Source organism: Typopeltis vanoorti, chromosome 15, assembly GCF_054136105.1.
Source record: "Typopeltis vanoorti isolate ZY-2024b chromosome 15, IOZ_Tvanoo_1.0, whole genome shotgun sequence".
Lineage (NCBI taxonomy): Eukaryota > Metazoa > Arthropoda > Arachnida > Uropygi > Thelyphonidae > Typopeltis > Typopeltis vanoorti.
This window is the reverse complement of record NC_143563.1, coordinates 102006167-102294524: the sequence shown is the minus strand read 5'-3', so window position 1 is coordinate 102294524 and position 288358 is coordinate 102006167. Positions and strand designations below refer to the sequence as shown.

The 288358-nt window shown below is 35.3% G+C and overlaps 1 protein-coding gene across 1 annotated transcript; it reads right to left on the bottom strand.

The window, feature by feature from the left end:
- Positions 1–130414: 130414 nt before the first annotated feature.
- Positions 130415–270489, bottom strand: LOC150099034 (acidic leucine-rich nuclear phosphoprotein 32 family member A-like). Its single transcript, XM_090404744.1, has 8 exons — positions 270057–270489; positions 208865–209008; positions 200987–201106; positions 197523–197688; positions 175880–175975; positions 153803–153921; positions 136920–137001; positions 130415–131257 (listed from the first exon to the last, which is right to left on the bottom strand). Exons 1-8 carry the CDS (start codon positions 270102–270104, stop codon positions 131205–131207), a joined length of 828 nt encoding a protein of 275 aa, XP_090260870.1. The 5' UTR covers positions 270105–270489; the 3' UTR covers positions 130415–131204.
- Positions 270490–288358: the final 17869 nt, after the last annotated feature.

Genomic DNA, 288358 nt, shown 5'->3' with positions numbered 1-288358 from the left:
GGCACTGTGAGTAAAGTAATTCAGTCTCGTTAGAAGCTTTTTACGCATAATAACATATTGAAACATGAAATGGATTTCCAATGAAACTGGATGCAGGAAATGAACTAAACGGATTCTGTTCTCATTTAACCACACTCATTTACCTAAAAGAATAAAAAAGTAGACTGTAATGATTTGACATACCTATTTTATTCCCTTACATTCTTAGTAATAGTATGTTTCTTAATTATTCACTGTAGCAGCGTTTGGAACTTTGCTAAGATGAAATAACTTGATTACGAAATCACGTTTCTTTTCTTAATTTCCGCTTAACCACCATATCAGTGTAAATCTCTTCAATTTCGCTATTTATATCGAAATGCTTGTAGAAGAAACAGTTAGCAAGGTGAGAAGACTTCATTAACCTGTTCCTTTGCATTATGCAAACAACCTACGTTGATATCACTAGTTATTGATTTACAGTGGGTGGGAAGAGCTCTTTGCATTTTTCTTTATGACATGCTAATCACAGGAGCATTTGTTTGTTATTTGGCAGTTAGGAGGGCACTTTTTGATATCGCTTTTTAATTTGCTTAAGATGTATTCTACTTATCGTTATTTATGAGATAAAAGCCCAATATATTAACTATGTACGTTGATTAATTTTCTTTTCTTTCGTACAGGAAATGAAAGGAATACATTTATGTCTTTACCACACTTTTCTATTAATGAAAAATAAAAGAACATAGAAAATAAAATAAAACAAAAACAGACCGTTTTCTTGTGTTTAATGGTCTATAATATGTATAATTGCGTAATCAAAGAATAAATCCAATTTTATTTTTTATTGTCACTTTATAAAAATGAATAATGTATTATCTTTCTTCTTCTTCTTCTCCCTTCTACGTGTTAAGCCTATTGGCTTGTTACAAAGCTATCTTATAAGCCCTTCTAAGTCATACGCGTCAGATAAGGTGACTATCCCTATGCTTCCAGGTATATTATGTCTGTAGCCGCTGTAGCCGCGTGTGTTCACGGGTTCGGTTTGCCTGCTTGCAGGAGGAAAAACCCCAGTTAAACTGGGGAAAATGCCCTGCTTCCGACGCCCAAGACAAGTTAACTTGGCTATGTCTGAGAAAGTTCCTTAGGATCCTCACGTAGGCAATGGGAATCTAACCCAGGACACTGGGTTCGATTATATATATATATACGAGGATGTTCTGAGAGGTTCTCGGCCTAACAATGAAAAAAATGAATTTATAATTTCATAATTATTTTTATTTTTCAACATAATCTCCCTTCTTAAGACTAGTACATTTATTGTAGCCATGCTCCAGCGCCATTATCCCGTCCCTTTAGTAGTTCTAATTAAAGTCCCTTTAGTAATTCTAATTCTGCAAAATATCCCTCTAAAGCTTCGAATCTCTTGATTCGAAGAAAAAAGCTGACCAGCGAGGAAGAGTTTTAGTTTTGGGAAGAGAGAGAAGTCAGAGAGAGCCAAATCTGGGAAATAGGGTGGATGTCCCAACAATTCATAGTGCAAATCCCTTAATTTTCCCATTGCCAAAATACCTTTGTGGGCAGGTGCATTGTCCTGATGAAAGATAATTTTTCTTCTGCAAACCGTATCTTTTATCACGAATTTTTTTGTCTAGTCTTGTAAAAGATTGGAATAATATTCAGTAGTTATTGTTTTACCCTTTTCAAGATAATTAATAAACAAAATCTCTTTAGCATCCCAAAACACCGATGCCATGACCTTTCCTGCTTATGGAACAGACTTTGTCTTCTTTGGCGCTGAACAACAGGATTCTGTCCACTGTTTTGACACACCAGAATCCAAACTACTGTTTGGATTCTGGTGTGTAATGGCGAATCCAACTCTCATCCGAACTGATAAATCGAAGCACAAAATCAGTTTTATTCTTGTTAAAGCGCTCCAAGCACTGCTCAGAGATCTTCATGCGAGTGCGTTTTTGATCCCCTGTGAGCAAGCGCGGATCCCCTCTTGCGCAAAGCTTTTTCATTTGCAATTCTACATGCAAAATATATTCTACGCCAGTGGTCGCCAAAGTGGTCGACATCGTTAGGGGTTGATTCGGGCTCAGGGTCGATAGAAAAATATAAGACATCATTGTACGGGTAATATTTAATTCGGTAAACTTGGATTACCTCCATCCTGAATGACAACGCAATTAAGAGTGAATCGTGGGAACAGTGACATGAATAGGACTTGTAAGATGGAGCAAGATCATGAAAATAGTTACGGAGGCCAAAATGACGTATTTACCAATAAACGGATGTCTGTGGTTTCGGCCAGGCGGGAGAGGGATTGCAACACGTGCGTGGTTGCTTATTTACTTATACTTTCACGTATTCGATCCCAGTTCTCATTTTTGCGCATCGACATACAAGTGAGCGTTAATGTTATAATATTCAGTAACATACATATTATAATTCAATCGTTATTCATTCACGAACTAAACTTCTCTATGTTGAAGAATTGAGCAGGGCTGGTAGTTTTGTACATCCAATATATACCTATAGAAAGATTGTATTATTGTTATTTTGTTATCTAAATTAAATTTTATATTTTATATATATTATTTATCTCTCCTATCAAATATGTCATGTTAAGAATGACGTCAAAAACAAAAACGTATCCGTTTGACGTTAAGCCAATATAATAATATATACTATATTACACATACAAGAAATACTGTAACTATAAAATAAAACAATCTAAAAACTCATATAAGCGTCTTTTCTGCTTGTCCTATTATAATTATGTAATAGTAAAATAGAGGGGGGGTCGATAAAAAGTAAGAACTCTTGAAGGGGTCGACGTTCAAAGAAGTTTGGCGACCCCTGTCCTATACGTTCTTTTAAAATGCCTATAGTCTCAGCAATTTCACTCACTTAGACTTGCCGTCAACCAATACTATATCGTCCACTTGATCAATGATTTCTGGTGTTATTACCCTTTTTGAACGAAGATGATCCTTCACGTGGATCATCTTCAAGGCTGGTACGGCCACTGCGAAGCACATTCCTTAATTGTCCAAAAGAAGGAGAAGAGTGCTCATAAACTTTTATGAACCTCGAATGAATTTCTTTCGGCGTTAAATCTTATTTTACAAAGAATTTAATAACCGCACGATATTCAATTTTATCCTTTTGAAGGGATATAGACAATATAGATTTATTTCAGACCGCTGTATAAAACAAACTACTTGATAGAATGACTTAAAATTTCACATGGATGCTTACAACAGATGTACCAACTTTAAAAAAAAATCGTGCCGATAGTATTGCCATCTATATTGGAGGCCGAGAACTTTTTAGACTACCTTCGGATTTTTCATTTTTCAGTATTTTCAATTTCAGTATTCATCGTTATAATGATTACAGTGATATGAGTGCATTGCTAATCTCAACACTTAAACAAATGGGTAGGACGGTTTTTTTCGTATTTTTTATGTATTGCACGGTTTTTTGCATTTCCTTTGTACTGACTGTTACGCGAACAAAATGTTAACTGCTACATCACTTTGCAGTCTTTTCAGCCATTAATAACAATACACAGTACAGCTGAGATTACTACTCATTTTGAATCATTCCAATAATTGCAAGATTAGAAGATCTGAGTGTGGAATACGCAGCAGCAGCAGCGGTATAGCTAGACTTTTACTGCTCTAGGTAGTAAAAGTCTAGGTCCAGTACTTTTCAGCCCACCTACATACAGATTCACCACCTTTCGTGGGTGAATCTGTATTCCTACTTCTACAGGTAGGAATTCAACTACCTGTGACGATGACGAGTTTTATTGAGCTGTCTAACGAATTCAGAAAGTTAATGCTAGAAGAGAAACGTTCCGTCTGTTTTTTTCTTTATTTAAATAGAATTGTTAAAAATATACACTAATCCGTTTTTTAAATGTTTATTTAAATTAATATGTAATTTATTGATTGATGAAAAAATAAGTAGTCAAAATACATTAAAGCGGTGGTTCTCAGCCTTTGTAAGACCACGGCCAGGTAAATTCATTTTTTAAAAAACGAGGGAGGGTCGATTGCCAACAAATTTACTCGAAAATACCGTTACGTTTTTTTTAGAGTTCATACATTAAACTAACATAACGTCATAATTAATAATTAATAATTAATTATGGGACAGAGGATACCCCGCCCGTTGTTGTAATCGGATTGCAGGCAATTTTTATGACCGGAAACAGCAGCAAGACCGTCGTCAGATTAGATCGCTCCCTGTGGCAAAAGGCAAAAATATAAGAAACTTTCCAACTGCTAATTTGTTTTTATTAAAAGAGAAACATTAATGGAAAACAATTACATAATAATATTCATTAAATGTTTGCTCGGGATATCGCAGAATAAAACTATTTAAATTAATTCTTCTTTCTTAATGATAATACTATGCGTTAATGATGCATTGCCAAAAATTGTCACATACCCCCTGAAGACCTTTCACGTACCCTCCCTGTGGTACGCATAGCACACTTTGAGAAACACTGATCTAATAAGTTGGTTCTAAAATGTTTTGTTTTAGTATGTATGACTATAAATTTTGAATATTTAAAATATAATAAGAAATTAAAATACACGCCGTATATTTGTGAAACATCTTGTTGCCGTAATACGGCGCCTACCGCAACATGGCTGAACGAGTGCCCTTATTAACGGCGCCGTGAGGCAGCTTCTATGCTACTCCCTGTCAACTGTACAGAACAGCAGTATTCCTTTTCCCGAATGTTGAAAGATTTGGATGTCTGAAATTTACCAATAGTTCATGAAAAACTTCAATGTTTAAAAATACGACATTTGCTACACAGATGTTATTTAGCCGTTCTGGGTCTGAGCTTTTCTACACATTCACGAATGTTATTCTCCTCAGAATATTTCACTATAAAATATTTATTCCTGAAAAATGCTTAGAAAACTAAAATGAAAAATTCCAGGAGAACTTCTGGCGGCCCCAATGCCAGTGCTCGGCAGTTCAGAAGCAGTGGTCTAGCTGACATACGCCACAAGAGATCGGTTTTGTGGGGTATCATTCTTTTTATCATTACGTCATTTAAATTTCAAAAGCTAGTTCTTTGATGTTTTTTCGTATAAAATTCGTAGGAAGATTTCATAAATTTTTGCAGACAGAATAAGAATTTTATTCATACAACAGGAACATAGTTCCCTAACGATTATAATCTGATATTATAGATTTTTATGTAAGTTGTTCTCTAGTTTTGGATTCCCCTACTTTTTAATCGAAGAAATCTTAAATTATATTTCATTATATTTCATTGAATTTTAAGTCATTTTAAAACTCAGAACTCATTTAAAGCTGTATTTCAAATGTTTTCTGTATTCTTAACATTTCAAAATAGAACTTTTGGATTTGAAACATGCTCTTCTACTTGTGTATAAGAGAATTTCAGCTTACGCCCGCACGAGATAAACTGAATTTTTTCTTGAAACTGTAAAATTTTATTTCTCTTTCACTGTAGTTTTACTATCTTCTCCTTAAAGGAGAGATTAATTATATTCTATTTTTTATGTTTATTTCATTTTATTTTCCTTTACAGAAAGGTCATTTTTCTCCAAAAGAATGAAAAGCACTTACTGCAATTTTAGTTGTTGTGATTAAAATCGTCAAAATAATGAAAATTTGCTCTTTCTATTTAATTTGGATTTATGGCTAAACGGAACTCCTAGAAACATATTCCAATATTTCGTAAATCTGAATTTATTTTCAGTTTTGCTTACATTTTTAACCGTTTATTTTGCTTGTCATTTTCCTCTCTCTACTGGTAAGGAAAGAGCGGTTTTTTTCTCTCAAAAAGGAATATATTTCATTTGATATATCTCATTTGATGTTCGCTCGGTTAGACTAGTGGCTTTGCGCTTTGCAACCATATGCCTGGGGAAGGAGTGTCCTAGGTTCGAATCCCTTCTAAGATGTGAGGAACTTAAGGATCTTCCTCAGCCATAGCCAAGTTAGCCGGTCTTGGGCATGGAGAGCAGGGTTTTTTCGCAGTTTATCTGGGGTTTTTCATCCCGAAAGCAGGCAAACCGGCCCCGTGAACACACACGGAATACAATCAGGAATACTGATTCAGCCATAGGCCTGATTCATCAGCTATGCAGGTCCCGAAACCGGATCAAATTTGGGGGGATGGAGATGGTGCCGTACCTTCCCGTAAAAGGGAATCACAGCCGTCGTATCATCATACGAATGTTATGATGATGTTATACATTTTAATATGAAACTAACTAACCATCTCATTTGATAAGGAACGTCTGCGATTATCCTATTGATACTTTAGTTTTTCATCCTACAAAACAAGAAAACCAAACACAATTAACAATATACCCTCAGCTACTCTGGCTGTATTTCTAAGCATTCTAAAACAATCACTAATAAAAAGATTTGTGAAGCTTATTAACGCCGAAAACTGTCTATTTTAACTACTTCGGTAAGAAAACCGCTAATCTGTAGGTTTGTTGTTGTTGTTATTGATATATCTATACATATAACATTTTACAGTTCTATTATTATAATTCTGTAGTTATCAAAGGAGATATATTTCGATTTCCGAGAAGATGTCTTTGCAAAACATATTGCAAATTCTGTTCAGTCGCTTCTTCTAAGCTTTGCTACTATGATTTCAGTAAATAACGGATGACTTCTTTCGATCCAGCTTCATTCGGTATATATTTAAAACATGAACATCTTCTGGATTCCGTTATAGTGATATTATTCCTCGAATGTTATGATAACACTCTCGTCATTTTTTCTTTTTTTTCCCCCTCATCAGCGATGAGAACTCGACACTTATATGTTAAATCAGTTGATAGGGCGGAGTTTGGAACTGCAGTCGCATTTAAGTTCTCTAGGAAATATGTAGTTTAATAAAAGTAGTGTAGTTTAAGTTAAGAGGTGTAGTTTAATAAAAAATAGGAGTCCAGTCTTGAATTAGATATGACCGCTGTCTTTGTTTTAAGAAAAGTTGTAATATATTAAATAAATTTGATAAGCAATGGAAACACGACCTTCTTAGAACTTGGTGCAAACAGAGTAAAATTGTCACAGCTATATTTTACAGGGTTTAGTGTCATTACACAGCTAAATGCAGCATGCAGGAGATTTTCTTCGCCAGTTCGTATTGCAGTGTGTAAGTGCTTGTTTCATAACCGGAGTGTGCGTGATTTTTTAAACGTAATGGGTCTACAGATTTAAATTTTAATATGAATAAGAGACAAGGGACTTTGTTTATTTTTGGTGTTAAAAGGAATCTTGTGTTGAAGGTGTTTGTGACGCAACAAATAATGATTCATCCACGCCAAACCTACAAAGTGATCTCCAGGATGCACAAAAGAAGGCGAAAACTACCAGGCACACATGAGAAAAGTCTGCATTCATTCGCAAGTACTTATAATAATGTTATAAATTTTTAGTGATCAGAATGGGATATGTCAATGAAAATCAGCATAAATTAATTTAATGATGTTGGCCTGAGGAAACTACAACATGCTACAAGACTGATTTTCCCTTTCATTCGTTTACGACTATACGTGAATATGTAGGTATTGCCAACAAAATATTCTTGGTGAGAATTTTACAGGGTAGTTCATTCTATTTTTTCATCTATATTCATCTATATTCTACATTCATCCCCAATCATCGGCATTTGACTGCAACGTATTAATGACTGTAATCCAGGTGTGTTCATGGAGCCAGTTTGCCTTTTCTGGGGGACCAAAACCCCGAGTTTCCGGTTGGAAAAACTCCTATCTCCGTATGAGACCGGCTAACTCACCTTTAATCGAAAGAGACCAGATAAAGATTCCTCACGTCACGGATGGGAATCGAGTCTAGGTCTTTCCCACCAAACGGTTTCATCTATGCTGACTGAGCTAGGGAGGGAGGCTCTGCAGTGTTTGATAAATAACTTAAATGTAATTTTATATTTGTCAACACGCCACACCATATACGTAAGTGTAATAATGATCATCATGATTATGCCACAATTAATTATTAATACTTATGTTAGTTTAATGTATGAACTTCAAAAAAAAACTGGAAAGATATTTACGAGTACATTTATTGGGACCGGACCCTCGTCTTATATATAAAAAAGAAGAATTTACCGGGCCGCGGTCTCACAAAAGTTGAGAACCACTGAGCTTCTTGTTTGAGCTAGATACTCAAACAAGAAGCGTGATTTTCAAATGTCATAACTTGTGATAAGTTAAGATTCCTATAGAGAAATTGGATCCATCTTTTTTACACTTTTTACGACCATAATTTTTATAAAGGATTATAAGCAAAATAATAACGATGGACCGTAGAAATACCGACTTCATAACATGATAGATATCTCAAGATTTAACACTCAATCAAACAAACCACAATCACAATTCTTTTAATTGCAATGTTCCAAAAATCATTTGTAGACAGTACTAGAATTATTTCTACTACGTCATCATGACTTTAACGGTATCAGTAGTCTAAGTTATCCGAATAATGAATATTAAACACAGTCCTTCATACCCTTCATATATGTATATAATGGAGGGTATGAAGGACTATCTAATAAAATTTATTTTTTTCTTTTCGTGTTTTTTTTTTTAATTTCTTACGCTTTACATTCCAATTCTTTCCTTCTATATCTATTTTGTTTCGCTGATTCTCTGTAATCCGTTCCAAACTCTTCCGAAGTACTCGGAATTATTTTCACATTTGCCAATATGTTGCTTTCTTTAACGTTACGATGTCATGGTCACTGTTAAGGAGATAGCACAACAGTGTTAAAATCAGTCCAATTAAATTGCTGAATAGCAATTTAATTGGACTGATTAAATCACGTCTTCTAAAACAGCTGCTAGACGTAACGGCATGTTAACCGTCAAAATTCCCATTCAAAATATCACTATTATTATGAACTTTTTAGTGGCTTTACATCATGCACAAGTTCTAGTACAATAAAATGTCATGGAATATAAAGTTAAGAAATAATATAATAATTAATGATTATTATTAATTACTTACGTTAAAAACTGATATACGAAACGTTAATATCACTACCTGTAGATGAGAAGTGAAAATGAATAACTGGACACTTTCCAGTGAGAAAGAGAGTTCAGTGACAAAAGCGAGAAGTTGCCATAAGAACGATTAGCTTCGTTTATATAGAGGTCGTAGGAGGAACTGCTAGTGTACTTCGCCCATCTCCGATCAAAGAGTGTACGCATGTGTAGTAATGTCAGCTTCCGAAACTAGAAATTTGCTTACTACGTCATTCTTTATCTTCACTCAGTAATTAAACTAGCTAGGATCTTTTTCTCTATTCTCAAAATTATGTTTTGTCAGATATTTATGTCAGATTAATTAAATTAAGGGGATATTAGATCCCACATTGTTTTAAAACCGAATAAGAAACTCAAAGATTGGAATCAGAGAGTTTCATGCCGAATATAGTATAAAAAACTATAAAAGTATCGGCGAATACTAGCGTGAGCTGAATGCAAGTAGTCCTAGAACGTAGTACAAACACGGGCAACTCGTTGCAAAGGTGGGGAAAGTTCTGATCGCTATTCTTGGTATTTACCATAATGCAAGGAAATGTATGCTGTTATTACATTATGGTAGGGTGGTCACTACCCAGACCGGTTTCAGCCTTTATTGAGGCTTCATCAGTGAGTAGCTAGACCAATTATTAATACCAAAGGGTATAGCGAAAAGAACTTTTATACTCTATACGAGTTGTTCAAAAAGGTGCACCCATTAAGTTCCTTAAATATAAAGAGCCAACAGGCTTCATTTCGGAGATATAAACATTAATTAAATTAACGGGATATTAGATCCCTCATTGTTTTAAAACCGAATAAGAAACTCAAAGATTGGAATCAGAGAGTTTCATGCCGAATATAGTATAAAAAACTATAAAAAAAACTATAAAAGTATCGGCGAATACTAGCGTGAGCTGAATGAAGCCTGTTGGCTCTTTATATTTAAGTAATTTATGTCAGATATTTTGGAAGTGATGAAAGAACGCTCTTTTCTTTAAGGATTATTAAATTAATGTACACCGAGGAATAGTAACTTAACATAAGCTTAGTGCTTTATATTTCTCTCTCTCTCTTTTTGATTGACTGTTTTAAAAAGACTCATGATTCGAATGTTGAATGTCACTGCATTTAAAGAATTCTGTTTCTTCATCAACATGGTGTCATTTCTCAGCGATTGATATCACGTGATACGTATTTGAACAAGAAATAAGATAATGGGTAGAGGTTTACAATCTATCACTGGTTAATTCTAATCAGTTTCTTTATTCAGTTAAAAAAGTGTTAAAAAGATAAGCCGAAAGAGAAGTGTATTTAACTCTATGGATTTAGTGTTTGCTTGTATAGTTTTCATTCAGACCGACTTCGACAAGCGAAGTCATTAGAAAATGTAGCTATGCACAAATCCATGATTCTTGAGATCGTGTGCATGATCTTCTGATCATGTGCATATTTCTATGTTTCTCCGTCATGATTTAAGAGTTTACCCTGTCGTGCTAAGATTAAATAAATGTACACTTTCTGAAATAAATAAATAAATAAATAATAATAATAATAACCCCACGAAAGAACACGGTCGTGTCGTGGCAGTGGGGCTTGCGTGCTTTAGAGATGTTGAGAGCTATTCTGACGGTAGCATAGCTGCCAGAAGGGCCACCCTTGTCAGACAGGTCTCATCTGAGGAGTTAGACTAACAGTGTTCCATCCCCCATCTTAATGGTGAAAAGTAAGAAAAGATCCATACCGAATTAGTCGACGCCCGGGTCTTCAAGGACTGCGTCATATGTTGGGGATCCTGGGCATCTGGCGACAAATGGGCTATAGGACCCAGTTCTCCTTGCTGGAAAATCAGGGCAAGCTGAAGAGACTGGAAGAAAGTAAACAAAACAAAATGGAATGTAAAAGAAAACAGAGAAGTTATGAAATGTTTTTACAGATCAACACCAGAAAAACGAGGTTTCAGAAAGGGTATGCATTTGATTTGTAAACAAAATTTCCCATAATCTGCAATAACAGAACAAGGACTTATAGACCAAAAGAATTTCATTTTCCATAACAAACTGCTTACTGAATTTGAGCTACAAGAGATACTTAATAAACCAACAACTCCAGTAAAAACAGCAAATCATCAGGAGGTAGCTATATCAAACTTTGGAATTCAACTCAGTAAAAATACTTCAGAATGTTTTGACAGAAGTACAGTGTAAAATGAAGTCAGGGATATTGGAACATATGAACTCCATAAATGACAGCCGTATAAGATACCACGATTAAAAGCTTTACATAAATTTAAGCTAAAACAGCTCCTCTTACATGCAAATGCTGTGATTAAACCATCACAACCAACAGCATAAAGGAAACAAATCAGCTTATATACAGCACAGCCTATATCATCACAGTGAATCTTGGTTGCAAACCGCAAGAGGAAAAGCCGTGGATGAAACAATCTGAAACATGGAAAATCTGGTTGCAACGAAAAGTCAACTTCGAGCTGATATGAGCAACTTAAAGAGTTTTAAAGAAGGACGGCTGAAAAATAATAACATCAAAAACAAACTGATGAAACAAGCTGAAGTTATTGAAGAGCTAAAACAAAGAATTATAGCGACTGCACAAAAAATTAAAAGATGTGAAGCAAGAATAACCCAATATGTGCAAAATATGCAATTTCGACATAACCAGCGTCAGTTCTTTCAGTCTCTCCAGAGAAATACAAATGCAAACAATCATTCACCAGAAAAAAAAAGAAACACTCAAATTTTGGAAGACAATCTGGAATAATCCCATTGAACACAATAAAGATGCTTCATAGATTAAGGAAATAGAATCCAAAATGGAACAAAACAATTGCAAAATGTCATTATCACTAAAGAAATGGCAGCAGACAAGCTAGAAAATTAAAAAACTAGTGTGCACCTGACAAAGACGAACTACGTGGATGTTGGTTAAAGCATCTAACCAGTCTACATGATCGAATGGCAGAACAATTTAATTATTTCCAAAATAAAGACATTGTTACATAGACCATATATTTATAACGTACTTATGTTGGTTTCGTTAGTAACTAGCGAAATTTGCAATTTGTAACTAGGCAATTTGTAAGAACATAAGTACGTTATAAATATATGGTCTATGTAACAATAAGTCTTTATTTTGTAACACTTTATGACCAAACACATGTATAATTTAATTATTTGTCAGGCTCTGGAAGACTGCATGATATCTGGGCACGCTTTTCCTTTCATGAAAGATAAGGATAAGGATGCAAACCCAAGTAACTATCGCCCAATAACATGACTACTAATTATGCCTAAGCTGTTCTCTGCAGTCATTGCAAATTCCATATACCACTACTCATCAGATAATCAGATTTATCCGATTGAACAAAAAGGCAATTTTAAAAAATCCAGAGGAACAAAGGACCAGATACTTATTAATAAAATGATTCTCAGAAATTCAAAAAGACGAAAAACTAACTTAAACATGGCATTGATAGACTATCAGTAAGTATTCGATTCCCTTCCACACTCCTGGATCCTAAAATCACTACAACATTCTGAATTAACAAAAACATATGCTCCTTTCTCGCTGCTGCTATGAAGTCATGAAAAACAACTTTAACTACCTTACCTGCCATTATGGATCAAATACGCATCCTCATAGACTTCGTATCCACCATATATTTCAATGTAATATCAATGGTATTACAATTTTAATATGCACTTCGCATCCATGATAACTTTGACGTCTATAGACGTCTTGGCCGGTAGCGTGGTTTTAATAGTGACTAATGAACGATTCAGAGATATCAGCATTAAACGTGGAATTTTCCAAGGCGATTTCTTGTCAACATTGCTCTTCAACATTTCTTCATCATTTTCAAATTCCTGCCATGTACCCTCGAGGAGTGTATAGCATATGATAGTACTACATGAAAAATTTACATAATTACTAATTCCTATCTACAATTTTCCTCCAAATCAGTCTGTTACTTGTCAAGACGCCAACATTATCAGATATTATATTTCTATCGTACAAGGCACTTTGTACCATATCAATCCACCTATATCTTGGTCTTCCTCTGGGTCGTTTTCCTGCCAACCTTGCAGAGAACACTTGTTTTGCTAATCTTTCGTCGCCCATTCTGTTTAAGTGACCATACCACCTGAGATTAGCTCTGCTAACGCATTCCTGGATTCTGACAATGTCAGGTGCTTTCCTATTATCCTCGTTTAAAATATGTGATTGCCATTGATGCCATCTGTTCACACCTCTACAGCATTAAATAAATCTTTCTCAGGACTCTCATATTCTGCGGTCTCTAGTCTTTGGTCAAGTGTTTTACTTCTGACCCAGCTCTCAGATCCATAAGTTAACACTGGTTTGAACACTGTCTTGTATACAGCTAATTTAGTGTTCCGACTTTCTAATTTCTCTCTTATTCCATATGAATTTATTCAATTGACTTCCTACCCTGCCATCTTTGTTTATTCTGTTGACTATTTCCACATTTAATTTACCATCTTCACTAAAAATCGTGCCTAATTAGCTGAAATGTTTTACTTGTTCCACAAGTAAAACATTTCCGTTCTCTATTCACAACGCAGTTAATATTTTCAACTATTCTGCCTATTTTCATTGTCTTTGTCTTTTTATTGCTGACCTTCATACCATATCCATTAAAACAGTTATTTAATTTAGTCAGGAAATCATGCAGACTTGTAGTGGATTTATTTAGAAGTACAGTATGACATCGTCCGCATAAAGCAAAGAACTGACATTAACATCTCCAATTTTGATATCATGATTATTAACACTTTCTTTCATAATGTGATGAATGTAGATAATGAATAACAGAGGGGATAAAGCACATCCTTTTCTTAGACCAGATTTAACATTAAACCGTCTTCCTGTACTTCCTTCAATTCTAACTGCTGACTTACAACTCAAATAAAGACTAAGTATTGCTTGATATAATGCCCCATTGACACCATATAACTGTAGCGCATTGAATAGCTTCACTCTTAGCACCTTGTCATATGCCTTTTCCAGATCGAAAAAACTTAAATACAGATCTTTGTTATATTCCCATGAATTCTCAACTATTTGTGGTAAAGTGAAGATCTCATCCTGACAGCCTCTATTTGGCCTGAATCCAGATTGTTCTTCACAAAGCTTTTCTTCCACAATTCTTCTCAACCGTTTCTCAAGTATACTTGCATAAATAAGCAGGAACACACAGTAGGGAAATACCTCTGTAATTCTCACATTCAGTTTTATTTCCCTTTTTATATATGGGTACTATGAGAGCTCTATTCCAATCATTGGGAATTCGTTCCTCTGGCCAAGCCTTCTGAACTATGCAGTGCAGCCACTGTAAGACTTTTATACCACCATACTTGTTATTAGGATGATTAGTCTGTTTAACGCGGTATGACAGTGAAGTGTTTAAAAGGAGGGCCATAATTGCAAATGACTTTATGCGTGGGTTATGTATGACGAGTGGTGTGGAATTTGTGGACGTGTGGAGTGAGTTCGATGGGCGAAAGGATCTATATAAAATGGATGGCTTGCATTTGAATGGTGGATACGGTGTAAGAAGACTTGAAAAAGTGTTGCTAAATGTAGTGGATGTGCAAAATCAGGGAAACTAGATTTAATAAGGGGGGGGGGAGTAGATATACAGACCTTAGGGAGGCAGTTGAATGTATGAATGAGTATAATATGCCCGCGCGAATAAGGACACAAATCAGAATGGGATAGTTAACATAAGGCATCAAGGTACGGATGGGGATAATCGGGTCATAAATTCATGTACACTAATGCTAGGAGTATTAGGAACAAGAAGGAAGAGTTTTTGGCCATAGTTGGCACTTCCAGACCACAGGTTATTGGCATTAGTGAATCATGGCTAACTGTAGATGATATAGCTAGTGGGATTGAATGTGATGGGTATAGTTGTTCAGGAATGACAGGGAGAATAAAATGGGGGAGGAGTATTGTTGATGATAGCTGATGAATTGCGGCCAAGGAGAATAGAAGTTGAATTGCAGGATAGAGAAAAGAGCACATTTAAGGTCATTTGGTGTGAGATTGTGGCTAGTAGAACAAAATGTACAATTGGGTGCTGCTATAGACCAGGTGATGGAAAAGATGGTGGAGACAGTATTCACAAGCAAATAGAAGAAATGAGTGGAAGGAGGATAATTATTATGGGAAATTTCAAATATAGCCACTCAACTATGGTCTCATTGATTGGAGTGAGGAGAGGACACACGGGAAGAAGGAATTGGATTTTATGTGGTTATTAAGGGATAACTATCTGCGACAGCATGTAATGGAAAATACTAGGGGTCAGAGAGTGCTTGACCTAGTAATTGCATCTGAGGATTTGGCTGTAACAATTATGACCAAATTGCCACCAATTGGTGAGAGTGATCATAGGGTCTTTACTTAGGAGGTGGCTAAAGGTGTGGATTTTAGAATTAAGACAGGGTACATGTGGAATTATCGGGCTCGTAAGTATGACAAGCTTAGGAGTTTGATTGGTTCAGTGCCATAGCATGTACAACTGCAAGGGCTAGAAGTTGATATTGCATGGGAGGCAGTTAAGAAGTGTTTGCATGAAGCAATGGTAGGGGTAAATCAAGTAGGAGTTAATTGGATGAATAGCACCATTAATCTTCAGCTGCAAAAAAAGAAACAACTATGGAGGAAATTTAAGGAGAAAGGTGACCGGCAGTCACATGAACGGTATAAAGCGCAGGCCAGAAGGGTAACGAGTGTGGTAAGAAAATCAAAAAAGGATTACGAAAGAACATTGGCCATGCAGGCTAAAGAGAATCCTAAACAGTTTTTTCGATATGTTGCAAGTAAAAGAAAAAATGTATATGGCAGAATGATTTTAAAGAATGCCGATGGTAGGGAGGTAACTGAATCAGTTGATAAAGTTGAGTTACTGAGTGTGCACTTTGCAAGAATATATCATCCAGGTGGTGACATTGCAGAAATGAATAAACCAATAGATTATACGGGAATTGTGGTGAATGAAGTGGAGGTGAGAAGTCTATTGCATAACCTCAATGTCAATACCTGTGGGATTGGATGGTATACCAGCTCGTGTCGCACGTGAAGCAGCTAAAGAATTGTCAGTACCCTTGACCATTTTGTTTAATTTGGGTCTCGGGTCTGGGTTACTCCCGAGGGGATGAAAAGAGGGGAAAATAGTTCCATTGCATAAAAGAGGTTCCAAGACTGCTGTTGTAAATTTCCGACCGATTAGCATATCAGGAATCATTGTCAAGGTCTTGGAGAAATTAGTCAAGAAAAGAATACAGGATTGGATAGATGAAAATGGGATATTGTATGGGGGACAACATGGTTTGGTGAGGGTAGATTATGCCTCAGTAACTTGCTCACGTTTTATAACACAGTGACGGCTGAACTGGATAAGGGTAATGGGTTTATAGTGATTCTATTGGACCTTGCCAAAGCTTTGACAGCTTCCCACATGGAACTCTAATCAGTAAACTGGAGCAGATGGGGATGGATATAGGGTTGGCGAGAGGGATAGGAGGGTGGTTGATGGAAAAATACCAGAGAGTGGTTTATTCAGGAGTTGAGTCCAAAAAAAACGGCTTGTAACTAGTGATCTGCCACAGGGCTCTGTTCTTGGACCACTACTTTTCAATTTGTTCATCAATGATATAGAAAAGGATCTGAGAGGAAGTGTTCACTTGTTTGCTGATGATGGAAAGTTGATTAGAGCAATTGTGGGTGCACAGGATGAAAAATTTTACAGGATGATTTAGATAGTTTAGAGGACTGGGATAGGGAAAATAGATGTCAATTTAATGTGGCAAAGTATAAGGTTCTGCATTTTGGGGTGAAAAGAATAACAGCAGTATATCACATTGGTGGAACTGTACTCAAGGAGATTGATAAGGCCAGGGATTTGGGAGTGTTTGTGGATAGGGAATTGAAGTTTAGGGGGCACATTGCAAAAGTGGCTAAATCAGCTCATCAAATAACTTAGCTTCTGAAAAATACTTTAACAAACAAGTTATTGTTCCTCTGTATCGAGCCTTGATAAGACTCCATCTAGACTACCGTGCCTAGATATGGGTGTCAGGGTTTCTTCTTGATGGGGGAGGGAGAGGATCCAGAGACGAGTGACCAAGATGACAGCAGGTCTGTGGAATGAACCTTATGAGAACAAGTTGAAGATTTGTGGGTTGCAAAAATTGGTCGATAGGAGGAAAAGGGGTGATATGATTGAGAAATTCAAATTACTGAAGGGTTTCTATAAGATGAATCCAGAAGATATTTTTGAGAATAGGACTGGTGGAGGGAGGACTAGGGGCCATACATGGAAGCTGGAAAAGAATGTGGTTAGCAGGGGTGTTAGAGCTATGTTTTTTACTTGGAGAGTCGTGAATGAGTGGAATAATCTGCCAGAGTCTGTTGTGGGTGCTACGACTGTGAATGAGTTCAACGCGAGTTATGATAGATACTGTGTGAATGTCGAATAGTTGTTCTTGACATGATGTTAAGGCCTCACTCGATGAGTCTGTCAACTCCTTGGAGTTGCCCGGAATAATAATAATAATAATAATAATAATAATAATTTTTTTTTTTAACATTTTATTATGTCTCAGTATAAATTACATACAATAATAATATTTACAATATTTACAATAAGGTTTATACAGAATTTTTGAATTTAGAATATAATAATAATAATAATAATAATAATAATAATAATAATAATAATAATAATAATAATAATATAATTTTATTTTTTTTTATTTTTATAAACGACTTATTTATTTTTACAGTGAAAATGATAAGGTTTACTATCACACAGAGTATTTGCACACACACAATGAAAAACATATTATCTTTTCTGTACAGTACGAAAATTCGATATACAAAATGCAGAGTACATTTTATAAATATGAATATACATTTTTTTTAAACTAGCTAAATATGGATTGGCACCAATGTGCACACAATTCACGATACAATGCAGTAATGCAACATACACACACAATTCAATAATAATAATAATAATTTTTTTTTATTATGTCTCAGTATAAGTTACATACAATAATAATATTTACATTATTTACAATAAGGATTATACATAATTTTTTTTTTTTTTGTCTCAGATGAATTGCATACATAGTTGCTGTAGTAATTATATGTATATAATATTTATAATGCATTACAAGTGAGTATAACAGATACTTGCAAGTTAGTAATTTTCTTCCTCGAAGCTTACAGAGCTTATCTGAGGAAGATAATAGATGACAGAGGGTGGTGGTGGTGGTTGTGTTCCTATAGTGGTCACAAGCCAGGTGTTGATTTTACTATTTGTTGGTACGTGCTTGAAAGACTTCGACTGCTATTACAGTTTAACTTTTTTTTTTTTTTGTGCAAATAGGGTTGGATTTAGACATGGTGTGTTTGTTTCTTTCTGTACTTGTAGTGATAGTTTTTTGGGAGGGGGGTTGTCGTAGGTTTGTGTGTGTGTGTATGTGTGGTGGGGGAGAGAGAAACAGGAATTGCTCTAATTTTCTTTCTCGCTATAATATTTATATAGTGCCTGTTTCAGCTTTCTGTATGTTCCCAGGTTTCTGTTGTCGAACGGCAGTTTGTTTATCATGTCAGGTACGTAGAAGTTTCGGGTGGCTTTGCCGTTGTGATTGTTGTACTTATATGTTATGTAGTTTGTTGACTGTGGTCTTATTATTTGATATGTTGTTCTGATTACTCTATATGTTGGGCTGTAGTAGTGTTTTAACATGACTGTGTAGTGGCGGAAGTGTTTCACCTTAAATATTTTGTGTTCTGCATAAGAGTGGGTTGTTCCCAGAATATCAGTTTTATCATTTTATCTTGCAACCATTGTAGCGTGTTAAGTCTGTAGTCTGCGAAGAATGCGTATGATGTGATTGCATATCTTAAAATGTTTTCACATAATGCTTTATAGATTAGTATTTTTATGTGGGTTGGGGCAATATCTTTTAATCTGTATAGTTTGCTTGCTATTATCCTAAGCTTGGTATGTAGGTAGTTTGTATGGCTATTCCCACTTTGATCTGCATCGAAGTGAACTCCAAGGTAGCGTGTTGTTTTCACCTGTGTGATGGTTGTGATTTTAGGTTCTGCACTTTGTGTATAGGAGGATGAATGTTTGATAGTGAGATATTTAGTTTCTATGGGCAGGGTTTGGGGGTTTTTGAATATCATTAGCTTTGTTTTTCCAAGGTTTATATATATGCTGTTTTCGGTTAACCAGTTAGTGATTTGATTGATGTCGTGTTGCATATTTTTGTAAGCGATTTTTGCAGTGTTGTGAATGGATACTATGCCAGTGTCGTCTGCATACTGGAAGATTTTACTTTTTAGGGGGAGTTGGCTTATGTCGTGTTTGTATATGTTAAATAGAATGGGAGATGGCTCACCTGGGTTTCTGTTGTTGTTTTCTTTGTTTTTAATCCCCTCTGTTGTTGATAGCTGTTTACTGCCTGCGGTTGTTTTCTGCGTTGGCTGTTTTCCGCCTGCGGTCGAAGGCGACGTTCCTTTGTTATCTCTGCAATCGGGACACTTCCACTCGTCACGATTCTTGTTTGATTTTCGCTGCCAAGTAGTCTCGGACAATCCTGAACATAAAAAATGCATGTTTCTTTGGCAGTTCCTACATGTTACGTGGTTTTCTCCCCCCGTTAGGTCTTCTTGGCATTTGTAGCACTTCATATTTCTTGTTTGACGATCTTGCTGTATTTTCTAATATGGCGTCCTCCTTTGTTGTCTTCTCGCGTAGTTGACCAACGTATACTTCGAAGTTTGAATACTTATATTTTGCTTATTACTTAACAGATACTTACAGTTTTTACATCTATATGTTCGTCTTGAAGAACGGAGTTCACTGATGTACTTTAAATTTTAATTCACAAGAAAAGATCTACTTTGCAACTTAAAATATGGGAGCATCGAAATAGCGTGCTTGCGACTGCTTGCTGCTAAAGCGCCCTCTTTATAATAATAATAATAATAATAATAATACTTCAGCATTTCTGGTCGAATATCATCTACTCCTACTGCCTTTCCACATTTCAAGCCTTTGATGGTTTTTTCTACTTCAAGTATGGATATGTATTCCTGACTATGCCTGTTGAATGTTTTTTACCACTTTTGTATTACTGCTTGTTTCATTTAGCAATTTTTCGAAGTAATTGCTCCATACTTCAAATATCTTTTTCTCCTGTTTTCTTGTCACCTTTATCATATCTAACTCCTTTAACTGCAGTCTTTCCACCATTTCTAAGCTTCTTCAACAACCTCCAGAATAACAGTTTGAACATTTTGAAAACATTTCTCTTTGAACATTTCTTTGATACCTTTACCTATGATTCTGAACAAATCAAAACTTGGATTTGATATTCCTAAATGGAATATTAAAATTTTCTGTCTGTTGTATATGGATGACTTGAAGTTATATGGAAAATCGGCACAGCAAATAGACTCTTTACTTATCATAATTCGTATTTTCAGTGAGGACATCAAAATGGAATTTGGTTTAGATAAATTCGCAATTGTTATGTTGCTGTTTACATGTATATTTTACCTTTGTTCTTCCTCTAAATAGCCATCTTTCTAATCTACTGTCGTGCCCTTAAAATATTAATTCAGATATATCTCCTCTTCGGATATTGGCAAAAGTTTTATTATGCTGCGCCAGCCAACATCCTATAACAGAGGAGACTCTTGTTAAGGGAAATAATTCTAAATTCAAAAGGGATACACACAATAATTAATCTCACGCACACGCTGTGCAGATTCAGTTAGCAGTTGTGACTCGAATTTCTCTTAAGCAATTATATTTAAATTCCTTCCTGCCAAAAGGTTGTATTTCATAAGTGGTGGTTTGAATTCGTAATCAGGCATAAACTCAGGTATAAGGTACAAAACATCCAAGACCGCCTGCAGGACAAATGTCTCCGAGGTTGCTCCCTCAGTTTTACTGCATTATAACATTCCTCTAAGTTTGATATATCTTTTCCGTATGCTGCCTCTTTAAGTTCTTGTTTCAATCCTGCCCTAAAGTGCTCTGAGATGGCCCAGTTTAGACGGTGCCTGTCTTTGTCCGAAACACCTAGTGTGTTGGGAAGATCCATCAGCCTGTTATGGTAATCGGACACACCTTCTTTGTCCTTCTGTACCATTCATTGGAGCTTCCACAGATTCGATCCCACGTTCTTTACCCTTGAGAACTGTGAAATAAGGACTTCTTTAAATTTACCATAACTCCGGGTTTCCTTCAGAACCAGTGAGGAGTAAAAATAGGTTTTAACATTTCCTACTAGTTTGCTGCATAGCAGAATGAGCAGTTGGAATTCATTCCACCGAATAATCCTTCTCAATTCCTCAATGTACTCGAAAAACGCAATGATGTCATTCAGATTCATCACCCGAAAACTGAAGGAATACCTGTTGGGGATTAATCGTTCTAAAAAACTCGGAGTCATCTAACTCTGAGCTTGTAGGTAGGGACATATTTGAATTCATCTCACAATTTAACACAATATAATTTTCTTAAATTAGAATTATTCCAATAAATGCCTGATTGCCTGATACGATATCAAAAACCAACTTATAGCAATTAAGGATGTGTCAACTTAATTCTAGGGGCCTAATCACATCCTGTCGACTGCGCCATTGTTACGTTGCTGTTTACGTTTATATTTTACCTTTGTTCATCCTATAAATAGCCCTCCTAATCTACTGTCATGCCTTTAAAATATTAATTCAGATTTATCTCCTCTTCGGATATTGGCAAATTTTTATTATACTGCACCAGCCAACATCCTATAACAGAGGAGACTCTTGTTCAGGGAAATAATTCTAAATTCAAAAGGGATACACACAATAATTAATCTCACGCTCGCGCTGTGCAGATTCAGTTATCAGTCGCGACTCTAATCTCACTTAAGCAATTATATCTAAATTTCTTCCCACCTAAAGGTTCTATTTCATAAGTGGTGGTTTGAATTTGTAATCAGGCATAAACTCAGGTATAAGGTACAAAACATGTTTATTGGAAAAGCATAAAACATTTACAGTTAAGAAAATTCAAATACTCAATGGATCAAAATTCACTCTAAGTTAAGGTTCATACTAAATCACAATGAATCTGAGTATGCTAAATCCTTCAATTACGGAAGGATAAGATTAAGTGTAAGCATAATACTACTAGGATATAATTCCTTTCACAAGTTATTCACAGAACATGCATTGAACACTTTCATTAATATTATATCAATAACTATCTTAATTCTAAATTTCATTAAGCAAGCCTAGCCATTCTCAATCAAAATACTGCCTAACAACAATTCTTGTTTGTTCTACATGGTCGTAATTAATTCAATCAAATTCTCACTTAAAAGTTCTCTACTAGTGTCCTTTAGTTTACAGTATACATAAATTTCTTATTCTTCTAAGCGATTTCTATAGAACGAAAATCTTTACATTACCGGATCCTTTCAGATTTCATACCGCAATCTCATGTAGATCTGGATTACCTTACTGTATATTCATTGGCCGTCTTTTCGCCTGGCGATGCAATACACTTTTCGTTTAATCGTTTCTGAATGTGGCGTGCTGTCTACCGCTGCAAAGGAAACTTTCTCCAATGGGACATTCTGCTAAGGCTCGATTCCGCATAGGCCATCATATCGCGATCAGCTCAGCTTGGAAATCTTCAAGCATTCTCAAGAAAAGAACCCATCCTCCGTTATCACCATAGTCGACCCACCGCTCTCTCGAATCCCCCGACAATCCTCCTGAAACTCGAATCCAGGAACCGAAGAAGAAAAAGCCTTGTAAAATGGCGTGCTTCGTCTTTTATTCACCCTTTTGGGGCGCCCTCTATTCGATGTGGTTTTCACCCACGAACCCCATCGTTCATGCCTCTTGGTTGATCCTACACTCTCCCTAATCTGTTAGGTTACATTATTCCAGGTAGCTGTTCTGACGTCATTTTCCGCGTAGGTATAGCCTCCATCGTACAGATTATACGCGATTATTCCGGATTACTACTTATAATTTTTCTAAGAATTTCGTAATGAACTAGACAGCTTAATGGGAATTACAAATAACTTAACAATTCCCTTACACGATTCTTACTATTTTAACACAAAATTCTCTACTTCTCATTTCAGTTATGAAGGAATAACTCTCACTATATGGCACATATGGACTACGTATTATTACATAACATAAAATAATACTTCATAATTATTAGCTGATGTGCAGATATCACCTTAATTAGTAGCATTTATCATGTTAAATCCTAAATAAAGAATTTGCTTGTAAAGCTCTCTATTCAGGATCTAACACAATTCTATCTATTAAACGAGGCACAATTAATAAAAATATCAATTTTAATTTTGATCAAGAGAAATATATAAAAGCAATTTCAGCTGACGAACACTATAATTACCTAGGACTATTAGAAGCGAGTGAAATTTTCTACTCGAAAGTTAAACAACAAGAATCAGCCGAATACACCAAAAGAGTTATAAATATTCTGAAAACAAAACTAATTGGAATTAAATACAATTACAGCAATGAATTCTTGCGCTATACCAGTGATCTGTTATATAGCTGGCATAACAGATTGGACAAAAGAAGATCTGGACATTTCGGACTGCAAAACTAGAAAACTAATGACTATGCATTAGTTATGCATAGTCATTAGTTATGCATAGTCATATATACATTACAACCATGAAGCGATGTTGACCGGTTGTATCTACCAAGGAAAATAGGTGGATGGGGTCTGCTGCAAGTGAGGCAGATTGTGGATGAAGACGAAATTAGCTTAAAACGTTAAATCGACAATAGCTATGAGCAAGTGCTTCAAGCATTTACACAAGAGGGTCTTCTGAAAGCAACAAGAAACGAATACGATTACAAAACAGGAACATCAAAACTACCAATATGTACGCTGGAAAAATAAACCGTTGCATGGCCAATTTCTTAGAGATACTGAGGACAAAATTGACATGAACAAGAAATGGCAATAGCTACAATATGCACATATTAAAAAAAGAAAGATTTATTCTCGCTGCTTATGAACAGGCATTACAAACGAATGCAATGAAAGCAAAAATTTTGAACATGAATCATAACAGCAAATGCAGATTATGCGATCAGAATGATGATACTGTATAACATCTAATCAGTGCCTGCAGCAAGATAGCTCAAACTCAGTCATATATACATATATGTATGACAAACTGAAAAATATAAATATCGCCATGATGAAATGGCCAAAATAATTCATTGACATGTATGTAAAAAATATGGCTTTCCTACATCTGATAGCTGGTGGCAGCATAAAATAGAGACAGTACTGGAAAACAAAACAGCAAAAATTCTTTGGGAGTTTCGAATAGAAACTGATCGGAATATGGAACACAATAGACCTGACATCACAGTTATCGAACATCGACAGGTGTGGTGTGGATTATCGATATCACATACCCCATGATAGCAACATAACAACAAAGCACTGGAAAAAATTACTGAATATCGAGATCTGGCAATCGAAGTTGGCAGGACTTGGCTTGTACACACTAAAGTTGTCCCAATAGTTATCGGTGCATTGTTCGCTATTTCAAAGAAGATATCCAACTATTTACAGCAATGAACATTAAAGAACTGACTCCATATGACCTACAAAAGAACATCATTACTTAGAACAGTCCATATTTTACGCCACTACCTAACAGACTATTCTCATATTCTGGGGTAGAATCTGAATTGTTCTGTATCAACAGTCAAATTGTTGTTTAAATAATGTTATTTAAATCTGTTTTGACTGTGTATCAATTATGTGAATATATTCAGTATATTATTAACATTCAATATATTATTTTACAAGATAATATATATATTGTATATTATCTTGTAAAATATACAAGATATACTGTATATTATCTTGTATATTTTACAAGACACAAAGTTCTACATATAATGAGATTTCTATACCATTGATGATAACATATTTTTTGCTGTTTTTTTTTAAAATAATCACAGTAATAATTTACAATTCTATAGTTCAGAGTTACACAAGTTAAATAATATTACACGTTCTGGTTTACTTCTTTTATTTATTTATTTATTATTTATTTTTCAAACTTTAAGAGAGTGTGATTATGCACAGCATTTACATTTATGCAATTAAATATTATATTTCATAATTCTCACTGACATATTTAATGTAAACTCATTATTTACATAATTTTTTAATACTAATAATGTTTATTTAAGTTAAGGGATATTGCATCCCAAATTGTTTCTTAGCCGAATAAGAAACTCAAAGACTTTCAAGCAGAATATAGAAACTACACAAAGTTCGGAGATTCCAAGTGTAAGCAAATACCTGGGTAGTGCAGCACCTGACCCATTAAATTATTAACTTAAATAAGTTTATGTCGCCAAATTCAAGCCTTTGGCTCTTCATATAATTACTAATCATATTTTATTACAATATTTTTCTTGTTACATAGTAATATTATATCTTTGTTTCTTTTCTTTGGGAGACATTTCTGATTTCTTCCTCAAAGCTTTGCAGAGCTTATCTGAGGCAGATAACAGATGGCGGTGGTTTCGTGGTTATGATTCTATACCGGTCACAATCCAGGTGTTGATTTTACTGTTTCTTTATACATGTTTGGAGGACTTCAACTGCTATTTTGCAGTTTAACGTTTTTTGGAGATCTAGGGTTGGATTTAGACGTGGTGAGTTTGTTTGTGTCCTTGTAGTGATGTTTTTTGAGTGGGGTTTGTCATAGGTTTTGTATGTGTGAGAGAGAGAGCGAGCGAGAGAGAGAGAGAGAGAGAGAGAGAGAGAGTAACAGGCATTTCTCTAATATTCATTCTCGCTATAATATTTATATAGCGTCTGTTTCAGCTCTCTGTATGTTCCTAGGTTCCTGTCGTCGAATGTATGTCGGGCTGTAGTAATGTTTTAACATGACTATAGTGGAATAAGCGTTTCACCTTAAATATTTTGTGTTGTGTCTGTGTTGCCTGCATAGGTGTGGGTTGTTCCAGAATATCAGTTCTACCATTTTATCTTGCAACCATTGTAACCTGTTAAGTCTGCGCAGAATGCATATGATGTGATTGCGCATCTTAAAATGTTTTCACATAATGCTTTATAGATTAGTATTTTTATGTGTGTTGGGGCAATGTCTTTTAATCGGTATAGTTTGCTTGCTATTATCCTAAACTTGGTGTAGGTAGTTTATATGGCTATTCTATGTAAACATCGAAATTTTTATTTAACAATTTTTGTATAACTGGATCTAGGTTGGTTGAACTTTGATCAGCATCGAAATGAAGTCCGAAATAGCGTGTTGCTTTCACCTGTGTGATGGTTGAGGTTTTAGGTTCAGCGCTTTGTGTACAAGAGGATGAATGTCTGATATTGGGGTATTTTGTTTCTATGGGCAGGGTTTGGAGTTTTTTGAATATCATTAGCTTTTTGTCATTAGGGTTTATATATGGCGTTTTCGGTTAACCAGTTAGTGATTTGATTTATGTCATGTTGCATATTTGTGTAAGCAATATTTGCATTGTTGTGAATGGATACTGTGGCCATGTTGTCTGCGTACTGGAAGATTTTACTTATTAGGGGAAGATGGCTTATGACGTGTGCATGTGTGTATATGTTAAATAGAAGGGGAGATCGGACAGCTCCTTGAGATACTCCACAGGTTACCGGTACCTGTTTGCTGTATGCTAATCCTATACGTGCAATGCACTTTATGATACTTTTAAATTAAAAACAGGAGTTAGAACCACATTAAAACTATAAAAACGGGACCAGCGATACAACCATGCAACCGTTCGTATGCCTACACAGCGCCCTCTATTCATAATAAGATAATAATATAATTCTCTAATTCATAATAATCCTCAGATAAGCTTACATATAAGCTTCGAGGATGAAAGCAAAGAAATTAGTTCTCATACAAGATGTATCATATGTAACCAAATGCATGTAATGTACGTATCACATGAAAACCAATGTATGTAATGTATGTATTATATGTAAACAAATGTACGTAATGTAAGTATCACGTGTAAATTATATAATAATATAATAATATAATAATATAATTAATAATAATATAATAATATAATTAATAATATAATTAATAATAATATAATAATATAATTAATAATATAATTAATAATAATATAATAATATAATTAATAATAATAATAATAATAATAATAATTATTTTTTTTTTTTATTGTTCTTTCAAATATTTACAAATGTACAATGATAAACTATTCAGTATATTATTTTACAAGGTTCAGCACTTCGTGCTACATATAATGAGATTTAAATAGTAATGATGATAACATTTTATATATATATATATATATTTTTTTTTAAACATTTTATTGTCTCAGATAAATTACATACATAGATACAACAATAGTTTTATATTCACGTATATATATATATACATAATATTTATAATACATTACAATTGTGAATAACAAATACTGGCGAGTTATTAATATTCTTAAGTTATAATAATTTTTTTTTATATAAATAATATTTTTGTTCACTGCTAAAATATTTACACATACATATATACAATAGTTATATTGAGTATAATAGTAATATTTTTTATTTTTATTTTTTTATTAAAAAAATAAATAAATAAAAAATAAAAAAACAATTTATTATGTCTCAGTATAAGTTACATACAATGTTAATTTTTACAGTAATTACTATAAGGATTATACAGAATTTTTTTTTTTTTATGTCTCAGATTAATTGCATACATAGTTGCTGTAGTTATTATATATATATAATATTTATAACGCATTACAAGTGTGTATAACAGATTCTTGCAAGTTAGTAATTTTCTTCCTCGAAGCTTAGCAGAGCTTATCTGAGGAAGATAATAGATGACAGAGAGTGGTGGTTTCATGGTTGTGTTCCTATACTGGTCACAAGCCAGGTGTTGATTTTACTGTTTGTTGGTACATGCTTGAAAGACTTCCACTGCTATTACAGTTTAAATTTTTTTTTTGTGCAAATAGGGTTGGATTTAGACATGGTGTGTTTGTTCCTTTGTGTTCTTGTAGTGATAGTTTTTGAGAGGGGGGGGGGGTTGTCAAGGGTTCGTGTGTGTGTGTGATGTGTGGTGGGGGAAGAGAGAGACAGGAATTGCTTTAATTTTCATTCTCGCTATAATATTTATATAGTGCCTGTTTCAGCTCTCTGTATGTTCCTAGGTTTCTGTTGTCGAACAGCAGTTTGTTTATCATGTCAGGTACGTAGAAGTTTCGGGTGGCTTTGCCGTAGTGATTGTTGTACTTATATGTTATGTAGTTTGTTGACTGTGGTCTTGTTATTTGATATGTTCTGGTTACTCTATATGTTGGGCTGTAGTAGTGTTTTAACATGACTGTGTAGTGGCGTAAGTTTTTCACCTTAAATATTTTGTGTTTTGTCCGTGCTTCCTGCATAAGAGTGGGTTGTTCCCAGAATATCAATTTTATCATTTTATCTTGCAACCACTGTAGCCTGTTAAGTCTGTAGTCTGCGCAGAATGCGTATGATGTGATTGCATATCTTAAAATGTTTTCACATAATGCCTTATAGATTAGTATTTTTATGTGGGTTGGGGCAATGTCTTTTAATCTGAATAGTTTGCTTGCTATTATTCTAAGCTTTTGTATGGCTATTCCAACTTTGATCTGCATCGAAGTGAAGTCCAAGATAGCGTGTTGTTTTCACCTGTGTGATGGTTGTGATTTTAGGTTCTGCACTTTGTGTATAGGAGGATGAATGTTTGATAGTGAGATATTTAGTTTCTATGGCCAGGGTTTGGGGGTTTTTGAATATCATTAGCTTTGTTTTTCCAGGGTTTATATATATGCCGTTTTCAGTTAACCAGTTAGTGATTTGATTGATATCGTGTTGCATATTTTTGTAAGCGATATTTGCATTGTTGTGAATGGATACTATGGCACTGTCGTCTGCATACTGGAAGATAACAGTCATAGTAATAATTTACATTTAAATTGTTCAGAGTTACATAAGTTGTATAATATTACATGTTGTGGTTTATTATTATTTTTTTCATGTTTGAAAAGGTGTGATTATACTACAGTATTTACACATATGCAATCTAAATATTATGTTTCCTTATTCTCACAAACATATGGTGTAAACTCATGATTTACTTTTAAAAGAATTTTTTTTACCTTGCATACATTTGTTACAGTTATTATATACATTACATACATTTGTTACAATTGTTATGTACATTAATACATTTGTTTACATATGATATTTACATTACGTACATTTTACATAAAATACATACATTACATACATTGATTTTCATGTGATACGTACATTACATGCATTTGGTTACATACGATACATCTTGGATGAGAACTAATTTCTTTGCTTTCATCCTCGAAGCTTATATGCAAGCTTATCTGAGGATGGCACCAGTTGGTTATTATGTATTGTTTTTTTTTTTGCTGTGTTGGGAAGCTACGAAATCGATGATTCAGAGAAATTCGCGCACGCACGCACGCACGCACCTCCCCCCCACACGCACGCACGCACGCACGCACGCACGCACGCACGTTCGCGCACGCACGCACACACACACACACACACACACACACACACACACACACACACACACACACACACACACACACACACACACACACACACACACACACACACACACACACACACACACACACACACACACACACACACACACACACACACACACACACACACACACACACACACACACACACACACACACACACACACACACACACACACACACACACACACACACACACACACACACACACACACACACACACACACACACACACACACACACACACACACACACACACACACACACACACACACACACACACACACACACACACACACACACACACACACACACACACACACACACACACACACACACACACACACACACACACACACACACACACACACACACACACAATAACTTGGAATGTATTGATGGGTCGCTGAACTGGAAGCCTGAGCGAATATATTGTGTTTCATTAAGTTTGTATGGTATATTGGGTGCGTTCGTAGTATGTCCTTAGAGCTCTTTTCCGGCTACTTTAGTTTGTAAGGTTTCTGTATTCAAAAGGTAATTTGTTTATCTTGTCTGGGATGTAGAAGTTTCGCGTGGCATTTCCGTGGTGATTATTGTATTTATATGTGACATACTTAGCAGTCTGAGGTCTTGTTATACGGTATGTATTTCTAACTGTCCTGTAGTTGGCATCGAAATAATGTTTTAGCAAGGCTGCATAGTGACATAAATGTTTTGCTGTCAGTGTTTTTGTTCTGCCATTGCAATGTTTATTAGGTCGTGATTTTCTCTTTGTTCCCAAAAGATCAGTTTTGTCATTTTGTACTGTAGCGACATTAATCTATTTAATTTGTAGGGTGAACAGAAAGCATATTTTGTTATAGCGTATCTTAGTATATGTTGGCATAGTGCTTTGTACATTAGTGTTTTTAGGCGTATGGGAACTATGTCTTTTAATCTGTAGAGTTTCCCACTTATTGTTCGGAGTTTGTTGTGTAGGTGGTTTATGTGGCTATTCCAGTTCATATCTGCATCGAAGTAAATTCCAAGGTATCGTATTGTTTCAACCTGAGTGAATGTAGTGGTTTTGCTGTTCTGTGTGTTTTTTTATGTTGGAAAGTGGATGTTGGATGATTTTATATTTGTTATCAACTGGTCTAGTCAGTGGATTTCTGAATATCATTAATTTTGTCTTTTCTGAGTTTAGGTGTATATGGAGTTTTTCGTGAGCCAGTCTATTTTCAGATTTTTATCATGTTTCATATTTGTTTGTGCTATGCTTGCGTTATTATGGATGGATATTATTGCTGTATATCTCACTGGAATATCTTACCTTTGTGTGGTAACTGATTAATATCGTGTGTGTAAATGTTGAATAGAGTTGGGGAGAGTACAGCTCCCTCTGGGTGTGATATGCTTTCTATTTTGGAGGTAGTTCGTAAACAACTTGTGAAGAGGCCCGCCTCTTCCAACATGCCTCAGCTTTTCTAACAAGATTTGACGTGTAAGTGTATCGAATGCTTTAGTTAGTTCTATAATGACTACCATGACAAGTTTGTTTTTGTATATGGCGGTATTAATTGGTTTTGTAAAGTCTTCCAAGAGAGATGTTGTTCCCTTATTTTTCTGAAAACCATATTGTGTTTTGGGGATAATATGATAGATCTCAGTGTATGCTGTGAGTTCCTTCAGTATGATCCGCTTCCAACATGCCTCAGCTTTTCTAACAAGATTTGACGTGTAAGTGTATCGAATGCTTTAGTTAGTTCTATAATGACTACCATGACAAGTTTGTTTTTGTATATGGCGGTATTAATTGGTTTTGTAAAGTCTTCCAAGAGAGATGTTGTTCCCTTATTTTTCTGAAAACCATATTGTGTTTTGGGGATAATATGATAGATCTCAGTGTATGCTGTGAGTTTCTTCAGTATGATCCGCTCCATAATTTGAGTGATAATTGGTAATGTTGCTATGGGTTTGTAATTGCTGATTAAATTTCTTTTCCCTTGTTTTTATATATGGGTGTGATTATGGCGGTCTTTAGCATACTTGGTATCTGTCCTGTTTTAAATATTTTATTTATTAGTTTTAGTAGGATAGGACTTAAACTAGTTGCATGTTGCTTTATATGTTTAGGTCTGATACCATCTATTCCTGGGCCTTTGTTTGGTTTGATTTGATGTATTGCTGAGAGAAGTTCTGCTTGTTTTATGGTTGGGAACCATAATGTCTATTTTGATTGCGGTCCAAGTGGAAGGTCTCGCTTTGTGATTTGGGAAATATTTCGGTGCAGTTCTTGGATGGAGTCTGCAAAGTATTGGTTAAAGTCATTTGCCAGTTGTTGGATAGGTTTCGCGTCTTTCATGAAGCTGTCTTTTATGGTTTCAAAGGCGGTGGTGTTGGGAACAGAATGTAGCATCTCATTAATCATATGCCAGGTTTATTTCATGTTGTTTTGTGCGGAGGTTAGTTTGTCTCTGTAGTAGCTTCTTTTTGCATTTCTGATTTGTGTTGAAAGGTGATTCCTTGTTATCTTATATTCAGTTTTTAAAACTGTGTTATTTGGATATTGTTTTAATTCTTTCCATAAAGCGTCCTTTCTGTGTATTTCTAGGATTAAGTTTTGTGTTATTCAAGGATTTTGTGTTGTTTTTGGTCGAATTCGGACTTTCTTTGTAGCTTTCTTATATATTTCCTCCGGTGTGAGTTTAATGTTGTTGTATAATATATCTGCTGAATCTGATGCCAGGTGTTCCCAGTCTGTTTTTCTTATTTCATGGTTGACTATTTCTTCGTCTATTATTGTTTTCTGTCGCTTTTCTTCTGTGGGACATTACATAGGTATTGTCTTGGTGTGCAGGTTTAGAGCGGTGAAGTAATGGTCTGCTACTTTGTGACTGATGCAATGTAATTATTTGGTGGTGCTCGGACGTTTATATGATCTAGACAGGAGGCAGTGATAGTATTTCCGAATATTTCTTCTCTAGTACATGATGTTATTGTTGGTATTAGGTTATAAATGGCTAGTGTGTCTAGGTATTGTACAGTGTTGTTCTGGTTTTCATTTGCAATATTTATGTTTATGTCGCCAATTATCATTAGTTGTTCGGTTGAGCATATTTCTTGGCTTGAAAGCCAGCAATTTAGTTCGTGTAAGAATTTTATCATGTTTAGGTTTGGTGGCCTGTAAATAGCATTTAGTATTATGGGGTGTTGTGTATTCGTGGTATTAATTATTTTGAGGCAAAGGGTTTCAGCATGCTCAAACTGATAGGCCATTTCTTTTGCTATTAATTTTTGTTTGATAAATATTAATATTCCACCCCTCTTTTTGTTTGGCGGCATGATCTATGTTGTGGGAAGCCTGGAATTTGGAAAGCAGTCGCTTCATCATTAGTTATGGATACTTCTGTAAGAATCAATATATCAATATCATTGTAATTCCTCAGATAAGCCTGTAATAATAACCAATGTTTTCGGATGCTTCTGATGTTAATATGCAAGATTGAGAGACCTCTCGCTTGTACTGTGTTTTGTTTCCATGCATCAAGAGATTCGAAAGTGCAATTACTGATGTATTCTGGTGTAATTACATGTATCTGATGGTTCACATTCATTTTTGTTTGTTGAGATCTTCTTATTGAACTAAGTTGGAGTCTTTTGTTTCACTCTGGCAACCTGTCTATATCTTCCGAGCTTTTTATTTGTATAGACTTTGAAGTCTGTGACTTTCTCAAGAATATTTTGCCGTCTTTGTTCCATAAAAATTGATACATTTTTCTGTTTTTTCTTTTCTTGCTTGGTACAAAAGATTCTGATTGAAAGGTGCTAAATACTCAGATAGAAAGATTGACGTATTGTCTTGCGATGCATTTAAATCCTTGAGTATTGTTTTTTTCAGTCTCCTGGCTTTTATGAGATTGTCTCTTGTAGCCTTGCTTGTCAGACGAACTATGGCTGGTGCTGGTCGTGGCGAGCCTCGTTTTATGTTCTTCCTGGGAAGCCGAATTATGATCTGAATATCATTATGCTGTAGGGGGATGTCAATTGCATGGCCTAACTTTAAAACTACATCTCTGATATTTTCTGTGGATTCGGTTTCTGGAAGACCATTTAGGACAAGGTCTTCTTTATGTTGTTGTTGGTTTAAAACTTCGTATTGTAGTTTCAGGGCATTAAATTCTTGACGGAGTTCCGATGTATCTTTTATCAATTTGTGCTGCCTGTCAGTTAATGCGTTAATGCTGGTTTTAATGTCTTTTACCGTTTGTAAGATTTCTTCGACTTTTGAATTATTAAATTGAACAAACTCTTCGTATTCGCTAATTTTTTTTGTTATTTCTTTACTCTGTTTATCAAATAGTTCTTGGACAAGATCTACCAAGCTGGCTTTTATATTTTCTAAACCTTTTTCTAGTAATAAATTTACGGAACTCAAATTATAAGATTCACCGGTGTTTTGTTGTTTGTTCAGTTCATCGTCCGATTCTGCCTCCTGCGTAATCAGTTGCGTCGTGGGTGGTGGCGTTTCGTTGTTCTCTCTACAGTTCAGGCACTTCCATTCTTTTCGTTTTGCATTGGATTTGCGTTGCCATGTTGTTTCTGAAAGTCCAGAACATGTAAAGTGAAGATTACTATGGCATTTCCTGCAGGTTATATAACATACGTCGGACGGAAATTCCTGACAATTGTTGCACTTCATGCCTCACCTTTCTTCCTTTGGACAGCTGCAAAGATGGCGACAATAATAATAATAATAATAATAATAATAATAATAATAATAATAATAATAATAATAATAATAATAATAATAATAATAATAATAATAATAATAATAATAGTAATAATTTAAAAAAATAAGTAAAATAATAATAATTTTTTATTGATCTCTCAAATATTTACATGTATACAATTATTGTGTAACATTCAGTATATTATTTTACAAGGTTCATCACTCAGTGCTATATGTAATAAAATTTCAATAATAATGATGATAACATCGTTTTTTGCTATCTTTTCAAATAACAATCACAATAAAAATTTACAACTATATAGTTCAGAATTACACAAGTTACATAATATTACATGTAGTTTACTATTTTTTTTTTCAAAGTTTGAGAAAGAGTGATTATACAACAGTACTTATGCATGTGCCATTAAAATATTATATTTCATATTTCTCAGAAGCATGCAATTTAAAGTCATTATTTACATATTTTTAATAAGAAGAATAATTTATTACATTATTTATTCATGTTAGATAGTAATATTATATTAATGATATTATCACATAATAATCAGTATCTTCAGTATCTTCTTTATTGCTATGTAATTTACTGACTGTTTTGTTACATTTCTGCATTTGATTATAAGGATTACGTTTAGATGGGTGAGGCAAGTCAATCGCACCTACTTTGAAGCTTGGATTAGATTTTATGATTTCAGGATTCAGCCTTCACTATTTACGTTGTTGTTACTGTTCATGGATGGGCTGTGGGCACTGGATGCTAGTGATTTGTTAATGGTGTATTAACTTTGTTTGTATATATTCTAGAGTTCGTTTTTTAATGTTCTGTAGTTATCTATGTGTTTTAAATTTCTTGGTAGGTTGTTGACTTGCGTTGGTATCTGATGTGATCTCACAGAAGCACCGTGTGAGTGTTGACGGGTGTAGGGATGTAAAGAGTTGTTGTTGTAGGTCGTGTTATACGATATGTGACCCTGTTGTTTCGATAGGTGATGTTGAAGTAATTCCTTGTTAATGTTATGTAGTGTTTCAGGTTTTTAATGCTTAGGATTCTGTGTGTCCCCATGTGCTCGTCAGATATTGGTTGTTGCGTGTAAGGTGTCCAAATCACTGTTGACACAATTTTCCAGTGTAATGTTTCTAATTTTTTTAGGTAGCTGATTGATGCGTATGCATAAACTGTTATGCCATATCTGAGTAGGGATTCGCAGATACCGAGATATAGGTTTTTTTTTTTTCTATGTTGGTTGGAGTAATGTCTTTTACTTGGAAGAGTTTTGCTGCGATGATCCGGAGTGTGGTGTGTAGGTATTCTATATGTTTTATCCATTTAAGGTGGCAATCTTTATAGAGACCAAGGTATTTTGCATGTGTTGCAGGTTTGATTTCGGGACATTTGCAGCTATTTTTGTTTCTTAATGCACCAGTATGTGTGACAGTGTATCGATAGTGGTGCGAGGCGCATGATTCTTGGGACATGTGTTATCAACATCTGTGTTTTGGTGTGGTTGATTAGAGTTGCGTTTTGGTGGAAGTATGTCATGATTTCATTTAGGTCTTGTGCTTTGCAGAGAGCCGTGTTGATGTCTGTGTGGATTGATAATAGTGCGGTGTAATCCGCGTACTAAAACATTTGACTACTTATTGGTCACGTTATAAATAAATATAAATAGGTACATGTTACGGCTGTGATATGTACCTATTTTTGTTACTTGTGTTCTGTTTGAGAGGTAGTTCCTGAACCATGTATGCAGTGTTCCTCTTATACCTATTGAGTATAGTTTGGTGAGCAGTATGTCATGTGGTTAAGTCAAGCAGTACGAGGACGAGAACGGCGTACTTGTTTTTGTCGAGAGCTTTGTTTATTGCGTCGGCGAAGTCTTCTAATAAAGTGATGGTGCTTTTTGTTTTCTGAAAGCCATATTGGTTTTGTGGGATGATGTTGTACTTCTGTAAATAGTTCTGTAGTCTGGTGTGCGTTACTTTTTCTAGAATGACTGGTAGGGTAGCTATTGGTCTGTAGTTCTGAGTATCGTTTCTTTCATCGTGTTTGTATATTGGCGTAATTATTGCAGTTTTAACTTGTTGTGGAATAATGCCTGTGTCTTGTTAATATTATGTTCACAAGTCTCAAAAGTATTGGATTTATTTGTTCAAAGTGTGTTATAAGGTCTGTGAGTCTTATTTTGTCTATTCCTAGAGTGGCCTTTGGTTTTAGTTGCAGGAATGCTTCTTTCAGTTCCTGTTTTGTTAAGGGTGGAAAATACATAGTTTGTTGTTGACTTTGTGTTGGTAGTTTTTTGTTGATCGTTGGTAGTTTGTCTTTTTTGAGTTGTGTGATATTGTTTGTGAATGCATAGTTGAATGCGTTTGGTAGTTCCTCTAGGTTTGTGTCCTAACCGAAGTTTTTTGCAATAAAATATTGTGCTGAAGTTTTCTTTTTTCGAGTTACTAATTCGTTGAGTGTGGCCCATGTTTGCTTCATGTTGTCTTTGTATTCCATGAATTTTTGGAAGTAGTAGTGTCTTTTTGCCAAACGAATTTTTGTTCGTAGTTGATGTTTTGTGTTTTTGTATAAGGTTTGTAAATGTGTGTTACTGGGAGACTTTTTGAGTTTTTTTCCATACATTTTCTTTTATAGTAATACTATTTAGTATATCGTCATTTATCCATGGATTGTTGTCTGTTTGCCGCCTCGTTTGTGTACGTTTTGTTGCTTTTTTGTATATTTTCAAACTTTAGTAGAAAATTATCATATAATGTTACAGGATCATTTATTTTATGGCAATTCCAGTCTGTATTTTTTACTCGGTTATCGACAATTCTCTTTAATGATCGATTTTTGTCGACCTTTTGGTGGTTGGAGGGGCGTGTGTGTGTGTGTGGGGGGGGGGGTTGGTAACGTAATAAAACGAAGTGGAGACGATGTAGTGATCGGCAATTTTGAGATTAACTACTGATGATGTTTGGATGGGAGCCCGTATGTTGATATGATCAACGGATGATTGTGTTAGTGAGTTATTGAGCATTTCTTCTCTTGTTGGGGAGATAATGGTAAGTTTTATGTTCTACTGACTTAGTATATCAAGGTATGTATTAGTGGTTGAAGAAGCTTGATCAAGAGTATTTATGTTAATCTCTCCTATTAGGATGAGCCTATGTGTTGTACGGTGTTCGATGCCGCTTAGCCATGCTTCTAACTCACGAAGAAAGCTGAGTGGATGAGTGGATCTGGGAATCTGTACATTGTATTTATTGTGTATTTGGTACTGTTGTGGCTATTTGTGATATCCAAAATTAGTGTTTCCGGATGTTCGAAATGAGATTGTTTTTTAGTCATATTGTATTTTTCTTTAATAAATGCCACGATGCCACACCCTCTTCTGTTTGGTCTACATAAGTTGTAGGTTTAGTAATTATTTATGTGACATGTGTAAATTTCTGTCTTTTATTGCAACTTCGGTCAGTATTAGCGCATCTATGTTTATCATTGTGTAGCTGAGCTGTGTTATCACTGTAAGCCAGTGTTTTTTTTATACTTCTTATGTTTGTGTGTATTGGTTGGTATTGGTGGAAATGTTTTAACAATCGCTTTGTTAAATTATGCCAGACACGAGTATAACTAAAATTCACCCAAATTCACTCAAATTACTTCAAGTGATAGCGTTTGCGTGCAAAAAACACGAAAATAACTCTTTCGTATATTTTCGCACAAATTGTATTTTGTGTGTCTTCTTTTCAAAAAAAACGTTGATTTCCCCATACTCGTTGTAGCACAGCATACATGGATTATTATTTAATGTGAAATGCTCATCTCTCTGCGTTAATTTTTCTGTAGCTATGTGGCAGTGCTAACTATGAAACTCTGTAAATAAGATGGTAATAGCGTGATATGCAAATTAATAAAAAATTCTACATTAGATCGATCTCCGCGCCCTCTAACGACATAATATCGAAACACCATTTAATTCACGTATACTTTTTGGTGCACTGTTCTTTATCAATTGCTGCGATAAATTATACCATATGTAACGAAAATTACTTAAATACACTCAAATTGCTTCAGTTGATAGCGTTGTGCGTAAAAACACGAAAATAACACTTTTGTGCTCTTTAGCAAAACTTGCATTTTTTTTTGTTTTCTTTTCAAAAAAAGCTTGATTTTCCCACAACTTGTTGTATTACAGCACACATGGACTATGATGCACTGGTAAAAGCTCACATCGCTACGTTGATTTTTCTGCAGCTACCAACTCTCAAATTGTGCGAATAAGAAGTTAATCGGGAGATATGCAAATTAATAAAAAATTCACATTAATTGTAGATCAGCGCCATTTAACGACATCATGTCGAAACACCGTATAATTCAAGTATACTATGTGTTGCTCTGTTCTTTATCAATTGCTGTGTTACATTATGCCACATATCACGAAAATTACTTAAATGCATTCAAATTGCTTCAATTGATACTTCTTTTGTTTGTAAAAAACACGAAAATAACGCTTTTGTGCACTTCAGAAAAAATTGCATTTTTTCGTGTTTTCTCATCGAAAAAAGTTTGATTTTTCCCACACCTTGTTTTATTACAGAACACAATAGCGATTATTCACTGGAAAATGCTTATATCGCTACGTTAATTTTTCTGTAGCTAAACGGCAGTGTTAACTATCAAACTGTGCAAATAAGAAGTTAATCAGGTGATATGCAAATCAATAAAAAATTCAAAATTAGTTCGATCTCAGCGTACTCTAACGACATAATGTCGAAACACCGTATAATTCATGTATACTACGTCAATCAATCGCTTTATCATCGCTGCATTAAAGTATGGGACATATAAAGAAATTTACTTAAATAAAATCAAATTGATTCAAATGAGAGCCTTTTTCTGTCAAAAACACGAAAATAACGATTTTGTGCACTTTTACAAAATTGCATTTTTTTCGTGTTTTCTATTCAAAAAAAGCTTGATTTTCTTATACATTGTAGTACAGTACACAATAGCGATTATTCACTGGGAAATACGTATATACCGCTATGACAGTGCTAACTATAAAATTGTGAAAATAAAAAGTTAATCGGATGATATGGAAATTAATAAAAAATGCAACATTAGGTCAAATATAGCGCCCTCTAACGACATAATGTTGAAACACAGTATAATTCACGTACAATACGTCAACCAATCGCTTTATCAATCGCCCTGTTAAATTAAGCCACATATAACGAAATTTACTTATATAAAATCAAATTCTTGAATTGATAACGTATTAGTGTCAAAAACACAAAAATAACGCTTTTGTGCACTTTTGCTAAAATTGAATTTTTTCATGTTTTCTCAAAAAAAAAAAAATAGATTTTACATTATTCACTAGGATATGCAAAAAAATCAACTTTAGATCAATCTCAGCGACATAATGTCGAAACACCTTATAATTCACGTATACTACGTCAGTCAACCCTTGTGTCAATCGCTGCGTTCAATTATTCCACATATAACGAAATTTACTTAAATAAACTCAAATTACTTCAATTGACAGCTTTGTGTGACAAAAACAAAAACTGGATTTGTTGTAGTTAAGAACACGTGTTTATTCACTGGAAATGCTTACATAGCTACGATAATTTTTCTGTAGCTATATGGCAGTGCTAACTATCAATCTGTGCAAATAGGAAGTTAATCGGATGACATGAAAATTAATAAAAAAATTCAGGATTTGTTCGATAACAGTGCCCTCTAACGTCGTAATGTCGAAATACCGTATAATTCAGGGATGCTATGTACTGCACTGTTCTTTAACAATCGATGCATTAAATTATGCCCCATATAACGAAAATTACTTAAGTACACACAAATTGCTCAGTTAATAGCAGTTTTGTGTCATAAACACGAAAATAACGCTTTTGTGCACATTCGCAAAAAATCAAGCTTTTTTCACTTCGAAAAAAGCTTGATTTTATCATTACAGCACACACTCGTGGGAAAGGCTTATAACGATACGAAACCTTTTCTGTAGCTATATGGCAGGGATACCTATCAAACTGCTAATACGAACTTAATCGGGTGATAGGCAAATTTTAAAAAATTAAACAATAATTCGATTACAGCGCCTTCTATCGACATAATGTCGAAACACCGTATAAGCACTATACTATATATTGCTATGTTCTTTAACAATCTCTGGGTGTAATTCTAAATTATGTGCCATATAATGAAATATACTGAAATAAACGCAAATAGCTTCAATTGATAGCGTTTGTCTGATAAAAAACACGAAAATAACGCTTCTGTGCACTTTTCCAAAAATTGTATTTTTTCGTGTTTTCTCTTCAAAAACAGCTTGATTTCACCATTACAGAACACATCCGTTACTGGCTGGGAAATGCTTATAACGATACAAAACGTTTTCTGTAGCTATATGGCAGTGCTATTTATCAAATTGCACTAATAAGAACTTAATCGGGTAATATTCAAATAATTAAAAAATTCTACATTAGTTCGATTTCAGCGCCCGCTAAAGACATAATATCGAAATATCTTATTATGCACTATACTAAGTATTGCTGTGTTCTTTAATAATCTCTGCGTTATATTATGTGCCATATAACGAAATGTACTTAAATACACGTAAATAGCTTTAATTGATAGCGTTTGTGTGTCAAAAACACGAAAATAACTCTCGCGAGCACTTCTGCAAAAAATGCATTTTTTTTCATCTTTTCTCTTCAAAAGCAGCTTAATTTTACCACTTGGGCACACAATTGCTGGGAAATGCTTATAACGAAAGGTAACGTTTTGTACCTAATGGCAGTGCTACCTATCAAATTGTGTTATTAAGAACTTAATTGGGTGATATTCCAATAATTAAAAAATTCAAAATTAGTTCGATTTCAGCGCCCTCTAAAGAAATAATGTCGAAACACCATATAATGTACTATACTATGTATTGCTGTGTTCGTTTTAACAATCTCTCCATTAAATTATGTGTCATATCACGAAATATACTTAAATACGCGCAAATCGCTTCAATTGATAGCGTTTGTGGTCAAAAACACAAAAATAACGCTCCAGTGCACTTTTGCAAAAATTGCACTTTTCCTGATTTTCTCTTCCAAATCCGATTGATTTTACTATTACATCACCAATCGGCTGTTTCTCGTGGGAAATGCATATAACGATAAGAAACGTTTTCTGTAGCTATACGGCAGTGCTACCTATCAAACAGCGCTAATAAAAACTTGATGAGGTGATATGCAAATTATTAAAAAATTCAACATTAGTTCGATTTCAGCGCCCTCTAACAACAAAATGTCGAAACATCGTATAATGCACTATACTATGTATTGCTCTGTTCTTTTTAACGTTAGAGGGCGCTGAAATCAAACTAATGTTGAATTTTTTAATAATTTGCATATTTCGTTATATGTGTCATATAAGGAAATATACTTAAATACACGGAAATAGCTTCAATTGATAGCGTTTGTGTATGAAAAACACGAAAATAATGCAAAAAAATAATAGCACCAGCTGATAGATTTTTGTGTGTAAAACACGAAAATAACGCTCCCGAGCACTTTCGCAAAAAATGCATTTTTTCGTTGTTTTTTTTTCAAAAACTGCTTGATTTTATCATTACGGCACGCGTCGGCTCTTATGCGCTTGGAAATGCTTAAAGCGATATGAAACTTTTTGTATAGGTATACGGCAGTGATACCTAAAAAACTGTGCTAATAAGAATTTAACGGTGATATGCAATTTTTTTAAAAGTTCAATATTAGTTCGATTACAACGCCCTCTAAGGAAATAATTTCGAAACAAGTTATAATGCACAATATTATGTGTTGCTGGATTCTTTAACAACCTCTGCATTAAACTAGGTGCCACATAACGAAATATACTTAAATACAAGCAAATAGCATCAGTTGATAGTGTTTGTGTGTGTAAAGCAGGAATATACCGCTCCGGTGCAATTTTAAAAAAATGCATTTTTTCGTGTTTTTTCTTCAAAAACTGCTTGATTTTTCCATTATGGCACGCGTACGGCTATTATGTGCTGGGAAATGCTTACAGCGATATGAAACTTTTTCTATAGTTATACGACATTGCTGCCGATAAAACTGTGCTAATAAGAACTTAATCGTTTGATATGCAATTTTATAAAAATTCAACATCGGTTCGATTACAGCGCTATCTAACGTCAAAATGTCGAAACAAGGTATAATGCACTATGTATTGCTGTGTTCATTAACAACCTCTGCGTTAAATTATATGCTATATAACGAAATATACTTAAATACACCGAAATAGCTTCAATTGATAATGTTTGTTTGTGTAAATCACGAAAATAACGCTCCTGTGCAGTTTTGGAAAAAATGAATTTTTTTGTGTTTCTTCTTCAAAAACTGCTTGATTTTACCATTACAGCATGCCTCGACACTTATGCACTTGGAATTGCTTATAGCGATATGAAATTTTTTCTATTGATATATGGCAGTGATTCGTATTAAACTGTGCTAATAAGAACTTAATTTTGTAATAAGGAAATTTTTAGATAATTCAACATTAGTTCGATTATAGCGTCCTCTAACGACATAATGTCGAAACAAGGTATACTACATTATACTATTTATTGCTGTGTTCTTAAACAACCCGTGCGTTAAAGTATGTGACATATAACGAAATATAGTTAAAAACACGCAAATAGCTTCAGTTGATAGTGTTTGTGTTTGTAAAACACGAAAATAACGCTCCCGTGCACTTTTGCAAAAAATGAATTTTTCGTATTTTTTTTAAAAAACTGCTTGATTTTAATATCACAGCACGAGTCGGCTCTTCATCGATTGGAAATGCTTATATCGATATGAAACTTTTACTGTAGGTATATTGCAATCATACCTATTAAACTGTGCTAATAAAAACCTAATCGGGTGATATGCAATTTTTTAAAAAATTCAACATTAGTTCCATTACAGTGCCCTCTAACGACAAAATGTCGAAACAAGATATAACCACAATACTATGTATTACTCAGTTCTTTAATAACCTCTGCGCTAAATTATGTGTCACATAACGAAATATACTTAAATACACGCAAATAGCATCAGTTGATAGTGTTTGTGTTTGTAAAACACGAAAACGTTCAAGTGCACTTTTGCGAAAAATGGATTTTTTCGTGTTTTTTCTTCAAAATCTGGATAATTTTACCATTACAGCACGCGTTAGCTCTTACGCGCTGGGAAATGCTTAGAGCGATATGAAAGTTTTTCTAAAGTTATATGACAGTGCTGCCTATAAAACTGTGCTAATGAGAACTTAATCGGGTAATATGCAAATTTTTAAAAAATTCAAAATTAGATCGATTACAGCGCACTCTAACGATATTATGTCGAAACAAGGTATTCTGAATTATTCTATGTATTGCTGTGTTCTTTAACAATCTCTGTGTTAAATTTTACATTATTAATTATTTTCGTGTGTTTTACACACACGAAAATAATGTTCCCGTTCACTTTTGAAAAAGTGAAATTTTTCGCGTTTTTCTTCAAAAACTGCTTCGGCGGCTGTAACTTGCATGGAAATGTTTATTTCGATTCGAACCTTTTTCTATAGGTAGAGGGCAGTGCTACATATCAAACTGTGCTAATAAGAACTGAATCGGGTTACATCGAAATGTTTATAAAATTGATCATTAATTCGATTTCAGCGCCCTCTAAGGAAATAAAGCAAAAACAAGCTATAATGCGATATCCTATGGTACTAACTGCGTTAAATTATGTGCTATATAACGTAATATACTTAAATACACCCCAATAACTTCAATTGATAGTTTTTAGTGTGTAAAACACGAAAATAACGTTCCCGTTCACTTTCGCAAAAAGAGAAATTTTCGTGTTTTTCAATAAAAACTGCTTTATTTTACAATAGCAGACCACGGCGGCTGTAACCTGCTTGGAAATGATTATTTCGATTCGAAACTTTTTCTATAGGTAAAGGGCAGTACTACTTATCAAACTGTGCTAATAGAGAAATTAATCGGGTTGTAGGCAAATTTTTAAAAAATTGATCATTAATTCGATTTCAGCGACGTCTAACGAAATAAAGACGAAACAAGCTATAATGCGCTATACTATGTACTGCAAGTCCTTTCACAACCACTGCGTTAGTTTATGTGCTATATAACGAAATATAATTAAATACACAGAAAAAAGTGAACGTTCCCGTTCACTTTTGAAAAGTGAATATTTTCGTGTTTTTCTTCAAAAACTGCTTTATTTTACAATAGCAGTTCACGGCGGCTGTAACTTGCTTGCAAATGCTTATTTCGATTCGAATCTTTTTTCTATAATTATAGGACAGTGCTACATATCAAACTATGCTAATAAGAACTTAATGGGTTATATGCAAATTTTTAAAAAATTGATCATTAATTCGATTTCAGCGCCCTGTAACGACGAAACTTTTTATTTAGGCATAGGGCTGTGCTATCTATCAAAGTGCGCAAATAAGAACTTAATCGGGTGATAAGCAAATTTTTAAAAAATTCAACATTAGTTCGATAACAGCACCCTCTAACGACATAATGTCCAAACAAGTTATAAAGCACTATACTATGTATTGCTGGTTTCTTTAACAAACTCTGCGTCAAATTATGTGCCATATAACGAAATATACTTAAATACACTCAAATAGCTTCATTAGATAGCGTTTGTGTATGTAAAACACGAAAATAACGTTTCCGTGAAATTTTGCAAAAAGTCAATTTTTTCGTGTTTTTTAGTCAAAAGCTGCTTGTTTTCACTCTTACAGCACGAATACGATGATACTCGCTGGAAAATGATCTGAGCGATATGAAACTTCTTATATAGGCATAGGGCAGTGTTATCTATCAAACTGCGCTAATAAGAACTTAATCGGGTGATATGCAAATTTTTAAAAAATTCAACATTAGTTCGATAACAGCGCCCTCTAACGACATAATGTCCAAACAAGGTAGAAAGCACTATACTATGTATTGCTGGTTTCTTTAACAACCTCTGCGTTAAATTATGTGCCATATAACGAAATATACTTAAATACACTCAAATAGCTTCATTAGATAGCGTTTGTGTGTGTAAAACACGAAAATAACGTTTCCGTGAAATTTTGCAAAAAGTCAATTTTTTCGTGTTTTTTAGTCAAAAGTTGCTTGTTTTCACTCTAACAGCACGAATACGATGACACTCGCTGGAAAATGATCCGAGCGATATGAAACTTTTTATATAGGCATAGGGCAGTGTTATCTATCAAACTGCGCTAATAAGAATTTAATCGGGTGATATGCAAATTTTTAAAAAATTCAACATTAGTTCGATTACAGCGCCCTCTAACGACATAATGTCCAAACAAGGTATAAAGCACTATACTATGTATTGCTGGTTTCTTTAACAACCTCTGCGTTAAATTATGTGCCATATAACGAAATATACTTAAATACACTCAAATAGCTTCATTAGATAGCGTTTGTGTGTGTAAAACACGAAAATAACGTTTCCGTGAAATTTTGCAAAAAGTCAATTTTTTCGTGTTTTTTAGTCAAAAGCTGCTTGTTTTCACTCTTACAGGAAGAATACGCTGATAGTCGCTGGAAATTCATCCGAGCGATATGAAACTTTTTATATAGGCATAGAACAGTGTTATCTATCAAACTGCGCTAATAAGAACTTAATCGGGTGATATGCAAATTTTTAAAAATTCAATATTTGTTCGATAACAGCGCCCTCTAATTACATAATGTTCTAACAAGTTATAAAGCATTATACTATGTATTGCTGGTATCTTTCACAACCTCTGCGTTAAATTATAACGCAGAGGTTGTGATATATAACGAAATATACTTAAATACACTCAAATAGCTTCATTAGATAGCGTTTATGTATGTAAAAGACGAAAATAACGTTTCCGTGAAATTTTGCAAAAAGTCAATTTTTTTCGTGTTTTTTAGTCAAAAGCTGCTTATTTTCACCCTTACAGCACGAATACGCTGATACTCGCTGGAAAATGATCCGAGCGATATGAAAGTTTTTATATAGGCATAGGGCAGTGTTATCTATCAAACTGCGCTAATAAGAACTTAATCGGGTGATATGCAAATTTTTAAAAAAATTCAACATTAGTTCGAAAACAGCGCCCACTAACGACATAATGTCCAAACAAGGTATAAAGCACTATACTATGTATTGCTGGTTTCTTTAACAACCTCTGCGTTAAATTATGTGCCATATAACGAAATATACTTAAATACACTCAAATAGCTTCATTAGATAGCGTTTGTGTGTGTAAAACACGAAAATAACGTTTCCGTGAAATTTTGCAAAAAGTCAATTTTTTCGTGTTTTTTAGTCAAAAGCTGCTTGTTTTCACTCTTACAGCACGAATACGATGATACTCGCTGGAAAATGATCCGAGCGATATGAAACTTTTTATATAGGCATAGGGCTGTGTTATCTATCAAACTGCGCTAATAAGAACTTAATCGGGTGATATGCAAATTTTTAAAAAATTCAACATTAGTTCGATAACAGCGCCCTCTAACGACATAATGTCCAAACAAGTTATAAAGCACTATACTATGTATTGCTGGTTTCTTTAACAACCTCTGCGTTAAATTATGTGCCATATAACGAAATATACTTTAATACACTCAAATAGTTTCATTAGATAGCGATTGTGTGTGTAAAACACGAAAATAACGTTTACATGAAATTTTGCAAAAAGTCAATTTTTTCGTGTTTTTTAGTCAAAAGCTGCTTGTTTTCACTCTTACAGAACGAATACGATGATACACGCTGGAAAATGATCCGAGCGATATGAAACTTTTTATATAGGCATAGGGCAGAGTTATCTATCAAACTGCGCTAATAAGAACTTAATCGGGTGATATGCAAATTTTTAAAAAATTCAACATTAGTTCGATAACAGCGCCCTCTATCGACATAATGTCCAAACAAGGTAGAAAGCACTATACTATGTATTGCTGGTTTTTTAACAACCTCTGCGTTAAATTATGTGCCATATAACGAAATATACTTAATTACACTCAAGTAGCTTCATTACATAGCGTTTGTGTGTGTAAAACACGAAAATAACGTTTCCGTGAAATTTTGCAAAAAGTCAATTTTTTCGTGTTTTTTAGTCAAAAGCTGGTTGTTTTCACTCTTACAGCACGAATACGCTGATACTCGCTGGAAAATGATCCGAGCGATATGAAACGTTTTATATAGGCATAGGGCAGTGTTATCTATCAAACTGCGCTAATAAGAACTTAATCGGGTGATATGCAAATTTTTAAAAAATTCAACATTAGTTCGATAACGGCGCCCTCTAAAGACATAATGTCCAAACAAGGTATAAAGCACTATGCTATGTATTGCTGGTTTCTTTATCAACCTCTGCGTTAAATTATGTGCCATATAACGAAATATACTTAAATACACTCAAATAGCTTCATTAGATAGCGTTTGTGTGTGTAAAACACGAAAATAACGTTTCGTGAAATTTTGCAAAAAGTCAATTTTTTTCGTGTTTTTTAGTCAAAAGCTGCTTGTTTTCACTCTTACAGCACGAATACGATGATACTCGCTGGAAAATGATCCGAGCGATATGAACGTTTTTTATATAGGCATAGGGCAGTGTTATCTATCAAACTGCGCTAATAAGAACTTAATCGGGTGATATGGAAATTTTAAAAAATTCAACATTAGTTCGATAACAGCGCCCTCTAATTACATAATGTTCTAACAAGTTATAAAGCACTATACTATGTATTGCTGGTTTCTTTCACAACCTCTGCGTTAAATTATAACGCAGAGGTTGTGATATATAACGAAATATACTTAAGTACACTCAAATGGCTTCATTAGATAGCTTTTGTGTGTGTAAAAGACGAAAATAACGTTTCCGTGAAATTTTGGAAAAAGTCAATTTTTTTCGTGTTTTTTAGTCGAAAGCTGCTAATTTTAACTCTTACAGAACGAATACGCTGATACTCGATGGAAAATGATCCGAGCGATATGAAACTTTTTATATAGGCATAGGGCAGTGTTATCTATCAAACTGCGCTAATAAGAACTTAATCGGGTGATATGCAAATTTTTAAAAAATTTAAAATTAGTTCGATAACAGCGCCCTCTAACGACATAATGTCCAAACAAGGTATAAAGCATTATACTATGTATTGCTGGTTTCTTTAACAACCTCTGCGTTAAATTATGTGCCATATAACGAAATATACTTAAATACACTCAAATAGCTTCATTAGATAGCGATTGTGTGTGTAAAACACGAAAATAACGTTTACATGAAATTTTGCAAAAAGTCAATTTTTTTGTGTTTTTTACTCAAAAGCTGCTTGTTTTCACTCTTACAGCACGAATACGATGATACTCGCTGGAAAATGATCCGAGCGATATGAAACTTTTTATATAGGTATAGGGCTGTGTTATCTCTCAAACTGCGCTAATAAGAACATAATCGGGTGATATGCAAATTTTTAAAAAATTCAACATTAGTTCGATAACAGCTCCCTCTATCGACATAATGTCCAAACAAGGTAGAAAGCACTATACTATGTATTGCTGGTTTCTTTAACAACCTCTGCGTTAAATTATGTGCCATATAACGAAATATACTTAAATACACTCAAATAGCTTCATTAGATAGCGTTTGTGTGTGTAAAACACGAAAATAACGTTTCCGTGAAATTTTGCAAAAAGTCAATTTTTTCGTGTTTTTTAGTCAAAAGCTGCTTGTTTTCACTCTTACAGCACGAATACGATGATACTCGCTGGAAAATGATCCGAGCGATATGAAACGTTTTATATAGGCATAGGACAGTGTTATCTATCAAACTGCGCTAATAAGAACTTAATCGGGTGATATGCAAATTTTTAAAAAATTCAACATTAGTTCGATAACAGCGCCCTATAAAGACATAATGTTCTAACAAGTTATAAAGCACTATACTATGTATTGCTGGTTTCTTTATCAACCTCTGCGTTAAATTATAACGCAGGGGTTGTGATATATAACGAAATATACTTAAATACACTCAAATAGCTTCATTAGATAGCGTTTGTGTGTGTAAAACACGAAAATAACGTTTCGTGATGGGGGGGGGGGTGGGGGGGGGGGGGGGTGGGGGGGGGGGGGGGTGGGGGGGGGGGGGGGTGGGGGGGGGGGGGGGTGGGGGGGGGGGGGGGTGGGGGGGGGGGGGGGTGGGGGGGGGGGGGGGTGGGGGGGGGGGGGGGTGGGGGGGGGGGGGGGTGGGGGGGGGGGGGGGTGGGGGGGGGGGGGGGTGGGGGGGGGGGGGGGTGGGGGGGGGGGGGGGTGGGGGGGGGGGGGGGTGGGGGGGGGGGGGGGTGGGGGGGGGGGGGGGTGGGGGGGGGGGGGGGTGGGGGGGGGGGGGGGTGGGGGGGGGGGGGGGTGGGGGGGGGGGGGGGTGGGGGGGGGGGGGGGTGGGGGGGGGGGGGGGTGGGGGGGGGGGGGGGTGGGGGGGGGGGGGGGTGGGGGGGGGGGGGGGTGGGGGGGGGGGGGGGTGGGGGGGGGGGGGGGTGGGGGGGGGGGGGGGTGGGGGGGGGGGGGGGTGGGGGGGGGGGGGGGTGGGGGGGAGCTCGGATCATATTCCAGCGAGTATCAGCGTATTCGTGCTGTAAGAGTGAAAACAAGCTCCTTTTGACTAAAAAACACGAAAAAATTGACTTTTTGCAAAATTTCACGGAAACGTTATTTTCGTGTTTTACACACACAAACGCTATCTAATGAAGCTATTTGAGTGTATTTAAGTATATTTCGTTATATGGCACATAATTTAACGCAGAGTTTGTTATAGAAACCAGCAATACATAGTATAGTGCTTTATACCTTGTTTGTACATTATGTCGTTAGAGGGCGCTGTTATCGAACTAATGTTGAATTTTTTAAAAATTTGCATATCACCAGATTACGTTCTTATTAGCGCAGTTTGAGAGATAACACAGCCCTATGCCTATATAAAAAGTTTCATATCGCTCGGATCATTTTCCAGCGAGTATTATCGTATTCGTGCTGTAAGAGTGAAAACAAGCAGCTTTTGAGTAAAAAACACGAAAAAATTGACTTTTTGCAAAATTTCATGTAAACGTTATTTTCGTGTTTTACACACACAATCGCTATCTAATGAAGCTATTTGAGTGTATTTAAGTATATTTCGTTATATGGCACATAATTTAACGCAGAGTTTGTTATAGAAACCAGCAATACATAGTATAGTGCTTTATACCTTGTTTGGACATTATGTCGTTAGAGGGCGCTGTTATCGAACTAATGTTGAATTTTTTAAAAATTTGCATATCACCAGATTACGTTCTTATTAGCGCAGTTTGATAGATAACAATGCCCTATGCCTATATAAAAAGTTTCATATCGCTCGGATCATTTTCCATCGAGTATCAGCGTATTCGTGCTGTAAGAGTTAAAATTAGCAGCTTTCGACTAAAAAACACGAAAAAAATTGACTTTTTCCAAAATTTCACGGAAACGTTATTTTCGTCTTTTACACACACAAACGCTATCTAATGTAGCTATTTGAGTGTACTTAAGTATATTTCGTTATATATCACAACCTCTGCGTTATAATTTAACGCAGAGGTTGTGAAAGAAACCAGCAATACATAGTATAGTGCTTTATAACTTGTTAGAACATTATGTAATTAGAGGGCGCTGTTATCGAACTAATGTTGAATTTTTAAAAATTTGCATATCACCCGATTAAGTTCTTATTAGCGCAGTTTGATAGATAACACTGTTCTATGCCTATATAAAATGTTTCATATCGCTCGGATGAATTTCCAGCGACTATCAGCGTATTCTTGCTGTAAGAGTGAAAACAAGCAGCTTTTGACTAAAAAACACTAAAAAATTGACTTTTTCCAAAATTTCACGGAAACGTTATTTTCGTGTTTTACACACACAAACGCTATCTAATGAAGCTATTTGAGTGTATTTAAGTATATTTCGTTATATGGCACAAAATTTAACGCAGAGGTTGTTAAAGAAACCAGCAATACATAGTATTGTGCTTTATAACTTGTTTGGACATTATGTCGTTAGAGGGCGCTGTTATCGAACTAATGTTGAATTTTTTAAAATTTGCATATCACCCGATTAAGTTCTTTTTAGCAGAGTTTGATAGATAACACTGCCCTATGCCTATATAAAAAGTTTCATATCGCTCGGATCATTTTCCAGCGAGTATCATCGTATTCGTTCTGTAAGAGTGAAAACAAGCAGCTTTTGACTAAAAAACACGAAAAAATTGACTTTTTGCAAAATTTCACGGAAATGTTATTTTCGTGTTTTACACACACAAACGCTATCTAATGAAGCTATTTGAGTGTATTTAAGTATATTTCGTTATATGGCACAAAATTTAACGCAGAGGTTGTTAAAGAAACCAGCAATACATAGTATAGTGCTTTATACCTTGTTTGGACATTATGTCGTTAGAGGGCGCTGTTATCGAACTAATGTTGAATTTTTTAAAAATATGCATATCACCCAATTAAGTTCTTATTAGCGCACTTTGATAGATAACACTGCCCTATGCCTATATAAAAAGTTTCATATCGCTCGGATCATTTTCCAGCGAGTATCAGCGTATTCGTGCTGTAAGAGTGAAAACAACCAGCTTTTGACTAAAAAACACGAAAAAATTGACTTTTTGCAAAATTTCACGGAAACGTTATTTTCGTGTTTTACACACACAAACGCTATCTAATGAAGCTATTTGAGTGTATTTAAGTATATTTCGTTATATGGCACATAATTTAACGCAGAGGTTGTTAAAGAAACCAGCAATACATAGTATAGTGCTTTATACCTTGTTTGGACATTATGTCGTTAGAGGGCGCTGTTATCGAACTAATGTTGAATTTTTTAAAAATTTGCATATCACCCGATTATGTTCTTATTAGCGCAGTTTGAGAGATAACACAGCCCTATGCCTATATAAAAAGTTTCATATCGCTCGGATCATTTTCCAGCGAGTATCAGCGTATTCGTGCTGTAAGAGTGAAAACAACCAGCTTTTGACTAAAAAACACGAAAAAATTGACTTTTTGCAAAATTTCACGGAAACGTTATTTTCGTGTTTTACACACACAATCGCTATCTAATGAAGCTATTTGAGTGTATTTAAGTATATTTCGTTATATGGCACATAATTTAACGCAGAGGTTGTTAAAGAAACCAGCAATACATAGTATAATGCTTTATACCTTGTTTGGACATTATGTCGTTAGAGGGCGCTGTTATCGAACTAATGTTAAATTTTTTAAAAATTTGCATATCACCCGATTAAGTTCTTATTAGCGCAGTTTGATAGATAACACTGCCCTATTCCTATATAAAAAGTTTCATATCGCTCGGATCATTTTCCATCGAGTATCAGCGTATTCGTGCTGTAAGAGTTAAAATTAGCAGCTTTCGACTAAAAAACACGAAAAAAATTGACTTTTTCCAAAATTTCACGGAAACGTTATTTTCGTCTTTTACACACACAAACGCTATCTAATGAAGCTATTTGAGTGTACTTAAGTATATTTCGTTATATATCACAACCTCTGCGTTATAATTTAACGCAGAGGTTGTGAAAGAAACCAGCAATACATAGTATAGTGCTTTATAACTTGTTAGAACATTATGTAATTAGAGGGCGCTGTTATCGAACTAATGTTGAATTTTTAAAAAATTTGCATATCACCCGATTAAGTTCTTATTAGCGCAGTTTGATAGATAACACTGTTCTATGCCTATATAAAATGTTTCATATCGCTCGGATGAATTTCCAGCGACTATCAGCGTATACTTGCTGTAAGAGTGAAAACAAGCAGCTTTTGACTAAAAAACACCAAAAAATTGACTTTTTCCAAAATTTCACGGAAACGTTATTTTCGTGTTTTACACACACAAACGCTATCTAATGAAGCTATTTGAGTGTATTTAAGTATATTTCGTTATATGGCACATAATTTAACGCAGAGGTTGTTAAAGAAACCAGCAATACATAGTATAGTGCTTTCTACCTTGTTTGGACATTATGTCGATAGAGGGAGCTGTTATCGAACTAATGTTGAATTTTTTAAAAATTTGCATATCACCCGATTATGTTCTTATTAGCGCAGTTTGAGAGATAACACAGCCCTATGCCTATATAAAAAGTTTCATATCGCTCGGATCATTTTCCAGCGAGTATCATCGTATTCGTGCTGTAGGAGTGAAAACAAGCAGCTTTTGAGTAAAAAACACAAAAAAATTGATTTTTTGCAAAATTTCATGTAAACGTTATTTTCGTGTTTTACACACACAATCGCTATCTAATGAAGCTATTTGAGTGTATTTAAGTATATTTCGTTATATGGCACATAATTTAACGCAGAGGTTGTTAAAGAAACCAGCAATACATAGTATAATGCTTTATACCTTGTTTTGACATTATGTCGTTAGAGGGCGCTGTTATCGAACTAATGTTAAATTTTTTAAAAATTTGCATATCACCCGATTAAGTTCTTATCAGCGCAGTTTGATAGATAACACTGCCCTATGCCTATATAAAAAGTTTCATATCGCTCGGATCATTTTCCATCGAGTATCAGCGTATTCGTGCTGTAAGAGTTAAAATTAGCAGCTTTCGACTAAAAAACACGAAAAAAATTGACTTTTTCCAAAATTTCACGGAAACGTTATTTTCGTCTTTTACACACACAAACGCTATCTAATGAAGCTATTTGAGTGTACTTAAGTATATTTCGTTATATATCACAACCTCTGCGTTATAATTTAACGCAGAGGTTGTGAAAGAAACCAGCAATACATAGTATAGTGCTTTATAACTTGTTAGAACATTATGTAATTAGAGGGCGCTGTTATCGAACTAATGTTGAATTTTTAAAAAATTTGCATATCACCCGATTAAGTTCTTATTAGCGCAGTTTGATAGATAACACTGTTCTATGCCTATATAAAATGTTTCATATCGCTCGGATGAATTTCCAGCGACTATCAGCGTATACTTGCTGTAAGAGTGAAAACAAGCAGCTTTTGACTAAAAAACACTAAAAAATTGACTTTTTCCAAAATTTCACGGAAACGTTATTTTCGTGTTTTACACACACAAACGCTATCTAATGAAGCTATTTGAGTGTATTTAAGTATATTTCGTTATATGGCACAAAATTTAACGCAGAGGTTGTTAAAGAAACCAGCAATACATAGTATTGTGCTTTATAACTTGTTTGGACATTATGTCGTTAGAGGGCGCTGTTATCGAACTAATGTTGAATTTTTTAAAATTTGCATATCACCCGATTAAGTTCTTATTAGCGCAGTTTGATAGATAACACTGCCCTATGCCTATATAAAAAGTTTCATATCGCTCGGATCATTTTCCAGCGAGTATCATCGTATTCGTGCTGTAAGAGTGAAAACAAGCAGCTTTTGACTAAAAAACACGAAAAAATTGACTTTTTGCAAAATTTCACGGAAATGTTATTTTCGTGTTTTACACACACAAACGCTATCTAATGAAGCTATTTGAGTGTATTTAAGTATATTTCGTATTTTGGCACATAATTTAACGCAGTGGTTGTTAAAGGAACCAGCAATACATAGTATAGTTCTTTCTACCTTGTTTGGATATTATGTCGTTAGAGGGCGCTGTTATCGAACTAATGTTGAATTTTTAAAAAATTTGCATATCACCCGATTAAGTTCTTATTAGCGCAATTTGATAGATAACACTGCCCTATGCCTATATAAAAACGTTCATATCGCTCGGATCATTTTCCAGCGAGTATCATCGTATTCGTGCTGTAAGAGTGAAAACAAGCGGCTTTTGACTAAAAAGCACGAAAAAATTCACTTTTTGCAAAATTTCACGGAAACGTTATTTTCGTGTTTTACACACACAAACGCTTTTTAATGAAGCTATTTGAGTGTATTTAAGTATATTTCGTTATATGGCACATAATTTAACGCAGAGGTTGTTAAAGAATCCAGCAATACATAGCATAGTGCTTTATACCTTGTTTGGACATTATGTCTTTAGAGGGCGCCGTTATCGAACTAATGTTGAATTTTTTAAAAATTTGCATATCACCCGATTAAGTTCTTATTAGCGCAGTTTGATAGATAACACTGCCCTATGCCTATATAAAACGTTTCATATCGCTCGGATCATTTTCCAGCGAGTATCAGCGTATTCGTGCTGTAAGAGTGAAAACAACCAGCTTTTGACTAAAAAACACGAAAAAATTGACTTTTTGCAAAATTTCACGGAAACGTTATTTTCGTGTTTTACACACACAAACGCTATCTAATGAAGCTACTTGAGTGTATTTAAGTATATTTCGTTATACTGCACATAATTTAACCCAGAGGTTGTTAAAAAACCAGCAATACATAGTATAGTGCTTTCTACCTTGTTTGGACATTATGTCGATAGAGGGCGCTGTTATCGAACTAATGTTGAATTTTTTAAAAATTTGCATATCACCCGATTAGGTTCTTCTTATTAGCGCAATTTGATAGATAACACTGCCCTATGCCTATATAAAACGTTTCATATCGCTCGGATCATTTTCCAGCGAGTATCAGCGTATTCGTGCTGTAAGAGTGAAAACAACCAGCTTTTGACTAAAAAAGACGAAAAAATTGATTTTTGCAAAATTTCACGGAAACGTTATTTTCGTGTTTTACACACACAAACGCAATCTAATGAAGCTACTTGAGTGTATTTAAGTATATTTCGTAATATTGCACATAATTTAACGCAGAAGTTGTTAAAAAACCAGCAATACATAGTATAGTGCTTTATACCTTGTTTGGACATTATGTCGTTAGAGGGCGCTGTTATCGAACTAATGTTGAATTTTTTAAAAATTTGCATATCACCCGATTAAGTTCTTATTAGCGCAGTTTGATAGATAGGATTGCCCTATAGCTATATAAAAAGTTTCATATCGCTCGGATCATTTTCCAGCGAGTATCAGCGTATTCGTTCTGTAAGAGTGAAAACAAGCTCCTTTTGACTGAAAAACACGAAAAAATTGACTTTTTGCAAAATTTCACGTAAACGTTATTTTCGTGTTTTACACACACAAACGCTATCTAATGAAGCAATTTGAGTGTATTTAAGTATATTTCGTTATATGGCACATAATTTAACGCAGAGATTGTTATAGAAACCAGCAATACATAGTATAGTGCTCTATACCTTGTTTGTACATTATGTCGTTAGAGGGCGCTGTTATCGAACTAATGTTGAATTTTTTAAAAATTTGCATATCACCCGATTATGTTCTTATTAGCGCAGTTTGAGAGATAACAGAGCCCTATGCCTATATAAAATGTTTCATATCGCTCGGATCATTTTCCAGCGAGTATCATCGTATTCGTGCTGTAAGAATGAAAACAAGCAGCTTTTGAGTAAAAAACACGAAAAAATTGACTTTTTGCAAAATTTCATGTAAACGTTATTTTCGTGTTTTACACACACAGTCGCTATCTAATGAAGCTATTTGAGTGTATTTAAGTATATTTCGTTATATGGCACATAATTTAACGAAGAGGTTGTTAAAGAAACCAGCAATACATAGTATAATTCTTTATACCTTGTTTGGACATTATGTCGTTAGAGGGCGCTGTTATCGAACTAATGTTAAATTTTTTAAAAATTTGCATATCACCCGATTAAGTTCTTATTACCGCAGTTTGATAGATAACACTGCCCTATGCCTATATAAAAAGTTTCATATCGCTCGGATCATTTTCCATCGAGAATCAGCGTATTCGTACTGGAAGAGTTAAAATTAGCAGCTTTCGACTAAAAAACACGAAAAAAATTGACTTTTTCCAAAATTTCACGGAAACGTTATTTTCGTCTTTTACACAAACAATCGCTATCTAATGAAGCTATTTGAGTGTATTTGAGTATATTTCGTTATATGGCACATAATTTAACGCAGAGGTTGTTAAAGAAACCAGCAATACATAGTATATGCTTTATACCTTGTTTGGACATTATGTCCTTAGAGGGCGCTGTTATCGAACTAATGTTGAATTTTTTAAAAATTTGCATATCACCCGATTAAGTTCTTATTAGCGCAGTTTGATAGATAGCATTGCCCTATAGCTATATAAAAAGTTTCATATCGCTCGGATCATTTTCCAGCGAGTATCAGCGTATTCGTTCTGTAAGAGTGAAAACAAGCTCCTTTTGACTAAAAAACACGAAAAAATTGACTTTTTGCAAAATTTCACGGAAACGTTATTTTCGTGTTTTACACACACAAACGCTATCTAATGAAGCTATTTGAGTGTATTTAAGTATATTTCGTTATATTGCACATAATTTAACGCAGAGTTTGTTATAGAAACCAGCAATACATAGTATAGTGCTTTATACCTTGTTTGTACATTATGTCGTTAGAGGGCGCTGTTATCGAACTAATGTTGAATTTTTTAAAAATTTGCATATCACCCGATTATGTTCTTATTAGCGCAGTTTGAGAGATAACACAGCCATATGCCTATATAAAAAGTTTCATATCGCTCGGATCATTTTCCAGCGAGTATCATCGTATTCGTGCTGTAAGAATGAAAACAAGCAGCTTTTGAGTAAAAAACAAAAAAATTGACTTTTTGCAAAATTTCATGTAAACGTTATTTTCGTGTTTTACACACACAATCGCTATCTAATGAAGCTATTTGAGTGTATTTAAGTATATTTCGTTATATGGCACATAATTTAACGCAGAGGTTGTTAAAGAAACCAGCAATACATAGTATAATGCTTTATACCTTGTTTGGACATTATGTCGTTAGAGGGCGCTGTTATCGAACTAATGTTGAATTTTTTAAAAATTTGCATATCACCCGATTAAGTTCTTATTAGCGCAGTTTGATAGATAACACTGCCCTATGACTCTATAAAAAGTTTCATATCGCTCGGATCATTTTCCATCGAGTATCAGCGTATTCGTGCTGGAAGAGTTAAAATTAGCAGCTTTCGACTAAAAAACACGAAAAAAATTGACTTTTTCCAAAATTTCACGGAAACGTTATTTTCGTGTTTTACACACACAATCGCTATCTAATGAAGCTATTTGAGTGCATTTAAGTATATTTCGTTATATGGCACATAATTTAACGCAGAGGTTGTTAAAGAAACCAGCAATACATAGTATAGTGCTTTATACCTTGTTTGGACATTATGTCCTTAGAGGGCGCTGTTATCGAACTAATGTTGAATTTTTTACAAATTTGCATATCACCCGATTAAGTTCTTATTAGCGCAGTTTGATAGATAGCATTGCCCTATAGCTATATAAAAAGTTTCATATCGCTCGGATCATTTTCCAGCGAGTATCAGCGTAATCGTGCTGTAAGAGTGAAAACAAGCTCCTTTTGACTAAAAAACACGAAAAAATTGACTTTTTGCAAAATTTCACGGAAACGTTATTTTCGTGTTTTACACACACAAACGCTATCTAATGAAGCTATTTGAGTGTATTTAAGTATATTTCGTTATATGGCACATAATTTAACGCAGAATTTGTTACAGAAACCAGCAATACATAGTATAGTGCTTTATACCTTGTTTGTACATTATGTCGTTAGAGGGCGCTGTTATCGAACTAAAGTTGAATTTTTTAAAAATTTGCATATCACCCGATTATGTTCTTATTAGCGCAGTTTGAGAGATAACACAGCCCTATGCCTATATGAAAAGTTTCATATCGCTCGGATCATTTTCCAGCGAGTATCATCGTATTCGTGCTGTAAGAGTGAAAACAAGCAGCTTTTGAGTAAAAAACACGAAAAAATTGACTTTTTCCAAAATTTCATGTAAACGTTATTTTCGTGTTTTACACACACAATCGCTATCTAATGAAGCTATTTGAGTGTATTTAAGTATATTTCGTTATATGGCACATAATTTAACGCAGAGGTTGTTAAAGAAACCAGCAATACATAGTATAATGCTTTATACCTTGTTTAGACATTATGTCGTTAGAGGGCGCTGTTATCGAACTAATGTTAAATTTTTTAAAAATTTGCATATCACCCGATTAAGTTCTTATTAGCGCAGTTTGATAGATAACACTGCCCTATGCCTATATAAAAAGTTTCATATCGCTCGGATCATTTTCCATCGAGTATCAGCGTATTCGTGCTGTAAGAATTAAAATTAGCAGCTTTCGACTAAAAAACACGAAAAAAATTGACTTTTTCCAAAATTTCACGGAAACGTTATTTTCGTCTTTTACACACACAAACGCTATCTAATGAAGCTATTTGAGTGTATTTAAGTATATTTCGTTATATGGCACATAATTTAACGCAGAGGTTGTTAAAGAAACCAGCAATACATAGTATAGTGCTTTTATACCTTGTTTGGACATTATTCGTTAGAGGGCGCTGTTATCGAACTAATGTTGAATTTTTTAAAAATATGCATATCACCCAATTAAGTTCTTATTAGCGCACTTTGATAGATAACACTGCCCTATGCCTATATAAAAAGTTTCATATCGCTCGAATCATTTTCCAGCGAGTATCAGCGTATTCGTGCTGTAAGAGTGAAAACAACCAGCTTTTGACTAAAAAACACGAAAAAATTGACTTTTTGCAAAATTTCACGGAAACGTTATTTTCGTGTTTTACACACACAAACGCTATCAAATGAAGCTATTTGAGTGTATTTAAGTATATTTCGTTATATGGCACATAATTTAACGCAGTGGTTGTTAAATGAACCAACAATACACAGTATAGTTTTTTCTACCTTGTTTGGACATTATGTCGTTAGAGGGCGCTGTTATCGAACTAATGTTGAATTTTTTAAAAATTTGCATATCACCGGATTAAGTTCTTATTAGCGCTGTTTGAGAGATAACACTGCCCTATGCCTATATAAAAAGTTTCATATCGCTCGGATCATTTTCCCGCGAGTATCATCGTGTTCGTGCTGTAAGAGTGAAAACAAGCAGCTTTTGACTAAAAAACACGAAAAAATTGACTTTTTGCAAAATTTCACGGAAACGTTATTTTCGTGTTTTACAAACACAAACGCTATCTAATGAAGCTATTTGAGTGTATTTAAGTATATTTCGTTATATGGCACATAATTTAACACAGAGGTTGTTAAAGAAACCAGCAATACATAGTATAGTGCTTTATACCTTGTTTGGACATTATGTCGTTAGAGGGCGCCGTTATCGAACTAATGTTGAATTTTTTAAAAATATGCATTTCACCCAAATAAGTTCTTATTAGCGCACTTTGATAGATAACATTGCCCTATGCCTATATAAAAAGTTTCATATCGCTCGGATCATTTTCCAGCGAGTATCAGCGTATTCGTGCTGTAAGAGTGAAAACAAGCAGCTTTTGACTAAAAAACACGAAAAAATTGACTTTTTGCAAAATTTCACGGAAACGTTATTTTCGTGTTTTACACACACAAACGCTATCAAATGAAGCTATTTGAGTGTATTTAAGTATATTTCGTTATATGGCATATAATTTAACGCAGTGGTTGTTAAATGAACCAACAATACATAGTATAGTTCTTTCTACCTTGTTTGGACATTATGTCGTTAGAGGGCGCTGTTATCGAACTAATGTTGAATTTTTTAAAAATTTGCATATCACCGGATTAAGTTCTTATTAGCGCTGTTTGAGAGATAACACTGCCCTATGCCTATATAAAAAGTTTCATATCGCTCGGATCATTTTCCAGCGAGTATCATCGTGTTCGTGCTGTAAGAGTGAAAACAAGCAGCTTTTGACTAAAAAACACGAAAAAATTGACTTTTTGCAAAATTTCACGGAAACGTTATTTTCGTGTTTTACAAACACAAACGCTATCTAATGAAGCTATTTGAGTGTATTTAAGTATATTTCGTTATATGGCACATAATTTAACACAGAGGTTGTTAAAGAAACCAGCAATACATAGTATAGTGCTTTATAACTTGTTTGGACATTATGTCGTTAGAGGGCGCCGTTATCGAACTAATGTTGAATTTTTTAAAAATATGCATTTCACCCAATTAAGTTCTTATTAGCGCACTTTGATAGATAACATTGCCCTATGCCTATATAAAAAGTTTCATATCGCTCGGATCATTTTCCAGCGAGTATCAGCGTATTCGTGCTGTAAGAGTGAAAACATCCAGCTTTTGACTAAAAAACACGGAAACATTATTTTCGTGTTTTACACACGCAAACGCTATCTAATGAAGCTATTTGAGTGTATTTAAGTATATTTCGTTATATGGCACAAAATTTAACGCAGAGGTTGTTAAAGAAACCAGCAATATATAGTATAGTGCTTTATACCTTGTTTGGACATTATGTCGTTAGAGGGCGCCGTTATCGAACTAATGTTGAATTTTTTAAAAATATGCATATCACCCAATTAAGTTCTTATTAGCGCACTTTGATAGATAACACTGCCCTATGCCTATATAATAAGTTTCATATCGCTCGAATCATTTTCCAGCGAGTATCAGCGTATTCGTGCTGTAAGAGTGAAAACAACCAGCTTTTGACTAAAAAACACGAATAAATTGACTTTTTGCAAAATTTCACGGAAACGTTATTTTCGTCTTTTACACACACAAACGCTATCTAATGAAGCTATTTGAGTGTACTTAAGTATATTTCGTTATATATCACAACCTCTGCGTTATAATTTAACGCAGAGGTTGTGAAAGAAACCAGCAATACATAGTATAGTGCTTTATAACTTGTTAGAACATTATGTAATTAGAGGGCGCTGTTATCGAACTAATGTTGAATTTTTAAAAAATTTGCATATCACCCGATTAAGTTCTTATTAGCGCAGTTTGATAGATAACACTGTTCTATGCCTATATAAAATGTTTCATATCGCTCGGATGAATTTCCAGCGACTATCAGCGTATTCTTGCTGTAAGAGTGAAAACAAGCAGCTTTTGACTAAAAAATACTAAAAAATTGACTTTTTCCAAAATTTCACGGAAACGTTATTTTCGTGTTTTACACACACAAACGCTATCTAATGAAGCTATTTGAGGGTATTTAAGTATATTTCGTTATACTGCACATAATTTAACGCAGAGGTTGTTAAAAATCCAGCAATACATAGTATCGTGCTTTCTACCTTGTTTGGACATTATGTCGATAGAGGGCGCTGTTATCGAACTAATGTTGAATTTTTTAAAATTTGCATATCACCCGATTAAGTTCTTATTAGCGCAGTTTGATAGATAACACTGCCCTATGCCTATATAAAAAGTTTCATATCGCTCGGATCATTTTCCAGCGAGTATCAGCGTATTCGTGCTGTAAGAGTGAAAACAAGCAGCTTTTGACTAAAAAACACGAAAAAATTGACTTTTTGCAAAATTTCACTGAAACGTTATTTTCGTGTTTTACACACACAAACGCTATCTAATGAAGCTATTTGAGTGTATTTAAGTATATTTCGTTATATGGCACATAATTTAACGCAGTGGTTGTTAAAGGAACCAGCAATACATAGTATTGTGCTTTATAACTTGTTTGGACATTATGTCGTTAGAGGGCGCTGTTATCGAACTAATGTTGAATTTTTTAAAAATTTGCATATCACCCGATTAAGTTCTTATTAGCGCAGTTTGATAGATAACACTGCCCTATGCCTATATAAAAAGTTTCATATCGCTCGGATCATTTTCCAGCGAGTATCATCGTATTCGTGCTGTAAGAGTGAAAACAAGCAGCTTTTGACTAAAAAACACGAAAAAATTGACTTTTTGCAAAATTTCACGAAACGTTATTTTCGTGTTTTACACACACAAACGCTATCTAATGAAACTATTTGAGTGTATTTAAGTATATTTCGTTATACTGCACATAATTTAACGCAGAGGTTGTTAAAAAACCAGCAATACATAGTATAGTGCTTTCTACCTTGTTTGGACATTATGTCGATAGAGGGCGCTGTTATCGAACTAATGTTGAATTTTTTTAAAATTTGCATATCACCCGATTAAGTTCTTATTAGCGCAGTTTGATAGATAACACTGCCCTATGCCTATATGAAACGTTTCATATCGCTCGGATCATTTTCCAGCGAGTATCAGCGTATTCGTGCTGTAAGAGTGAAAACAACCAGCTTTTGACTAAAAAAGACGAAAAAATTGACTTTTTGCAAAATTTCACTGAAACGTTATTTTCGTGTTTTACACACACAAACGCAATTTAATGAAGCTATTTGAGTGTATTTAAGTATATTTCGTTATATGGCACATAATTTAACGCAGTGGTTGTTAAAGGAACCAGCAATACATAGTATAGTTCTTTCTACCTTGTTTGGACATTATGTCGTTAGAGGGCGCTGTTATCGAACTAATGTTGAATTTTTTAAAAATTTGCATATCACCCGATTAAGTTCTTATTAGCGCAGTTTGATAGATAACACTGCCCTATGCTTATATAAAAACGTTCATATCGCTCGGATCATTTTCCAGCGAGTATCATCGTATTCGTGCTGTAAGAGTGAAAACAAGCAGCTTTTGACTAAAAAACACGAAAAAATTCACATTTTGCAAAATTTCACGGAAACGTTATTTTCGTGTTTTACACACACAAACGCTATCTAATGAAGCTACTTGAGTGTATTTAAGTATATTTCGTTATATGGCACATAATTTAACGCAGAGGTTGTTAAAATAACCAGCAATACATAGTATAGTGCTTTATACCTTGTTTGGACATTATGTCGTTAGAGGGCGCCGTTATCGAACTAATGTTGAATTTTTTTAAAATATGCATATCACCCAATTAAGTTCTTATTAGCGCACTTTGATTGATAACACTGCCCTATGCCTATATAAAAAGTTTCATATCGCTCGAATCATTTTCCAGCGAGTATCAGCGTATTCGTGCTGTAAGAGTGAAAACAACCAGCTTTTGACTAAAAAACACGAATAAATTGACTTTTTGCAAAATTTCACGGAAACGTTATTTTCGTGTTTTACACACACAATCGCTATCTAATGAAGCTATTTGAGGGTATTTAAGTATATTTCGTTATATGGCACATAATTTAACGCAGAGGTTGTTAAAGAAACCAGCAATACATAGTATAGTGCTTTCTACCTTGTTTTGACATTATGTCGATAGAGGGGGCTGTTATCGAACTAATGTTGAATTTTTTAAATATTTGCATATCACCCGATTATGTTCTTATTAGCGCAGTTTGAGAGATAACACAGCCCTATACCTATATAAAAAGTTTCATATCGCTCGGATCATTTTCCATCGAATATCAGCGTATTCGTTCTATAAGAGTTAAAATTAGCAGCTTTCGACTAAAAAACACGAAAAAAATTGACTTTTTCCAAAATTTCACGGAAACGTTATTTTCGTCTTTTACACACACAAACGCTATCTAATGAAGCTATTTGAGTGTACTTAAGTATATTTCGTTATATATCACAACCTCTCCGTTATAATTTAACGCAGAGGTTGTGAAAGAAACCAGCAATACATAGTATAGTGCTTTATAACTTGTTAGAACATTATGTAATTAGAGGGCGCTGTTATCGAACTAATGTTGAATTTTTAAAAAATTTGCATATCACCCGATTAAGTTCTTATTAGCGCAGTTTGATAGATAACACTGTTCTATGCCTATATAAAATGTTTCATATCGCTCGGATGAATTTCCAGCGACTATCAGCGTATTCTTGCTGTAAGAGTGAAAACAAGCAGCTTTTGACTAAAAAACACTAAAAAATTGACTTTTTCCAAAATTTCAAGGAAACGTTATTTTCGTGTTTTACACACACAAACGCTATCTAATGAAGCTATTTGAGTGTATTTAAGTATATTTCGTTATATGGCACATAATTTAACGCAGAGGTTGATAAAGAAACCAGCAATACATAGCATAGTGCTTTATACCTTGTTTGGACATTATGTCTTTAGAGGGCGCCGTTATCGAACTAATGTTGAATTTTTTAAAAATTTGCATATCACCCGATTAAGTTATTATTAGCGCAGTTTGATAGATAACACTGCCCTATGCCTATATAAAACGTTTCATATCGCTCGGATCATTTTCCAGCGATTATCAGCGTATTCGTGCTGTAAGAGTGAAAACAACCAGCTTTTGACTAAAAAAGACGAAAAAATTGACTTTTTGCAAAATTTCACGGAAACGTTATTTTCGTGTTTTACACACACAAACGCAATCTAATGAAGCTACTTGAGTGTATTTAAGTATATTTCGTTATATTGCACATAATTTAACGCAGAGGTTGTTAAAAAACCAGCAATACATAGTATAGTGCTTTATACCTTGTTTGGACATTATGTCGTTAGAGGGCGCTGTTATCGAACTAATGTTGAATTTTTTAAAAATTTGCATATCACCCGATTAAGTTCTTATTAGCGCAGTTTGATAGATAGCATTGCACTATGCCTATATAAAAAGTTTCATATCGCACGGATCATTTTCCAGAGAATATCAGCGTATTCGTGCTGTAAGAGTGAAAACAAGCTACTTTTGACTAAAAAAGACGAAAAAATTCACTTTTTGCAAAATTTCACGGAAACGTTATTTTCGTGTTTTACACACAAAAACGCTATCTAATGAAGCTATTTGAGTGTATTTAAGTATATTTCGTTATATGGCACATAATTTAACGCAGAGTTTGTTATAGAAACCAGCAATACATAGTATAGTGCTTTATACCTTGTTTGTACATTATGTCTTTAGAGGGCGCTGTTATCCAACTAATGTTGAATTTTTTAAAAATTTGCATATCACCCGATTAAGTTCTTATTAGCGCAGTTTGATAGATAGCACTGCCCTATGCCTATATAAAAAGTTTCATATCGCTCGGATCATTTTCCAGCCAATATCAGCGTAATGGTGCTGTAAGAGCGAAAACAAGCTGCTTTTGACTAAAAAACACGAAAAAATTGACTTTTTGCAAAATTTCACGGAAACGTTATTTGCGTGTTTTACACACACAAACGCTATATAATGAAGCTATTTGAGTGTATTTAAGTATATTTCGTTATATGGCACAAAATTTAACGCAGAGGTTGTTAAAGAAACCAGCAATACATAGTATTGTGCTTTATAACTTGTTTGGACATTATGTCGTTAGAGGGCGCTGTTATCGAACTAATGTTGAATTTTTTAAAATTTGCATATCACCTGATTAAGTTCTTATTAGCGCAGTTTGATAGATAACCCTGCCCTATGCCTATATAAAAAGTTTCATATCGCTAGGATGATTTTCCAGCGAGTATCAGCGTATTCGTGCTGTAAGAGTGAAAACAACCAGCTTTTGACTAAAAAACACGAAAAAATTGACTTTTTGCAAAATTTCACGGAAACGTTATTTTCGTGTTTTACACACACAAACGCTATCTAATGAAGCTATTTGAGTGTATTTAAGTATATTTCGTTATATGGCACATAATTTAACGCAGTGGTTGTTAAAGGAACCAGCAATACATAGTATAGTTCTTTCTACCTTGTTTGGACATTATGTCGTTAGAGGGCGCTGTTATCGAACTAATGTTGAATTTTTTAAAAATTTGCATATCACCCGATTAAGTTCTTATTAGCGCAGTTTGATAGATAGCATTGCACTATGCCTATATAAAAAGTTTCATATCGCACGGATCATTTTCCAGCGAATATCAGCGTATTCGTGCTGTAAGAGTGAAAACAAGCTACTTTTGACTAAAAAACACGAAAAAATTCACTTTTTGCAAAATTTCACGGAAACGTTATTTTCGTGTTTTACACACACAAACGCTATCTAATGAAGCTATTTGAGTGTATTTAAGTATATTTCGTTATATGGCACATAATTTAACGCAGAGTTTGTTATAGAAACCAGCAATACATAGTATAGTGCTTTATACCTTGTTTGGACATTATGTCCTTAGAGGGCGCTGTTATCGAACTAATGTTGAATTTTTTAAAAATTTGCATATCACCCGATTAAGTTCTTATTAGCGCAGTTTGATAGATAGCATTGCCCTATAGCTATATAAAAAGTTTCATATCGCTCGGATCATTTTCCAGCGAGTATCAGCGTATTCGTGCTGTAAGAGTGAAAACAAGCTCCTTTTGACTAAAAAACACGAAAAAATTGACTTTTTGCAAAATTTCACGGAAACGTTATTTTCGTGTTTTACACACACAAACGCTATCTAATGAAGCTATTTGAGTGTATTTAAGTATATTTCGTTATATGGCACATAATTTAACGCAGAGTTTGTTATAGAAACCAGCAATACATAGTATAGTGCTTTATACCTTGTTTGTACATTATGTCGTTAGAGGGCGCTGTTATCGAACTAATGTTGAATTTTTTAAAAATTTGCATATCACCCGATTAAGTTCTTGTTAGCGCAGTTTGATAGATAGCACTGCCCTATGCCTATATAAAAAGTTTCATATCGCTCGGATCATTTTCCAGCGAATATCAGCGTATTGGTGCTGTAAGAGCGAAAACAAGCTGCTTTTGACTAAAAAACACGAAAAAATTGACTTTTTGCAAAATTTCACGGAAACGTTATTTTCGTGTTTTACACACACAAATGCTATCTATTGAAGTTATTTGAGTGTATTTAAGTATATTTCGTTATATGGCACATAATTTAACGCAGAGGTTATTAAAGAAACCAGCAATACATTGTATAGTGCTTTATACCTTGTTTGGACATTATTTCGTTAGAGGGCGCTGTTATCGAACTAATGTTGAATTTTTTAAAAATTTGCATATCACCCGATTACGTTCTTATTAGCGCAGTTTGATAGATAGCATGCCCTATACCTACATAAAAAGTTTCATATCGCTCGGATCATTTTCCAGCGAGTATCAGCGTATTCCTTCTGTAACAGTGAAAACAAGCTGCTTTTGACTAAAAAACACGAAAAAATTCACTTTTTGCAAAATTTCACGGAAACGATATTTTCGTGTTTTACACACACAAACGCTATCTAATGAAGCTATTTGAGTGTATTTAAGTATATTTCGTTATATGGCACATAATTTAACGCAGAGGTTGTTAAAGAAACCAGCAATACATAGTATAGTGCTTCATACCTTGTTTGGACTTTATGTCGTTAGAGGGCGCTGTTATCGAACTAATGTTGACTTTTTTAAAAATATGCATATCACCGGATTAAGTTCTTGTTAGCGCAGTTTGATAGATAGCACTGCCCTATGCCTATATAAAAAGTTTCATATCGATCGGATCATTTTCCAGCGAGTATCAGCGTATTCGTGCTGTAAGAGTGAAAACAAGCTGCTATTGACTAAAAAGCACGAAAAAATTGACTTTTTCCAAACTTTCACGGAAACGTTATTTTCGTGTTTTACACACACAAACGCTATCTAATGAAGCTACTTGAGTGTATTTAAGTATATTTCGTTATATGGCACATAATTTAACGCAGAGGTTGTTAAAGAAACCAGCAATACATGGTATAGTGCTTTATACCTTGTTTGGACATTATGTCGTTAGAGGGCGCCGTTATCGAACTAATGTTGAATTTTTTAAAAATTTGCATATCACCCGATTAAGTTCTTATTAGCGCTGTTTGATAGATAACACTGCCCTATGCCTATATAAAAAGTTTCATATCGCTCGGATCATTTTCCAGCGAGTATCATCGTATTCGTGCTGTAAGAGTGAAAACAAGCAGCTTTTGACTAAAAAACACGAAAAAATTGACTTTTTGCAAAATTTCACGGAAATGTTATTTTCGTTTTTAAACACACAAACGCTATCTAATGAAGCTATTTGAGTGTATTTAAGTATATTTCGTTATATGGCACATAATTTAACGCAGTGGTTGTTAAATGAACCAACAATACATAGTATATTTCTTTCTACCTTGTTTGGACATTATGTCGTTAGAGGGCGCTGTTATCGAACTAATGTTGAATTTTTTAAAAATATGCATATCACACAATTAAGTTCTTATTAGCGCACTTTGATAGATAACATTGCCCTATGCCTATATAAAAAGTTTCATATCGCTCGGATCATTTTCCAGCGAGTATCAGCGTATTCGTGCTGTAAGAGTGAAAACAAGCAGCTTTTGACTAAAAAACACGAAAAAATTGAATTTTGCAAAATTTCACGGAAACGTTATTTTCGTGTTTTACACACACAAACGCTATCTAATGAAGCTATTTGAGTGTATTTAAGTATATTTCGTTATATGGCACATAATGTAACGCAGAGGTTGTTAAAGAAACCAGCAATGCATAGTATAGTGCTTTATAACTTGTTTGGACATTATGTCGTTAGAGGGCGCTGTTATCGAACTAATGTTGAATTTTTTAAAAATTTGCATATCACCCGATTAAGTTCTTATTAGCGCAGTTTGATAGATAACACTGCCCTATGCCTATATAAAAACGTTCACATCGCTCGGATCATTTTCCAGCGAGTATCATCGTATTCGTGCTGTAAGAGTGAAAACAAGCAGCTTTTGACTAAAAAACACGAAAAAAATTGACTTTTTGCAAAATTTCACGGAAACGTTATTTTCGTGTTTTACACACACAAACGCTATCTAATGAAGCTATTTGAGTGTATTTAAGTATATTTCGTTATATGGCACATAATTTAACGCAGAGGTTGTTAAAGAAAGCAGCAATACATAGCATAGTGCTTTATACCTTGTTTGGACATTATGTCTTTAGAGGGCGCCGTTATCGAACTAATGTTGAATTTTTTAAAAATTTGCATATCACCCGATTAAGTTCTTATTAGCGCAGTTTGATAGATAACACTGCCCTATGCCTATATAAAACCTTTCATATCGCTAGGATCATTTTCCAGCGAGTATCAGCGTATTCGTGCTGTAAGAGTGAAAACAACCAGCTTTTGACTAAAAAACACGAAAATATTGACTTTTTGCAAAATTTCACGGAAACGTTATTTTCGTGTTTTACACACACAAACGCTATCTAATGAAGCTATTTGAGTGTATTTAAGTATATTTCGTTATATGGCACATAATTTAACGCAGAGTTTGTTATAGAAACCAGCAATACATAGTATAGTGCTTTATACCTTGTTTGGACATTATGTCCTTAGAGGGCGCTGTTATCGAACTAATGTTGAATTTTTTAAAAATTTGCATATCACCCGATTAAGTTCTTATTAGCGCAGTTTGATAGATAGCATTGCCCTATGCCTATATAAAAAGTTTCATATCGCTCGGATCATTTTCCAGCGAGTATCAGCGTATTCGTGCTGTAAGAGTGAAAACAAGCTGCTTTTGACTAAAAAACACGAAAAAATTGACTTTTTGCAAAATTTCACGGAAACGTTATTTTCGTGTTTTACACACACAAACGCTATCTAATGAAGCTATTTGAGTGTATTTAAGTATATTTCGTTATATGGCACATAATTTAACGCAGAGTTTGTTATAGAAACCAGCAATACATAGTATAGTGCTTTATACCTTGTTTGTACATTATGTCGTTAGAGGGCGCTGTTATCGAACTAATGTTGAATTTTTTAAAAATTTGCATATCACCCGATTAAGTTCTTATTAGCGCAGTTTGATAGATAGCACTGCCCTATGCCTATATAAAAAGTTTCATATCGCTCGGATCATTTTCCAGCGAGTATCAGCGTATTCGTGCTGTAAGAGTGAAAACAAGCAGCTTTTGACTAAAAAACACGAAAAAATTGACTTTTTGCAAAATTTCACGGAAACGTTATTTTCGTGTTTTACACACACAAACGCTATCTAATGAAGCTATTTGAGTGTATTTAAGTATATTTCGTTATATGGCACATAATTTAACGCAGAGGTTGTTAAAGAAACCAGCAATACATAGTATAGTGCTTTATACCTTGTTTGGACATTATCTCGTTAGAGGGCGCTGTTATCGAACTAATGTTGAATTTTTTAAAAATTTGCATATCACCCGATTACGTTCTTATTAGCGCAGTTTGATAGATAACACTGCCCTATACCTATATAAAAAGTTTCATATCGCTCGGATCATTTTCCAGCGAGTATCAGCGTATTCGTGCTGTAAGAGTGAAAACAAGCTGCTTTTGACTAAAAAACACGAAAAAATTGACTTTTTGCAAAATTTCACGGAAACGTTATTTTCGTGTTTTACACACACAAACGCTATCTAATGAAGCTATTTGAGTGTATTTAAGTATATTTCGTTATATGGCACATAATTTAACGCAGAGGTTGTTAAAGAAACCAGCAATACATAGTATAGTGCTTCATACCTTGTTTGGACATTATGTCGTTAGAGGGCGCTGTTATCGAACTAATGTTGAATTTTTTAAAAATTTGCATATCACCGGATTAAGTTCTTATTAGCGCAGTTTGATAGATAGCACTGCCCTATGACTATATAAAAAGTTTCATATCGATCGGATCATTTTCCAGCGAGTATCAGCGTATTCGTGCTGTAAGAGTGAAAACAAGCTGCTATTGACTAAAAAACACGAAAAAAATTGACTTTTTCCAAACTTTCACGGAAACGTTATTTTCGTGTTTTACACACACAAACGCTATCTAATGAAGCTACTTGAGTGTATTTAAGTATATTTCGTTATATGGCACATAATTTATGGGGGGGGTGGGGGGGGGGGGGGGTGGGGGGGGGGGGGGGTGGGGGGGGGGGGGGGTGGGGGGGGGGGGGGGTGGGGGGGGGGGGGGGTGGGGGGGGGGGGGGGTGGGGGGGGGGGGGGGTGGGGGGGGGGGGGGGTGGGGGGGGGGGGGGGTGGGGGGGGGGGGGGGTGGGGGGGGGGGGGGGTGGGGGGGGGGGGGGGTGGGGGGGGGGGGGGGTGGGGGGGGGGGGGGGTGGGGGGGGGGGGGGGTGGGGGGGGGGGGGGGTGGGGGGGGGGGGGGGTGGGGGGGGGGGGGGGTGGGGGGGGGGGGGGGTGGGGGGGGGGGGGGGTGGGGGGGGGGGGGGGTGGGGGGGGGGGGGGGTGGGGGGGGGGGGGGGTGGGGGGGGGGGGGGGTGGGGGGGGGGGGGGGTGGGGGGGGGGGGGGGTGGGGGGGGGGGGGGGTGGGGGGGGGGGGGGGTGGGGGGGGGGGGGGGTGGGGGGGGGGGGGGGTGGGGGGGGGGGCACTCTTACAGCACGAATACGCTGATACTCGTGGAAAATGATCCGAGCGATATGAAACTTTTTATATAGCCATAGGGCAATGTTATCTATCAAAGTGCGCTAATAAGAACTTAATTGGGTGAAATGCATATTTTTAAAAAATTCAACATTAGTTCGATAACGGCGCCCTCTAACGACATAATGTCCAAACAAGGTATAAAGCACTATACTATGTATTGCTGGTTTCTTTAACAACCTCTGTGTTAAATTATGTGCCATATAACGAAATATACTTAAATATACTCAAATAGCTTCATTAGATAGCGTTTGTGTTTGTAAAACACGAAAATAACGTTTCCGTGAAATTTTGCAAAAAGTCAATTTTTTCGTGTTTTTTAGTCAAAAGCTGCTTGTTTTCACTCTTACAGCACGAACACGATGATACTCGCTGGAAAATGATCCGAGCGATATGAAACTTTTTATATAGGCATAGGGCAGTGTTATCTCTCAAATAGCGCTAATAAGAACTTAATCCGGTGATATGCAAATTTTTAAAAAATTCAACATTAGTTCGATAACAGCGCCCTCTAACGACATAATGTCCAAACAAGGTAGAAAGAACTATACTATGTATTGTTGGTTCATTTAACAACCACTGCGTTAAATTATGTGCCATATAACGAAATATACTTAAATACACTCAAATAGCTTCATTAGATAGCGTTTGTGTGTGTAAAACACGAAAATAAGGTTTCCGTGAAATTTTGCAAAAAGTCAATTTTTTCGTGTTTTTTAGTCAAAAGCTGGTTGTTTTCACTCTTACAGCACGAATACGCTGATACTCGCTGGAAAATGATTCGAGCGATATGAAACTTTTTATATAGGCATAGGGCAGTGTAATCTATCAAAGTGCGCTAATAAGAACTTAATTGGGTGATATGCATATTTTTAAAAAATTCAACATTAGTTCGATAACGGCGCCCTCTAACGACATAATGTCCAAACAAGGTATAAAGCACTATACTATGTATTGCTGGTTTCTTTAACAACCTCTGCGTTAAATTTTGTGCCATATAACGAAATATACTTAAATACACTCAAATAGCTTCATTAGATAGCGTTTGCGTGTGTAAAACACGAAAATAACGTTTCCGTGTTTTTTAGTCAAAAGCTGGTTGTTTTCACTCTTACAGCACGAATACGCTGATACTCGCTGGAAAATGATTCGAGCGATAGAAACTTTTTATATAGGCATAGAACAGTGTTATCTATCAAACTGCGCTAATAAGAACTTAATCGGGTGATATGCAAATTTTTTAAAAATTCAACATTAGTTCGATAACAGCGCCCTCTAATTACATAATGTTCTAACAAGTTATAAAGCACTATACTATGTATTGCTGGTTTCTTTCACAACCTCTGCGTTAAATTATAACGCAGAGGTTGTGATATATAACGAAATATACTTAAGTACACTCAAATAGCTTCAGTAGATATCGTTTGTGTGTGTAAAAGACGAAAATAACGTTTCCGCGAAATTTTGGAAAAAGTCAATTTTTTTCGTGTTTTTTAGTCGAAAGCTGCTAATTTTAACTCTTACAGCACGAATACGCTGATACTCGATGGAAAATGATCCGAGCGATATGAAACTTTTTATATAGGCATAGGGCAGTGTTATCTATCAAACTGCGCTAATAAGAACTTAATCGGGTGATATGCAAATTTTTAAAAAATTTAACATTAGTTCGATAACAGCGCCCTCTAACGACATAATGTCCAAACAAGGTATAAAGCATTATACTATGTATTGCTGGTTTCTTTAACAACCTCTGCGTTAAATTATGTGCCATATAACGAAATATACTTAAATACACTCAAATAGCTTCATTAGATAGCGTTTTTGTGTGTAAAACACGGAAATAACGTTTCCGTGAAATTTTGCAAAAAGTCAATTTTTTCGTGTTTTTTAGTCAAAAGGAGCTTGTTTTCACTCTTACAGAACGAATACGCTGATAGTCGCTGGAAATTCATCCGAGCGATATGAAACATTTTATATAGGCATAGAACAGTGTTATCTATCAAACTGCGCTAATAAGAACTTAATCGGGTGATATGCAAATTTTTTAAAAATTCAACATTAGTTCGATAACAGCGCCCTCTAATTACATAATGTTCTAACAAGTTATAAAGCACTATACTATGTATTGCTGGTTTCTTTCACAACCTCTGCGTTAAATTATAACGCAGAGGTTGTGATATATAACGAAATATACTTACGTACACTCAAATAGCTTCATTAGATAGCGTTTGTGTGTGTAAAAGACGAAAATAACGTTTCCGTGAAATTTTGGAAAAAGTCAATTTTTTTCGTGTTTTTTAGTGGAAAGCTGCTAATTTTATCTCTTACAGCACGAATACGCTGATACTCGATGGAAAATGATCCGAGCGATATGAAACGTTTTATATAGGCATAGGGCAGTGTTATCTATCAAATTGCGCTAATAAGAACTTAATCGGGTGATATGCAAATTTTTAAAAAATTCAACATTAGTTCGATAACAGCGCCCTCTATCGACATAATGTCCAAACAAGGTAGAAAGCACTATACTATGTATTGCTGGTTTTTTAACAACCTCTGCGTTAAATTATGTGCAGTATAACGAAATATACTTAAATACACTCAAGTAGCTTCATTAGATAGCGTTTGTGTGTGTAAAACACGAAAATAACGTTTCCGTGAAATTTTGCAAAAAGTCAATTTTTTCGTGTTTTTTAGTCAAAAGCTGGTTGTTTTCACTCTTACAGCACGAATACGCTGATACTCGCTGGAAAATGATCCGAGCGATATGAAACGTTTTATATAGGCATAGGGCAGTGTTATCTATCAAACTGCGCTAATAAGAACTTAATCTGGTGATATGCAAATTTTTAAAAAATTCAACATTAGTTCGATAACGGCGCCCTCTAAAGACATAATGTCCAAACAAGGTATAAAGCACTATGCTATGTATTGCTGGTTTCTTTAACAACCTCTGCGTTAAATTATGTGCCATATAACGAAATATACTTAAATACACTCAAATAGCTTCATTAGATAGCGTTTGTGTGTGTAAAACACGAAATTAACGTTTCGTGAAATTTTGCAAAAAGTCAATTTTTTTCGTGTTTTTTAGTCAAAAGCTGCTTGTTTTCACTCTTACAGCACGAATACGATGATACTCGCTGGAAAATGATCCGAGCGATATGAAAGTTTTTATATAGGCATAGGGCAGTGTTATCTATCAAACTGCGCTAATAAGAACTTAATCGGGTGATATGCAAATTTTTAAAAAATTCAACATTAGTTCGATAACAGCGCCCTCTAACGACATAATGTCCAAACAATGTAGAAAGAACTATACTATGTATTGCTGGTTCCTTTCAGAATCACTGCGTTAAATTATGTGCCATATAACGAAATATACCTAAATACACTCAAATAGCTTCATTAGATAGCGATTGTGTGTGTAAAACACGAAAATAACGTTTCCGTGAAATTTTGCAAAAAGTCAATTTATTCGTGTTTTTTAGTCAAAAGCTGGTTGTTTTCACTCTTACAGCACGAATACGCTGATACTCGCTGGAAAATGATTCGAGCGATATGAAACTTTTTATATAGGCATAGGGCAGTGTTATCTATCAAAGTGCGCTAATAAGAACTTAATTGGGTGATATGCATATTTTTAAAAAATTCAACATTAGTTCGATAACGGCGCCCTCTAACGACATAATGTCCAAACAAGGTATTAAGCACTATACTATGTATTGCTGGTTTCTTTAACAACCTCTGCGTTAAATTTTGTGCCATATAACGAAATATACTTAAATACACTCAAATAGCTTCATTAGATAGCGTTTGTGTGTGTAAAACACGAAAATAACGTTTCCGTGAAATTTTGGAAAAAGTCAATTTTTTAGTGTTTTTTAGTCAAAAGCTGCTTGTTTTCACTCTTACAACAAGAATACGCTGATAGTCGCTGGAAATTCATCCGAGCGATATGAAACATTTTATATACGCATAGAACAGTGTTATCTATCAAACTGCGCTAATAAGAACTTAATCGGGTGATATGCAAATTTTTTAAAAATTCAACATTAGTTCGATAACAGCGCCCTCTAATTACATAATGTTCTAACAAGTTATAAAGCACTATACTATGTATTGCTGGTTTCTTTCACAACCTCTGCGTTAAATTATAACGCAGAGGTTGTGATATATAACGAAATATACTTTAGTACACACAAATAGCTTCATTAGATAGCGTTTGTGTGTGTAAAAGACGAAAATAACGTTTCCGTGAAATTTTGGAAAAAGTCAATTTTTTTCGTGTTTTTTAGTCGAAAGCTGCTAATTTTAAATCTTACAGCACGAATACGCTGATACTCGATGGAAAATGATCCGAGCGATATGAAACTTTTTATATAGGCATAGGGCAGTGTTATCTATCAAACTGCGCTAATAAGAACTTAATCGGGTGATATGCAAATTTTTAAAAAATTTAACATTAGTTCGATAACAGCGCCCTCTAACGACATAATGTCCAAACAAGGTATAAAGCATTATACTATGTATTGCTGGTTTCTTTAACAACCTCTGCGTTAAATTATGTGCCATATAACGAAATATACTTAAATACACTCAAATAGCTTCATTAGATAGCGATTGTGTGTAAAACACGAAAATAACGTTTACATGAAATTTTGCAAAAAGTCAATTTTTTTGTGTTTTTTACTCAAAAGCTGCTTGTTTTCACTCTTACAGCACGAATACGATGATACTCGCTGGAAAATGATCCGAGCGATATGAAACTTTTTATATAGCTATAGGGCAATGCTATCTATCAAACTGCGCTAATAAGAACTTAATCGGGTGATATGCAAATTTTTAAAAAATTCAACATTAGTTCGATAACAGCGCCCTCTAAGGACGTAATGTCCAAACAAGGTATAAAGCACTATACTATGTATTGCTGGTTTCTTTAACAACCTCTGCGTTAAATTATGTGCCATATAACGAAATATACTTAAATTCACTCAAATAGCTTGATTAGATAGCGATTGTGTGTGTAAAAGACGAAAATATCCTTTCCGTGAAATTTTGGAAAAAGTCAATTTTTTTCGTGTTTTTTAGTCGAAAGCTGCTTGTTTTCACTCTTCCAGCACGAATACGCTGATACTCGATGGAAAATGATCCGAGCGATATGAAACTTTTTATATAGGCAGAGGGCAGTGTTATCTATTAAACTGCGCTAATAAGAACTTAATCGGGTGATATGCAAATTTTTAAAAAATTTAACATTAGTTCGATAACAGCGCCCTCTAACGACATAATGTCCAAACAAGGTATAAAGCACTATACTATGTATTGCTGGTTTCTTTAACAACCTCTGCGTTAAATTATGTGCCATATAACGAAATATACTTAAATACACTCAAATAGCTTCATTAGATAGCGATTGTGTGTGTAAAACACGAAAATAACGTTTACAAGAAATTTTGCAAAAAGTCAATTTTTTCGTGTTTTTTAGTCAAAAGGAGCTTGTTTTCACTCTTACAGCACGAATACGCTGATACTCGCTGGAAAATGATCCGAGCGATATGAAACTTTTTATATAGCTATAGGGCAATGCTATCTATCAAACTGCGCTAATAAGAACTTAATCGGGTGATATGCAAATTTTTAAAAAATTCAACATTAGTTCGATAACAGCGCCCTCTAAGGACATAATGTCCAAACAAGGTATAAAGCACTATACTATGCATTGCTGGTTTCTTTAACAACCTCTGCGTTAAATTATGTGCCATATAACGAAATATACTTAAATACACTCAAGTAGCTTCATTAGATTGCGTTTGTGTGTGTAAAACACGAAAATAACGTTTCCGTGAAATTTTGCAAAAAGTCAATTTTTTCGTCTTTTTTTGTCAAAAGCTGGTTGTTTTCACTCTTACAGCACGAATACGCTGATACTCGCTGGAAAATGATCCGAGCGATATGAAACGTTTTATATAGGCATAGGGCAGTGTTATCTATCAAATTGCGCTAATAAGAACTTAATCGGGTGATATGCAAATTTTTAAAAAATTCAACATTAGTTCGATAACAGCGCCCTCTATCGACATAATGTCCAAACAAGGTAGAAAGCACTATACTATGTATTGCTGGTTTTTTAACAACCTCTGCGTTAAATTATGTGCAGTATAACGAAATATACTTAAATACACTCAAGTAGCTTCATTAGATAGCGTTTGTGTGTGTAAAACACGAAAATAACGTTTCCGTGAAATTTTGCAAAAAGTCAATTTTTTCGTGTTTTTTAGTCAAAAGCTGGTTGTTTTCACTCTTACAGCACGAATACGCTGATACTCGCTGGAAAATGATCCGAGCGATATGAAACGTTTTATATAGGCATAGGGCAGTGTTATCTATCAAACTGCGCTAATAAGAACTTAATCTGGTGATATGCAAATTTTTAAAAAATTCAACATTAGTTCGATAACGGCGCCCTCTAAAGACATAATGTCCAAACAAGGTATAAAGCACTATGCTATGTATTGCTGGTTTCTTTAACAACCTCTGCGTTAAATTATGTGCCATATAACGAAATATACTTAAATACACTCAAATAGCTTCATTAGATAGCGTGTGTGTGTGTAAAACACGAAATTAACGTTTCGTGAAATTTTGCAAAAAGTCAATTTTTTTCGTGTTTTTTAGTCAAAAGCTGCTTGTTTTCACTCTTACAGCACGAATACGATGATACTCGCTGGAAAATGATCCGAGCGATATGAACGTTTTTATATAGGCATAGGGCAGTGTTATCTATCAAACTGCGCTAATAAGAACTTAATCGGGTGATATGCAAATTTTTAAAAAATTCAACATTAGTTCGATAACAGCGCCCTCTAACGACATAATGTCCAAACAATGTAGAAAGAACTATACTATGTATTGCTGGTTCCTTTAAGAATCACTGCGTTAAATTATGTGCCATATAACGAAATATACCTAAATACACTCAAATAGCTTCATTAGATAGCGATTGTGTGTGTAAAACACGAAAATAACGTTTCCGTGAAATTTTGCAAAAAGTCAATTTATTCGTGTTTTTTAGTCAAAAGCTGGTTGTTTTCACTCTTACAGCACGAATACGCTGATACTCGCTGGAAAATGATTCGAGCGATATGAATCTTTTTATATAGGCATAGGGCAGTGTTATCTATCAAAGTGCGCTAATAAGAACTTAATTGGGTGATATGCATATTTTTAAAAAATTCAACATTAGTTCGATAACGGCGCCCTCTAACGACATAATGTCCAAACAAGGTATAAAGCACTATACTATGTATTGCTGGTTTCTTTAACAACCTCTGCGTTAAATTTTGTGCCATATAACGAAATATACTTAAATACACTCAAATAGCTTCATTAGATAGCGTTTGCGTTTGTAAAACACGAAAATAACGTTTCCGTGAAATATTGCAAAAATTCAATTTTTTCGTGTTTTTTAGTCAAAGGCTGCTTGTTTTCACTCTTACAGCACGAATACGATGATACTCGCTGGAAAATGATCCGAGCGATATGAAACTTTTTATATAGGCATAGGGCAGTGTTATCTATCAAACTGCGCTAATAAGAACTTAATCGGGTGATATGCAAATTTTTTAAAAATTCAACATTAGTTCGATAACAGCGCCCTCTAATTACATAATGTTCTAACAAGTTATAAAGCACTATACTATGTATTGCTGGTTTCTTTCACAACCTCTGCGTTAAATTATAACGCAGAGGTTGTGATATATAACGAAATATACTTAAGTACACACAAATAGCTTCATTAGATAGCGTTTGTGTGTGTAAAAGACGAAAATAACGTTTCCGTGAAATTTTGGAAAAAGTCAATTTTTTTCGTGTTTTTTAGTCGAAAGCTGCTAATTTTAAATCTTACAGCACGAATACGCTGATACTCGATGGAAAATGATCCGAGCGATATGAAACTTTTTATATAGGCATAGGGCAGTGTTATCTATCAAACTGCGCTAATAAGAACTTAATCGGGTGATATGCAAATTTTTAAAAAATTTAACATTAGTTCGATAACAGCGCCCTCTAACGACATAATGTCCAAACAAGTTATAAAGCATTATACTATGTATTGCTGGTTTCTTTAACAACCTCTGCGTTAAATTATGTGCCATATAACGAAATATACTTAAATACACTCAAATAGCTTCATTAGATAGCGATTGTGTGTGTAAAACACGAAAATAACGTTTACATGAAATTTTGCAAAAAGTCAATTTTTTTGTGTTTTTTACTCAAAAGCTGCTTGTTTTCACTCTTACAGCACGAATACGATGATACTCGCTGGAAAATGATCCGAGCGATATGAAACTTTTTATATAGCTATAGGGCAATGCTATCTATCAAACTGCGCTAATAAGAACTTAATCGGGTGATATGCAAATTTTTAAAAAATTCAACATTAGTTCGATAACAGCGCCCTCTAAGGACATAATGTCCAAACAAGGTATAAAGCACTATACTATGTATTGCTGGTTTCTTTAACAACCTCTGCGTTAAATTATGTGCCATATAACGAAATATACTTAAATTCACTCAAATAGCTTCATTAGATAGCGATTGTGTGTGTAAAACACGAAAATAACGTTTACAAGAAATTTTGCAAAAAGTCAATTTTTTCGTGTTTTTTACTCAAAAGCTGCTTGTTTTCACTCTTACAGCACGAATACGATGATACTCGCTGGAAAATGATCCGAGCGATATGAAACTTTTTATATAGGCATAGGGCTCTGTTATCTCTTAAACTGCGCTAATAAGAACATAATCGTGTGATATGCAAATTTTTAAAAAATTCAACATTAGTTCGATAACAGCGCCCTCTAACGACATAATGTACAAACAAGGTATAGAGCACTATACTATGTATTGCTGGTTTCTATAACAATCTCTGCGTTAAATTATGTGCCATATAACGAAATATACTTAAATACACTCAAATAGCTTCATTAGATAGCGTTTGTGTGTGTAAAACACGAAAATAACGTTTCCGTGAAATTTTGCAAAAAGTCAATTTTTTCGTGTTTTTTAGTCAAAAGGAGCTTGTTTTCACTCTTACAGCACGAATACGCTGATACTCGCTGGAATATGATCCGAGCGATATGAAACTTTTTATATAGCTATAGGGCAATGCTATCTATCAAACTGCGCTAATAAGAACTTAATCGGGTGATATGCAAATTTTTAAAAAATTCAACATTAGTTCGATAAGAGCGCCCTCTAAGGACATAATGTCCAAACAAGGTATAAAGCACTATACTATGTATTGCTGGTTATTTTAACAACCTCTGCGTTAAATTATGTGCCATATAAAGAAATATACTTAAAGACACTCAAATAGCTTCATTAGATAGCGTTTGTGTGTGTAAAACACGAAAATAACGTTTCCGTGAAATTTTGCAAAAAGTGAATTTTTTCGTGTTTTTTAGTCAAAAGTAGCTTGTTTTCACTCTTACTGCACGAATACGCTGATATTCGCTGGAAAATGATCCGTGCGATATGAAACTTTTTATATAGGCATAGTGCAATGCTATCTATCAAACTGCGCTAATAAGAACTTAATCGGGTGATATGCAAATTTTTAAAAAAATCAACATTAGTTCGATAACAGCGCCCTCTAACGACATAATGTCCAAACAAGGTATAAAGCACTATACTATGTATTGCTGGTTTTTTAACAATCTCTGCGTTAAATTATGTGCAATATAACGAAATATACTTAAATACACTCAAGTAGCTTCATTAGATTGCGTTTGTGTGTGTAAAACACGAAAATAACGTTTCCGTGAAATTTTGCAAAAAGTCAATTTTTTCGTCTTTTTTAGTCAAAAGCTGGTTGTTTTCACTCTTACAGCACGAATACGCTGACACTCGCTGGAAAATGATCCGAGCGATATGAAACGTTTTATATAGGCATAGGGCAGTGTTATCTATCAAATTGCGCTAATAAGAACTTAATCGGGTGATATGCAAATTTTTAAAAAATTCAACATTAGTTCGATAACAGCGCCCTCTATCGACATAATGTCCAAACAAGGTAGAAAGCACTATACTATGTATTGCTGGTTTTTTAACAACCTCTGCGTTAAATTATGTGCAGTATAACGAAATATACTTAAATACACTCAAGTAGCTTCATTAGATAGCGTTTGTGTGTGTAAAACACGAAAATAACGTTTCCGTGAAATTTTGCAAAAAGTCAATTTTTTCGTGTTTTTTAGTCAAAAGCTGGTTGTTTTCACTCTTACAGCACGAATACGATGATACTCGCTGGAAAATGATCCGAGCGATATGAAACTTTTTATATAGGCATAGGGCAGTGTTATCTATCAAACTGCGCTAATAAGAACTTAATCGGGTGATATGCAAATTTTTAAAAAATTCAACATTAGTTCGATAACAGCGCCCTCTAACGACATAATGTCCAAACAAGGTAGAAAGAACTATACTATGTATTGCTGGTTCCTTTAACAACCACTGCGTTAAATTATGTGCCATATAACGAAATATACTTAAATACACTCAAATAGCTTCATTAGATAGCGTTTGTGTGTGTAAAACACGAAAATAACATTTCCGTGAAATTTTGCAAAAAGTCAATTTTTTCGTGTTTTTTAGTCAAAAGCTGCTTGTTTTCACTCTTACAGCACGAATACGATGATACTCGCTGGAAAATGATCCGAGCGATATGAAACTTTTTATATAGGCATAGGGCAGTGTTATCTATCAAACTGTGCTCATAAGAACTTAATCGGGTGATATGCAAATTTAAAAAAATTCAACATTAATTCGATAACAGCGCCCTCTAACGACATAATGTCCAAACAAGTTATAAAGCACAATACTATGTATTGCTGGTTTCTTTAACAACCTCTGCGTTAAATTTTGTGCCATATAACGAAATATACTTAAATACACTCAAATAGCTTCATTAGATAGCGTTTGTGTGTGTAAAACACGAAAATAACGTTTCCGTGAAATTTTGGAAAAAGGCAATTTTTTAGTGTTTTTTAGTCAAAAGCTGCTTGTTTTCACTCTTACAGCAAGAATACGCTGATAGTCGCTGGAAATTCATCCGAGCGATATGAAACATTTTATATAGGCATAGAACAGTGTTATCTATCAAACTGCGCTAATAAGAACTTAATCGGGTGATATGCAAATTTTTTAAAAATTCAACATTAGTTCGATAACAGCGCCCTCTAATTACATAATGTTCTAACAAGTTATAAAGCACTATACTATGTATTGCTGGTTTCTTTCACAACCTCTGCGTTAAATTATAACGCAGAGGTTGTGATATATAACGAAATATACTTACGTACACTCAAATAGCTTCATTAGATAGCGTTTGTGTGTGTAAAAGACGAAAATAACGTTTCCGTGAAATTTTGGAAAAAGTCAATTTTTTCGTGTTTTTTAGTCAAAACCTGGTTGTTTTCACTCTTACAGCACGAATACGCTGATACTCGCTGGAAAATGATCCGAGCGATATGAAACGTTTTATATAGGCATAGGGCAGTGTTATCTATCAAACTGCGCTAATAAGAACTTAATCGGGTGATATGCAAATTTTTAAAAAATTCAACATTAGTTCGATAACAGCGCCCTCTAAAGACATAATGTCCAAACAAGGTATAAAGCACTATGCTATGTATTGCTGGTTTCTTTAACAACCTCTGCGTTAAATTATGTGCCATATAACGAAATATACTTAAATACACTCAAATAGCTTCATTAGATAGCGTGTGTGTGTGTAAAACACGAAATTAACGTTTCGTGAAATTTTGCAAAAAGTCAATTTTTTTCGTGTTTTTTAGTCAAAAGCTGCTTGTTTTCACTCTTACAGCACGAATACGATGATACTCGCTGGAAAATGATCCGAGCGATATGAACTTTTTATATAGGCATAGGGCAGTGTTATCTATCAAACTGCGCTAATAAGAACTTAATCGGGTGATATGCAAATTTTTAAAAAATTCAACATTAGTTCGATAACAGCGCCCTCTAACGACATAATGTCCAAACAATGTAGAAAGAACTATACTATGTATTGCTGGTTTCCTTTAACAATCACTGCGTTAAATTATGTGCCATATAACGAAATATACTTAAATACACTCAAATAGCTTCATTAGATAGCGTTTGTGTGTGTAAAACACGAAAATAACGTTTCCGTGAAATTTTGCAAAAAGTCAATTTTTTCGTGTTTTTTAGTCAAAAGCTGCTTGTTTTCACTCTTACAGCACGAATACGATGATACTCGCTGGAAAATGATCCGAGCGATATGAAACTTTTTATATAGGCATAGGGCAGTGTTATCTATCAAACTGCGCTAATAAGAACTTAATCGGGTGATATGCAAATTTTTAAAAAATTCAACATTAGTTCGATAACAGCGCCCTCTAACGACATAATGTCCAAACAAGGTATAAAGCACTATACTATGTATTGCTGGTTTCTTTAACAACCTCTGCGTTAAATTATGTGCCATATAACGAAATATACTTAAATACACTCAAATAGCTTCATTAGATAGCGTTTGTGTGTGTAAAACACGAAAATAACGTTTCCGTGAAATTTTGCAAAAAGTCAATTTTTTTCGTGTTTTTTAGTCAAAAGGAGCTTGTTTTCACTCTTACAGCACGAATACGCTGATACTCGCTGGAAAATGATCCGAGCGATATGAAACTTTTTATATAGGCATAGGGCAGTGTTATCTATCAAACTGCGCTAATAAGAACTTAATCGGGTGATATGCAAATTTTTAAAAAATTCAACATTAGTTCGATAACAGCGCCCTCTAACGACATAATGTCCAAACAAGGTATAAAGCACTATACTATGTATTGCTGGTTTCTTTAACAACCTCTGCGTTAAATTATGTGCCATATAACGAAATATACTTAAATACACTCAAATAGCTTCATTAGATAGCGTTTGTGTGTGTAAAACACGAAAATAACGTTTCCGTGAAATTTTGCAAAAAGTCAATTTTTTCGTGTTTTTTAGTCAAAAGCTGGTTGTTTTCACTCTTACAGCACGAATACGCTGATACTCGCTGGAAAATGATTCGAGCGATATGAAACTTTTTATATAGGCATAGGGCAGTGTTATCTATCAAAGTGCGCTAATAAGAACTTAATTGGGTGATATGCATATTTTTAAAAAATTCAACATTAGTTCGATAACGGCGCCCTCTAACGACATAATGTCCAAACAAGGTATAAAGCACTATACTATGTATTGCTGGTTTCTTTAACAACCTCTGCGTTAAATTTTGTGCCATATAACGAAATATACTTAAATACACTCAAATAGCTTCATTAGATAGCGTTTGCGTGTGTAAAACACGAAAATAACGTTTCCGTGAAATATTGCAAAAATTCAATTTTTTCGTGTTTTTTAGTCAAAGGCTGCTTGTTTTCACTCTTACAGCACGAATACGATGATACTCGCTGGAAAATGATCCGAGCGATATGAAACTTTTTATATAGGCATAGGGCAGTGTTATCTATCAAACTGCGCTAATAAGAACTTAATCGGGTGATATGCAAATTTTTAAAAAATTCAACATTAGTTCGATAACAGCGCCCTCTAACGACATAATGTCCAAACAAGTTATAAAGCACTATACTATGCATTGCTGGTTTCTTTAACAACCTCTGCGTTAAATTATGTGCCATATAACGAAATATACTTAAATACACTCAAATAGCTTCATTAGATAGCGTTTGTGTGTGTAAAACACGAAAATAACGTTTCCGTGAAATTTTGGAAAAAGTCAATTTTTTAGTGTTTTTTAGTCAAAAGCTGCTTGTTTTCACTCTTACAGCAAGAATACGCTGATAGTCGCTGGAAATTCATCCGAGCGATATGAAACATTTTATATAGGCATAGAACAGTGTTATCTATCAAACTGCGCTAATAAGAACTTAATCGGGTGATATGCAAATTTTTTAAAAATTCAACATTAGTTCGATAACAGCGCCCTCTAATTACATAATGTTCTAACAAGTTATAAAGCACTATACTATGTATTGCTGGTTTCTTTCACAACCTCTGCGTTAAATTATAACGCAGAGGTTGTGATATATAACGAAATATACTTAAGTACACACAAATAGCTTCATTAGATAGCGTTTGTGTGTGTAAAAGACGAAAATAACGTTTCCGTGAAATTTTGGAAAAAGTCAATTTTTTTCGTGTTTTTTAGTCGAAAGCTGCTAATTTTAAATCTTACAGCACGAATACGCTGATACTCGATGGAAAATGATCCGAGCGATATGAAACTTTTTATATAGGCATAGGGCAGTGTTATCTATCAAACTGCGCTAATAAGAACTTAATCGGGTGATATGCAAATTTTTAAAAAATTTAACATTAGTTCGATAACAGCGCCCTCTAACGACATAATGTCCAAACAAGGTATAAAGCATTATACTATGTATTGCTGGTTTCTTTAACAACCTCTGCGTTAAATTATGTGCCATATAACGAAATATACTTAAATACACTCAAATAGCTTCATTAGATAGCGATTGTGTGTGTAAAACACGAAAATAACGTTTACATGAAATTTTGCAAAAAGTCAATTTTTTCGTGTTTTTTACTCAAAAGCTGCTTGTTTTCACTCTTACAGCACGAATACGATGATACTCGCTGGAAAATGATCCGAGCGATATGAAACTTTTTATATAGGCATAGGGCTGTGTTATCTCTCAAACTGCGCTAATAAGAACATAATCCGGTGATATGCAAATTTTTAAAAAAGTCAACATTAGTTCGATAACAGCGCCCTCTAACGACATAATGTCCAAACAAGGTATGAAGCACTATACTATGTATTGCTGGTTTCTTTAACAACCTCTGCGTTAAATTATGTGCCATATAACGAAATATACTTAAATACACTCAAATAGCTTCATTAGATAGCGATTGTGTGTGTAAAACACGAAAATAACGTTTCCGTGAAATTTTGCAAAAAGTCAATTTATTCGTGTTTTTTAGTCAAAAGCTGGTTGTTTTCACTCTTACAGAACGAATACGCTGATACTCGCTGGAAAATGATTCGAGCGATATGAAACTTTTTATATAGGCATAGGGCAGTGCTGTCTATCAAACTGCGCTAATAAGAACTTAATCGGGTGATATGCAAATTTTTAAAAAATTCAACATTAGTTCCATAACAGCGCCCTCTAACGACATAATGTCCAAACAAGTTAGAAAGAATTATACTATGTATTGCTGGTTCCTTTAACAACCACTGCGTTAAATTATGTGCCATATAACGAAATATACTTAAATACACTCAAATAGCTTCATTAGATAGCGTTTGTGTGTGTAAAACACGAAAATAACATTTCCGTGAAATTTTGCAAAAAGTCAATTTTTTCGTGTTTTTTAGTCAAAAGCTGCTTGTTTTCACCCTTACAGCACGAATACGATGATACTCGCTGGAAAATGATCCGAGCGATATGAAACTTTTTATATAGGCATAGGGCAGTGTTATCTATCAAAGTGCGCTAATAAGAACTTAATTGGGTGATATGCATATTTTTAAAAAATTCAACATTAGTTCGATAACGGCGCCCTCTAACGACATAATGTCCAAACAAGGTATAAAGCACTATACTATGTATTGCTGGTTTCTTTAACAACCTCTGCGTTAAATTTTGTGCGATATAACGAAATATACTTAAATACACTCAAATAGCTTCGTTAGATAGCGTTTGCGTGTGTAAAACACGAAAATAACGTTTCCGTGAAATATTGCAAAAATTCAATTTTTTCGTGTTTTTTAGTCAAAGGCTGCTTGTTTTCACTCTTACAGCACGAATACGATGATACTCGCTGGAAAATGATCCGAGCGATATGAAACTTTTTATATAGGCATAGGGCAGTGTTATCTATCAAACTGCGCTAATAAGAACTTAATCGGGTGATATGCAAATTTTTAAAAAATTCAACATTAGTTCGATAACAGCGCCCTCTAACGACATAATGTCCAAACAAGTTATAAAGCACTATACTATGCATTGCTGGTTTCTTTAACAACCTCTGCATTAAATTATGTGCCATATAACGAAATATACTTAAATACACTCAAATAGCTTCATTAGATAGCGTTTGTGTGTGTAAAACACGAAAATAACGTTTCCGTGAAATTTTGCAAAAAATCAATTTTTTCGTGTTTTTTAGTCAAAAGCTGCTTGTTTTCACTCTTACAGCACGAATACGCTGATACTCGCTGGAAAATGATCCGAGCGATATGAAACTTTTTATATAGGCATAGGGCAATGTTATCTCTCAAACAGCGCTAATAAGAACTTAATCCGGTGATATGCAAATTTTAAAAAAATTCAACATTAGTTCGATAACAGCGCCCTCTAACGACATAATGTCCAAACAAGGTAGAAAGAACTATACTATGTATTGTTGGTTCATTTAACAACCACTGCGTTAAATTATGTGCCATATAACGAAATATACTTAAATACACTCAAATAGCTTCATTAGATAGCGTTTGTGTGTGTAAAACACGAAAATAACGTTTCCGTGAAATTTTGCAAAAATTCAATTTTTTCTTGTTTTTTAGTCAAAAGCTGCTTGTTTTCACTCTTACAGAACGAATACGATGATACTCGCTGGAAAATGATCCGAGCGATATGAAACTTTTTATATAGGCATAGGGCAGTGTTATCTATCAAACTGTGCTAATAAGAACTTAATCGGGTGATATGCAAATTTAAAAAAATTCAACATTAGTTCGATAACAGCGCCCTCTAACGACATAATGTCCAAACAAGTTATAAAGCACAATACTATGTATTGCTGGTTTCTTTAAAAACCTCTGCGTTAAATTTTGTGCCATATAACGAAATATACTTAAATACACTCAAATAGCTTCATTAGATAGCGTTTGTGTGTGTAAAACACGAAAATAACGTTTTCGTGAAATTTTGGAAAAAGTCAATTTTTTAGTGTTTTTTAGTCAAAAGCTGCTTGTTTTCACTCTTACAGCAAGAATATGCTGATAGTCGCTGGAAATTCATCCGAGCGATATGAAACATTTTATATAGGCATAGAACAGTGTTATCTATCAAACTGCGCTAATAAGAACTTAATCGGGTGATATGCAAATTTTTTAAAAATTCAACATTAGTTCGATAACAGCGCCCTCTAATTACATAATGTTCTAACAAGTTATAAAGCACTATACTATGTATTGCTGGTTTCTTTCACAACCTCTGCGTTAAATTATAACGCAGAGGTTGTGATATATAACGAAATATACTTAAGTACACTCAAATAGCTTCATTAGATAGCGTTTGTGTGTGTAAAAGACGAAAATAACGTTTCCGTGAAATTTTGGAAAAAGTCAATTTTTTTCGTGTTTTTTAGTCGAAAGCTGCTAATTTTAACTCTTACAGCACGAATACGCTGATACTCGCTGGAAAATGATCCGAGCGATATGAAACTTTTTATATAGGCATAGGGCAGTGTTATCTATCAAACTGCGCTAATAAGAACTTAATCGGGTGATATGCAAATTTTTAAAAAATTCAACATTAGTTCGATAACAGCGCCCTCTAACGACATAATGTCCAAACAAGGTATAAAGCACTATACTATGTATTGCTGGTTTCTTTAACAACCTCTGCGTTAAATTATGTGCCATATAACGAAATATACTTAAATACACTCAAATAGCTTCATTAGATAGCGATTGTGTGTGTAAAACACGAAAATAACGTTTCCGTGAAATTTTGCAAAAAGTCAATTTTTTCGTGTTTTTTACTCAAAAGCTGCTTGTTTTCACTCTTACAGCACGAATACGATGATACTCGCTGGAAAATGATCCGAGCGATATGAAACTTTTTATATAGGCATAGGGCTGTGTTATCTATCAAACTGCGCTAATAAGAACATAATCGGGTGATATGCAAATTTTTAAAAAATTCAACATTAGTTCGATAACAGCGCCCTCTAACGACATAATGTCCAAACAAGGTATAAAGCACTATACTATGTATTGCTGGTTTCTTTAACAACCTCTGCGTTAAATTATGTGCCATATAACGAAATATACTTAAATACACTCAAATAGCTTCATTAGATAGCGTTTGTGTGTGTAAAACACGAAAATAACGTTTCCGTGAAATTTTGCAAAAAGTCAATTTTTTCGTGTTTTTTAGTCAAAAGCAGCTTGTTTTCACTCTTACAGCACGAATACGCTGATACTCGCTGGAAAATGATCCGAGCGATATGAAACTTTTTATATAGGCATAGGGCAGTGCTATCTATCAAACTGCGCTAATAAGAACTTAATCGGGTGATATGCAAATTTTTAAAAAAGTCAACATTAGTTCGATAACAGCGCCCTCTAACGACATAATGTCCAAACAAGGTATAAAGCACTATACTATGTATTGCTGGTTTCTTTAACAACCTCTGCGTTAAATTATGTGCCATATAACGAAATATACTTAAATACACTCAAATAGCTTCATTAGATAGCGTTTGTGTGTGTAAAACACGAAAATAACGTTTCCGTGAAATTTTGCAAAAAGTCAATTTTTTCGTGTTTTTTAGTCAAAAGCTGGTTGTTTTCACTCTTACAGCACGAATACGCTGATACTCGCTGGAAAATGATCCGAGCGATATGAAACGTTTTATATAGGCATAGGGCAGTGTTATCTATCAAATTGCGCTAATAAGAACTTAATCGGGTGATATGCAAATTTTTAAAAAATTCAACATTAGTTCGATAACAGCGCCCTCTAACGACATAATGTCCAAACAAGGTAGAAAGCACTATACTATGTATTGCTGGTTTTTTAACAACCTCTGCGTTAAATTATGTGCAGTATAACGAAATATACTTAAATACACTCAAATAGCTTCATTAGATAGCGTTTGTGTGTGTAAAACACGAAAATAACGTTTCCGTGAAATTTTGCAAAAAGTCAATTTTTTCGTGTTTTTTAGTCAAAAGCTGCTTGTTTTCACTCTTACAGCACGAATACGATGATACTCGCTGGAAAATGATCCGAGCGATATGAAACTTTTTATATAGGCATAGGGCAGTGTTATCTATCAAACTGCGCTAATAAGAACTTAATCGGGTGATATGCAAATTTTAAAAAATTCAACATTAGTTCGATAACAGCGCCCTCTAACGACATAATGTCCAAACAAGTTATAAAGCACAATACTATGTATTGCTGGTTTCTTTAACAACCTCTGCGTTAAATTTTGTGCCATATAACGAAATATACTTAAATACACTCAAATAGCTTCATTAGATAGCGTTTGTGTGTGTAAAACACGAAAATAACGTTTCCGTGAAATTTTGGAAAAAGTCAATTTTTTAGTGTTTTTTAGTCAAAAGCTGCTTGTTTTCACTCTTACAGCAAGAATACGCTGATAGTCGCTGGAAATTCATCCGAGCGATATGAAACATTTTATATAGGCATAGAACAGTGTTATCTATCAAACTGCGCTAATAAGAACTTAATCGGGTGATATGCAAATTTTTTAAAAATTCAACATTAGTTCGATAACAGCGCCCTCTAATTACATAATGTTCTAACAAGTTATAAAGCACTATACTATGTATTGCTGGTTTCTTTCACAACCTCTGCGTTAAATTATAACGCAGAGGTTGTGATATATAACGAAATATACTTAAGTACACACAAATAGCTTCATTAGATAGCGTTTGTGTGTGTAAAAGACGAAAATAACGTTTCCGTGAAATTTTGGAAAAAGTCAATTTTTTTCGTGTTTTTTAGTCGAAAGCTGCTAATTTTAAATCTTACAGCACGAATACGCTGATACTCGATGGAAAATGATCCGAGCGATATGAAACTTTTTATATAGGCATAGGGCAGTGTTATCTATCAAACTGCGCTAATAAGAACTTAATCGGGTGATATGCAAATTTTTAAAAAATTTAACATTAGTTCGATAACAGCGCCCTCTAACGACATAATGTCCAAACAAGGTATAAAGCATTATACTATGTATTGCTGGTTTCTTTAACAACCTCTGCGTTAAATTATGTGCCATATAACGAAATATACTTAAATACACTCAAATAGCTTCATTAGATAGCGATTGTGTGTGTAAAACACGAAAATAACGTTTACATGAAATTTTGCAAAAAGTCAATTTTTTTGTGTTTTTTACTCAAAAGCTGCTTGTTTTCACTCTTACAGCACGAATACGATGATACTCGCTGGAAAATGATCCGAGCGATATGAAACTTTTTATATAGGCATAGGGCTGTGTTATCTCTCAAACTGCGCTAATAAGAACATAATCGGGTGATATGCAAATTTTTAAAAAATTCAACATTAGTTGGATAACAGCTCCCTCTATCGACATAATGTCCAAACAAGGTAGAAAGCACTATACTATGTATTGCTGGTTTCTTTTACAACCTCTGCGTTAAATTATGTGCCATATAACGAAATATACTTAAATACACTCAAATAGCTTCATTAGATAGCGATTGTGTGTGTAAAACACGAAAATAACGTTTCCGTGAAATTTTGCAAAAAGTCAATTTATTCGTGTTTTTTAGTCAAAAGCTGGTTGTTTTCACTCTTACAGCACGAATACGCTGATACTCGCTGGAAAATGATTCGAGCGATATGAAACTTTTTATATAGGCATAGGGCAGTGTTATCTATCAAAGTGCGCTAATAAGAACTTAATTGGGTGATATGCATATTTTTAAAAAATTCAACATTAGTTCGATAACGGCGCCCTCTAACGACATAATGTCCAAACAAGGTATAAAGCACTATACTATGTATTGCTGGTTTCTTTAACAACCTCTGCGTTAAATTTTGTGCCATATAACGAAATATACTTAAATACACTCAAATAGCTTCATTAGATAGCGTTTGCGTGTGTAAAACACGAAAATAACGTTTCCGTGTTTTTTAGTCAAAAGCTGGTTGTTTTCACTCTTACAGCACGAATACGCTGATACTCGCTGGAAAATGATTCGAGCGATATGAAACTTTTTATATAGGCATAGGGCAGTGTTATCTATCAAAGTGCGCTAATAAGAACTTAATCGGGTGATATGCAAATTTTTTAAAAATTCAACATTAGTTCGATAACAGCGCCCTCTAACGACATAATGTCCAAACAAGTTATAAAGCACTATACTATGCATTGCTGGTTTCTTTAACAACCTCTGCGTTAAATTATGTGCCATATAACGAAATATACTTAAATACACTCAAATAGCTTCATTAGATAGCGTTTGTGTGTGTAAAACAGGAAAATAACGTTTCCGTGAAATTTTGCAAAAAGTCAATTTTTTCGTGTTTTTTAGTCAAAAGCTGCTTGTTTTCACTCTTACAGCACGAATACGCTGATACTCGTGGAAAATGATCCGAGCGATATGAAACTTTTTATATAGGCATAGGGCAATGTTATCTATCAAAGTGCGCTAATAAGAACTTAATTGGGTGAAATGCATATTTTTAAAAAATTCAACATTAGTTCGATAACGGCGCCCTCTAACGACATAATGTCCAAACAAGGTATAAAGCACTATACTATGTATTGCTGGTTTCTTTAACAACCTCTGTGTTAAATTATGTGCCATATAACGAAATATACTTAAATATACTCAAATAGCTTCATTAGATAGCGTTTGTGTTTGTAAAACACGAAAATAACGTTTCCGTGAAATTTTGCAAAAAGTCAATTTTTTCGTGTTTTTTAGTCAAAAGCTGCTTGTTTTCACTCTTACAGCACGAACACGATGATACTCGCTGGAAAATGATCCGAGCGATATGAAACTTTTTATATAGGCATAGGGCAGTGTTATCTCTCAAACAGCGCTAATAAGAACTTAATCCGGTGATATGCAAATTTTTAAAAAATTCAACATTAGTTCGATAACAGCGCCCTCTAACGACATAATGTCCAAACAAGGTAGAAAGAACTATACTATGTATTGTTGGTTCATTTAACAACCACTGCGTTAAATTATGTGCCATATAACGAAATATACTTAAATACACTCAAATAGCTTCATTAGATAGCGTTTGTGTGTGTAAAACACGAAAATAACGTTTCCGTGAAATTTTGCAAAAAGTCAATTTTTTCGTGTTTTTTAGTCAAAAGCTGGTTGTTTTCACTCTTACAGCACGAATACGCTGATACTCGCTGGAAAATGATTCGAGCGATATGAAACTTTTTATATAGGCATAGGGCAGTGTTATCTATCAAAGTGCGCTAATAAGAACTTAATTGGGTGATATGCATATTTTTAAAAAATTCAACATTAGTTCGATAACGGCGCCCTCTAACGACATAATGTCCAAACAAGGTATAAAGCACTATACTATGTATTGCTGGTTTCTTTAACAACCTCTGCGTTAAATTTTGTGCCATATAACGAAATATACTTAAATACACTCAAATAGCTTCATTAGATAGCGTTTGCGTGTGTAAAACACGAAAATAACGTTTCCGTGTTTTTTAGTCAAAAGCTGGTTGTTTTCACTCTTACAGCACGAATACGCTGATACTCGCTGGAAAATGATTCGAGCGATATGAAACTTTTTATATAGGCATAGAACAGTGTTATCTATCAAACTGCGCTAATAAGAACTTAATCGGGTGATATGCAAATTTTTTAAAAATTCAACATTAGTTCGATAACAGCGCCCTCTAATTACATAATGTTCTAACAAGTTATAAAGCACTATACTATGTATTGCTGGTTTCTTTCACAACCTCTGCGTTAAATTATAACGCAGAGGTTGTGATATATAACGAAATATACTTAAGTACACTCAAATAGCTTCATTAGATAGCGTTTGTGTGTGTAAAAGACGAAAATAACGTTTCCGTGAAATTTTGGAAAAAGTCAATTTTTTTCGTGTTTTTTAGTCGAAAGCTGCTAATTTTAACTCTTACAGCACGAATACGCTGATACTCGATGGAAAATGATCCGAGCGATATGAAACTTTTTATATAGGCATAGGGCAGTGTTATCTATCAAACTGCGCTAATAAGAACTTAATCGGGTGATATGCAAATTTTTAAAAAATTTAACATTAGTTCGATAACAGCGCCCTCTAACGACATAATGTCCAAACAAGGTATAAAGCATTATACTATGTATTGCTGGTTTCTTTAACAACCTCTGCGTTAAATTATGTGCCATATAACGAAATATACTTAAATACACTCAAATAGCTTCATTAGATAGCGATTGTGTGTGTAAAACACGAAAATAACGTTTCCGTGAAATTTTGCAAAAAGTCAATTTTTTCGTGTTTTTTACTCAAAAGCTGCTTGTTTTCACTCTTACAGCACGAATACGATGATACTCGCTGGAAAATGATCCGAGCGATATGAAACTTTTTATATAGGCATAGGGCTGTGTTATCTCTCAAACTGCGCTAATAAGAACATAATCGGGTGATATGCAAATTTTTAAAAAATTCAACATTAGTTCGATAACAGCGCCCTCTAACGACATAATGTCCAAACAAGGTAGAAAGCACTATACTATGTATTGCTGGTTTCTTTTACAACCTCTGCGTTAAATTATGTGCCATATAACGAAATATACTTAAATACACTCAAATAGCTTCATTAGATAGCGATTGTGTGTGTAAAACACGAAAATAACGTTTCCGTGAAATTTTGCAAAAAGTCAATTTATTCGTGTTTTTTAGTCAAAAGCTGGTTGTTTTCACTCTTACAGCACGAATACGCTGATACTCGCTGGAAAATGATTCGAGCGATATGAAACTTTTTATATAGGCATAGGGCAGTGTTATCTATCAAAGTGCGCTAATAAGAACTTAATTGGGTGATATGCATATTTTTAAAAAATTCAACATTAGTTCGATAACGGCGCCCTCTAACGACATAATGTCCAAACAAGGTATAAAGCACTATACTATGTATTGCTGGTTTCTTTAACAACCTCTGCGTTAAATTATGTGCCATATAACGAAATATACTTAAATACACTCAAATAGCTTCATTAGATAGCGTTTGCGTGTGTAAAACACGAAAATATCGTTTCCGTGTTTTTTAGTCAAAAGCTGGTTGTTTTCACTCTTACAGCACGAATACGCTGATACTCGCTGGAAAATGATTCGAGCGATATGAAACTTTTTATATAGGCATAGGGCAGTGTTATCTATCAAAGTGCGCTAATAAGAACTTAATCGGGTGATATGCAAATTTTTTAAAAATTCAACATTAGTTCGATAACAGCGCCCTCTAACGACATAATGTCCAAACAAGTTATAAAGCACTATACTATGCATTGCTGGTTTCTTTAACAACCTCTGCGTTAAATTATGTGCCATATAACGAAATATACTTAAATACACTCAAATAGCTTCATTAGATAGCGTTTGTGTGTGTAAAACAGGAAAATAACGTTTCCGTGAAATTTTGCAAAAAGTCAATTTTTTCGTGTTTTTTAGTCAAAAGCTGCTTGTTTTCACTCTTACAGCACGAATACGCTGATACTCGCTGGAAAATGATCCGAGCGATATGAAACTTTTTATATAGGCATAGGGCAGTGTTATCTATCAAACTGCGCTAATAAGAACTTAATCGGGTGATATGCAAATTTTTAAAAAATTCAACATTAGTTCGATAACAGCGCCCTCTAACGACATAATGTCCAAACAAGGTATAAAGCATTATACTATGTATTGCTGGTTTCTTTAACAACCTCTGCGTTAAATTATGTGCCATATAACGAAATATACTTAAATACACTCAAATAGCTTCATTAGATAGCGTTTGTGTGTGTAAAACACGAAAATAACGTTTCCGTGAAATTTTGCAAAAAGTCAATTTTTTCGTGTTTTTTAGTCAAAAGCTGCTTGTTTTCACTCTTACAGCACGAATACGCTGATACTCGCTGGAAAATGATCCGAGCGATATGAAACTTTTTATATAGGCATAGGGCAGTGTTATCTATCAAACTGCGCTAATAAGAACTTAATCGGGTGATATGCAAATTTTTAAAAAATTCAACATTAGTTCGATAACAGCGCCCTCTAACGACATAATGTCCAAACAAGGTAGAAAGCACTATACTATGTATTGCTGGTTTCTTTAACAACCTCTGCGTTAAATTATGTGCCATATAACGAAATATACTTAAATACACTCAAATAGCTTCATTAGATAGCGTTTGTGTGTGTAAAACACGAAAATAACGTTTCCGTGAAATTTTGCAAAAAGTCAATTTTTTCGTGTTTTTTAGTCAAAAGCTGGCTTGTTTTCACTCTTACAGCACGAATACGCTGATACTCGCTGGAAAATGATCCGAGCGATATGAAACTTTTTATATAGGCATAGGGCAGTGTTATCTATCAAAGTGCGCTAATAAGAACTTAATCGGGTGATATGCAAATTTTTAAAAAATTCAACATTAGTTCGATAACAGCGCCCTCTAACGACATAATGTCCAAACAAGGTATAAAGCACTATACTATGTATTGCTGGTTTCTTTAACAACCTCTGCGTTAAATTATGTGCCATATAACGAAATATACTTAAATACACTCAAATAGCTTCATTAGATAGCGATTGTGTGTGTAAAACACGAAAATAACGTTTACATGAAATTTTGCAAAAAGTCAATTTTTTCGTGTTTTTTACTCAAAAGCTGCTTGTTTTCACTCTTACAGCACGAATACGATGATACTCGCTGGAAAATGATCCGAGCGATATGAAACTTTTTATATAGGCATAGGGCAGTGTTATCTCTCAAACTGCGCTAATAAGAACATAATCGGGTGATATGCAAATTTTTAAAAAATTCAACATTAGTTCGATAACAGCGCCCTCTAACGACATAATGTCCAAACAAGGTAGAAAGCACTATACTATGTATTGCTGGTTTCTTTTACAACCTCTGCGTTAAATTATGTGCCATATAACGAAATATACTTAAATACACTCAAATAGCTTCATTAGATAGCGATTGTGTGTGTAAAACACGAAAATAACGTTTCCGTGAAATTTTGCAAAAAGTCAATTTATTCGTGTTTTTTAGTCAAAAGCTGGTTGTTTTCACTCTTACAGCACGAATACGCTGATACTCGCTGGAAAATGATTCGAGCGATATGAAACTTTTTATATAGGCATAGGGCAGTGTTATCTATCAAAGTGCGCTAATAAGAACTTAATTGGGTGATATGCATATTTTTAAAAAATTCAACATTAGTTCGATAACGGCGCCCTCTAACGACATAATGTCCAAACAAGGTATAAAGCACTATACTATGTATTGCTGGTTTCTTTAACAACCTCTGCGTTAAATTTTGTGCCATATAACGAAATATACTTAAATACACTCAAATAGCTTCATTAGATAGCGTTTGCGTGTGTAAAACACGAAAATATCGTTTCCGTGTTTTTTAGTCAAAAGCTGGTTGTTTTCACTCTTACAGCACGAATACGCTGATACTCGCTGGAAAATGATTCGAGCGATATGAAACTTTTTATATAGGCATAGGGCAGTGTTATCTATCAAAGTGCGCTAATAAGAACTTAATCGGGTGATATGCAAATTTTTTAAAAATTCAACATTAGTTCGATAACAGCGCCCTCTAACGACATAATGTCCAAACAAGTTATAAAGCACTATACTATGCATTGCTGGTTTCTTTAACAACCTCTGCGTTAAATTATGTGCCATATAACGAAATATACTTAAATACACTCAAATAGCTTCATTAGATAGCGTTTGTGTGTGTAAAACAGGAAAATAACGTTTCCGTGAAATTTTGCAAAAAGTCAATTTTTTCGTGTTTTTTAGTCAAAAGCTGCTTGTTTTCACTCTTACAGCACGAATACGCTGATACTCGTGGAAAATGATCCGAGCGATATGAAACTTTTTATATAGGCATAGGGCAATGTTATCTATCAAACTGCGCTAATAAGAACTTAATCGGGTGATATGCAAATTTTTAAAAAATTTAACATTAGTTCGATAACAGCGCCCTCTAACGACATAATGTCCAAACAAGGTATAAAGCACTATACTATGTATTGCTGGTTTCTTTAACAACCTCTGCGTTAAATTATGTGCCATATAACGAAATATACTTAAATACACTCAAATAGCTTCATTAGATAGCGATTGTGTGTGTAAAACACGAAAATAACGTTTACAAGAAATTTTGCAAAAAGTCAATTTTTTCGTGTTTTTTACTCAAAAGCTGCTTGTTTTCACTCTTACAGCACGAATACGATGATACTCGCTGGAAAATGATCCGAGCGATATGAAACTTTTTATATAGGCATAGGGCTCTGTTATCTCTCAAACTGCGCTAATAAGAACATAATCGGGTGATATGCAAATTTTTAAAAAATTCAACATTAGTTCGATAACAGCGCCCTCTAACGACATAATGTCCAAACAAGGTAGAAAGCACTATACTATGTATTGCTGGTTTCTTTTACAACCTCTGCGTTAAATTATGTGCCATATAACGAAATATACTTAAATACACTCAAATAGCTTCATTAGATAGCGATTGTGTGTGTAAAACACGAAAATAACGTTTCCGTGAAATTTTGCAAAAAGTCAATTTATTCGTGTTTTTTAGTCAAAAGCTGGTTGTTTTCACTCTTACAGCACGAATACGCTGATACTCGCTGGAAAATGATTCGAGCGATATGAAACTTTTTATATAGGCATAGGGCAGTGTTATCTATCAAAGTGCGCTAATAAGAACTTAATTGGGTGATATGCATATTTTTAAAAAATTCAACATTAGTTCGATAACGGCGCCCTCTAACGACATAATGTCCAAACAAGGTATAAAGCACTATACTATGTATTGCTGGTTTCTTTAACAACCTCTGCGTTAAATTTTGTGCCATATAACGAAATATACTTAAATACGCTCAAATAGCTTCATTAGATAGCGTTTGCGTGTGTAAAACACGAAAATAACGTTTCCGTGTTTTTTAGTCAAAAGCTGGTTGTTTTCACTCTTACAGCACGAATACGCTGATACTCGCTGGAAAATGATTCGAGCGATATGAAACTTTTTATATAGGCATAGGGCAGTGTTATCTATCAAAGTGCGCTAATAAGAACTTAATCGGGTGATATGCAAATTTTTTAAAAATTCAACATTAGTTCGATAACAGCGCCCTCTAACGACATAATGTCCAAACAAGTTATAAAGCACTATACTATGCATTGCTGGTTTCTTTAACAACCTCTGCGTTAAATTATGTGCCATATAACGAAATATACTTAAATACACTCAAATAGCTTCATTAGATAGCGTTTGTGTGTGTAAAACAGGAAAATAACGTTTCCGTGAAATTTTGCAAAAAGTCAATTTTTTCGTGTTTTTTAGTCAAAAGCTGCTTGTTTTCACTCTTACAGCACGAATACGCTGATACTCGTGGAAAATGATCCGAGCGATATGAAACTTTTTATATAGCCATAGGGCAATGTTATCTATCAAAGTGCGCTAATAAGAACTTAATTGGGTGAAATGCATATTTATAAAAAATTCAACATTAGTTCGATAACGGCGCCCTCTAACGACATAATGTCCAAACAAGGTATAAAGCACTATACTATGTATTGCTGGTTTCTTTAACAACCTCTGTGTTAAATTATGTGCCATATAACGAAATATACTTAAATATACTCAAATAGCTTCATTAGATAGCGTTTGTGTTTGTAAAACACGAAAATAACGTTTCCGTGAAATTTTGCAAAAAGTCAATTTTTTCGTGTTTTTTAGTCAAAAGCTGCTTGTTTTCACTCTTACAGCACGAACACGATGATACTCGCTGGAAAATGATCCGAGCGATATGAAACTTTTTATATAGGCATAGGGCAGTGTTATCTATCAAAGTGCGCTAATAAGAACTTAATTGGGTGATATGCATATTTTTAAAAAATTCAACATTAGTTCGATAACGGCGCCCTCTAACGACATAATGTCCAAACAAGGTATAAAGCACTATACTATGTATTGCTGGTTTCTTTAACAACCTCTGCGTTAAATTTTGTGCCATATAACGAAATATACTTAAATACACTCAAATAGCTTCATTAGATAGCGTTTGCGTGTGTAAAACACGAAAATAACGTTTCCGTGTTTTTTAGTCAAAAGCTGGTTGTTTTCACTCTTACAGCACGAATACGCTGATACTCGCTGGAAAATGATTCGAGCGATAGAAACTTTTTATATAGGCATAGAACAGTGTTATCTATCAAACTGCGCTAATAAGAACTTAATCGGGTGATATGCAAATTTTTTAAAAATTCAACATTAGTTCGATAACAGCGCCCTCTAATTACATAATGTTCTAACAAGTTATAAAGCACTATACTATGTATTGCTGGTTTCTTTCACAACCTCTGCGTTAAATTATAACGCAGAGGTTGTGATATATAACGAAATATACTTAAGTACACTCAAATAGCTTCAGTAGATAGCGTTTGTGTGTGTAAAAGACGAAAATAACGTTTCCGCGAAATTTTGGAAAAAGTCAATTTTTTTCGTGTTTTTTAGTCGAAAGCTGCTAATTTTAACTCTTACAGCACGAATACGCTGATACTCGATGGAAAATGATCCGAGCGATATGAAACTTTTTATATAGGCATAGGGCAGTGTTATCTATCAAACTGCGCTAATAAGAACTTAATCGGGTGATATGCAAATTTTTAAAAAATTTAACATTAGTTCGATAACAGCGCCCTCTAACGACATAATGTCCAAACAAGGTATAAAGCATTATACTATGTATTGCTGGTTTCTTTAACAACCTCTGCGTTAAATTATGTGCCATATAACGAAATATACTTAAATACACTCAAATAGCTTCATTAGATAGCGTTTTTGTGTGTAAAACACGGAAATAACGTTTCCGTGAAATTTTGCAAAAAGTCAATTTTTTCGTGTTTTTTAGTCAAAAGGAGCTTGTTTTCACTCTTACAGAACGGATACGCTGATAGTCGCTGGAAATTCATCCGAGCGATATGAAACATTTTATATAGGCATAGAACAGTGTTATCTATCAAACTGCGCTAATAAGAACTTAATCGGGTGATATGCAAATTTTTTAAAAATTCAACATTAGTTCGATAACAGCGCCCTCTAATTACATAATGTTCTAACAAGTTATAAAGCACTATACTATGTATTGCTGGTTTCTTTCACAACCTCTGCGTTAAATTATAACGCAGAGGTTGTGATATATAACGAAATATACTTACGTACACTCAAATAGCTTCATTAGATAGCGTTTGTGTGTGTAAAAGACGAAAATAACGTTTCCGTGAAATTTTGGAAAAAGTCAATTTTTTTCGTGTTTTTTAGTGGAAAGCTGCTAATTTTATCTCTTACAGCACGAATACGCTGATACTCGATGGAAAATGATCCGAGCGATATGAAACGTTTTATATAGGCATAGGGCAGTGTTATCTATCAAATTGCGCTAATAAGAACTTAATCGGGTGATATGCAAATTTTTAAAAAATTCAACATTAGTTCGATAACAGCGCCCTCTATCGACATAATGTCCAAACAAGGTAGAAAGCACTATACTATGTATTGCTGGTTTTTTAACAACCTCTGCGTTAAATTATGTGCCATATAACGAAATATACTTAAATACACTCAAATAGCTTCATTAGATAGCGTTTGTGTGTGTAAAACACGAAATTAACGTTTCGTGAAATTTTGCAAAAAGTCAATTTTTTTCGTGTTTTTTAGTCAAAAGCTGCTTGTTTTCACTCTTACAGCACGAATACGATGATACTCGCTGGAAAATGATCCGAGCGATATGAAAGTTTTTATATAGGCATAGGGCAGTGTTATCTATCAAACTGCGCTAATAAGAACTTAATCGGGTGATATGCAAATTTTTAAAAAATTCAACATTAGTTCGATAACAGCGCCCTCTAACGACATAATGTCCAAACAATGTAGAAAGAACTATACTATGTATTGCTGGTTCCTTTCAGAATCACTGCGTTAAATTATGTGCCATATAACGAAATATACCTAAATACACTCAAATAGCTTCATTAGATAGCGATTGTGTGTGTAAAACACGAAAATAACGTTTCCGTGAAATTTTGCAAAAAGTCAATTTATTCGTGTTTTTTAGTCAAAAGCTGGTTGTTTTCACTCTTACAGCACGAATACGCTGATACTCGCTGGAAAATGATTCGAGCGATATGAAACTTTTTATATAGGCATAGGGCAGTGTTATCTATCAAAGTGCGCTAATAAGAACTTAATTGGGTGATATGCATATTTTTAAAAAATTCAACATTAGTTCGATAACAGCGCCCTCTAACGACATAATGTCCAAACAAGTTATAAAGCACTATACTATGCATTGCTGGTTTCTTTAACAACCTCTGCGTTAAATTATGTGCCATATAACGAAATATACTTAAATACACTCAAATAGCTTCATTAGATAGCGTTTGTGTGTGTAAAACACGAAAATAACGTTTCCGTGAAATTTTGGAAAAAGTCAATTTTTTAGTGTTTTTTAGTCAAAAGCTGCTTGTTTTCACTCTTACAACAAGAATACGCTGATAGTCGCTGGAAATTCATCCGAGCGATATGAAACATTTTATATACGCATAGAACAGTGTTATCTATCAAACTGCCCTAATAAGAACTTAATCGGGTGATATGCAAATTTTTTAAAAATTCAACATTAGTTCGATAACAGCGCCCTCTAATTACATAATGTTCTAACAAGTTATAAAGCACTATACTATGTATTGCTGGTTTCTTTCACAACCTCTGCGTTAAATTATAACGCAGAGGTTGTGATATATAACGAAATATACTTTAGTACACACAAATAGCTTCATTAGATAGCGTTTGTGTGTGTAAAAGACGAAAATAACGTTTCCGTGAAATTTTGGAAAAAGTCAATTTTTTTCGTGTTTTTTAGTCGAAAGCTGCTAATTTTAAATCTTACAGCACGAATACGCTGATACTCGATGGAAAATGATCCGAGCGATATGAAACTTTTTATATAGGCATAGGGCAGTGTTATCTATCAAACTGCGCTAATAAGAACTTAATCGGGTGATATGCAAATTTTTAAAAAATTTAACATTAGTTCGATAACAGCGCCCTCTAACGACATAATGTCCAAACAAGGTATAAAGCATTATACTATGTATTGCTGGTTTCTTTAACAACCTCTGCGTTAAATTATGTGCCATATAACGAAATATACTTAAATACACTCAAATAGCTTCATTAGATAGCGATTGTGTGTAAAACACGAAAATAACGTTTACATGAAATTTTGCAAAAAGTCAATTTTTTTGTGTTTTTTACTCAAAAGCTGCTTGTTTTCACTCTTACAGCACGAATACGATGATACTCGCTGGAAAATGATCCGAGCGATATGAAACTTTTTATATAGCTATAGGGCAATGCTATCTATCAAACTGCGCTAATAAGAACTTAATCGGGTGATATGCAAATTTTTAAAAAATTCAACATTAGTTCGATAACAGCGCCCTCTAAGGACGTAATGTCCAAACAAGGTATAAAGCACTATACTATGTATTGCTGGTTTCTTTAACAACCTCTGCGTTAAATTATGTGCCATATAACGAAATATACTTAAATTCACTCAAATAGCTTGATTAGATAGCGATTGTGTGTGTAAAAGACGAAAATATCCTTTCCGTGAAATTTTGGAAAAAGTCAATTTTTTTCGTGTTTTTTAGTCGAAAGCTGCTAATTTTAACTCTTCCAGCACGAATACGCTGATACTCGATGGAAAATGATCCGAGCGATATGAAACTTTTTATATAGGCAGAGGGCAGTGTTATCTATTAAACTGCGCTAATAAGAACTTAATCGGGTGATATGCAAATTTTTAAAAAATTTAACATTAGTTCGATAACAGCGCCCTCTAACGACATAATGTCCAAACAAGGTATAAAGCACTATACTATGTATTGCTGGTTTCTTTAACAACCTCTGCGTTAAATTATGTGCCATATAACGAAATATACTTAAATACACTCAAATAGCTTCATTAGATAGCGATTGTGTGTGTAAAACACGAAAATAACGTTTACAAGAAATTTTGCAAAAAGTCAATTTTTTCGTGTTTTTTAGTCAAAAGGAGCTTGTTTTCACTCTTACAGCACGAATACGCTGATACTCGCTGGAAAATGATCCGAGCGATATGAAACTTTTTATATAGCTATAGGGCAATGCTATCTATCAAACTGCGCTAATAAGAACTTAATCGGGTGATATGCAAATTTTTAAAAAATTCAACATTAGTTCGATAACAGCGCCCTCTAAGGACATAATGTCCAAACAAGGTATAAAGCACTATACTATGCATTGCTGGTTTCTTTAACAACCTCTGCGTTAAATTATGTGCCATATAACGAAATATACTTAAATACACTCAAGTAGCTTCATTAGATTGCGTTTGTGTGTGTAAAACACGAAAATAACGTTTCCGTGAAATTTTGCAAAAAGTCAATTTTTTCGTCTTTTTTTGTCAAAAGCTGGTTGTTTTCACTCTTACAGCACGAATACGCTGATACTCGCTGGAAAATGATCCGAGCGATATGAAACGTTTTATATAGGCATAGGGCAGTGTTATCTATCAAATTGCGCTAATAAGAACTTAATCGGGTGATATGCAAATTTTTAAAAAATTCAACATTAGTTCGATAACAGCGCCCTCTATCGACATAATGTCCAAACAAGGTAGAAAGCACTATACTATGTATTGCTGGTTTTTTAACAACCTCTGCGTTAAATTATGTGCAGTATAACGAAATATACTTAAATACACTCAAGTAGCTTCATTAGATAGCGTTTGTGTGTGTAAAACACGAAAATAACGTTTCCGTGAAATTTTGCAAAAAGTCAATTTTTTCGTGTTTTTTAGTCAAAAGCTGGTTGTTTTCACTCTTACAGCACGAATACGCTGATACTCGCTGGAAAATGATCCGAGCGATATGAAACGTTTTATATAGGCATAGGGCAGTGTTATCTATCAAACTGCGCTAATAAGAAAAATAACGTTTCCGTGAAATTATGCAAAATGTCAATTTTTTCGTGTTTTTTTGTCAAAAGCTGCTTGTTTTCACTCTTACAGCACGAATACGTGATACTCGCTGGAAAATGATCCGAGCGATATGAAACTTTTTATATAGGCATAGGGCTCTGTTATCTATCAAACTGCGCTAATAAGAACTTAATCGGGTGATATGCAAATTTTTTAAAAATTCAAGATTAGTTCGATAACAGTGCCCTCTAACGACATAATGTCCAAACAAGTTATAAAGCACTATACTATGTATTGCTGGTTTCTTTTACAAACTCTGCGTTAATTTATGTGCCATATAACGAAATATACTTAAATACACTCAAATAGCTTCATTAGATAGCGTTTGTGTGTGTAAAACACGAAAATAACGTTTCCGTGAAATTTTGCAAAAAGTCAATTTTTTCGTGTTTTTTAGTCAAAAGCTGCTTGTTTTCACTCTTACAGCACGAATACGTGATACTCGCTGGAAAATGATCCGAGCGATATGAAACTTTTTATATAGGCATAGGGCTCTGTTATCTATCAAACTGCTCTAATAAGAACTTAATCGGGTGATATGCAAATTTTTTAAAAATTCAAGATTAGTTCGATAACAGTGCCCTCTAACGACATAATGTACAAACAAGTTATAAAGCACTATACTATGTATTGCTGGTTTCTTTTACAACCTCTGCGTTAAATTATGTGCCATATAACGAAATATACTTAAATACACTCAAATTGCTTCATTAGATAGCGTTTGTGTGTGTAAAACACGAAAATAACGTTTCCGTGAAATTTTGCAAAAAGTCAATTTTTTCGTGTTTTTTAGTGAAAAACTGCTTCTTTTCACTCTTACAGCACGATTACGCTGATACTCGCTGGAAAATAATTGCAGCGATATGAAACTTTTTATATAGGCATAGGGCAGTGCTACCTATCAAACTGCGCTAATAAGAACTTAATCGGGTGATATGCAAATTTTTAAAAAATTCAACATTAGTTCGATAACAGCGCCCTCTAACGACATAATGTCCAAACAAGTTATAAAGCACTATACTATGTATTGCTGGTTTCTTTAACAACCTCTGCGTTAAATTATGTGCCATATAACGAAATATACTTAAATACACTCAAATAGCTTCATTAGATAGCGTTTGTGTGTGTAAAACGAAAATACCGTTTCCGTGAAATTTTGCAAAAAGTCAATTTTTTCGTGTTTTTTAGTCAAAAGCTGCTTGTTTTCACTCTTACATCACGAATACGATGATACTCGCTGGAAAATGATCCGAGCGATAAGAAACTTTTTATATAGGCATAGGGCTGTGTTATCTATCAAACTGCGCTAATAAGAACTTAATCGGGTGATATGCAAATTTTTAAAAAATTCAACATTAGTTCGATAACAGCGCCCTCTAAAGACATAATGTACAAACAAGTTATAAAGCACTATACTATGTATTGCTGGTTTCTTTAACAACCTCTGCGTTAAATTATGTGCCATATAACGAAATATACTTAAATACACTCAAATAGCTTCATTTGATAGCGTTTGTGTGTGTAAAACACGAAAATAACGTTTTCGTGAAATTTTGCAAAAATCAATTTTTTCGTGTTTTTTAGTCAAAAGCTGCTTGTTTTCACTTTTACAGCACGAATACGATGATACTCGCTGGAAAATGATCCCAGCGATATGAAACGTTTTATATAGGCATAGGGATGTGTTATCTATCAAACTGCGCTAATAAGAACTTAATCGGGTGATATGCAAATTTTTAAAAAATTCAACATTAGTTCGATAACAGTGCCCTCTAACGACATAATGTACAAACAAGTTATAAAGCACTATACTATGTATTGCTGGTTTCTTTAACAACCTCTGCGTTAAATTATGTGCCATATAACGAAATATACTTAAATACACTCAAATAGCTTCATTAGATAGCGTTTGTGTGTGTAAAACACGAAAATAACGTTTCCGTGAAATTATGCAAAAAGTCAATTTTTTCGTGTTTTTTAGTCAAAAGCTGCTTGTTTTCACTCTTACAGCACGAATACGTGATACTCGCTGGAAAATTCTCCGAGCGATATGAAACTTTTTATATAGGCATAGGGCTCTGTTATCTATTAAACTGCGCTAATAAGAACTTAATCGGGTGATATGCAAATTTTTTAAAAATTCAAGATTAGTTCGATAACAGTGCCCTCTAACGACATAATGTACAAACAAGTTATAAAGCACTATACTATGTATTGCTGGTTTCTTTTACAAACTCTGCGTTAATTTATGTGCCATATAACGAAATATACTTAAATACACTCAAATAGCTTCATTAGATAGCGTTTGTGTGTGTAAAACACGAAAATAACGTTTCCGTGAAATTTTGCAAAAAGTCAATTTTTTCGTGTTTTTTAGTGAAAAACTGCTTCTTTTCACTCTTACAGCACGATTACGCTGATACTCGCTGGAAAATAATTGCAGCGATATGAAACTTTTTATATAGGCATAGGGCAGTGCTACCTATCAAACTGCGCTAATAAGAACTTAATCGGGTGATATGCAAATTTTTAAAAAATTCAACATTAGTTCGATAACAGCGCCCTCTAACGACATAATGTCCAAACAAGTTATAAAGCACTATACTATGTATTGCTGGTTTCTTTAACAACCTCTGCGTTAAATTATGTGCCATATAACGAAATATACTTAAATACACTCAAATAGCTTCATTTGATAGCGTTTGTGTGTGTAAAACACGAAAATAACGTTTTCGTGAAATTTTGCAAAAAGTCAATTTTTTCGTGTTTTTTAGTCAAAAGCTGCTTGTTTTCACTCTTACAGCATGAATACGTGATACTCGCTGGAAAATGATCCGAGCGATATGAAACTTTTTATATAGGCATAGGGCTGTGTTATCTATCAAACTGCGCTAATAAGAACTTAATCGGGTGATATGCAAATTTTTAAAAAATTCAACATTAGTTCGATAACAGCGCCCTCTAACGACATAATGTCCAAACAAGTTATAAAGCACTATACTATGTATTGCTGGTTTCTTTAACAACCTCTGCGTTAAATTATGTGCCATATAACGAAATATACTTAAATACACTCAAATAGCTTCATTAGATAGCGTTTGTGTGTGTAAAACACGAAAATAACGTTTCCGTGAAATTTTGCAAAAAGTCAATTTTTTCGTGTTTTTTAGTCAAAAGCTGCTTGTTTTCACTCTTACAGCACGAATACGATGATACTCGCTGGAAAATGATCCGAGCGATATGAAACTTTTTATATAGGCATAGGGCTCTGTTATCTATCAAACTGCGCTAATAAGAACTTAATCGGGTGATATGCAAATTTTTAAAAAATTCAACATTAGTTCGATAACAGTGCCCTCTAACGACATAATGTACAAACAAGTTATAAAGCACTATACTATGTATTGCTGGTTTCTTTAACAACCTCTGCGTTAAATTATGTGCCATATAACGAAATATACTTAAATACACTCAAATAGCTTCATTAGATAGCGTTTGTGTGTGTAAAACACGAAAATAACGTTTTCGTGAAATTTTGCAAAAAGTCAATTTTTTCGTGTTTTTTAGTCAAAAGCTGCTTGTTTTCACTCTTACAGCACGAATACGCTGATACTCGCTGGAAAATGATCCGAGCGATATGAAACTTTTTATATAGGCATAGGGCAGTGTTATCTATCAAATTGCGTTAATAAGAACTTAATCGGGTGATATGCAAATTTTTTAAAAATTGAACATTATTTCGATAACAGCGCCCTCTAACGACATAATGTCCAAACAAGTTATAAAGCACTATACTATGTATTGCTGGTTTATTTAACAACCTCTGCGTTAAATTATGTGCCATATAACGAAATATACTTAAATACACTCAAATAGCTTCATTAGATAGCGTTTGTGTGTGTAAAACACGAAAATAACGTTTCCGTGAAATTATGCAAATAGTCAATTTTTTCGTGTTTTTTAGTCAAAAGCTGCTTGTTTTCACTCTTACAGCACGAATACGTGATACTCGCTGGAAAATAATTGCAGCGATATGAAACTTTTTATATAGGCATAGGGCTCTGTTATCTATCAAACTGCGCTAATAAGAACTTAATCGGGTGATATGCAAATTTTTTAAAAATTCAAGATTAGTTCGATAACAGTGCCCTCTAACGACATAATGTACAAACAAGTTATAAAGCACTATACTATGTATTGCTGGTTTCTTTTACAAACTCTGCGTTAATTTATGTGCCATATAACGAAATATACTTAAATACACTCAAATAGCTTCATTGGATAGCGTTTGTGTGTGTAAAACACGAAAATAACGTTTCCGTGAAATTTTGCAAAAAGTCAATTTTTTCGTGTTTTTTAGTCAAAAGCTGCTTGTTTTCACTCTTACAGCACGAATACGTGATACTCGCTGGAAAATGATCCGAGCGATATGAAACTTTTTATATAGGCATAGGGCTCTGTTATCTATCAAACTGCTCTAATAAGAACTTAATCGGGTGATATGCAAATTTTTTAAAAATTCAAGATTAGTTCGATAACAGTGCCCTCTAACGACATAATGTACAAACAAGTTATAAAGCACTATACTATGTATTGCTGGTTTCTTTTACAACCTCTGCGTTAAATTATGTGCCATATAACGAAATATACTTAAATACACTCAAATAGCTTCATTAGATAGCGTTTGTGTGTGTAAAACACGAAAATAACGTTTCCGTGAAATTTTGCAAAAAGTCAATTTTTTCGTGTTTTTTAGTGAAAAACTGCTTCTTTTCACTCTTACAGCACGATTACGCTGATACTCGCTGGAAAATGATCCGAGCGATATGAAACTTTTTATATAGGCATAGGGCTGTGTTATCTATCAAACTGCGCTAATAATCGGGTGATATGCAAATCGGGTGATATGCAAATTTTTAAAAAATTCAACATTAGTTCGATAACAGCGCCCTCTAACGACATAATGTCCAAACAAGTTATAAAGCACTATACTATGTATTGCTGGTTTCTTTAACAACCTCTGCGTTAAATTATGTGCCATATAACGAAATATACTTAAATACACTCAAATAGCTTCATTAGATAGCGTTTGTGTGTGTAAAACACGAAAATAACGTTTCCGTGAAATTTTGCAAAAAGTCAATTTTTTCGTGTTTTTTAGTCAAAAGCTGCTTGTTTTCACTCTTACAGCACGAATACGATGATACTCGCTGGAAAATGATCCGAGCGATATGAAACTTTTTATATAGGCATAGGGCTGTGTTATCTATCAAACTGCGCTAATAAGAACTTAATCGGGTGATATGCAAATTTTTAAAAAATTCAACATTAGTTCGATAACAGCGCCCTCTAACGACATAATGTACAAACAAGTTATAAAGCACTATACTATGTATTGCTGGTTTCTTTAACAACCTCTGCGTTAAATTATGTGCCATATAACGAAATATACTTAAATACACTCAAATAGCTTCATTAGATAGCGTTTGTGTGTGTAAAACACGAAAATAACGTTTTCGTGAAATTTTGCAAAAATTCAATTTTTTCGTGTTTTTTAGTGAAAAACTGCTTCTTTTCACTCTTACAGAACGAATACGCTGATACTCGCTGGAAAATGATCCGAGCAATATGAAACTTTTTATATAGGCATAGGGCAGTGTTATCTCTCGAACTGCGCTAATAAGAACTTAATCGGGTGATATGCAAATTTTTTAAAAATTCAACATTAGTTCGATAACAGCGCCCTCTAACGACATAATGTCCAAACAAGTTATAAAGCACTATACTATGTATTGCTGGTTTCTTTAACAACCTCTGCGTTAAATTATGTGCCATATAACGAAATATACTTAAATACACTCAAATAGCTTCATTAGATAGCGTTTGTGTGTGTAAAACACGAAAATAACGTTTCCGTGAAATTTTGCAAAAAGTCAATTTTTTCGTGTTTTTTAGTCAAAAGCTGCTTGTTTTCACTCTTACAGCACGAATACGATGATACTCGCTGGAAAATGATCCGAGCGATATGAAACTTTTTATATAGGCATAGGGCTGTGTTATCTATCAAACTGCGCTAATAAGATCTTAATCGGGTGATATGCAAATTTTTAAAAAATTCAACATTAGTTCGATAACAGCGCCCTCTAACGACATAATGTACAAACAAGTTATAAAGCACTATATTATGTATTGCTGGTTTCTTTAACAACCTCTGCGTTAAATTATGTGCCATATAACGAAATATACTTAAATACACTCAAACAGCTTCATTAGATAGCGATTGTGTGTGTAAAACACGAAAATAACATTTCCGTGAAATTTTGCAAAAAGTCAATTTTTTCGTGTTTTTTAGTCAAAAGCTGCTGGTTTTCACTCTTGCAGCACGAATACACTGATACTCGCTGGAAAATGATCCGAGCGATATGAAACTTTTTATATAGGCATAGGGCAGTGTTATCTATCAAACTGTGCTAATAAGAACTTAATCGGGTGATAGGCAAATTTTTTAAAAATTCAACATTAGTTCGATAACAGCGCCCTCTAATGACATAATGTCCAAACAAGTTATAAAGCACTATTCTATGTATTGCTGGTTTCTTTAACAACCTCTGCGTTAAATTATGTGCCATATAACGAAATATACTTAAATACACTCAAATAGCTTCATTAGATAGCGTTTGTGTGTGTAAAACACGAAAATAACGTTTCCGTGAAATTTTCAAAAAGTCAATTTTTTCGTGTTTTTTAGTCAAAAGCTGCTTGTTTTCACTTTTACAGCACGAATACGATGATACTCGCTGGAAAATGATCCCAGCGATATGAAACTTTTTATATAGGCATAGGGCAGTGTAATCTATCAAACTGCGCTAATAAGAACTTAATCGGGTGATATGCAAATTTTTAAAAAATTCAACATTAGTTCGATAACAGCGCCCTCTAACGACATAATGTCGAAACAAGTTAGAAAGCACTATACTATGTATTGCTGGTTTCTTTAACAACCTCTGCGTTAAATTATTTGCCATATAACGAAATATACTTAAATACACTCAAATAGCTTCATTAGATAGCGTTTGTGTGTGTAAAACACGAAAATAACGTTTCCGTGAAATTTTGCAAAAAGTCAATTTTTTCGTGTTTTTTAGTCAAAAGCTACTTGTTTTCACTCTTCCAGCACGAATACGATGATACTCGCTGGAAAATGATCCGAGCGATATGAAACTTTTTATATAAGCATAGCGCATTGCTATCTATCAAACTGCGCTAATAAGAACTTAATCGGGTTATATGCAAATTTTTAAAAAATTCAACATTAGTTCGAAAACAGCGCCCTCTAACGAAATAAAGTCCAATCAAGGTAGAAAGCACTATACTCAATATTGCTGGTATCTTTAACAATCTCTGCTTTAATTTATGTGCCATATAACGAAATATACTTAAATACACTCAAACATCTTCATTTGATAGCGTTTGTGTGTGAAAACACGAAAATAACGTTTCCGTGAAATTCTGCAAAAAGTGTATTTTTTCGTGTTTTTTAGTCAAAAGTTGCTTATTATCTCTCTTACACAACGAACACGCTGATACTCGCTGGAAAATGATCCGAGCGATATGAATCTTTTTATATAGGCACAGGACAGTGCTATCTATCAAACTGCGCTAATAAGAACTTATTCGGGTAATATGCAAATTTTTAAAAAATTCCATATTAGTTCGATAATAGCGGCCTCTAACGACATAATGTCCAAACAAGGTAGAAAGCACTATACTAAATATTGCTGGTTTCTTTATCAACCCTCTGCGTTAATTTATGTGCCATATAAGGAAGTATACTGAAATACACTCAAATAGTTTCATTTGATACCGTTTGTGTGTGTAAAACACGAAAATAACGTTTCCGTGAAATTTTTCAAAACGTGAACTTTTTCATGTTTTTTAGTCAAAAGCTGCTTATTTTCTCTCTTACAGAACGAATACGCTGATACTCGCTGGAAAATGATCCGAGCGATATGAAACTTTTTATATAGGCATAGGACAGTGCGATCTATCAAACTGCGCTAACAAGAACTTATTCGGGTGATATGCAAATTTTTAAAAAATTCAACATTAGTTCGATAACAGCGGCCTCTAACGACATAATGTCCAAACAAGTTATAAAGCACTATACTATGTATTGCTGGTTTCTTTAACAACCTATGCGTTAAATTATGTGCCATATAACGAAATATACTTAAATACACTCAAATAGCTTCATTAGATAGCGTTTGTGTGTGTAAAACACGAAAATAACGTTTCCGAGAAATTTTGCAAAAAGTCAATTTTTTCGTGTTTTTTAGTCAAAAGCTGCTTGTTTTCACTCTTACAGCAAGAATACGCTGATACTCGTGGAAAATGATCCGAGCGATATGAAACTTTTTATGTAGGCATAGGGCAGTGTTATCTATCAAACTGCGCTAATAAGAACTTAATCGGGTGATATGCAAATTTTTAAAAAATTAAACATTAGTTCGATAACAGCGCCCTCTAACGACATAATGTCCAAACAAGGTATAAAGCACTATACTATGTATTCCTAGTTTCTTTAACAACCTGTGCGTTAAATTATGTGTCATATAACGAAATATGCTTAAACACTCAAATAGCTTCATTTGATAGCGTTTGTGTGTGTAAAATACGAAAATAACGTTTTCGTGAAATTATGCAAAAAGTGAATTTTTTCGTGTTTTTTAGTCAAAATCTGCTTAATTTCACTCTTACAGAACGAACACGATGATACTCGCAGGAAGATGAACCGAGCGATATGAAACTTTTTATATAGGCATAGTGCAGAGCTATCTATCAAACTGCGCTAATAAGAACTTAATAGGGTGATATGCAAATTTTTAAACAATTCAACATTAGTTCGATAACAGCGCCCTCTAACGACATAATGTCCAAACAAGGTATAAAGCACTATACTAAATATTGCTGGTTTCTTTAACAACCTCTGCGTTAATTTATGAGCCATATAAGGAAATATACTGAAATACACTCAAATAGCTTCATTAGATAACGTTTGTATGTGAAAAACTCGAAAATAACGTTTCCGTGAAATTTTGCAAAAAGTGAATTTTTTCGAATTTTTTAGTCAAAATGTGCTTATTTTCACTCTTACTGAACGAATACGCTGATACTCGCTGGAAAATGATCCGAGCGATATGAAACTTTTTGTATAGGCATAGGGCAGTGCTCTCTATCAAACTGCGCTAATAAGAACTTAATCGAGTGATATGCAAATTTTTAAAAAAATCAACATTAGTTCAATAACAGCGCCCTCTAACGACATAATGTCCAAACAAGGTACAAACCATTATACTATGTATTGCTGGTTTATTTAACAATCTCTGCGTTAAATTAGGTGCATATAACGAAATATACTTAAATACACTCAAATAGCTTCATTTGATAACGTTTGTGTGTGTAAAACACGAAAATAACGTTTCCATGAAATTTTGCAAAAAGTGAATTTTTTCGTGTTTTTTAGTCAAAAGCTGCTTGTTTTCACTCTTACAGCACGAATACGCTGATACTCGCTGGAAAATGATCCGAGCGATATGAAACTTTTCAGGTCGGCAGAGGGCAGTGCTATCTATCAAACTGCGCTAATAAGAACTTAATCGGGTGATATATGCAAATTTTTAAAAAATTCAACATTAGTTCGATAACAGCGCCCTCTAACGAGGTAATGTCCAAACAAGGTATAAAGCACTATACTATGTATTGCTGGTTTCTTTAACAACCTCTGCGTTAAATTATGTGTCATATAACGAAATATTCTTAAATACACTCAAATAGCTTCATTTGATGGCGTTTGTGTGTGTAAAAGATGAAAATAACGTTTCCTTGAAATTTTGCAAAAAGTGAATTATTTCGTGTTTTTTAGTCAAAATCTGCTGTTTTCAATCTTACAGCACGAATACTCAATAACTCGCTGGAAAATGATTTCAGCAATATCAAAACTTTTTACATAGGCATAGGGCATTGCTATCTATCAATCTGCCCTAATAAGAACTTAATTGTCGAATTTTTAAAAATTTGCATATCACCCGATTAAGGTCTTATTAGCGCAGTTTGATAGATAGCATTGCCCTATGCCTATATAAAAAGTTTCATATCGCTGGAATCATTTTCCATCAAGTATCAGCGTATTCGTGTTGTAATAGTGAAAACAAGCTACTTTTGACTAAAAAACACGAAAAAATTCATTTTTGCAAAACTTCTCGGAAACGTTATTTTCGTGTTTTACACATACAAACGCTATCAAATTATGCTATTTGAGTGTATTTAAGTATATTTCGTTATATGTCACATAATTTAACGCAGAGGTTGTTAAAGAAACCAGCAATACATTGTATAGTGCTTTATACCTTGTTTCGACATTATGTCGTTAGTGGGCGCTGTAATCGAACTAATGTTGAATTTTTTAAATATTTCCACCCGATTTGCACCGATCACCCGATTAAGTTTTTATTAGCGCAATTTCATAGATAGCACTGCCTTATCCATTTATAAAAATTTTCCTAATGATGAAAACATTTTCCAAAGAGTATCAGCCTATGCGTGCTGTATTAGTGAAAACAAGCAGATTTTGACTAAAACACACGAAAATATCCACTTTTTGCAAAATTTCACGGAAGCTTTATTTTCGTGGTTTACACACACAAACACGATCAAATGACGCTATTTGAGTGTATTTAAGTATATTTCGTTATATGGCACATAATTTAACGCAGAGGTTGTTAAAGAAACCAGCAATACATAGTATAGTGCTTTATACCTTGTTTGGACATTACCTCGTTAGAGGGCGCTGTTATCGAACTAATGTTGAATTTTTTAAAAATTTGCATATCACCCGATTAAGTTATTAATTCTGCAGTTCGATAGATAGCACTGCCCTCTGCCTATATAAAAAGATTCATATCGCTGGAAGCATTTGCCAGCGACTATCAGCCTATTCGTGATATAATAGTGAAAATTATATCACAAATATTAGCAGATTTTGACTAAAAAACACGAAAAAATTCACTTTTTGCAAAATTTCACGGAAACGTTATTTTTGTGCTTTACACGCACAAACACTATCAAATGAAGCTATTTGAGTGTATTTAAGTATATTTCGTTTTATTGCACATAATATAACGCAGACGTTGTTAAAGAAACCAGCAATACATAGTATAGGGCATTATAGCTTGTTTCGACATTATGTCGTTAGAGAACGCTTTAATCGAACTAATGATGAATTTTTTAAAATTTTGCATATGACCCGAGTAAGTTCGTATTAGTACAATTTAATAGATAGGTCTGCCTTATGCCTATATGAAAAGTTTATTACCGCTGGAAGCATTTCCCTGCAACTATCAGCCTAGGCGTGTAAGAGTGAAAACAACCAGATTTGGCTAAAAAACTCGAAAAAATTCACTTTTAACAAATTTTCACGGAAACGTTATTTCGTGTTTTACACACATAAACACTATCAAATGAAGCTTCTTCAGTGTATTTAAGTATATTTCGTTATATGGCACTTAAGTAACGCAGAGGTAGTTAAAGAAACCATTAATACATAGTATAATGCATAAGCAAAACAAGCTAATGCACTATACTATGTATTGTGCATTAGCTTATTTCGATATTATTTCGTTAGAGAGCGCTGTAATCGAACTAATGTTGAATTTTTTGAAAATATGCATATCACCCAATTAAGTTCTTATTAGCCCAGTTTGAGAGACAGCACTGCCGTATGCCTATATAAAAAGTTTGATATCCCTGCAAGTATTTTCCAACGAGTATCAGCCTATGCGTACTGTAATAGTGAAAACAAGCAGATTTTGACTAAAAAACACGAAAAAATTTCCTTTATGCAAAATTTCAAGGAAACGTTATTTTCGTGTTTTACACACACAAACACTATCAAATTACGATATTTGAGTATATTTCGTTACATGGCACATAATTTAACGCAGAGGTTGTTAAAGAAACTAGCAGTACATAGTATACTGCATTCTGACATGTTTCAACATTATGTCATTAGAGGGCGCTGTAATAGAACTAAGTTTGAATTTTTTTTTTAATTTGTATATCACTCGATTAAGTTCCTATTAGCGCAGTGTGATAGACAGCATTATGCCCTATGCCTATATAAAAAGTTTCATAACGCTGCAGGCATTTACCAGCGAGTATCGGCCTATGCGTGATATAATAGTAAAAACAAGCAGATTTTGACTAAAAAACACGAAAAAATTCATAATTTGCAAAATTTCACGGAAACGTTATTTTCGTCTTTTACACACACAAACACTATCAAATGAAGCTACTTCAGGGTATTTAAGTACATTTCGTTATATGGCACATAAATTAACGCAGAGGTTGTTAAAGAAACCAGCAATACATAGTATAGTGCTACCTTGTTTTGACATTATGTCGTTAGAAGGCGCTGTAATCGAACTAATGTTGAATTTTTTTAAAAATTGCCTATCTCCCGATTAAGTTCTTATTAGCGCAGTTTGATAAATAGCACTGACTAATGCCTATATATAGCCTAGAAAGCTTCATATCGGTGGAAGCATTTACCAGCAAGTATCGGCCTATACGTGATATAATAGTGAAAACAAGAAGATTTTGACTAAAAAACACGAAAAAATTCATTTTTGAAAAATTTCACGGAAACGTTATTTTTGTGTTTTACACACAAAAACAATCTCAAATGACGCTATTTTTGTGTATTTAAGTATATTTCATTATATGGCATATAATTTAACGCAGAGGTTGTTAAAGAAACTAGCAATACTTCAGGGTGTAATGTTTCGAGATTATGTCGTTAGAAGCAGCTGTAATCGAACTAATGTTGAATTTTTAAAAAATTTCCACACGATTCGCTCCGATCACCCGATTAATTTCTTATTAGCGCAATTTCATAGATAGCAATGCCCTATGCCTTTATAAAAAGTTTCATACCGCTGAAAACATTTTCCAAAGAGTATCAGCCTATGCGTGCTGTATTAGTGAAAACAAGCAGATTTTGACTAAAAAAAAACGAAAATATTCACTTTTTGCAAAATTTCACGGAAACGTTATTTTCGTGTTTTACACACACAAATACTATCACATGAAGCTATCTGAGTGTATTTATGTATATTTCGTTATACGACACATAATTTAACGCAGAGGTTGATAAAGAAACCAGCAATACATAATATAGTGAATTATAACTTGTTTCGATATTATGTCGTTAGAGTGTCCAGTAATCGAACTAATGTTCAATTTTTTAAATATTTGCATATCACCCGATTAAGTTCTTATTAGCGCAGTTCGATAGTTAGCAGTGCCCTATGCCTATATTACAGCACGCTCTAACGACCGAATGTCGAAACAAGGTAAAATGTACTATACAATGTATTGCTCGTTGCGCCATATAACGAAATATACTTAAATACACTCAAATAGCTTCATATAAGTGTTTGTGTGTGTAAAACACGAAAATAACATTTCCGTGAAATTTTGCAAAAAGTGAATTTTTTCGCGTTTTTTAGTCAAAAGCTGCTTGTTTTCACCATTACAGCACGAATCCGCTGAAACACACTAGAAAATGCTTCCAGCGATATGAACCTTTTTATATAGGCATAGGGCATTGCCATCTATCAAACTGCGCTAATAAGTACTTAATCGGGTAATATGCATATTTTTAAAAAATTCAACATTAGTTCGATTTCAGCGCCCTCTAACCACAGAATGTCGAAACAAGGTATAATGTACTATACTATGTATTGCTGGTTTCTTTAACAACCTCTGCGTTGTTATGTGCCATATAATGAAATATATTTAAATACTCTCAAGTTGCTTCATTTGATAGCATCTGTGTGTGAAAAACACGAAAGTTTTTGTGAAATTTTCCAAAAAGTAAATTTTTTCGTGTTATTTAGTCAAAACCAGCTTGTTTTCACCAATACAGCACGAATCGGCTGATACTCGCTGGAAAATGCTTCTAGCGATATGAATCTTTTAACATAGGCATAGGCCATTGCTATCTATCAAACTGCGCTAATAAGAACTTAATCGGGTGATATGCAAATTTTTAAAAATTCAACATTAGTTCGATTACAGCTCCCTCTAACGTCAGAATGTTGAAACAAGGTATAATATAATATACTATATTATGTATTTCTGGTTTCTTTAACAACCTCTGCTTTAAATTATGTGAAATATAACGAAATATACTTAAATAGCTTCATTTGATAGTGTTTGTGTAAAGCACGAAAATTACGTTTCTGTGAAATTTTGCAAAAAGTGAATTTTTTTCGTGTTTTTTAGTCAAAACCAGCTTGTTTTCACGATTACAGCACGAATCGGCTGATACTCGCTGGAAAATGCTTCCAGCGATAACGAAATATACTTAAATACACTCAAATAGCTTCATTTGATAGTGTTTGTGTAAAGTACGAAAATAACGTTTCTGTGAAATTTTGCAGAAAGTGAATTTTTTCGTGTATTTTAGTCAAAACCAGCTTGTTTTCACCATTACAGCACGAATCGGCTCGTACTCGCTGGAAAATCCTTCCAGCGATATGAAATTTTTCTATTGGCATAGGGCATTGCTATCTATCCAGCTGTGCTAATAAGAACTTAATCGGGTGATATGCAAAGTTTTAAAAAATTGCACATTAGTTCAATTTAAGCGACCTCTAAAGACAATGTCGAAACAAGGTATAATGTACTATACTATGTATTGCTGGTTTCTTTAAACTCTGCGTTATATTATGTGCCATATAACGAAATACAATTAAATACCCTCCAATCGCTTCATTTGATAGTGTTTTTGTGTAAAACACGATAATAACGTTCCCCTTGAAATAGTGAATGCTATTTTACAATAGCAGTTCACGGCGGCTGTAACTTGCTTGGAAATGATTCTTTCATTACGAAACTTTTTCTATATGTATAGGGCAGTGCTACATATTAAACTGTGATAATTAGAACATAATCGGATTATACGCAAATTTTTAAAAAAATGATCATTAATTTGATTTCAGCGCCCTCTCACGATATAAAGTCGAAACAAGCTATAATTGGCTATACTATGTATTCCTATGTTCTTTATCAACCTCTGTGTTAATTTATGTGCTATATGACGAAATATACTTAATTACACCCAAATAGCTTAAATTGACAGTTTTCGTGTGTGTAAAACACGAAAATAACTTTCCCGTTCACTTTTGAAAAAAGTGAATTTTTTCGTGTTTTTCTTCAGAAACGGCTTTATTTTACAATAGCAGTTCACGGCGGCTGTAACTTACTTGGAAAAGTTTATTTCGATTCGAATCTTTTTCTATAGGTATAGGGCAGTTCTACATATCAAACAGTGCTAATCAGAACTTAATCGGGGTATATGCAAATGTTTAAAAAATTGATCATTAATTCGATTTCAGGGCCTTCTAACGACGTATACAGTAGAAACAAGCTATAATGCGCTATACTATGTATTGCTGTATTCTTTGCGTTAAATTATGTGCTATATAACGAAGTATACTTAAATACACCCAAATAGCTTCAATTAACAGTGTTTGCGTGTGTAAAACTCGAAAATAACCTTCCCATTCACTTTTGCATAAAGTGAATTTTTTCGTGTTTTTCTTCAAAAACTGCTTTATTTTACAATATCAGTCACGGTGGCTGCACATTGCTTGGAAATGCTTATTTCGATTCGAAACTTTTTCTATAGGGCAGTGCTACATATCAAACTGTGCTAATAAGAACTTAATCGGTTTATATGCAATTTTTAAAAAATTGATCATTAATTCGATTTCACCGCCATCTCACAACATAAAGTCGAAAAAAGCTATAATTGGCAATACTGTTTATTGCTGTTCTTTAACAAACTCTGCGTTAATTTATGTGCTATATAACGAAATATACTTAAATACCCCCAAATAGCTTCAGATGGTGCTTGTGTGTAAAACACGAAAATAACTTTCCCGTTCACTTTTGCAAACAGTGAAATTTTTCGTGTTTTTCTTCAAAAACTGCTTTATTTTATAATAGCAGTTCAAGGTGGCTGTAACTTGCTTGGAAATGCTTATTTCGATTCCAAACTTTTTCTGTAGGTATAGGGCAGTGCTACGTATCAAACTGTGCTAATGTGAACTTAATCGGGTTATATGCAAATTTTTAAAAAATTGATGTTTAAATCGATTTCAGCGACCTCTAACGTCATAAATTCGAAACAAGCTATAATGCGCAATACTATGTATTGCTTTATTCTCTGCGTTAAATTATATGCTATATAACGAAATATACTTAAATACACCCAAATAGCTTCAATTCGTAGTGTTTGTGTGTAAAACACGAAAATAACGTTCCCGTTCACTTTTGCAAAAAGTGAATTTTTTCCACTTTTTCTTCAAAAACTGCTTTATTTTACAATAGCAGTTCGCGGCAGATGTACCTTGCTTGGTAATGATTATTTCGATTCGAAACGTTTTCTATAGGTATAGGGCAGTGCTACATATCAAAGTCTTCTAATAAGAATTTAATTGGATTATATGCAAATTTTTAAAAATTGATCACTAATTCGATTTCAGCGCCCATTAACGATATAAAGTCGAAACAAGCTATAGTGCGCTATAATATCTATTTCGGTATTCTCTGCTATATAACGAAATATACGTAAATACACCCAAATATCTTCAATTGATAGTGTGTGTAAAACGGTTAACTTTTGCAAAAAAGTGATTTTTTTCGTGTTTTTCTTCAAAAACTGCTTTATTTTACAATAGCATTTTCGACAGCTGTAACTTGCTTGGAAATGCTTATTTCGATCCCAAACTTTTTCTATTGGTATAGGGCAGTGCTACATATCAAACTGTGATAATAAGAACTTACTCTGGTAAATGCAAATTTTTAAAAAATTGATCATTAATTCAATTTCAGCGCCCACTCACGACATAAAGTCGAAACAAGCTATAATTGGCTATACTATGTATTGCTAGATTCTTTAACAACCTCTGCGTTAATTTATGTGCAATATAACGAAATACACTTAAATACACCCAAATAGCTTCAACTTACAGCGTTCGTGTGTAAAACACGAAAATAGCCCTCGGGTGCAATTTTGCAAAAAATGAATTTTTTTTTGTTTTTCTTCAAAAACTGCTTCATTTTATCTTTACAGCACGCATCCGCTCTTACGCGCTTGGAAATGCTTATAGCAATATGAAACTTTTTCTAAAGTTATATGGCAGTGAAACCTATTAAACTGTGCTAATAAGTACTTAATCGGGTGATATGCAATTTTTTAAAAAATTCAACATTAGTTCGATTACTGCGTCATATTGCTGTGTTCTTTAACAACCTCTGCATTAAATTATGTGCCACATTACGAAATATACTTAAATACATGCAAACAACTTCAGTTGATAGTGTTTGTGTGTGTAAAACACGAAAATAACCCTCCCGTGCACTTTTGCAAAAAATGCATTTTTTCGTGTTTTTTCTTCAAAAAACACGAAATACTGCTCGATTTTACCGTTACGGCACGCGTCGGCTTTTCGGCACTGGGAAATGCTTATAGCGATATGAATCTTTTTCTGTAGGTATATGACACTGATATCTATCAAACTGTGTTATTAAGAACTTAATCGGATCATATGCAAATTTAAAAAAAATTAAACATTAGTTCGATTTCAGCGCCCTCTAACGACATAATGTCGAAACAAGGCATAATGCACTATACTATGTATTGTTGTGTTCTTTAACAACTTCTGCGTTAAATTATTTGCCACATAAAGAATTTCCCGACGATTCGATCTTCATATTAAGATTATCATCTGGAGCATATACAAACATACAGAACAAGCTGAGTTACATTACATACAGCAAGCTAGAGAAACAATGATTTGATCAAAGGTTATTCTACTGGCATGACCTCTAGTGGAAAAAAATAATTATTTAGAAACTAAATCAAGCTAAATTCTATTTTTGCTATTCTATACATGAGCAAGCACTTTCTTATAGATAGTTCTCTTTCAGTAACAATGATGTCCTATTTTTAGCATTACAATTGTTATTTTTGATTTAGGTGCTGGATTATCTATAGAGAGGCTACCGGCCAAGACCCTCCTCTATAAAAGGAACTGTAAACAGAACTATAGATTATCCAGGATCCTACATCAAAAATAACAATTGTAATGCTAAAAATAGGACATCATTGTTACTGAAAGAAAACTATCTACAAGAAAGAATGCTTGCTCATGTTATTATAATTAGAATTTAGCTTGATGTAGTTTCTAAATAATTAATTTGTATTTTTCCCACTAGAGGTCATGCCAGTAGAATAACCTGTGATCAAATCGTTTCTCTAGCTTACTGTATGTAATGTAACTCAACTTGTTCGTATATATATACTCCAGATGATGATCTTAATATCAGGAAATTAAGAGTTATAACACTGTTGTAAAGTCCATAAATTCTAAAATGAATGCTGATCACCATAGAACATTAAAAGATAGGAAGCACCCTAACCTTAACAATAATGGTCTAAAAATATGGATGGCACATATTCTACCCAATTAACCATTTGGTTCGAGTTAAATGACTCAGCAATCCAGGATCATAACTATAACACTTGTTAAGTTATGGATTAATCACGCTACTGGCCAAGACATCAATGTTATCATGGATGTGAAGTGCATATTAAAATTGTAACACCATTGATATTACATTGAAATACAGTCATTCCTCGACTTGCATCCGGGTTCCGTTCCATCTGCAGGACATAAGTCAAAACATTAAATCAATAGAGTTATAAGGGTTAGGGACTTAATCCTAATAAGTATATACTGCCATTTTAATTTTCAAACCTTATTATAAAACTGTAGTGTGTTACTGCCACTATAAAACAAAATAGGAGAACAAACATCCAAATCTCCCTCCACAATCACATCTTCATTACCTTCCCTGTGTGAAGGACTAAGCTGTCGTTCTTCTGGTGTAGCCTTTGTTTTTATGATGAAAATGTCCAATGAGCTTTGCTTATTACTTTTTTTTTTTTTTTTATCATAAACTTGTTCGTAGCAAGCAAACATCATGTACTTTCGTTTCTATTATTAAGAAGCATTCAACATTTGGAGTTCCATATCTTCAGCCATTTTGAGAAAATCACTAACTGCAAAGAACATTTTTCAAGACCCTTCACTGTACATTGTTTAACTACCTCTTTTCTCTCTTCCTTTTCGTTTTTCCTCTAATACAAGTTCTTCAACAGTAATTTAAATTATGTTGTCATTCACTTCAAGATTCAGATTGTTTGCTAGGTCCACTATTACAAACTTTCAAAATCATGCACAAACCTTTTTAATGTGTTTTTCCGTATGCCACTCACACATTGAGAGGTTACTTCGTCCAAAGGCAAAGCAATATTTTTAATAGTATGATAAATATTGAATGCGTTCCAAAATTACATGGGTCTGGTCATTCCTTAAGTGGCAGAACTGGCCGGTAAAAACATTCTCCATAGATAATAAGTCTTAAACACTGCAAGAATTCTGTGATCCATCAGGTGGATTAATGAAGTAGTGTTTGGAGGGAGAAACATTACCTTGAAGTTGGTGAAGATCACCACTTTCAGACGTATAAGATGAATGACCTGGAGCATTACTAGAATTAATAAAATTTTAAATTCTACATTTTCTTTCACACAATAACTTTCCATTTCACTCACATAAAAGTTGATTAAAGCATCCTCAAACAATTTTTGAGTCATCCACAACTTACTGCTCCAATAATGAACTGGGAGTATGCTTCCTAATGTTTTTGAAGATTCGTAGAATCTCACTGTGCCATATCACAAATGGTTTCAGTTTATATCCAACCACATTACCCATAAAAGAATCATAATATGGGCATTAAGTGATTTAAAATTCAGTATAGATTGTAGCTTTTTGTGGATTAATGTACTTTGGGACATTTTTTTTTCCAAAAAAAGGACATCTCATTCATATTATTAAATATTTGCTGGGGCAAATAATTTTCCTCCGTAATAATTTTATCCAATTTTTCCAAAAACTCCTTGGCAGCCTTCTAAGCACTTACAGATTCCCATACATTTTCACATTATGAGCGCAGAATGCTGGTTCAATCTCATGAACCAACTGGAAGAACATTGAATTCTTAGTCATGATCAGGCCTTGCTTTCTCCTTCAACATGTTAAAGAGATTTAGTGCCTTAGCGGTTATGGTCACAGTGCTAAGGGGCAATCGTTTTTGGTTCAGGTCCTCTATGGATGATGCAATTAGCTTCTCCGTATCACCGATAGAACCTTGTCTTTGTTTTGTCATTGTCGATTTAATGGAAGCAGATCGTTTCCCAGCATCAATGATTTTATCCTTATTTTTCAAAATGGTCATCACTGTAGAATGAGACCATCCAAAGTCATGTGTGATCACATTGATGAGCTTAGTAGCTTCATGTTGCTTTTGTAACTTGAAACTTTGTTTCAAGATCAATTGCTCGCCTCTTCTGCGATTCTTCACAAACCTTTTTAATTCAGAGTGCAGGGACGATGTTGCACGAAATATTTAACGATAAATACACAAATAACCCATTTCTCAAACACAAATTCAACAGAGGAATGGTTGAAGACACGTGTCAAATGCTGAGGGAGGTTGCTGCTGTTCCCACTGTGCATGCTTTACTTTATGCTCTCTTGTGTCTGGTTTGAAAGGATAGCCAAAAATGTTATTTATTCCCTTATGGAATCACGGATGTATCTTCGAAAGGATGTAAGTCGAGGGATGACTGTATATGATGGATACGAAGCGTATGAGGATGCATATTTGATCCATAATGGCCGGTAAGGTGGAATGGTTGATCAAATCATTTTTCACTTTGGCTTACTGTGAGAACTGTAATATAGCTTGTCTGTGTATATACATGTGTGTACTCCAGATGATAATCTTCACACAATGGTCAAAACTTCGGGAAATGAAAGTAATTATTCCTAACATGGCTGTAGTTTCCATATTTTTATGGAGACTACATATGGATGCTGCATGTAACACTAAAAGAAAAGTCAGGTATTATGGTCAAGTTACACCTCATACATTCCAAACCTGTAACTACATCATTCTCTGCGACATAAGTCTTGATGACACTGATCGTTTTTTTGTCAAGTTGAGCTGACCAATGCATAAAACTCCTGTCCTTTATTTCTGGCATTCATGTGCATGCATTTCAATATCTCGTTAAGCACCACCCTCTTGCAAACATTGTTCATGTTCTTCACTCTTATTTGTCCAGGTGGCTAGAACATGCTTGATTGCATCTGCCATAATCTAAGTTCTTGATTTTATACTTTCATACTTTCAAATTCTCAATGAACACTACAAACTCCAAAACCTTTCAAATGCAGTCATCAGAAATATGCATGTCCATTCATCCAAATTCACTTGGCATGTTTATAAGCACACCATTCCTCCTGCACAAATTTGAGTCATTAGCAATTATGGACCTTCTCAATTCTATCCTATCATACTGAGAATGTGGGTGTAGTATACGGACCCACATTCTTTACATTCTTACTATTCCTTTTGCTTATTTCAACAAATCTTTCAATTACATATTTTTCACTTTACAAATCATTTTAAGGTGAGATTTACTCTCTGCAAATTAACTAATAGCTTTACAAACATCCTTTATTTTCAGGAAAATGTGCTTTTATAATTTTTATTAAGTACACTTCTTATTGAATCCTCACATAATAATTTACTCTCTACTTCTCACACTTTTATACTTTTTCTTTCATTCTCCCTTCTACTGTATCACACCAGTCACTTAAGCTGACATTTTGACATGTGAAGGAGTCCATGCAATGCTTTCTCTCTGCACTGTCACCTCATCATCCCCATTACTTTTACTCATTTGTATACTATCATTCACTGCAAACCATTACATTCTACGCAACAATATCAGTTGCTTCATTCTCCTGTTTTCAACTCTCGTTTCATGCACATCTCATGAAATGTTTCCAATATTTTCCACCACAAACCAATCACTCCCAGCAATGAATCCCAGAAAATAACATTTTTGAAACAATCACATAAAAAATCACAATTAAACACACTTAACAACACAGGCAAAAATAAAGACTTATCTTAATGCGTGTAATATAAATTGAAAATTAATGTTGATCTGCACTCACGTATAGAAATCATGTTTTCAATATTATAAACACGAATAGCACTTTTCTGAAATATTTCAAAGTATATCAAAAAATCTATACGTAATATATACTGCAATTTGGCAACAAACAGTGCATAAAGATAAATTATACAATTTGTCTTCTTTAAAATATTCTTGAGGATTTGTAGATTAACTGTCATATCAGCCTTGACATGTATATATACAGCCATAAGTACATGATATATTACAGAAAAACAAACAAAAAAAAAGATGGATAGCAGTGTATATTTTGAGATATTCTATCTTATGGCAATTTGGGTGGATATCCAAATTTCTCAAGTCAAAAATCGTATATGGGGAAAAAAAAAAAAAAATGCGTTCCATGCATAAGTGGTGCTATTCTGTCATAGAAAGTAGAACAACCGCTTGCATAACACATATCCCAACATGGCTGTTGTGCTAGGAAGGTTAACTTAATAAGCGATAAGAATAGAACAGTTCCAAGCACAGATTTTGAACATCCAGATCTCTTATACTAATAAATGCAGTCTCCTGCTTATTAAGTAAAAAATAGCAAATGCTAAGGAACCTTGGCATGCAATATTTAGCAGGAACCTTTCAATAGTTATAACAGACCAAATTGTATAACAGTATGGAATTACATTATTAAACATTAAAATAGCAAGTACTGAAGAACCTTGGCACTTGCTATTTCAGCAGGAACCTTTCAAAAGTCATAACATACCAAATTGTATAATAGTGTGGAATTATCATTCCACAAATTTATCAGGAGTCCAACATAGACACCAAATGCTACACATTAACATTAGCTCATTCTCACACATAAAAGGTGATTCAATTTATGGCCTTGCAGTTAAAAAAAAAAATATATAAGTACCTGAAAATAAATTGAAATAATTTACAGTTGAAGCATTTCCACGACCAAACTGGTGATGCAGCTCAGCCTTGCAATTTCTTCCATTTCAGTTCATTTATATCAAGTGCGTATGCAATATAAAATCTTTAACATTAGCTCATAAATTGTAATTTCCTACTTTGTGTTTCAATATATCACATCCTGATATTAAAGACTGCATACTTGTGTTGACTTCATTTTATCTCAGTTCCTCCTTTTCCTCGAGTGTTTAAAAAAAATTTAAAGAACTGCTGATTACTATCATGAGAAGTGTGTATGAAAACTGATGTGGCTTTCAAGAGTATAATTCGTTCAAAACTACAAGAGAAAAAAAATTCAGTATTTATTTTTTATAATCCAGTGGAAATTTTTACATTGTAAAATAATACGTAAATTTATTAATGAAGTATTCTGGCCTACATCTGGTGATACAACAATCTTCCTCTGCAAAATGACTTTTCAAATGTACATAACATAAACAGCAATCTGCTGTAGATAAGATTTCTATTAACAATTATATGTTTCATACAAAATTTTACATCAAACCATTAAAATTAATAGGCAACCAGCAAACAATTTCATTGCAAATATTTGGTATATAAGTAAGCAGCACTAATCTTTAACAACTCGGATTGTATTACCAGGTATCTCAGTCATCACGGAAATGTGAATAAAGTAGTTGGGTAATGATATATTTTTAAAAATATGATGAAAAAAGATGATTGGATTTAAAATCATGTCAGAGTGAATAAATCTTGTTCCTAAACTACCAATTCATACAAATTGTTCACATGATGTAGTGTGAAGGTGTAGATAATGGTGATTACTGGTGACTTTACTTAAGAAAGAAATTTGTTTCAGAAAAACTGTACACTTTCTATTAAAAAGACTTAATTTATTTCTGTGTAATGGTATATAAAGTCAGTCTGATTTCAGTAATCTACCTGACACAGATGTGTCACAATCTTAAAGTCTGCAGTCCATGCTCATTTCATAATAAGCAATGACTGCCCCACAAATGGTGATTTTGATGATGTATATATATATACTGTACATAGTCCTGTTGATGAGGTGCTCGTGATGTAGATTGAATGTTTCTTTTCAAGTGTTCAATCATCATCTCCATCATCCCTTTTCCTTTTCTGTCCTTTAGGTGATTCACCTATTAAAAAAAAAAAAGTCAGTGCAGGAAGTTTTACGATGAAATTCAGATTTAGACAAGTAATATTAAAATAACAGTGAATAAAAAGTGTTACACTGGCAAACATCTTGAAGCATTTCATAAAATGCATATCTATTCATGCAGCTTTATTCTGGATATAGTCATGTCAGTATGGAAAAAATGGATTTCGAAACAGCCTGGTTATTTGTAAAGAGTGCTGAGGCAATCAAGTTCCTAGGCAGGTGTATTAAATGCAGACATGTAATTGCAATTTTTTTTTATATAACATGGAAAGTCTCCTGAAAAGGGAACAAAACACCTGAGACCAACTTACTGATTCAAATGAAAGAAATGGATTCAAGATAAGGTTTAAAACAGACAGGTTCAGAAACAAACATTGGGAATGATAAGGAAATTCAATCTTTGAGTATAAACTTGCTGATCAAATGCAAATGTAGAAGTTCCTTCTTTTCAGCCATTTTTTGTCCACTGCTGGACAAAGGAGGCCTCCTCCAGTTTTTTCCATCTTTCTCTGTTCTTGGCAATGGTTGGCCAATTTTTCCCAACAAATTTTGACAGTTCATCACTCCACCTTCTTTTAGGATGTCCTCGTTTCCCTTCTTTTGGAATCCAGTTCGGTATTACAGCAGTCCTTCGTTCATCTTCTCTCCTGGACTTAGTAGATGATATCTACTAAGTCAGGTATCACCGAAATACAGTGGTGACATTATGACAATATGGTTTATTATTAAACAAATGTTAATGTGTTTCATTCACAGGTAACTAACTTATGCAGAGTACAGCACAGCTGTTTGTTTTGGATTTACAGCCAAAGCAAGGCTATGAAGCCAGTATGTCTAAATTTTGGGAGTTCTGTACAGTTTGCTTGTTTTGTGGGAGAAACTTGCAACATCTGTATGAAGCTGGCTAACTCACCTTTAACTGAAAAGTCCTGATAAAGGTTCTTTGTTTTATTAAATGGTCTGCTTAGCATAGCAAAAGGAACTTTTCTAGGTTCTTATGTAGACTAGAACTAGTTATCTCTTCCTTCCATGACTAACACTTGTAAATTAACCTGCATTCTTATTTTTTCCATGATTCAGATATAACTCAAGTGAATGTCTAGGAAAAACTGATTTTTAATAAAACAGATGTGGAAATTAACCTCCCCCCCAAACACAGCCATGGCATCTATAGCTAAATTTGGATATGATTCTGTAACACCCATTGAATAACATGGATAAGAAGCACAATTTGGTCTCGCTTATTTCATCCACCTTGGCCAGTAGGGAGGTTAAATGGAAGCAGATTCGGTCTGCTAATATAGTGTGCATATATGCATCTTTAACAAATTCTTGTATGTGCTTCAATGCAAGCAATATAGCATGCAATAACAATTACTGCACATGGTCAGGGTTATAAAAAAAAAAAGTAGTCTGCTTTTTTTTTTCCTGTGTAGCTCAGTGGGTGTGGCGTTTGCATACCACCGCGCTTGGCCGCACGAAGGAAGACTTCGTTTCGAGTCTAGTCGGCGACTAGAGGAAATTTTTCTAAGCCTTTTTTCGACCGGTTCCCGAGTTAGTCGATCTCTGGCAAGGGCAAGCAGGTTTTTCCTCCCGAAAACTCGGGTTTATCGTCCTGTAAACTCAAGAAAATCGACCGTAGAACCCACATTATTTCAGACATTAAATATATTGTGTTAGGGACCACGAGATGGCGGCACATTTGAGCCGTCTCTCTTCACTGCGTACCGCTTAATTAGTGATAGCTTTGGGCCATCTGTCTCTGATTGGGTACCAGTAAAGATTGAACTGCCCACTCAGTCTCCAAAAGTTAGATAGGGCTAAATGGCCTCGCCTACTCCCGTATACGGGAATAAAAAGGCGTTAGCTGATGGCTGATTTGCTTTTTTTCTACTAAAGAACTCCAAGAATAAATAAACAACTTTGAACTCCTGCATGGAGAAAGGCAACTTCACCGGCATTTTCAATGGAGATATCACAGAACAAGAGAAATATTTCAGGCAGAATGTCTGTTAGTGAGGATAGCAAATTAAATATGAAAATAGATAAGAGAACAGAGCTGGCAAAGTGAATATTAAATCCAACATTAATTTTTTTGTAATTTCACATCGTCAAACTGAAGCCTTTTGGCTCGTTAGTAATTACTTTTACACACCGACCGAGAATTCACTTACGAAAAATACATTTATTATTATTATTACATGACATCTCCAGGGAGTACAAGAACTCATTGAGGGAGGGCTCCTATTCTACAACTGTCTCCACCAACTACAAAAAACTGCAACTACACCAATGGCATCTACAGCCAGCTACCACCACTAGTATTTTCACACACAATCACAAACATCCATGCCCACGGCAGGATTTGAACCTGCAGCCTTTTGGCCAGAGAGCAGATATGCTAACCACTTGGCAATACAACAATACTCTGGGATTTCCCCCCTCCATTCATTTCTTTGACATCTTGATTTCCTTAGTACTGAATAAGTTTTTACTCTCTTAAAGGTTTCTGCCTGGTCTCTGAAGAAAACCAGCCAGTTCAAAACAGCTGCCAGGCCAGTGAAACATTCAAACAGACTAATAAAAGATAAATATATAGATGCATGGGCAGTGCTATTGTCTTCTAAGTAGTCCAAGCTAAGGCAAATTTGGGGATGCTGAGGATTGTATTCTCATAAGCTCTCAGGTCAACTTACAAAAATAACTTTGGATTTAATATCCAACATCATTATTTTGGATAATGTTGCCACTTTACAACATTATCCAAAATACTCCAAATTGCCAAAATGAAGCCTTTTGGCTCTTTCTTTAGTAATTAATAAAGCTGGTATGGTCAGGAGAAAACTGAATAAAAATTTATTTGGAATAGAAATTAGTGAAAACATTAAACTAGTGGTGTATATAAGACAGTGTTCAAACCAGTTTTAACTAATGGATATGAGCTAGGTTATAAATGAAACAGCTGATCAAATACTAGAGACAGCAAATATGATATTTCTGAGAAAATTTAATTGAGTGAACAGATGGCATTATTGACAGAAGCATATCAAAAATGAAGATATTAATTCTTTTACTGCTTAGAATATAGAGGTTGGCAAACTACTTGCTGGCTTACTTTTTGTTATAATTTATAATTTTTTTTTATTTTATTTTAAAGTTAACCAAAATAGTGACGAATTATGTTTTATTGAAAATCTCAAATCGGTATTCATACACTACGGAGCATCCTCTATCACCTCCACACTTTTGAAAATTAGCAATTATATTTTTTCAAAACAGGAGGCAGGTACTTGGACACTTACTGCAATACTCTTGGATTCCACCCCCCCCCCTTCTCGCTTCAAAAGAAAAAAGTGTTAGAATTGCCTTTTTTTTAAAGTCTGGGAGGTTTGGTAACAAGGCGATGCATTTCCCATTTTAAACGGTTGCTCTCAGCATATGAAAGCTTTGAAATCTCCTGTGATTCATCTGTAAATAAATCTCCAAATATGATTTTATTGTATTTACTTCATACAGTGAGAGAATTTAGAACTGTTATGAGCCAGAGGTGAGAAGAAAAAACTTTCCATATTGCTGCAAGTCCTCACATTCACCAGAACGACCCATGTCTGATCCATCAGCTACTCATGTTATTTTTATATTCTGTTATGCAATGTTGCTTCATTATTTAATGATTGATCTCTCTCGCTCTATCACCTGATGAAGTCTAGCAATTTTTATGACTTATGATCAGCATTCCACACTACCCACGTGACATCAGTTGGGATATTTATTCTGCTATAGGCAAAACTAGAAATATTTTTCTCAAGATGACAGATGAAGTGCTTGAATTTAACTAAATTCTATTTATAATAGATGTCTCCACATACCTGTGAAATTTCACAGGTTTGTGAAACATGTTTAAAAGTTGTTCTGGAGATTTTAAATGTGAAAGTGTGCTTGAGAATACTCAAGCTGAGCAGTAAAGAAATTAGAAAGCAACTGGACATGGTTAGCATTCAGGCATGTGTTGTAAGCAGAGCTAATCCAAGGTTAAGAAAACACATGCGATGCCAAAATGACAACAAAAAAGATCCAAAGAAAAACCAAGATCAATGTGACTTGATGCAGTCAGAAGTGTACTAAAAGACAGAAATAAGACCTGACAAGACTGACATGTGACAGACTGATTTGGAGAGAAATTAGTGACAAGAGATTAGTAATAATGTAAACATAATCGTGTAATACTATCATGGTATCCTGTACATTCACTTGAGGATAAAGAAACCAACTGATTTTATGTAATGCCCAATATTTTAACTTGAAATAATGTGTAATATTACTTTTGAGATTTTCTAAACCATTAAAACTTTTCAAAAATACTAGTTTTACATGAAAGCTGCATTGAAAAAAACTGGAATGCCATATATATTGGGGCCAGTTAGTACAAACGCACTTGGCCAATGCAGAAGAAATATGATATACACGTAAGCAACTTCCTGCATGAGGCACAGCCCAACATGAATGTGTTAATCACAGTAAGTGATACTCGCTATGATATCCATGGTCCATTCAAATACCTCCTACCCCCACCCCCCACACAAACCAGCTTTAAAGTTCGTACATCAAGCTACACAAATACAGCAATAGACTGGCAAGTCAGATTTCAGCCAAAGAAAAAGCTATGCATTCTGCATATAATTATGCCTAACTGCTCTCTTCATTCAAATATTCTTAAGTTACGTGAAAAAATAAGTCAGTACAACAGTTTTTCATCCCTCTTGTTTTGGGTTCAAAACATGAGTTCTGATTTCTTTTCAGAATTTTGGTATTCTACTATGGATACAGGTGGATTTGTTGAAAGTTTTTTTCACTTGGTTATACTATAAATTAAAGATACCAAGAAATTATATACTTGGTTTAATCCTTTATCCAAGTGTAAGCAAACAAAGTTTGTGCATGAAGTATTTTCAGGATGGGGGCAACTCATATAAGAAGCTAAGACTCACATTTCACATTGTTGAAGATTAAGGCAAGTGATGTGAAGTCTTAGTTTCCTTATACGAGTTGCCCCAGTCCTGAAAATACTTCAGGTGCAAACTTTGTTTGCTTACACTTGGATCAAGGATTAAACCAAGTATATAATTTCTTGGTATCTTTAATTTATCTTCAGGTGGAAGATGAACCACTAGTTACTAAAAGCCTAGAGTAATTTGAAAAATTTATGTTTGGTGTCTAAAGCATGGTTTGCAGAGTATCCAAACCTCAGCCCATCCCTGATATTAATGTATGATTGGTTTACATACTGCCTAGATGTTTAGGTCTACTGCTTAAATGTCATGTGTGAGATTCACATTTAAAAAAATTACAATCTTAAGGAAATAACAGTTCTAAGCAGCAATGATCTGAGTATGAGTTGCTGAAATATGGAAACATCAAACTTACTAAACTTTGAAAATCATTTTGGTTGTCTCAACAAAGAGGTTCACAAGTAATGAAAGTAAAGTTAACATTTCAGAATTAAGTGATTATGAAAATATTTTTCAATTTAAACTGTTTCAGGATTAGATTTAAATTTGTAATTCTTGGTTATTTATTTGGTCTTGTAAATCAAAAAATCAGAAATAAATAAACACAACCTAATAATGCAATTTTCTTACCTTCCTCTTCTTCCTCATCTTCGATGTTGTCATCGTCGTCATCAACTCCATCAGGATTATAGTCATCACCTTCACTTTCTTCCTGCAGTTTAAAATTAATGAAAAATATAATTCACAGTGCAACTCTAAATGGATTATGCTGGACAAAGAGTACAAATTATTTTTCTTCCATAAAAGATAAATTGTTGTGTGTGACTATTGAATCAGTGCATGGAGAAAGTATATCATAATTGTAATGCTTCTAGTAAAAAGAGCCTATGTAGCTCAGTCAATATAGATGAAGCCTATGATTGGAAAGACCTGGGTTGAAATCCTATTCAAAATGTAAAGAAACATTATCAGGGATTTTCAAATGGAGGTGAGTTAGCCAGGCAGGAGGCAGAGGGTTTTTCCCAACCCGACAACTTGGATTTTTCATCTCTCAGAACAAGCAAGCAAGCCAGTAGAACACCACAATTTACGAGCAAAAATACTTAATAGGCTATCCTCTACTTAGTTTCAAAATCCAAGGATACTCAGAAGGTTGCAGGTACTTAAGTGCCTGTTAGATCAGGGCAGTCGAAATTCTTATCAACCACCAATGATGGTCTAAAATTGCAAAGAAAATAGATGCCAAATAACCTTTTGTAGTAAGAGTTATAATTACGACTGTAATAATACAGGATCTTAGCTTTATTATAACAAACACCTAGTGATTAGGCCACCTATTTTCTATATTAAAAGTATTAATATGAATTTGTTCTCTGTTGTTATAAATAGGATATATCTGCATCAAAGCATCAGCGATGCTTTGATGCAATTTTTTCACTAGGTCAGGACAGCAGAATAATAGATGATGAAATCATTGTTATTTGGGCATACTGTTTGAAATGCAATATAGCATGTCTGTGTGTGAGTGCACAAGTGTATGCATGCACGCATGCTAACCTGAATAAAAAGGTGAAAACATCAGGAAATAAAAGTAATGATACCTCACAATATTGTACTCACTGTAGTGTAATTTGCTGAAATAACATTTCAATAAATTACAGAGAACATTTCTTAGCAAGATTGTTTACTTTGTAACCAAGTGAGAGAAAAAAAACTTTCTGTAACTATCCCTGATCCAGAGTAATTTAATTATGTGATATATTTCATCTATTTGTATACGGAACAGATGACTTCTACATTAATTCAACCTTGATATCTTTCTGGGTTCCCATTGATACCTCAAAGGATGAAACTGATCTGAGTAACACCACTTCCCAATAATGCATAGCAATATAATCATTTATTTATGTATGAATAAAGAATTATATACAGAAATATTCATATAGGAAAAGCTCATGAAAGACTATTAGATGAAATGAGCAAAGCTGCTTTATTTGTGCAAAATGGTAGATATCGGGTATCCATGAGCCTCATCCTCAAAAAGAAGTTTATCAAGGCACTGCTAAAATTGTTTCCCTGTTCTTCCTCTCCCTCACTGATATATTAGTTGGCCTACAGAGAGCAAGAACACAATGCAGATGAAGTGTAGATGTCTAAGTTGGTGTCCCAATCACCTGTTAATTTTTAATTGTTTCTGTTAGGGGTCTTTGCTGGCTTTCTTTAAGAATGACAGTATTAATCTTGCCAAGTATATCCTAATAATGTTCGAAGGCATGTGGTCCCAGAGCTATTGATATGATATGATATTAACTGCTCATTGAGTAGTAATGCTCCATGTCTGGGCACCATATTGTCAATATGGCTCAACTGATGGTTTTGTAGAGATGAATTTTGGTATTTGTGGTAGTGAGATTGGATTTACAGATATTAATTAGTTTTATGTAACCGAAGAGCTTTGTGTTTTCTTTTCAGTCAGAGTATTGATGTAGGAACCAAGGTACTGAAAAGCATTTACTTTAAGAATGTGGTCATTTAGCATAATATTTCCCTCTACTATTGTGTTCTTTTGAACTTAATTTTACTGTTATTAATTTGATCAGCAGTACATTTTTACATAAATCATTTAAATAGTTTTGGGCAGTGTGAATGTCAGAATCAATTAATACATCAAGTGCAAAACAGACTGCAGCTCATTTGGGTTTGTCCTGCCAAATCTTTGAGAGTTATTCTGTACTCATTTCCTGTGCATCTGAACACATAATCAATGGTAACATTAATTATTATTATTACTAATGAGCTACTACACCATGGAGTCTTTAGACTCATTGAGGGGTGGCCCTAAACATCATGACAGGCACTAGTCAACATTTGTGCATTATCTATCACACTCTGAACTCATTCACAGCCACGATACCATAACAGACTTTGGCAACTTATTCCATTCATTCACCACACTCAGATACTGCATTTTTGCTTGGTTTCCAAGAAAACAACTCCCCACCACCACCCAGGATCTCTTCTGAAAAATTAATCTTGTAAAATCCCTTCAGTAATTTCTATGCCTCTCTTAATGTACACACTAAACATTAATGGCCCAAGAACAGAGCCCTGTGGCATGCAAACTAGTCATGGGCCTTCTTCTGGACTCCACTCCTGAATAAATTAATCTGGTATCTCTCCATCAATCCTCCCCCCCCCCCATCAATCCTATATCCATCACTATGTGCTGCAGTTTATTGGTTTAGAATTCCATGTGGTATCCTGTCAAAGGTCAAAAATGAAAAGATAAAGTGCCACTTCTCTATTTCCAGTGGAATAGAAAAGCTCTCAGTCATCTCTTCACAAACAATTACCCTTACATGCAAGTTCTGACACAGTTCTACTATTGCTCATTTTGAAGGGAATGCCATTATAACTGAAAAATTGTGAACATCCTTTATCTGCTGAATGAATCAAATCTTTTGAAAAACCCATAAATTTTAAAAGGGAACATTTTTATCTCTTGCTCATTTTAGTGTAAAACTCTATGTAGCTTAGAAATACCAAAGCGCTTTGCTTTACATCGATTTTTACATAGGTCAAGTCCCATGAGAACTGTAAATAACCTTGTTTGTGTCTATGTTTTTCATGCTAGATATTTTTGTAAGTAACTGTATGGGAATTAATTGTATTTACTCCTTTAACTATCCAGGAATATGTTAGCAGAGCTAATCTGTGGTGGTATGGTGAGTTAAACAGAATGGGAGAGGAAAGGCTTTAGAATTGCTAAACAAGTGTTCTCTGACATGTTGGAAGGAATAAGACCCAGATATAGGTGGATTGATACAGTAAAAGTGCATTAGAAGACAGAAATATAAGATCTGATAATGTTGGAGTCTTGACAAGTAACAGATTGATTAGGAGGAAAATTGGAAGTTAGTAATGATATTTTTCATGTACTATCATATCCTGTACACCTCTTGAGGAGTACGCCAGGAATTGGATGACAAAGATAACCTGTTCTTCTATAAAGATATCCCATGTTTAAATGCTTCCCCACAATTCTGACCTCCTTACCACTTGTTCAAATTTACTAAAACATTTTCTTCATTATCACAATATTTGCTGAAATATTAACACAAAGCTTCCAGATCTTCACACTTGGTAAATTTGAGACAGCTTATAAATACAGTATTCCTTCATCCATGCATGTATTATCTGAATACCACTGTATGTCTTCATTTTGTTTAACTAGCCTTTTTGATGTTGCAACAGCATCATCACCTCTTCCAATGCCACTGCACAATAGTTGTTAAGAGGTACAGTCAGTGCTCCACTCTATTAGACATCCACCTTACTGAATGCTGATACTTCAACTTCACGAGTTTTGTTTGTGATGTGATTATAACTTTTTCAAATTCTTTAAGTCTTTTTGACGACTTCGTGTAAAAAGTATCTGAAACACACACACACACACACACACACACACACACACACACCATTTCAATTTCAAAGAGAACAGTTTTAATAGAATTTAAAACAGCCAGATTCAAATATTCTGCAATACAATGCAATGATATAAGATCTGGCACTTCTCTCTTGAATTTTGCCACTAGATGAATATCCTATACATGGTCTGCAAGATCAAATTGACTGTAGTTGTGACTGCCAATGTAAGTTTAGTATTTATCTATGAGTACTGAAAATCACTCATAAGATCTGTAAAAAAAAAAAAAGTTCAATTACAGTAAATTAATATATATGTTAAAAATACCAAGCAATTTTATAAACTCGGTTTTAATACTTTTTCCCAAGTAGGCAAGTCAAGTTTGCGGCTGAAGTATTTTCAGGTCTGAGGCAACTTGTAGTATAGGTGGAGTAAGCACTGATCACTTTCCTTAGTATCTCCCATATTGCAAAGCACTTCCCTTAATGCATAGCATCATACATCTCCTTGCGGAGATGTATGATGCTATGCATTAAGGGAAGGACCACTACCCAGACCAGTTTCTACCTTTATTGGGATCTCATCAGCATCTCAGGGTCTAGCTCCCACTGATGAGGCCTTAATAAAGGTTGAAACCGGTCTGGATAGTGGCCCTTTTCTGCAAGGAGATGTGCTTTGCATTATGGGAGATACTAAGGAAAGTGCAAAGCCTAACACTCCACATAGGACTAAGATCAGAACCACGTTTCATTTATTACTATATTACTTTTGTGCATATGTTACAAGTGTGCTTTTGTATTCTCTAAAGATGTTTCAGTGACTGATATGAAATACTGGAGGAATTAAAACTTTTTTAATCCTTTCTTAGAGCTGCTAATATTCCATTAAACCTTCAACATGATTTCCTCCCAGCACTTAATGTGAATTTATTTTATTTATTTATTCGTATGGAGTTTCCTCCCTTTTTTCTCCCTCGTCCCTGTTGGGGGCGAGTTCAGCCCCTCATGAGAGGTTAAGTATTTATGGCTGTAGATCTGTGTGTGTTCACGGGGCCGGTTTGCCTGCTTGCGGGATGAAAAATGCCAGATAAACTGGCAGAAAAATCCCTACTGCCAGCGCCCGAGACCGGTTAACTTTGCTATAGCTGAGGGAAGATCCTCAAATTCCTCACATTTTCGATGGAAATCGAACCTGGGACACTCCTTCCCCAGTCATATGGTTGCGAAGCACACAGCCACTAGGCTAACCGCACAGACACTGAATGAAATGATATTTTTAAAAAAAAATAAAAATAAATTTTAAACAAAGGAAATTATTCTCAATGCATTTAGAACCTTCTGCAGATTCCCTCATGACTTGTCTCTCATAACTCACTTGTGGTGAGTGGATTTCTAGAGCCCCGTTTTATGGTACTTCGTTATTATTATTTTCAAGTTCACAAGAGAGATGCAACTGATTATAAAGTGTCACAAAGCACACAAAATATAATGAGAGTTATCAGTAAGATACTGATAGTTATCGTACTGAGTATGTCATACTGAGAGTTATCAGTAAGATACTGGATACACAGAACAGACATCAGAATCTATACAGTTTAGCATATTTAAGACAGTTAAAAGAGAACACCAAAAGGTTTCTAATTGCTTAATTTTAGTTTCCTTGTGGAAATTCATAAGTAGATGTATTAAATATATCCAATCTAAATATCGAATTCATGTCAGTTGATTTTTTAGATAAAAGCTTGTAGGATGTAAATTTCATCTATTTATGGATGTCCCAATGTATTAATCTTTAAAAGATATTAAATTATTAAAAATAAATGTGAAAGAGAATTCATTCATTCTAGTGGACAATGACCTGCTTGCTTTGCGAAGTAAAAGAAGCTGTGAAGCCAGCAAAACACTATCAGCGTTTCAAGCATAGCACTGAAAACAATAATGGTAGTTCAGTGGTTGATTGGAGCAAAAGTTGCTCTACTGTATTTCCAACCATGCACAAACTCAAAAGGACACTGCAAAGCATTTATCTGTTAAAAAGAAGAGAGAATACAGCATGAGGATAAATGTGGAATTTCAGTGTGTTCAATATATGAAAACTACCATCAAATTCCAGCCATGTACCCTCAAGGGGTGTACAGGATATGATAGCACTACATGAAAAATTTACATCATTACTAACTTCCTATCTACAATTTTCCTCCAAATTAGTCTGTTACTTGTCAAGACCCCAATATTATCAGATCTTATATTTCTATCATCTAAGGCACTTTGTACTGTATCAATTGACCTATATCTTGGTCTTCCTATGGATCGTTTTCCTGCCAACTTGGCAGAGAATACTTGTTTTGCTAATCTTTCCTCGCCCATTCTGTTTATGTGACATACCACCTGAGATTAGCTCTGTTAATGCATTCCTGGATGCTGACAACGTCACGTTCTTTCCTAATATCCTCATTTTTAATATGATGTTGCCATTGATGCCATCTGTTCATGCCTATAATCTTTCTCAGGACTCTCATATCTGCAGTCTCTAGTCTTTGGTCAAGTGTTTTACTTCTGACCCAGCTCTCAGATCCATAAGTTAAAAATGGTTTGAACACTGTCTTGTATACAGCTAATTTATTGTTCCAAATAATTTCTCTCTTATTCCATATGAATTTACTCAACTGACTTCCTACCATACAAGCTTTGTTGATTCTGTTGTCTATTTATATTTAATTTACCATCTTCAGTAAAAATCATGCCTATGTAGCTGAAATGTTTTACTTGTTCCACAGGTTCTCCATTCACATCACAGTTGACATTTTCAATGATTCTGCCTATTTTCATTATCTTTGTCTTTTTGTTGCTGACCTTCATAGCATATCTATTACAACAGTTATTCGTTTTAGTCAGAGAATCTTGCAGACTTGTAGCAGATTTATATAGAAGTATAACATCTTCTGCATAAAGCAAAGAGCTAACATTAACATCTCCAATTTTGATATCAGGTTTAATACCACTTTCCTTCATAATGTGATCCATATAGATAATGTACATCCTTGTCTCACACCACATTTAACATTAAACCATCTTCCTGTACTTCTTTCAATTCTAACTGCTGACTTACAACTCAATTAAAGAATAAGTATTGCTTGATATAATGCCCCATTGACACCACATAACTGTAACATATTGAATAGCTTCTTTCTTGGCACCTTGTCATATGCCGCTTCCAAATCGTCAAAACTTAAATGCAGATATTTGTTATATTCCCATGATTTCTTCACTATTTGTCGTAAAGTGAAGATCTGATCCTGACAGCCTCTATTTGACCTGAATCCAGCTTGTTCTTCACCAAGCTTTTCTTCCACAATTCTTCTCAACCATTTCTCAAGTATACTTGCCTTATCAGGAACACTCAGTAGGGATATACCTCTGTAATTCTCACATTGTTTTATTTCCCTTTTCATATATGGGTACTATGAGAGCTCTACTACAATCATCAGGAATTCATCCCTCTGTCCAGGCATTCTGAACTATGCGTGCAGCCACTGTGAGACTTTTATACCACCATACCTCAGCATTTCTGGTCGAATATCATCTACTCTTGCTGCCTTTCCACACATTTCAAGCCCTTGATGGCTTTTTCTAATTAAGTATGGATATGTATTCCTGACTGCATGCCTGGTTAGTGTTTTTTATGTCATTCATCACTGCTTGTTTCATTTAGCAATTTTTCAAAGTAATTACTCCATACTTCAAGCGTATCCAGAATATTTTGCCACCTTCTTGATATTTATTTTCTATGTTCTTGCCAAAGTCCTCCCATGACTTTTGTTAAGCTAGTTTTACACGCTGTTTAGCTTTCTTACATTTGCCTCTGTATTCAGATCATGGAGTAGTTCTAATTTTTCTATCCTTGTAGACAATTTCACCACATGCCTCTCTAGCTGAATCAATTAGGGTTTTCTTCAAGGCTTGCCACTGAATCTCCAAGGTTTAGTTCCTGTTCTCAAACTCTTTCATTTTTTCTTCAATAGTCGTGTATTTTAGTCTACAATTCACATCTGAGAGCTGCTCAACTTTTATTCACTTTAAAACTTTCTTACATGTCATTCTTTTCAATATGAAAATTTATTCATATTGAAAAGAAGTCAATTTTATCATGCTCAAGACTAAATAGTGATCACTTCCAATTTCGAATCCTCTGTACTCTGGTGTCCTGCACCAGGGAGAAAACATCACTATCAACAATAACATAGTCAATGAGACTTTTCTTATTCCTTGCCTCTTCTCTCCATGTGAATTTGTGCACATTTTTATGTTGAACATGGTGTTAGTAATAACCAGTCCATGTCCTGAGCAGAAATCCAACTGGTATTTGCCATTATTATTATTAGCTTTGCTCTTTTCTCCAAATTTTCCCAAAACATTTTTGTATGTCTGACAATCACTTCCTACTCTGCTATTTAGATCCCCAACAAGGACCAACTTTTCCTTTTTCATTGTGTCAGTAGCTTTCTCTAGAGCCTCAAAAAATTCCTCCACTTAGTAGAGGCTTCTACTAAGTGGAGGAATTTAAAAACCTTAGTAGAGCCTTCTGTGGGACCATAGGCACAAATAAGTCTCATTGTCCAGTTCCCCATTCTGATATTTACCCAAATCACTCTACTTGACACTGCCTGCCATTCAAGAAGATGAGCCTCATATTTTGTGTTGAATACTATGGCTACTCCTTCTTTTCCTTGATTGTCATTGCCTGAATATTTTGTATTTATTGGTCAGAAAGATCACCAGTTTTTGTCTTTTTTTTGTTTCAGTCACCCATTTTATGTCGATCTGGTACTTATCTAATTCGTCAGCTAGCTCCATTTCTTTGCCATTCAGGCTTCTTATGTTGATAGTACCAATCTTTAACCTTGGTGATGTTGAGTTCAGGTGTGTTTTCAGATTTGTTCCAGAAGCTCTTTTCGCTGTTCGCCCTGGTTCCCTGTCGAAAACAACGGGGGCCTTGTTTAAGCAGGGCGACGCCCCAGCCGGCATGAAATTTTGTCATGTTGTACCATCATTTTGTATTTTGGTTTAACCAATACGAATACAATTTGGTCAACTAAATCCCAAATTGCCAGCCCATCCTTGTTCGTTCAGTATCCAGGTAGATACCCAACAGGGTGCACCACGAGAAGGTGAGGATTGGATATTAGGTCAGAAGCCCTGGTCGGTTCTCCGCATTCCTTTAAAGATATTATTCTTTAAAAAAAAATCAAGGTTCTGTAGAAAACAAAAAGACTAAAGTTCCACAAGTTTTGTCCATAAAGGAGAATACTGTTAGTGTAGATTATTGAAGATAAGCTGTATTTTACATTTTGAAGTTGTGATTTGAAGAATATACTGCTGCTTACACAGTTATTTATATTGTGTATATTAGTTTTATAAATTAAAAATTTTTCTTTGGTTTTTTCACTTCAAGTGTCGTTATTTTGAAATTAAGAGTTAAATTACTGAGTTGAGAGAGTAATCCTATTTGCACTAATTTATTAGTGCAAATAAGATTGCATGCATACAAATAAATTAAAAACAATATTTCTCCATTCCCACACACCCCTACCTTGAAATCTACTCTGAGAACTTAATGTCCAACATTTATCAGGAGGTGATAATTTGCATTTCTGCTGCCAAAAGAAATGCCAGTCAAGTAGACATTTGTTAATCCTAGCAGGTGACAAAAATGCAACCAAAAATTCTAGCAACTAAATTGCAAAGCTGCTAGGTGACAAGTGGAATAAGCAACGATGGAATCGTGTTCCTTCCTACCTTCTCCACTGAAAATTTTCAGGTTAACTTTTCAATACTTCAGTAGAAAAGTTAGCTGCAGCAATGGTGCAATTACAAGTAAAATATTTCAGCTTATATAGACAGTTTTTATCAAAGATAACAAATCAAATTTGGAAACAGACAACGGAATAAGCAAAGTCGGTATGGTGAAAATCAGCTGAATAAATTTATACATAAGAGAAATTAGACAAAATATTAAACTAGCAATATACAAGACAGTCTTCGAACCAATTTTAAATCATGGATATGTGAATTAGGATAGAAATGAAGCACCTAATCGAAGATACTGCCCGACATGAGTTCTGAGAAAAATTAGAAGAGTGAGACAATGGCAGAATCATACTGAAAATATTAAAATGAAGATATTAAAAAGGAACTTGACACTTAACATTCAAGAATGTATAAACAGAGCTAATCTAAGGTTGAGAACCTGCATGGTCTCCTCTCCTTTATCAATTAGAATGCATATCTATCCCTCATCATATATTATGTAAGAACCACATTTCTTTTGCTTCAATACATATGAACTTAAATCAGTCTGACTCAATACAATTTTCTTTAAGCAGTTTAATGCTATGAAACAAACACTATTTCTACAAGCACCACAAAAAAACTATTTCTACAAGCCTGTGAAATAGTGTTTGCTTCATATTTAGATATATAGAATGTTCCCCTTCTCAATGAATATTAAAATATATGATATTAAAATACCCAATAAGCTTATCATTAATTACAATACTTTATACCACCTCAAATACTCAATAGCAATATAGGAAATACTGAAGCAGTATGGTAACCTAGTAACCTTCTTCATTCAAACTGCACTAAATGTAATTAATATTGAATTCATAACTTGGAAGAATACTATCCTAACAGAATAACTATAAAAGTATAACTATCCTATTTAACATCTTAAAAACTGGAAGCTCTCCAGACACCAAGATAAATGCTGGTAATTAATTTACGGAATTAACAACACATAAAGTATATTAATTAAAGATAACTTTAATGAATCACTTCTATATTTCGGCAATGTGACATTGCCGAAATATAGAAGTGATTATTTTCATATATACTCGTGATAGCACAATATTTGATTGTAAACCTATAATATATTAGTACTTGTTCCATAAGTGGGCTAGGGATTAGATAAAATGGAAAATTGGCTGAAGACTTTGTATATTTCGGCAATGTCACATTGCTGAAATATAGAAGTGATTCATTTATTTTCAAAATATAAGCAAACTAGAGATGAATACTAGGAAAGACCATCAAATATCAAAACAAGCTTGACAGCAGAAAAAAAACGCTGCAAATTCCTCAAAATATAAAAAGAAATTATTCTGGGATCCATTTACAATTTATGAATTGAGAGATGTCTTGGAGAGACTAGATATAAATAAATCATGTGGACCAGGAAATACAAGGAATTATAAACAAACATCTTCCTTCCCTAGCCCTAGATTGGCTACTTCGCTTATACAACAATAGCCTAAAACAAGGAAAAGCTCCAAAAGACTGGAAGACAGTCATAATCATACCAATATAAAAGCCTAACAAACCTCAAGACCAACCAAGAAGTTCACTTAATTGAATTCCAAGCAAATTGATGGAAAAAATGATACTATAACATTTGAATTACTATCTAAACAAAAAGATGTTGAAAGATTATTTTTCACTTGGTTAGACTATAATAAATTTAGTTTAATCCTTTATCCAAGTGTGAGCAAACAAAGTTTGCGCCTGAAAATATCTTCAGGACTGGAGTAAGGTAGTACAACACTGGGCAACTCGTAGCAAAGGTGGAGCAAGCTAACATCACTCCTATCCCAGTATCTCCCATAATGCAAAACACATCTCCTTGTGGATATGTATAATGTTATGCATTAAGGGAAGGGCCACTCTACTACCACATTTCAGCCTGCCTTTAGAAGAAATTACTCAACAGCTGATCAACTTTTCTACTTAACCCAGACAATTCAAGATAACTTCCAGACCAAACCTAACAAATCCACCACTGCAGCTTTTATAGATTTTAGAAATGCCTTTGACAAGGTGTGAAGGCCAAAACTCTTTTCCAAACTTTGTCATATTGGAATAGAAGGGAAAGTTCTGAACTGGATTTATGACTTTCTAAGAAATAGAACAATTCTAGTTAGAATAAATAATACCTTTTCCAAGAAAGTGAAAATAAGAAATAGAACAATTCTGGTTAGAATAAATAATACCTTTTCCAAGAAAGTGAAAATAAGACAGGGACTCCTGCAAAGCAGCATTTTGAGCCCACTCCTTTTTTCCATCTACTTAAACGACTTAGATAAAAATATAAATAAAGAAACAAAGATAGCTATATTTGCCAATGATTTGGTCCTATCCTCAGCTCACAACAACCTAGAAACAGCAGAAGGTCACTTAAACAAAAGACATTGAAAGTTTATCTGCATACTGTGAAAACCAAAAAATCAAAATTAACCTTACTAAATCAGAAATTTCGGGGTGCTTAAGGGTCAAAGCTGTATAACTGAGAGGAGACCTCCACATAGCCTTTAAAGGAATGCGGAGAACCGACCAGGGCTTCCGACCTAATGTCCAATCCTCACCTTCTCGTGGTGCACCCTGTTAGGTATCTAATTTGATACTGAACGAACGAGGATGGGCTGGCAATTTGGGATTTAGCCGACCAAATTGTATTCTTATTGGTTAAACCAAAATAAAAAATGATGGTACAACATGACAAAATTTCATGCCGGCTGGGGCGTCGCCCGGTTAAACAAGGCCCCCGTTGTTTTCGCCAGGGAACCAGGGCGAACAGCGAAAAGTCAGCTACTGGAACAAATCTGAAAACAAACCCCAACTCAACATCACCAGAGTTAAAGATCGGTACTATCAACGTAAGAAGCCTGAATGGCAAAGAAATGGAGCTAGCTGAGGAATTAGATAAGTACCAGATCGACATTATAGGGGTGACTGAAACAAAAAAGACCAAAACTGGTGAGATCTTTCTGAGCAATAAATACAAAATGTTATATTCAGGCAATGACAATCAAGGAAAAGAAGGAGTAGCCATAGTATTCAACACAAAATACGAGGCTAATCTTCTTGAATGGCAGTCAGTCTCAAGTAGATTAATGTGGGCAAATATGAGAATGGGGAACTGGACAATGAGACTTATTTGTGCCTATGGTCCCACAGAAGGTTCTACTAAGGTAGAAATGGAGGAATTTTTTGAGGCTTTAGAAAAAGCAACTGACACAATGAAAAAGGAAAAGTTGGTCCTTGTTGGGGATCTAAATAGTAGAGTAGGAAATGATTGTGAAACATACAAAAATATTTTGGGAAAATTTGGAGAAAAGAGCAAAGCTAATAATAATGGCAAATATCTGTTGGATTTCTGCTCAGGACATGGACTGGTTATTACTAACACCATGTTCCAACATAAAAATGTGCACAAATTCACATGGAGAGAAGAGGCTAGGAATAAGAAAAGTCTCATTGACTATGTTATTGTTGATAGTGATGTTTTCTCCCTGGTGCAGGACACCAGAGTGTACAGAGGATTTGAAATTGGAAGTGATCACTATTTAGTCTTGAGCAGGATAAAATTGAATTTCATATTGAAAAGAATAACATGTAAGAAAGTTTTAAAGCGAATAAAAGTTGAGCAGCTCTCAGATGTGAACTGTAGACTAAAATACAGAAATATTATTGAAAAGAAAATGAAAGAGTTTGAGAACAGGAATCAAACCTTGGAGATTCAGTGGCAAACTCTGAAGGAAACATTGATTGATTCTGCCAGAGAGGCATGTGGTGAGGTTGTGTGCAAAGATAAAAAAATCAGAACTCCCTGCTGGACACAGGAAGTTAAAGAGGCAGTGAAGGAAAAGAAGAAAGCATATCAAAAGTTCCTGGCAAATAAGTCAGCTTTTACTCTTACAGAATACAGAGACAAATGTAAGAAAGCTAAACAGTGTGTAAAACTAGCTAAACAAAAGTCATGGGAGGACTTTGGCAAGAATATAGAAAATAAATATCAAGAAGGTGGCAAAATATTCTGGAGGTTGTTGAAGAAGCTTAGGAATGGAGGAAAGAGTGCTGTAAAAGGAATTAGAGATGATAAAGGTGAAATGAAAACAGGAGAAAAAGATATTCTTGACGTATGGAGTAATTACTTTGAAAAACTGCTAAATGAAACAAGCAGTGATGACAGCACAGTGATAAAAAACACTGACCAGGCATGCAGTCAGGAATACATATCCATACTTGAAGTAGAAAAAGCCATCAAAGGCTTGAAATGTGGAAAGGCAGCAGGAGTAGATGATATTCGACCAGAAATGCTTAAGTATGGTGGTATAAGTCTTACAGTGGCTGCACTGCATAGTTCAGAAAGCCTGGACAGAGGGACGAATTCCCGATGATTGGAGTAGAGCTCTCATAGTACCCATATATAAAAAGGGAAATAAAACCGAATGTGAGAATTACAGAGGTATATCCCTACTGAGCGTTCCTGGCAAGATCTAAGCAAGTATACTTGAGAAACGGTTGAGAAGAATTGTGGAAGAAAAGCTTGGTGAAGAACAATCTGGATTCAGGCCAAATAGAGGCTGTCAGGATCAGATCTTCACTTTACGACAAATAGTCGAGAAAGCATGGGAATATAACAAAGATCTGTATTTAAGTTTTGTCGATTTGGAAAAGGCATATGACAAGGTGCCAAGAGAGAAGATATTCAATACGCTGCAGTTATATGGTGTCAATGGGGCATTATATCAAGCAATACTTAGTCTTTATTTGAATTGTGAGTCAGCAGTTAGAATTGAAGGAAGTACAGGAAGATGGTTTAATGTTAAATCTGGTGTGAGACAAGGATGTACATTATCCCCTCTGTTATTCATTATCTATATGGATCACATTATGAAGGAATGTGGTATTAAACCTGATATCAAAATTGGAGATGTTAATGTCAGCTCTTTGCTTTATGCGGATGATGTTATGCTTCTAAATAAATACGCTACAAGTCTGCAAGATTCTCTGACTAAATTGAAAAACTGTTGTAATAGATATGGTATGAAGGTCAGCAATAAAAAGACAAAGACAATGAAAATAGGCAGAATCATTGAAAATGTCAACTGTGTTGTGAATGGAGAACCTGTGGAACAAGTAAAACATTTCAGCTACTTAGGCACAATTTTTACTGAAGATGGTAAACTAAATATAGAAATAGACAACAGAATCAGCAAAGCTGGTTCGTGGGAAGTCAATTGAATAAATTCATATGGAATAAGAAAGAAATTAGTCGGAACACTAAATTAGCTGTATACAAGACTGTGTTCAAACCAATTTTAACTTATGGATCTGAGAGCTGGGTCAGAAGTAAAACACTTGACCAAAGACTAGAGACCGCAGATATGAGAGTCCTAAGAAAGATTAGAGGCATGAACAGATGGCATCAATGGCAATATCATATTAAAAATGAGGATATTAGGAAAGAACTTGACATTGTCAGCATCCAGGAATGCGTTAGCAGAGCTAATCTCAGATGGTATGGTCACTTAAATAGAATGGGAGAGGAAAGATTAGCAAAACAAGTGTTCTCTGCCAGGTTGGCAGGAAAACGACCCAGAGGAAGACCAAGATATAGGTGGATTGATACGGTACAAAGTGCCTTAGACGATAGAAATATAAGATCTGATAATGTTGAAGTCTTGACAAGTAACAGACTGATTTGGAGGAAAATTGTAGATAGGAAGTTAGTAATGATGTAATTTTTTCATGTAGTACTGTCATATCCTGTACACCTCTTGAGGGTACATGGCAGGAATTTGATGATGATGATGATGATGATGAATCAGAAATTTCTGATTATTTACCATTAATAACCCCCTCAGAAAGTGGAGACCAAAGATTAAGCTAAACAGTCAACTAATTACCTTTAATGAAAACCCCAAATACCTTGGAGTTACTCTGGATCCATCACCAAGCTTCAATAAACATATCAACAATGTTGCAGTCAGAGCAAAAAGAAGACTAAATATCATGAAAAGTATCTCAGGTAAAGAGTGGGGAGCCGATGCTAAAACATTAAAAGAAAATCTTACTAAATTTGTAGAAAAAAGAGCCAACCTTGCACATCATAGAACAAGTGAACTTTTTAAAAATTGGGAACCAACAAACAGAATAAAGAAAAAAATTGACAATGCATGAAACCATGGAAAATAACATTTCCTTAGATTGTCCAAATAAAATACCAACTACCCTGTGTTTCCTCCAAATCAAGAGAGGAAAAATACAGTTATCAACTTTGAAACAGGGAAACGTGAGAAAAAAGCCTAGAAAACCCTACAATCTTGAGATTAGCTCTTTCAAAAATAATGGAATATGGTGGCTCAAAGATGGGTCCAAAAATCCAAATGGCAATTCTGGGAGTGGCATACTCATCTATGGCTCTCAAAATATATAACTAAAAACAACTAAAAGTATTGTATGCAGCTCATACCATGCAGAATTAAAAGCAACTAACACAGCACTGTAACATTTGGATAAACAAAACCCAAAGGAATTTATATTTTTCACAGATTCCTTAACAGCCCTTCAAGAACTGCTACACTAGCCATCAAGAAATACTTAGACATAGCAAAAAACATAAATTACATAAGGATTCCAAAATAATTTTCCAATGGAATATAACTTTTCCCATGTGGGATTAAAGAGAAATGAAACCGCAGATGGAGTAGCAAAAATGGCTGCAATCTTTGTGCCACTACCTTGATCTCTCACCTCAAGACTGACCACACAAGACCAAGTTTAGCAATGGCATAAAAGTCTTTCCCATCTGCAAAATCTGTAACATCGAGGAAGCATTGCCAATGCATTAACTAAATTGTATGAATATTTGCAAATGTGAACTTTATAACAACCCAGAAAAGGTGCTGTATAAAATACATGAATTTGACCTCTATGATCTGGTGCAATAATACCATGGGATTTAAAAATGAAAAAAAAATTGAATTCAGTTTCTTTGTGTATACACAACTCTTCTAAATCATAATTTAATCAGTATAAGTTTGCATACAAACAAATATACAACTTAATATAAACAAATTACTTACTGAAAATGAGATTCAATTTTAAAAGTTCCAGTAAATTACGAATCAGGCACATATCAATTCAATAATTTAAAGCCCCTGCCCCAGACTTTGATACACTTGATTTATGCCAAGAAGTACATCTAGGTCTGTCTGCAAAATTAATTAATGATAAAATTTTATACTAACATCGATGTTTTCTTTCTCTAGGTAGTCAAGACCGACCTCATCCTCTCCATCTTCATCTGCATTTTCATCAACATCATCCTCTTCTTCTCCATCTTCAATATTTAAATCATCATCCTCATCTGAAATAAAGGGGACTGAATTAACACATTTAATGAATTTTTTCTACCTTAACTACAAATCTTTATATGGTACCAGATATTTGAATAAATAGTGCTATTTTCTCATCCATTAAAAGTCTCGTGGGATTAGATTGTTCTCAGATGTGATCCTGTCAGTAAATCTGGTAATCAAAAAGTTGAGAGAGAAAGCAAAGCAAGATCATTCTTTTAGTATCCATAATTGCTCACATTTCATATCTTATATTATGCAACCAAGTAGATAGCAGCCCTCCATTCAACAAGGCTCTGGGTTCGATTCCTGCCATAGATGCTCAAGATTATCCAATGTTGACTTCAATAGGTGTGAAATGGGTCATTACCACTAAAGGTCTTTAGTGGCTTGAAAAAGTTTCATGTTTGGCCTCTTGAAAGATTTCCAGATTACATAAAAAATTGGTAAATTTAGTTTAATCCTTTATCTGAGTGTAAGCAAACAAAGTTTGCACCTGAAAATATCTTCAGGACTGAGGTAAGGAGGTACAACACTTTTGCTGTGAGTTGCCAAGGTGGACCAAGCTTTCATCACTTCTTGTCTCGGTATCTCCCATAATGCAAAGAACATCTCCTTGCGGACATGTATAATGCTATGCATTAAGGGAAGGCCACTAACCCGACTGGTTTCGACCTTTATTGAATGTTCAAGTACAGGTCAAACTCCAAAAATGTATACACATGTATAATGCTATGCTATGTATAGGTAAATATGACCTCTCGTATTGCTTCTGCCTTGGTATCACCACTTCTGGGTCTGCCTCCCACTGACGAAACCTCAATAAAGGTCTAAACTGGTACGGGTAGTGGCCCTTACCTTCATAGCATTATACATGTCTGCAAGGAGATGTGCTTTGCATTATGGAAGATACTGAGACAAGGAGTGATGAGATCTTGGTCCACCTTTGCTGCAAGTTGCACCACCTTACCTCAGTCCCAAAGACATTTTCAGGTGCAAACTTTGTTTGCTTACACTTGGATAAAGGATTAAACTAAATTTATTATAGTCTAACCAAGTGCAAAATAAACTTCCAAGAAAAAATAGGTATTCAACAAACACAGGAACAGAATACATATGTAATGGAATCAATCTAGGAGAAAGGGAGGACATAATAATAAGAAACCTTAGCTAAACCATACCACTGATTGCTAAACCTCAAATCTATGATTTTGATGACTAAATTTCCACCTCATAGTTTCATTTACCACTAATTTCAACCACTATGTTTCGATTATCCATCTCTTGGCCAGTCTTGTGGGCTAAGTAATGATTAAAAAAAAAAAATCCAAAATTTGCATTTTGAAATTAATTCAAACTGCCCTTCTCTAACTTAACAGATTAACTAACCTACTGTTAATTATTGTTAGTAACAATCTAATAAATCTGAATATCAGTAATTCACATTCATTCTCCCAATATGGTTTTAATTTTTGAAAACCGGTTTGTACAAATACAATGGGTATTTGTACAAACCTCAGTTGTCGAGGGATGGGAACGTCATGGGAACCTCAGTTGTCGAGCATAATTCATTCCTAAAGGCTATTCGGAAAAAGATTTGTTTGAAAACTGAAACCATTTTCCCTTATTAAGAATTAATGTAAAATGGATTAATCAGTTCCCAAACCCCAGAGGATTGCTTATTTAAACCTTTATAACAGTACTTCATGCATAAAATCGTATATGAAAACACATGAAAATTAATAGAATCTTACACAAAAAGAATAAACACAATAAATAGATAAAATATAGACGAAAATTGATTGCCTCTTTGTGAAAATTGTACAGATTGTTGATTTTGCCATACCGAACTGCATATAGCAAGATCTGAGACACGAAAGCCATTTTCATGTTTGGATATGATTTCTTTTTTCACCTCTATCATGGTTCTAACAACTTTTCTTTTCGCTTTGCTGCTATCACTATCCATCTTCGGCCCCATGGTGACTTATTTAATAATAATTCATAAAAAAAAAACACGTAAAACACAAAGAAAATCAAGAAAAGACACTGCAAATTCAAGAATGCAGATGAGTTTACGGGGGAGTATGACAGGTATTGTGTGAATAATGGTATGCAATGTTGGGTCTCCCACGATGAGTCTTTTGACTCCATGGAGTCACCTTATAATAATAATAATATACAATAGGTGTCTTAAATTAATTAATTCTCCAGAAATTCCAGCTGTTTGCACTGAACACAGGCTACGGCGTAACTGATGCTCTCCCGCAGTAATCTCAGCTCCCAGAGCACGTGGTTGCCGGTTTGGGGACTGATTTGTTCGAGATAAAAGTCGTTTGACAACCAAGGTTCCACCGTACATATTTGCAGTGCATTTGTTAGCTCTCCTCCCATTACTCTGAGCAGAACCATGACATGTTCCTTTTCTACAGATCCACTGTCACCCAACCAATTAACATGATATCCTACATCACCTTGTAGTCTCAAAGAGCTTGAAGCACAAGGTACACTAGGATAAACGATTTTTATGACTCATCCATGTTTTGTTTCCTACTCTCCTGGTCCAACCAAACAAGCAACTTCAACTACCCCTACCCACCCCCACACAAAATCTACAACCACCATCTAAGCCCTTGTTCACCCAGAGATGTGCTACAATAAAGCAAAAAAAAAAAAAAAAAAAGCTCAGCTTATACATCTCAACTTTGCACTCAGCCTATTACAGGCTGAAACATCTGTATTAAAAATCATACTACTTCAATAACCAAATGCATTAAACTTGCCTCTTGTACAAACAGGCAATGTAGCCTTTTGATCCTTCACCAAGGATATCGCCTACCTTTCACATCTTACTGATATCATAAGATCGCAGAAAGCTCACTCATCTGCGATATGTTTTATAGAATATAATGATTTATACAGGATGTCAATAAATGACTCCATGATCTTCTATTAATAATTTTATTTAGTTCTTGTTTGCAGAGTAACTACCTACATGGATTGTTCTATATGTTTTAATTTAGATTTTTGTCCTTCATTCTCTGGCATTTGTTTCTTGTTTTCAACCTTCCATTTTTTTTTCTCCAATTCATTTCTCCTTCGTGACATAGTGGCGTGCATGCCACTGATTATAGGTTTTGCACTCTCTCTCATATGTGTTTGTGATGTGTAACCTGCAGACCACTGATTATGTATGTATATGTGTATATATATATATATATATATATATATATATATATATATGTGTGTGTGTGTGTGTGTGTGTGTGTGTGTGTGGTACTATCATATCCTGTACACCCCTTGAGGGTACATGGCAAGAATTTGATGATATATATATATATATTTTATATCTGAGCTGTTACACAGATCTTTTTAAACAGAAATACTTTTGTTTTTTTCAACATTTAGTTACAGTCACTTGCTGCTCTACATGCAGTATAGCAGTGTTTCCCAAACTATGTTCTGGAGAAAGTGACTGTGTTCTTTGAAAAATTATCAGAATTAATATGAGCCTGGAATTGTTTTAAATGCTGCAACAAGGTCAAATACGTTTGAAATTCAGGAACTCCTCACTATCATGTGGATTGTGCTATTAAGGCCAGCACATGCTGGCTGACAGACACATTTGTTGACACCTCTGAGCACAAGTGAAGTACAGAGTTATCTATTCTAGGAAACATGAGGTCACAAGCAAGGTCAAAGTGATATGCTGTGGCCAAGCATGCCTGTAGTGTGTATGTGCACCATCGCTTTGTGATACAATACAGCCTGCTGCAGCAATTTGTGCGCTTAGTTTTACATTGAATATGAGATGTGTTCCATTGTAGGAAAATGTGCGAGAAACCCTGCAGTACAGTATATTCTCTCGTATTAAACACTCATGTTTTGAACCAGTATGAAGGTAGACCACTGTCCTTCTTGAACTTTTGTATAAACATGGTGTAAGCAATTAATGAACTGTAAAGCTATATTCCATTATTATTTTAAAATATTGGGTTGGCAAATAAGTTTGGTTGGTCTATGCGTTAGTACAAGTTTACGCCGTTTCACCTGTCGCGCAATGCTATTGAAAGGCAACATTTCACATAACCTTTCAGTGAATTTTCGTTCACTGTTTATGGCACTTCACCTGTCGCTATTGGCGCAACACTATTGAAAGGCAACATTTCACATAACCTTTCAATGAAATTTCGTCAGCCTACTTCAGTTGCGTGTGTGTAATATATTTTTAGAAATGGAAGGAAATAACATATTACCGGCATATTTTGCTTTATTATTTCAAAAAAGGCAAACAAACTGCAGAAGCCTATAAAAAAAATATGCGGTGTATATGGGGATGGTGCCTTAACAGAACACGTATGCCAAAGGTGTTGCCAAATTCCGTTCCGGAGATTTCGATGTCAGTGATGTGCCTCGCGCCGGTCACCCGACCAAGGATGATTTGAGTGTTGTGAAGGATATCGTCGACAAAAATCCATCACAAACAGTGTGGGAGGTTGCTGCAGTAATGAATATATCCCATACAAGCATTGAAACTGCACAAGCTGGGATTTGTTTCAAAACTCAATGTTTGGGTGCTGCATGAATTGACTGAGGCCAATATTGAATGTTTGCATATCCATCTGTGATTCACTGCGATGTCACCAAGAAAACGGCCCATTTTTGAAGAGGATGATTATGGGATATGAAAAATGGGTCGTGTATGATAAGCATCGTATGTAAAAGATCATGGGGGCACAAGAGAGAACCGCCGCAAACAACCTCAAAAACAGGATTGCACCCAAAGAAGATCATGCTCTCTGTGTGGTGGGATTATAAAGGTGTTGTCCACTACGAGGTGTTACTGTCGGGCAGAACGATTGATTCAACTGTCTATTGCTCACAGTTAACGACTGGCCCGTGCAATTAGCACAAAACATCCTGAATTGGCAAATCGGAAAGGAGGTGTCTTTCACCACGACAATGCCAGACCCCACACAGCGTTAACAACCACGAGTAAATTGTTAAGTCTTGGCTGGGATGTTTTGCCGCATCCTCTGTATTCAGCGGACCTAGCACCTTCCGATTACCTCTTATTCCGATCGTTGCAGAATTCTCTGCAAGGGAAAATCTTCGCTAATGAGGAGGCTGTCAAAAGACACCTGGATCAGTTTTTTGCCAGTAAACCTCAGCAGTTTTATGAACGTGGCATAATGAAGTTGGTGGAAGAGGGTCAATAGATAACTGACTAGTATGTATTATATATATTAAATAAAGTGTGTTTCATTCCACTCTGAAAAACCGAACAAACTTATTTGCCAACCCAATACATAGAACTATAATGAAAATAAATTTACGTACTATCATCATCAAAGGCATTTGAAATTTAACCAATACATTTAGCAAAGACTGAATGAAATGACCCCGAGAACAAGGGCAGTCATTTATGGAGGGTAATACAAATTGGAGGCATACCAAATTTGTGTAGGATTACACAATCAGTTCTAGTGCAGTTCACTGGGTTCTGTAGTACATGAGCCACTTCTGAGAACAATGTTATTCAAAATGGATCTGTGTAGTAGCTTGATGATCTCCCAATCTGATGAAATGGTCTTCGGTGCATGTTTTACTAATCTTCTTTTCTGTTGCCAATATTAAATATATTTTTTCTTGCTTCCAAAGTAATTTGATTGTTTGTTCTGTCCAGAATACTGGATATGGCAGTTCTTGTTTCATGAAAATAGGCACTGTCCAGAAGTTTATAGACTTATAATTTTGTTTTAAAAATTAGCCCAGTCTAATTAACAGTTGCACCTTTACTGTAGGACAGGGGTGCGATTTTTTTTTTTTTTTGGGGGGGGGGGGTCCTTTTTCGGAAGATAAGAAAAAAATCTTTCCTGAACTCCTTAAAAGGAACTCAACCGTTTACAACAAACTCCCACTCACATATTAAGCATAGTTTTGAAGTAAACTCTCCATCTTGGCAGATTATGCCTTTTCCAGATCTACACTTGGATAACATTCAGTTGCTGAAGAAAAAACAAAAATTTAGAATGTAATTGCATTCTAAGAAAGTAATTCTTAGAATGCAATTACATTCCTGGGGTTAATAAGCCCAATCAGCCTAAACTAGCAGGAAAGATTTAGATTTCTGCACACAGATAGGTTGAATTTTCATCTGAAAGACATTTGGAATATATTCATCTATGCTGAAGTGGTGATTTTGGCTTCTAGTGTGTGCCTGCCAAATGACATGACACTTAAGTAACATTTCTGACTAGTCTCACAAATTCATTCCATCTTCTAATGCTACTCTAATTCTGCCATTTGTTTCAAGCACTGGTTTTTAATCTTATCCCACTGTGTCTTAGTCACAATACCATGTTGAACATTAATAAAAAAATTCTTACTAATGTCCTTTTAATATCTTCATTTTCACTATGTCATGACAAGGATGCCATCTGTTAATCTGTGTAAATTACACAGATTAAGAGAAATGGCAAAATTCACATGAATTCAAATGATTTTGCCATTTGAATTCATATGAAACATGGAATATTGCATTAAACAACCATATTTCATATGGTTGTTTACAAAGTCTTCAGCCAATTTTCCATATTATCTAATCCCTAGCCCACTTATGGAACAAGTACTAATATATTATAGGTTTACAATCAAATATTGTGCTATCAGAAGTATATATGAAAATAATCAAATACAAATAAGATTAAATCACAAGTTATCATATACAAGAGAGATAAACCAAGGGGTCCGACAGGGATGTTCCCTCTCAGCAACTCTTTTTAATATCTACTTAAATGAAATAATAATAAAATGGAGTAAAAATTTACATCAAGGAATTAAACTTTCACCTACAGTTAACTTAAACACTCTCCTCTTTGCAGACGACTAAATAATAATTACAAATTCTGAAGATAACTTACAGAAAGCTATTTTAAATCTAAATGAGATATCCAAAGATTATGGTATGATAATATCAATGGAAAAATCAAAAACTATGGCCTTTTAAGGACAAGATCCAGCAAGAACTAAAATAGTAATAGATAAGATCTTAGAACAGGTTGAATTCATTTAACTACCTAGGATGTATGATCACATATGAAAATGAAAAAGATATAAACGTAAAAATTGCAAAATATTTAAAAATTAACAGGTGTAATTAACTCTATATTTAAACCAAACCTAGTTCAAAAACAAACCAAGCTAAAAGTATACAATACATTAGCCATACCGGTCTTAATGTATGGAAGCGAAATCTGGACAATAAAACAAAAAGACAAACAAAGATTAACAACAGCAGAAATGAAGTTTATGAGAAAAACTGCAACGTATACCCTATTTGATCACAAAAGAAATGAAGATATTATGAAAGAATTAAACCAAGAACCAATAATAAAAAAAATTAAAAAATATAAACATAAATGGATGAAAACAGAAAGATTACCAAAACAAGCCTTAAAGTACAAGCCATTAGGAAAAAGAAAACCCAGGACGTCCTCTTAAACGATGACTTCTAAGGCCGGAATAGGCCATGCTAGGCTTAAATCCTTGATACGTATGATGATGATGACATTTTAAAGAAGCGTTCACCTAAAAATGCATTACTGATTTCATATGTTTGTATAGATATGTAATTTGTGATGACTTTAGGGTTAATTCAATCTTATGTGACTAACAAGTGTAGTAATACCCTCAAGGTGTTTATTGTCAAACTCAGCCAAATACTTAATCCTTACCTTCATGTAGGCTGTTTTATTAGGTGTCCACATGAATACCAAACAAACAAGAATGGGTTGACAATTGAGACCTAGCAAACAAAGTCATATTCTGTATAAACAAACCACAAACAAATATGGTACATGATCATATCATATGAGTGACATTTCTATGCTTCCAAGTTCCAGATAGTCCACAGCATTTACCAAAGATAAGGCTGATTTTTTGAAGTCATCTACTTCAATGCAATCCCAACATAATCACCTCCATTATATCAGTATTTTCAAAACATTACTGTGGCCACCATAAGAAATATATTTTACATCACAACCTGGTACACATGCATGCTCACATATTAAAATGAAACAAGTTTCACAAAACACTGTGCCCTTGCATATTCAACCTCTAATAGTCTCATTGCTGAGAAAGTCCTCCCCCAATGGGAGAGGGAGGGAGATTGGATCTACTCCCATGATGACTCAGTCCACCTCAGAAGAGAATATATATTTGTGTGAAAGAATTAGAGGAAACAAGTTTTGTCAAAACTGAAGATCCAGAAAAGAAATGGGAACAAGTAAAAGAGAAAATAAAGAAGATTGCAGAAGAAGAAATTGGATATGCAAGAGCTAAAAGAATAAAAAAAACCTTGGATAACTAATGAGATTTCTCTAATGGAAGAAAGAAGAAAATGGAAAAATAAAGACACCCCAGAAGGGAAATACAATATAGAACCCTGAATGAGAAATTGAGAAAGGAAGCAAAAAGTAGAGAAGATTGGCTTAAAAAGCAATGTGAAGAAATGGAAAATTATGAGCGAGTGGAAAGGTATGATCTTTTGTATGAAAAAGCAAGAAGCATGAATCGTAACAGAAATGGAATTCGAGCTAGAGGCAGAGAAAATAAGAATGGAGAAATCAAAACTGAAGATAAAATCCTAATGAGATGGAAGGAATACATTGAAGATCTAAAGCAGGTAAATGAAGATGATCTAGGCCCAAAGATTTTGAAGACAGAAGTAGAAATGGCCATTAAAGAACTAAAATGTGGAAAGGCAGAAGGAATAGATGAAATACCTGCAGAATTCCTGAAACAACTTCAGAAGAAAGGAACTGAAGAAACAACCAAAATAATAAATTTAATTTATAACAAAGGAGAATTACCAAAAGATTTTATGACCTTAATATTTGTACCTATACCAAAGAAAAGTAATGCAGTGAACTGGAAGGATTTTAGAACAATAAGCCTCATTTCCCATACATCAAAAATATGAGAATCCTAACACGAAGAATTGCATCTAAGGTGGAAGAATTTCTTGGAGAAGAGCAGTTTGGTTCCAGGAAGGGTAGGGGAACAAGAGATGAGACTGGATTGTTAAGAATAGTAAGTGAAAGAAGTCTGGAAGTGAATAAAGAAGTTAATATCTGTTATATAGATTTTGAAAAAGCTTTTGACTTGGTAAAATGGAAAAGATTGGAAACATGGAAGGCTAATTATTTCACTATATATGGGACAAACTGCCATGGTGAGAGACATATGGTACAACAGAACTAGGCATCATTGGACGAGGAGTAAGACAAGGCTATTCGCTGTCACCAATTTTCTTTAACATGTATTCTGAAGCAATGTTAAATGAAGCATTGAAGAATTCGGAAGAAGGAATAAAGATTGGAAGTAGACAGATATTTGCAATAAGATAATACGCAGATGACAAGGTATTATTATCAAATACTGAAACAGGACTACATCTGTTGAACAGATTACCAGAATCCTGTATCAATTATGGAATGAAAATTAACATCAGAAAAACAAAAGGTAATGAAAATAGCAACAAAAGAGGCAAATATGGATATCAGAATAAATGGGGGAAAATTGAATCAAGCAAAGACATTTAAATATCTAGGAAGTATTATTAGCAGTGATGGAAGATGTAAAAGTGACATAAAAGCAAGAAAAGCGATGGAAAGAGATGCCTTTAATAGAAAATGGAATTTATTCAGAAGTAAAATGGATAGAAACCTAAAGAAAAGATTAATAAAATATTATGTGTGGAGTGTTGCCCTCTATGCAACTGAAACTTGGACACTGAAGAAAGAAGAAATTAAGATTTTGGAAAGCTTTGAGATGTGGATTTGGAGAAAAATGCAAAAAAATCAACTGGACAGATAAAATAACTAATGAAGAGGTCTTAAAAAGAGTAGAAGAAAGAAGTCTGTTAAAGAGGATAAAAAGAAGAAAGGGAAACTAGATTGGACATATTCTAAGAGGAAATGGAATCACCAAAGATGCCATCAAAAGAAAAATAGACTGAAAAAGAACCAGAGGAAGAATAAGGAAAACAATGCTAGATGACATGCTGAATGGAGACAAGTACACAACCCTGAAAGAGAAGGCTCAACAAAAGAGAGTGGAAGAAAAGTTTTTGCTACTAAGAGAAGAACCTGTTCAATTGCAGAATACGCAAGAAGAAGATATGGATGTGTATGGATGAATGAAGGACATTATAAACAATGCCCATGATGGAATTTGAACCCAATGCAACCCTTTGGCTGGAGAGTAGATATACAAATACAGCACGTGCCTTGACTACATATAATGCAGTAAACCCAAAACTGAACTATGTTATGTCACATATAACATTTAAATATAGCATAGAAAGAAAAACCCAAAATAAACAAATACAATAACAAATAAGTAAATATTTTGGATGTGACATCCATTTGTGTTTCACAGTTGACTTTGTACAAGTGGCCAAATTGAAAATGTTGTGATCTGCTAAATTGATTTCACGACTCAGTTTGAAAAACACTGCACTATACCATACAGTCCAGTGTATCCCACTTTTTCCAGAAAGACATTGCAAAAAATTTCTCACTATGTCCTGGTCAGGATAGCATTTTTCAACCAATGTGCTCAAAATTTGCACTCCAGAATTAAACATCTATCCTCTAGTCCAGGGGTTCTCAACCTTTTCCAGTGGCGTACCATTATATTTAATTCAAGATATTAGATGTACCAGTAAGGCAGTGGCTCACATACCACAGGTTGAGAATCTCTGCTCTAGTCTATTCAGGCTTTCACTTGTCTGGTATATACCCAACAATGTTAGTCATCATACTAAACTGTTATTGTCCCCTTAAGAAAGAATTGAAAAGGTCATTGATAACTAACTTCTTTACTACCTAAAAACCCACTTGCAACATCGATTCCACCATTCTCGTGCTGCAGCAACTCTTCTAGCCACATGGTGACTCCTGACATTTCCATGGCATCCACTGGGTCTGGCATAGAGAACTCCATAAGAAGCCAGTATCTCATTGGTGTGCTTTCCACCATTTGTCATTTTCTTTCTGACCATTCACATAATGTCATTAGTGATCCGTTTCTTCTCTTCAGATTTCTCTAATCAATGCTGGGTACTACCCTAAGACTGTGCTTTTAAAAAATACTTTATCCTATACATTATAGTTTTCTCTCAGTAACCGTAAATAAAATCTGCAGTTTTGCAGGTGGCATATAATGTACTCAATATTTTCCATGGAAATGTACATGATTCCAAACAGTTCTCTAGAACAGTGCTTCCCAAACTTCTGGATGTCAGGGCCCCCTTTGCAAAAATTAAAATATTTCACGGCCCCCCTCGAAACAAAATCGTAATAGAGAGATATATTATTGTAATATTTATTGTATTTATATGCAAAACAAAACATACACAGCAAATATTGCAAAAATCAAATGCTTATATTACATTTTTTGCCTCTTACCGTTTGGTTCTGAAGACGATACAGGCTATTCTGGTAAAATATGAAATACTATCTTTTTTTTTTTTTTTTTGAGTATGTTTCTGCTTCTTCTGATTGTTCGCGGGATTTTTTTTTTTTATTTTTTATCAGCCACTTATCCATCTCAGGGTTAAATTTTTTAACGTAGAATATATCAAATAATATCACCACTTACCGATACTGGCACACCACAGACTGATAACATGAAATTAGTGAATATTACCTGAATAAGGAAATCCCCGGACCAGGAACATTTTTCTCTTTTGTGACTTTTCTCCCTTTAAGGTAATTCATCCTAACGCAAAACAGACAGCAAAGGCAGGTTATTAAAACTTGCATATGATTGGTGCGGTATTAACAAAAGATCGCACAACCGAAAGATAAAAGCATAGCTGACAATTGAGTTGAAATGCTAACTCTCTTCAACTGAATTCCATATGTGAAACTGCCATAACATTCATTATGTGTATATACAGGGTGTTCGGGATAAATTTGACAGTTTCGTAAGGAAAAAGAAAATCTTCTTTGTATCTATTAAATTTAATGAATTGACAAAAAAACATTACAGGCAGAGTTAATTACAATACTATCAACAAGATTTACTCAAAATAACCACCATTAGCATCGATCACAGCTTCAATTCTGCTTCGGAACCTCGAACAAGCTGATGCTACAGTCTCCCTGGGAAGGGCCGCAAAAACTGTTTTAATTTTATCCATTAACTGGGCTTTTGTATTACTGGAAGTGCGATTGGTGTCTTTTTCAACTGCGCCCCATACAAAATAATCCATGGGGTTAAGGTCTGGGGAGTTTGGAGGCCAAACATTTGGACTGGTGGAGTCGTAGAAATTTTCAGACAACCATTTTTGACTTTTCCCAGAGGTGTGGCAAGGGGCCGAATCCTGCTGCCATACATACGGCCTACCATTGGCTACCCTTGTTATCCAGGGCTTGACTACAGTTAGCAACTCCACGAACAAAGCCCGAATTCCAATGCCAGGGTTCTTCAACACCTGTTCCTGCAGATTTGCGAGGAATTCTGCTGTACGAACGCAATCAGATCGTCTGCTAGGGATCTTTCTTCTTGCTACATCCTCGTAGTCACCATTGCAAGTCTCTAGTTCATGCCTGATTGTTTTTACTGTATTCAGGGAGCATTGGGCAGCAGTCGTAATATCCTTATTTTGATGGCGGGCACGAATCATCATGATACAAGTTATTCTCTTCCATGATTCAGGTGGGTTCCAGCTATCCATCCTTTCTGACATCTTGTATATGAATGAAGAAGGGTCCAAACTTTTAAATGAAGAGAAGTGTGTGTTAATACATGTAACTTACGGAAAAATATAATTAATTATAAATATGTCAAATTTATCCCGAACACCCTGTATATATATATATTACTTAGTTTTAACACTTTTACGAATTTTAACACGTTCGGTTGAATTTTATTGCTGCCTTGGGAAATCAAACTCGCACACATCGAATTAATCACAATAGTTTTTAGTTAGATACTGTGTTTGCCCATGCAACATATGGTTTTGTTTCAGTCTATACAGCATAGTTTCTGTATGAGGGGACATGTGATTAGTGTGTTTTTATCCCAGTTGTCTCTAATTGCACTATTTGTTGAGAAATATATTACACAGACTGCTCATACCTTATTCACTGGCATAATAAAAGTACTTGTTTTTATTGCCTCCACAGTATAGTGGCTTTTAAGGGAGGGCATGTTGTTTACCACTGCAAGCGAGTTACTATCTTCCCACATGAACTTGTTTAAGCTTTTTTTCATGTGTGAAGTATATGCGAAACTTTTATTGGTAACAGAAAACTAGCTCGGGTGATAGTGATAATATAAAACGAGTTTTGATATTTATATAAAGTCAATATCAACAGTTCTTGATATTAAAATATAAAAAATAACAAAAAAGAAATAATAAATAATAAAAGTTAAATACGTTTCTTTTAAAATAAAAAAAATTACTTAGTCTTCAAACATTTTAAATTTGTTTTCATTATTTCACGGCACCCACTCAACAAAACCTATGGCCCCCAAGGGGGCCGCGGCCCACAGTTTGGGAAGCGCTGCTCTAGAACACCTAGTTTCTCAACCAGTAAAATGTCTAAAACAATTCTGCAGACCACTAAGTTATGTAACTTTTTTAAATACCTATGTGGGCATTACCAACATTTGGGAAAAACTGTACCATTTATAACAGAATAAATTTAAAAGCATGTTTTGAATACATGAGGAAACATAATTAAACTGGAAGTAAATGATTAAAAGTTTATCATTGATGAAAGTTTAAATTTTTATTAAACAAATAAATCATATATAATTATGTTACTACTTACTTTTAATGAGATGGTTGATCTTCTCGGTCCTTGCAGAGTTGCTGGTTATCTGGCTCAATACTGATCAACTTCAGTCGAAGATCGGCAAACACACAGCAAAACAATTTCTGTATTTTGTTTGAAATACAGAAATCGCTACTTCAAATAAAAATTTGAAGTAGCGATGAAAATCCTTTCTCACGAAGTTAGGTTGTAGAAAACTATGACAATTTTCAATGCTTCTTCAGTTAATTCACTTCTCACTGAAGGTGAGATCCAGAATAGAACCGAACCAAGATCACGGAACTGCATTTTAAGCCCACTGTCACTTGAAAGCTCAATTAACTGTTCTTTTTCAATAACAAAAGGTCATTCTTGTGACTAAGCCTGAAAGGGATCACGAACCCACAGAAATTTCTTATAAAAGTTATTCGGAAAATATGTTCTAAAATTTCTGTGTCAGTTTTGAGGGGGTCACAAACCCTTTCCATAAACTCAGAATCAACAAAAATATGGTATATTAAGTTGGGGAAGAATCTATCGCACTACTCTGAAACCTTTAGTCTCGACTCAGAATAAAGTAATTAAAATCTCAACTAGAAACAGATAAGGATATACAATGTGTGATAAATACACCATACTAAACATACTACCGCTTAGATATCATCATCATCAAATTCCTGCTATGTACCCTCAAGGGGTGTAACAGGATATGATAGTACTACATGAAAAATTTACATCATTATTAATTTTCTATCTACAATTTTCCTCCAAATCAGTCTGTTACTTGTCAAGACCCCAATATTATCAGATCTTATACTTCTATCGTCTAAGGCGCTTTGTACCGTATCAATCCACCTATATCTTGGTCTTCCTCTGGATTGTTTTGCTGCCAACCTGGCAAAGAACACTTGTTTTGCTAATCTTTCCTCGCCCATTCTGTTTAAGTGACCATACCACCTGAGATTAGCTCTGCTAACGCATTCTTGGCTGCTGACAATGTCAAGTTATTTCCTAATATAATCGTTTTTAATATGATATTGCCATTGATGCCATCTGTTCACGCCTATAATCTTTCTCAGGACTCTCATATCTCTGGTCTCTAGTCTTTGGTCAAGTGTTTTACTTCTGACCCAGATCTCAGATCCATAAGTTAAAACTGGTTTGAACACTGTCTTGTATACAGCTAATTTAGTGTTCCGACTAATTTCTCTCTTATTCCATATGAATTTATTCAATTGACTTCCCACCATACCAGCTTTGCTGATTTTGTTGTCTATTTCTATATTTAATTTACCATCTTCAGTAAAAATCGTGCCTCCTCCTTCTGCTTCTGCAGCTTCTCCCACTTAAGTGGGGTCACTGTTTGTAATGAGTCTCCTCCACACCTTCCTGTCTTGGGCTGTCACCACATGCAAGTTCTTCATCTTCAAGTCCTCTTTTACCAGCTCCCTCCATCTCTTCTTTTGCCGCCCACGCTTCCGCCTTCCTTGCACATCCATCTGCATGACCCTTCTTCCCACATATTCATCCTCCCTCCTCATCACATGACCAAACCATCTCAACCTTGCCTCCTGTATTTTCGCTCCTAAGTTCGTAACTTTCACTGTTCCCCTGACATTTCTCAGATGATACTTTCTGGTCACACCGCACATCCACCTAAACATTCTAATCTCTGCTACTTCCATCCTGCTGATGTTATTTTTCCTCACGGCTACAGTTTCTATAGCATATGTCATAGCTGGCCTCACTACTGTCCTATAAATTTTGCCTTTCAGATTGATTGGCACCCTCTTATCACATAACACTCCAGCCATCTCCCTCCAGTTCCTCCAACCCACTTGTATCCTGCATCCCACTTCCTTCTCAGCTCCTCCATATGCTTCCACTGTTGAACCTAAGTATCTAAAGTCTCTCACCTTCCTGATGACATTTCCTTCCAGCTCCAGATCTGTCTCCTGGCCGACTGCGCAACACATATACTCTGTCTTACTTCTGCTCAGTCTCATACCTCTCTCTTCCAGTACTTTTCTCTATCTTTCCAGTTTAGTTTCCGCTTCTTCTCTTGAATCTACACACAACAAGATGTCATCTGCATACAACATTGTCCAAGACACATCTTCTCTCACCTCCTCTGTTACCACCTCCATCACAATATTAAACAGAAACAGACTTAATGCTGACCCTTGATGCAAGCCAACTGTTACTTGAAAACTTTCTGTCTGTCCCAAACAGGTCCGAACATTTGTCTTCACATTTCTGTACATTTCCCGCACCAACCTGACATATTTCTCCAGCACCTTCTTCTCCCTCAGACACCTCCAGACTTCTTGCCTTGGCATTCTATCGTATGCTTTCTCCAGATCAATAAATACCAGATGTAGCTCCCTTTGTTTCTCTCGATATTTTTCCATCATCTGCCGTAACCCAAAGATAGCATCTTTGGGTTAATGCAGATGTTGTTGATCTACCAGGCATGAAGCCAAATTATTCCTTTGCAATCTCCACCTCCTTCCTCAATCTACCATCAAGAACCTTTTCTAGGATTTTCATAGTGTGGAACATCAACTTTATTCCTCTGTAATTTTTACAGAGGAATAAATCTTGTGCATCCACTTTACCCTTGTAGATGGGGGGACAAGAGTACTTTCCCTCCATTCCTTGGGTAAATTTTCCTGTTTGCAAACTTTCATGAACAAGTCCCACAGCAGGTCAATTCCCTCTTCCCCCAGTGCCTTCCATGCCTCCACTGGAATTCTGTTGGGGCCCACCGATTTTCCATTCCTCATCCTCTTCATGGCCTCCGTCACTTCCACTCTACTGATGTTCTGCACCATCCCCTCAGAAGACTGCCCATTTCCTCTGAGAGTCCTTGCATTTTCCTCATTCAAAAGTCCCTCAAAGTATATTTTCCATCTTTTTCTTATGTCCACATCCCTCCATAATACTCTTCCTTCTGCATCTTTGATCTGCCTAACATGTAAGAGGTCCTTTGCTGCTTTATTTCTACATTTCGCTAGAAAAATCGTGCCTAAACAGCTGAAATGTTTTATTTGTTCCACAGGTTGTCCATTCACAACACAGTTGACATTTTCAATGATTCTGCCTATTTTCATTGTCTTTGTCTTTTTATTGCTGACCTTCATATCATATCTATTACAACAGCTATTCAATTTAGTCAGAGAATCTTGCAGACTTGTAGTGGATTTATTTAGAAGTATAACATCATCCACATAAAACAAAGAGCTGACATTAACATCTCCAATTTTGATTTCATGTTTAATACCACTTTCCTTCATAATGTGATCCATATAGATAATGAATAACAGAGGGGATAATGTACATCCTTGTCTCACACCACATTTAACATTAAACCATCTTCCTGTACTTCCTTCAATTCTAACTGCTGACTTACAACTCAAATAAAGACTAAGTATTGCTTGATCTTCATATAATGCCCCATTGACACCATATAACTGCAGCGTATTGAATAGCTTCTCTCTTGGCACCTTGTCATATCTTTTCCAAATCGACAAAACTTAATACAGATCTTTGTTATATTCCCTTGCTTTCTCGACTATTTGTCGTAAAGTGAAGATCTGATCCTGATAGCTTCTATTTGGCCTGAATCCAGCTTGTTCTTCACCAAGCTTTTCTTCCACAATTCTTCTCAACTGTTTCTCTAGTATACTTGCATAGATCTTGCCAGGAACACACAGTAGGGAAATACCTCTGTAATTCTCACATGCAGTTTTATTTCCCTTTTTATATATGGGTATTATAAGAGCTCTACTCCAATCATCGGGAATTCGTCCCTCTGTCCAGGCCTTTCTGAACTATGCAGTGGAGCCACTGTAAGACTCTTATACCACCATACTTCAGCATTTCTGGTCGAATATCATCTACTCCTGCTGCCTTTCCACGTTTCAAGCCTTTGATGGCTTTTTCTACTTCAAGTATGGATATGTATTCCTGACTGCATTCCTGGTCAGTGTTTTTTTAGCATTTTGCTGTCATCACTGCTTGTTTCGTTTAGAAGTTTTTCAAAGTAATTACTCCATACTTCAAGGATATCTTTTTCTCCCATTTTCATGTCACCTTTATCATCTCTAACTCCTTTTACAGCACTCTTTCCTCCATTCCTAAGCTTCTTCAACAACTCAGAATATTTTGCCACCTTCTAGATGTTTATTTTCTATATTCTTGCCAAAGTCCTCCCATGACTTTTTTTAGCTAGTTTTACACAGTGTTTAGCATTCTTGCATTTGTCTCTATATTCTCTAAGAGCACAAGCTGACTTATTTGAGAGGAACTTTTGATATGCTTTCTTCTTTTCCTTCACTGCCTCTTTAACTTCCTGTGTCCAGCAGGGAGTTCTGATTTTTTTATCCTTACAGATAACCTCACCACATGCCTGCCTCTCTGGCAAAATCAATCAATGTTTTCTTCAGAGTTTGCCACTGAATCTCCAAGGTTTGATTCCTGTTCTCAAAGTCTTTCATTTTTTCTTCAATAATCTTTGTGTATTTTAGTCTACAGTTCACATCTGAGAGCTGCTCAACTTTTATTCACTTTAAAACTTTCTTACATGTTATTCTTTTCAATATGAAATTCAATTTTATCTTGCTCAAGACTAGATAGTGATCACTTCCAATTTCAAATCTTCTGTACACTCTGGTGTCCTGCACAAGGGAGAAAACATCACTATCAACAATAACATAGTCAATGAGACTTTTCTTATTCCTAGCCTCTTCTCTCCATGTGAATTTGTGCACATTTTTATATTGTAACATGGTGTTAGTAATAACCAGTCCATGTCCTGAGCAGAAATCCAACAGATATTTGCCATTATTATTAGCTTTGCTCTTTTCTCCAAATTTTCCCAAAATATTTTTGTATGTCTCACAATCATTTCCTACTCTGCTATTTAGATCCCCAACAAGGACAACTTTTCCTTTTTCATTGTGCCAGTTGCTTTTTCTAATGCCTCAAAAAATTCCTCCACTTCTACCTTAGTAGAACTTTCTTTGGGACCATAGGCACAAATAAGTCTCATTGTCCAGTTCCCCATTCTCATATTTGCCCACATTACTCTACTTGAGACTGACTGCCATTCAAGAAGATTAGTCTTGTATTTTGTGTTGAATACTATGGCTACTCCTTCTTTTCCTTGATTGTCATTGCCTGAATATAACATTTTGTATTTATTGCTCAGAAAGATCTCACCAGTTTTTGTGTTTTTTGTTTCAGTCACCCCTATTATGTCGATCTGGTACTTATCTAATTCCTCAGCAAGCTCCATTTCTTTGCCATTCAGGCTTCTTACGTTGATAGTACCGATCTTTAACTCTGGTGATGTTGAGTTGGTGTTTGTTTTCAGATTTGTTCCAGTAGCTGACTTTGATGTTTGCCCTGGTTCCCTGGCGAAAACAACAGGGGCCTTGTTTAACCGGGCGACGCCCCAGCCGGCATGAAATTTTGTCATGTCGTACCATCATTTTTAATTTTGGTTTAACCAATAAGAATACAATTTGGTTGGCTAAATCCCAAATTGCCAGCACATCCTCGTTCATTCAGTATCCAAGTAGATACCCAACAGGGTGCACCACGAGAAGGTGAGGATTGGACATTAGGTCAGAAGCCCTGGTCGGTTCTCCGCATTCCTTTAAAGGCTATGTGGAGGTCTCCTCTCAGTTATACAGCTTTGACCCTTAAGCACACGCTTAGATATTTATACGTATATAGGGTACTATTATTCATAAAAAACGACAACGAATACGTTAATATCAAACAAGATACTTTCCTTAGTAGACATTAGTGCCTAAAATATTTAGTTTCAAAAGCAAATAAAGAAGCAATACACAAACATTATACTTATTTAGTGCCAAAAGTATTCAACACACTACTTTTAACAATAAGAAATGAAACTAACCCAAACAAATACAAAACTCTAATCAAAGAGTATTTATTTTCACACAGAAATGAGGAAGCTCTGTTCAAAATAACTGTATAAATTATTGGTTTTTAGCATATCTGTATTCAAAGATCCAGTCTTATGTGTAAAACGTAAAATTTAAATGCTATTGAACTGTTTTGTTTTATTTTGTTCCTAATCAATTGTTATGCAACTTTCTCTGTATGATGAAATTTTATTTTATCTGCAATTTTATTATGTAATTATATTATAATAATATGTATGTTATATGAATGTACATGTGTATATAATGAAAATGCATTACACGAATTTTTGTAACTTTATGCATATCGTAACCTGGATGAGCTGTTGCCCTTAATTAACAGCTGATTGTTCAACATATTGTACTATTATAGGAAGCTTATAAATAAAATCGGTAATAATAATAATATCATTTTCCACTAAGGATTTCAGTGTTGGAAAAGGTGCAAATTGTCAGTCTTTTACATAACTAATCCATTACACCAGTTTTATCTCTAATGTCTTTATTTTGTTGTAAGCATCAAGAAGAGTTGAACAATTTCCCTGAAGTGAGAGATTTAGTTCATTTAATTTCTAAAAAATGTCTGAAAGATAGTAGAGTAGTGTTGATAACCATGCTTTGTCAACAAGGAGTGAGGAAAATCAGAATTACAAACAATAAAATTTTGTGCCTTAATTGAAATAACCTTGTTAGTACTTTGCCCCTGGAAAGCCAGAGAATTTCAGAATGAAGCAAAAAGTTATATACACCTAAACCTCTTTTTATGCGATATACATTCCTAAAAATTACCCGTAAAAAGAGCTACTGACTCCATAGAAAAAGTGAAGATTGGTTCCAAACCTGAAATATAAGCAAAATAATGAAAAAAAGCAATCATTAAATTCGTTAGGATCATAAGATTTTTATTTACATTTCATGGAGAACACACATACATATAATGAATTTTAATAACTTTAAAAAAAAAAAACAATTTCAGTTATTTGGTAAGGATTCTATTAAAAAATTATGTTATTCATTATCAGTTTCCGACAATAAACATGAAAGCTTTCATTTTCGTGAGACTTGAATATCACTAGAACTACTAGATATGGTATTATCATCATTGACTTCCCCCAAGTAGAATGTTCATGGAATGAACATTCTGCTGCTATTTGTTGTTTTTTTAAGTATCCATTTTATTTCAATATTTCAATTACTTATTCAATTTTAATTTTTGTTTGAATAATTAAAATATATCTTTAATTTAAGTCTGCCTGCAGACCACCTGTCCCATCATTGTGGACCATAGGTTGAGAAACACTGCTCTAGAAGGACAAAAAAATAATCCTGTGAACTGTGTTATTATAAATGCTACTAAAACAGCCCTGCTCTAGAATTCTGAGATTTGTTGCATTTAAAGAGGTTAATAAATATAAATTGTCGTGAAATTATATTTATTAAATTTATTCAAAGTTTTAGACATACCTATTTTTTTTGGAGATGAAGAAAATGTTACATTTAATATGGAATATGAAACTGCAAAGACAGTATTAGATTTGGAACAGCATAAAAACATGGCCATAAAATGGATAAAATGAAATGGCAAGAAAAAATAAAAAATAAGATTGCCTCAAAAATTAGATTTAAGAAAAAAGAGGTAGAAAAATTATAAACCTGTAAGAATGAATGGAAAACCAGCATATGATGGTATGCTGTCATACAGATGTCACAGTATGCGAAAATTGGCTGTGGTTATATGAATAAGGTTAAGTTGAAATGGGTTAGTTTGAGAGAAAGTAAGGTTATGGAACATGAAAATTGATGTACAGGTATGATGTGTCAAAAGTGTAGCCTGGCAATTTCTTTAATATGCTTATGTTTGTAAAGATTGCTCTGTATAATCCACATTATGTTTCATGAATGACAACTTTTTAATTTAGGTACTTAAATGTACCAAATGAGGTTAGATGAACCTGAGAGCAGTTATTTCCACAATTACTAAAGAAAATTATCTGTATATGTAGAGGAAAGCATACCCCATACATCTCAATTGAAAGCAAAAAAGTGTAGCAAGTCAGATATGTGATCAACATGAGTTATAATCTCAGTATAATTTTACTGAAAACTGCTGTTTAGTGAGAATAAAACTATCCCTTCAATGAAAAGAAATTTACAGTAGATTAAAATATTACACACTATACCTCCATCTTCATCCTCATCTTCATCTTCACTTTCACCTTCCCCATCTAGATCATTTTCATCCTCTTCATCCTCATCCTCATCTTCTTCTTCATTTCCTTCAAAATTAAATCAAAATATGTATTCCATAATCAAGGTAAGCCAAAGTTATTGCCTTAAATATCTTGCAATCCTGTATCTATGCTTCATTTTAACAGCAATTCACAAAATTAAGAAATAAGTCCTCATCTTGTTATGTATGATTTAAGTATAACTTATAATACAGTGGATAGCTTTGCAATAAGCTAATGCCCTTCAGAATAATACTGTACTGTTGGCGATTTGTACTTTTAGTAAGTTGTTATATTAACGAGTTGAACATAATGAACTTTGGTTTTCACAAAAGAAAATGTCTGGAGTAAACGAGCATTAAGAATATGAAATAAAAACGGAACAAATTTTATGTCTAAATATGTAAATAATTCATCATAATTAATACCTATCAATGCCAAAAACATAACTATAGGATTATATCAATACTTTATATATGGTTTGTTTGGAGTTTACAGGTGCAGTGACAGCAATTGTCATGCTGACCAATATGAAGTTTAGAGCAGTATACTATACCTAAAAACATCAATAAATAAATAGCATCGTATGTAAAAAGAAATCTGTTATTTGATGCATTCCTTTTACATACAGTTTATGTATAAAATTTATAACAAAACAACTGAGTGAAAAAATAAAAGGATACATAAAAAGGGAATATAAGAAACACCCTAAGTATGTATGACACAGGGTATTAGAAAAATCAGAATATATACATAATATACCATACTACACAATTATAAACATCAAAGCTCAGTAGAAATTTAACTATGAAATGAAGATTTGAAGAATCAGATAAAATCTGCATGTGTGCAGGGCACAGACTGATTATAAATAACAAATGGTAACTGCTCATTGAAAAATTTTCAATGAGGGCAGTCTAATTCAATGTGAATTAGACTGGTACCATAGAACTCACACATAGGCATTCATCAATTCCTCAACAGAAAAGAATGAGTAAGATGACCATGACCTGTGCAGAGTTGAGCAATAATAAATTCCACCTTATGGTCCATGCATAGACTAGACTGCCACAAGGTCTTTTCAGGCTTGATTTGATGAAACCTGCTGGTTTCATTGAATGCATGAAGTTAGGATAAGTGTCTTCTAATCTTATGATCCTTCAACAGTGTAAGCAGAAAATAGTAGTACATGAAGATTTTGAAGCTATATGGTGTGAAAGTGAGATCAAAAGAATACTATATATCTAATAGGATATTGTTGTAGGCCAGGGAATGTGGAACACTGATTATGAAATGTTTAGACAAATTAATTGGGCAAGTAAATGGAAGCAACGGGAGATTTTAATTATAAATTGGAAAGAACAAAATAGAGTATGGAAAGAAGTAAAGTGAATTTGTTGAGTTTCTGCAGGATATCTAAAGCAGAATGCAATGGAGGTAACATGAGGTTTCAGCATTGGATTTGATATCCTCACAGGATGTGGTTGTGAATGAGGTACTTGTTTAGTCAAACAGGAAAAAGTTATCACCAAGATGCGAAACTAAAAAACGAGTAATTATGAAAAGTTCTGTAGTCTGCTTCCATCAATACATAATCATAGTTGTTAAATTGTGCATAAAAGCTGTTGACAGTGCATAGGAAATAAGGTAGTATCTAACGAAAGCAAATCAAGTGTTACACAGAAATAACTAAAGAAGTGAGATGAACAGTGAAATCAAGCAAGCAGTGTTACAAACGTTATGGAGGAGGCACAAGACAGTTTGTAGTGAACAGATGCATAAAGAATATAAATTGTTGTTCAGAAAAGTGACAAGCATCGTTTAAAAAAAAAAAGAATATCAAAGGAGGGCCAATTGGTTAATTCAATGGAATTTTTCTGCTATGTGGCAAGCAAGAGGAAAAATAATTACGGCAGATTGATGCTGGTAGCAGAGTAACTAGCAAATGGTAGAGGAATTATTTAATGAACAATTCACCAGCGTATATCATACTGGTGTAAATGATGTTGTGTAACATGTAAATGAGAGGTGAGAATTAGAATTAAAGGTAAAACCACCATCAGGTGTATCAAGAGTTGCTTGGGTTAGATGTTCATATGGCTATGGCAATGGATGACATATCACCATGTATTTTTAAAGAATGTGAAAAATAGTCTTGAGAACAAAAGTTTCCAACTATAGACGGGTCTGTATATCTGGAGTTGTGATTAGTGTTTGGAAAAATTGGTTACAAATAGATTGGGTTGATGGATACAAGATTCTCTGCAATGGTTAGCATGGATTTGTGAATGGCAGTCTTGTTTTAGTAATCTTACGTTTTATTCAAGTTGACAAACGTGTTGGATAAGGAAGATTCATATAGTGATTTTTTTTTGACTTTGCAAAGGCATTTGATAGGTTACCATATGACAAATTAGGGTATAAACTGAAGAAGATGGGATCAGATAATTGACTGATTAGATGGGTTGAAGGTTGGCTTTCTGAAAGACACCAGCAGAATGCCTCAGTTCTGTTCTTTGGTCACTACTATTAAACTTATTTGTTAATGATATTTCATGTATCAATCCACAATTCAATCATTGAGGATCTTCAAATGTTTGCTGATGATCTACAGGTAGTTTTAATAAAAAAAATGCAATGCACTCTGAGGTACAGATATATAAGGATGCATATTATATTGGTTGAGTTTTACACTTCAGGAATTATATTATAAGCATTGCAAAGATGATGTGCACTGCACATCATATTGTTGCTATGATAAAAAGTAGATTGGCATATAGGGATAAGGAGGTGCCTCTATATAAGGTAATGGTCTGACCTCACATGGACTATTGTGCGTAAATTTGGCCACCCAGTTTTCATTGTGATGTGGAAACACCAGAGAGGATCCAAAATCAAATAACCGAAGTAATATCAAGACTCTGGAGTGTAAGTTGTGAAGAGCATTTGAGGGAGCGTGGATTACAAACTTGGGTGGACAGGTGGAAAGAGGAGATATGATAGAGACCGTGTTTAGAGATTCTGCCAGAAGCAATCAACACGCACACACACCCTTCTCCACCATATAAAAATATGGTGGAGAAGGGTGTGTGTGTGTGTGTGTGTGTGTGGAGTAGAATTTATGTGGAGAGTTGGTGAGTGGAATGTGTTAGATCCTGAATGAAGGAATCTTGCAAAGAAATCATTCATTCAGAATCCAACCTATTAAACTTACAAAAAAAGAGAAATACCTGCACATCAGCTAAAATTAAAAGTGAAACTTCTTCACTTTATGTATAAATTTCCTTATATTCCATGTACTTTAATCTTTTCATCACTACCAGAATTAAATTAGAGAATGTATTAAAGGAAGAATTTTGTTAATATTAATTTTAAGCCTCACTTAAGCTGTATAGATTAACTGTGAGTCACCAGATAGTTACTAAGTAATGATTCTTAGAAAGTATACAAGACACATGTCCAGTGTAACGCTGGCGGCAGTAGCTTAAACTGAATGTACGTTGCCGCGTATTCCATGAATCCAGGAGCATAACAGCGTCAGGAAAAAGCAAGGGATGAACCCAAGGGGTAAAAAGATATGGGCCGTGTGAAAAGAAAAAAGGGCGCTCTATCGAAGAATATAAGCGGACAAGTACTGTATCGAAGGATCTGTCTCTTGTCATATCATTTTCCTGTTTGGTGGCTCGGAAGTTAGCGTAAAGGGGGGAAATGAAGCCTCTGTGCTAAGATAGGATGTCGGATGGCAGGCTTTGAGATTGGAGGATTCTATGCAGAGCTGAAGGTAAAACTTCCAATCCTAGCAGAATCAAGCCATCGCTGAAAAGTCCCATCGAAATGTTCCTAAAATGCAGAGATTGAGTCTGTCTTCGGCAGAAATAATGAAGATACCATCACCCCTATGTTGTCGTATGGATAGCCAATAGACAAGAAGTAACCAGATGTACATGTGGTGCTGAAAGACGTGGAAAAAGTTCAGTAAGGTAAAATCACTCTATTTTGTGTATAAAATTCATTAGAAGAGAGAAGATTGTTTGTGAATGAAAAAATTAAGAACAGTACTCTAAAGAACTTTGTGGACAGTCTCTAATTAGAAAGTTAACCTCCTTTGAGAGTAAGAATTGTTTAGAAGAGATCTTTGTATTGCATGTAATAGGATTAACTTAATGAGATTAGAATTGTGGATTTTAGTAACTGAGTAATATTAGAATGTTTGTTTATATTGTTTTATGAATAGCATTGCAGAAAGGAATTTAGCTTAACTTCATATAATTTGCTATCTATTCCAATATGCAGTTACTGTGTTTCGCATGCTTTATGGGGAAGTGTAAATAGATTCCAGGTTCATTATGGCTGGTTGCATGAGCAATCAGTGTAGAGAACAGGCAGATGGTAAAAGTTTGAGAAATGAGCTGACCAGCTACAACAGCCTCATTTTCAATAAACTCTCAACCATCTTAGATTTAGTTTAGAATATGTTAACCTCTTAATTCAAGTTTTAATTAGTATTGAGTCATAATTGAGTGTATGAAATTTTGTATTCTGTTTAGATATTCCAATAAACATGTCATATTTGCCTAAACCTGAGTCATGCCTGATTACGATTTCCAAACTACCACTTATAAAAATAGAACCTATTTTGGCGGGAAGGAATTAGGAAGTGTATATAATTATAGATTTAGATCACGACTGCAATAAAATTATCTGAATCTATACGGCAGTGTTAAAGATCACTGTGTAAGAACGTCTCAGAATCTAGTATTGTCTCTCTGAGTAAGGATCCTTTTCTGCTATAGGATAATGGCTGGCGCAGTGAAATATAAATTCGCCAGTATCCAAAGAGGAAACAATCCTAGATATATGTATAATAGGCCTGATATCTGAAGAAGTAAAATAGCGATAGAAAGATAGAATAGATATACATATAAAACAGAAAATATAGAGAAAGCAACAACATAACAATAGAGCAGCTGGTAGGATTTTAATGAGAAAGGAAGTAATCCAAGTAACAACTAATTAAGTATAAAATATATATATATATATATATATATATAAATAGATTTAACAAATGCATTGCCAGAACGCATTGTGAATGTGGGGAAGTGTAAATAGATTCCAGGTTCATTATGGCTGGTTGCATGAGTAATCGGTGTAGAGAACAGGCAGATGGTAAAAGTTTGAGAAATGAGCTGACCAGCTACAACAGCCTCATTTTCCATAAACTCTCAACCAGCCGAAGTGGAGAAAATACTCAGACCACCTTAGTATTTTCTGGATCAAAAACATGAGTGGCATTCTGCATTTTATCATATAATTATCCTTCTCTGCCATTCATCTTTTAATGGCAGTTGTGGAGCCATTAAGGGATGAATTTTAACAGAGCAACAACCCTTTGTATCATTTGGTTTAGAGCATACTGTTTAATTTGGAATTTTGTTCATTGTCATTCAAAACTTTAGCTTTATGTTGTTCAATTTATTTATTGCATCTATTTCCAAAGATAACAATTTGTGTGTGTGAAAATAATCTATTCTAAAATATAATAAGAGATTAGCCTTATTTCTCAAATCATTGCAATGGAAGAAGACGATTTATGTTTTCATTTTACTGACAATATTTTCAAATGCTGTATATTGAAAAAACTATGGAACTTTTCTCACTCGCAAAATACCATTATACAGATAGTCCTGCTACAGTTTTAGAAGCAAGTTTGTTATTATGAATAGCAAACTATATTAAATTGCAGTACTTGCTTTATGATATCCATCTAATTTACTAATGGATCTAGAAACATTCCATACAAAAGACACACACACTTTATTTTTTAACTACCTGATTCTCATTTAGCAGAATCATTTTGATATATCACCAAAAGTGAGTCGTTATAATTTTTTTTTTTTTATACTCTTAAAGAGAAGCATATACAGTTCAGCAATATTGTGAGGTGGTGGGATAGACAAGAGATAAGGTACTTTTCTTTAAACACTTGCCTTCTCGGCATAAGAGGATTTACTACTATATGTTGTCCCCATTTTTGTAGTGCTGTTTGGAAAAAGTCAACGAATACCAAAGTGTAAGGAACAAACAGTCATGGCACCCACCTTAATAAGATTTAGGACCTCCTTTCACTGTGATAACTACAGCAATCCTACAATAGCAATCAATGGGAATTTTGTTCCATTCTTCCTATAGGTATGTAATTAGGACTGCGACTGTTGTGGGACAGATGTTTCTTAACCTCACGTGACACTCCAGTTCATCCCAGAGATGTTCAATAGGATTAAGATCAGGACTCTGTGGAAGTCAGTCAAGTGTGATGACATTCATGTTCACAAACCATGCAGTTAAAGCAGCAGTCTTATGACATGGTGCACTGTCTTGCTGAAAGAGACAATGGTTATTTCTGATGAACCACCATCAAGAAGGAAGCATTGCATTGTCCAGAATGTTCCAATACCTTTTGGAGTTCAATGTTCATAGCACCACAAACAGATCCAAGGCCAAACCATAAAAAAAGAGGACCATACCACCATCTCTAAATTTCAGAGTTGGATTGTGCACTCTGGTAAGAGACGTTCACTTTGCATCTACTCAGTAAAGGGTGTCGTGTGATCCCTTGCTCCATAACACAGCTTTCTAAGTTTCCACGTCCCACTGTACAAGCTTTTTGCACCAATGAAGATAGCACTGCATTTTGGTTCAGCTGTGAGATTTGCATATTGCAGTCCTACCATGGAAGTCCATGTTATGAGCCTTCATTCTGAATGTTTTTGTGCAGATTCAGGTTTCACTTGATGTAGGGAACTCCAAATTCAATGTGTTACCCAACAAATAGTAGTTTTCACATATTATCCTTCATAGCACCATACGATCATGTTTTGAGTGTGATGGGTTATCCACTGCAGTTAGCACTTGCATTTAACTCCCTGTGATTCCATCTCAATATGGTATCACTGGCTGTTGACCTGGGATGGTCCCTCTTTGTCAAACAGATAGTTCTGCAACATGGAAAATAACAACTCTTTTAAATTCAGTCAGTTCCCTTCTCACAGCTATTCACCCAAACACAGTTGCACTGACTTGTGAGCATCATATCCCTCTTTACATGGCATGATGTACCTTGTCTGCAGGGTGTGGGTATTGACTTTTTTTTCCAAAGTAGTGTATACCGTCTCTTTGCTTCCTGACAGAGAATGTTCTATTCAGTTGCACTTTTTGTGCCTCCTCTTTATCCTTACAATCTGTGGCATGCTGAGGAGCAAGCTGGGTAATTTCCAGTACAATTGAGGCATTTCAGTGTTTTGTACTTAGTCTTTGTTCCAATGATCTTTACTGCCACACTAGGCACAGATGGCTGAGCAAGACAATACTTCCAGCATTTAAAGTAGCACAAAAAGTATTCAGGATGATGCAAACCTAACTGGGAAGCTAAGATACTTTTCCAGATTTTGAAAGCAAGTTAAGTTATGCTATGTAAAATGTGATGATATTCCTGGTGGGAATATCATCACATGTGAAACTAGGGACTAGGTGGAACTAGGGAACCAAATTGTTAAATTATAGTGTTCGTGGCACATTCAAGTGATTTTACCAGTCACTTGGATGTGCACTACCAATCTGAATTTTCTTCTTTAAAAATGTTCTTTTCCACAATAATTTCATATTACAGAGCAGGACCATCTTTGGCATCTAAAGTTAAGTGGGATTAAAACAAACTCATGGGGAGGTGAGAAACCAATGCCTCTTTTTCGTAAATTTGATTCAAGCACACACAGCAGAAAATTTAATATACTAAGTGGACAGTAGTGGTCCAGTTCTGGAACAGTGAATGGTGCTACAACTGATCACAGGACTAGAGAACAATTCAAAATGACAGTCATTGATGAATTTGGCATGTTATGATTAACTTCCTTACTGCAGAAGACTAGTCCAATTGAAATTCATACCTTCTGAAAATGTGTAGTGAGACAATACTATTAATTGTGAGCTGAATTACACTGGGTCGGGCACTTTACAACAATGCAGATGGCAATGAATTAAAAAGGAGTGCATGAAGGATGCTGGGGGTTGGCATATGCATCTCCCTCAATAGTAGTAAGTTTGCAAAATTACAATGCTTGCAAAAGATGTAGGATTAATCCATGTAAAAGCCATTGTCAAATTATATTTTCTGATATAAAAAATCTGAGGCATTACTTTTGAATTGTCCTCTCATATAGCAATTAAAAGCTAACATTTGTGCATATGTTCACTGATATTCTCTGGATGAAATGTTTGCTTTACCTTACCAATCACTTGAATGTGCCACATCAATCTGAATTTTCTTCTTTTCCACAATAACTTTCTGAATAGCCATCCTGCCTTTCACAGAATTCTTTTTTACTATAGCAAGCTTTACTTTTCTATTTACACAAATCAAGCTAGAAGAGATACTCTGTACACATGATATCACCTACAATCTCTCTAATTATTCACATAACTTTCAGAATAAGATATCTTAACACACTCCAAAGACTCTTCCTTATTTACAATATTTCAAGTATAATGCAGATGTTGTTTGTCCACCAGACAATTCCAATCACAACCCAGTGCTATTTTCTTCCATGGAGAAAGGTTTATATCACTCATTCATATGACAAAAAATTCATATTTATTTACAGGTACAACTATTCATGCATTGATAACGAAGCAGCAGCAGTATGATTGCTTTATGGTAGTTTAGCCTATACACTAAGGAATAAATAGTTATATAATTTTTATTTCATGCTAATTAATTTAACTAATTTTATGCAGTTACGATTTAACACTGCATCTTTATATTTGTTTACATTTCTCGACTGAAATATCTAAGTGTTTGTGTGCATAAGTTTTGATAGATATTTTAACTTTTTATAAATAGATTTTTGGGGTGCTTAAGGGTCAAAGCTGTATAACTGAAAAGAGACTACCACATAGCCTTTAAAGGAATGCAGAGAACCGACCAGGGCTTCGGACCTAATGTCCAATCCTCACCTTCTCGTGGTGCATCCTGTTCTATATCTGCTTGGACACTGAACGAACGAGGATGGGCTGACAATTTGGGATTTAGCCGACCAAATTGTATTCTTATTGGTTAAACCAACCCCGTTGTTTTCGCCAAGGAACCAGGGCTAATAGCAAAAAGTCAGCTACTGGAATAAATCTGAAAACAAACCGCAACTCAACATCACTAGAGTTACAGATTGGTACTATCAACACAAGAAGCCTGAATGGAAAAGAAATGGAGCTAGCTGAGGAATTAGATAAGTACCACATCGACATAAAATGGGTGACTGAAACAAAAAACACAAAAACTGGTGAGATCTTTCTGACCAATAAATACAAAATGTTATATTCAGGCAATGACAATCAAGGAAAAGAAGGAGTAGCCAGAGTATTCAACAAAAAAAACAAAGCTCATCTTCTTGAATGGCAGTCAGTCTCAAGTAGAGTAATGTGAGCAAATATGAGAATGGGGGAACTGGACAATGAGACTTATTTGTGCCTATGGTCCCACAGAAGGTTCTAATAAGGTAGAAGTGGAGGAATTTTTTGAGGCTTTAGAAAAATCAACTGACACAATGAAAAAGGAAAAGTTGGTCCTTGTTGGTGATCTAAATAGCAGAGTAGGAAATGATTGTGAGACATACAAAAATATTTTGGGAAAATTTGGAGAAAAGAGCAAAGCTAATAATAATGGCAAATATCTGTTGGATTTCTGCTCAAGACATGAACTGGTTATTACTAACACCACGTTCCAACATAAAAATGTGCACATATTCACATGGAGAGAAGAGGCTAGGAATAAGAAAAGTCTCATTGACTATGCTATTGTTAATACTGATGTTTTCTCGCTGGTGCAAGATACCAGAGTGTACAGAGGATTTGAAATTGGAAGCGATCACTATTTAGTCTTGAGCAGGATAAAATTGAATATCATATTGACAAGAATAACATGTAAGAAAGTTTTAAAGCGAATAAAAGTTGAGCAGCTCTCAGATGTGAACTGTAGACTAAAATACACAAAGATTATTGAAGAAAAATGAAAGAGTTTGAGAACAGGAATCAAACCTTGGAGATTCAGTGGCAAACTCTGAAGAAAACATTGATTGATTTTGCCAGAGAGGCAGGCATGTGGTGAGGTTGTCTGCAAAGATAAAAAAAATCAGAACTCCCTGGTGGACACAGGAAGTTAAAGAGGCAGTGAAGGAAAAGAAGAAAGCATATCAAAAGTTCCCATCAAATAAGTCAGCTTGTGCTCTTAGAGAATACATAGTCAAATGCAAGAATGCTAAACACTAGGTAAAACTAGCTAAACAAAAGTCATGGGAGGACTTTGGCAAGAATATAGAAAATAAACATCTAGAAGGTGGCAAAATATTCTGAGTTGTTGAAGAAACTTAGGAATGGAGAAAAGACTGCTGTAAAAGGAGAGAGATGATAAAGGTGACATGAAAATGGGAGAAAAAGATATTCTTGACGTATGGAGTAATTACTTTGAAAAACTGCTAAATGAAACAAGCAGTGATGACAGCACAGTGGTAAAAAACACTGACTAGGCATGCAGTCAGGAATACATATCCATACTTGAAGTAGAAAAAGCCACCAAAGACTTGAAATGTGGAAAGACAGCAGGAGTTGATGATATTCAACCAGAAATACTGAAGTATGGTGCAGAGTCTTACAGTGGCTCCACTGAATAGTTCAGAAAGCCTGGACAGAGGGACGCATTCCTGATGATTGGAGTAGAGCTCTCATAGTACCCATATATAAAAAGGGAAATAAAACCGAATGTGAGAATTACTGAGGTATTTCCCTACTGAGTGTTCCTGGCAAGATCTATACAACTATACTTGAGAAACGGTTGAGAAGAATTGTGGAAGAAAAGCTTGGTGAAGAACAAGCTGGATTCAGGCCAAATAGAGGCTGTCAGGATCAGATCTTCATTTTACGACAAACAGTTGAGAAAGCAGAGGAATATAACAGATCTGTATTTAAGTTTTGTCAATTTGGAAAAGGCATATGACAAGGTGCCAAGAGAGAAGCTATTCAATACGCTACAGTTATATGGTGTCAATGATACATTATATCAAGCAATACTTAGTCTTTATTTGAGTTGTAAGTCAGCAGTTAGAATTGAAGTACAGGAAGAAGGTTTAATGTTAAATGTGGTGTGAGACAAGGATGTACATTATCCCATCTGTTATTCATTATCTATATGGATCACATTATGAAGAAAAGTGGTATTAAATATGATATCAAAATTGGAGATGTTAATGTCAGCTCTTTGCTTTATGCAGATGATGTTATACTTCTAAATAAATCCGCTGAAAGTCTGCAAGATGCTCTGATTAATTGAATAGCTGGTGTAATAGATATGGTATGAAGGTCAGCAATAAAAAGACAAAGACAATAAAAATAGGCAGAATTATTGAAAATATCAACTGTGTTGTGAATGGAGAACCTGTGGAACAAGTGAAACATTTCAGCTACTTAATTACGATTTTTAGTGAAGATTATAAATTAAATATGGAAATAGACAACAGAATCAACAAAGCTGGTATGGTAGGAAGGCAATTGAATACATTCATATGGAATAAGAAAGAAATTAGTTGGAACACTAAATTAGCTGTATACAAGACAGTGTTCAAACCAGTTTTGACTTATGGATCTGAGAGCTGGGTCAGAAGTAAAACACTTGACCAAAGACTGCAGATATGAGAGTCCTGAGAAAGATTATAGCCGTGAACAGATGGCATCAATGGCAATATCATATTAAAAATGAGGATATTAGGAAAGAACTTGACATTGTCAACATCCAGGAATGCATTAGCAGAGCTAATCTCAGGTGGCATGGTCACTTAAACAGAATGCGCAAAGAAAGATTAGCAAAACAAGTGTTCTCTGCCGGGTTGGCAGCAAAACGACCTAGAAGAAGACCAAGATATAGGTGGATTGATACAGTACAAAGTGGCTTAGACGATAGAAATATAAGATCTGATAATGTCGGAGTCTTGACAAGTAACAGTAACAGTCGTTTTCCTGCCAACTTGGCAGAGAACACTTGTTTTGCTAATCTTTCCTCACCTATTCTGTTTAAGTAGATTTGGAGGAAAATTGTAGATAGGAAGTTAGTAATGATGTAATTTTTTTTCATGTAGTACTATCATATCCTGTACACCCCTTGAGGGTACATGGCAGGAATTTGATGATGATAAATAGATTTGGATATACTTTATAGTAGTAAATGATAAAATAGTCCAGCATCTACATATATTTTATGCATTCATGACATACCTCACTTCTTCTTAATTTTTTCTATCTTCTACGAGTTTTTTCAAATTGTTGCAAATATCCAAAAATATTTATTCATAAAAAGCCACGTTTAAACCTACATTCTTCGAGGGTCAACTGTACTTCTAAAGTATTATCTCTCTCTAAATTCATCTCCACACCAATCTGTGGAAGTCTGGTATTGTTAATTTGAATGCCAGGAATTCAAAATCCTGTCTTATACTTTTCTCTTAGACTTACCTTAGTATAAACGTACACATACAGTTTGGTTCATAAAGTGCACAGATACTTTGTCTTCAAGCTTATTGAGCCAATGAGCACTCTTGCAAGAGAAATAGGTATTTTACAACTTGGGGGAAAAAAAATAATAAAATAAATATATAAATCAGATTTTCAATCCACCCACAATCTAAGATTGTTTTCAAGCTTTCGCACGAAGGCTGATAAATATCAAATTATTTGGTCTTGTAATTTCTTAAGTCGTACTGCACAATTTATAAAAGTGAATAATTCATTCATTTCCATTAAAAAATCATCATCATCAAATTCCTGCCATGTACCCTCAAGGGGTGTACAGGATATGATAGTACTACATGAAAAAAATTACATCATTACTAACTTCCTATCTACAATTTTCCTAAAAAGCAGTCTGTTACTTGTGAAGACACCAAGATTATCAGACCTTACATTTCTATCGTCTAAGGTACTTTGTACCGTATTAATTCACCTATATCTTGATCTTCCTCTGGGTCGTTTTGCTGCCAACCTGGCAGAGAACACTTGTTTTGCTAATCTTTCTTCACCCATTCTGTTTAGGTGACCATACCACCTGAGATTAGCTCTGCTAACGCATTCCTGGATGCTGACAATGTCAAGTTCTTTCCTAATATCTTCGTTTTTAATATGATGTTGCCATTGATGCCATCTGTTCACTCCTCTAATCTTTCTCAGGACTCTTACATCTGCGGTCTCTAGTCTTTGGTCAAGTGTTTTACTTCTGACCCAGCTCTCAGATCCATAAGTTACAACTGGTTTCAACACTGTCTTGTATACAGCTAATTGTTCCAACTAATTTCTCTCTTATTCCATATGAATTTATTCAATTGACTACCCACCATACCAGCTTTGCTGATTCTGTTGTCTATTTCCATATTTAATTTACCATCTTCACAAAAAATCGTGCCTATGTAGCTGAAATGCTTTACTTGTTCCACAGGTTCTCCATTCACAACACAGTTGACATTTTCAGTGATTCTGCCTATTTTCATTCTTTTTTTTGTCTTTTTATTGCTAACCTTCATACCATATCTATTACAACAGTTATTCAATTTAGTCAGAGAATCTTGAAGACTTGTAGTGGATTTATTTAGAAATATAACATCATCTGCATAAAGCAAAGAGCTGACATTAACATGTCCAATTTTGATATCATGTTTAATACCACTTCTCTTCATAATGTGATCCATATAGATAATGAATAACAAAGGGGATAATGTAAATCCATGTCTCACACCAGATTTAATATTAAACCATCTTCCTGTACTTCCTTAAATTCTAACTGCTGACTTACAACTCAAATAAAGACTAAGTATTGCTTGATATAATGCCCCATTGACACCATAACTGTAGCGTATAGAATAGCTTCTCTCTTGGCACCTTGTCATATGCCTTTTCCAAATCAACAAAACTTAAATACAGATCTTTGTTATATTCCCATGCTTTCTGGACTATTTGTTGCAAAGTGAAGATCTGATCCTGACAGCCTCTATTTGGCCTGAATCCAGCTTGTTCTTCACCAAGCTTTTCTTCCACAATTCTTCTCAACTGTTTCTCAAGTATACTTGCATAGATCTTGCCAGGAACACACAGTAGGGAAATACCTCTGTAATTCTCACATGCAGTTTTATTTCCCTTTTTATATATGGGTACTATGAGAGCTCTACTCCAATCATCGGGAATTCGTCCCTCTGTCCAGGCTTTATGAACTATGCAGTGCAGCCACTGTAAGACTCTTATACCAACATATTTCAGCATTTCTGGTCGAATATCATCTACTTCTGCTGCCTTTCCACATTTCAAGCCTTTGATGGTTTTTTCTACTTCAAGTATGGATATGTATTCCTGACTGCATGCCTGGTCAATGTTTTTTTATCACTGTGCTGTCATCACTGCTTGTTTCATTTAGCAAATTTTCAAAGTAATTACTCCATACTTCAAGGATATCTTTTTCTCCCATTTTCATTTCATCTTTATCATCTCTAACTCCTTTTAGAGCACTCTTTCCTTCATTCCTAAGCTTCTTCAACAACCTCCAGAATATTTTGCCACCTTCTTGATATTTATTTTCTATATTCTTGCCAAAGTCCTCCCATGACTTTTGTTTAGCTAGTTTTACATAGTGTTTAGCATTCTTGCATTTGTCCCTGTATTCTCTAAGAGCACAAGCTGACTTATTTGCCAGAAAATTTTGATATGCTTTCTTCCTTTCCTTCACTGCCTCTTTAACTTCCTGTGTTCACCATGGAGTTCTAATTTTTCTATCCTTGCAGACAACTTCACCACATGCCTCTCAAGCTGAATCAATCAAGGCATTCAAGGCTTGCCACTGAATCTCCAAGGTTTGATTCCTGTTCTGAAACTCTTTCATTTTTTCTTCAATAATCTTTGTGTATTTTAGTCTACAGTTCACATCTGAGAGCTGCTCAACTTTTATTCGCTTAAAACTTTCTTACATGTTATTCTTTTCAATATGAAATTCAATTTTATCCTGCTCAAGACTAAATAGTGATCACTTCCAATTTCAAATCCTCTGTGCATTCTGGTGTCCTGCACCAGGAAGAAAACATCACTATCAACAATAACATAGTCAATGAGACTTAGCATTAATCATGCTGTATGATCCCAATGTATCAGTATAGTTCGTCCACCGTTTTTAGATCTCTCCTTGGCATTCTGCCAAGAATAGTCGATTCATGCTGAAGGGGAGAAAGAAATGAAGATGGACGAATTGGTCGCCAACATGTGAAATCACGTGCTTTCTTGTCTGTCGCTGTACTAGCTTGATTTTTGTTGTCGCTTTTTTGCATTTTTTATTATTATTAATTTGTAGGATGGATCCAGTACAGTCAACAAGTTCTGTTGTTAAACGTTTCAGTAGCTCTTACACAAGAATATTGAATAATGTGCTCACATTCTGCGAAAAAAGAATAGTCTCCTTGTTCCCCTTTCTCAAGTCATAAAACGTGCAAGTGCAGGCGTATCAATGCCGACTGTTAAAAGAATTTGTAGGGAATCAAAAGGTGAAGGTAAGCCAAATTTTAAATCTCCTAAAAAAAGCTCCAGATTAAAGAAAACCATCGAAACCACAGCCTTGAATGATTTTGATGTAGACATTATAAGAAGAACTATTCACGAATTTTACATGGTCGAGAAAAGAGTGCCAACTGTTTCGAAATTGATTCCTGTGCTTAAAGAAAAAATTAATTTTCCTTGTAAAAGAGAAACTTTAAAGAAAATACTTCATGAAATCGGATTTTGTTTTAAAAAGTCCCAGAATAAAAGGAAACTTATCATGGAGCGAAGTAATATGGTTTTATCTAGAACGCAGTATTTTAGAGCAATAAGACGTTTCAGGGAGGAGAAAAAACCGATTGTGTATCTAGATGAAACTTGGATTGATAGTAATTTAACTTATGGAAAATGTTGACAGTCTAAAGAAGAATGTGGAGTGCTAAAAACTTGAAATTCCTCACAGCGCATAATAATTGTGTGTGTGGGTGGAGAAATGTTTTTTTTTTTTACCATTCTTACTTTCAAACTTACTATACAAAGCCAATTACCATAGGCAAATGAATTCTACAATCTTCGAAAAGTGGACAGAAGATAAACTGATTCCAAACTTTCCTAAAAATGCTGTTGTTATAATTGATAACGCTTCATATCACTCTATTCGATTAAACAAAGTTCCAGATTGGTCTAATAAAAAGCAAGTTCTTATGGATTGGCTCTCTGCAAATAACATTTCTCATTCCCCAGATATGCGAAAAATTAAATTGCTTAATTTGGTCAAAAGAAACTCGCCCACAACTAAACTATTTAAATTCGACACGATGCTCAAAGAGCATGGATTTCTAGCTTTGATGCTACCACCATATCATTGCGATATCAATGCTGTTGAGTATGCTTGGGCAGAATTGAAAAGTTTCATTCGCCATCGCAACGTAACTGGAGATAGACATGTCGAAACTTTTTTAAGCTTTCAGAACAGGCGATTGAAAGTATTACAGTTCAAAACTGGGGAAAATATTGCTTTCATGTCACCTCATTGGAAAATATGTATTGGGACAAAGACGGAATTATCGAAGAATTATGCGAACCTTTGGTGATCAGTTTAAGTGAAAGTGATGGCAATTCGGACACCGATTGAGATGACTATGAAGATTAAAAGGATTTGATAATGGTATTTTTTTCCAACCTTTTTTTGCATGTTGTAAATCTTTTAACATAAATTTTTTTGTTAAAAGAGTCGCAACAAGTCATAAATAATTAATCTGTTTAGAACATTAAAGTGTCTCAGTTCTCTCAACTGTAAGTTTAGAATATCTAAGTTCATTTGAAAAAATTTCTGTTTTTTTTGTATTTTATAGAAAACTTTATTAGAAATAAACAGTTAAATTTTTGTTTTATGCTATACCTTTTTTAATTTTGTTAATACTCTACGTACATTTTTCCAACTGTTATACAAGCAAAATAGTTACACTTTAAAAACTACAATGTTCGTAAAAGAAAAGCCAAATTTTCCAACCTTTAATAATAAACAAGCACATCCCAGAAGACAGATTGATTACCCTATTATCGGACTGGATTCTCCTTTTTCTGAGATGTGCTTAAGTGTCAGGGGGACCTCTAATCGGTGGGTGAACTATATAATTAATGCATCTGTTGGTGTGCACTTATATTCAATTTTAAGTTATCTAAAATCTCAATTTTTATACTGGTGGTACACAACACTGATCATTATTACTTTAATATAACATTCTATACTTATTTAGTAAAATCTCACCTGTTTTTGTCTTTTTATCAGTGATGCAAATCATGTCCATGTAGTTTCAAGATAGAATTCACCTATACAGCAATATTAACCAATGCTTGCAATGGCAGCAGCTAAGTGACCAATATAAACTAATTTAATGTTGTATCACATGTTTTATCAATAGAAAAGTCTCAAGAACTAGAATAACAGTACTGTGTATAGGCAAGTAATCTGAACGAACGAATGCTTCTTGCAGATCTGGGAGCCATGTTCATAGAGGACAATGGTATGGAGAAAACTTCGAAAAGCATGGAGATATGTGGATGAAGGATGAGAATGATAAGTCTGTTTGGATTTACAGCTTGTTTCCAGCATATTTGGAGCCGAAATGGCTGAAAACGATGAAGTTTAGTGGTATATGTATGTATGAATAGTTAACACACTGAGGAAACGTTTAGTGGACAGTTAAGAAATCAGCATCCATGGAAACTTTTTCATAAATTAATAACACAGCAAAGAAAAGAGTGAATAATGTTTAGTCAAAAGGCATATATTTTGGCCTGAAAATTACGGATCATCATCAGCAACAGTGGTTTAAATATATTTAGATAAATAAATATACAGGAAGAAGCAGTAGCTACAATGAATGCAGAAATGTCAGGTGGGTGCATCAGCTAATATCAATGAAAAGAAAGAAGTGCATGAAAAGAGAAATGAATGCACTTCTTTCTTTTAGTTGAAAGGAAAAAAATCAAGGAGCAAGTCTTGTACAGAAATTCTATCAGAGATCGAAAAAATAGTGCTTCCCAGATGCAACAATTGATGTTAGTGAGACTAAGACTATTAGATCCTAAAATGGTAAAGTGAAAGAGTCTATTGTTTTGGCTGGAACAAATGATTTCAAAGGAGAAAAGTATGGCATAAGGGGAGTCATGAAAAAATTACTGGAAGTAGTAAAGAGTGAGAAAGTTAAGATAGTGAGTCTGTTGCTATGGTATGACAGACTAGAGTTGAGAAAGAAGGCCATAATAATGAATAACTTGATGTGTAGATTATGCAATAAATTAATCTGGATTAGAGATAGATGTCTAAAGTTTTTCCACTTGGTCATACTATAAATTAAAGTAGCCAAGAAATTATATTCCTGGTTTCATCTTTTATAAAAGTGTAAGCAAACAAAGTTTGCTCGTGAAGTCACTTCATGACTGGACTACTTGCATATAGACGCTCATGACTTCACATCAACTGACTCAGGTTATGGAGGAAGAATAATGTGAAATTTGTGGATGTGTGGAGTGATTTTGACAAACAAAAGGACTTATACAAGAAGAATGGGTTGCATATGAATGAATTTGGTTTTCAGAATCTGAATAGAAGTGTTGCTGAAGGAAATGGAGGTAGATTTGAAAAATCAGGGATAGTTTTTTTTTTTTTTTTTTTGGGGGGGGGGGGGGGGGGGGGGGGGGCTGTTGAGTGGATATGCAGATATCTGTGAGGCAGTGAAGTGTAAGAATGTGCATAAACCACTGGAAAGAAACTAGAATGGGACACAGCATAAATCGTTAGGACAGTGGTGGGGCTAAGCACTTTATGTACACTAACAAGAGGAAAGAGTTTTTGGCATTGGCTGAGAGAAGATGATATAGTTAGTGGGATAAAATGTGTAGGATAGTGTGTTCAGAGAATAGAGAGAAGAGAATGTGGGGAAGGAGTGTTATTGATGACAGCAGATAAATTGCGACCAAAGAATAGAAGTTCCACTGCAGGCCAGTGAAAACAGCACATCTAAGGCTATAAGAGGCCAGCAGAACAAAATATACAGTTGGATGCTTCTTAAACCAGGGAATGGAAAAGATGGGGATAGTATGCATCAACAAATAAGTTCAATGAGTGGAGGATGGTTAATTATTATGCAGGGACTCAACTATGGGAACATGGACTGGAAGGAGGAGAAAACACACTGAAGGAAGGAAATGGAATTTATGCAGTTACTAAGGAATAATTATCTGAGACGGTCACTCACCAATTGGTGGTAACATGGTCATACTGGCACTCTTAAATCCTTTGTAAAATGAAATGTACTAGATGGAATATACTAAGTCCAGCACTATCACTATAAACCGTTATATTTATCCAACTCAGTTGTCATTGTATTATAAAATGTGAGCAAGTTACTGAGGAACGACCTACCCATCATAAGACCATCTTTCCCCTACCCCAACACACTATCCCATCTGTCTATCCATGCCTGTATTTTGCTCTCGTAAACTTCTCCAGTACCTTGAACTTCTGATATGCTGATCAGTCAGTAATTTGCTACACCAGTCTTGGAGTCTCCTTTATGCAATGGAGCTGTTTTCCCTCTCCTTTTTTTTTTTGTAGCATTTAGAAGGTGGCATTTAGCGACCTTCTGGGTCTTGACACGAAAGGTTGCTAAATGCATGGAATTCGCAATTAAGAAGGGGTATATGTGGTGTACAGGGCTGGTAAGTATGACAAGCTTAGGAGATTGCTTGGAACAGTGCCATGGAATGTGAAACTGCAAGGACTAGATGTTGATAGTGCATTTGAGTGTTTAAGAAGAGTAATGGTAGACTGCATACCTAGAGTCAAGAGAGTAAATCAAGTGGGAGTTAAATGGATGAATATTATCATTAAGATGAAGCTACAAAAAAAGAGAGGGGAAACATCTCCATTGCATAAAGGAGACTCCAAGACTGGTGTAGCAAATTACTGACTGATTAGCATATCAGAAGTTCAAGGTACTGGAGATATTCAAGAGCAAAATACAGGCATGGATAGACATAAATGGGATAGTGTGTTGGGGTGGGGGAAAGATGGTCTTATGATGGGTAGGTCTTGCCTCAGTAACTTGCTCACATTTTATAATACAAATGATAGCTAAATTGGATAAAGATAATGACTTTGTAAAAACCTTTGACAGGATACTACATGAAATTCTAATCAATAAAATGCAGCACATGTGGATGGATATAAAGTCAGTGAAGTAGATAAGAGGGTGGTTGTTGGAGAGAGAGTAGTTTACTCCAGAGTAGAGATCAGAAGATGGCCCGTGACTAGTGGAGTGCCATAGGGTTCTGTTCTTGGGCCACTACTGTTTAATTTGTACATTAATGAGAGGAACTGTTCAGTTGTTTGCCAGTGATGCAAAATTGGACAGAGCAGTAGTTAATACAGATGATAAAATTTTGCAGGATTATTTGGATAGACTGGCAGCCTAGACAAAGGAGAATCAATGTCAGTTTAACATGGCAGGGTGAGGTTATGTATTTTAGAGTGAAAAGATTAACAGCTGTATAATCTTTTCTAATAGCTCTACTCCAGGAAATTCTCACTAACATTAACTCCCTATCCATTAGCACTCCCAAATCCCTGGCTTTGCTTGGAACCAGAGTGGAACAGGTTGCCAGAGTCTGTTGTAAGCACCATGACAATGAATGAGTTCAAAACAAAAAATTATACACTGTGCAAATGTTGAATAGTGCTGAATGGTGTTTACAGCCTCCCTCAATGAGAGACTGCATGCCCATAATAATAAAGCTTATGAATAAAATTCACTCCCTTCTATGTGTTCATATTAATTCATGGAACCGTATAGCACAAGCAAGCACCTATAAAACAACCTATAAAGATCATGTGGAAACGGAGCATCTCTAGAAGTACAACTGGATGGAATCATTGAGAGAGATCATTCATGAAATAAGTAGCCCTTCAATATAATTAGGCATTCTGAAGGAGAGATTTCTGGATAAAATTTCACTGAAGATAGTTTAGATAATTACACTGACAAACAACCAAAGAGCTTTCTTTGTATAGTGTTGCCACTCATTAATTACAGCAAATTGAAAAAATCTGTTTAAGAACATTATTTAATATATGCTAACATTATTTTACAATTAGCCACTCCATTTAGGTTTGTAAATTTTCAAGCCTAAATTTGGGTGGCTCAACATTTTCATGAACCTGCCAAATTCTACAAGTTCCATCTAAGGCACAAACAGTTTATGTGTACAGTGTCAAGAAAACTATTTATGGCTGATTACAAAGTGCTGAGAAATATGCATGAAAAGTGCTTGATGCCTCTTCCATAATTTCTGATGAGTTCATCTTACCCTAACTTCTTAAGCATGTAGAATCCTCATGAAATAATTACAATAACCTGATTAAATGTCAAATCCCTTAAATAAGTTTCCTTCATTCAAAACTTCATCTAGTAAACAGATCAAATCTTACCATCTTCCTCATCTGCTTCTGAATCTTCAGCTTCTTTTTCATCTCTGTCATAGCCATCAAGATATTTCAAATTTGATATAAGATTGAAGACCTTTTCTCTATAGTTATCAATAGTTGTCACTTCGCAGTTGAAGAGATCCAGATTTTTCAAATTTGTAAACTCCTTCTAAAAATAAACCACAATGAAAAGAAATATTATACTGAATAGCAAAGTCCTATGATTAGCAAGTAAAATGTGATAAATGTATTTCTGAAAATGTTACTCTCACATATGAAAATAAACTTTAGATGTTCAAGAACATGAATTCCACTTCTACTAATGTTAGTGAAACATCAACCACAGCAGTCAATGCCTTCAATCCAGTCACAGTACACATTCTAACTCTAAGTATCAAGATCAAGATTTCAAAAGGTAATAAAAACTTTGTGCTTAAGCTGTGCTGAGAGGAGACTTCCACATACCCATTAAATCAATGTGGAGAACCGATCAGGGCTTAGGACCCAACGTCCCATCCTCATGGTGTACCTTGTTAGGTATCTACGTGGATACTGAACAAAAGAGGATGGACTGGTAATTGGGATTTAGCCGACCAAATTGTATTCTTACTGGCTTAAACCAAAATAAAAAATAATAGTACAAATGACAGAATTTCATGCCAGCTGAGACGTCACCCAGTTAAACAAGGGCCCGTTGTTTTCACCATGGAACCAGCGAAATGTCAGCTACTGGAACAAATTCTAAATCCCACCCCAACTCAACACAGTTCAGGATTGGTACTATCAACATAAGAAGCATGAAGAGCAAAGAAATGGAGCTAGCTGAAGAATTGAATAATTACCAGATCAGCATAATAGGGATGACTAAAACAAAAAAGCCAAAAAAACAGGCGAGATCTTTCTGAGCAATAAATACAAAATGTTATATTCAGGCAATGACAATCACAGAAAAGAAGGAGTAGCCATAGTATTCAACACTAAATGAGGCTAATCATCTTGAATGGCAGGCATTCTCAAGTAGAGTGATGTGGAAAAATATGAGAAAACAGAATTGAACAATGAGACTTATTTGTGACTATGGCAACACAGAAGGTTTTACTAAGGTAGAAGTACAGAAATTTTTGAGGCTTTAGAGAAAGCAACAAACACAATGAAAAAGAAAAGTGGGTCCTTGTTGAGGATCTAAATAGCAGAGAAGGAAATTATTGTCAGACATAAAAAATCTATTGGGAAACTAATAATAATAATTGCAAATAATTGTTGGATTCTGCTCAGGACATGGACTGGTTATTACTAACACAATGTTCCAACATAAAAATTTGCACAAATTCACATGAAGAGAAGAGGCAAGGAAAAAGTCTCGTTAACTATGTTATTGTTCATAGTGATGTTTTCTCCCTAGTGTACAGAGGATTTCAAATTCGAAGTGATCACCATTTAGTCTTGAGCAGGATAAAATTGAATTTCATATCGAAAAGAAAAACATGTAAGAAAGTCTTGAAGCGAATAAAAGTTCAGCAGCTATCAGATGCGAACTTTAGACTATCATCAAATTCCTGCCTTATACCCTCAAGGGGTGTACAGGATATGATAGTACTACATGAAAAATTTACATCATTACTAACTTCCAATCTACAATTTTCCTCCAAACCAGTCTGTTACTTGTCAAGACTCCAACATTACCAGATCTTATATTTCAATCGTCTATGGCACTTTCTACCGTATCAATCCACCTATATCTTGGTCTTCCTCTGGGTCGTTTTCCTGCCAACTTGGCAGAGAACACTTGTTTTGCTAATCTTTCCTCACCCATTCTGTTTAAGTGACCATACCTGAGATTAGCTCTGCTAACGCATTACTAGATGCTGACAATGTCAAGTTCTTTCCTAATATCCTTTTTTAAAAAATATTATTCTGTTATTAATATCATCTGCTCAGTCCCCTAATATTTCTAAGGACTCTCATATCTGCAGTCTCTAGTCTTTGGTCAAGTGTTTTACTTCTGACCCAGCTCTCAGATCCATAAGTTAAAACTGGTTTAAACATTGTCATGTATACAGCTAATTCAGTGTTCCGACTAATTTCTCTCTTATTCCATATGAATTTATTCAATTGGCTTCATACCATACCATCTTTGTTGATTCTGTTGTCTATTTCCACATTTAATTTACCATCTTCACTAAAAATCATGCTTAAATAGCTGAAATGTTTTACTTGTTACACAGGTTCTCCATTCACAACACAGTTGATATTTTCAATGATTCTGCCTATTTTCATTGTCTTTGTATTGCTGACCTTCAATGCTGACCCCTGCACACCAAAACATCAATTGTTACCTCTTAGTTCTTGGTGCACACAGGGTTCCACGTTCTTGTCACATGTCCTATTAATGTCCCAATGGAAGATCTGACAACACAAGAAACATCTGCTGCAACATAAAGTTAGATATAGCTAACCATACCTTGCACACAAATTGATCAAGTCAACATCCTATATACAAAAGTAGGCTAACTGCGAAGATACTTCACGTCAAGTCTGCTTATGCTTGGGTAAAGGTTTAAAATAAGGATATAATTATCATCATCATAACGCTAATTACGGGTATAGACCATATTGGTCTGTTCCAGTCTCATTATCCATCCAACTTCTTTTTTGAGGCCTACCCTGACTTCTTTCTAATTGGCTTATATTTTAGTATTTGTTTAGGATATCGGGTCTTAGCAATTCGGTTTACATGGTCTGTCCATTTTTGTTTAATTTTTCTTCTATTGATTTTGTTTTTAGTTCTCTTAAAATATCTTTGTTCTTTTTTGGTCTAATATGTATTTTGCAGTTCTCATAAACCTCATTTCACTTGTTTTTATTTTTTGTTTATTGCCCAAATTTCACAGCCATATAATAATGTGGACACTGCTAAAATATTTTATATTTTCACGGGTGTTTCTTTGTTACTGTATTTGGATTAAGTGTTCTATTTATCATTATTTATCTGTAAAAATTTTTGTTTTTAATTTTATCTCTTTTTCTCCTTCATATGATATTTCACATCCAAGATAAAGTATTTATCTGTTCTATCATTCATAACTATTTTACTTCTGACTGGAGTTTGCCCACAAAATACCAGTTTTAGTTTTATCTATGGAAATTTTCATTCCAAATTGTTCTACTATAACATTTAAATTATATATTGCTCTTTGTAAATTGTCCTCCTTATCTGATATTATTATCATTACTTATCCTAATTATTATAATTAGGATATTAGTTTATTATAATTTACTTGATAACCAAACAAAAACTTTCTACATAAAATCAATTCATATCCTAATTTCGGTATAACCTTATGCTGAAATAATTCAAATTAATGAAAATATTTTAGCTTAACAACAATGATTTTCTCTGAATATCATTACTCCCTTATTTACCTATAATAAATTACATAATTCAAAAAGCATATTAAACAACTTACTAATGGCTCTAGTGTCTCAAGATCCTTAATTTTATTTCCACTAAGGTTCAGGTATGTTAATTTTGGACTTCCATGTAACAGATTAAGCCCACCTGAAATTCTGTTGTCACTTAACTCCAACTGAAAAATATTAAAGCATATCAAATATTAAATTGATGCATATAAAATTCACATTTTATATGCATCAATTCCAGAAAATATTTTAAAAGATCTTAATTCATCAAAAATTTCAATATTTTCAGAAAGTTCATGTGATGAAACTGAGACTTCATCAATTCAAAGCAAGCATCCTGTTATAAAAGAAGTTACAAATAAAATAGCTTGGAGAGAATAAGAAAGTTACAATTAAAACAGATCACAGTAGCAGCATGAAGTTTCAAATAATGAACCATTAAAACATCCAGTCAGATGTTTGTCTACTTTCCTGGAGGTGATTTCACTTTGTTCATCCAGATCTTCTTCTTCGCGTTATTCCCGCTTCCTATGCAGGGTCCGCGTGTTACTTAGATGCGACTACCTGTTAGTACTACTCCCAACCGACCCGTCGCCTGGTCTGCCGCTGGGGGGATATATATTTTTGACTGTAGAGGTGTATGTTCACGGGGCCAGTTTGCCTGTTTGCGGGATGAAAAACGCCAGATAAACTGGCGGAAAAAACCCTACTGACCGCGCCCAAGACCGGCTAACTTGGCTATGCCTGAGGAGGATCCTCAAATTCCTCACGTCTACAATGGGAATCGAACCTGGGACACTCCTTCCCCAGGCATATGGTTGCGAAGCGCAAAGCCACTAGGCTAACCGCGCGGCCCACTTTCTTCATCCAGATATACTTCTAAAAAGAAGCATGTGAGAATAGCAATCTAAAAAAAGCTCAAAATTTATAAATGAAACTCAAAAACAGAAAAAAAAAAAGATGGTAAGTGCAAATGATTTAACTGGCAATAAATACAGTATGAGTGTGGATACGAAAAGACTGCTAGAAGGAGCAAGAGTGAGAAAGTGATCTGTGACCAAAATATGACAATATTGAACTAAAGAGTGGCTATGATCGCAAATGACTCAGTGTACAGGTTCTTTTTAAGTCAGTATCTTAAACTTTCCACTCAAGGCAGGAAGCTATGGTTGCAATATTAATAACTACATGCCAGAGGACTTTCTGATCAAGATGAAACTTCTGACTCCTGTTAATGATCATGCTGATCTGGGAAGTGGATAAGAATATGGATGTTGAATTTAGAAAAAGGTTACAGGATAAAGTTGAAAGTAAGAAATTATGACAAAACTGAAGAGAATACTTCGTTTGTCCCATGATGTCAGCTACTAGGTTGTAAAGCTGTTGGTATTGGCAGTGCATGAGAAGCATTAAAACTACTTCCCCACTTACTGGAGGCCTAACAGCTGGTCCCTACAGCAAGGTTTGCAAGACAATGTAAAAATTAGTTTACGAAAAACATATAAAATTGATAAAAATAATAAAAAAACATCCTTAGCTCACCCACAGTACAAATGTACTGTAGGTTTGCATATGGATGGGAGCCACATAAAAAAAAACTACTTGCTCTGAAAGCTAAGTACCCAAAAGAATTTGCTTGCAATGCAGATGGTATATGTGGGTGGCAGATGCAGAAAGTGTTTGCCAAATAAATGCCCATTTGGCTAAGATTATTATAAGTATTCAGCAATAAGGGCTGAAAGGATATTAGCACAGATACTGAAAGAGTATTCAGCTTAACTGGCTATGCTTCTGACGTGGAGATATAAATTTGAGTCTCAGCACAGGGAAAAGATTCCACAGGAGTAGAAGGAATGTACGAACTATCTCATTGTAAAAGGGTAGTGCAAAGACTGATGTGTCTAACTACAAACCTACTTGGTTTGGTTTACTATGGAAAAATGTGCTCATATGTTATAATAATGTTACAAACAAGTTATCCAAAGGGAATGGATACACCATATTTTTGAACTTTCCCAAGGCTTCTGACAGAATACAGCATGGAAGGATTCTGCATAAGTAGCAGGATAAGAAGATTGCTAACTAACATTAAAAAATATGGGAGGGAGGCATGAATCAGCAAGATTTAAGGTGTGTATCCAAGATTCCTTGGGACTTGCCTTATGCTGGGTAATTAGGAATGACATACAGCACTTAATCATTCAAATTGTTCTGCTTAAATTGTCAGCATGTGAAAATGGTTATCAATTCTGTGTTAGTAAATGTAAATTATGCACTTTGTGTGATGGTATATATTATATTGGTAGGGTTATGCTACAGTTCAGGGGATCCTATATAGAGAGTACAACTCAGATATGGAAGACCCTTAACTTCAGCATAATCTACCAATATAATGTACATTATATTATATTGCAATGCTGAAACACCTACTGACTTGCAAGAATCAGGAAGTCACTTTGCCTCTTTACTAGGCTTTAATACAACCTCATCAAGTACAAATCTGGTTTCCTAGGTGCGGCACATACAGTGGAAAAGATGCAAAGGAGTGATAAAGATTACATTAGGTCTATGAAATATATATTACAAGGACTAAATCAATGCCTGAACTGCAGATAATACCAAAAAAGAGAAAGAATATGATACTGTGTGAACTTCTCAAAGGTCATAAAATACCAATAGAGAGAATGTCATTTTAGGAAGATTGAGCACAGGTATCCATGCTAACTCTTTACCAGGGTAGTCATGGCAACTGAAAATGAATGTTGAAAGTTTATTTTTCACTTGGTTAGACTATAATAAATTTAGTTGCAAAAGGTGGAGCAAGCTAACAATCACTCCTATCTCGGTATCTCCCATAATGCAAAACACATCTTGCAGATATGTATAATGTTATGCATTAAGGGAAGGGCCACTACCTAGACTAGTTTCGACCTTTATTGAGGTCGCTTCAGTTGGGCCTGGATCCCACTTGGATTGCACCTAATTTGTGATTGTGTTGGATTGCACCTAAGTCTACAACATACCAGATGTTTACTAGACAGTGCTTTAACTGGCTCAGATTTGACAGAAGAGGATTGGCTGCTGGATGTGTTTTCCTAACATTTCCCATACATTCTCAATGGAGTTTAGATCCTAACTTTGTGGAGGCCAGAAAAGATTGTGAAGTTGCCATCATACTTACTGATCCACTGCTGAACAATTTTTATATGATGGAAGGCAGCATTGAACAATATCTGGGAACTAATTCTGTACCAACAAAACTTGCCCCATTCCATGACCTGGGTTCACTGCTTCATGGGGTTCCCATTCCCACTGACCTCTCTGCCAACTGTTGGTACAGAACAAAGTGTACCGTGACACCATTATAAACTAACTTTCAAGTTCTTTGCAGAAATCAGTAGTTTCTATATAGGCATGTAACTACTAATACTGATCATCTTCAACTCCGTGCACATAGTTTGATGAGACATGGATTGGAAACAGCCTTCATTAAATGTTGCAGTCAATTGCTGCACACAAAGTTCTGTTTATCCATACAACCCTTCTCATATAACAGCAATCTCATTTCAGACAGTCTGTGGACCACAATTATGCCTCTTAGACAAGCAAAGTAATTTATTTTTCCACCGATTAAACACTTGGGATGTCTTACCTTTTGAGAAACCAGTCAGCTCTGCTATTTTCAAAATTGTGACTCCAACTAGACAGGCACTCTCAATAAATCCTTTATCAAACTCCAAAGTTTTCCCCCATTATAATCAACACTACTGACAATCACTGAAAAGCAGCATTCTTAAATAGTTGCTTAAAACACATGGCGAAGCGCATGATCAAATATTTTGCAAGTACACTGCATAAGTGATATTTACTTACATCTGTTTCAAGGTTTCTAATTCAGTGGTCTGTATGCATATATTTCCAGTGAGCTTTCACAATCACATAACATTATGAAATACTTGGAACTAGATTTAAGAAATACATTAGGATTTTTCCATTTGGATCACAATTCACTGAAGCATCAAATCAAAGAAAACAAGTGAATCAAAAGTAAAACTATACATCGTTTATTTAAAAAAAAAAAAAACTTGATTTACTGCCACAAGGAGAGCAAAGCCATATCACACCATTACAAAGGTTAAAGCAGCACACAAGATAGTAATGTATAGATAAATATCTAATGCACAAGAAAACTACTAGAAGTGTGCTTATAACACGGTAGTAAGTAATTATTTTTTTGGAAATAAAATATACTAAAATACTAATTAAAAAAACTAATACTTTTCTATATTTTGGGAACTTTAGATTGCCATCATCAGGGATCCCAAAACAATATGTGCATGCAGGCACTAATAGTGGGCAAATGAGGCTGAGGAAAGGCAACGAAAGATGGGCCTAGGGTCCCAAATGACTCCCCTAGTGCGATAAATTGGGTAGTCTTGGCTGCTGGGCTGAAGATCTGAGTATTAATGCTTCCCAAATTTGGGACAGTCTCATGCATGCAAATTTGTTGAAGTCTGGAAAGTTTTTCAGGGCTGAGGCAGATATGAGGAACAGTCTTTCATATTTGTATTTGCTGTGGTGTAATAGAGTGGCCTTCTATCATATCCTGTGATAGTTATCCAAAGCATGGTCAACAAGTCCTGAGTGGCTGTACTGGAACTACTACACTGCAGCAAATACAGTCTGAAGAAATTCAATAAACAGTATTGTAGTCTTCAATAGATGCAGCATTAGTTAATGCACTTGTCATAGAAGCAACATGGCAATTAATGAAAAGTAGCTATTTTCACTTCATGAATCTGATTTAACAACCAAAGTCTTACATGCCAGATGTGATGTGCTCCAGATGAATGAAAAATCCAATTTTATTTTACAAGAAGCTGGAGTAAATAAACTGCGCTCTCTTGCAACACTAAAAAGGTTATTCTGTTAACATTGGGTTCTTTTCACCAATTCATTTACCAAAGCAGATGTTTTTAAAATATTCTCTCTGTAGAGCGTACTAATAGATCTAAATATTGAAACTTAAGTGAACAACATAACCTTTTTAAACTGTTGCAGGAAAGCACAGTTGATTCAAACCTGCTATACCTTATGTTTTCAATGTCTCTTTTTATTGCTGATTTTCATGCCAAATTTATGACGGTAGTTATTCAACTGTTAAGGTAATCCAACACACTCATACTGGATTTAAGAGTATAACATCTCCATAAAGTGGAGCAGAGATCAACATCAACTTTCCTCTGTTAAAGAGGAAAGTTGATGTTGATGTGCACCCTTGTCTCACGCCTGGTTTAGAAAACTATTTTCTAGTATCGCCTTAAATTCTCACAGCTGACTAAACTCAAATATAGACTACGTATGCATTGCCTGATATATGATGTCCCATTTTCACCAAATAAGTATAATGTTCTGAGCAGTTTTTCTCTCTCAACTTTTTTCACATGCCTTTTCCTGAGTCACAAAACTTAAATACAGATCCTTGTTATATTCCCATGAATTTTCAAACTCAACTGTCATTAGCTGAACATAGCTGTTTTAACTATTGTTACATCAAGACTTATGCACATTCTGTTGGAACCCATTTGTAATGGTAAGGTCATGAGCAAACATCAAGCCTTTTAAGATAACGTGGATGAAAGAACGTTTCTAATTAACTTGAATACATTTACCATTCTGTTACATAAAGAAATTGTTTTCTTTTTTTTTCCCATTACATTTGCACTTTCATGAATTTACAGTTGCACTTTCATGAAATTTCTCTCTCCTACTGGAACTGTCAATAAGACAAAATTATCTATTTTGAAATCTGGCCACATTGTACCTGAGAGCACTTCCTATTCCAGAAGATTATCCCCATTTAGGGTCATACTACAGCAGCTATTTCTGATCAAGTGTCAATAGTATTGTTTAGAAGGAATGTCCATTTTATTTTTCTTTGCATCAGGACTAGTCCTAGACATTGCAAAGCTGCAAGAACAGAGAATGAAGACAGTCATCAGATTAACGTGTTCAACTGGCTTATTTCTCAGAAAAATAATTGTGTTATTTCACTGCATCTCAGTAACAAGTTATGTGAGAATGGTACATAATTCCTGTGATAGCTTCACCTTCCCTCCATCAATGTTCTTATAATGTAACAGAAATAAATGAATCTAAGATTTATATAAAGGATTATACAAGATTTATAAAAAAGCAGAAAAAGAACAACTTTTGGAACCATTAAAAACATTATTTGAAAGGATCTACAAAAACAAAGCAGTACCTACTGATTGGACCAAATCAGTCATAACTCCTATATACAAAAAATGAGATAAAACAGAATGCAATAATTACAGAGGCATTAGCATCCTCAGTATTCCAAGTAAGGTTTTTATGAAAGTACTACAAAAACAAATTAAGCCATATATAGAACTGGCACTAGGAGAAGAACAAGCCGGTTTCAGACCAGGGCGAAGCACAATTGATTAATTATTCACCTTAAGACAGCTAACAGAAAAGACACTAGAGTACAACCAAAGTTGCTACATAAATTTCATAGACTTTCGTCAGGCATTTCATTCAATCCGTAGAAGAGAACTAGGGAAGAATTTGGAATTCCCAACAAAATAAGAATCATAAAGATCTGTATGAGAAATCTGAAAGTGCAGTACAAATGGAGGACACCTTAACCAACTGGTTCCACACAGAGAGCAGAGTAAGACAGGGATGCAATCTGTCACAAGACCTGTTCAATCTTACACTGGAAGAAGCAACCAATAAGGCTTTAAACAATGAGGACTCCTGAATCAAAATATATGGGAAAAATGTGACAAATTTAAAATTTGCAGACGACATTGCATTACTTGCAAGCACAGAAGAAAATCTACAGAGAATTTCTGATAAAATAAAGGAGGAGTGTATAAAATCTGGATTAAACATAAATACAGACAAAACAAAAATTATGCAAATAGGTAAAATAAGCACCAATCTGAAAATTGAAATTGATAGCAAGTAGAAGAGAATCCAGAGCAGGTAGAAAACATCATCTACCTTGGAGGAGTTATTGAGTACAATGGTGAAATTATAAAAGATATAAACAGACGAATCAGTCAAGCAACCCAAACTTTTGGACAACTTAATAAAATATGGAAGGCAAGAGACATCAAACAAGTAACAAAAGTAAGAATCTATGAAACAATGGTCCTCCCAATACTCCTCTATAGGAGTGAATGCTGGGATCTCAAAAAGGCTGAAGAGAAAAAATTATTAGTTACTGAAATTGGTTGGCTAAGAAGATTATTTGGAGTACGGAAACGACTAAAACAAGAAATAACAATAAGAGACAAAATCCAAGAAAAAAAAACGGTGATGGTTTGGCCATGTGACCAGAAAGGCTACCATCTGAAGTCCTGAATATAACGATGGAAGGTAAAAGATCCAAACGTCGGCCCAGAATTAGATTAGTTACTGAAATGGGTTGGCTAAGAAGATTATTTGGAGTATGGAAATGACCAAAACAAGAAATAACAATAAGAGACAAAATCCAAGAAAAAAAAACTGTGATGGTTTGGCCATGTGACCAGAAAGACTACCATCTAAAATCCTGAATATAACGATGGAAGGTAAAAGATCCAAAGGTCGGCCCAGAATTAGATGGATAGACAAAATAAAAGAGGACCTGAAAACCAAATCACAACAAGCGACACCAAACTGGACAGACAGAAGTGGAAAGAGTTCATTCGGCCTCATCGTCATCCACATGGATGATGAAAGAGAGAAGATTTATATAATTACCAAACAATTTGTGGGATTTACAATATATATAGCAAAGATTGCTTCTACTTTAGATATTTTAATACATAGAAGTATCAAAATTTCTTTAAAGTTTCATTAAAAGCTTTTGCAAAGATAACATTAATGAAAAAAATATAATGAAGTCTTACTTTTTTCAAGTCTGGAAGTTTTGGAAATCCTTTCAAACTTGTCAAGCCGACATTTATAAGACTCAAAGACTCCAAATTAACAAATTCATCTGTGAGACCAACAATAGCTGTACTTCTGCAATTGTCCAAGTTTAACTCTGTTATCTATGAAATAAATACCAATAAACCATTTACCAATGAGGTATGTATATGAATGTATGCACAATAAGGCATCAAAAAGTCAAAATATCTTAACATAAAATGTCACAATCTAATTTAAAATAAATATTTACTGGAGTCTGATGTTCCATGTTGGTCTCTAGATTCTGTAATCAATAAAAATTACAAATAAATCCTTAACCCAGCAGTAGTAAGGTGTGGTGTCACAGACTCCAAGGATTTTAAATGGACTAACTTTTTAACAATGCATGGCAGCGAGTCATGCCTCGAGTCATGACTACTCGACGTCATAGACGACAGGCTGTTGCACCCAAGCCAGTTTGGTGTGGGATCCCACCTTACTACTTTGTTACAATTTCCCACCTTACTAATGCCGGATTAACCATACCAATACATTACAATTTTACTTTTTTTTTGTGGTAAAATAGAAAATGCTTTTCTTTTTTTTATAAGATAAATAAAATATATAAATAAAATAAAAAAAGCAAACTGTTATATACAGTGCTCCAGAAATCCACAGCTTGAATGTATCCAGATTAAAGCATTTCCTCTAATTCTGATATCATGTACTGTTTGTATTAATTTTCTGATCTAAACATGATCAAAAGCAGCAGACATATCTAGGAATATGGCAGTTGTCTTTTTTGTTCTAGAAGTATTTTGATATATATCTGAATTATGTCTGGGTTTCTTGTAAAATATTTTCATCTCTAATAATGTATTCCTCCAATAATCCAACTGCATCTCAACCTCATGAGGAAGTAAAGAGGTGATGCATGTCAAAAATACTTCTGAAAAGGCAGTCCTAAGTATGGTCTTTCCAGAAGCTTACATCAATATACCTGCCCAACACAATAGGTATCTGAATGGGTTAACATCTCTCCAGAGAATGTTAAACTAGATTGAGCAAAGAAATTAACATTAAGAAGCCTGATTGACTATACTTAACTGAACAGAAACAAAATAAGGAAAGCTAAACTAGAAGAGGAAATAATTAGAAGTGGCATTTGGAATGTAAACTCACAGGAAAAGTAATGAATTTGAAAATTATATCAAAATGTGTGCAGTATCACATGCACAAAAAGAGTGAGGGGGACCAAGGAATAAAGTGGAGTAGAAAAATAACAACTAAGAGGAGTTGTCACAATAATTATAATCAATAACACCATGTACCAAGCAGAATACTGGATTTCATACTATTTAATAATACATTTACAGGTTAGGTACTGATAAGTAAATATAGTATTATACTTGGGGAACAGTGAACAAGGAAAGAAAGGAGTAAATAGCAATCACAAAAATAAGCTTTTTGATTGGCAACTTCAAGTACAGCAATCCAATGTTTATTCGACCCTTCAATTACCCAAGCTTGCTGTTCGGATAACTGAAGTATTATTACACGGTGTTCTACAGAAACACCTGCGGATATAACGGTCAGTTAATTAAAGGGTGTCAATGTCTTGAAGGTCAGATGAATGGCAGATTCTGTAGCTATAGGAGTAAATTTCAAGAAGGGGAATTGGACAATGAACCTTATTTGTGCCAAAGTCCTACCCAAAAGGTTTTATGACAGAAGTGGAGGAATTTCAGATTAGAGAAAGCATCTAGCAAAGAAATCAGCAAACCTGGTCCTTGGAGAGCTTGACAGCAAGATAGGAAATGAATTCCAGGCATACAGAAATGTTTTGAGAAGATTTGGAGAAAGGAGAAAAGCTAATAATAATGGTAAATGTTTGCTGGATCTCTGTTTGGGACAAACTACTCATCAATAACACCATGTTCCAAAATAAAGCTGTGCACTAATTCACATGGTGAGAAAACAACAAAGTAAATTATAACTATTATTATTGACAGCAATATCTTCACAATGGTTCAAGGATGCAAGAGTATCCTGAACCACTGTTCAAGAGTATACAGGGGATTTGAAATATGAAGTGATCATTTAGCATTTAGCATTAAGCATATATAAAAATGAATCATTGAAAAAAGTTTCACAAGAATTAAAAGTTCAGCTTTTACAGGTGAACTGTTGACTTAAATATTATTCAAGAAAAAATGAGTTTAAGAATGAGACAAACTTGCTAAAGTTCAAGCATTGAAAGTTCAATTGCAACAGAAGCATCTTATCAAGTAAGTGACCACATTGCACTTCATGGCAAAGCTCACACAATCAGAGAAACACTTATATGCATTGTGTTTAAAATTTACAAGCATATTAAACAGTCTGCTCAAAAAATTGATGCAGTACAATTATTAAATAATACTGTTGCAGTCTGTATGAAAAATCTTTTTGATGACATAGGAAATGAGCTGGTTTATCAACTGAAACTTTGTAGTTGTGTAATCAATACAGATGAATCCACTGACATTTCATTATTTCCTGTGCTACTACTATCTGTCTGATATAGATTTAATAATACTATTGAAGACCTGCTCTTATGTGAATCTCTGCAAAGCAACACCACTGGGAAAGAGATATTCAATTATATCAGCAAATTTATCACAATGCATGAAATTAGTTGAGGAATGTGTATTGATATGTGTACTGATGGTGCTCTGCCAATGGTCAGAAACATGTAAGCAATTGTGACACAAATCTGGAATGTGGCACCACAAAGCAGTAACAGTCATTGTTACTGCTTTGTGGTGCCATAGACAAGCTGTGGCAGCTAAAGAAATACCAACACATTTAAAAATTGTGCTGGATGAAGCTTAAATTTATTGTCATATCTCAACCACTTTAATCCAATTTATATAAAAAATTTTATGATAAAATGGGTAGTCAACACAAAGCACTTCTTTTACATGCTGAAGTAAAGTGGCTATCCAGAACCAAATTATTTTTGAGACTTTTTTGAATCAGTATTGAACTACAGGTATTCTTCACTTCTGGTAACTCAGGACAAAATTTTATCAACAGTTTGACAAAGGAGACTTCCATATCTTTAGTTTAAATTTAAAAAAAACATTCACAACTATGTTGCCTACAATGGAAGAATATAACAAATTTTAGCATAATGAATAAAATTTCATCCTTTAGAAACTGGAATTCTGGATATCTTTGGTAGAACTAAATAACTGATTGTTTCCCCATATAACGACTTTTTTTGATACAAATAAATTCTACAATCCATTAAGTTTCCACACAATTTTACAACACTTACATGACTTGCAGCCATCTTTATTAAATATTTTCAAAAAACCACTGATAATTTCGGGTTCAAAATCCATTGATAATTAAAGCCCAACCAGTCAGCTTCACTAAGCAGGATTATGAAAGCCTAATTTGATTTAAAACAAAAATTAAGAAACTCCCACTAAGTAATTTTCGGAGTAGCCTAATACAACAGCAAGTACCTCACAATGCGGCTAAATGTGCAATTCAAATATTATTTCCTTGTGCTACAACTTATTTGAGCAAGACTGACCTTCTTATATACTGAAACAAAAACTATGTTTAATGCCTTGAACCAACTTTTCCAATGCTCTAACTACTTGACTTAGAGCCACTATTATGTAACTACATAATCTCTTTCTACTCACTTCAAATTCTGCAAGATCAAGACAGATTAAACAATCTTGTCTGAGGCACCCTTGCATATTTCAAAGTACAATGAAGGCCAACATGCTGCAACAATGTACAAGAGAAATGGTAATCATGCTGGTATATTCACATTGATATTTCTTAATGTGCTGAGCACCTCCAGTTTTCTCCAATCTCCTAATTTTCAGTCTGTCACAACAAATGCAAAGTCACCACCTGGATACACACTTGCAAAGTGTCCACTGAGCTCTATTTCATCTGCTTCCATCATTTCCTATCATAGAAGATATGCTTTCATAATCATTCTTCCACATATACATTACATTAGAAAGGATTTACTTTGGCATGGATTTAGCCAGCCTGGTTGGCCGAGTAGTTAGCGTGTTCGCTCTCCAGCCAAGAGGCTGAGGTTTCGAATCCCACCGTGGGTATGGATGTTTGTGATTGTCCTAAAAACTTTGTGTGGAAAGGGAATCTGCAACCCTACCACTTATTCTAGCAGAAGACATCTTTGCCAAAACCATGTGAGGTATGGCAGTGACCATAGGGCATCTATAGACGTCAAATGTGAAATTTTTTTTTTTTTGCTTAGCTAATTTTCTCCTGAACTTTTTTTTTTTTTTTAAATTCTACACACATACAAAAGGTACAAGAACCTAAAGCAAATCAGCAGTGTGTGACGTGCAAATCAGCATTGAGAAAGAAATCTATTGACATCCTTAAAGAGCTGTAAGTTGAGATTGCTGGGAAAGAGATCATGAGGAAGGCTGTTCCAGAGGTCAGAGGTAGATGGAATAAATAACGGAGAGGAGAAGCAAGTTCAATAAGATCGCAGTTGTACGGTAAAGGGATGTTGGACAGCACTTACTCTTGTTCCAACAGGACTAAGTGCAAACGAAGGAATGATGTTTGCCAATTAACAGTAGAAGACACAGTTGAAACATTGAATCTGTGAGATAGAGGTTGATGCAAGTGTGAGGAGAAGGGCCAATTTATGAGCCAAATTGCTATCGTTCAGAACATTAGAATAATGAGTGATCAAATCATTGTCGTTTGGGATTACTGCTTGAAATTTAATATAGCTTGTCTTTGTATATATGTGTATACTCCAGATTTGTGTATTACACCTTAATAAAAGGTCGAAACATCAGAAAATTAAAGTAATTATTCCTAACACAGTTATAGTCATCATAATTTTATTGAAATGAATTTAAGATGAATAGGTTATCCTTGCTTCACTGAAGGATGATATGAAGTCAGTATTTAAGGTACCAGTTACAGACCTTGATGTAAGAGACGTCTGAGAACTACATGGTTTGTCAAAGAAGTAGGATGAGTGAGAGTGCTATCATTGGAAAAGCTATGGATAGTATTTGTAGTGATTGAGAGGTCATTTATGTATAAGGAGAAAGAGGACAGGTAAGTGAACGGACACAGGGATACTCCCTGCATTGGTGGCAAAGCTCAAAGAGAGGGTGCTGTACACCATGACAGCGTAGACCAAAGGAAGGCAGTTTGCAAAGCAGGGAGCCTTGATGCCAAACATGATCAAAAGACTTGGAAATGTCAAGTTCAGCAGCACACATTTCTCCAGAAAATTCTATGGTACATGTCTGATGGCAAGTGATGTAGGTTAAAATATCAGTAGTACATCCAGACTGGATTCTGTCGTTTGAGATGCACTTGTTAACTAATGAGCTTCTAGGTAGCAAAGTGACCACTGATAACTTTTTCCATTATTTTGGAGAGGGCATGTTATAAAATTGTTAGCAGGCTTTTTTCTCCCTTTTTTTTTGAAATGGGTTAGATATGTTTCCATGAGATAGGTGTCAGCAAGCACGAAAGACTGTAGAGACAGTAGAGGACAGGTGCTAGCTCTGGAGCACAACAATTGAGTACAATAAGGGAGATGTCATGGAGATCGGATGACGTTACAGTGTTCAGGTTAATATTCTTCTTACATCTTTCTGATGAAAGACCACAGGAAGCATATGGTGTTCAGTTGTTGCTATGGAAGGAAGTGATTTGCATTTGCTGTCTATGCAGAAGTTAGAAGAAAAGAGTGATGCTAAGAGGTTGGCTTTTTCTTTGGGTGAGGTAATAGGAGAGAGAGAGAGAGAGAGAAAAAAAAAGAAAGATGAGAGCACAGGTAAGCAGAAGTTCTGTCTGGTGGCTTTTGCAAGAGACCAGAAGTCATGGCTCTCATTTGGAGAAGACAGGTTTTATGCTAGTAGCTTTTATGAAGTTGGATTTGGTGATAGTTGATTTACATTTATTGTATGCTTCTGCATTATGAAGCTTGGGCTCTTCATGCAAGTCACCTACGATAAGCTGAGTTTTTTCTTCGACTGCTTTCATACATCTTTTGTTCAACTGGGGCTTGGAAAATGGATTGGAATTTTGGATGAAATGAGGGATAAATGCCTTCATACCACTGAGGATGATTTCTGTGACATTCTCTCAATGGAAGCATCTGGGTCAGAAGAGCAGAAGCAACTAGAAAGAAGAGTAGCAGTAATAAAGATCATTCCACTTTGTACCCTTTTAGTGACAGAGGACGCTAGATTGCATGTGGTCAGAGGGAATTCTGATAGACTGAAAACTCGCACCAGATTGTAATCTGAGTGGCCAACTGGAAAGGCAACTTCAGTGTGTCTAGAAGGAAAACTAGTTAAAAAAAATCGGATTATCTGCAATTTGGATAAGTAGCTGCAAATTTGCATCTAATCAGTGTTTATAAGAACAACGTCCACATGTCCAGCTTGATCTATAGTGTTGGAGAAGGGAAGCCAGTTGGGTTTGTGAACATTCAGGTCACAGTTAAGATGACCAACTGTTTGTGTAGCTGTAGATGGTCAAATTTCATAAAGTGAAAGTGTCATTTTCCATGTTTGGAAACCAGTAAATGTAGCAGATGAATTTTACTAAGTTGGACAAGGAAAACTTCAGCAAAAAGTTCAAAAGTAGGGGATTCTAAATTTCTCATTGTCTGGCAGGCAATGTTAGAGTACACAAAGGCACAGATGCCATCTTTGTGGCAAAATGAATCATGAAGAATATAATTTGAGCATCGAAAGTAACATGTGGTTGATGTAGCTGTAATTTGAATTTAAGAAGAGGTGATCTGGTTTGAATATATAAGTGGCGATGAACGTTGTTTATGCCACAGATATTTAAGTGGATATGGAAATATTTTTTTTTTTTTTTTTTTTTTGGTAGGGATCCTGGTATGTCTGGAATATTGTGTTTAATTTCAATGAATTGGTTATTGAATGAAATTTATGTTTACAGTGTTGCCACCACAGTCTTCATTTTTCATTTGTAATTAGATGAAAAGAAAAAATGGGAACATGTAGTGGGGAGAGAGAGAGAGTGTTGTGAACATGACATCCATACAGAAAATGCAAAGTCAGTGTTTGCCTTCCATGGCCTCAATCGCCATCAGAACACTCCCATATACCACTACTCTCCCTTATGTCACCTAGCAGAGTATATGGCAGTGGGATTATGTGCCTGTTTTCTAGGTAGACTCCTTACTTGCTACTGATTGGTTTTGGGGGGGGGGGGGGATGTGTTACCACTGTTTTAACTGCTATACTCTCAAAATGGAGAAGTACACTTGAAGGTATCACTTGCACTGCATGGGAGACTAAGAATAGATGCTGGAACCCCTGATCTGGAAGCCAAACATGGCATTTGGCTTCCAAATTGCACCACACAATTGGTGCTGCTATAGACCAGGTGATGGAATAGATGGTGGGGATAGTATGCATAGGCAAATAGAAGAAATGAGTGGAAGGAGGGTAATTATTATGGGGATTTCAATTATGGTAACTGACTGGAAGGAGAAGAGAGCACATGGGAGGAAGGAATTGGATTTTAGGCTGCTATTAAGGGACGACTATTTGCGACAGCATGTAATGGAAAATACTAGGGGGCAGAGAGTGCTTGACCTAGTAATCGCATCAGAGAATGCGGCTGTAACGAACATGACCATGTTGCAACCAATTGGTGAGAGTGATCATAGGGTCATAACTTGGGAGGTGGCTAAAGGAGTGGAATTTACAATTAAGACAGGGTACATGTGGAATTACCAGGCTGGTAAGTATGACAAGCTTAGGAGTATGCTTGGCTCAGTGCCATGGCATGTAAAACTGTTGATAGTCCATGGGAGGAGGTTAAGAAGTGTTTGCAGGAGGCAATGGTTGACTGGTTATCAAGAGTCTGAATAATAAATCAAGTAGGGGTTACTTAAGAATAAAGAGCTAATAAGCTTCATTTCGGCAATGAAAACATTACTTAAATTAAGGGGATATTAAATCCCACATAGTTTGAAAACCAAATAAGAAACTCAAAGATTGGAATCGGAGAGTTTCTTGCCGAATATAGTAAACTACAAAGTATCGGCGACACTAGCGTTAGCCAATGCAAGTGATCCTAGTAGGTAGTACAACACCGGAAGACTCGTTGCAAAGGTGGGGGAAGTTCAGATCGCTATTCTTAGGTATTTTCCATAATGTAAAAACACATTTCGTAGGAAATGTATGCTGTTATTACATTATGGAGGGAGGTCACTACCCAGACCGGTTTCAGCCTTTTTTGAGGCTTCATCAGTGAGTAGCTAGACCTAATACCAAAGTGTATAGCGAAAAGAACTTATATACTCTGCGAACGAGTTTTCCAAACAGGTGCAACTTAATACCAAAGTGTACACTTTGGTATTAGGTCTAGCTACTCACTGATGAAGCCTCAAAAAAGGCTGAAACCGGTCTGGGTAATGACCTCCCTCCATAATGTAATAACAGCATACATTTCCTAGGAAATGTGTTTTTACATTATGGAAAATACCTAAGAATACCGATCTGAACTTCCCCCACCTTTGCAACGAGTCGTCCGGTATTATACTACGTTCTAGAATCACTTGCATTGGCTAATGCTAGTGTCGCCGATACTTTATAGTTTACTATATTCGGCAAGAAACTCTCTGATTCCAATCTTTGAGTTTCTTATTCGGTTTTAAAACTATATGGGATTTAATATCCCCTTAATTTAAGTAATGTTTTCATTGCCGACATGAAGCTTATTAGCTCTTTATTCTTAAGTAACTTAATGGTTGCACCTGTTTGGAAAATTCGTTCGCAGAGTATATAAGTTCTTTTCGCTATACACTTTGGTATTAGGTCTAGCTACTCACTGATGAAGCCTCAAAAAAGGCTGAAACCGGTCTGGGTAGTGACCTCCCTCCATAATGTAATAACAGCATACATTCCCTAGGAAATGTGTTTTTACATTATGGAAAATACCTAAGAATAGCGATCTGAACTTCCCCCACCTTTGCAACGAGTCGGCCGGTATTGTACTGTACTAGGATCACTTGCATTGGCTAACGTTAGTGTCGCCGATACTTTATAGTTTACTATATTCGGCAAGAAACTCTGATTCCAATCTTTGAGTTTTTCATTCGGTTTTAAAACTATGTGGGATTTAATATCCCCTTAATTTAAGTAGGGGTTAATTGGATGAATAACACCATTAAGCTTGAGCTGCAAAAAAGAAACAATTGTGGAGGGAATTTAAGGAGAAAGGTGACATGCAGGTGCAGGAAGAGTATAAAGCTCAGGCCAGGATGGTAACAAGGGTGGTAAGAAAAGCAAAAGCAGATTATGAAAGAACATTGGCCATGCAGGCTAAAGACAATCCCAAATATTTTTTCAATATGTTGAAAGCAAAAGAAAAAATGTTCATGGCATAATGATTTTCAAAAATGCTGATGGTAGGGAGGTAACCGAATCAGTTGATATAGTAGAATTACTGAGTGAGCACTTTGCAAGAGTATATCATCCTGGTAGTGACATTGCAGAAATGTAAGAACCAACAGCCTATACTGGAATTGTAGTGAATGTAGTGGAGGTAAATAATCTATTACAGAACATCAATGTCAATACATCTGTGGGATTGGATGGTATATCAGCTCGTGTCGTACGAGAAGCGGCTAAAGAATTGTCAGTGCCCTTGACCATTTTGTTTAATTTGAGCCTTGGGTCTATGTCAGTCCCAAGGGGGTGAAAAGAGGGGAAAATTCCAAGGCTGCTGTTGAAAATTACTGGCTGATCAGAATAACAGGATTCGTTATCAAGGTCTTGGAGAAAATAGTCAAGAGGAAAATACAAGATTGGATAGAAGAAACTGGGATACTGTATCAGGGACAGCATGGTTTTGTGAAGGGTAGGTCATGCCTCAGTAACTTGCTCATGTATTATAACATAGTCATGACTGAACTGGATAAAAGTTAATGGGTTTACAGTGATTCTACTGGACCTTGCTGAGGCCTTTGACAGGATACCACATGGAATTCTAATCAGTAAAATGCAGCATAGCATATAGGGATGGATATAGGGTTGGTGAGATGAATAAGAGAGTGGTCGATTGAGAGGTATCAGAGAGTGGTTTATTCAGAAGTGGAGTCCAAAAGACGGCCTGTGACTAGCGATGTGCCACAAGAATCTGTTCTTGGACCACTGCTGTTTAATTTGTTCATTAACGATATACGAAAGGATCTGAGATTAACAGTTCATTTGTTCGCGGATGATGCAAAGTTGGGTAGGGCAATAGTGAATGCAGATGATGTCAAAATTTGCAGGATGATTTGGATAGATTGGAGGTCAGGGCTAAGGAGAATGGATGGATGTCAATTTAATGTGGCAAATGTAGGGTTATACATTTTGGGGTGAAAAGATTAGCAGCAGCTACATTGGTGGAACTACTCCAGGATATTGATGAGGCCAGAGATTTGGGAGTGTTGGTGGATAAGGAGTTGAAGTTTAGGGGGCACATTGCAAAAGTGGCCAAATCGGTTCATCAAATCACTTGGTTGTTGAAAAATACCTTGACGAGCAGAGACAAGTGTGTTATTGTTCCTCTGTATCGAGCCTTGATAAGACCCCATCTTGACTACTATGCCCAGATTTGGTCACCTAGGTTTCTTATTGATGAGGAGGAGGCCGAGAGGATCCAGAGGCAAGTGATCAAGATGATAGCAGGTCTGTGGAATTAACCTTATGAGAACAGGTTGAGGATTTGTGGGTTGCAGCAATTGGTTGATACGCAGAGGAGGGGAGATATGATTGAGACATTCAAATTACTGAAGGGTTTCTATAGGATTAATTCAGAGGATATTTTTGAGAACAGGGCTGGTGGTGGGAGGACTAGCGGTCATCCATGGAAGCTGGGCAAGAATGTGGTTAGTAAGGGTGTTAGGGCTGGGTTCTTTACTTTTAGAGTGGAATAAGCTGCTAGAGTCTGTAGTAGGTGCTGTAACCTCAAGGGCTCACTTTAGTGAGTACGGGCATGGCAAACCCGAGGTACCAGATGCTGGACCATACTTCATGTAATATATATCTGTTATATTATTCTGTAGACTGGTCCATCCTCTTCTTTCTCCTCTCCTTGCTCCTTCCCCCTGATGCTATTAGCGTATTCGAGGGCTAGGGGCAAGTCTTTCCTATCTTGCTAAGTCGTTTCGTCTTATACAGCCACCGAAAGAGGCAAGCTAACCTCAATAGGTGCCGGTCCCAAGCCCGGATAATTGCGAGGGTTGTGTCAGGAAGGGCATCCGGTCGGAAAACTTCAATGCCAGCTCAAACTATGATAAGAGTCAAAGAGAAAATGATATAAGGGCTAGGGCGTACTCCTTAAGCGACGCGTAGCCACATCGCCCTACAGCTGTGAGAAGTGGACGAGGGCTACCATATCAATGTCAGGTGCGGTTAAAGAAGTGAGCCCAGCAGGTGGAGAGGATGTTGCAAGTGGGAACACTGAATGTTGGAAGCATGACTGGAAGGGGAAGAGAGGTGGCAGACATGATGAGGAAGAGGAAGTTGGACATTTTATGTGTGCAGGAGACAAGGTGGAAGGGAGGAAAGGCAAAGGAACTGAGAGATGGATATAAATTGGTCTACTTTGGAGCGAATAACAAGAGAAGAAATGGTGTAGGAATTGTGGTGTGTGGCAGAATGAAGGGTGAAGTACTGGAAGTGGGTAGAAGGAACGACAGGATCATGCAAATGAAATTGGGTCTTGGAGAAGAGTGGGTGGTCATATTATGTGTATATGCTCTGCAAGTTGGTTGTACAGCAGAGGAGAAAGATGAGTTCTGGAACGTGTCAGATGAAGAAATGAGGGAATTGGAAGAAAATTAGATGGTGACTGTCAGAGGAGACTTGAACGGGCACATAGGAAGACAGAATAGAGATTGTGAAAGGATACATGGTGGCCACGGAGTGGGAATTATGAACCAGGAAGGAGAGAGGGTTGTGGACTTTGCAGTAGCGTTTGATCTGGCAATTGTGAACTCGTTTTTCTACAAGAGGGAAGAACATTTGATAACATTTAGGAATGGTAACATCAGTTAACAAATTGACTACATTTTGACTCGAAGAAAACATCTTAAGGTTGTGACAAATTATAAAGTAATTCCAACAGATCAAGTAGCACAGCAACACCGACTGTTGTGCGCAGACTTTCAAATAAGATGAAGATAAGAATTTCTGGATGCCATGGAATGAAGACAATTAAGTGGTTTCGCTTAAAAGAGGAGAGTGTGAGGAATCGTTTTAGGGAGAGGGTGTTAGAGAGGATTTCGGATGGACTGGAAAGTGTACAGGATTGGTGGAAACATAATTCAAAAGCAATCCTGAGCTGTGCAATCTAGGTGCTTGGTGAGACATCTGGAAAGATTAGCGAGCAGAAGGAGGGTTGGTGGTGGAATAATAATGTACAAGTGGCAGTGACAGCTAAGAGGAAGGCAAAGCAGAAGAGGGATGAGTCAAGAGTGGAAGAGGACAGAGAGAGAAAGCAAGATGGCAAGAGAGTTGTGGCACAGGCGAAGGTCATGGCATATCAAGATCTGTATGATCAATTAGAAACAAAAGGAAGGACAGAGAAATATTTACCAACTACCAAAATTTAGAAATAAAGCAGGAAAGGACATCTTACATGTGAGGCAGATCAAAGATGCTGAAGGAAGAGTATTATGGAGGGATGTGGACATAAGAAACAGATGGACTTCCATACTTTGAGGGACTTTTGAATGAGGAAAATGCATGGACTCACAGAGGAGATGGGCAGCCTTCTGAGGGGATGGTGCAGAACATCAGTAGAGTGGAAGTGACTGAGGCCATGAAGAGGATGAGGAATGGACAATCGGTGGGCCCTGACAGAATTCCAGTGGAGACATGGAAGGCACTGGGGGAAAGAGGGAATTGACCTGCTGTGAGACCTGTTCATGAAAGTTCGCCAACAGGAAAATATACCCGAGGAATGGAGGGAGAGTACTCTTGTCCCCCATCTACAAGGGGGAAGTGGATGCACAAGACTGTAAAAATTACAGAGGAATAAAGTTGATGTCCCACACTATGAAAATCCTAGAAAGTATGAGAAAGATGGTAGATTGAGGAAGGAGGTGGAGATTGCAAAGGAACAATTTGGCTTCATGCCTGGTAGATCAACAACAGATGCTATCTTTGGGTTACGGCAGATGATGGAAAAGTATCGAAAGAAACAAAGGGAGCTACATCTGGCATTTATTGATCTGGAGAAAGCATACGATAGAGTGCCAAGGCAAGAAGTCTGGAGGTGTCTGAGGAAGAAGAAGGTGCCGGAAAAATATATCAGGTTGCAGGAAATGTATAGAAATGTGAAGACAAGTGTTCGGACCTGTCTGGGACAGACAGAAAGTTTTCAAGTAACAGTTGGCTTGCATCAAGGGTCAACCCATTAAGTCCGTTTCTGTTTAATATTGTGATGGAGGTGGTAACAGAGGAGGTGAGAGAAGATATGCCTTGGACAATGTTGTATACAGATGATATCTTGCTGTGTGCAGATTCAAGAGAAGAAGCGGGAACTAAACGGGAAAGATGGAGAAAAGTACTGGAAGAGAGAGGTATGAGACTGAGCAGAAGTAACACAGAGTATGTGTTGCACAGTGGGCAGCAGACAGGAGACATCTGGAGCTGGAAGGAAATGTCATCAGGAATGTGAGAGACTTTAGATAACTTAGGTTCAACAGTGGAAGAAGATGGAGGAGCTGAGAAGGAAGTGGGATGCAGGATACCAGCAGGTTGGAGGAACTGGAGGGAGATGGCTGGAGTGTTATGCGATAAGAGGGTGCTGATCAATCTGAAAGGCAAAATCCATAGGACAGTAGTGAGGCCAGCTATCTATGCTATAGAAACTGTGGCCCTGAGGAAAAATAACATCAGCAGGATGGAAGTAGCAGAGATGAGAATGCTTAGGTTAATGTGCGGTGTGACCAGAAAGGATAGTCTGAGAAATGACTATGTCAGGAGAACAGTGAAAGTTACGAACTTAGGAGCGAAAATACAGCAGGCAAGGTTGAGATGGTTGGGTCATGTGATGAGGGGGAGGACGAATATGTGGGAAGAAGGGTCATGGAGATGGATGTGCAAGGAAGGCAGAAGCGTGGGTGGCCAAAGAAGAGATGGAGGGAGCTGTTAGAAGAGGACTTGAGGATGAAGAACTTGGATGTGGTGACAGCCCAAGACAGGAAAGTGTGGAGGAGATTCATTATAAACAGTGACCCCACTTAAGTGGGAAAAGCTGCAGAAGAAGAAGTCTGTAGTAGGTGCTGTGACAGTGAATGAGTTTAAGGCAAGGTATGATAGACACTGTGTGAATGTCGAATAGCTGTGATGGACATGATTTGGGGCCTCTCTCGATGAGTCTAGGGACTCCCTGGAGTTGTCCCTAATAATAATAATACTAGTCGCCCTTTTTTCAGGCTCTTTGTATTGCTAATGGCATTGCAGATCACTTTTTGCTTTATATTGTAATATATCCATTTAATTGTAATCTGGTTCGTTCTCCTGACCCTGCTTCTTTCAAACAATCCCCAACCACTTACCATGCATTACTGGCATTCTTTCCTTGTAGCTTTTTATGTCATGGCATCACTTCAAGCTGTTGCCTAAGTCGGTCACTATTACCAGTTTTGTAGTTCAACATAAACCCTTTCCTGAAATAAAATTGCACATGTTGAGCGATCTCCCAGAATGAAACTGCATGGTGACTTTTCTAATGATCAAAGGCATAGTGTGTCTACCATGGTTATGGATAGATCTTTAAATTTTATTACCAGATTGAACACACACTCAAATCCGTAGTCATTTCCATGCTATTTAAGATAATGATAATAAACTGCATTTCCATCTTGCCAAGTGCACTTTCTTCACTTTGATTTATATTCCCATAGTTGAAGACTGCCTTAATAACTGCACAGTCTGCACAGATTTGCTAATCAGAAGATGTGGATGAATGACATCACCCTCTTCCTCTGGACTCCCCTAATGTTTTGTGTTATTGGTCCCTACATATCTTTATTTGATGTACTATCCAAATAGGTATCAAATCTTCCAATTATTGCTAGTTGAAGTTATTCAGCTATCATCAGAATACCCCCCGCTCTCCTATTTCCTCTATTCTCCATAAAAAAATAAAAACATTAAATTATATCCCTGTAACATTTTTTGTTAACCATGACTTGCTGATAAATTCTATTCCAATATGAGCTGGCCAATGCCAAAAACTCCTCTGTTATTTCTGATATGTCTGGCATTTGTGTACATTCATTTCAACATGATATTCTCCTCAGTTAACCTTATTATCACCACCCCATTCAGATTTAAAACCTATGAAACTATAATAAATTTAGTTTAATCCTTTATCCAAGTGTGAGCAAACAAATTTTGCACCTGAAAATATCTTCAGGACTGAATATGGTGTTGTACTATTTTACTGGGGTAAGGTAGTACAAAACTGGGCAACATGTAGCAAAGGAAGACCAAGCTACCATCATTCCTATCCCAGTACCTCCCATAATGCAAAACACATCTCCTTGCAGATATGTATAATGTTATGCATTAAGGGATTGGCCACTACCCAGACTAGTTTCAATCTTTATTGAGGTCTCTTCAGTGGGAGCCAGGCCCAATGGTGGAGATACCACGCAGAAGCAATAGCGAGGTCATCTTTACCTATAGGAGTTGCCAAAAGGTTTGCCACCTTTTTTTTTTTTTTTTTATTAAATTACTTTGGATTTAGAGAAAGATGTTGAAATTTTATTTTTCACTAGGTTAGACTATAATTTAGTTTAATCCTTTATCCAAGTGTGAGCAAACAAAGTTTGCACCTGAAAATATCTTCAGGACTGAATACGGTATTGTACTACCTTACTGGGGTAAGGTAGTACTACAAAAGCCTGGCTCCCACTGAAGAGACCTCAATAAAGTTCGAAACTAGTCTGGGTAGTGGCCAATCCCTTAATGCATAACACTGCAAGGAGATGTGTTTTACATTATGGGAGATACTGGGATAGGAGTATTGGTAGCTTGGTCCACCTTTGCTACGAGTTGCCCAGTGTTGTACTACCTTACCCCCAGTAAGGTAGTACAACACCATATTCAGACCTGAAGATATTTTCAGGCACAAACTTTGTTTGCTCGCACTTGGATAAAGGATTAAACTAAATTTATTATAGCCTAACCAAGTGAAAAATAAACTTTCAACACATATGAAACTATATTCAGTATTTCATAATCTTTTCTTTAACGCATGCTTATTTGTCCAGCAGTGGCTGAACCTGCACTTGATTGCATTCCCCAGTACTTCTGGTTTGCCTGGTTTTGTACTTCCAGCCTTTTAGTGAACAAGCATCTAATTACAAAATCCTACAGAAGTACTCCAAACATTTATAATACTCATACAATCTCATTGACTCAATAGTATTCATGGCTGTTCATTTGTCTATACTAAGGCAGCAGAATGAAAGTCTACCTTTTTCACCTTTGTTTCTTCCAGCACATCTTTCACATTTCTCACCTTTCAAATCATTTGTGCCTCTGCTATTTACTTGCTTCTTCCCTCTGCATCCATATCTATCTTTACACCAGGAGAGCATGCTTTCATGACATTCTCATTTATTATACCTCTTATCTTTCAACTAGCAGTGGGTAGCAGCACCACTAGTATTAACCTCTTGTAACATGTTACAACACTGCAATGTGGAAGGCAAGGAGAAATGAAACAAAATCCTGGTACTTATTCAAAAATGAAGGCGAGCAATAAGTTGAATGTTGGAACATGGAATGCAAGAAACCTACTGGAATCAGGTAAAATAGAAAAGGTAAAAAAAGAAATGGAAAGACATTCTGGGCATTAGAGAGATGAGATGGGGGGGGGGGGGGTTTGGAGTGGAAAATTTCAAATAATACATTCAGGAAAAAAGAAAGGAGAGTCAGGCGTTGCAATAATGCTTCAGAAAAAAGTTAGAAATTTAATCACTACAATAATTAACCAGTGACAATCATGGCAATAAGTAATAATGCCAATATCACAACATAGCAATAAAGAAATTTATGAACAAATAGAAGAAATCTCGAACAACTGTAAAGATACTGACAATACAATAACAATGGGAGATTGGAATGCTATAGTGGGAGAAGAGAACAATGATAATGTTTCAGGAAGATTTGGTCCTGGATGTAGGAATAAAAAAGGAAAGCAGTTAATAGAATTTGTACACAAAAACGGTTATTTAAAGCAAATACATTATTTCAAGTTCCAAAAAGAAGATACACCTGGGAATTGAAATAGATAATATATTGGTCAAGAAAAGATACAGAAACCAAATAAAAAATTGCAAATGCTATCTAGGCACCAACATCAGTAGTGACCATAACAGTGTCTTAATGAAAACAGAACTGAAACGTAGGAAACAAATCAATAAGATGGAATCCTGAAAAATTAAAGATACCAAGAAGCGACTGACCACAACATTCCATAAAACAAATTATCATCATCAGATAATAATTTATTGGATCTGAAATACTCAATTTCAGATCCAATTTTACCCCATGGAGTCAAAGACTCATCTAGGAGGTGCTATTGTCATATACACAGCTCATCACACCCTACCTTAAACACTCAAATTCTCTGCAGAACTACACTCTCAGGCAAGGCATCCCAATCATTTGCAACAAACATGCAAAAAACCTGCTTCTCACTCCCCTGCTCATACTCTCCAGGGATATCCTCTGGTTCTCCCCTGATTTCCCAGTTTGCTATAAAACCTCTCCAACACTGATTCTAAAACAATCCTTTACTAACTTGCAGGTCTATCATATCATCCCCCCTTCCTCCTATCCACTACTCTGTAAATTGGATCTTTTAAATCTTCCATTTTCAATATTCAACATTCCAGTGATCAGAAACTACCTCAGTAAGTCATCTCTGGATCTTCTGAATTTGTGCACAGAGATCCATGTGTGGTCTAATCAAAGCCTTATACAATGGAAAAAGAATCTTGTTACTTCTATAAGTCAGTGTCCTCCGCATCATTCCCAGAATTCTAAGCTGTCCTCACAATTTTGGAAATGTCTCCTAAATTTCAGATCCTTATCCACTATCACCCCAAGATCTCTTATTCTTCCACCTCCAACAATATATACCATCTTTGTTTCCCAAATTTTAAAACCTTACATTTTGCAATATTGAACTTGCATCACCATTTCTATGCCCATTCACTCAATTTATTCAAGTCTTCTTGTAAGGCCCCAAGATCTTCTCTACTCTTCATAGTTCGTTCCAACTTTGCATCATCTGCAAACAACTGAATATCCCCAACCAAATCTTTGCCAATATCATTAACACACAGGTGAAACAGCAATGGCCCCAAACAGACCCCTCTTCCTGGATACTGCTCCCCCATACATGACCTGTTGATACCTATCAAATAGCTAGTCTCTGATCTAATGCACTAATCTAATATACAATCTCATCCACTTTATGACTATCATCCACATTACCAGGGCTATAACATCCAACTAAGCATTTCATTCTATTCCTCTATCTCACACCATATTGCCTCAAAACCACTGGCACTATTTCCCTCTTGCATCTCTATTTTGTAGTATGGACATGTCTTTCTCCCATCAATAGCACTATCCCCCTCCCTTTTTACCTTCTCTATCTTCACAAAACACATCATATCCTTCCATATCTATCATGTCAGGATGTCATCCTCATCAAACCATGTCTCACTTATTCCAACAATTTTTGGGCGAACAGACTCAATTAATGCAGCTATTTCATTTGCCTTGTTTCTTACACTTCTAGCATTCGTACACAAATACAGCAGCTTATTCCTGGATCTATAGCTAGTTTCACTGACAACAATTATTTGATGCGACTTTGCCACGCTTAACTCAAGCCATTTCTTTTGCTTCTTATTCATCTTCGAACCTTCTTCAGATCCAACTGTTTTCCCTTGATCCCTCTTCCCTCAACATGTATTCACATCCTCTTGGAGCATCGACCTTTCTCATGCCGCATTCCTCTGTCCACCCTGAGCTGTCTTGCACACCTGTTCTCTCACTCTATACTCATGTCACGCAGTTCTTCATTCACAACCACCTCTTCAATCTCTCCTGTCTTACTCTTCCATTCCTCCACATCACGTACCACTTGATCAGATTCATTCTCTGCAGCCTCTCCAAGCAACTCGCACCAAAACCACTCAAATGCAGTTGATTTCCCCCTATACAGTTCATTTCATCCTTGAAACTCATTCCACACATTAACAAACTGCACTCCTTTCTCCTCACATATTTCTGCTAACATATCATTCATAATCCTTGCTCTCCACCTTATCTCACCACTATCGTACCTGGCCATAACACTTACTGACTTTCCTATCACACTATTCTCTTTTATCCACCTCAAAAGCCTCTTGATTTCCAATCTGACATGTTCTTTGTTTGCATTCAAGTCATTTGTACCTATTACAACTAGCTCATTCTAACTCCAGTAAAACATACATCTATTACAAATGCATCAAATAAATAACGGAGAAACTCACGTAAAAAGATTATTTAATAGTATAATTTTCACCTGTGTGTCACAGGCATCTTCAGTACATTTTAAGCTAAAATTAAACAATAACTGACAATTCCAAAAATCACCACCTAAATAGCTAATGCAAGATAACTAAAATGGTCAATAAATTTCCTAACTAAAAAAATAATAATAATAATAAATAAAATAATTATATACACAATAAAAAGTTAGAAAAGATTAGCTGATTTCTAAAGTACTATCTCCCATAAAGGGGGATAGAAATAAACCATCGGATCAGTTTAAGTTAGGAGAGTGAAGTAAAGTTTCACATGTTTCTTACAACTAGCTCATTATAAAGCCGTACCATGAGGAACCGAGTTTTGTGAAGGACTCGTCTTTTTCCAATGAACTATGTCTAGTGATGATAGCATTTCCTGCAAGTCCAGACTGTTCAGGTTCAAGGTATTGAACCTGAACAGTACAAGGGTACATGGCAGGAATTTGATGATTATGAAAGCAAAAACAATGACAAAGACAAAAATGAAAAATTACTCATAGAATCTGAGGATATATTAATGGAATGGAAAAAATATCTTGTAAATCTCTATAATGGAGACGAACTATATGATATTAACATAGAAAATCAAAATGAAGATAATCTAGGACCCCAATAATGCGAGAAGAATCTGATAAAGCACGATCAGAAATGAGTAAGGGAAAAAGTCCAAGTGTAGACAATATTCCTATAGAACATAGGTTCCCAAACTTTTTCGGGCCACCGCCCACTTTGCAAGACAAATTTTGTAACGCCCCCATTATAACAGAATAAATTTTTTTAAGTATATAAAAAATAGAAGTGTAAATATCCTGTATGACACGTTCAATTTTTTATTTTGCATGCAAGCACATTTTGTTCGTCGGACCACGACATTGTCCGAATAATTACAAATAATAATTAAATAAAATAATTATGCAAGATATTAACAACAAACCTACAAAACATAACCACAGAAAACAGTATAATAAGTTTCGAATAATATTTGCTTTGTTTTTTCCCTCTAGTTAGCAATATAAGTTAGTACTAACTAGGCTAACTAAAATTTACGATTTTATTTCTTTCTGGTCATTATTATTTTTACTCGTAATATTAAATTATATAAAATTAATAGTCCAAATCTATGATAAAAAAGTAATACCAAAGGAGTTTATGAAATCAAAGATAATACCAAAAAGGAATAATGTTAATAAATGCAGCCAATTTGGAACAATAGCTTTAATCCCACATGTCACCAAAACTTTGCTAAAAATTATTCAAAATAGAATTTATTCAAAAACAAATTGTCTACTAGATGAAGTCCAATTCAATTCAGAAAGAATAAAGAAAAAAGAAAGGCAACACTATGTTTAAAAATAATAGAGAAGAACAGACCTCAGTAAAAAATACTTACATTTGCTTCATTGATTTAGAGGAAACGTTTGATGAAGTAAACCAGTAACTTGCCTTAATATCAGTACAGACTTGAGGGATAGAAAAATAATTTATCAAATATAGAAAAATCAAAATGAAAAGATTAAAATCGATGATAAGGAGAAAAGAATAAATATAAGGAGTGGAGTAAGACAAGAATGCATACTTTGACCACTTTGTAATTTATATTAAAGCTAATTAATATTAATATAAATTTATATTAATTTATATTATATTAAATTAATTTATATGGCAGCCTTGCTGGCCGAGTGGTTAGCATATCTGCTCTCCAGCCAAAAGGCTGCGGGTTGGAATCCTGCCATGGGCATGGATATTTGTGTTGTCTGTACTAGTGGCGTTGGTGTAGTTGTGGTCAGTTGGTGGATTGAGTGGTTGAGACAGAGTTGTAGAGCAGGTGCCCTCCCTCGATGAGTCTTTGGACTCCCTGGAGGTGTCAAATAATAATAATAATATATTGAAAATGCCATTCAAGAAGCTAAAGATAAAATAAATAGCAGCATAAAGATAAGTGGGTAAGCAAGTCGTGTTTGAGATTTGCTGATGAAATAGCCCCTGTAGCAGAAAACAGAAGAACAGTAAAAACAATACTAGAATTATTAAATAACCTCAAAAAATATAAAATGAAAATAAACAGATAAGACTAAAATCTTTGTTACAGGCAAAACCCTACCAATACAGAGCATAAAGCTTTAAATACTTAGGAAGCCTAATAAAAGAAGATGGCAGAGCAAGAGAAGAGCAAGATGGCAGGTCGAGAATAAACAATGCAAGAGCTCAATTCTAAAAAAAAAATCGACTAACGCCTTTTTATTCCCGTATACCGGGAGTAGGCGAGGCCATTTAGCCCTATCTAACTTTTGGATAGTGAGTGGGCAGTTCAATCTCCACTGGTACCAATCAGAGATAGATGGCCCAAGGCTATCACTAATTAAGTGGTACACAGTGAAGAGAGACGGCTCAAATGTGCCGCCATCTCGTGGTCGCTAACCCTAACACAATATATTAATGTCTGAAATAACGTGGGTTCTACGGTCGATTTTCTTGAGTTTACAGGACGAAAAACCCGCTTGCCCGTGCCAGAGATCGACTAACTCGGGAACCGGTCGAAAAAAGGCTTAGAAAAATTTCCTCTAGTCGCCGACTAGACTCGAAACCAAGTCTTCCTTCGTGCAGCCAAGCGGCCGTGGTATGCAAACGCCACATCCACTGAGCTACACAGGCTCTTCTTTAAGATGAAAAGCATTTTAACAGGAAACCTCAACCTACAATTGAAAAAACTAAAGACATTTATATGGAGTATCACACTGTATGGATGTGAAACCTGGATTTTAGGCCGAAAAGACATAAGAAGGCTGGAGGCTTTTGAAATGTGGTACTGGCACCGCATGAACAAAATAAAATGGACAGAAAAAAATAAATCAAACAAACAAACAAGCCCTGAAAGAGAGATAAGCAAAACAAGAAGTCTAATCATATCAATCAAATATACTTCAGCAATGCAAAATTATTTAAATTGAGCGGATATTAAATCCAACATCATTTCAAAGCCGAATACACAAACTATAAAAGTTTCATGCGAAAATTGACTAGAGAGCTAGCAGGAATTCACTGCCCATACTACGAGTTGCCCTAGCTGAACTGTATAGGTGACGACGATCGCTGTGAGCATCCGTATATTCACCTCCTATTGGTTCACATTTTGGCTCTTTATTTCAATAAATACTTTACGCACCGACCAAGAGTTCGCTTATGGACAATACACCTCTCCAATGCTTTGAGTTCCTTAGTACAGAGTTTTTGCTCTCTAGGTTTCTGCCTAGTCTCTGATGAAAACCAAGAGTTTGAAACAGCAGTCAGGCTAGTGAAACGTTATAATGAACCAACAGGAGGCAAATATATGGACACTCACAGCAATCATCGTCACCTATAAGGTTCGGCTAGGGCAACTCATAGTACGGAGGAGGTGTATTCCCACTAGCTCTCTGGTCAAATTTCACACGAAACTTTTATAGTTTCTCTATAAAAGCTTAGAAATGATGTTGGATTTAATATCCACTCAATTTAGATAATACTTCAGCATGATGGACTTATGAAAAGAATAACTGAATGCAAAATAGAGGGGGAAAGAAGAAGGAGAAGAACAAGGAAAAGCTTTGTTGACCAAATCAAAGAAAGCATGGGCCTGTGGAGTTACCAGGAGATTAAGAAGCCAGTGACATGATGGAATGGAGGAAATTGCTCCTGGGTTATTGAACCAGTCCCAAGACTAATGAAACTGATGATACCTCTTATCATACAATACCTTCTTACTCTAAGTTTGTTCTTTCATACTCCCCCCCCCCCCCCCATTCACTTTCCTTCCTGCCATATTACATGCCAAACATTTCTCCAAGCACCAAGCCTCACCATTTGATCTGAAGGACTCCACATAAGCAATTTTTCTTCTGAATGCCAAATCATCATAATCATCCAACATTACCTCTTTCACATTGATTCATTTTGCATTCAATATTTCTCACTCTTTCTGCTATATTCTCTAAATATGAACTGTCCACAATCACATCGATATCCCTGGACTCATTAGTTTCCTGCATTTCAATTCCATCAATATAGTGCACAGTTTGATCTCTTCTCAAACTGCATCACCTTAGACTTGGCCAGATTAAGCTAGTGGTCATTTACCTTTGTCCATACTTCTTGTCTACTGAAGTCTTCCTGCAGGATCTTTACATCTTCATTTATCACTGATCTTCCTAGTTTAACGTAGTCGGCAGGAAACTGAATATTTCCTGTCAAATCATTTTCTTATATGGCGAAACATGTGGAGTACCTACCCATTACTATAGAAAAAAACATGAAAAAATTGTTATGTAAATATCACGTCTTATGTATCATAAGGCATCATCAATTCAATTATTGAACAATAAAAATTAAATTTAAAAAAAAAAACAGTAGCATGCATGGGGCTGCAATGAAAACTAATTAAATTGAAGTGTAACAGGTAAATTTATTTAATACAATTGAGGATAGCAATTTCCCAAACTTTTGAAATAGTGAGACAGTTGTTCTAATTAAGATTAGGTCTATGAAGTACTTTCATAGACTTAATCTACCTAAGCTACGTAAAAAGTCTTCAGCACTTTTATATAAACGTTCATGTTTATACATGGATCTATGTAGCAGCTCAGCATTTTGCCATGATCATGTGGATAGAATTTTCAATTCCATGTCAGGTAAGACCAGATTTGTGAATTTGATAAGATTGTCTTGATATCAGAGATAAGTTTATTTATAGATCTTGTTTGTCCATAGTAAGACCAGTTAGACCATGGTACTTTGTATACACCAAGTAACATCATTCATGAGTTTGTTTTTTGGAGAATGTAGCAAGTTGTGAATTTGGTTAATGGATTTACAGGTGGCAATGAGTTGATATTTTTTCATAATTTTTGCCACACATTCAGAGATGTCTTTAATATATAGCACAGGAGTACTGTGTGCTTCTTGTCTGAGTTGATTTTTTTTTTTTTTTAAGGTTATTATTGGATATATCCATTCAGTAAGGCCATTTTTTATTTGACAATTTCCAATTCTTGTTTTAGAGATTCTTCAAAAGAAGAAATCTTGTGTGCTCTGGATACTAAAGATTTTATGGTGTATTTTTGAGATGGATGGTAAGCTGATGTACTGTGGATATAACAACCTGAAAAGTTGATTTTCAGTAGACAGAAGTAGAAATGGATCCATCCTGCTTATAGCAGATGTGTACATCAAAAAGACGAAATACCATTTGATGATCCTTTTTCTAGTGTGAACCATGAGGATGCATGGTGTTTTTTTTTTTTTAAAGAAAAAATGTTCTGGTTCTATGTGACTTCAAAGATATCAGCATAAATAAGCCAATAGATGCCCAACAATCAGAATTAAAAGCTCTGAATTCCTTCAAACAAAAGTTATTACCACAGCTGACTAAGGTAATAACCACTGTAGTCTTAGATGCTAAATCATAAAATTGGAAAATGAATTTACTGCTTTGTGATTGCAATACATACTCCCAGCTTGATCTATGGATGAAACAACATCCATAGATCAAAATATGCAAGCCTCCTAGAATATATGGTTCACCAAAATTATATAAAAGTAACTGTCCACTTAGACGTATTGTGAATTCCATAGGCAGTCCCATGTATAAAGTATCAAGATTTCTGCCTAACCTTCTCTGCTCCTTCATCAGCCACTCAGCTTCGATAAAAAAAATTTCATAGAATTTAATACAAGAATAAAAGACATTAAAGTAGCAGATACAGACATGTTGGTAAGCTTTGACATTGTTTCTCCTCACTAATATCCAACACAAAGAGAACAATTTTTAACCCAAAAATTTCCAGACAGTGGAATTATTCTAAAGTTACAATTACATTAGGTTACTTCACAGCAATGGGCTCACCCTTATCACCTAACCTAACCAACATTTTTTCTTTAACACCTAAGAAGAATTTTTGTTCTTGACCCAAAAACCAATTATTTGGCTATGGTACATCTTTGAAGTTTGGAGTCGCACAGAATCAGAACTCTGCTCATTTCTCAAAAAAAAAAAAAAAAAAACCCTACATCCTTGTATCAAGTTCACACTAGAAAAAAAAAAATCAAAAGGCATTTCCTTTCTTGATGTACACATCCAGCGTAAGCAGGATGAATGCATTTCTACTTCTGTCTACCGAAAACCAAACTTTTTCAGGTCATTATATCCACAATACATCAGCTCACCATCCATTTCAAAAATATTATTTTGTGACATCTCCAGGGAGTCCAAAGACTCATTGAGAGTGGGCACCTACTCTACAACTCTCCGAATCTTTGCATGGGTTTTTTTAATTGAAGAAAAAAAAACGTTCTTTGTGGAATCTTGTCAAAGTCTAGCACTATCACTGAGAAGCCATTTCCCATAACCAACTCCACTGTCACTTGATTATAAAAAATAAACAAATAATCAAGGCAAAACCTACCCTTGACAAACCAAGCTGTTCCTTATAGAATATCATATTCCTATCTACCTAGTCCTGAATTCTGGGTTTCACCAATACCTTAGAACCACCACTCCAGTAAGTGATTGGCCTATAATTTGCTACTTAGTCCTTGCATAAAGGAGGCTCCATTTTGCAATATTTTCTCATAGGGTTCATTCCAGACCTGCCACAATTTTGTCACTAGCCTCTGTATCCTCTACAGCAGGGATCGGCAACCTTTTCAGATTCGCAGCCAAATTCGATTTTTATTTTTAATAATCGGGCAGCAAGCATTTAATTAAGAGAAAATAGTGAGTAAAAAAATACTTAAGTTATCAATTTTTATTATATCAGTTTAAAAAAAGCACAGAAATATTTGAAGTGTGAGAAATGAAACTCAATGAAAATTTATTATCACCTAAAAACAAAGTAATATAGTTTATACATCACAATATGAGTGTCTCCCTGCTTAATGTGACTTTTGTGGTCCCTTAGCCAAATTATCTAGATCCACTTTATAAACTGAGTGCAAATTTGAATCGAAGAATGTAAATGTTCATCAGTTAGTCAGTCGAGAAGAAAATTTATTTTTTCTAAAACTCATGGCAGAAAATGCTTATTCGCAAATGTAGGTGCTTCCAAATGTGACTATCATCTTCTTTGCAAAACTGATTAACACTTCAAAATTTTTGTTGGCAAGCATCGAGAAAATTTTTGAATATATTCTAAATGTGTTCTTTAATGTTTCATTGTTTTGTAATTCCAAACTTCCATCTGTAGTTGGTTTGGTACGTCATCAATGTCGACATTAAAAGGGTTCAAACATAATGGCATTTCGATGCTATTTTTTTTATGAAAATCAACAAGATTTGTTGGATGGGCAATATCACAAAGTATAAAATTATTTAATTTATTATTCATATTATAAAATGTATTATTTAAATAATTCAACATACGGCCCACATGCCATGCAAGTATGCTCAATCTTTTATGGGCCACCAAAAATGCACGTTTGGGTCGCATGCGGCCCGCCGACCACTGCTCTACGGAATACAGACCTGTGGCCTTCTACAAATTTATTAGAACACATGCAATATCTATTCATTACTATATTTCCAATATATCATCCAAACATTATTTTTCTTCTCCTGTTCTTTAGAACAGGAACTTATGTATTTCATAAGGAATATTAGCAAAAAAAGAAAGGACTGCCAAATATATACTTCATTTTTAAATTTTATATCAATTCCACACAAGCTGAAGAACATAAACCACACCAATTCCACAGTATAAAATTGAACGTAAAATAAACCAATCAAGCTCTATTACCCAGGATATTACTGTTTGAAATTTTATTCTGTGAAATCTCATTCTAATAGATGCACACGGAAAGAAAAGTCTGGTGTGTTTGCAGTTTGACCATAAGTGAACTATAATAGAATGATACATTTTGGCTTTCACAATTCCTAAATTAAAGATGGTTGTCATTCTTCACATTCACCTAAGCACATGTTAAGACTAACTGCAATTCAGATGTGCAGATTAGTACATGGATACACGGAATGAATTTTAGAAGTTGTCACTATGCAAGGAATATTTTGAGCTTTAACTGAAGGCAAGTCTCAAAGAAATTCCCTCTATAAACTTTAGTTTCCTCATGAAAAAAACAAGCAAACCAGCCAGAGAACATACAACTAAATTAAAAGGTGGATTGGAACTACAATGGGGTTCTATGTAATAAGATGTGGCAGGCTGTTGATAGACATAACTTTAGCCACACACAAACAAAAAAAGGGGGGGAGGAGAATATAATTGAAAAGTAAAAATAATTAAAGTTAGCACCTTAAAGAAATTATTAATTACGTGACACTTCCAAGGAATCCAAAGACTCATGGAAGAGGGCACCTACCCCACAACTCTCCAAATCTTTGTATGGGTTTTTTCAATTGAGAAAAAAAAAAAAAAAAAAAAAAAAAAAAAAAAAAAAAAAAAAAAAAAATTCTTCTCATGACAAGAATTGTGCTTAGGCCTTTTCCAAAAAGCATAATGTACTGTAACATTATGCTCCATAGCGCAATTCTTCCAACTGCGCTACGGAGGCGTTTAAATGCTAAATATACAAAAAATTGAAAGAAATTTAAAGAACAAGAATTATAAAATCAACCAGATATTTGTCATATTCATTATATAGAAAATACTGCCAATTTAACAACAGATACTGGAACAAAAAGGTTGCCCATAGCACAAGGTACTATAATCTACCACTTATCTCCAGTTCTTACCAACTTAGTCATTGAGTCATTTAAAAAGAAAGCCAGAGGATAACATAAAACCTGAAAATAGACAATGATATATATTGATATACATCTTCTGAGCAGGTTCAGAGAAAAGAGCCTCACAACAAAGATTACCCATGAACTTGATAACAGGATCTTTCCTCAACCAAATGTCTCTCAAACATTTATTCAGCATATAAAAAACCAACAACACTAGTAGATTTTTACATGACCTCTTACCACCACCCACCATTTGTTTCTGCAAGGGATGTATAGGAAAATACTGCACAACAAAGAATGAAGAAGCTTTACTACCTCACTCACTCTTTCCACTATATGGACACAAGATAAATGAGCATGACTTTAACACATGGTCACCTTCCTTTACATCTGCAACATTAAGAAAAAATTTCTTGTATTCTCCAAAGTAATGACAAAAGTGGCTTTCACTCTCTATACAAAATCTCCAGATTCCTTCAACCTCCAAAAACTCACCTTCCTCTCAAAAAGCTGCCAAGGTGTCTACAAGTCACTTTCATGCAGAAAGTATGCTGGTCAAATGAGACACCACGAAGAAATCTGTATATCAGAACATTTTAAAGATATCAAAAAGAAAATAGATCTGATTTTTTATACTTTTATCACACAACCAATGAAGGCCATCAGGTACTTTGATCCCGACCCACCTAAAAAACACATCCTGAATATAACTTTTGTCAAAAAAAGTTTTATTATTACATAATATGAGTATCTCTATGGAATCAGGAGCCTCATCACAGACCCAAATTCACACAATACCTATCATACTTCTTGAAGTCATTCACTGACAATGCACTCATCTCTGGTAACCTATTCGATTCATTCATAACCTTGCAAACAAAGAAACCCTTATACTAAAACTCTAATTTACCACACTCTTATACAATTTCAAGGAGTGACCCTTTGTTCATCTCTTCTTGTCATGTATCATAAATGAAGTCTTCAGTTATGATACTATAAAAGCCCTTTAATAGCATATGCTTCTAGCATGCCCCTTTCTTCGCTATCAGCTAGTTTTTCTTTCATTCTGTTTATGAAATCAAATCTTTTCATAAAGAGAATGAATGACTAGACCTCCAGATCCTCCACCACTTCATCCAGGTGACCAGAACAATATGGCTAATTTAATTCTTTTAACCTGTAAGAGTTCATTCTTTCTAGTGCGCCATTAGTTTTCTTATCTTTCCACAATTTATATTAACTCTTAATTTTTTACTACAATGACATTTGTGCTATGACTAAACAGTGTACCATTCATTCTTTGTTTAACCATCTAATATTTCTGTCAATCACAACCTCTATATGAAATTGAAATGGTTGATACATCCCATCCACCACAATTGCTTTGCTAATTAAATGTATGCATGTTGAACAGGTATAAAGCAGCAGCCTTGTTATTCAAGATCACGTCTTGATGATGCAAATGTTACAACACAAATATCTAAAAAGCTTCTAAAATGATTTGTACTAAAAATCAATGAAATAAAAGCCAAAGCAATTAATCCTTCACCAAGTGGTATTCATTCAAAAACCCAGTTACATGCAAAACAATTTTGCATGATATACATCATGTAAAATGCAACGATGCCATTTAGCATACTTGCTTTCATGTGGTCCACTATTTAATTTTCATATGCTGATTTCTTTTTTAATTGCTTAGATGATATGGTTTTGACTTGGTAACTGAATAGACATGCAGAAGTATCAAAGAGACGGGAACTTATGTGGAATTATAAAGCAGGTGATTATAATAGTCTTAGACGTCAACTTCGGGAAGTTTCATGGAGGGAGTAATTGGAAGGCCGGGATATTATTAGTGCGTGGAAAATTGTGAAAGAATATTTGTTAGCAGCAATGGTAAGTTGTATACCACGAGTGAAGGAGGACACAATTTGGAACAAAGTGGATGACAAACAATATTAAACAGGAATTGCATGCGAAAAAGAAGCTATAAAGAGACAGGTGAAGAGAGGATGCGTCAAGAATATAAGACACAGGCCAGAAGAGTGACTAGTGTGGTACGGAAAGCGAAACAGGAATATGAGAGGAGATTGGCCCTAAGATCCAAAGAAAATCCTAGGGAATTTTTAAGCTAGGTGGCCAGTAGGAGGAGAAATGACTGTGGAAGAATGATAATGTGGGATAAAAATGGGAATAGAGTGACTGATGCAGAGGACATAGTGGAATTGTTCAATGAACACTTTATTGGAGTATTTCATCCTAGGAGTCAGTTTTAATGCTAGAGGGATAGGGCTGGTTTGAGGTTTAGCGGTACAGGAGCAGAGTGTGTTTCAGATACTGAGTACTCTGGATGTCAGTAAAGCTTTGGGACTGGATGGTATTTCACCATGAGTTTTGAGAGAATGTGCCAGGGAATTGACAGTGCCTTTAACCTGGCTTTTCAATGAAAGTCTGGGTTCGGCAAAGGTGCCCAGGGAATGGAAGGAAGTTAAGATAGTGCCATTGCATAAGGGTGGTAACAGACTGGAAGTGTCTAATTATAGACCAATTTGTGTGTCATCAGTAGTTGTTAAGATCTTGGACAAATTAGTGAGGTACCGTATACAGCATTGGGCAGATGAGGGTAATGTTATCTGTGAGAGTCAACAAGGATTTGTGAAAGGGCGCTCTTGTTTTAGCAATATGCTAGCCTTTTATAATAAAGTTACAAGAACATTAGATGAGGGAAAGGCATATACTGCAATTTTCTTAGAGTTACTGAAGGCATTTGACAGGGTGCCACATGATAAGCTGATATTTAAGTTGCAGCACATGGGTCTGGATGTCAGATTGGTCAACTGGATTCAGGATTGGCTGTCTGATAGGTATCAGAGAGTTGTATATGGTGGAGCAGTTTCAAGAAGGCAGAGGGTTACAAGGGGGGTCCCACAGGGACCAGTACCAGGACCTATATTGTTTAACCTTTATATCAATGACACTGCCAGTGGATTGCAAGGGGATATTCAGTTGTTTGCGGATGATACGAAGCTGGGAAGGATTATTAGTAATAATGCAGATGTAGTAACCCTGCAAGAGGATTTGAATAAGCTAGATAGATGGGCAAATGAATGGGGGTGTCAGTTTAATGCAGCAAAATGTAAGGTCTTGAGGTTTTGGAAACATCGATGGGATGCAGCATACTCTATGGGAGGAGTTATGCTGCAGGAAGTAGGGGAGCCAAGAGATCTGGGGTTGATGTTTGATAGAAACCTGAAGTTTAGGGGACATATTGCAAAGGTGGTGAAGGTAACACAGGGGATTGCTGCAAATATGAGAAGGACACTGACCTGCAGAGATAAGAGGGTTATCATTCCGTTGTATAAGTCTCTGATCGGACCACACTTGGACTATTGTTCTCAGATTTGGTCTCCAGGATTTGAGGGAGATAAATTAACTGTGGAAAGGATACAACGACGGATGACAAAGATGGTTTCAGGACTGTACAAGGATAGTTACGAGGACTGGCTGAGGGAATGTGGACTGCAGAGCTTGGTGGATAAAAGAAGGAGAGGTGATATGATTGAGACTTTTAAACTGTTCAGAGGTGCTTAAGGTTGACACTGGGGAGTTCTTTAGCTTGGTTGAACAGCAGGAAGGAGTGATGACAAGAGGACATCCCTGGAAGTTATGAAAGGAAACTGTGAGCAAGAGGGTGAGGAATGGTTTCTTTGCATGGAGGGTGGTTGAACCGTGGAATGCATTGCCTGATGGAGTGGTGAGAGCGAGAATGGTCAATGAGTTTAAGGAGTGGTATGATAGACTTTGTGTTTCTTAGGGGGGGACCTCCCCTCGATGAGTCTTGACAGAGTTTATGTTCTTAGGAAGGACCTCCCACGATGAGTCTTTCGGCTCCATGGAGGCCTAAATAATAATAATATACTTAAGTATAAGGAGCTAATAAGCTTCATTTCGGCAATGAAAATATTACTTAAATTAAAGGGATATTAAATCCTACATAGTTTTAAAACCGAATAAGAAACTCAAAGATTGGAATCAGAGAGTTTCTTGCCGAATATAGTAAACTATAAAGTATCGGCGACACTAGCGTTAGCCAATGTAAGTGATCCTAGCGCGTAGTACAATACCGGACGACTCACTGCAAAGGTAAACTCGTTCGCAGAATACATAAGTTCTTTTCGCTATACACTTTGGTATTAGGTCTAGCTACTCACTGATGAAGCCTCAAAAAAGGCTGAAACCATTCTGGGTAGTGACCCCCCTCCATAATGTAATAACAGCATACATTTCCTAGGAAATGTGTTTTTACATTATGGAAAATACCTAAGAATAGCGATCTGAACTTCCCCTACCTTTGCAACGAGTCGTCCGGTATTGTACTACATACTAGGATCACTTGCATTGGCTAACGCTAGTGTCGCCGATACTTTATAGTTTACTATATTCGGCAAGAAACTCTCCGATTCCAATCTTTGAGTTTCTTATTCGGTTTTAAAACTATGTGGGATTTAATATCCCCTTAATTTAAGTAATAATAATATGAAAAATAAGCATGATACTGACAAAATGTACCTATTGGTACACAGAACTATTCTAAAATGAAGTTCTCTGCTTTTGTAAATGGAAGATGGTCATGTCAGACTGCTTTTCATCTTGAAAACCCACGATCTGTTTCCTCTTCACTGTAGTTTAAGAGCATCGCTACCAAAGGGCATCATCTCACTGTCAACAAGCTATTCCAGATATGACTTTACTATGGGCAGTGTCCAAATAAACTAAAATCCAAAATTCAACATTTTTTTAAAAAAATAAAAGCCCCTGAAAGCATTATCTGTCAATTAAGAATCACAGGAGGATTATCATCAACTTCCTGATGTTCTCAGGTGTAAAAGATATGATATGAAAACTATCACCAACTTCCCTTCAAACTGTCAGGAAATGAACATTATCAGATCTCATATTTTTTTCAAGACACTTCTTGCAGTATCAATCCGCCTAGACTGATATTCCTATGTTGTTGTTTTTTTTAATTAAAAAAAGGATGTACAGCATATATGATAGTACTACATGAAAAATTTGCATCATTACTAAGGTCCTATCTACAACTTTCCTCCAGATCAGTCTGTTACTTGTCAAGACTCCAATAGTATCAGATCTTATATTTCTGTCGTCTAAGGCACTTTGTACCGTATCAATCCACCTATATCTTGGTCTTCCTATGGAAGACCAAGATATAGGTGGATTGATATGGTACAATCATTTTCCTACCAACTTGGCAGAGAATACTTGTTTTGCTAATCTTTCCTCGCCCATTCTGTTTATGTGACATACCACCTGAGATTAGCTCTGCTAATGCATTCCTGGATGCTGACAATGTCAAGTTCCTTCCTAATATACTCGTTTTTAATATGATATTGCCATTGATGCCATCTGTTCACTCCTCTAATCTTTCTCAGGACTCTCATATCTGCAGTCGCTAGTCTTTGGTCAAGTGTTTTACTTCTGACCCAGCTCTCAGATCCATAAGTTACAACTGGTTTGAACACTGTCTTGTATACAGCTGATTTAGTGTTCGACTAATTTCTCTCTTATTCCATATGAATTTACTCAACTGACTTCCTACCATACAAGCTTTGTTGATTCAGTTGTCTATTTCCATATTTAATTTACCATCTTCACTAAACATCATGCTTAAGTGGCTGAAATGTTTTACTTGTTCCACAGGTTCTCCATTCACATCACAGTTGACATGTTCAATGATTCTGCCTATTTTCATTGTCTGTCTTTTTATTGCTAACCGTCAATACCATATCTATTACAACAGTTATTCAATTTAGTCAAGGAATCTTGCAGACTCGTAGTGGATTTATTGATAAGTATAACATCGTCCACATAAAGCAAACAGCTGACATTAACATCTCCAATTCTGATATCATGTTCAATACCACTTTCGTTCATAACGTGATCCATATAGATAATGAATAACAGAGGGAATAATGTACATCCTTGTCTCACACCAGATTTAACATTAAACCATCTTCTTGTACTTCCATCAATTGTAACTGCTGACTTATAACTGAAATACAGACTAAGTATTGCTTGATATAATGCCCTATTGACACCATAACTGTAGCATATTGAATAGCTTTTCTCTTGGTACCTTATCATATGCCTTTTCCAGATCTACAAAACTCAAAGAGATCTTTGTTATATTCCCATGATTTCTCAATTATTTGTCGTAAAGTGAAGATCTGACCCTGACAGCCTCTATTTGAGCCAGAATCCAGCTTGTTCTTCACCAAGCTTTTCTTCTACAATTCTTCGCAACAGTTTCTCAAGTATACTTGCATATATCTTACCAGCAACACTCAGTAGGGATATAGCTCTGTAATTCTCACATGCAGTTTTATTTCCCTTTTTATATATGGGTACTATGAGAGCTCTACTCCAATCATCAGGAATTTGTCCCTCTGTCTAGGCCTTCTGAACTATGCAGTGCAGCCACTGTAAGACTCTTATACCAACACACTTCAGCATTTCTGGTCGAATATGATCTACTCCTGCTGCCTTTCCACATTTTAAGCCTCTGATGGCTTTTTCTACTTCAAGTATGGATATGCATTCCTCACTATATATGCCTGTTGAGTGTTTTTTTACCAATGTACTATCACTCTTATTTCATTTAGCAATTTTTCGAAGTAATTACTCCATACTTCAAGGATATCTTTTTCTCCCGTTTCGTGTCACCTTTATCATCTCTAACTCCTTTTACAGCACTCTTTCCTCCATTCCTAAGCTTCTTCAACAACCTCCAGAATATTTTGCTACCTTCTTGATATTTATTTTCTATGTTCTTGCCAAAGTTCTCCTATGACTTTTGTTTAGTTAGTTTTACACATTGTTTAGCTTTCTTACATTTGTCTCTGTATTCAGACCATGGAGTTCTAATTTTTCTATCCTTGTAGACAACTTCACCACATGCCTCTCTAGCTGAATCAATCAGGGTTTTCGTCAAGGCTTGCCACTGAATCTCCAAGGTTTGGTTCCTGTTCTCAAACTCTTTCATTTTTTCTTCAATAGTTGTGTATTTTAGTCTACAATTCACATTTGAGAGCTGCTCAACTTTTATTCGCTTTAAAACTTTCTTACTTTTCATTCTTTTCAATATGAAATTCAATTTTATTGTGCTCAAGACTAAATAGTGATCACTTCCAATTTCGAATCCTCTGTACACTCTGGTGTTCTGCACAACAGAGAAAACATCACTATCAACAATAACATAGTCAATAAGACTTTTCTTATTTCTTGCCTCTTCTCTCCATGTGAATTTGTGCACATTTTTATGTTGGAACATGGTGTTAGTAATAACCAGTCCATGTCCTGAGCAGAAATCCAACAAATATTTGCCATTATTATTAACTTTGCTCTTTTCTCCAAATTTTCCCAATATATTTTTGTATATCTGACAATCATTTCCTACTCTGCTATTTAAATCCCCAACAAGGACCAACTTTTCCTTTTTCATTGTGTCAGATGCTTTCTCTAAATCCTCAAAATATTCCTCCACTTCTACCTTAGTAGAAGTGGAGGAATTTTCTGTGGGACCATAGGCACAAATAAGTCTCATTGTCCAGTTCCCCATTCTCATATTTGCCCACATTACTCTACTTGAGACTGGTTGCCAGTCAAGAAGATTAGCCTCATATTTTGTGTTGAATACTATGGCTACTCCTTTTCCTTGATTGTCATTGTCTGAATATAACATTTTGTATTTATTGCTCAGAAAGATCTCACCAGTTTTTGTCTTTTTTCTTTCAGTCACCCCTCTTATGTCGATCTAGTACTTATCTAATTCCTCAGCTAGCTCCATTTCTTTGCAATTCAGGCTTCTTATGTTGATAGTACTGATCTTTAACTCTGATGATGTTGAGTTGGGGTGTTTTTTCAGATTTGTTCCAGTTGCTGACTTTTCACTGTTTACCCTGGTTCCCTTGTGAAAACAAGGTGGGGGGGGGGGGCTTGCTTAACCCGCCAACATGAAATCTTGTCATGTTGTACCATCAATTTGTAATTTGGTTTAATCCTATAAGAATTACAATTTGGTCGGCTAAATCCCAAATTGCCAGCCCATCCTTGTTCGTTCAATATCCAGGTAGATACCCAACAGGGTGCACCACGAGAAGGTGAGGATTGGAGATTAAGTCAGAAGCCCTGGTCGGTTCTCCGCATTCCTTTAAAGGCTATGTGGAGGTCTCCTCTCAGTTATACAGCTTTGACCCTTAAGCACCCCTTATTCTCATTTTTAAATATGGTTTTGCCACCGAAGATTAAGTCATTTCTAAACCAGCTCTTACATTCCATAAGTCAAAATTTTCTCAAACCCTGTCATGTATAGTTAGATTAGTGTTTCAACTAATTTCTATGGGTGGTAGACTCCCACCTCCCACCACACCAGCTTCGCTTATTGTCATCTATTCATAATATAGCTTAACAGTATAACTAACACCAAGAAGTGGAGGGATAGGGGGATTTTTATTAAACTCACTAATATTTCATTGATTTTCTACCAAGAATCTTCAGAGCACAATGATAACTGTGACAGGGACACAGCACTATACCAAGTAATTGTAGAAACAATTTAAATTGTAACAAACCTAAATGTCCACATGACACAGTCAATAGGTCAGATAACTACAAAGTTAATTCGGAGAAATCCAGCCATTAATTCTTGAAATAAGTCTCCCAGGTCTTTTGTAAATTAATGCAACCATACTCTTTGAAGTTGGGAGAGTGCTTCATCACTCTCCCAACTTCAAAGAGTATGGTCACCATTGCTGAATCTAAGAATAGCCTCTCAGACCTGTAATTCTATGTAATAAAGAGTTTTTCCTACCCAATTTCCCACCATTTTATCAAAAAATTCTTCAACGTTAATCCTATAACAACCCTTTGTCAACTTGTACATCTATCATGTTATTCCTCTTCTCTCTCCTATCCAAAAGAGTGAAAATTTCACCATCAACATTTCTTCATATTCATACTGAATATGAAGGTTGAGACATCACTATTTTAGTCAACAGCCAACAGTCACTATTTTAGTCAACAGGCCATATATTGACAACTGTGTACAGTAGTCAATATATGGCCTGATCAAAGCCTTGTATAATGGAACTAGAATCCCCTTACTTCTACGAGTCAGTGTCCTCTTTATCATTGCCAGAATTTGTCGTTTTTCTCAGTTTCGGCAACGTGTCTTCTAAATTTTAGATTCTTATCCACCATCACCCCAAGATCTCTTATTTCCTCCATCTACAACAGTATATTCCCACCAAGAGCAAATTCTACATCCCATCTTTGTTTTCCAAATTTAAAAACCTTACATTTTGCAACACTGAACTGGAATCCCCACCCTGTGCCCATTCAAGTCTTCTTGTAAGGTCACAACATCTGCTCTACTTGCAGTTCTCCCAACATCTGCTCTACTCACAGTTCTCCCAACTTTGCATCATCTGCAAACAAATGAATATCTCAATTCAAATCTTCCCTGATGTCATTACCATATAGGATTAAACATTAATGTTGGGAAATGTTCTGCACATTTATCATACTGATGGAACTGTGCATTACTGTTTGTGTACTGATTTTGTGTTGTGTGGACTGGCTGAACTGATGCAAAGTTTATACGGCATGTTAGTCGCAACAATTTTAGTAGGATTTTGTTACTTGTATGATGCTTCTGTATCAGGCTGGTTCACAATTTCACTGACAGTTTATGCAGCACATCAGTTGCAACTCTCTCAGTAGAATTTTATTTGAAGTTAGCATTTGTGATCTATCATAATGACATCGAAAATTTCAAATGCAGTCGAACAAACGCTTATTTCATGTAATTGAAAATTTGAACAAATGTTAGAACAATTGTTTTTAGTTAGATACTGTGTTTGACAGTGCAACAAATGGTTTTGGTTGAGTCTGTGCACCACAGTTTCTGTGGCAAGGGGACATGTTTCATTAGCTAGTGCTGTTTTTATCCCAAATGCCCTATTTGTTGACAAATATATTACAGACTGCAAATGTCTTTGCACCCTATTCAGTGATACAATAAAACTACTCTTTTTTCTTGCATCTGCAATATAGTGGCTGTTAGTGATTTATATCGCTAACAAACCCCGTTCCACCTATTTTCTTAAATTTTCTTTATTTAATTATGCCCATCATAAATGCAATATGAAAGTCTAGTTTATAGAATCATGTATTCTTCCCTCCACCCACTGATACTCAGTGCACATATCACAGATACAAATTATTAATTATCTATTTCACAGTACTGCTACCGAAAGGAGTTTTATTCATGCCTATTCTTTCTCTTCCTTATATTTGCTATTCTTTACACCTTTTAGTAAATCAAGTATAGTAACTAACAATTATTTTTTTTAATATATTTTGAAAATGAAAACACTCATTTCACCTATTCCTCCCTCTTTACAATGTGAGATTAGTTACAATTACGAAAAATTAAACTGTTACAAAAAGTGATGTTCAATGACGTGCAGAAACAAAATTGCAGCAATTTCATTCACTTCACCAGATAGGTTCATGCCAAGCGAGCTACTACCACTGCCCCGACTTGAACGTACTAAACAGTAAAGTCCTAAAACAGACGCCTCAAGCACACCACTAGTGACTTTACTCTTCTGGGATATTGCTCCCCCATGCACAATTTGTTGATGCTTATCAGACAGCCATTCTCCAATCCAATGCACTAGTCTATATCCAACCTCATCTGCTCCACTTTGACTATTACCTTATGTAGTAATTATCAAAAACACAGTAACCACATGTTTAATGTTTATATAGCAGTACTCAATGTTCAAAATGTCCTCCTTTTGCCTTCGTGCATGCCTGAAGTCTGAGGCCACACTGATGGCCTTAGGCTCAACATTCACAGCTGCCGCTGCTTGCTCCACATCATCCTACAGGCTGGCAATGCCAGGGTGTCATTTCTTGTAGGCTACTCTCTCTCTCAAGCTCTGAACACTATTTGAATCCCGACTGCCTGACAGCTAATCATGTGGTAATTGTGGTCTTGCACATTTGCCTCTAACTGCTGTTGTGTTGTCCTTGCTTTCTGTGCAAGGATTGATTGAGTCCTGTAGGAAGGTCCACTGCCCACCTTGAAACAATGTGTTGTTTCCAAATGAAACCAGCTTATGCTTTTTTGCCTGAAATTTTCCCCTTAAAACTAAGAGAGAGGCCTAGAATATCTTTACTTCTTATCCTTCTACACCATTTCCTAAATAAACAATTTTTAGAGATCATTCAAAAATCCACAATAAACTCTGTCATGGGATCCTTAAGGGTCTCATGCCAGTCCCAAGCCTTGATAAAGGAGGAGGGTTGGTCAGATGAGTGTCGATGCTCTGACTGTCAAGAAAAAACACAATTGTTATCTGTTTATTATTAAATAAACAATTTTTAGAGATCATTCAAAAATCCACAATAAACTCTGTCATGGGATCCTTAAGGGTCTCATGCCAGTCCCAAGCCTTGATAAAGGAGGAGGGTTGGTCAGATGAGTGTCGATGCTCTGACTGTCAAGAAAAAACACAATTGTTATCTGATGCCTATACGATCAACAGCCAAAACATGCTGGCTCGGACGTCGCTCAGATGAACAAGGTCCACGATACCAATCGAGAGATCGGGGTTGGATCGAAAAGTTGGATACTGGAAGAAAACAGAAACTAACAGAACTACTATCAGTGGGAACATGGAATGTACAGACACTTTGGATGTCAGGAAAACTAAAACCACTTCGCGAAAAAACAAAGATATCAGTGATATATTATGACTGGGGGAGATGCGATGGACATTATCAGGAAAGAGAAATGGATGCAAAGTGATATGGTCAGGGAATGATTCCGAGCACAAAGCAGGCTTCCTTCTTAACAAGAGCTAGAGGGGCACTGTTAGAATACGAACTAGTCGATGAACGAAATCATAGTAGCAAGATTCCAAGCAAAACCATTTAATATATCAATAGTCCAGATATATGCACCCACATTTGACAGCACAGATGAGGATAGACTTATTTTACAAAAGATCTGACAGAGAAAATAGAAACAATACCAAATTAAGAGGTACTAATTATGGAAGGAGATTGGAATGCCAAAGTCGGAATAGATAATGATGGTTGGGAAAGCGTCATGGGAAAATATTATTATTCCTGACACCTCCAAGGTGTCAGGAATAATAATAATAATATTTTCCGAAAGGAGTCCGAAGACTCATCGCAGGAGGACACCTACAACTGTCTCAACCACTACACCGAACCTCTACTATGAATCATCTCCATCAACTGCCCATCTCCACCACCACAACTGGTATTCTATGTCTGTAAATTGCATGTGTTCTGAAGGGCCGATTTGTCTGTATGCAGGATGAAATTGTTTCGAAGAAAGAAATGAACGAGGTGAAAAAAAATGTTAGAATTTGCTGTGGTCCACGAGATGATGATCTGTAACATGATTCCAACAAAAGGACTGTAGAAATTGGACATGGCGATCAAATGATGGGAAAAACCAAGAACATGATCGATATGATTACGATTAAAAGAAGATGGATAACATCAGTACAGCAGTGTCGAGGAGCGGATATAGAGTCTGATCATAATTTAGTGATTGGGCACATCAAGTTGAAATTAAAATGAATATAATAATCCCATCATCAGAAATGAAGAGATACAACAAGAATAAGTAAAGCAGATATAGGAAGAAGGTACGGAACAGTGTTAGAAGAGAAACTTAAAAGTGTGGACAAAGAAAAACAAATTTGAAATCTAAGAGTTAAAGGAGTAATGAAGGCAATAGAAGATGCAGTTGAAGAGACGATCAAGAAGTGGATTAGACAAGAAACACTGAAGTTAGTACAGGAGAAAAGAATATTGAAGATAAGGGATATATCAGAACAAATAGAGGAACAATGTATAAGAAAGTGTAATGAGGTGAAAAAAGCAGTCAGAATGGATAAGATAAAATGGTTAGAAGCCCAATGCAATAATATAGAACAGCACTATGGAGAGCATAAAACAAGGAAGGGGTTTACAAAAGTATTAGAACCATTAATAGAAGTTGGCAACCAAAACAGACCACAATTAAAGATGAAAAAGGCAAAGTATTGATGAGTAAAGGTAAAATTGTACAGCAGTGGACGAGATATTGTAGTGAGTTATATATAGAAAAACTAGATTTAGATAGCATTGGGAAACTGACTGAAGAATTGAAGCAGATATCACCAGGTAATGAGTATGATATGGACATTTTAAGAGAAGAGGTAGAAAAAGCAATAGGAGGGCTAAAACACAACAAGAGTCCTGGTAATGATAATATCACTGGAGAAATTAAATATGGTGGCAAAAGTATGGTTACAGAAATGCACCAACTATGTAATATGGTATGGAAAGAAGGGGAAATGCCAAAGGAGTGGGTGAAATCAATATTAGTGACACTATACAAGGAAATAAGCTAGAATCCAAAAATTATAGAACAATTGTCTTCACAAGTCATCTTGGTAAGGTGATGATATTGACAGAAAGATTGAGAACACAACTGGAAGTATACCTTGCAGATAAGCAAGCATTTATGAAAGAAGAACTACAATCCAACAGATTTTGACAATCTGGTTAATAGCAGAGAAAGCTAGGAGAAAAAAAAGCAATCATATATACTTGTTTTGTTGATTTTCATAAGGCATTTGACAGTATCGACCAGAAAGTGACATTAGCAGTGATAGAATCCCATCGAATTGACAGAAAACTAATAGCTATATTAAAAGATGTTTATAAGAATGCAGTTACAGTAGTTAGAATAGGTGATGACTTGGGGAAATGGTTTAAAACAAGCAGAGGTACTAAGCAGGGGAACCAATATCACCAAGCAGTTTCATTGCACATTTAGAAAGAGCAATGGATAAAATGAAGGAAGATGCAAAAGGAATATCAGTGCATGGGATGAGAATTAACAATCTGAGATTTGCAGATGAGATTGTTACTATTGAAGAAGGTGAAAGAGAACTACAAAAAGCATTGAAACTGTTAAATGAGGAAGGGAAAAGATTTGGACTTGTTATGAACTTGGAAAAAACAAAAGATGCAAGTGGATGGAATTGATATAGAAAATGTAGAACAATTCACATATCTGGAAGTAAAATGACATATGATTTACACTGTAAAAAAGAAATAAAGATCAGGCTTGCAAAGGGAAGAACAAATCTGAAGGCCATGAAGATCACTTTACTTTTCCAGATAACATCCAGAAAAATAAAGTGATCAGTCTGCAAACAAAACTAAGTGCTGGAAACGTGCGTCTTTAGTGGTGTACTGTATGGATCTAAAACATGGGTAATAAATATCAAGAAAAAAGAATGTTGGCATTTGAAAGAACTTGTTACAGGAAGATTCTAAGAATAGGATGGGCACAGAAAGTCACAAATGAAGAGCTCTATCAGAAGATATAACCAAAGGAGAATCTAATGCAGAAGATTATAAAATGGAAGCTGCAATTATTTGGACACATCTGCAGAATGAATGAGAACTGGAAGATAAAGACGTGATGTCTTTATCTTCCAGCTTGATTGGCCAAGTGGTTAACGTATCCACTCTCCAAACAAAAGGCTGTGGGTTTGAATCCTGCATTGGGTATGGATGTTTCTGATTGTCTGTGAATACTAGTGGTCTGCAGTAGATGGCACTGTAGTTGATAATTTGAGTGGTGGAGACAGTTGTAGAGTAGGTGCCCTCCCTCAATGAGTCTTTAAACTCCCTGGAGGTACCACATAATAATAATAATGTTTCGTATTATGGATGGTTTGAACAGAAGAGGTAGTCCATATAGAGAATGGATAGACGACATAAAGGACTGACGTGGAATGGGTGTACAGAAACTGCGACACTGTGCAAAGAAAGGTGGAAGAAGATAGTGAAAGAGGCATCGGACACCAACAGGCAGCGAGGCCATGGTTCGTGATGATGAATCCACAATATCAGATTTTGATTTTAGCAAGCTGGGATAAATGTGAAAAAAAATTTATGCAATCATATCAATGCAAAAAAAATAACTCGACTTCAACTTCCTGGTAAGCATGTTAGGCTCAACGGCTTGTCACAACCAAGTAATTTATCTACAAGCAAATAGGAAATCCTATCACTGTCAAGGAGTGTCAGCACTGTTTTGAGAAATTAAAAATCTGCAGAGGGGAAAACACCTACTGCCTGGGTGTGATGTTGATTTGTGGTTTACTGCCACAAGAATAGCAAAGGTAACATGGCATAAAATCAAGATTATAGCAGTACTCTAATCAATAAATAGTAATAAAGGGGTAAATTAAATAACATGTACATAAAGGAAATTTTGGAAAAGTAATGTTAAGCAATGCAGTTTCTACACAAATTACAAGGTGGCATAATTAAAGACGTGTTTAGAGAGCTTTAGCAAAAATTATACCAGGCGAAATTCAACCAAATTCAGTGTAAGTACACTATGGAATAGGGGGGGGGGGTACAAAATTCTGCTACCAGCAGACAATTGGCACTAGAGTCGTGTGATATTTGCATAATCTTACTGTTTTTACTAACAAATTGGTGAATATAAGAAAGATCGAAACAGATTCGCACCATTCTGATAAGACTGAAGTGCTATGGATTTCACCTTACTGGAACATGTGTTGCTAGTCAACTTTACTATCAACAATGCGGTAACGCTAATATCATGCTTCGAAAATCCTGGCATTTGAAGAATTGGAAAAAGGTCCATTGACAATCTTAGAAAAATGATTTTACAATGTGAAAACAGCAGATCTTTAGCAGTGACACCACGACGAGAGTGCAAATGGATTATTCCTCGACAAGTTGACTAAGTTGCAACTGCAATATGGAACACATAATGAATAACACACAAGGGTCCAGCAATGTTTGGGCAATATCAAGGCAACTGGACATGCCATACTCAACTGTGGCATGTCCTCCATCAAATGCAAGATTTTCCCCCTACAAGACCTCCCCACACTCAAGCTTTTTTCATGGTGACGCAGAAAATCTACTGCAGTTTGCCGTAACATTCTTGGCTCGAATGGAGGTACATGATGCATGGCCATGGAAGATCTTGTGGAGCAATGAGGCACAATTTTATCTGAACAGTAGTATTAAATCACAATTACCACATTAGGGCTGCAAATAACCATCATCTGCTCCATCAGACCCCTTTACACTCATCAAAAATCATGGTGTAGTTTCTCTACACTGTTTATTATCAGACCATACTTTTTTGAAGAACTTCACCCAACAGGACAACTGACTTGTACCATCTCTGCTGTTAGGTATCAAGAGATGCTAGATGCTGTGCAACTTTGTTGTTCCACAACTGCAGCACCAAAGATATCTTGACTACCATATTCGTGCAGGATGTAGCACCACCTCAAGTTGGACTGCCTGTACAGTGAGTGTTACGAAAACATTTCGAAGAACACAGTGATTTGTCATGCATTTCCCAATGAATAGCTACCTTGTTTACCTGAACTGACCCCCCGTGATTTTTGGTTGAGGGACCACCTGAAACACATGGTGTATGAAGGATATGATCCTGATTTAGTAACCTTGAAAGACAATAATGCAGTATGTGAGGCAAATCAATGCAGATCTGTTGCATTCCATTGTAGAAAACATCATTCACAGAATGCAGTCTTAGAACATCTAAAAGGAGGAGAATATACTGAACCACATCTGCAAGATATATATACAACAAAAATTGATTTCTTGTGCCGCTTCTTATTATTACTGTTGAATTAAATCTAAAATCATGCATTTATAGTGCCAAAGTCCTCTGGTGGCAGAATTTTGTACGAATTTTTTATTTTCTATAAATCAAAACCCCATGTTCCAAAGTGTACTTATGCCAAGTCTGGTTGAATTTCATCTAATAGATTTTTCGTTACAGGGCTCTGAACACCTTCTCTTTAATCATGGCTAACCTGTAAAATTTAAAGTCAGATGTTTGAATAAATTAATTCTTTGTTAAAAACATCATACAATTTGGATTGCAAGAGGTTCAGTTGTTTGCAGATGTGGCAGCCCTGCAAGGGGTTTTGAATAAACTGGACAGATGGACAAATGAATGGGATTATGGCTTAATGCAGCAAAATGTAAAGTCTTGAAGTTTAGGATACATCAATGGGAGGCTACATACTCAATTGGAGGAGCTGTACTGGAGTAAGTAGGGAAGACGAGAGATTTGAGGGCAATGGTTAATAGAAAACTGAAATTCAGGGAGCATACTGCAAAGGTGGTGAAGGTAACCTAGAAGACTTCTGCAATACTGAGAAGGACGCTGACCTGCAGAGTTATCATTCCATTGTATAAAACTCTGATCAGACCACACTCAGACTATTGTTCTCAAAATTGGCCTCCAGGATTTGAAGGAGAATTAACTATGGAAAGGGTACAGAGGCAGATAACAAAGATGGTTTCAGGACTATACAATATTAGTTATGAGGACTGGCTGAAGGAATGTGGAGTACAGAGTTTGGTGGATGGAGAGGTGATATGATCGAGACTTTTAAACTGTTCAGAGGCAGTTACAAGGTTGACATTGGGGAGTTCTTTCACTTACTGGAACAGCAGGAAGGAGCGATGACAAGGGACCATCCCTGGAAGTTTTGAAAGGAGGCTGTGAGCAAGAGGGTGGAGTGGTTTCTTTGTGTTAGATCAGTCATCTTTTGAGGACTGATTATGCATGCATGTGTGTAATGCAACATGCACTTCACCATTTGCCATGTTCTAGTAGAGTGAGAGCACTTCATTTTGGAAAGAAATAAAATCTGACTGAGTCATCTACATTCAAACCTTATCAAGCTTGGAAAAATTATATTATTATTCAGGCCTTCATGGAGTCAAGAGACTCATCGTGGGAGGTCCTTCTCGCTCACCACTCTCTCAAGCAATGCATTCCACGGCTCACCCTCTTGTTCATTGCTTCCTTTCGTAAGTTGCAGGGATGGCCCCTTGTCATCACTCCTTCTTGCTGTTCCACCAAACAAAAGAATAATTTTTCATAATAATTTTATTGCTAATTTTATTAAATATAGTTCCTATTTTCTAATGATTTCTTCAAAGAAACAAAAATTAGTCTATAGTGGTGTCAGTAACACCGTGATGGTCACTGGAAAAAAAGTCATGGTTCAACGAATCACAATATAACCTATATGGTACTGGCCAAAGACTTTGAAGGGAGCCCCAAAGCAATGAATCCAGCTTGCCTAGTAAACACCGCTCAAGGTTCTGGAGACAGTGTCATGATATGGAGCCCGTTGTTAGTACAGAATGGGCCCCCGGATATTGCTGGAAGGTTGAGTGTCCTCCAAGGAATATCTAAAACATTGTTGCTGATCAAGTCCATCCTGCGATGCTGACTGTTTTTTTTTTTTTTTTTTTTTTTTTTAATTCAGTAGATAGTTGTTTCATGGACAACAAATGCTACCTTTCATTATGCAAGAATTGTTCAGCAACTTCCACCTGCTTCCCTGGCCACCACCAAAGCCTAGATCTGAACCCCATTGAGAACATATGTAGCGAGTTAGAAAAACAGATCTGGGAGCAAAATCCTCTTTCATCTAATATGAGACAGTTAAAGCACTGTCTGGTATGTTGTTGATGCAGATCCAACACCTTGTGGAATCTATGCCAAACTGTGTATGTGCTGTAATTTCAGCTCGAGGGGGTCCAATATCATATTAAATAAATTTCTAATTCAGTGGCTGACGTGTACATCTGATTTTGAAAATTTTCATAAATCCATTTGTTTCTGCTCTTACCAAAGTAAATATGAATGAATATATTTCCCTTATTGATTACTTTGAAACATCTAGGGCATTATACTTAATGCTACAATAAAACTTCTATTTGTCTTACATATGAAGTAAGAGGAAGGATGCTTTTATTATATCAGGTTATAAATTTCTGCTTTCTTTGATTACACTAAATACTATAATTATTTAATTGTCACTAAATGCAGTGCATGCTATATTTAATGATACAATAAAAGTTTTGTTTGCACCAGTACATTATGATGTCGTTTGTAGGATATGTTTTTCTGCTTCCCTGGTGTTAAATCTAATGAAAGGTTTAATTTGTCATAAAACATTTCATTCAGGATTTAACAAGGATACCAAAGTTTCCCAAAGAAGTACTTGTATATGGATATAAATGAAACTGTAAATAACGTATTAGTCCTTTGTTTTGTAAATTCTCCAAAATTTTTATTATTGTTAACTATCCTGTGAATGAAAGACAAAAATTGAAATTTAGTGAGAATTGTAATGGTACGAGAAAAGTTAGATCAAAGTTCACAGTGAAATAATCAGCATAAAGACGTAACCCGAGGCAGTAGCATGTGAGAGGTCCGAGGTGTGAGCAAGATAATGTGAAAACGTAACGAGGAGAAGATAGTACCGAGTGCAAAAGGCTTAGGTGCTGTGAGGAATCGGTGATGTAGTAGGGAGAACAGCTACACGAGGATAACAAGTTGGGCAAACTCGAGGCCTTTTTTTGCTTCTCCTTTTGGCTTTCAGGTGCCGGTGGAAGTCGTTTGAGCGGTCAGGAAGAAAGATGGTCAGTGGCAGTTATGCGGCGAGGTAGTGTTCCAGTCCAGGCAAAACAATGGTGCAGCTAGACTGTCAGCGAGGGCCAAAGTTTCATGCCGAAACACAAGGACCTGTCCAGGCAGAGCAGTTTCACTCACATCGGCAAGAAGGTGATTCGTGAACTTAATCACTAGTTGGTCGTATCTGAAGCTAATGGACAGTAGAATGAAAGGACTAGCCACGTGAATTCAGTAAATTGTTCGAGTGGAGACGCCAGCTTGATCTAAATGGTCGGTAACGTAAAACCTTTCTAGTTCCATTGTATTCTGAACAAAGCTATAGTGCAGAAAAGTGAAGGTATATTATGTGATAGGAACTTATTAACTGGTAGCAGGACACTCTGGTATGTAATCTACTGGATAATTGTTGTAATTCTAAAGGTGTGTTGTAGTAGAGTTTGATATTGAATTGTTGAGGCATGTCACAGTCTAATAGCCTTAGAATGAATGGAATAATCTCTTGCATAATGTGTTAAATGAATGGGAGTAGGACATCTTAAATTGATATTGTCTTTTAATGTGAGGCGAGATTTTGTCTGGTTAAATAGCATTACATGCAAGTGTAATTCAGCTTAGTTAAGTGTAAATTTTGATAATTGTGTAATGTACTATAGAATGAATAAACATTCCTGTTTTCTTTAACTTATAAAATTGCCTGATCTCTGAAATCAATGCACCGTTCATTAAGATTAGGACCTGTACAAATTCAAGCACGGGGGATTAGCCACAACTGTATTTAGAACAATTTCATTAAGAGTTTGAAGTTGGGTATATTAATAGCTAAATTCCAGAGTGTCATAGGTTAGTCTGGTTGTTAACTCTCTGACAAGGAGACCTCTCTTGTATAGGAAATAAGATGGCACAGCTTTAACAAACAAATTTTTCTTAATTCTAAAAAGGAGTTAATTCCAGCTTTGCATCCGAAGAAATTTGGCTCAAACCAGAGTCGTTCTCTTTGTCTGCTGAGATTTGCACACATATCCAATAGAAGGAGCGGCTACAGAAAGGATAGAATTTAGCTAAAGCAGATTGTAGTAGTAGCAGGGCTTAAGAAAGACAGAATACTATAAAAGCTAGAATTAAGGAAGTAATTAATAGAAGGAGTTGAGACAAATATAATTAATAAGATATGTATATAACACTAGCCACCACAAAGCCAGGAAATTAGTGCTTTAACTGTCTCTTTATCTCTCTCTCACGGGTTAAATCCTCAGACATGAGATTGAAGATATATACTGATATACACGAAGCTTTTTTTTTTTATTATTATTATTGGTTAATTTAAATATACCAACAAAATATAAAATTTACCTTAATTACTAGTTTCTAATATATCCTGAAACAGATTCCTCAACAAATATATTTCTCCAGAAGCACTCGTCTATGGAACCGTGCCTATTTTGAATATTAGAATATCTACATAATGCTGTATGTTAAGAAAATTATATTCAGTAATTTTAAATGATCACTGAAAGAGCAGTTAATAGTTTACATATTGCATCAAACAGTGAGAAGTCGAAAGTAACAATTGGAATATTTCATGCGACTTCATATTTGATAAAAGGGGAGTATTAAAGCATTTTGTTTCTTAATGGAGCCATGGATAAAAATTCAGTGGTATTATTTTAAACGTATTGAAACAGGAGAAATGTATGTGCATGTGGGAAGTCTTAAAAAAAGAAAGAAGTATTAACCATCTCAAGATGGTTATGGAAGCCACTAGTACTTTAACAATCTTTAATATAAAAAAGAAGCAGAAAAATCTACGAAATTATTGATTCCATTTTTCAGGATACTGCAGCTTCAGATTTGGTTCCTTCAACATCAGCTGAGTTATCGATGAAGGAAAAACTTCTATTGATGATTTAAAAAACTAAGCTCTTATGTGAAAATCAACTAAAATAACTGCTAAAGGAAGCAACATGTTTTTAAGAAAAAAAAAAAAAGAATATATTTAAAAATAGCTTTTTATTGCTTAATGACCAGCCAGTTTAACAAGTGTCAAATCCAATAAGCTCTACTGGTGCTAAATTAATTTACACAAAAAATCATAGTTGCATTAGGGGGATGACGCTGTTTTAGACTCATTTCATTAAATTTCGTGTCCTTTTCATTAAAACTCGTTTTAATGAAAAGGACACGAAATAAAAAAGTTCAGTATTTGCATTAATAATATTTTTCCTTTAGAGTAATTTTTTTATCATGTTTTGTTTCATTAAAATGAGTTTAATATTTATCTTTCCATATAACATTATGAAAATGTAAGGAAGTACCAGTAAACCAGCGCTTATGATTTTTTTTTTTTTTAAACCAAATTACCAATAATTGAAAAAAAGCTTGAGAAATTTGCAATCCCTACTGTTTTCAGAGATGTTGGCAATGCTTACTAGGATAGCTACTGCATCAGGAGGACCATCTCCAGTTCTATCCTTACAAATAACAGTAAAATTCCTTAAGGCATCCCCTATTCGTGGTGGAGAGGACCTCACAGTGATGGTACGGGCCCTTTTCATTCTTCCTCTTTTTCTTTGCTTTTCTTCCCGTATTCTTTGCTCTACTTCTCCTGAGTCTTTTTCACTACCCTTTATCCAGATCACCATCACTGGGATCCAACGCCCTGCCGCAGTGCAACCCATGGACATCCGGAAAGGGGTATCCTGGTAGTCTTGCACTACTTTGGCCCCTGCTTCAGCAAGATGGGTGGTCCTGGATGGCCCAGCCAGGATCAATTGGCTAGTGGGCTTGCCTGCAACGGTCAATGGTGTTGCAGTAAGTCTCTCACCCAATGGTCCGGGTTACTAGACCTGCTGCAGTGCCGGTATAGCATCCAGGGTAGCCCTGGCGTTCCACTCCTGAGCGCAGTCTTTGCTTGCCGGGTAGTGGGCGTCCATGGTGGGTGAGGAGCTCTGCCGCCGAATTAAAAATTCCTTAAATATGAATTCTTCATCCTCAAATGTTTCAGGGACCCTAACAAAGTCCCAACCAAGTACTGATAATATAGACACAGCATATGGAAACAGAAGTAAGTAAAAAAAGATATCGGATACTAACAAAAATGTACCACCCTTTTTAATCATTCATGCAACAGGTGAAAAACCAATTGGGAAAATGTCACCCTTCTTTATCCGAAAAGGTTTAGAAGGACTAACAGGACCTCCCAAAACTGTCAAGAAATTGCATTCTGGTGATATCCTTGTGGAAACAATGTGCAAACAACATTCCGAGAAACTACTGAGAGCAACGACAATGGGTAGACTACAAATTGCAGTAACACCTCACAGAACACTCGATTCCAGTAGAGGAGTGATAGCAGAATGGGATCTCCTTGAGGTTCCTGATGAGGAGATATGTTCAGAGCTTAAAGATCAAAGAGTAGCAGTTGTGAGGCGCATCCTGATATGCAGCGATGGTTGCCTGGTCTCAACCAAGAACATCATACTTACTTTTGATACACCTCGGCCTCAGACATCTGTAAAAGCAGGGTATCTTAGCTGTCCTGTTAGAATGTACATCCCTAACCTGCTGTTAGATGCTTTAAATGTCAAAGATATGGACATGCCCAAACTGCCTGTCATGGTTCTACTACCTGTGCTCGATGTAGTAGTAAAGAACACGAAAATAAATCTTGCTGTGAAAAAAAAAGCTAATGTGTCAACTGTCAGGGAGATCATCCAGCATACTCTCGTGCATGTCAGAAATGGAAAGATGAAAAAGAGATACAAAAAATAAAAACAGAACAAAACATAACATATCAGGATGCAAAAAGAAAGCTGCCACCATTACACCTGTTCTACGATCCTCTTATGCTGAAAAAGTAAGAAATAAAAAAGTGCCAACAGCAACTCAAACATGTATGTCTATTCCACAATTTGATAATTTCAGTATGTTTATTCCACCACATGATAATTTCATCATATCTGAACTTTACGATCGCAAGTGCTTCTCTGCTGAGTGCATTAATCACAAGACCTATGACCTTACTCCAGAGACAACTTCAAAAATGTTCCCATTCAATGAAATCTCATCTGTCAAAAAAATTATGGTGGAGACTTCACTCAAAGATAAACTACCAGACACTTGCACAGAAAAAATGGATACCTCGATACCCACTGAGAGCAAACCAAACATACCAACTGACCCTAACACATTTGATGTTTTGAACACTCTACCAGAGGAAGAGATGGACACTGGCCATCCATACTTCTCTAAAACAGTGGATAAATATAAATCTGACAAAGGTAAGTACTCAACCTCTCAAAAACCAGACAAGTCAATAAAATCAAAACAATAGGAAAATTTTTACAATGGAAATGTTGTGGGATCTGCCAGAATATTGATGATATCAAGATGTTGTTGCAGAAACACAAACCTTGCTGTTTACAGGAACCTAACTTAAGACCCAATGAGGACCGCACCTTTAGGAATTTCACTGTTGTATATAAGGATAGAACTGGAGATGGTCCTGTTCATGGAGTAGCAGCTATCCTAGTGGGCAGTCATACTCGTTTCCATCAGGTCCAACTTAATACTTCTCTGGAAGCAGTAGCGATTCGCTTCTCTGTGGGATTCCTTATTACAGTATGTTCAATTTATTTACCACCAAATGTTGAGTTAAATGAAATTGATCTTGATAACCTTATCTCACAACTGCCTGAACCCATACTTCTGATGGGTAACTTTAACAGTCACAATCCTCTATGGGGTAGTGCCAACACTAATAGATGAGGTCGAATCATTGAAAAAATTTTTGATAATAATAACCTTTCCTTCTTCTTCCATGCCTACCCGCTCATATTCCACAATTGATCTTACAATCTGTTCCCCTTCCATTCGTCTACTGCTCGTGTGGGACATTGAAGAGAACATATATGGGAGTGATCACTTTCCTGTTCTTCGTATAATGTCGTCACAGGAACCATGTTCACCCACACGGATACCTATATGGAAAATGCACCAGGCTGACTGGAGCACTTTCTCTCATCTTGCAAAATTTAATGCTGATGCCATCAGTCAAACACCTATCAATGAAGCTGTAAAATATATAACAGAATGCATTGTCCAGGCAGCAACAACCTCCATCCCAAAAACATCATCTCGATTTCCAGTCTATCCAAAGCCTTGGTGGAACCCAGAATGTCAGGCAGTCAAAAAAGATCAACACAGAGCATGGAGCATATTTCGCAGATACCCCACCACATCAAAATTAAAAACTTTCAAGCATGCTCGAGCCAAAGCACGTTTTGTTAGACGTCAGAGTCAAAAACAATCATGGATCCAATTTACTACATCAATTAATCAAATGACCAGTCCAAAAATTGTTATGGAATAAAATCCAGAAAATGAAAGGCAGATATAGTACACATTATTTGTCCACCTTAGACTATAATGGAAGTGTTCTTGCTGATCCCAAAGCTATTACAGATACTTTGGGAGAAACTTTTGCTAAAATCTCAACAACAGCTTCATATTCTCTGGAATTTTTAATACTGAAAGAGCACAAGAGAAATAAAGGCTTAATTTTTCTACCAACATTCTTCAGCCATATAATCATCCATTTGTCAAGAAGGAACTAAAAAGAACTCTCCTACTATCTCACCCTAGTGTAGTAGGACCTGATGACATCCATAATGAAATGATAAAACATCTACCATCATCTTCTATGAATCTTCTTCTCTTTTTATACATTAGAATACTTGCAGAGGAAGAGTTTCCAAATTCTTGGCATAAGTCAATTGTCATTGCTATCCCAAAACCACGAAAAGATCCAACACAAGCAAATAATTATCGACCCATTGCTCTAACCAGCTGTCTTTGTAAGATACTAGAGAAAATGGTTAATGCCAGACTTCTCTGGTATTTAGACAGCAACAGTCTTCTTTCCAATACACAATGTGGTTTCAGTAGCCATCGATCAACTTTAGACCATTTAGTTCAGTTAGAAACTTGTATGAGAGATGCATTTCTGAAGCGGGAACATCTTGTCTGTTTTTTTTGACATGGAAAAAAGCTTATGACACAACCTGGAGATATGGCATATTAAAAGACCTCTATAATCTGGGTCTCAAAGGACACCTCCCTATATTTATTAAAAACTTTCTGTCCAGGCGAACTTTCCAAGTCAGAGTGGGAAGTACGCTATCTCAACCATATCTTCAAGAACAAGGTGTTCCCCAAGGCTCTGTCTTAAGTGTAACCCTTTATGATATTAAAATCAATTCAATCAATGAACAGCTTCCTCCCACTGTAGACAATGCTCTATATGTTGATGACTTCACAATTTACTGTCACTCACATAACATGAGGGTAATTGAAAGACAACTTCAGCAAGCAATTGATCATCTCTCTCTCTCTCTCTCTGTGGGCTCTTAATAATGGGTTTAAGTTTTCTACAAAAAAAAGTGTCTGTGTACACTTCTGTCGAAAACACACTTATCACCCAGATCCTGAACTAAGAATGGGACCTACTGTTATTCCAGTAACTATAGAAACCAAGTTCTTGGGTCTCATTTTTGACGGAAATCTCTCATTTCTAGCACACATTCATCAACTAAGAGAAAAGTGCAAAAGAACTTTGAACCTCCTTCGCACTCTATCCTCTACTGGGTGGGGTGCTGATCGAGCTTCATTGTTCCATCTTTATCGTGCACGTATACCTTCAAAGCTGGATTATGGGTCCCAAGTCTATGGTTCGGCAAGACAGAGTAACCTACAATGGTTGGATTCCATCCACCCATCGTAGGTTACTCTGAATAGGTTACAAATGAACCGGCTCTATCACTTCGATGAAAACAGTTGTCTCTTAATTACGTCCTAAAAATAAAATCTCTCCCAGATGACCCTACATGGAATAGTATCTTCTCTCTGCATTGGGAAGCTCAATATCACACACATCAAACTGCTATGCATCCTTTTAGTATACGTATTAAAGAAACTGTGCAAGCTGTTAGTATAAATGTTGACAACATTAGCTACATTAAACATAACAGCATTCCTCCATGGCAGGTTTGCACACCATCCTGCAACCTCTCACTTTGTCAGCTACAGAAATCTTATACTCCATCCATTTACCTGCAATTGTTTAATGCTACACAGAGCAGCACACGCTGATTTCTTACCCATTTATACTGATGGTTCAAGAACTAACTCCTCTGTTGGCTGTGCTGCTGTTTCCTGACATTATTATCTCAAATCAGATCCCACCAGACTGCAGTAATTATACAGCAGAGTTACATGCCATTCAGCTTGCACTTGTGCACATAAAAGAAAACTGCTACCAAAAGTGTATAATTTATACAGACTCATTGAGTTCTTTACAGGCTATCTCCTCTCCTATATATAATCCACATCCAGTACTTTATGAAATTCTACACCTGCATCACAAAATGAAAATCCTTAATGATAATGTTCAGTTCTGCTGGATTTCCAGCCACATCGGAATCAAAGGAAATGAGGCTGCAGATGCAGTTGCTAAATCAGCCCATACCTTCTCCACGTACTATTTGACAGTCCATATACAGACTACAGACAACTTATAAGATCAAAGCTAATTGCTCAGTGGGAGTTAACATGGCAAGAAATATCAACAAATAAATTATATAACATTAAACATGAAATTAAACAATGGCATTCTAGTCAACGTACAAAGAGAAGGGAGGAGGTTGTCCTTGCTAGACTCTGCATAGGTCACAGTCACCTTACGCAGTCTCATTTACTGAGAGCTGATGACCCTCCCATATGTGAAAAATGCAACATACATTTCACTATTCATCGTATTCTGGTAGACTGTCAAAAATTTACATGAGAGGAATGAAATTTTCACCTATCTAACCAAGCCATGTACACTTGGGGAAATGCTAGCAGACTCAGGCAAATTGCATAATGTTTTTAATTTTTAAGAAAGAATTAATTTGTATAAACACATTTGACCATAAATTTGTTTATATGTAAATACTTTTTTTTTGCTTAATTTATCTTTTATACATATATATTATTCATTAGGTTAAATCTGAGCAGTTATGTATTACCATGGGCCTTGATCTTGTATATCTGTATCACCCTGCTGTAATTTTGTTAATATGTAAATACCATAATGCTAAACTTAAATTTTATGCATCAATGCTGTATAATAATTCCTTTCCGACTCTTTAAGTATTAGTATAATAATGTTTGTTGTAATGATGTAGACATTGCTTTCCTTGACTTGTTTTGTATATACATATGTTAACCTATAGTTATCTATTTATGTACTGCTGAAACCTCTGCAGTAATTTTGTTTATATGTAGATACCGCATCACTTAACATACATTTAGTGTATGCATCTTAATTTTTTACTATTTTACTACTACTTATTTACTATTTTTCGAATAATCATGTAGTGCTGTAGGACATCTTACCTATTTGTGTACTTTCTAGTAATTCTGTTTATATGTATCCTAAATTCTGTTTCTACTGCATTGCTAAATTTAATTTTCATCCATGCATATTGTATAATAATCCCTTTTTGCCTATTTTTGTACTGCTATAAAGGCATCTATTATAATTTTACATATATGTAGATACTGCATTCCTTGGCTTAGTGTTTCATATATTATGTATTAACTTATACTGTTAACTATTTTTGCACTACTGTAATAACCTTGTGTGTTGCTGTGCCCTCTGCAGCAGTTATGTTTACCTAGAGATGCTGCTCTGTGAAACTAGATTCTTGTACAGACATATTGTTAACAATTTTCTGTAAATGCTAATGTTGTAACCTTTAGTATGGCACAGTATGACCTTTGTAGTTTTTGTGCCAAATAAACTATAAACCAACCAACCTTAAGGCATGGAAAGGTAGTCGAGCTATGATAAGCAATTTGGGCATCTCCATATTTTTGATATTTAAAGCATCAGTGGATTGGGGATGTACACCCCAACAGGACAATTCAGATGCCCAGCTTGAACAGAAAATGTTCCTGGTCAGAAACAGTGTCTCATACCTATCACAACTTGATCTTTAAACTCTGAACATAATTCTCACTCAGTGATCAGATATCTTGACAGTGAATGACATTTTAAAATGACAAAAAAGGATAAATTATGCAATATATATATATATATATATTTAGATGTATATTTAGAATAAGGCTAAAAATCATTTGAGTCTGTTAACTTGACTACGATGAGTGCATTTCTGGAGCCCTGAGAAAAATTTATGTAACTTGGCAAATTTTGGTCAAGATTTTAAATATAAAACTTGTTTCAGTGTTTAGCTAGTAAAAAATGAATGTCATGCTGATGTTTTGGATAAATGCATGCTCAATAACTCCTGAAAAAGGCCTTTTTAAGATTCAAATCCATTCAGCCAGAGTGGACTTATTTAAATTGGTGAAGAAGACAGCTAGTATTTTAGTAAGAAGCATTAGTTTACTTGAAAAGTTAACTAACGTAAATAACGTAACTTGAAAAGTAAAGTAACTTTACTTGAAAAGTAAAATAACGCTTCTTTATACTAATTCCAGGAGTATTGCCGACCTGGTTAGCGTATCCTTCATGTTGGAGGCTTAATGGATTTTTTAGCCTCTACACACGGTTAGCGTATCCGCTCTCCTGCCATAAGGCTGCGGGTTTGAATCCCGCCGTGGACATGGATGTTTGCAATTGTATGTGAAAATACTAGTGGTGGTGGTCAGCAGTAGACGGATAGATCCGCTCTCCTGCCATAAGGCTGCGGGTTTGAATCCCGCCGTGGACATGGATGTTTGCAATTGTATGTGAAAATACTAGTGGTGGTGGTCAGCAGTAGACGGCAGATTGAAGACAGTTGTAGAGTAGGTGCCTTCCTTTGATGAGTCCTCGGACTTCTTGGAGGTGTCACATAACATCATGGGAGAAAAAAATTTGAAATGATAATACCCTTATATTCCTATCAGAAATTAAGGATATAATGAAAGGAATAGAAGAGTTATAGTATATTTCAGCAGGATAGGAAGGATAAACAGATGATAGTGTTGTATTATTTATAAATGATAAGTTGCATCCTTTTTTAAAAATTAAGGAATTTGGAAGGAAACAATGGTTTGAGATTAATAGACATTTAAACTGTTTCAAGGCACTAAGGAGATTTTTCATAGAGTACAAAAACAGGAAGGAACAATGACCATCCATGGAAGTTGCAAACTGAAGTAATGAGTAAAAAGTGGTTTTTTGCATGGACCATTGGAATGCATTGCTCGATAAGATGATGAGTCTACAGTGAACAAGTTTAAAGAATGATATGACTTGTTTAAGGCACCTAACATGAGGTGTGACTGCAGGTCTTTAGCAATATAAATGCAGGACAATGAACATCACACCAAAGATTCGAGAGCACGACATCTGAAACATTCTCAGACTTGTTCATACATCACCCCTTTGTGGCGAGTTTATCCATCTAGCAATTGCTAGATGGATAATATGCCAGGCACAATTATTTTGGGAAATAAACCACTTTATTAGTGACAGTATTCATCTACTGTATTCATTTTATGGAATCATGCATATTATAGGCAACATATAAAGTAATGCAGATGGATAATGTGATAAAACACACCAAGTTAGTCAAGGTGTAGCAAGTATTACAATGTCACACTGCCAGGAATAAATATCACACACACACAACAGTGCCAGCAATGAACAGAGAAAGGGTCTCCCATTTATCTGTCCATTGGTACTGAGGATATTCTTCAAGATCTGTTTATTAGATGTGTCTAATAAACAGGCCATGCAGAGCATATGCATCAGAGATTCTCTTCCACTCTTTTATAATATATTTGGCAAGTTAAACGATCCTATTAGCAGGTGCCTGATGTAATTAAACATGAACATTTTGAATATTCTGTATATCCCAGAATATATTACTCCATGTTACTAAAAGATTTCAAACTGCATTTTCAAGACAATCTTTACATGTTTTATTCAAATTACACATCTGAAGTTGTTCCAAATAGGCTCCCAAAAATCAGCGAAATGCAAAATTTGCAGGAATAAAAATCTTCAGATATCACCATTCGAGTTAGCACATGAAAAAAAAAGAAAAAAAAGTATAATTTCTTTTTCACCCTCAAATCAGCATATTCCTTTGACTGTTAACACAGAAATATAGCACTTAAGTCTCTAGAGCCTTAATATCTGTTATAGTTACAATATAAGTCAACGCTTAATAATCAGTACTAATAACTAAACAGTTACGATAACACGAGAAATCTCGAGATTCGATTTTATTAATGAATGTTCCTGATAAAGATGCAGTATAACTATGGCAGAAAAGATAAATAGTGCTTTTTTCCCTAATATTGCAATCTTTTTCTTGTTTTAATGACAACACGATTACTGTAAAACACAAATACCAACAGTGTTTCATCTTACTAATAATTTATCAACGATCCCCTTGTTTATTAACGATCTGTGCTTATGACAGAGACGTTTCAGTGCCGACTTTCTCCTATACGCTGCACAACTCACATAACACCACATACTATTGGATAAAACGTCGGCCACAAAGGACCAAGAGGGAGATCGCAGTTGAAGCCACCATGTTCTTTCGATTTGCCGGTGCTTGAAGTATTCGGTTGAAAATACTAGCACGAGATTTGCAACTTTAAGAATACAATATAGACAATAATAAAATTACTGTAACAAAAATAACGGACTAGCAATTAGTTTTGGGTTGTGATGTTCGGTATTTCGTTAAATGCCTACAAAGGATGCCATATTGGAGATTACGTCAGTGCCTTCAACCTAACTTTTACTACCATGAAGGACAACGTCATGAGCCTATCTACGGTTCCAACACCGACACAAAAGAGAGGGTACGTTTTAGATAAGAAAAATAAAGAATTAGCATTGTTCTATGACTTATGATACGTAGTTCGGTATTTAAATGCTAAGGACAACCACATCTTTCTAAATAATTCACCATAATGGGAATGATACGATTCTTTCTCTGAACACGCATATTACTAATTTCCCAAAAACATGGCGGCAGCATGTTCGTAGTAACACAAGGAAACGAGTCCTATACCCTCTCCTTTCTCTGTATGTGTGTGTATACACAAACACATATTAAAATTAAGAACTTTAAGTCAACCATTACACTAAGAAATGTTGTGATCGGTTTCTCATAACATGAGGACAAGAAACACTTAATTAAAAATGAAAAAAAAAAAAAAAGCTCGATGGCTAATGTCTTCCTCAAAGATGTTTACAAGCAAAAAATGCTAACACAAAACACGTGTTTCAAGCTATTCAAAATTTGTTCTACAGAATGCAAAATATCGTGAAGAAATAATATTGCTTAAACACTTGGCGAAAAGAATTCACACGTTTTGATGGAACTTGTCAGAATGAGTTTTCAGACATACCCATGCCAATCAAATAGCATTTTGTGATAACTAAAAAAAAAACTGTTATGAGATTATATAATAAAAGTTATTTTTCACAAACATTCGTTGCTGCTTATGGGTTAACATAGCAAACGTTGCACTAGTTAATCACCGATTGCCGAAATAGTATTTTTTAAAACTTTTTTTTTGTAAACAATCACGATCAAAAATAACATCACCGAGGACCAATATAAAACGGAATGTTTGGCCATTCCATGTGTTGTCTTGCTAAATCTTATTTAAAGTTAGGAATAAGTGGCCATTCTTTTATTTACCTATTCATAAAGGAAGTCATTCAAATTAAGCAAAAAAAAAACCTCAGCAATGTACTCATTAAGTGCTCAGATATGGACCTAAAACTGTAGCATAATTTTTATGAAATCAGCCCAACTATGATACTCCTGGAAATTAATTATGGAAGACATGATTGAATTTATGCCATGTGGATAAAATCTTACACAACACGTGCATAATGATGTCCTCATATATAAAATATACGGTTAAATACATCATATCTACTGTATATATGAATTTCATATACAAACAAAAGTAACGAGCACATGTGGTAGCTAGCAGACACTTGATTCAGCCAGCGAACTTCTGATGTGCGATACGTTTTTAATTTTGCACTGATAAAATAAAAAAAAACAAAAAAGGATCCTCCTAACATGATTTTCTTGAATATCCAAAATGTTAACTATCTTGTGAAAAATAATAAATTACCTGAGCGGGATTCTTTCCACGTTTTTCTAAAGCTATTCTCTTCTCCATTTCCTGTTCCTTCCGATCAACTCCTTTCCAACAGCAAATTAAATACACCAGAACAGCACGCAAGACAAGCTCTGACTGAATCTGCTCCTTACGGTCGCCACGATGAAAGCGCGGCAACTCCAATTGCTCTTAGAGGGGTATTGAAATGTAGAATTCCAATAGCTGCCGGTGTGGCGCGTTCTTTGGGCACTTAAATTATTTATGAGCGGCTGTTCAAACTAACCAATGACGGCACACGGCTCATGCCATCCTAGTTCCGTTTGAGAATTAAAACCCTAACATAACGATACTTAACTGCAAACTATCGTGCATTTTCAATTTCCTCAAAACTATTTAACAACGTATTAAGTTAATGCTTGAACTTTAAATGGAGTATTACTAATCGAACTACTTTTTATATGTCCCAGCTATTAAGTGGCGTGTGGATTTAGCAGCGTGTTCTGAAACAGCTTTGTATTCCACCTCCTAACCAATAGTACTTATCCATTTTTCTTTCCTCTGTTGAATGTAGACCCCGTGGTTATATCCTTGGAAGAGGCACGTGTTAGTCTCCATTTTAGCGGGAAATGCGCGTTTACTGTACGCTAATTACTTAATCAGAAACAGTTTCTGTCGACGTTTTGAACGTCGTTTATTAAAATGATGATATTAATTTCTGAGATGTCTTTCTTCTATCCTTTTCCTCCAATCAGATTTCAATGGAAACATATCTATATCAATATATATATATGTATATATTATTATTATTACGTGACATCCCCGAAGGACTCATCATAGAAACATTTATATGATTATTATGGTAACCTCCATGGAGTCAACAGACTCATCTTGGGAACCCCACTCAACCAGCAGCATGTCCATCATAATGAATTTTGAAGTTATTTACATTCACAATGCACTCCAGCAATGCATTACATATATATATATATATTTTTTTTTTTCTTTTCTGAATTGAGATTTCATTGGCAATCCCACTCTCCAAGTGAAAATCTAGCCTTCGCCCCCTAACTAACTCTTAATTACTAGGGATGATCCCTATATATATATATATATATATATATATATATATATATCAGTTATTTAAAAATAATAATTGCTAAACTTATATTCTTCTTCTCTCTTCCTCCATCATCTATGTGGATGATGATGATCAGGCCGAATGAACTCTTTCCACTTCTGTCTGTCCCAGGAAAGTCTGAACAATTCTGTCCAGTTTGGTGTCGCTTGTTGTGATTTGGTTTTCAGGTCCTACTTTATTTTGTCCATCCATCAAATTCTGGGCCGTCCTTTGGATTTTACTTTCCATTGTTGTATTCAGGGCTTTAGATGGTAGTCTTTCTGTTCCCATTCTGGTCACATGGCCAAACCATCACAGTCTTCTTTCTTGGATTTTGTCTATTATTGTCATTTCTTGTTTTAGTCGTTTCCTTATGTCTTTGTTTCTTAGTCGATCCAGCAGAGATACTCCAAGTAATCTTCTTAACCAACCCATTTCAGTAACTAATAATTTTTTCTCTTCAGCCTTTTTGAGATTCCAGCATTCACTTCCATAGAGGAATATTGGACCATTGTTTCATAGATTCTTACTTTTGTTACTTGTTTGATGTCTCTTGCCTTTAATATTTTATTAAGTCGTCCAAAAGTTTGGGATGCTTGACTGGTTCATCTGTTTATATCTTTTTTAATTTCACCATTGTACTCAATAACTCCTCCAAAGTAGGTGAAGTTTTCTACCTGCTCAAGATTCTTATTATCAATTTCAATTTTCAGATTGGTACTTTTTTTCCTATTTGCATAAATTTTGTTTTGTCTATATTTATATTTAATACAGATTTTATACACCCTCCTTTATTTTATCAGAAATTCGCTGTAGATTTTCTTCTGTGCTGCAAGTAATGCAATGTCATCTGCAAATTTTATTGTCACATTTTTCCAATATATTTTGATTCTGGAGTCTTCATTGTTTAAAGCCTTATTAGTTGCTTCTTCCAGTGTAAGATTGAACAGGTCTGGTGACAGATTGTATCACCAGATTATTCCGCTCTCTGTGTGGAACCAGTTGGTTAAGGTGTCCTCCATTCGTACTGCACTTTCAGATTTCTCATACAGATTTTTTATTATTCTTATAGTTTTGTTGGGAATTCCAAATTCCATAGTTTTCCATAGTTCTCTTCTACAGATTGAATCAAATGCCTGACGAAAGTCTATGAAATTTATGTATCAACTTTGGTTGTACTCTAGTGTCTTTTCTATTAGCTGTCTTAAGGTGAATAGTTGATCAATTGTGCTTCGCCCTGGTCTGAAACCTGCTTGTTCTTCTCCTAGTGCTAGTTCTATATATGGCTTAATTTGTTTTTGTAGTACTTTCATAAAAACCTTACTTGGAATACTGAGGATGCTAATGCCTCTGTAATTATTGCATTCTGTTTTATCTCCTTTTTTGTATATAGGAGTTATGACTGATTTGGTCCAATCAGTAGGCACTGCTTCGTTTTTGTAGATCCTTTCAAATAATTTTTTTAATCGTTCCAAAAGTTGTTCCTTTCCTGCTTTTAAGAATTCTGCATGTATTTGGGAAATGCCAGGTGCTTTCCCAGTTTTGAGTTTTTCTATGCTGTGTGCTATTATTTCTTTGGTAAAGATATTTGTTTCCTCTTCCATTTCAGTGGAAGAGGAAATAAATTTTTCCTCCTCAATTAGTTCTCCCTCTTTGTTTTTGATCATTATAATGTTTGTTGTCCATGTCTTACTAATTTGATCTATTTGTTTATGTAATCCATGAAAGTTATTTTCTTTTGATAGCTTTTCTGCCATTTTGCATTTTTCTTCTAACCAGTTATTCTTGTCTCTTTTAACTAGTTTTCTAATTTCCCTGGTTTATCTATTATATTCATTTCTGTTATAGTTCTGTTTTAGTTTCATGCTTTTCCTTTGATCGCTTAACCTTTTTACTTCATTCGAGATCCAGTCCTTTTTACTTTCTTGAAAGTTGTGTTTTGCATTATAGGAGATACTGAGATAGGAGTGTTGGTATCTTGCTCCACCTTTGCAACGAGTTGCCCTGGTGTTGTGCCACCTTACCCCAGTCCTGAAGATGCTTTCAGGCACAAACTTTGTTTGCTCACACTTGGATAAAGGATTAAACTAATTTTATTATACTTTTTACTTTCTCTTTCTGTGTAACCTATTGTTTTTTCTGCCGAATTTAATATTATTTCTTTTAATTTGCACCAATGTTCTTCGATGTTTATATTCTGCTTTGGTAGTTCCTTGAGGTTTTTATCTAGTCTTGTTTTTTTTCTTAGAATATTGTTGTCGTGTAGTTTTTTTTACATTCAGTCTCCTTTTGACTCTAAAAGTGCTTCCAGATTTTAACTTTATTCTTAGTTTGCTAACACTAGCTTATGGTCTGATCCACAATCTGCAGAGAAGGATCTGCAATTTAGGATACTTGATTTCCATCTTTGGTTTACAATAATATAGTCTATCATATTCTTGGTTTGTCTGTCTGGTGATGTCCATGTCCATTTTCTTTAGGGTTTTGGATGTTTAAAGAGAGTGTTGGTTATTGTTAGCAGGGCCAGCCATCTCGTGGGTGCAGTGGGTGCAATGCACCCAGGCCAACATCGAGTGGGCACAGTCGGTACACATTTACGGAAACATATGATATTTCAAATGTGTTTTTTTTGTTTTCCTGTGCCAAAATCATTTGCAGGTAAGAGGTTTTACAATACGTTTATTTCGAATCCTTTAATTTTTACATTTGAAAAATATTTTAGGGCCCCAAAAGGTTTCTTGCACCCGGGCCCCTTTATAGAGAAGGCCAGTCCTGATTGTTAGTCTATTATTTGAGCAGAAGTTTAGCAGTCTTTTGCCACATTCATTGTTTTCTCCATATGCAAACTTTTCGATTATGCTTGGCCAGGTATCCCTGTCTTTGCTTACTTTTGCGTTTAAGTCCCCCATTACACTTAGGAGATCTTGACTTGATGTCTTCTCTACTGCCTTTTGCAAGTCTATATAGAACTCCTCAATGTCTTCTGATGATGTCGAAGTTGGTGAGTATACTTAAATAATAGTTAGTGATCCGATTGATGTTTTGAATCTTGCTTTAATTATCCTAGGTGAGATAGGATTGTAGGACAATAGAGAGTTTTTTCTTAGAGACAATAGAGAGAGAGCTAAACTTATACCTTATTGTAAATAGGTTTGAACGGAACAAGTAACACACATGCCTACAGGTTTTATGCAGATGATGATATATTTTTAAGGAACTCGTTTTTTTGGATTGCACAGAATGTACAAAACATGCAGTTCACAGTTTGATCTATATGATAGTTCATATAGGTCAAATTATTATTTCTATGTGTAGTTGAAAACAGTGGTGCACTCAGCATTAAATCTTGGAGGGGGCCGAGTACTCAAGATTTAATTTGGGGGGGGGGACGAGCACTCGTGATTTTATCTTGGGAGGGCCGAGTTGAGTAGACGATTTGAGAATACATGCTACGCATTGCATACGACCTATGACTGAGCATCTGCAGTGATCGCCAATACATGATACCCGTGATCTCTGGCCTGTCTCAGGCAAATAAATTATTGCCAGAGCACTACTTCATTCACCTTGCATTCACAGCGGCCGTGAATCCCGAGAGCTATAGGGAATTCCCTCCTTATGTGACCTCTAATTCATAAGTGGTATAAAAATATAAGTCACGATACAACATAAATAAATTAAAATTTAAAAAAAAAAAGAATTTTAATTAGGAAAAGATATTTGAAAATGTTTCTAGTCTTTTTTTCCTTTTTCTTTTTTTTGGGGGGCAGGCCCCCCAAATTGCAGATTATAGTGGTACACACGGTGTACCACTATAATCTGCAATCACAAACATTCATGCCCACAGTGTAATTCAAATCTGCAACTTATTGATTGGAGAGCAGGTACACTAACCACTCAACCAACCAAGCTGGCTGTATTTGAAGAAATTGGCTAATGCTAGGAAAGGAGAATATATTGGGAATATTTGAAAATGCTGTGAATGTTTTTATTGAGAAATATAGTTTTTCACTAAATGTTTGATGATTGAGTGATTGGGCACGGAAATGGAGATGTGAGTTCAATGTTGCAAAATGTAAGTTTTTAAAATTTCGAAAACAAAGATGGGATGCAGAATTTATGCTTGGTGAGAATATATTCTTGGAGGTAGAGGAAATAAGAGATCTGGAGATGATAGTGGATAAGGATCTAAAATTTAGGGGACACATTGCCAAAATTGTGAAGACAACACAAAGGCTTCTGGGAATGATGCGGAGGCCACTGACGTGTAGAAGTAGGGAGATTCTTGTTCCGTTGTATAAGGCTTTGATTAGGCCACACATGGACTATTCTGCCCAGATTTGGTCACCGGGTTTTCAGAAGGATGAAGAGATGTTGGAAAGGATCCAAAGGAGACTGACTAAGGTAGTTTCTGACCTCTGGAATGTCGAGTATGAGGAAAGATTGAGAAGATGTAATTTGCAGAGTCTGGTGGACAGGAGGAAGAGTGGAGATATGATAGAGACCTACAAGTTGGTAAGGGGTTATTATAGGATCAGTGTTGGAGAAGTTTTACAGAGAATAGTGGGAGATCAGGGGAGAACCAGAGGTAATCCCTGGAAACTGTATAAAGAGGGTTTTAGAGGCAGGTTTTTTTCATGCAGAGTTGTGAATGATTGGAATGCCTTGCCTGAGAATGTGGTGTCTGTAAAGAGTTTGAATGTGTTTAAAACATGGTATGATGAGCTGTGTGTGTGATAAAAGTACCTCCCAGATGAGTCTTTGACTCCATGAGGTCTTGGGGTGGTAATAACAATAATAATAATAATAGTTTGAACACTAAGACAGGAAATCCAGCAGTGTTGTTTAAATTAAATAATCAAAGTGCTTCTTAAGTATCAGAGGTGGATAACCAGAAGAGACTTTCACATAGCCTTTAAGGAATGCTGTGATTTGACCAGGGTTTCTGATCTAACATCAAATTTTCACCTTCTAATGTTGCACTCTCTTAGCAAGCATCTATCCAGACACTGAGCAAATGAAAATGGGCTTACAATTTGAGATTTAACCAACCAGCTGTGTTCTCTATTGCTTCAATCAGAAACAATTTGTTAAAACATTATTTCGCCTAGAGCACCAACTGATCAAACACAAGGGTCCCACCCCTGATAATATAATATGATGATAAATGATATTTTTGTCAGGGAACCTAGAAAAATGGGAAAATTTCACCTCTAGCATCAAACCCAAACTCATCACAAGCAGAGTGAAGATAAGCACCATCAAAAGAAGTATCAACAAAAAAGATGCATAACTTTAGAAGAATTAGAGAAGTACAATGCTGATACAGCGAGTATTACTGGGATTTAGAAGCCTAAAACAAATCCAAGTCTACTAATGCATAGCTATATGTTATCATCAGGCAATAGTATAAGTGAAAGGAAGGAATAGCTATGGTATGTCTAGTGTGAGTTGGAACATCTCTACAGACATGCACAGAAGGCAAAAGAAATAAGAAAAGCTTTATTCATTATGTTACTAGAATTAGTGATATCTTCATACATATTTTAGGATACAGGAGATTTCAAACCAGAAATGGATCACCTTAGTGCTGAGAAGGATAAAAATATCACAATATTGGAAAGAAGGTTATATAAATATATATATATATATATATATTTAGGGAGGAATCTTTATATGGACTTTTTCAATCGAAAGTGAGTTAGCAGATCTCATACGATGGTAGCAGGGTTTTTCATCCCGCATACAGACAAATCAGCCCTTCAGAACACATGCAATTTACAGACAAAAAAATACTAGCTGTGGTGGGCAGTAGATGGCACTGATGTAGATGATTGGTAGTAGAGGATCGGTGTAGTGGTGGAGACAGATAGTTGTACAATAGGTGTCCTCCCACGATGAGTCTTCGGATTCCTTGGTGGTGTCACGAATAATAATAATAATATGAACAGCCTATATTTCTACTCACTGCATGGTGAAGGCCTCTTCCATTGCAGGAGGTTTCGGGTCTACTACTCCCATGGTGACTCAGTCCATATTGAGAGAATGTCACAAACATCCATGCCTCACAGGATTCGAACCTACAGCCTCTTGGCTGGAGAGCAGATATACTAACCACTCAGCTGGCCAGGTTGTATGTATGTGTGTGTGTATATAATAGAACAAAATAATAATAATAGAATCAACCCCCCTACATCTCAACAACAACAACCTTTCAGACTCACTGTAGGTTCGAATCCCATGAGGCATGGATGTTTGTGACACTCTCTCAATATGGAATGAGTCACCATGGGAGTAGTAGACCCAAAACCTCCTGCAATGGGAGAGGCCTTCAGTGCTGTAGTCAAATACTGGCATTTACGAGATGCTATATGCATGCATACGCCCAACAATGAAGCCAACGAGGAAACAATTTTGAATGCACAGACTTCAACTTTGAAATAAGTATACACTAATTTTTCTGTGTTGTTTACAGTTATTTTCCATGTGTTTTTACTGGTTATTTCTTTTTTAATGTGCACTAGACGAAAGCTGATACAAGCTGAAACTAGTTGTGTAATACTAATAAACTTTGTTTTCATTTCTCTCAGTTCTAGTCATTCAATCTTTTTATAAAATATATATATATATATATATATATGTATATATGGTATATGGAAATTAATAAAGTTTGAATGACTAAACACCAAGAATAATAAAGAATGAGGAACACTACTAGTTTCGTTGATAAAACAACTTCTTCAGATATCCGACTACAAAGAGTTATATACACAAAAAACTACAGAAACATTACATAATAACGACAACAGATCTAATATAAACTGTGGTACAGTTTAAACTGGATTACGTGCTACAGTTCCAGCTGTATGTAACTGTGTGTGTGGAGAGATATCGCGAGAACGGTAGTACTGGACAGCAGAAATGTGCATATCAGATGAATTGTAGCTGAGGATATTTTTCAGGCGGGTTGAATCGAGTGAAATTTCTTTAGATTCGAGAATGCATCTCTCAAGTTCATCATAACACTTATGTATGTTTGAAGTTTTAGACCAGTATAAGATGTTGGAGGCCTTCGTCGGAGTTTATAGAGAATAGGACATGGCTGGAGAGAGTGCTAGCTCGGGTTCTGTTGTAGGAAATATCTCTTTGATGTTTCTCAACACAGAAAAGGATAGATTTATCAGTCTGACCATAGTAAGGCTTTCCACAATTACACATAATCTTGTAAACTCCTGGGTACTGAAGGAGATGATGTTTTCCTTTAGGTCAACTGAAGATGGAACAGAGTTTAGGAAACATAGTGAAACATGTTTTGATGTTGAATTTCTTAAGAATTTTAGCCAGTTTGGGAGAGAGGGAACTGATAAAAGGCAAAGAGATATACGCTCTTGGGGAGGATGAGTCTTCCGTAGTAGGTTGATAATGGCAGAAAAGAAATTTTTCAACATTTTTTTAGAGAGAAACCATTATTCAGAAAGGTCCTTTTTAGAAAATTAAGTTCGTTTTGAAGTTCTGTCTCATCGGATAATAATGATCTGGCTCGATGTGCCAGGGTGGATATAATGCCAAATTTCTGTGGAGGGTAGTGATGGAAGGATGCATGAAGGTATCTGTCGTATGTATAGGCTTTCTGAAGATGGAGATTTTGATATTATCAGAGCATCTTGTACGTTTTAAGTCTTAAAAAGCAAGACAATTGTTGGTTTCTAGTTCATAGGTGAATTTAATCTTGTGACGTAAGTTGTTGAGATGATCCAGAAAAATATTAAGGTTATCTAGGCCGTGCTCCCAAATGAGCAAAACATCATCAATAAAACACAGCCAGATTTTAGGTTTTAGTATAAACGAACTAATTACTTTTTCTTCAAAGCCTTCAAGAAAAATATTTGCTAGTACTGGGAAGAGTGGGTTGCCCATAGCTAATCCTGAGTTTTGTTTAAATATCTTGTCTTCAAATCTAAAGTGTCCTGAATTAACACAGTAGGAGAGTAAGGTGAAGAATTTTTTGGATAATTTGCTCTTAAGGAGATTGAGAACTTGCTGGGTTAGAACATTTGTGAAAAGAGACACTATCTCAAAACTTGCCATTAAATCTGATTTGTTTAGTTTGAGATTTTTTTATCTTCGAAACAAAGTCAGCTGAATATTTTGCATAAGAAGTAGATTTTCCTGTTAGGTGTGTTAAGCAAGAGGCGAGATATTTAGACACATTGTAAGTTGGTGAGTCAATATCTTCAACTATTGGTCTTATGGGGAGTATGAATTTTATGGATCTTCAGAAGGCCGTATAATCGTGGGATTGAAGGATGAACAGATCTGAGAGAAAGACGGATGTGCCTTGGTAATTCTGAAGTTGCTTTTAGAAGATTGTTGGTTCTGTTACAAAATTCTCTTGTTGGATTATTATTAAGTTCAGAGTAAGTGTCTGTCTCCAATAATTCAAGTACAGTATTTTGTTGCGGTAGTCAGCTTGTTTTATGAACGAAACAGGTAGTGTTCCCATTAAACCCCATTCTTTATTATTTTCTGTGTTTAGTCATTCAAACTTTATTAATTTCCATATCATTTTCATTGAGTAAATATGAATTCCAATATATATATATATATACAGGGTGTTCGGGATAAATTTGACATATTTATAATTAATTATATTTTTCCGTAAGTTACATGTATTAACACACACTTCTCTTCATTTAAAAGTTTGGACCCTTCTTCATTCATATACAAGATGTCAGAAAGGATGGATAGCTGGAACCCACCTGAATCATGGAAGAGAATAACTTGTATCATGATGATTCGTGCCCGCCATCAAAATAAGGATATTACGACTGCTGCCCAATGCTCCCTGAATACAGTAAAAACAATCAGGCATGAACTAGAGACTTGCAATGGTGACTACGAGGATGTAGCAAGAAGAAAGATCCCTAGCAGACGATCTGATTGCGTTCGTACAGCAGAATTCCTCGCAAATCTGCAGGAACAGGTGTTGAAGAACCCTGGCATTGGAATTCGGGCTTTGTTCGTGGAGTTGCTAACTGTAGTCAAGCCCTGGATAACAAGGGTAGCCAATGGTAGGCCGTATGTATGGCAGCAGGATTTGGCCCCTTGCCACACCTCTGGGAAAAGTCAAAAATGGTTGTCTGAAAATTTCTACGACTTCACCAGTCCAAATGTTTGGCCTCCAAACTCCCCAGACCTTAACCCCATGGATTATTTTGTATGGGGCGCAGTTGAAAAAGACACCAATCGCACTTCCAGTAATACAAAAGCCCAGTTAATGGATAAAATTAAAACAGTTTTTGCGGCCCTTCCCAGGGAGACTGTAGCATCAGCTTGTTCGAGGTTCCGAAGCAGAATTGAAGCTGTGATCGATGCTAATGGTGGTTATTTTGAGTAAATCTTGTTGATAGTATTGTAATTAACTCTGCCTGTAATGTTTTTTTGTCAATTCATTAAATTTAATAGATACAAAGAAGATTTTCTTTTTCCTTACGAAACTGTCAAATTTATCCCGAACACCCTGTATATATATATATATATATATATAAACCTAGCTATAAAATTTTCTTTATATATTATATATTCTATATATAATCTATTTTCTATATATATATTATATATATATATATAAACCTAGCATATATTACATTTCCGTAGTTGCTTTAACCTTATTAGATAAAAATCTCATCCTGAGGTTTTTATCTAATAAGGTTAAAGCACGTTAAGGGGATAAAAATCCCTTATTGTTTTTCAGCCAGTAAGTGAAACTAAGATCGAAAACTACGCTCTGAACGTTTCATGCCGATGAACTGTCGGCGGATCCAAGCATAAGTGACCACTTGGTAGTGCCACACACCAAGGCAACTCGTTGCAAAGGTGGAGCAAGATCCCTCACTATTCTTGAGTATTTTCTCATAATGTAAAAACACACAGCTCCTAGGAGATGTAGTACTGCTTTACATTATGAGGAGAGGTCACTACCAAGACCGGTTTCAACCTTTTTTGAGGTCTCATTAGTGAGTAGCTAGACCTAGAATATCAGAGTTTAAGTAAAAGAACTTGCATTCTTTCGCTATACGAATCGTCGGCATGAAACGTTCAGATTGTAGTTTTCGATCTTAGTTTCGCTTACTGGCTGAAAAACAATAAGGGATTTTTATCCCCTTAACGTATCAGCCTTGCCAGAAAAATAGCCGTTTGGCTTTTCATCTAAGGTTAAAGCATCTTGTGGCAACTTGTTTAGGTAAAATTTATAAGCTCTGCATTACTTGAACCTTGGTATTTTTAGATCTGGCTCCCACTGACGAGACCTCAATAAAGGTCGAAACTGGTCTGGGTAGTGGCCCTTGCCTTTAATGCATAGCATCATACATCTCCGCAAGGGGATGTGCTTTGCATTAGGGGAAAATACTAAGGAAAGTGATCGGAGCTTACTCCACTTTTACCACGAGTTGCCTCAGACTTGCACTACGTGCAGATGCAAACTTGACTTACCTGTCTGTTTGCTTATTTGGGAAAAAAAAAGGATTAAAACCTAGCTTATAAAATTGCTTGGTATCTTTATTATACTATATACCCAAAGTAAAAAAACTTTCCACACATATATATATATATATATATAACATAAAGGTAACCCAGAGGATTGCTTTGCTACAATTTTATCTCTGCTAGTCAGTGTCTTTCTAAGTATTGTAGCAATCCTCTGGGTTACCTTTATGTTATATTTATATAACCTGGCGAGCTGAGTGGTTAGCATATCTGCTCTTCAGCCAAGAGGCTGTGGGTTCGAATCCCGCGTAGGCATGGATGTTTGTGTCACTCTCTCAATATGGACTGGGTCACCATGGGAGTAGTAGATCCAAAACCTCCCCAATGGGAGAGGCCTTCACCCTGCAGTGGGTAGAAATATAGTCTGATCAGAGTCTTACACAATGAAACAATAATTGTGTAAGACTCTGATCAGATGACACTTAGACTGTTATTCTCAAATATGGTTCCCAGGATTTGAAGGAGAAAAATTAACTGTGGAAAGGATACAGAGGTAGATAACAAAGATTATTTCAGGACTGTACAATGTTAATTATGAGGATCGGTTGAGGGAATGTGGACTGCAGAGTTTGGTAAATAGAAGAAGGAGAGATGATATGATTGAGACTTTTTAACTGTCGAGTGGTAGTTACAGGGTTGACACTGGGAAGTTCTTTCACTTGGTGGAACAGCAGGAAGGAGTAATGACAAGGAGTCATCCCAGGAAGTTACAAATGGAAGCGAAGCCATGAGCAAGAGGGTGAAGAGTGGTTTCTTTGTTGGAGGGTGGTTGAACTGTGGAATTCATTGCCTGATAGAGTGATGAGAGCAAGAATGGTGAATGAGTTCAAGGAATGGTATGATAGACTTTGTGTTTCCTAGGTGGACCTCCCATGATGAGGCTCTTGACTCCATGGAGGCATGAATAATAATAATAACATAAATATGTTATTATTGTTATTATTATTACGTAACACCTCTAGGCAGTCCAAAGACTCATCGAGGGAGGGCACCTACTCTACAACTCTCTGTCTCCACCAACTGCCACTACCTTTAGCATCTACACCAACACCATCTACCCCCGACCACCACCACTATGAACCCTCAGCTTTTTGGCTGGAGAGTGGATATGCTAATCACTCAGCCAACCAGGCTGGCTTATAACTAGCTAATAATAACAATGAGTGATTTCTGGATATATATTGAGGACATGAACTAGTCATCATTAATATCATGTTCCAACATAAAGTTGTGTATAGATTCACAACTAGAGAAGACAAGAGAAATAAAATAAGTCCAGTTGACTCTGTCATTGTTGATAGCGACATCTTTATGCTGGTTCAGGATAAGACACAAGAGCATACAGACAATTTGAAATATGAGTCATCATGATTTAGTTTAATATCATATTAAAAAAGAAAATTATGATTATATAAAGGACCTCCTGTTATGAGTCTTGTGACTCGTAACAGGAGACCCATCCTAGACAACACAGTTTTTCATACTACTCCTTTGCTGTTTGTGCTCTCACTACCCTGTTAGAGAGTGTATTTCAGTCCAACCCCTCTCCTCACCCTCTTCTTTACCACTTCCATTTTTAACCTCAAGAGATGCTGTTTGTCCTCACACCTTCCCTTTGTTTTACCATATGAAAGAACTTCCCAATCTCAACCTTGTAACAACCTCTAAACAATATAAATATCTCAGTAATATCACTTCTCCTTCCACCTACCAAACTTTGCAGTCCACATGCATTCAGCCTATCCTCATAACTAACATTCTACAATTCTGATGTCATTTTCAATATATACCTTAACACCCTTTCCAACATTAATTTATCCTCTTCAAATCCCAGTGACCAAACCTGAGCACACAGAAGTGGTCATAGCAGGGCTTTACACAATGAAATCACAACTCTTCTATCTCTGCCTGTCAACGCCCTTCTCAGTATTGCAACAGTCCTTTGGATTACCTTCACCACCTTTGAAATACGTTTCCTGAATTTCAGGTTTCTATCAGTCATGACTCCAAGATCTCTTGGTGCCTCCACTTCCTCTAGTATAATTCTTTAAACAGTGTATGCATCCTCCCATCAAGGATCCTAAATTTCAAGACCTTACATTTAGTTGCATTAAACTGATAATCCCATTCATTTTTCCATCTGTCCAGTTTATTCAAATCCTTCTGAAGGGCTACCACATCTGCACTATTACTAATAACTATTCCCATCATGACATCAGCAAACAACTGAATATCCCCCTGCATGCCACTGACGTTATCATTGATATTCAGAACCTGGTACTGAGCCCTGTGGAACTCCCATTGTAACCTTCATCTTCCTTCATACTGCACCCTCATACACAACTCTCTGATATCTATCAGATAGCCAATCCCCAATCCAGTTCACTATCTTGACATCTAAACCCATATGCTGTAACTTAAATATCAGCTTTTCATGTGGCATCCTGTTAAAAGCTTTTGTAAAGTCCAAAAAAAAAAAAAAAAAAAAAGAAATATATCAGTACGTCTTCCCCTCATCAAACGATGAGGAATTAGTGAGAGATTGTATACAGCATTGGGCTGAGATGAATAATGTTATCTGTGAGGGTTAGCATGGATAAGTTAAGGGGAACTCTTACTTTATTATAAAAGGCAATCAGATTACTAAAATAAGAACACCTCTTAACAAATACATGCTGATCCTCATAGATAAACAGTCCAATGCTGTATACAATCTCTCACTAATTTCTAAAAAATCTTTAGTAGTTAAACTACAGAAGAAATACAGTCTGGTCTATAGTGCGACACTTATATTCTTATGTTCTACAATGGCACTATTTTATCCTTTTCCAGTCCTTGGGCACCACAGCCATAGCTAGAATCTAATTGTAAGGCCATTCCAGCAGAACTATCAATTCTTTAGATTCTCTCAAAATGTTGTAAAATTCCATCCAGTCTCAGTGCTTTATTCTCATTGCTCATTGATATCCAGAGGATTTACTAATTGAAGACCACTCTCCTCATGCACTTCTAATCCCTCTCCATCCTTCTGGTAGTAAAACTTACATTTACGGGATAAAATATCCAAATAAAGTAATCATTAAACAACTCTATTATGTCTTCAGAACCAGTCCCACTACTCCCATTTTTGTGTAACAATCTTTCACATAATTTCTCCTCCTGCTGGTCACATAACAAAAGAATTCCTGTGGATTTCAAATGGGAGAGGAGGATATAAACTTAATACCTTCCTTAGTTCTTTTAAAGACAGATGTCCTTCTTTTTCTTATCCTGGAGGTTACAGAATCCCTGCTCTGTTCTTGTGGCTTATGCTATTATGTAGAGACTGGCTGTTCTTCACAAATTTGTCTTGAAGAACATCAAGAATATATATGCCACTTAAAGAACTAATAAACCATGCATTATCTACAAAACACAGGATTCAGTGGAGCAAAATCAAAGTGTCACATAAAGTTATTTTCTTCTGGAAAGACTGTACAAAGAAAGCTGTGAAGCCCACATTCATAATCTAAACCTTAACAGAAACGATTGCCTTAAACTTTCTCAATTTGAGGATGTTATACTGACTAATAATAATTAAATGTTCTGTAAATTGTAATTAATTGTTTATATTTAAAAATATTTCATTAACTAATTTATTTCATTGTAATTATTTTTGAATATCTATTAATGCAGATAGAGCTATTCAGTCGTTAAATTCAGCTGGGCCCTCCCCGGAATTTTTTTATGCACTGCGCCTGGACCCAGAACATTTTTCAGTTTTGTGACTTTTCTCCCTTTATGATAATTATGGTTTCCTGCTAAGTAACAAGGCCTGTCAGGCAATGATAGGATACAAACCAGTTAGTGAAAGAATAATGGTTGCAAGATTCACTGCCCAACCATTTAATATCACAACCATTCAAATATATGTGCCCACTGCAGAGAGTGCAGATGAAAACATTCAGAGATTTTACAGGGATCTACAACTAGTAATTGATGAGGTGCCAAAGCAGGATATACTCATCATTGGAGGAGACTGGAATGCAAAGATTGGCAAAAATAACACAAGATGGGAAAAGGTTATGGGAAAATTTGGATATGGAGAAAGAAATGAACGTTGAGAGATGCTGCTGGAATTTACCACGGATAACAACATGATGGTTTGCAATACCAAATTCCAACAAAAAGATTGTCGTAAATGGACATGGCGCTCCTTCGATGGCAAACACAGGAATATGATCGACCTGATATTAATAGACAGAAATGGAGAACTTCAGTTCAACAGTGCAGATCATTCCAAGGAGCTGATATTGATTCGGACCACAGCTTAGTGATTGAGAATATAAGACTAAAATTGAAACAGAAGTACAAAGGAAAGTTCCAAAAAAGCTAGGGACATCTCAAAACTAAATGAAGACAGGCTAAGAACAGCATATCAGAACATATTGGAAACTAAGCTTAAGACCCCAAGTGAAAAACAAAATATAAATACAAGAGTATAACGACTGACTACAATGCTAAAAAAAAGCAGTAGAGGAAGTAATTCCTGAAAGAGAAAAGATCAACAAGAAATGGATAACTCAGGAAATAAAATCAAGAACAACAGAGGAAAGAGAACTGAAACTTAAAAGAGATAATTCAGTGGCAGCAGATGAGTTATACCATCAAAAATGCAATGAAGTACGAAAAGCAGCAAGATCTGATAAACCAAATGGTTGGAGGACCAATGCAAAGACATTGAACAGTACTATGGAGAACACAAAACTAGAGAGGTCCACAAACTATAAGAAATGTCAGTAGGAAGTGGCAAACAAGATCAGTAGCAGTCAAAGATGAAAATGGTAACGTATTGATGGACAAGACAGAAATCATACACAGATGGACAAGATATTGCAGCGAACTATATAAAATTCAACTAAATGATACTGCAACAGAAGTAATCAAAGAACTAAAAGCAATCTCTCCACCAGCAGAGATCTTTGAAAATGACATCTTGGAAGAGGCAGTGAATAAGTATATAAAACATCTCAAGAACAACATGAATCCTGGAAATGACAACATAATAGGTGAGATGCTAAAATATGGGGGAGAATCAGTTTATGTAATGAAATATGGAGATCAGGGTATGCCCCCGAAGAGTGGAAAAAATCGGTCATGGTTGTTTTTCATAAGAAAGGTAGTGCTTTAGAATGCACCAATTACAGAACTATTGCATTAATGAGTCATCTTGGTAAACCGCTGATGAAAATACTAACAGAACGCCTGAAGGGGCATATGGAGGCACATCTTCTGGATGAGCAAGCCGGATTTCGACAAGATCAAAGTACAGTGCAACAAATACTCGCACTAAGACTAATAGCAGAGATAGCTCAAAGAAAGAACAAAATGATATATTGCTGTTTCGTGGACTTCCAAAAAGCATTTGACAATATTGACCAAAATATAACATGGGCTGTCTTGGAATCCTATGGTGTGGACAATAAATTGATCGGCCTGCTGAAAGATATAAACAGCCAAGCACAAGCAAAAATCAGAATAGCAGGTGAGACTGGATGGAGATTGGTTTGCTACTAGTCAAGGCACACGTCACCAATCATCTTCATCATACATCTGGGAAGAACACTAGATAAGATTAAAGAAGAGAGGTGGAGGCATTTCAATAAATGGCATGAGAATGAACTACCTCTGCTTTGCAGATGACATCGTCCTGATTGAAGAAGACGCAGCAAGGCTTGAACAGACGTTGAAAACACTATACACAGAAGGAAGAAAGATATGGACTAAATGTCAACTTTGAAAAAACTAAAACAATGATATTCGGACAACAGGAGTTACTGAACAGAGTTATGATAGATAGATTTCAACTGGAAAATGTGGAACACTTCACATATCTTGGATGACGCATGACTTGGACCCCAAAAAAGAGATAAAAATTAGAATAGCCAGAGCAACAACTATTTTAAAAGCCATGGACAAAATATGGAAGAGCCGAGCTATAAAGATGCAAACTAAACTGCACATTGTAGAAACCTGTATCTTCAGCAGCATGCTCTATGGATGCGAGGCCTGGGTACTCCTGAGAGAATCTGAAAGGAGGATATTGGCATTTGAGAGGAAGTGCTATAGAAAGATCTTGAGAATAAGCTGGATACAGAAAGTGAACAATGAGAAATCTACAGACGGATACAATCAAAAGAAAACCTGATCCAGAAAATAATCAAAAGGAAATGTCTAGTTGGCCATATATGTAGAACGAATGATGAGAGAAAATTAAAAACGTTGCTGTTTGGAATGATTGAAGGAAAGAACAAAAGAGGAAGACCAAACAGAGAATGGGGCGATGACATCGTCAAATAGTGCAGAAACTCTATACACAAACTGAGTCATCTTGCACAAAATAGAATGCGATGGAAGAATCATATCAAGATGGCAGCATACACCTACGGGCATTGGACCCATGACTGTTGATGATGGTGGTAATTATGCCTACATTATTGTGTTATTATTCAACAATTGTTTACAGTTTTGAATGTGTATATAAAGTCAATATCAATAATCGCCTGATTACGAACGCGTGATGAAAGGGACAGGGAGGTTTGGATTTTCTTGTAATGCGTTATCTTGCAGCGATTGAAAAGCAAACATTATTGCAGTGTAGTATAGCAGG

Bases quoted from the DNA above. Each gene is read 5' to 3' on its own strand.
- LOC150099034 (XM_090404744.1), bottom strand. From the start codon at position 270,104: ATGGAGAAGAGAATAGCTTTAGAAAAACGTGGAAAGAATCCCGCTCAG. The intron at 197,689-200,986 runs GTAAGTTGTTTA...GTTTATTTTTAG, and splicing joins TTGAGACACTAGAGCCATTA to AAGGAGTTTACAAATTTGAA. The intron at 153,922-175,879 runs GTATAGTGTGTA...CCTTTATTTCAG, and splicing joins AGATGAGGATGAAGATGGAG to ATGAGGATGATGATTTAAAT.